Source organism: Oncorhynchus tshawytscha, linkage group LG07 (genome assembly GCF_018296145.1).
Source record: "Oncorhynchus tshawytscha isolate Ot180627B linkage group LG07, Otsh_v2.0, whole genome shotgun sequence".
In the NCBI taxonomy this organism is placed as follows: domain Eukaryota; kingdom Metazoa; phylum Chordata; class Actinopteri; order Salmoniformes; family Salmonidae; genus Oncorhynchus; species Oncorhynchus tshawytscha.
Genome location: NC_056435.1, coordinates 29,158,336 through 29,402,128, shown reverse-complemented (window position 1 = coordinate 29,402,128; position 243,793 = coordinate 29,158,336). Strand labels below are relative to the sequence as shown.

Genomic DNA, 243,793 nt, shown 5'->3' with positions numbered 1-243,793 from the left:
TATGTCAATCAATCAATCAAATGTATTTATAAAGCCATTTTTACATCAGCAGATGTCACAAAGTGCTTATACAGAAACCCAGCCTAAAACCGCAAACAGCAAGCAATGCATGTCTATCTTAGATTATGGGGATATTATCTATATGAAGCAGAATCTACACTTCAACCACTAGATGCAGTTTTCCATTGTGCCCTTAGGTTTATTACTGGTGATGGTTATAGAGCTCACCATTGTGTTTTGTATTTTTTTTAAAAGAGGTTGGGCCTCTTTGTATGTATAGAGAGAGCAACATTTTTCTTGTGTATCTACAAAGCACTCAGGCAGAAACATACGATTTACCTATCATTAATTCAATTTAGACTGACAAATTAACAATCCCGGACTCAGAATTGGAAAACACTGGAGGCCCCTTCGGTCTCCACAGAGTTGGGGATAGCTGATTTTAGTTTTTGTTGCACTCTTTGTGTGGAACAACTTACAGAGCTCTCTGAAATGAGATGTTCTGGTCCCCCTTTGTCAGTTCAGAGTAGTGATCGGAGACCTCTGTGTTGATAAATGTGTCTGTCAAGATCAGAATCTGTAGACACACCTCTACCACGCCTTCATTTCGTTGATCTCCACCTCAAACGAATAGCGGGCGAATAGCATGCTCTCCTCAAGCTTAAGTTCAAGGTCAGAATACTCTTCGATAGAAAAGTGTAAAGAAAGGGAAAAGTCCATAAAAAGGGAATTACGTAACATTTATGAAGGGCTTAATTAACTCGGTTCAGAATTCCCCCCTTAGAGCCTAGATTGTATATATAAAGAGTTAGAGATGTCCAATGACAGTCAAAATGTTCAAAATACAAAGCAACAATAGAACAACTGGCACGTGGCAGTAATAGTAGAACTATAACCATTAAGCGATATTTGAATCAATTTGAGGAGAATGATGATTATGCTTGACTGAGTATTGTCCTTCTGTAATCTTATTCCCAATTGCAATTCTCTTAAGGGCCACAAGATGGCAATGCAGGATTCCGAACAAACTAAATGTAAATGCCTAACGTCTCAAGCCCTTTACCGGTTTCCATAACATGGTCTTGCAGCATTTGTCTTCCTCATGAAAATCGCAGAGACAATGTGAATAGCATTGAGACATTTATTTATTTACGTATGTATGTTTTCCATTTAGACTGAACGCAAATACAGCAAACACACACCACCAAGCACTAGGGGGAATGTAGAACAAACAGGTTGAGGTGAATTGAAGGGTGGAAGAAGAAGAGTGGGATGGACAGTGCCTCATGTGAGCCTATGGAATCAGCCAGTTAGTTCTGTCATGTTGGGGCCTGTGATTGTTTGTCATCTTTCTGCTCTTCAATATATTTTTGTTCCAATTCATATTATTACTACCACTGAAACAGTGTATCATAGCTAATCTATAGTATTAACCAGTTCTTCTAAGAAGAGGTCATGACCTCAACACCACATGGAGAGTGGATGGCTGAAATGTCAGTAGATCACACAGCTAGGCTAAATAATTACTTCCATGGTTTCAGTATAACAAGTGCACTGTATTAGCACGTACACTTAGTCTGTAATCGTAACATTGCACATTTGTGAATTCTCCATTACAAAATGCGCACAACCTCATACCACTCTTCCAGTATATTTGTAACTAAATGCACACATAGAAGTATTTATGTTCATACATACAATATCCACCCTTCAAAACAGCACATCAAGATATACAGAGCAACTTCTTTCTCAATGGCTATACTGTACAGCAAGTAATCATTTTCAGAGGTGTGTGTCCAGTATAGAGAAAACACACATTCCTAACAATATCATTGCTGCCTATCACTTGCAAGCAAGTGCCTTAACATGAATCCAGTGTCATTTGACCAGATAAAATGAAATAAAATATACAAAATAACTGTTAGGGACTCTGTTCACAGCGACTGAACTCTACAGCAGATAAGACAAGGTCCGAAGGATCTTCTCCGTTACTTCAGGGTGAAGTGAGAGTGGAGTAACTATGCCAAGCACGGTAACAAAGCCATGGGAACACGGTGGCAGAACTCAACTTTAGATTCAACTCCATCTTGGAACGGTTTTGGTAGTGCTTTTTATATGCATAAGAGCTCACAGTTCTCTTTTAAATAGATTGATAATGGATTACAATAGCGAGGTGGCTACAAAAAGAGACGGTTATTGCAAGTCTCACAAGCAGTTAAGATTGACCGCTGTAATAAACAATATCATATACTGTAGGAGATGAGAGCAGAGCGGCACACCATAAAATGAATCGGGTTCTCCTCGGTAATATTTTCAAAGTTAGTCCGCACAGGAAACAATGCATAGTATTTATTCAACAGTTTGTTCCAGCATATTGTTTTTGTTGATTTTTCAGACTGACTGACTGATGAATGTATACGCAGCTGTTGAATATAGCTTTAGAGTTATTATCCAGAGAGTATACAGATTTGGCCAGGCAGGGCTACGGACGCCTTTGCTAGGTGTTCTGGAACAGGTTCACCGCCTGTCTATCTGTCGAAGGTGATGGGAGTTTGGCCTTAAAACGTGTCACACTATGAATCCAGGCTTTGTCTGTGAAGGTAACAGAAAAAAGAATCCCACACTTAATAATCATTTTTAGGGAAGGCAAGAAACCCGCCGGCTCACATTCACCACCACTCTTATAAATACAAATGTTGAACTCACACACCATAACTTAAAAACAAAAGTTTAAAAAAAATCCAAATCAAACATATCCTCACACTTCATAAAATTAGATACTGTAAAACATTATATTAAAACTGCTCATTTGACCAGACTATAGCTTTGTCTCAAATGACACCCTTTTCCCTGTAGAGTGTACTAGTTTTGACCAAAGTAGTGCACTACATGGGGAAATGGGTATGATTTGACTTTTGCCCTACGCGACCAGCATTTGCGACTAAAAGTATAACAGTATGATGAGTGAAGGAGAACAGGATGAGCAGAGGAGCACAGAAGGGGGTGTGGAAGGATTCTGTTTGTTACAATCCAGAGAACGAGCGTCAGAGCCTGGAGCAGTAACGCACCCGGAATGTCAAGCGGAGTCCCAACTCATAGTCTCTTGATGTTGTAGAAGTGTCTGTCCACGTATTTCTTCCGTTGACTCTCCTATCAGTATAGGCCCGTCAGCTTTGTTTGACATGCAGTGTCTACACGCCGCAGAAGTATATTCCACAGAATCCTCCTTGAGCACTTCCCGTGGACGTCAGTTCCACGACAGCTCTGTATCGTATCGTTCATTCCCTCGACTACTTAGAATCATGCATGTGAGTATGAGATGCTAAATCGACACATTTGATTTTTATTTTCAGAAGATAAGCAAACACTGGACTTTAAATTAGATCGTTCTATTGTTAAAAATGTTTAAAAAGCTAGTAAGACAGCTGTTGACTATATATGTGTCACGCTGGTGACAACAAGCATTAAAGGCTGACCCTCACTACTGGCCCCTGCAGAGCACCCCTTCCTCACACTCCACTCACCCAGTCCCCATGCTTCATGCATGATGTCAGCACAGAGCAGGCATCTCCATGGTGACCATATATAACAGCAATTTGTGGGGGTGGGCTATTGAGTTCCTTAAGAATAAATGACCAGTACTTACAGGTAAGTCAATGTGTTCTGGGGAAATGTCGATCCGTTTTTTTTGTGGATTACATCGTTTTGTGGATTACATTTAATTGAACTATGCTGATCAGGGGTGATGAACCATTAACATGCCATTATGTTTGTACTGTACATACAGAGTCTGTCTGGGGATGTAAAATACCAGAACCATTATACTGATCTCTCACAGATCCCAGAGCTAAACAGCCCTATTCGCGCACAGACACACGCAATTAAGATCCTACACCTGTAGCCCTATTCTTTACAAACCATGAGTCAGTCCTCATGGGGGTCTACTGTACAAACACCGGGCATTTTCTAGGGCATTTTCCAGAGGAAGAGTGGTTGGTGGGTGAGGATGGGTCAGAGGCGGCGTCACAGTCGGTTCTGGCTAAAGGGACAGGAGAGGAGACGGAAATTATTTCAAGGAGAGCTGTCTATTGTATTGTAGTATACACTGTGGGTAGGTTACTGTAGTCCTCTTGCAACGGTGGAGTGGGAGTCAGGGAGTTGATGGGCTCCTGTCCCCACTCCCAGGAACCACCATGGGTTATCAGGACTGAAACAGAGAGAGAACACAAACACAGCTCTGTGAAACTGACACTGGGATAAACAAGGTGGTTTAAACGCAAGTCGAGGTTTGTCGTCATTAATCTTTCCCTAGAGGCAGAACTGAACGATTTCCACTAGATGGGCCAGCTGCAAAGTTAAAATTGCCCATTTCGTAAAAATGTTGGTCTAAATTTAAGGTTAGGGTACGGCATTAGGGTTAGCAGTGTGGTTAAGGTTATGGTTAGGTTTAAATCTGATTTTATGACTTTGTGGCTTTGCCAGTTAGTGACCACTCTACAGAGTTGCTTGCAGTGCAAGAATCATGACAATAGATTGCAACCTGCATTTTAAACAACGTGATTGACTTCCATGTCCAACATACTGTATGCGTGAGCTATGGCATATTTAAAGCCACCTATAGCCTGTATAGCATACATTCACAAATAAATGCATACACGCACACACACACACACACACACACACAAACACACTGTCTATCACTATCTCCCTACTTATCGAGGCAATACTATGGTGTCTTGACAGTGATGTTTACATTGCAGCTCCACATACCTCCGATTTTCTATGTTGCTCCTCAGTGGGAGACTCTGTTTCCCTGACAACCACTGCTTTTGTCACCAGCATGTCGGGGTGTTGCTGCTTGGCCTCCTGTATCGCCATGGCAAGGGCCTGTGTGATAAAGGTCACTGTTCCCATTAAATGGACACTATTAATTTGCACTCAATCTACAATATTAGTGTCTTTGAGTGTCCATGAAAGATGCCATACAAATGACATGCATTTCTACAGTGCTTCTAACTTAGTAACGGCTGTGACTGTTGTTCCTCACCTGATGCTGGTCCACGTCATCATCTCCCGTGATGATGATCCTTTTCTCAATCCGGGTCTCGGAGTAGCCACCTTTCACTGTCTGAAACACAACACACACACACAGTCAACATCAATCAGATCAGATAATAATTGTGTCCTTTCATAGCTCTATAGTGTATATTAAGTGAAGAGGAAGTGTCAATAACTTTTTTTTAAAGGTCGCAGAGGAGACACGAGGGGTTACCTTGGTAACTTGAGTTGTGGTTGCTGAGGTGACATTGTCGGCGGTGACAGTCAGCGGGGACACTACGGCCTCTCTCCCCAGGGTGGCCGCCTTCACCTGCAGCACGGTCATTAGGAGAAAGAAGGGTCACTTACATTATCAGCACAGCTGCTACAAACACACACACACATCCAGTGGTTAAATTGAACCGGAGCAAGGGTCAAAGAGAGCCAGATGGAGCCTAGTTCCAGCACCTTATGGGTCCAACAAGGATTTTTGATTTAATTTATTAGAACCCCCATTAACTGACACATAATGAAAAATACATTACAGACAAAAGAATTGACAATTTAAATACATTTAATAAACATTAACATGAAGTGTGTGTGTGCGCGCATCTATCAGTTAGTACATACACACAACAAGTACTGTAGGTCACATGGACGTTTTGCCATGAGGTGTTGCTTTATTTGTACTTAGTCCAACAAAATAAATCCAACAGTTTGCATAGAGCAGGCAGCAAGCTGATAGGCTGCTTTACCACTCTTGGATAGCGGAATGACTTTAGCTTCCCTCCAGGCCTGAGGACAACAATTTTCCTCTATTCTCCGATTAAATATATGTCATGACGTTCAGTTCTCAAGTTCTATGTTTTGGAGAATGTGTAAACAGTCGATGGAGTAGCCAGCTACAACCCGGTCCATTTTGTTTCATGTTGTGACCTCATGAAAGACAATACAGCCACATTACCATACCTCTGTTTATACAGGAGCCTCCGTTATGAGGTTTGCATCTAATTATTGTATAAAATGAATGAGTAAAGATGAAACTATTTGTGAAATTATGTAAGGTGATGTTGAACCGTTAATGTGAGAGTTTAACTAAGTCATTGGCCCACCCCCGTGAGCACAGACATGATCTGGCGTCATGGGACAACCCTTTTCTACTGTTACGAATAAAACCCCCACCTGAAGAAACCCCTTCAGACCATGCATACCTCGGTCAGCTGAGGGAGCGAAGGTTGAGTAGAGACCACAAAAACCTCAGTATAAGCTAAGGTTGTAATGATTGTTGAAACTCTGAGACTATCGATTCCAACAGAATAAGAGCAAATTTTCGATACTAATTACTAGTCTAAAGCGAGAAATCGACCTGAAATGCGAAGACCAACAACTGCCGCAACATCTATTCTACAAGAACATTTCTGAATGTTACTCTGAAGTACCCAGTCTAACCACAAAAGACTTCATGGAAGAGAGAGACGATCAGATGAACTTTCCAACAGAAAGACGGACGATTCCAACAGAGATCACAACGACACACTGAGCGTAAATATATATTGATTGCAGTTATTCCCAAATGAGTGAGCGTTCATGTGCAAAGGATTAGCATTTCAGTTAATATAATTATCAACTGTGTAGTGACTCTCGTCTTTCCCGCCCTTCTTAGTCCACACCCACTTCCCTTTGTCTAGCAAGCCGTCATATCGGCTCAGCCCACTAGGGAACCTCCCCTATCATTTCCTTGTAACCATATCTACTGTTTTTTGTTTACATTTACACGATTAGTTTTATCACGTAATAATAATTACAGAGAATTGATTTGATAAAATAACCGTCTTCAATTTAATGATGCCAAAGACACGACAGATATGACATATAGGAGTGGCTTTGGAGTCAGCTACCATCCTCAGTAGCTCTCCATCTAAGTTGTTAATGCCAGGATGTTTGTCATTATTGATCAATGACAGTAATGTTTCCACCTCGCACACACTAACTTCACAAAAATATCCAATTCAAACTTGCAATGCTTTTCTTTCATTATTTAGTTTTTTTATGCACGAGTGCGATGGCTCACTGTTCGTTGTTGGCATTTCCTGCCTAAGTTTGCTCACTTTGTCAATTGAGTAATCATTAAAATAACTGGCAACATCAAATCGTTTTGTGATGAATAAGCCATCTGATTTGATGAAAGACGGAGTTGAAATTGTATTTGTATAAATTTAATAGAAAGTACTCCAAAGTTTTTAAAATATAATTTATCTTGGCTTCATAATACAGTGTCTTATTTTTTGTCGTTGTGTTCAGTCACATCATTTCTCAATTTGCAGTAAGTCAGCAAGTAAGATGTTTTTTAAATTCCTCATCAATCCATGGAGCCGTAACAGATCTAACAGTCAGTTTCTTAACAGGTGCATGTTTATCAATAATTGGAAGAAGCAATTTCATAAATGCATCAACTGCACCGTCTGGATGCAGATCATCATCCACATAAGAGTCGCAGCAAAATCTTTTGTGTGATCTCTTATGCACTATTTTAGGCCCAGGTTTTAGAAGTTTGGCTTTCCTGGATATAGCCACTATATTGTGATCACTGCATCCTAAGCGTGCAATTTTAGAACAAAGTTCTTCACGTGTGGATGACCTTGTTCTTGTAGTGTTTGTAAACACCCTGGCAGGTTGATTAATAACCTGAATCAGATTACAGGAACTGGTTACAGTAAGAAGCTTCTTCTTAAGTGAACAACTTGATGAAAACCTGTTAATATTCAGGCCCCCAAGTAAGTAGACCTCTCGGTTGACATCACATACACTATCAAGCATTTTACACATATTATGTAGATACTGACTGTTAGTACTTAGTGGCCTATAGCAACACCCCAAAAAGAAAAGGCTTTAGATATGCCAGATGAACCTGCAACCACAACACTTGACATAAGATCTTCTCTACGCACATACAGCAACACCTCCCTATTTGCATCCCTGTCTCTTCTATACATGTTATATCCATGTATAGCTACTGCTGTATCATCAAATGAATTATCTGATGTTGGCAAGTTATTGATTTCATTAACCTTTCTAAGGCTACATATAGGAGTAGGATAAAAAGTAGAATAGAGTACTAACCCTCCCCCTAGAATGGTAATACATTATACAGCAGTTAGCATTACCCTAGACACTTTCCTAACCCTAGCCCTAACCTTATCTTCATCTCCACACCCTGGTTCAACACTAACCCTAGCAATACCCTAACCTTGTCTCTGCCACCTACAAAGTCCCAATTTAAACCCTGCACACACACACACACACACACACACACACACACACACACACACACACACACTATGGTGCTGGTTCAAGGTATAGTCCAGCCAAAATACAACTGCATCTTTACCCACTTCTCTCTACATGACAACATACAGTGAATCACAGACACCGCTTCAATTCAACAACAAACAAGAGCATTGTTTCATGGGAACCTTTATCACTGCGTCAGCTACAATTAATCAAGCGCTACAGTATAGGACTAAATGTCTGGAGTCAGAGTACAGTAGCATAGTTTATTGAGTAAGATAAGGGGGTGGAGGATGGTAAGGTGAATTATGTACTTACATGGGAGCCATTTTCTATACTGGGGAGAGGAACTTCCTTCCTACTGCCAACTTCCTGGTTCTGGTTCTGGGATAACAGGAAGGATGAGGGAGGGAGGAAAGAAAATGTCACTTAGATGAAGGGATGAAGTCATCATGTTCATGATGATTCAACTAATCAGGGAGAAGAGCAATGTGTCCATATGGGAACAAGCAGTCCACAAAACCTGATCACCATATTGCATGCAGCTACCATGACCGTAGTGAATCAGAAGCAAGGTATTAGGATGAATTTATAAAGCAACTTATAAGCCAATAGGCAGCCAAGCAGGAGCGTACCAACTACTGAAGTTCAACCCAACAGATCCTCCTGTCATTATCATTGCAGCATGTTTGTTGGCACTGTGATACAAACTGGAGCTTATTTAAATATTAAGTGCCATAGATAACCAAAGCCAATTATGTGGTAGCAGTATGACATGTTGTAAACATGTGACTATGCACAATTTATAAGGGGGAGAAGTCTTTATAGCAAGCCTATTTTAAAAGGATGCACATGCAAAAATTGTGAGGCAATATCATATTAAGGCAGAAAACTAAACAATCTGGCAAAATATATTCTCTAAATGTGCAGCCCATTATTTGCACATGCAAAACCTGTCATGGAAGATTTGAGTGATTCTCTATACCCTTATCCCCCATGAGCACCATATTTACACCAGTCCAGTTCCTTTCAAATCCACCAGGGGGATTGAATTAGTGTGCAGTTCAGGGAGAAGGGTAGTGAATCAGACTGCAGACAGAGCTTGCATAGCATAGCCTTCAAGCCTTTCCGCTATTGTCAATAGTGTATGATACATACCAGGTCGCCCTCTGGTGGCTCAGCCATGTCAGTGCTGCTGGAGACCTTTGTCTCGTTACAGTTGATGTCAGCCTCCATTTGCTGCAGACACACACACACACAAAACGCTACTGTATTTTTGCTTACTCCAAATCAAGAGCACATCTGCCAAAGAGGCTCAACACACGAGACATGGCTATTTGTCATCTAGAAGACTATGTACCTACACGTAGTGTACAAAACATGAAGAACACCTTCCTGATATTGTGTTGCGCGCTGAAGCGTTGCAGTTCTGGACACAACCTGGTGCACCTGGAACCTACTACAATACCCCGTTCAAAGGCGCTTAAATATTTTGTCTTGCCCATCCACCCTCTGAATGACACAGACATACAATCCATGTCTCAATTGTCTCAAGCCTTAAGCATGTTCTTTAACCCGTCTCCTCCCCTTCATCTACACGACTGAAGTGGATTTAACAAGTGACATCAATAAGGGATCATAGCTTTCACCTGTTCAGTCTATGTCATGGAAAGAGCAGGTCTTCCTAATGTTTTGTACACTCAGTGTATTCAAGGTCAATCAATTTCTCTGCTCAACACACACTGACTTGAGTTTTCACTTCAAAGAAACCCGCTCCAACACAGCTCATCCTCATCATTATATGAATGACACACCAGAGGCAGCAATTACATTTTAATCAGGCACCTGTGGGACTGACACAGCTCCATGCTCTGCCTTTAGAGATGAATGGAACTCCCGCATGCTTTCATAATTCTCTTTAATGTCCTGTCAATACTTTAATCCCTGTATAACAACGTTATTAAAGTCCCAATGGATTAAAAAACATGATTTGATTTTGGCCTTCCATGGTGACATCACCATGCGGTAAATGTGTTAATTGACCAATAACAAAGAGAGTTCCAAACCTCTCTGTAAATAACAGCTCATTTTCAGTTTTCCCCTTCCTACTCAGACCACTCCCAGACAGTCCTAGCAAAATCCTTGCTTGAGAAATTGCCATTTGCTAAGAAGCTATTTTTGTTTACTTAAAACATTCACAGTAAGGTGCTTAGTTGTTACCCAGAAATGATTTGATATTGAGATTTTTTTTAAATGGCTCCATTGGACCTTTAACTCCCTGTGGTCGTGAGAATATGTCACTCAATCGAATCAAGAGCTGCAGTACAGCAGAGCTACGGAGAGAAAATGTCTCATCTATATTAGGATTATATGCTTCCTCTTTAAATGACTAATTACATTTCCCTCTGTTTACAAAAATATCAAACTATATTGGTGGGGTAAAAATGAACCTAGAAATGGTCTTATTCACCATAAGACAGTGTTTCCATTTCCTGCTGAAGATCATTTCAGATGCCTTCTGGTCAAACTGTAGGGCCACTCTGCTACATTTGTCATTTGATCATTAGTATGCACTAGCACTGGTAACACTAATCTGCACTGGTACCAAAGTGACTTTTATCAACTGGATGCAAGGATTTCCTTTGTGTTGTCGTAGGAATGCTGCATTATCTCACCAACCCCCTTGTCACACCTCTGGGTAGCAGAGGTTCTGTTGCGATAACATCCTTTAAGTCTGATATCACTTTGTAATGCTATTGTTCAACACCTCAAAATGTTGAATCCAAACTGAGACCTTGTTAAAAAAGGGGCCTCGGATTCATTGTCTCTTTCTCTTTTGTTCCTGACCTGCGCTGGTGAGATTCATGTGCTCTCTCGCTCTTTCTTTCTCTCTCCACCTCATGGACTCTTGGGGCATGCCCTTTCAGGCTATGACTTCTCCCACTCTCTCCCGCTCTGATCAATCCGATAATAATGCCGTGTAATGAGTGTCAAAGCTTTGTAACTTAAGTTTATGCCTTGTATGTGATTTCAGTCATTTTACAATGTTAATTCAATTAAGAATTCCATTCTCAGACCTTTCTCGATTGCCTATTACTGTATCGCATCTGTAGTCTCTTGCATATTGGAAACATATTTTTATGGAGTCAGAAAACTTTTTAAATAGGCTAATTGTATAGTCCCGGATCGCATGTGAGGCATATATGATCAATATTACAACACAAAACTGATAGCACTTATCTGGTATGTGCTTCAGACAACTCATCTGTCATGTTTATTGTCAAAGAACTTGGCTAGAGCACAAACAGATTTGACTGCTTTACAAGGCTAAATCATCAAACATCAAAACACAGAGGGACATGAGTGAGTCCATATGCATAGACTGATCTAGTGTACCTGCTCGGACATGTCCATGATGTTGGTGCTGGTGACCTCTGACCCATTGGTATGTGTCTCCATCTTAGTGTCGGCCTTCCTCAGCATCTGGGCAGCGCTAACAGCACTGGGGTCTTTCCTGGCTACTGGGGGCTGCAGCAGGAGGACACAGACAGGTACACTAAGATTTAATAGACCATAGACAGTCTATTCTTCTCCAACGTCGTCAATATTACCTGACGGTAAACAAATCTTTAACAAATGTCCTAAAATTGAGCCCCGAAGTACAGTACCAGTCAAAAGTGTGGACGCACCTACTCATTCAAGGGTTTTTCTTTATTTTTAATATTTTCTACATTGTGAAAAAAATAGTGAAGACATCAAAACGACAAAATAACACATATGGAATCACGTAGTAACCAAAAAAGTGTTAAACAAATCAAAATGCTGTATGTCATTTTCTATGTTTATATGTTGGAAATAATTGTGGGTGAATCGCTTGAAAGACACATGAAAATCCATCAAATTTGAATCTTACTTACGTGATGTCTGAATACTGTATATTCTGTCATGTACGTGCTGTGGCCTTGACGTGTTACTGACCGTGCTTATCCTTAGTTCAACTACAATACATTTCTTATTCAAAAACTACAATACTGTTCAAACAGACAATGAAGCAATACAAGCATAGTCATACACTGCAGTATCAATTGGTGATTGTACATCACTTCATTTCAGACCAAACATTTAGTAACGCAAGCAGGACTGACAATGGAAGGGAAAATACCAGAGAACATACACATTTCACAATAATCTGAAACAACGAAAACAGCAAATGGACAAACCATAGGAAAATAAATAAACAAAAACCAAAAGACTAAGCAAAAATATAACAAATAATTGTATAACATGTAAACATAAAATTAAAACATCAACAACAACAAAAAATGGCAACTGAAAATGCTCCAACAGAAAAGGTGACTGGTGATTTCATTAAAGGAATGACGTTATCTACTTCCCCAGAGTCCGATGAACTCATGGATACCATTTTTACGTCTCTGCATCTAGTATGAAGGAAGCTAGGGGTAGTTTCGCGAGCTAACGCTAACTAGCGTAAGCGTAATGACTGGAAGTCGATGGTATGTACTAGCGTGCTAGCAGTTACCATGGTCTTCCTGTCATTTCACTATCCCTAGTTAGCAATTGCACTAACGCTATTTAGCAACGTCCTTCAAACTGCATGCAGAGACATAACAATGGCATCCACGAGTCCATCTGACTCTGGGGAAGTAGATAAAGGGCTTCATTGAAAAAAATAATGAAGTTTCCCTTTAAGGGCAGGATTTGCTCTCAGAAGCAGGAGGGAGGAGACAGGGAGTGGCAAGGATCAGGGATGGGGTACATTGTGTCTACCTCATGGCGCACACGATCCTCACGGTGCACAGGGGGCATCTCCTCTACAGCGGACATGTCATGGGAGCCCATGAGACGGGCCGAATAGAACCTGGAGGTCTCCTCAAAGTCGTCCCGGCCCACCTCGGGAAGCCGCTCGGGCAACCACTCCCTCTCCCCCAGCTCAGACAGGCCCTTGGAGAAATCCTCCACGCCCGTGTGGAGGTCCATGATGACGGTGAAGTCCACCTCGGCCTCCAGGCTGGACGTGGAGCTGACCGTCATGCTGGAGCACTTCCTCTCAATGCCCAACTGGGTCTCTTTCATGAAGACCACCGTGTCACGCTCGTGGTCTTCCTCCGAGGTGGAGCCCGGCCGAGGCCTCCTCTCCCAGTGTTCCCTCTGGGTGAGAGAGGGGGTTACAGAAATATGGCCGCCACAACAAAAATCACAACACACGGCCAGTCTGGCCGCAGCTCAGGGCAGGGAGTGACCATGAGAGAGGGGATGATGATGATGATGATGACAGTGGATGAATGATCCTCTAGAAGGGAATATGTCCTGGCCTGGAGGTGTGCATAAGTATTCATGTAGGATCTTTCCGAGGCCCTGATACCTATTATACATGTATATATTATCATAAAAATCGATCATAAAAATCTTCTCCAGGCATGCAATTTGCCACATCGTATATAGAGAAGAAAGGAGATAAATGGGGAAGTCTTACACAGAGGAAATTACTTTTAACATAACGGAGGATAAACGCCTGTGGCATAGTCAGGGTTCTGCCTCTATGTATGCTGCTCATATGACAGAGTTACCCATGTGTGACGGTGAGGGAGACAATGGGGAGTGAGGGACTAATTTACCACAGGGGAGAAATGGGAAAATGGTGAGGCATGTGGTTGAATTCAAAATGTAAAAAGTGACCTTGGCATCATCTACTGTATCTTCATAAATGGCAAGAGTGGAGAGAGGCTCCTGCGGAGGGAAAGCAAGGGAGGAAGGAGAGTAGCCAGAGGTTATTCCAAGCTGGAGAGACAGACTACTAGACATCAGTAGAGAGACTGGGTCTCTGCTAAAAGGCCGTTAGAACAACAAAACTGCACGTTTCTAGCATAGAAGGGCAGTTCCCCCTTCCACCTATTTGTGAGTACAAAAAAACAAGTAAGCTTACTACCAGCTTGGACAAGAGAAATTAACCCAACATGTAAAGCCAGTTGTCATACTTGGAATTAGATTAAGCTAGAGTGTCGTACAGAATGTGCTATGGACAGGTTGTACGATTTGATCGTCTCGAACAGCCGTAGCAGCATGGCAACAGTCAATCATTGGCCAAGGGCAGAATCATAGAATGCCGCAAACCACGCAGACTGAATTTCAAGGGGCTCAAATGGCCAAAGAATAGTGTTTGGTTTTCAATGACATCAAAGGCAGTTTGGGAAGTCAAAATAAGGAGGCTCGTTATGAAATAAAGGTGAAATATATTTTTTTATAACATGCTTGTGAGCCCATTCAAATTTTTTCACACCCAGTATACAGAATGGCGGTTGCTCTCACACTGCTGTTTGTCAGTTTTTGGGTGAGGCAGCTTACAAAGTGATCTCACACCTCGTTCCATGCCTGATCGTGCCAATGTGTCTTGGGCCTACACTCAGACTAAACGCAGGGAATGATTTAAGCTGTTTGATCCCAGTCCTAATTTCTAATGATTATAATTCCACTGGCAGATACATGCAAGCACCTAATGACACTAACTGTGGAATGAAAGTGGCGACTCTCTTTCTGAAAGCTAGTCTGTCTGTGTAGCTACAGTACAGCAGCCTGGGGATTGCTGCTTGAGTGCTTGTGGCCTGCCTCTTTTTTTCCACAGTCTGGGTGGGTCCTTGGCTTTACAATAATGCATATAGCATCCAATGTATGATCCTTGTAAAGCATTTTGATCTGGTTTCTAAATAATCACTAACCAATAAGGTACCGTTATTCATTTTCATGCTAATGAAGTTGATATTTTGAAGGGGGAAAAAAAAAAACATGTCAAATCACAAACTACTTACATTTACATTACGCAAACTACTTTTTTCTTTAAAAAGTATCTTTGAGGTCAGGAGATTAATGGCCGACATTTGACTGATGAGCATACTGTACAGTATATGTAACAGAGTGCCTTTATGGGTGATAATGACATGTTTCTCTCATTTTCTCATACAGTTCCTGTCACAGTCAATTGAGCTGTAAAACATGTATGAAACCATGTCTGAAGTCCATGCCTTCCTCCACATGTCAGCTTGGAAACAGCATGGAGGAGAAGTGCAAAAGAAAACTCAGCGCCATGGCAATATGCAAGAGGCTTTTTTCCCTTGCAACCCTCTGCGAAAGAGACTTGCTCGGGGGGTTAGTTGGAAGGAGCGTCACGGTTCAAATGTGAATAGAGGGGGAATAGAAGCCAAGAGCAAAAGCATGAAAAGTTGTGTTCGTCTTTTTGACAATCTCTACCATAGCCCTGTTGTGAGTTTTACAGACTTGCAAGCAGTTGTGTTTCAGGTTTGCTGTGAAGCATAAGGGTGAAGGGAGGCAGGGAGGAGTAGGGGGGCTAAACGGGGAGGATCCAAACTCATGGCAGACAAAATGCATTGATGGCGGCATCAGCCAATGAGACGCAGCCAAAAACAAGTGTCTCATAAGTTACACTCCAACCCCTTCTTCATATACAGGCACATATATATATATATGTATATTCAAGTCACTGAAAACAGGAAAATAAGAAAATGGGAGTGTACGGGTCAGTCTGAAGCTCATGCGATGCTTTTTGCTTCCAAATGACTGAAAAGCCAAGTTACCGAGTGTCTCTTCTTGGCAGCATCCAGGCCAGGCTCCCTGCTAGCATTGCGGTTGATGTTCCGGAGTATGAGTCCAGACTCTCTGGCTTTCCGTGTTTTCACTGGAGGGGCAGGAGGAGCTGTTCTGGGAATCGCTGAAGCTGGAACTGAGGCCTTAAAGCTGAGAAGGTGATGACTCTCTATGGCTTCTCGAGCCACCTGAAAGGGATCGTCACAGGCAGTGCTGCTCTGTTCCTGGACCAGCTCTTCAGTTTTAGTCTCGACTCTCGTCAAGCCTTCCAGACCCCAGAAGCTGCCCTGTACCTGTGTAGCTTCTCTGTGTGACGTGGTCGGGGAGTGAGTCTGTCTTGCTGGACTAGTGTTGGTTGTTACGAATGATGTAGGCAGGGTGAATGTTGGATGAAAGGTGGGTGCGTCATTCCGGTTGATGTCTGAGGGTCCCTCTGAGGAACCCCCTGACCATCTGTACTCTCTTCTAAAAACTCCAATCAGCTCAGACTCAGTCTCCTGGCTCCCTTTGTCGTGCTCATCTTTACAGGCCAAGCTCTTTGACCTTTCGGGTTTGAGAGGAACGATCCTTGTTATTTCTGACTGACTGCGGCCTGATAGTCTTTGAAAAGACCTTCTCTGACCCCTGACCTCTGACATGAGACCTTCCATGTCCTCCCCCCCAGAGTTACTGGCTTTTCTCTCATGGGTCTTGACCACCCTCAGTTTGACCTCTGCTATGTGTTCTTTATTGTCAGTCATGCTCCTCTCTCTACGATCAAACTCTTGAACCATTTCTGCTAAACTATCCCATTCTTTCTTATCAGGACCGTTGACAGAGCCCAGCACTTCATCTGCTGGCTGGACTTCATCGTTGATGAAGCTTTTAGCCTGGTCGTTTTCCTCACACCCTGCCGGATCATCCACAGCACTTCCCGGAGTCTCCTTGTCTTCTCCTATTGATGTAATGTGGCCCTTCTGGTTATCTTTATGCACAGCGGCAGACACCACTTTCTCCGTCCACTTTCTCCGTCCACTCGTCCCCCAACACTGGTCGTCTGGCTCCTCTCTCGTTGTACTGTCTTCAGGGTGGTCTATTAGTCCCGCCTTTGTCTTCTCTGTAGGACTATCCTCCCAGTCTGATCCCTCATGGTCTTCTTCACCATTTGAGCCGTCGCCCTCTTTCTCATAGACAAATTCTGTTGACATTCCCAGGTTTAAACTATTAGGCCTCTTCTTTTTTCTGTGTCTGTTGAGTTGATGATCCTTCTTAGAGTCTCGGAATGGGACTGGGGCTGGGGTTGATACTGGGTCTGGGTCTGAGACTATGTCATTCTTTGCACCAGAGTCATCTGCTGGAGGTACTTTCCACTGTGTATCATCATCAGAAGATTCAGTGGTTTCAGCTAATTCCACCATGAACCGGCTGTTGCTAGTCAGCCGCGGTTCAGAACATTCATCATGGGCTTCCCTTGTGGCTTTGGGCAAAGGAAAGTTATCAATATCTGTCATCATTTCTGGCCCATCCTCTCCTGTAGCCTTGATATGAATCATCTTGGCTCCTTCTCTCTCTTTTTCCAGTTCTTTCTTTCTTTCCCAAGAGATATCAGGGACTAATGGGGGAGGCGAGGTGGAAGCTTTGTTCTGTTCCTCGGCCTTCCAGTCATGGTTATGTTGATAAGTGTCTTGTTTCTCAATCAATACCCACTCCTCAGAGCCCTACATGTTGATATAGATTAAACACAGTTAGAGGTGCCAACTGAACTGTAACATAGGTTAACAGCTACAGTACAGAAATGTGTTTTTATTGTACAAATAGATCCTCTACCATCCTCCATGTAGATGGTAGGTGCATGCTCATAGACTGTAATCTGCTAATAATTTATGCTTCAATTGCTGCAATCATACATTGAAATGTTACATTTTACATCAAAAATGTATATGTTGGTTATTGCTTTTCTTAAAAGATTTTCTCAGACACAATGACTGCAGCTGGTCAGATTAAAACAGGATGCAAGGGATATCAGCTATAGCTGAGTGAGCAATATGTATATGAAATGGTACCAGGCCACAGATTCATGACAGATAAATGGCCAACTACAGTACAGTCAGTATGTTATGAGGTAAAAGTTAGAAGAGAGAGGAAGAGGAAGTGAAGAGCAACCTCTGGGGAAGTCACCAAAGTCTTCTGGAAGAAGAAGCCCTCTACAGAGAAGCTGTTTACTGGGTCCTTGCCCCCCACCTTATGGGGGGGACGAGCGTTACCCGCCAGGAGAGGTGTGGAGGGGGAAGAGAGAGGGAGGAGAACAGCTATTAGATGAGCCCCAACTGTATGGTTCTTTGTCACAGCATACTATCCAAGGTTTGGTCATTTCATGCAAAAGGGGAAAAGGAAAGTGAAGGACAGAAAGGGGGAAGAAATATTGATTCAATGGGCTAGGGAGACCAGGGATTTTCAAAAAAATACTGTACGACTCTCCTGAATCAAAGTCCTAGCTGAAATCTAAGAGCCAATCCAGATTCATCTTGAATCAAATAACGAGACATGGGCCTAGTTGGCGTCCACCTGCACATTGCGGCTCCCACATCCACATAACCAACTGAGGAGGTATTTGCAATGCAAAAATAACATTTGCAACTACATCAAAGGCTATATGATTTCCTCTGAATCGCTCCGAGTTGGACTCCTCCAGGATAGAGAGATTTCTCAGGCCACACATTGTCGTTGTTCAATCGGGACAATAGCGTCACTCCCTCAGATCTATGTAGGTGCATGACAGATGGCGTTTTCATGCCCTCAAGGAGGTCTGATGAGAATCTCTATGGCTATAATCTGATTGTTCTCAAAGAGCAGATGTGAACGCGTCGGTAGACTACATAAATACCTGGAAACAGACTGCATTGACAGAGCTACACTAGAGAGGACTATCATATTATTGTCTCTTAACAGTATAATCACAATGTGAAAGTGATCAAGGCGGCAGGGGCTTTTGCGTTCTGACACAAAGGGAATATTTGTAACTGTCAGGCAATCAAGGTGGGTAGACGATCGAGATGGTTGTTCCTCTAGGGCCTCATAATCTGAATATGTCCAGATTTTGCACATCTTCTCTTCAAGTTAATCGAGAGTCACTTTTCTACCATCTCTAAATAAACCGGGATTTTGCTACAAGTGAAGATCCGTCATCAATAAAGCGGTGAATTGGGAGCTTCGACAATGTGCGGGCCTTCTTGTTCTTTACTAGGTGTTCTTTGTAAGCCCAGCACCTATGTTTTTAAGGATGTGCATATGACCACAAACACCCACCTTTAATGATAAATGCAGGACATGATTTCAGTTTTTTCAAATTCAATATGTTCTTATGATCTAGACTGAACAGAAATATAAACACAACATGTAAAGTGATGGTCCCATGTTTCATGAGCTTAAATAAAAGATCCCAGAAATGTTCCATATGCACAAAAAGCTAATGAACATGAACATCCCTGTTAGTGAGCATTTCTCCTTTGCCAAGATAATCATTCCACCTGACAGGTGTGGCATATCAAGAAAAGTGTGCTGGGGACAATAAAAGACCACTCTAAACACAACACCATGCCACATATTCCGAAGGTTTTGAGGGAGTGTGCAATTGGCATGCTGACTGCAGGAATGTCCACCAGAGCTGTTGCCAGAGAATTGAATGTTTGTTTCTCTACTATAATGTTGTTTTAGAGAATTTGGCAGTAACCGGCCTGACAACCGCGGACCAAGTGTAACCACGCCAGCCCAGGACCTCGACTTCCGGCTTCTTTTGTGGGGAAAAACAAATTCTGATTGACTGGGCCTGGCTCCCAAATCGGTGAGCCTAGCTCCCAACTGGGTGGACCTACTGTATGCTCTCCCAGGCCCACCCATGGCTGAGCCTCTGCCCAGTCATGTGAAATGCATAGATTTGGGCCAAATGAATTTATTTCAATTGACTGATTTCCTTATATGAACTGTAACTCAGTAAAATTGTTGAAATAGTTGCATGTTGCGTTTATATTTTTGTTCCGTATATTTTAGCAGTACCATCACACTATCCAATAGATTGGGTCTGAGTCTGCAGCAGTATCTACAGTTGAAGTCAGAAGTTAACATACACTTAGGTTGGAGTCATTAAAACTCGTTTTTGAACCATCTCCACAAATTTCTTGTTAACAAAAAATAGTTTTGAGAAGTCGGTAGGACATCTATTTTGTGCATGACATAAGTCATTTTTCCAACAATTGTTTACAGACAGATTATTTTACTTATAATTCACTGTATCACAATTCCAGTGGGTCAGAAGTTTATATACACTAAGTTGACTGTACCTTTAAACAGCTTGGAAAATTCCAGAAAATTATGTCATGGCTTTAGAAGCTTCTGATAGGCTAATTGACATCATTTGAGTCAATTGGAGGTGTACCTGTGGATGTATTTCAAGGCCTTCCTTCAAACTCAGTACCTCTTTGCTTGACATCATGGGAACATCTAAAGAAATCAGCCAAGACCACAGAAAAAAAAGCACCCCCTGTGGGTGCAGGAGGGACTTGTGCAATTCACAAAATAGATGGCATCATGAGGCAGGAAAACTATGTGGATATATTGAAGCAACATCTCAAGACATCAGTCAGGAAATTAAAGCTTGGTCGCAAATGGGTCTTCCAAATGGACAATGACACCAAGCAATACTTCTAAAGATGTGGCCAAATGGCTTAAGGACAACAAAGTCAAGGTATTGGAATGACCATCACAAAGCCCTGACCTCAATCCTATAGAAGATTAGTGGGCAGAACTGAAAAAGCGTGTGCGAGCAAGGAGGCCTACAAACCTGACTCAGTTACACCAGCTCTGTCAGGAGGAATGGGCCAACATTCACCCAACTTATTGTGGGACGCTTGTGGAAGACTACCCGAAACATTTGACCCAAGTTCAACAATTTAACGGCAATGCTACTAAATACTAATTGAGTGCATGTAAACTTCTGACCCACTGGGAATGTGATGAAATAAATAAAAGCTGAAATAAATCACTCTACTATTAGTCTGACATTTCACATTCTTAAAATAAAGTGGTGATCCCAACTGATTTTTTCTAGAATTAAATGTCAGGAATTGTGAGTTTAAATGTATATGGCTAAGGTGTATGTAAACTTCAGACTTCAACTGTATCTACAATAAATAACCACCTACAATACCTTGAAGAATTTTTATTATCCTTAAAAGTAATTGTAAAAAAGACAGTTATTGGTTTCACATCGGACTGTAGATTATTCCAAAAGCACACAAACACCAGTACTGTCTGTTTCCCTATGAATAATGGAGAAAAACATGTTCTCCTGTGTTGACCTCCAAGCATACTGGGTTCTAGGAGAGTGAACTGTAAGAGGTGCTACAAAACTAACCTCAAGACTGGAATATCAACACTGTCGGTCATACACAGCCTATTTGTCAAACGCTAGGGCAGTTTCAACAGAAGTATTAAAAAGGTGCACTACGCAGAAACCATTTCCTGGTTGCTAAAATTATAATAGTTTCAGTTTACGTGACAAAACAAGCAAGTATAGTGTAGAGAACCATTGTACAATCTAAACCGCTGTGAAATATATTTTCCATAACCAAAAATATAATATTGTAGCTGATAAAACCGTAGCCGAAAGTACTTGCTTGTACTAAGAATGAAAGATCTAGAACTAACGTTTCTATGTGAATTTGGTCGGGGTCGCCCAAAAAGTGACATATTGCAGCTTTAAGGCATTATCGGTGATATATTCATGGCATACAGTAGAGAATCTGTACATAGGTTAAAGATTGTGAAATCTCTCAACCTCCACCCGTGCGCCAGTGGACCACTGGTCCTCACCACCCTTATCCCACACTCACAGCCTTCCTCTCGGGCGTGCCTCCTGGGGGCGTTCCTGACAGACGCTTCTCACGGTTCGTCAGCTTGCTGTTGGGTCCCCTCAGAGCTTTCTTCAGCTCATTGATACTGGCCTGGTGCTTCAATAAGACATCCTCCGACTTATCCAAAAACTGTATTGAATAAAAGGGGATAGATAATGATAATTAGAGAGGATTGGGAGAGAAGGAGAGAGAAATATACATTAGTTTGACATCTATATCAATTACCACATGTAGTAATCACACTGACACTCAATTCAATTGCATTATGACTTGATATGCATGGACAAGCGGAACGTGATCTGAAATAACACATCAAAGTGACATTAATATCGCAGGCAGCACACAAGAAAAGACACAGTGACTTAAACCAATGTGTCTTAATACTTAGTGATTCAGCACATGCATCAAGTGCATTGTTTGTGGGCTGTTATCGCATTGCTATTCTGTTCAGTAGTCTGTCTAAAGCCTGTTAGGGAGGCTGCGAATTTTCGCAGCTTTTTGTTAAAACTCGCGCAAAATTTCAACGTCCTGCTACTCATGCCAGGAATATAGTATATGCATATGATTAGTATGTGTGGATAGAAAACACTCTGAAGTTTATAAAACTGGTTAAATCATGTCTGTGACTATAACAGCACGTGTTTAGCAGGCAAAATCCCAAGGAAAACTGTTCACAAAAAAATATCCATCCGCCAGTCTCTGGATTGTCTATGGCAAGGGAAAATAGATAGCGACCAGTTTGCAATGCCTACAGCTTCCACACGATGTCGCCAGTACTGGCATTTAGATTGAAGTTAATCCTTGGTCAGATGAGAAATAGGCACTTCCTGTTATCGACTACACAGGCGGAAGTTTGGAGAGAGAGAAAATGGAGCATCATTTCAAAACGTGCTGCTATTGAATACAGATCGCCCCGTGATCAATTTGATCGATTATTAACGTTTACTAATACCTAAAGTTGGATTACAAAAGTAGTTTGAAGTGTTTTGTCAAAGTTTATAGGCAACTTTTTAATTTAAAAAAATGAAGTTGCGTTTTGGAACGGTGCTTTTCCATGGATCAGACGGGCTTCATAAATGGACATCTTGGGTATACATGGACAGATTTAATCGAAAAAAAGACCCAATTGTGATGTTTATGGGACATATAGGAGTGCCAACAAAGAAGCTCGTCAAAGGTAATGAATGTTTTATATTTTATTTCTATTTGCTACGCAAATTATTCTATCAGATAATAGTTTCTCATGCTTTCGCCGAAAAGCATTTTAAAAATCTGACATGTTGGCTAGATTCACAACGAGTGTAGCTTTAATTGAGTACCCTGCATGTGTGTTTTAATGAAAGTTTGAGTTGTATCGAGTACTATTAGTTGTCACTCTGAAATTTCCGCTGATGTTGATCCCTGTACAGGGACAGCAGCCGTAATGAACATAGCATTTGGGATGCTATTAAGACCCACGGAAATAAAATTATTATCTGACTTTTTGGATTGTTTATTAAGATGAAACACAAAATTAAAACTGAGTGCCCTAATAAATCTTCTTAGTGACTAGCTAGCTAGTCTACTTTTGCCCAATATTCATTTTCATTGACTGTATCTGCCTATCAATTGAAGGCTGACTTAAGTGAATGCTGTTAATTCATATGAAGGCTGGTTGCATCTCCATGCAACAATAGGGCCATCACATTAATGCTACAGGCACCTGGAGAGAAAATGGAGCTTCAGTGCAATTTCTCCCCTAGTCCTAGTCATACATTGCAGTGTTCCATGATGTTCAATACTCTGCAAATAGTATCATGAGATATTGGTAGATACCACATGTTCAGTTGAGGGGGTCACAAAGCACTGGGACAGAACCTGGGTTGAAATCAATTCCATCTGAATTCCAGTCAATTACAGAGCTGATTTTAACTGCTGAAGAAATGAAGGAAAAAGGAAACCGCACACTGCTCTTGATAGTATCACTGATATTTAATAAGCTTACGTATCGGCCTTTCGGCCTTCGTCAGAGCTTTTGTCAGAACTGCTGAAGAAATGCAATGTCCAATTGAATAGACAGGAATAGACCTGGAACAGACTCCAACTCTGGATAGATCATCAGCACAATGAGCTGTACCTCCTTGTGTCGAGGGGTTGTCTCCTGGTCCAACTGAGAGGGCAGAGTTGGGGCAGGAGCAGGGACAGGGACGGGGGCATGTGGAGTGGGGGAGGGGGAGTGGGGGAGGATGCAGAGACAGAGAGGAAGAGCAGAGATGGTGAGTCAAGGAGGTCAGGCAGGCAGACAGACAGGGAGACTGAGCAACCCGGACAGGACACAAGACAGCAGCAGCCACAAACACACAGAAGCACAAACCAGGAACACGAACGTACACAACCATGCAGGCTGACTTAAGATTTTCACATTGAATTGCCTGTAAGATCCTTGTAGTTAGGCTCTTGCTCTGATAGTTGAATGATCATTGGGGAACTTTGTCATGTCTATTTGATATGAGCAGCACCTCATGCAAAAAAAATTGACAAAAATTCTACCCCCGAAGCACTATTTAACAACTACAAATACAGCTGTACCAAAACCGTAGTTCATTCTAGAAGGAAATAAAATATTGCATTACCAGCATAAAATGAAGGCTTTGCAGCTTAAATGTAATACTTTGGGTGCAAACAAATATAACATGGTGCAGAAGATTACTCACTGTCGGTCAACCACTGCTAGTTTAACAGGAATATGTGGGATTACTAAACAACAAGACAGGTAGGCAAAGAACAATCTCACTGACCGACAGACAGACTAACAGAGAGACAGACAGGGCACAAGACACCAAATACCTCCTGTATATTGTCAAGTGGGGACCCAGCATCCTCCTTTTGCCAGCGAGGGTTAAAGAGAGAGAGAGCATGTTAGTGAATGACAGGGAGAGAGAGCAAGGAAGAACAGCAGCAGGAGAGGTTAAGTCGGCTTGACATCATGAGAGAGAAGTGAAGGATCGACACGACAGTTAGTGGGGATAGTGAGCCATAACGGTTAGCCTATAAGCCACTGAGTGGCAGCAGAGTTAGTTCTGACAAATCTTTAACTTTTTAAACCCCAGCAGGGAACGTCACAGCGACCCCAAAAAAGTTCCAGCGGTACACTCCTGCACCCTTGCAGTCACGACCATCTGCCCTGAGACATACAGATCCACCCTGACAAAAACATGATCTCCACACAAGTAGTGTGACTCTCTAAGCTTCCATACAGATGCAGGATCCTAATTTGATCACCCTGTTACAGGAGAACTTTCCTGCATTGCAAGTGGGGACAAGTAGGCTGAGCCTGGGTCAACAGATCTGTTTGTGCTTTATCCAACTCCTATGTCATGTAGCCTAAGGAATGTTAGAGGAGTTGGCTAAAACATATAGATCTGTCAACCATGCGAGGTTGGGCCATTTACCCTCTGAACCAGATATGACAACCGCGGTATCATAAATCTACCCTATCAACCCTTCCTCCCATCCGCCTAACAGTACCTTGATCTCCTTCTTCTTGCTGGGGGTGGTGACACCCGCCTCCTCTTGGTCCTGGTCTTCCTCAGGATCCCGTTCCTCATCCTGATCCTCCTCATGGTCCTGCTCCAGACTGGGTGGTTCCAGTTCAGTCTCCTGTTCGTCCCCTGAGGGGCTGTGGAGGTTGGGGTGTTCACTGACACAGCGCCGGGACAGACCATCCTGGTTCTCACACATGGCCGACACTGGCCGGGAGAACTCTGCTGGTTAGACAAAGGCACAGTGGGACTGTTTTATTTTTTTACAGGGGAACAATCCAGCACTAGATATATATACATAGCCGCTTCTAAAAAATATCCCATAGCCACTGATATTTCATAATATAATTCACTTTGAATAATTGTCACTTGTGTGAGTAGCCTTTGAGGAACACAACCATGGTGCCTACCTCCATCCAGACTGCGGGACAGCAGGTACCTCTTGCTGGTGGATCGTTCAAAGTGTGGCGCGGGCCGGTCTATAAGAGCACTGGCCTGCCGGGTCTGGGCCTGTGTTCGCCCACTGTAGCGGAACTTCGAGCCCATCACCAGGAAGCCCTTAGGAGGAGGCTCTGGAGACACTAACCTGGAGATGTTATAGTCCACAGACAGAGAGGAATTTGTCAGCCCTAATTCTGGAGACTTTAACCTGGAGAATCCAGATTCAGGAACATCTTCATTGTCTGATTGCGGTTGTAATGGTAAAAAAAAAAAAAAAAAAGGGTTAAATTAAAAATACTGGTGAAAGAGAAATTCACCATCCTTGCTTTACAGCAATACAATTAAGAGAAATGCCAGATATAAGTATGAGAGTAATTACTGGATGTAGTAGACGGCTTTGTAAAATGCTGAGAACTTTGGACTTGTGTTAGAGCAACAGGACCTGTTTGAACACATTGCTCAATTCAGTGGTTCCTAAACTCGGTCCAGTTTTAAACGTACTCTTGAAAGATGTAATAGTAGAATGCACAAGGTCCAATTTCAAAATTGGGAAGTGCATCATCAGGTCCTCTTGTCACGTTAGTCAGAGCTATTTATAATTTGTCAGAAATGTCCAGATCAACTAACCCATGTCAGCTAGGTTTTTTTGCACATAGATTTTCAGACTTTCAGTCCCTCAAAATATTACACAAATACATATCGGACATGGCTAAATGTATAGGATTGCAAGAAAATTTGCTTTAAAAACTGCAAACTTTTCCATGCAACCCATGACCAAATGTGTTGTATTGCAGGAAATAAGAATTTAAACCTGCAAAATTCTCCCCACCAACAAAAGGGCTGTGAACAGTTTGCATCATGAACAGTGCTTGTGCCCGTAGAAAAAGGCATCGCGCATGAGCACGCCCAGGATGTTCCCCAACGCTGGAAGGAGGGCCCCTAATGAGAAAGTTCAGGAACCCTTGCTCTTACCTTTGTTTGCTATTTAACTAGGCAAGTCAGTTAAGAACAAATTCTTATTTACAATGACAGCCTACTGGGGAACAGTCATTCAACTGCCTTGTTCAGGGGCAGAAAAACAGATTATTACCTTGTCAGCTCGGGGATTTGATCCAGCACCCTTTCGGTTACTGGCCAAACACTCTAACCACTAGGCTACCTGGTGTCTTACTACCCTTGCAGTGAATTTCTCAAAACCCGAGGCAGCACAGGCAGAGAAACACCAGAGACACAAGTTGTAACATGAAGACGAAGACACAAAACAGAGAAGGAAACACCTCAAGCCTAACTGTAGTGCTAGCTGCTGTGGAACAAAAACGCTGCTGTGGATGATGCCTACAGGGAGAAAGAGCCCTGATCAAAGCTGTGCTCTAATCACTCCTGAGCTTCCCCGGCAGTGGGATAGCAGGTGCTGGAAGCGGCTGGGGAAAAAGCTATAGAGAGATGGGAACACGATTGAAGTGAGTGGTGTTTGGTTATATTTGGCTGCCTAAAGATCAAGAGGATCTAAGGAGAAATGGCTTGCATGGGGTAACGTAACAGAGGTACAAGAGGGCTACAAGTGAGGGGATTAGATACCTGAAGTTGCTCTTACCTGAAGAAGGTGTGGTGCTCGATGCAGACCTTCCATAGTCTCTTAGCTGCCCGGTGGTTGGGAAGCTTGAAGCCAATAGTGCTCTCAAACTGCTCATACTGGTTTGTGAGAGAGAGATAGAGGGAGAGGGGAAGACCGAAAGGAAGGGAAGGAGGGAAAAGAGAGAGGAGCAGGTGTTTCTTGGGGTTACATTTACTGCATGAATGCATCATGTTCCATTCCATATGAGGAAGAGACTGCAGTTTTGTATGACATGATACATTCTTAAAAAACAACTTTGTAATGCATAGTCACTTTATTTCATATTCCAAACTGTCACAATTTGAAGTTCTATGCTTTTCAGATAGATTTGCTGGATCACTCAGGACATGAAACAAGCTCTAAGCAAACAGACAGTGTGAAACTGTTCACTTCTGTAAACCCACAGACACCTGTTCCAAAGCCAAACGGCTGACAAGCAGGGTTAAAACTCCCAAGTATGGACACTAGTAATCTGTTCTCCCTGAAATTCCAGCCCTGTAACCACCAGACAGATTCCTGCGCTGAGCCGAGCAAACGGCTAAGAAACGACAATTTTCAAACAGTGGAGACAAACATGAGGGTAGCGTTTCAATTTTCATGACTATATTTATACTTTTCATCCCTCTATTCTGGGTGCTGCTGCAGCTGCACTGGCAGTGTTAAAGGCTCTCTTTATCCTGCTCTTCCACAGGCTCACTGTGGGCCTCTTGTCACTTTAGCAGCCCTGGCCAGACAGCCTGTCACACTGGGCAGAGCATCTGAGCTGCGTCTGAGCTCAGTAGGCTGCAGAGGTTGAGGCTGCAGTGCAGCAAAGAACTGAATAGAGACTGGGCGAGAAAGGCAGGCTATAGAATCTAAGCCTGTGGAGCAGCTAAATTAGGGGGAACTAAATATTTTCCAGTCCTCTGGTCAGTCGAACTGACCACACATCCGTTTCCTCACAATCTTTAGCTGGACGTATTCCCAGTTATAACAGAAATTATGGGGTGCATACTGCATAAATGCTCATGTTTCATGTTCATTTTGAAAGGGGCTAAGACTTGATCTACACTCAGATGAGAACCCTTTGAAGAACCCTTGTTGGTTCCAGGTAGAACCCTTTTAGTTTCAAGTAGAACCGTTTTATGTTCCATGTAGAACCCTTTCTAACTGGAACCTAAAATTATTCTCTATGGGCACAGCCAAAGCTTTTTTTCTAAGAATGTACAGAGAAGCCACTAACTTGGTTCAGCTTACCTCTCCAGGCCGGATCTTGATGTAGAAGTTGCTCCTCTTGTAGGAGATCTTAAGGATCTTTGGCCAGGCGAAGCGGTTGATCCTCAGGCGGTCGCGGTAGATCAGGAGCCCGTTGGCACACACGCCCAGCATGATGTCAATCCCTTCTGAATCCTGGAGCAGCCAAAGACAAGCATGGCAGAGGGAAGGAGAGGAAACATTCAAGTAATAAAGTAATATGTTGGTAAAATAAATAATCCTGCACATTCACATAGAAATTTAGACTAACAACATGTCATATGTAACAGCATACCTTGGCATGATGAAGGTCCACCCCATACATGGATAGCTTCTTAGCATTTTCCAGGAAGTTGATTTCTGCGTCAGCTGGAGTCATACCCCTGAAACCAAAAATGGGAGAACGGGAGAACCAATTGAATACTCAAAATGGTAAGAGTGATATTTTCAATCCCATGTCTCTCCCTCCACCTTTCTACCATAACTCCTTGGGCAAGAGCCAAGTGTAGGGGCCATGCCAGGAAAGGGATGGGGGAGACCCTGAGACTTGGGAAGTATTGACAGTGTTGGCAAGGCCCATTGTATACAGCCATGACAGACCAGGGCAATGTGGTGGCATCTGTCAACATATGTATGGTATGTTGTTGGACACTGTCTGAGCAAAGGTTCATCAGCAGGCTCCAATGGTTCCATATGAATGGGAGATGTAACTAAAATGGATTTACTATAAAAAATGATGAACTGAACTGAAATAAACCTAACTGGGCCTAGAGATTTCTCTGACCATGTGACCTGACCAGGAAAACCTACAAGACCCTAGTCATGGCCCTATCATTTTCTGGTGGTCAGATTATACTCTTGGACATAACCGTACGTCCTACCTGTAGTTACGATGGAGCTCCATGACCCTCTCCTCCAGCTCTCGTGTCTGATTGGGTGCGAAGCGGAAGTCGCTGACGTAGTCGGGGCCATGGTCGTCGGTGTCATAGTCTCCCAGCTCGGCCTGCACGGCGTAGGAACCCAGCAGGGCATGGGTCACGAAGGAACAGGGCAGACGGCCTGACAACATGTCATCTCTCAGCTGCAGACACAGGTAGTACCTGTGAAGGAGCGGGAGACGTTAAAAAAGGCCATAGCTCCAACAAGAATGCTGAGGAGTTAATCCATAACAGTCAGTGGAATTCCAAATGTAGCTAATCCTTCTAAGTAGAGTGGGATTTTGAACTATTTGACAGCTGTGAAATATGCACTGAAATGATTACAACTGTACAAAGTCTTTCAACACAAACTTTTGTTATTTGACAGCGATATTTTAATGTGCAAACCGACACTGTAAGTATGAGAGAATGCATGCTGCGAGCTTATACAGTGCATTCGGAAAGTATTCAGAACCCTTCACTTTTTCCACATTTGTTTACGTTACAGCCTTATTCTAAAATGGATTAAATAAATGTTTTCCTCAATCTAAACACAATACCCCATTATGACAAAGCAAAAACAGTCTTTAGAAAAAAACTGAAATACCTTACTTACATAAGTATTCAAACCCTGTGCTATGAGACTTGAGCTCAGGTGCATCCTGTTTCCATTGATCACAACTTGATTGGAGACCACCTGTGGTAAATTCAATTGATTGGACATGATTTGGAAAGGCACACCTGTCTATATAAATCTCACAGTTGACAGTGCATGTCAGAGGAAATACCAAGCCATGAGGCTGAAGGAATTGTCCGTTGAGCTCCGAAACAGGATTTTGTTGAGGCACAGATCTGAGGAAGGGTAGCAAAACATTTCTGCAGCATTGAAGTTCCTGAAGAACACAGTGGCCTCCCTCATTCTTAAATGGAAGAAATTTGGAACCACCAAGATTCTTCCTAGAGCTGGCCGCCCGGCCAAACTGAGCAATCGGGGGAGTAGGGCCTTGGTCAGGGAGGTGACCAAGAACCCGATAGTCACTCTGACAGAGCTCCAGAGTTCCTCTGTGGAGATAGGAGCATCTTCTAGAAGGACAACCATCTCTGCAGCATTCCACCAATCAGGCCTTTATGGTAAAGTGGTCAGACGGAAACCACTCCTCAGTAAAAGGCACATGACAGCACACTTGGAATTTGCCAAAAGGCCCCTAAAGGACTCTCAGATCATGAGAAACAAGATTCTTTGGTCTGATGAAACCAAGATTGAACTCTTTGGCCTGAATGCCAAGCATCACGTCTGGAGGAAACAAGGCACCACTCATCACCTGGCCAATACCATCCCTACGGTGAAGCATGGGGGTGGCATTATCATGCTGCAGGGATGTTTTTCAGTGGCAGAGACTGGGAGACTAGTCAGGATCGAGGTAAAGATGACCGGAGCAAAGTGCAGAGAGATCCTTGATGAAAACCTGCTCCAGAGCACTCAGGACCGCAGACTGGGGCGAAGGTTCACCTTCCAATAGGACAAAGACCCAAAGCACACAGTCAAGACAATGCAGGAGTGGCTTCGGGACAAGTCTCTGAATGTCCTTGAGTGGGCCAGCCGGAGTCCGGTCTTGACCTGAAAATAGCTGTGCAGCAACGCTCCCCATCCAACCTGACAGAGCTTGAGAGGATCTGCAGAGAAGAATGGGATAAACTCCCCAAATACAGGTGTGCAAGCTTGTAGCGTCATACCCAAGAAGACTCGAGGCTGTAATCGCTGGCAAAGGTGCTTCAACAAAGTACTGAGTAAAGGGTCTGAATTGAAGAACAATTAAATCCATTTTAGAATAAGGCTGTAACGTAACAAAAGGTGAAGGGGTGTGTGTGTGTGTGTGTGTGTGTGTGTGTGTGTGTGTGTGTGTGTGTGTGTGTGTGTGTGTGTGTGTGTGTGTGTGTATACTTTATATAGGGCCCTATTAAATCTGTATTATTAGTAGCCTTAATCCGTTTTACCAAATTTCATTTTCTGCATTTTGTTTTTCCAGGTTTCCGCCCCCACCATCATCGCTAACGACTACACAAAGTGGTCGGCACCCACACCACAGATACACAGACGGGGAATTCTCGATGCCTCTTCAGAAAGTCGCACGAAATACGAATACTGATGCATTCTGTTCATGTCTAATGATGAACTTAGGCTAATTAATTACTTTTCAATACATTTAGTTGATTCCTACTAAGTGCAATAATTGTTGAATTTTGTTTGGTCACACTTTATTTTTGTACATACTCTACAGATGGTCACAACATCAACAAACCATCTGTTGATAAGCAACTGCTTGCTGAGGTTACAGCTAGATTTAGGGCAATGTTTAGGCTCCTGAACAGCTTCTACCCCTAAGTCATAAGACTGCTGAACAGTTAATCAAATGGCTACCCATACCATTTGACCTTTTTTTTGCATGGACTCTCTTGCACTGACTCTCCATATTCACTGGACTCTACCCACACACTGACACCTTTTTACAATGTCACTCCAACACACACACACACATGCATATTGACGCTGATACTACTCTGTTTATTATCTATCTTGATTGCCTAGACACTTTTGCCCCTGCCTACATGTACATATTACCTCAACTACCTCGTACCCCTGCACATTGACTCGGTACCGGTACTCCTTGAATATAGCATTTATTATTGTTATTTATTGTGTTACTAATTTATTTGTATTATTTGAACATGTTCTTACTTGTTTAACTCTGTATTGTTGGGAAAGGGCTTGTATGTAAGCATTTCACAGTAAAGCCTACACCGGTTGTATTCAGTGCATGTGACAAATACAGTTTGATTGATGTTAAGAATAAGGGTTAAGTTTAGGGTTAGGATAAGGTTTAAGGTTGGAAGAAGTTAATTGAAATGTTACGGATAGTCTGTAGAGCAACTACAGATGGACTATCCAAATATAGTGTTATCTGGATTCCGTGATTCTGGCTATACTCGACCCTGCTCTTCTGGTGTCCACAGATGCATCAGATTATGACTTGGGTGGTGTGCAAATACATCCAGACGGAACAGAACGGACAGTTCTGCATCCCGTTCCTTCTCCTCAGTTGAGCGGAAATACACTATGGTAGAAAAGGAAACGCTTACTTGTGTGTGGTCAGTTGAGCCGTAGCGAACGTTCCTGTGGGGTACACCTTTTATCCTACGAACTGATCATCAAGCCTTTTCTACCCGTATTAGCAGTGGTGTAAAGTACTTAACTTCTTGGATATAGGGGGCGCTCTTTTAATTTATGGATAAAAAAACGTGCCCGTTTTAAGCGCAATATTTTGTCACGAAAAATGCTCGACTATGCATATAATTGGCAGCTTTGGAAAGAAAACACTCTAAGGTTTCCAAAACTGCAAAGATATTATCTGTGAGTGCCACAGAACTCATGCTACAGGAAAAACCAAGATGAAACTTCAACCAGGAAATGGGCAGAATTTTTGAAGCTCTGTTTCCCATTGTCTCCTTATATGGCTGTGAATGAGCCTGCCCTTTCTATCGTTTCTCCAAGGCGTCTGCAGCATTGTGACATTTGTAGGCATATCATTGGAAGATTGGCCATAAGAGACTACATTTACCAGGGGTCCGCCCGGTGTCCTTTGTCTAAATTGGTGCGTAATCTACAAGCTGCACGCAGTCATCCAGTGATTGAGAGGAGGGCGGAGGCTTTCAACGAACGATATATCATGAAGACATATGTGAAACACCTTGAGGATTGATTCTAAACAACGTTTACCATGTTTCAGTCGATATTATGGAGTTAATTTGGAAAAAAGTTCTGCGTTTTGAAGACTGAATTTTCGTTTTTTTTTAGTAGCCAAACATGACGCACCAAACGGAGCAATTTCTCCTAAACAAATAATCTTTCAGGAAAAACTGAGCATTTGCTATCTAACTGAGAGTCTCCTCATTGAAAACATCTGAAGTTCTTCAAAGGTAATGATTTTATTTTAATGATTTTCTGGTTTTTGTGAAAATGTTGCCTGCTGATGCTAACGCTAAATGCTACGCTAAATGCTACGCTAGCTGCGCTAGCTGTTACACAAATGCTTGTTTTGCTATGGTTGAGAAGCATATTTTGAAAATCTGAGATGACAGTGTTGTTAACAATAGGCTAAGCTTGAGAGCTAGCATATTAATTTCATTTCATTTGCGATTTTCATGAATAGTTAACGTTGCGTTATGGTAATGAGCTTGAGGCTGTATTCACGATCCCGGATCCGGGATGGCTCGACGCAAGAAGTTAGTTAAGTAAAAAATACTTTAAAGTACTAAACTAGTTTTGTAGATATCTGTACTTTACTATTTATCTTTTTGACAACTTTTACTTCACTACATTCCTAAAGTAAATAATTTTTTACAATTCACGCACTTATCAAGAGAACATCCCTGGTCATCCCTACTGCCTCTGATCTGGCGGACTCACTAAACACAAATGCTTAATTTGTCAATTATATCTGAGTGATGGAGTGTGCCCCTGGCTATCCTTAAATAAATAAATAAAACAAGAAAAGTGGCATCTGGTTTTCTTAGGAAATTGAAATGATTTATTGAAATTAAATTATTTATATTTTTAAGCATGTTTTAGCCATTACATTTACTTTTAATACTTAAGTATTTTAAACCAAATATTTTTAGAGTTTTACTCAAGTAGTGTTTTACTGGGTGACATTCAATTTTTCATGAGTCATTATCTATTAAGGTATCTTAACTTTTACTCAAGTATGACAATTGGTTCCTTTTCCCACCACTGCCTATTGGCATCGAAAGGTGCTGGAATGCGCATTGCAAGATGGTCTGCTCGCTTACTGTGCTTCACATATGACATTCTGTACAGGCCTGGATCAGTAAACTTAATTGCAGTTACTGTTGTTTTGGTTACTATGCTGTGCATTTTAACAGTGCCATTGTTCTGTGCTTTGAATAAGAATAACTGTTCAATTAAAAAATTGTGAAATGTTTTATTTGGGTTGTTCTTAGAAAGCTTTCGCAAGAGGGAAATATGTTGTGTTCTGCTGCACTACCCACATTTACCACTAGAGACACAGGTATTCTATCCTACCTATTCTGACACAGAACGGAAGTACAATGAGAACAGGATTTCAGATAGGGAGAAGAGTATGCATGTGCTGATGATGTATGCTGTGATCGAGCGCTAAGCTTGCTGAGTAAACTTGTCCTTAATTTTCCCCATTGTGTCCTCATGTTATCCTCTTGCTCTTTTGCACCCCAGTATCTCTACTTGATATCTCTACTACTTACATCATCTGCACATCTATCACTCCAGTGTTGATGCTAAATTGTAATTATTTCGCCGCCATGGCCTATTTATTGCCTTACATCCTTACTCTTCTCTATTTGCACACACTGTACATAGATTTTTCTATTGCATTATTGACTGTACGTTTGTTAATGTGTAACTCTGTGTTGTTTTTGTTGCACTGCTTTGCTTTGCTTTATCTTGGCCTCAACTGGCCTACCTAGTTAAATAAAGATGAAATAAAACTTATTTTTTTAAATGTTACTCAGGCTACACGACAAGCTGATAGGATTGGAACACGGTGTGGTCGGCTGTTGCAATAGCCCATCCGTGAAAGGACGGACAAGTTGTGCGTTCCCGAGATGCCATTCTGCACATCACTGTTGTACAGCGCCGTTACTTACTTGTTCGTGGCCCGCATGTTAGCTTGCACGATTCTTGCCATTCTCATTTGATCTCTCTACTCAACTAACTGTTTTCGCGCACTGAATGTTTTTTTGTTTGTCGTCCCATTCTCTGTAAAACATAGACACTGGTGTGCATGGAAAGCCCAGGAGGCCATACCACGCTCAAAGTCCTTTAGGTCACTCGTTTTGCCTATTCGAACATTCAATCAAACATTAAGTTACATACACTAAGTTGACTGTGCCTTTAAACAGCTTGGAAAATTCCAGAAAATTAGGTAATGGCTTGAGAAGATTCTGATAGGCTAATTGACATAGTTTGAGTCAATTGGAGATGTACCTGTGGATGTATTTCAAGGCCTACCTTCAAACTCAGTGCCTCTTTCCTTGACATCATGGGAAAATCAAAAGAAATCAGCCAAAAATTGTAGACCTCCACAAGTCTGGTTCATCCTTGGGAGCAATTTTCAAACGCCTGACGGTACCACGTATAAACACCATGGGACCACGCAGCCGTCATACCGCTCAGGAAGGAGACGCCTTCGGTCTCCTAGAGGTGTATGTACTTTGGTGCGAAAAGTGAAAATCAATCCCAGAACAACATCAAAGGACCTTGTGAAGATGCTGGAGGAAACGGGTACAAAGGTATCTATAGCCACGATAAAACAAGTCCTATATCGACATAACCTGAAAGGCCGCTCAGCAAGGAAGAAGCCACTGCTCCAAAATCGCCATAAAAAAGCCAGACTACGGTTTGCAACTGCACATGGGGACAAAGATTGTACTTAAGTCTGATGAAACAAAAATAGAACTGTTTGGTCATAATGACCATTGCTATGTTTAGAGGAAAAGGGGGAGGCTTGCAAGCCGAAGAAAACCATTACAACCGTGAAGCACTGGGGTGGCAGCATCATGTTGTGGGGGTACTTTGCTGCAGGAGGGACTTGTGCACTTCACAAAATAGATTGCATTATGAGGCAGGAAAATTGTGTGGATATATTAAAGCAACATCTCAAGACATCAGCCAGGAAGTTAAAGCTTGGTTGCAAATGGGTATTCCAAATGGACAACGACCCCAAGCATACTTCCAAAGTTGTGGCCAAATGGGCAACAAAGTCAAGGTAATGGAGTGACCATCACAAAGCCCTGACCTCAATGCTATAGAAAATGTGTGGGCAGAACTGAAAAAGCGTGTGCGAGCAAAGAGGCCTACAAACCTGACTCAGTTACACCAGCTCTGTCAGGAGGAATGGGCCAAAATTCACCCAACTTATTGTGGGAAGCTTGTGGAAGGCTACCCGAAACACTTGACCCAAGTTAAACAATTTAAAGGCAATGCTACCAAATACTAATTGAGTGCATGTATCTTCTGACCCAGTGGGAATGTGATGAAAGAAAGAGAAGCTGAAATAAATCATTCTCTCTACTGTTAATCTGACATTTCACATTCTTAAAATAAAGTGGTGATCCTAACTGACCTAAGACAGGGAATTTTTACTTGATAAAATGTTAGAAATTGTGAAAACTGAGTTTAAATGTATATGTCTAAGGTGTATGTAAACTTCCGACTTCAACTGTAGCAAGCCATGGCCACGTGAATCACTCTTTATTGGAGCAAACCATTTTGGTGAATGGAGTGGTGTACCTAATAAACTGAGTTTTTATACAGTGTGAAAATCATATGGGTGCCTCTTCATGCTGCCCTGCTGGACCACAGTACCTGGTGATGTCCTCTGTGAGCTGGGAGGGGTCTGGAGGGTAGAACTTGACAGAGAAGGCAAAGTGCCAGGGAGCAGCTGAGGACAGACAGAAGAGAGGGGATGAGTTTACTGCCCATGTTGACTGGACATCTATCACTGATGTGATGTATTTATAATGGATCCCCATTAGCAGCATCTACTATTCCTGGGGTCCAGCAAAATTAAGGCAGTTATACCGTTTTAAAAACATTACAATACATTCACAACAGATTGCACAACACATTAAGTGTGTGCCCTCAGGTCCCTACTTTACTACCACATATCTACAACACAAAATCCATGATGTGGAATAGAGTTCCATGTAGTCAAGGCTCTATGTAGTACTGTGTGCCTCCCATAGTATGTACTAGACTTGGGGACTGTGAAGAGACTCCTTTCTTGTGGCATGTCTTGTGGGGTATGCATGGGTGTCCGAGCTGTGTGCCAATAGTTCAGACAGGCATTCAACATGTTAATACCTTACAAAAACAAGTAGTGATGAAGTCAATCTCTCCTCCACTTTGAGCCAGGAGAGATTGACATCCATCTTATTAATGTTAGCTCTCTGTGTACGTCCTGTTCTGAGCCAATTGTAATTTTCCTAAGTCCCTCTTCGTGGCACCCGCACGACTGAACAGTAGTCCAGGTGTGACAAAACTAGGGCCTGTAGAACTCACCTTGTTGATAGTGTTGTTAAGAAGGCAGAGTAACACTTTATTATGGACAGATGTGGACAGATGTCCATAATATGTCCATAATATGTTTTGACCATGATATCAATATGTTTTGACCATGACAGTTTAGTTTAGTCACCTCAACTTGCTCAATTTCCACATTATTTATTACAAGATTTAGTTGAGGTTTAGGCTTTAGTGAATGATTTGTTTTTTAAGTATTTAGTACCAATTTATTCCTTGCCACACATTCTGTGTTGCAGTCATTTCAGTCGTTGTAGTAGCCGACATGTATAGTGTTGAGTCATCCACATACATAGACACACTGGCTTCACTCAAAGCCAATGGCATGTTGTTAGTAAAGATTGAAAACATAAGGGGACTAGACAGCTGCCTTGGGGAATTCCTGATTCTACCTGTGTGTGACACATGTATGACATAGCCAAATCACCAATAAAAGTGTCTGAGAACATTTAATTACGGCAACAGTACGGCTACATCAATAGCATAGAAACAAGCTTGTATTAAACAAACTCATTATATTGTCTTAAATGGACCTACAGCTTCTCATTGTACTGCATAAGTACTTAGCACATTCCATTTAGAAACAAACAGTATTTGAATAATAACTGGTCACTGTGTGTGGATGTGATGTGTCTGTGCTATGTGCTACGTATACTGCGTGTGGGCCAAGGATACTCACTGCGCATCTGCTTCTTGATTTCCTTGGAGGGGTCCAACCAATTCTGTAAGACAGACAGAAGAGAGAGCATTCACAGGCGTCTGTGAGAGACGTGGCTAATGCACACCCTGTTGCCATGCTCTGATTCACTCCGCAGCTCTAATTACAAATGGTGTTTCTAGTGAAAGCCTTCACTGTACATGTGGTTCAATGGAACGAGGAGGAGAGGGAGGAAGCAGGAGGAACCCTCCCCCACTGAGACTTTCAGCATGAGGAAATGGGAGTGTCAGTCCAAGCATCTGTTAGCCCACAGTGAATTACCACTGGCCAGTTATCCTAGCTCGTATCACACCAGATATGTACATTGACATCGTTCGCCACAAGAGGCGCAGTTTTGTACAGCTACTCTCCCTCCTGCCTTGTGTTGATAAAGCTTTCTCATTCAATGCACACCCTCTTGTCGGGTGTGAAATCTCTCAGGTTATGGCCTGCTCTTTGACAATCACACCATGCTCATGTGCTGTTAGTTGAACAGGAAGTGTGAATATGCCTATTGCATGGATAATAGTGCAGGCAGGCAGGCGTGTGCCTGACCACTGACAGTGAGCTTCCCAGCTTTCTGAGCCTGAGTGGCACATCCCAGCTGCTGAGTAATGGTGAAAGTCTTTTTGGCAGCTACTACAGTATCACTCTATCACTGTAAAATCAGGAGTGGAATAGGTTGAAACAGCACCGCAGTCTCCAATACTATCTTTGGAGTGTTCCTGCCAATTTCACAGCATCGCATTAGTGGAAACCAAGTCTGTTCTCAGGGCAGGCCTGGTTGTAATTAGATATGTTAGTTGCATCAGGGACAATTTTAGCATTTTAGATAACCCTTTTCAGAACCTGAACATTATTCTCCTAAACTGCCACATTAATTCTCCTAACCTGCTAGTAGTCAAAACGATCAGATCTGCCATGAGAACAGTCTTGGTTTCCACTAATGCGATACAGTGGCAATTTCAGTACACACAACCTGAAATATTCACCCACACCTGCACACTAACATGCTGACTACACCGGCAATCCGCACATGTTGATTTTGTCTATCCCCACCAGACACGATCATGACACGCAGGTTAACATATCAAACCAACTGTGAACCAACTTTAATAATTTAGGGACAGGTTGAAACATGCATGAAACATTCAAGAACATTTAGCTAGCTAGCTGTTGCTAGCTGCTGCTAGCTAGTTTGTCCCATAGACATTAAAACCGGTAGATAGTGATAGCGACGATGGCACATGAAGCCGGAAGTATTTGAATTTGAAGCACCCCATATTGCTGAATGGCACCAAATATCAGAAAGGATCATGGTTGATGTAGTCGTTTTTATCCTGCCAGAGAGAGTTAACCCAACGCTGCTGGGTGCACATGCAAAGAGCATGCATGAGGGCGCAAGTCTCCTTGTGGCATGCTGGCCCGTGATACAAATAAAATTATTAAATTACGAGCCTTGTTGGTTAAGCCACAGAAAAAGTCAACAACCTTCCTATTAGCCATGATTGGCTGAGATAATGAGTTGGCTGGACAAGCCAAGAGACGAGTTCAGATTGGTCTCCCATATAGAAGGCTTCTGTCTATTTGACCTGGTCAGTCTGTGTTTGTAATCTTGTTGAACGTAGCTTTTTTTAACTGTATTGTGTAGTGGAGCTGCAAAAGTGTTGCTCTCCACTTTCTGGAGATTGAGTTTTGAAAATCAGTGGAATTAGATTGTGATAGCTAAATAGATGGAGAAAATATCTTCAAACTAAGGATAACATCTTCAAACTAAGGGCAACAATGGCATGGCATCCGTGACAGGGAGATGCGTCCATCATGCATGATTATGTATACGGGTAAGATAGTCTGGCTAGCTACATTCAGATATTACACATTTCTAATTTTGATAGAGTGGTTTCATTTCAAACTAAAGTGTACTGTTAGCTAGCTAGCTTACGTTAGCTGGCTGGCTCCCTAGCTGATGTTATGTGTATGACGTTATTATTAGTATCCCAGAACTGTTTGCGTCGCTAGTTAGAGCCTAATGTTAGCTAGCTAACATTGAACCTGGTTAGTTAGCTCCCACCAGATTCATGCAGGATAGTAACGGCATGATTTGGCACTATGCTCATTGTTGTTTAACTAGCTAATGTTTGCTGGCTGGCTCGTTAGCTAACGTTACGTGACGTGTGTGATCTTACACGTTGTTTACCTACTATTATTTACCTAGCTAGCTACATGACTCAGCTAAAGTGTACAACACCCGTTGAATATGGCCGGTGTCAGTAAACGTCTGCAAAAAAGCATAATATAATTGTTGCCAGCAGAGCTGGTTAGCATGTTTTCATGTTATCCAGAGGTGAACAAATCATCGGCCAGAGCATCAAGTGTGTGCTGTGAACTCACCGAGAGCGAAAGGAGATGGGTGCGGCTAAAGCTTAAGAGGGTGTGAACGATGCTGAATGGGTGTAGACAAAGAAGAGCTCTTCACTAGATACCAAACCATTCAAAGGCCATTTTCTCAGCAGAAATACTTTCCCATTGTTCCCCAAATATGCAGTGTATGATATACTATTTTGTAGCTCTGAGCCTCTACTTTAATCCAATGTAAAAAACACATTTTCTAATTTTGCTACAGAAGACCAAATCCAGGTGGTGAGTCACAAATGTAGTAGTCAGAATGGATCACTATTTAATTAAATATCTCGATTTGTAGCGAACTTTCAAATAATTCACTGTGAGGATCAAACTTGATCACAATAAACACATTTTACAGGCCAAAACGGCTGTTTAAAAAAACATTGTTTTGCCATTCTGGTGATTGTAATTTACATAGGCTTTCTAGGGCAGACCAGTGCTTTTGGCACCTCTAGCTTGCTACGCAGTAGCCAACCAGCAGAGCTCTGGGCTTCACGCTCCAGACTGGACACTGTGGGCCTGGTTTGTCCTTAGAGATAAACATTGGGTTGTTATTTTACCTGTTATGCACATGTTCCTCTTTTTAGATGGTTCTTTGTAGAATTTTGACCCAGAGCCATTTAAAATCATGTTTCTCTACTCCAACGATTAATCCACACATAAAAAGAGAAGCCTAGTTCGTTTTTTAGTTAGTTCTTGAATTAATCTCTCCTTGTTTGTCTTATAGGCATCAACGTGGGTTTGTAGCTTACCGATATCCAATAAGGAGGGGACTTGCAGCGTTTGGCATGTCTCAAATAGGGCCAGATTCTATTTTAGCACTTGGTGCGGGTAAAATTATTTTGCAGCACTCACGCACACAACTTGGCCGCTGAGGTTTGCATTTAATGAACTGAAATCCACTCACACAGACACTAACAAGCTCTCACTCACACACAACCTGAGTGAGGTCCTCTGGTGCTTAATCAGCGTGCTAAGCACCATAATCAACAGCAGTCATTTATTATCCTCCTGAATCTCTCGGATGTCGGCCTGGGCCAAATACCACTCAATAACTAAAAAGGCACTGTCTCATTTGTCTCCTCTCTGTAGAGCAGTCCAGCAGGAATAACAACTGTTCTCACTGTTCTGCTGCCAGGATGCACTGCAGTCAAAGTTCACAAAGCAATCATAACACAATAGATGTTCTCCCCAAATGGTGTGGACATAATATCCTCAAAGAGAGGCAGAGAGGAGTTTGAGGAAGACATTTCAATCAAGTATTGTTTGGCTTAGAGTCACCGAGGACCCCAGACAGTAAAGGCTGCCCTGGTATTGAAGAGGGGGCCTACCTTCTCTCAGAGGTACCTACAGTTGAAGTCGGAAGTTTACAAACACTTAGGTTGGAGTCATTAAAACTTGTTTTTAAACCATTCCACAAATTTCTTGTTAACAAACTGTAGTTTTGGCAAGTCGGTTAGGACATCTAACCGACTTGCCAAGGAACATGATGTGGATATTAGGTTATGTGGATAATTGGAAGGAAAATTATGTGGATATATTGAAGCAACATCTTGAAGACATCAGTCATGAAGTTAAAGCTTGGTCACAAATGGGTATTCCAAATGGACAATGACTCCAAGCATACTTCCAAAATTGTGGCAAAATGGCTTAAGGGCAACAAAGTCAAGGTATTAGAGTGGCCATCACAAAGCCCTGACCTCAATTCTATAGAACATTTGTGGGCAGATCTGAATACGCGTGTGCGAGCAAGGAGGCTTATAAACCTGACTGAGTTACACCAGCTCTGTCAGGAGGAATGGGCCAAAATTCACCCAATTTATTGTGGGAAGCTTGTGGAAGGCTACCTGAAACATTTGACCCAAGTTAAACCATTTAAAGGCAATACTACCAAATACTAATTGAGTGTATGTAAACTTCTGACCCACTAGGAATGTGATGAAAGAAATAAAGCTGAAATAAATCACTCTACTATTATTCTGACATTTCACATTCTTAAAATAAAGTGGTGATCCTATCTGACCTAAGAAGATCATTTTTACTGGGATTAAATGTCAGGAATTGTGAAAAACTGAGTATAAATGTATTTGGCTAAGGTGTATATAAACTTCAGACTTCAACTGTATGCTGTGAGATAAATCCTCCAGCATTTATCGTGTTTGCCTCACACACATACACTACTTTCTCTTCCCCAGACAGAACGGGCTCAAAAATCTCAACCACTTGTGACAAATCAGGTCACAACATGTCATTCTGTATCTACTGAGACCTATACAAGCTGTTATTAGTGACAGGAGACAGGTGTGTTTGTCTCACCTTATTGGCCGTTCTCTCTCAACATGCCAAATCCTATCTTCACACAATCACTGCAATTTGCAATACCTGCCCCGAAGGTGAGGTGTACACAGGAAGGGTAGACCCAAAACACACACATCCTCGAAACAACCCTAATACCAGTTAATACAGGCTGACTGTCATGGCCATTCAATTTGGTCTCAGAGCTAAATCTTAGCCAGTTGCGTAATAACCATAATTACACCCGTTCTACTCCAATTACCCTTCCTAGTTCCATTTGGAGAGTCAAAAGCACAGACGTCAGTGGAGCACTAATCGGGCTATCTAATGTAGGCTGATGATGATTAAGTGTTCAAATGTGTTAAGGAGTTTAGGGTCGCCATTTTATCTTAAATTGTATAAATTGCTTGTTGATCGGAATTTGACCTAGCATGCACATTTTCATTTCCAATGGGAGTGGCTCACTATTGCCAGAGCCTGCTGTGTCTTCTGTTGTTATTGTGAGAGGAATGGCGATTGTGCCGAAGACAGTATTTAATGAGAAGAAGGGGGAAGGGGGGGGTACATGAATGGTCAGAGGCTACATGACAAGGCACTAACCTTTTGGCTGTCCGCCTCGCTGAATGTCAGACCAAAGTAGTCCTTCTCCAGGAGGTTGAGGTGCTCACACACCTTGTCCAGCAGGGCCTGTCCTTTGCAGTGTTTCTGCAGAAACACAGACACACGTGTCATTCAAATCAAGGGTCAAATCAAGGGTCAGGAGATTTCTGACCATGTGACCTGGCCTCACTGATTAAAGCATAACGACACCACATGGTTTTGTTGACGTGCATACATTTGTATTCTTGGAAGTGTATTGAGAGTGTCATGTAACTGCAAATGTATCAATCAACACAACAGAATGTGTCTCTCTCCCCAACCAGATAGGGAAGCCATCTTGACACCAGCTGCTATCTGTTGCTGTCTACAGGCTAGAACAGTTCTGCCCTTGAGTGCTGTGTTACAGTCAGAATTGATCAAATACTTGACAGGGAAAATGAACACTGAATTGTAGGAAGATTGCTTTCTGCATGATAAGCGGTCTGAGCAAACAGTGCAATATCCAATGCCACTCAACCCTATCCAAATGGTTCATCTTCTTGTCACATTCCTGTGAAGGACAGGCCGAAGAAGTGTGCAAATGTAGTTATCAAAGCTACTCAGATGTCAAAAGGAGAGAGACAACTGATGGGATGGCACTTTAGCAAATCATTCTAGCGATGATATACAGTACCTTGATGTAACTTTAACAAATAGAGGGGAAAAAACTATTGTGTAAATTCAAGAAGACATTCACACATTAAAAAAAAAACATTACTCTGACTCCATCAGAGTAACATGGTGCCCCGGTATTTCAATCCCAGAGTCCAGACTATGGGTGGAGGTTGCTGCTCCACACACGCACACAAGCACTCACGCACACACACACACACTTTTCCCTGGAGTACGTAGCTAGTGAGCTGTGTGTGTGAGCTGTGCATGCTGCTCTCCGGGTAGTAAGCGTCTGTGCGGCTCAGAGCTTTCCCTGGAGCCTGGTTTCCGCGGTGACAGGGAGACAGAGCAAGCCGTTGCCAGGGAAACAGATGCAGATGTGTGCACCATCCCTCTAGTTTTTGGTTCCTTATTATCTCAAGGCCAGAGCTAGGAGGAGTTTTAGTATTCAGTATTTATTAGGATCCCCAGTAGCTGCTGCCAAGGCAGCAGGTACTTTTCCTGGGAGTGTCTCTTTTGGCTCATTAGGATTGAAAAGATTGTGGGATAATACTCTGGAAGCACTTATGAACTCTCCCCGTCTCATTCAACACAGTCCCCATGGCAAGGTTGTAGAGAGAAGATGTAGATGTGGATGTAGGGTCTGTCGGAGTGGACAGTATGGCATAAAGATGAGCTATTAAAAAGATACATTCCGGGCATGTTAAGGATCTTAATACGCCGGTGACTAAGACACTGAGGTGTTTGTCCGTGGACACTCCCTTTCACGGTGTAATTACTTCAACTCCACCTTGCCAACTTCCTCACAAGTGTTTTCTCTCAAAAGAAGCACAGGAGAAAGTAACACATTTAAACTATTGGCAAAGAGTACAAACAAACTCATTGTCAGAGTCACAGAGTATTCTATAAAACATATGCCGCCAGAAATAGCACCATTCTGCACAATAACACAGTGCAGCTCATCCATGCATGGCCTGATAGAGTATGCACTAGTGAGCTGAAGGAAGGGGTGAGGGAAGTATGGGAGTGTGCGGCCCCCTCTCCCCCTGCAGCCCCTGGGGTGCCAGAGCCAAGCAGTCATGACGAGACGGGCTAATTAACCCTTGGATGGGGCACCTCCTCCAGTGAGAGTTGTCACAAAGTGGTGCCTGCCTTTCCTTAACACTATTATTATCAACTCCTGGAGCATGGAGGAGGTTTGATAGGACTGGCTTGACATTCCAACCCACCAATTAAACACCGGAAGGGGGTCGGAGGCAAGCCGGGAGTGAGGTAAGGGTTTTGGATAAACACTGTACTGCAGCAGCTTGTTATGTCAATATGATGAGTAAAATGGGGGGGGGTCGATATGTACATCATTCTGTAGTAATGAATGGAAGTACAAAGGGAAGCAAAGGACACTACATTGCATGAAGGCTTTGGTAATCATAATTTGGAGTTTTATGTCGAGTGTTGAGAGCAGCAAAAGGTTTGCGAGTGGCTTGAAAGTATTTGTTTACCTATTTTTGTTATTTTTTCTTTTGAGAATGGTTGGTGAAAGCGAGGCTAATGTTCTTGAGATTCTTACATCAGAGACACAGACACACGCACACACCTTTGCATGAAATTAAGTATCATAAGGGCAGCTCACGATAACACAATATTCTATTTTCTGCTTGACTGCACCTGGGTCGCAATGTAATGAGTATAGATTTCCCATTGTTCTGTCACTGGGTTTTGTTGAGGGATTTTATGTGGCAGAAAGGGAGATATCCTCTGACCCTCAAAGTGTACAGTATTTCTGCTCTGCCATGTTGTATATTTATGTCTAGGAGGGGCCCTGGGAGAGAGGGCAGTGGGGTGTGGCAAAGCCTGCCTTCCTGGCTGACACTAGCTGCTTTTTTTCCTACATGCACTAGCATTGCTTTCAATTGTATTTGGTTGCACAAAAACAGTCCGCGGGAAGCCAGAAGTTAAATACAATTGCATTTCAACTTACTTGGGCAGGACGGTTGGTCTTTATGAAGTGGGATCATTTGAGACAAAACATCTAAACAATCGTATTATGACAGACTTTTCAAACATGGGTCTGTTGTAGACCCATTTCATCTCTGCTTACCTCATGTCAGGCTATACAGGGGGAGGTTGAGACAACATATCTAAACGGTCGTATTATAACTTGGGGGGGGGGGACTTTTATTTGGAGATGGGATAAGGAGAGGGGAAGTGGGTCTACAACAGACCCACGTTTGAAAAGTATTTTTAAATAATACGATTTTGTCTCTAATCCCCCCTCGTCATAATGACCAACCGTCCTGCCCACCGGCACAGAAAGTTGAAATGGAATTGTTTTTAACATCTGGCTTCTCGGTGGACTGTTTTTGTGCAACCAAATGAAATTGAAAGTAACACTAGTGTACTGTATGTAAATACATCCGCATTGCTAAAAGGTAGGCTGGTACAGATTAGCCAGGGAGAGGATACTGACTACAGTGACCATTCTCTACCAGCATGAAGACGTGTCTTGTTTGGTGATGAAGCTGTAATAACAGCCACTGTAAGCGAGAGAGCCTGCTTTTCCTTCACTATATTCTCTGTGTCACTAATCCTAATGATTGGAATGTGTGTCTGTGGCAGAGAATGGTATAACCTTGCCCCACGGAGAGCTCCCAACATGACACCCTGTCTGTCATCTGCTTTACGCCGGCCTTATCTGCACTCTGCAGCTCCATAACATAATCACAACAAAGACATAATGTCCGAAAGTAAAGAAACTAGTCGCATCTGCTGGTAAAACCACACAAACATATTTTGACTGGTTCCTTCCAGGACTTGGAAATGTGGCCTGCAATAGTAAAACATAGCACTGCTCTGGAGGGAGGTTCCTTACCTCAATCCCCGCCTCATAGTCAGAGGTGTCCAGTAGGGTGACCTTGAAGGGAACAGTCTTTGGCCGTTTGGAAGTCTTCTGGGGGGACTTGGGGTTCTTGCATGGGGTGGTCTTCTCTGACACGTCGTCTGTTTCCCTGTGGTCGTCGATCAGTTTGGAGTCCTGGTCCTACATAGGGGCGTTACATAGTCACAGGTGAAATTCTAAGTAAATTAATGATGTCCATTATAATTACGACTTTAAAAAACATGAGCTGGCACACACCCAGAAAAATTTGTTTGTGTGGAGGTGCTGACTAACAATAAACTATAAACTATCAAAATAAAGAAAGTCGCACACTCCATATATAAACTCCCAGCAATTTAATGGGTATTTATCAACGTTTCGGCATCACCCTGAAGAAGGCACAGTGATGCCGAAACGTTGGTAAATACCCATTAAATTGCTAGGAGTTTATATAATGGAATGTGCGACTTTCTTTACTTTGATAGTTTACATTATAATTATGACATCACTGAATGTGTGTAAATGTCTGTCAATGGTTGATGTAGGACGAAGATTACACGTGATCTCACCAGAAAAAACACAAGGCCCTAATTATAGTGTAGATTGAACTGCCTGTGCTCTCCTATGTACCTGTTTAGCCATCTTGCCGTCTGAAGCAGAGTCTTGCATGCCTGCTGCTGCCCCCTTCTGCTGGGAGGACACTTCTGCTGCGTTCTTCACCTCTGACTCAGGGCCAGGCTCTGTTGGCATAGCAACCTCTCCTTAACCTAAAAAAAAACACACAAAAAATACATTGTTTCATTCTTAAAACAAAAGCTAAGTGACCTGCATGACACAAAAAGAGAGTTTTCCAAACAGTATGCAAGTAGGTGCCTGTACCAACTGGGTATATCTCAGGCAGCAGCGACAGCAAGGTATGACATCGCAAAATTACATTTCAAAATGCCATAGGTTAATGTGATTCAGCTCTTTGGTGGTAGCAGTTATTCTCTGGCCTCCAGAGCCATATACAACAAACAGAGGCTGTAACAGATAAACAGTGCTGCAGAACGCCACCATCGTTCTGCTTCCTGTGGTGACTGTCTGCTAAAAGCCACCTTGTCATCAAGGACATTCACTTCATTTAAGACATCTCTCATTCAGGTAATCATCTTCTACTTAGGCAAGCAGTGCTTCAGCAGTTGAGACGATGCAATCACCAGAGAAAGTCCTGCAATTCATTTAGCTGCATGCAAGATTGTGGACTGAATATTGTTCGCTCTGGGAGCCACTGGTACTTTCAATCGAGTTATGATTGTGAGCATGTAGAATTAAACAGTGAGATATCCTCGCTAAAGAGTAATGGTAGTGGTCATTACTAGGGCTGTGGCGTCATGACATTTTATCAGCTTGTCATACAAAATGGCTGCTAAACGTGTTAATAAACATAAACACGTTTAGCATCTCCAGGCCTCCGCACATACCAGCAGCTGATGCTGATCCTTTGGAACATCTACATTTCAAAAAGTCCAATCAATCAATTCAACATACACCATCACAATGAATCTTAATTTAAGCAGGTCTAAAGAAACACTATGATATGATGAAAATGTATTTCAGATGAACAGAACAGGCATACTATATGTTATCTGACTATGTGAAATGCCATGGGCTGTATGCTAGTTCATTTAGCAGACAAGATATACTTGTCTCCTGCGCAATTATTTAATAAAATAGAAAGTATATTTTGAGTGTAAAAGGGATCATTTGAAACAGGTCCTATAGGGTAGATGTATTTGGCAACTTGAGTTGTGAATGATACAAAACCTTAGAATGTCTAAGAAATCCAAACGTATATGGGCTGCATGATGCATGTGTCTATTGATGATTTGAAGAAAAGAAAAAAAACGCAAAAAGAAGCTTGCGCTCTGTTCCTGTTGTGAAGGAGAAGCGGACCAAAATGCGGCGTGATTATATTGATTCATGTTTAATAACAAAAAGGATAAACACGACCACTACAAAAACGTGGAAAACCAAAACAGCCCTAACTGGTACAAAACACAGAGACAGGAACAATCACCCACAAACACACAGTGAAACCCAGGCTACCTAAATATGGTTCCCATTCAGAGACAATGACTAACACCTGCCTCTGATTGAGAACCATATCAGGCCAGACAAAGAAATAGACAAACTAGACATGTAACATAGAATGCCCACTCAGCTCACACCCTGACCAACCAAAACATAGAAACATACAAAGCAAACTATGGTCAGGGTGTGACAGTTCCTTGTCTCAGGCTGCACACTCTGTTCTCTCATCAAGTGATCATATTTTCACCCATCAGACTATTCTCAATTTAATCTTGTCTTTACTAATATTTCAAATCAGTTTTGATTTAGAATGGCCCAAAATCAAAATGGGCAGGAACAGGGTTAGGGTAAAAAAAAAAAATGTAATCCGTATGCACTCGAATATTGAATGGAGGCCGCTTTCCCGTTTGATTTCAATCATGCTGAGCTGTGATTAACATTAGCAGCTGAGAAATAAATATCGTAGCAGCTGGGATCCCTCTCTTATTAGTGGCAACCATCAAAACTCTGCTTCACACGGGATTGCATATGGAAATGTCTGGGTTAATAATACACTTATTTTTCACTCCATCCATCAACCACTGTTTGAGGAGCATGCAGCCTCTCTCTGTGCAACAGGTGATATTCCACCCAAACTCTATATGCCATGGGGTTATCCAACCCTGTTCCTGCAGCCAAACCAAGTGAAATCTGTTCGGGAACATCGATAGCAACATGTTTTCACAACAAAACACATTTCATTAAACTGTTGAGAGCACCTCTCTCTGCGTAATGGAGAAAGGAATGAAGGAGAGAGTACAGGAGATGGAAACGCACAGTGATGAGATATTCTGTAGCTAAAAAGGTCATGTGTCAGCTTATTAATTATGAAAATACAAAAAAATTACCCTATTACTAGGCTATTCAAAATCAAATACAAATTCATATAATTGTAGGCTAATTCTGTAAGCTGCCCTGCAGCATCGTTTAATGGTTTTAATGGTTTTTCAGCCGCGCTTAATATGTGGTAGGCTTTTATACAACAGGTGGGTCTAATGCTGATTGGATAAAAGCACATTCCGCCTCCCGAGTGGCGCAATGGTCTAAGGCACTGCATCGCAGCGCTAGCTGTGTAGCTGTGCCACTAGAAATTCTTGTTCGAGTCCAGGCTCTGTCACAGCCGGCCGCGATCGGGAGGCCTATGGGGCGGCACACAATTGGCCCAGAGTCGTTAGGGGAGGGTTTGGCCGGCAGGGATGTCCATGTCCCATCGTGCTCTAGCAACTCCTGTGGCGGGCCGGGTGCATGCACGCTGACAAGGTCGCCAGGTGTATGGTGTTTCCTCTGACACATTGGGTTAAGGACAGGTTCAGGCCACATCCAGGTTAAGGCCAAACATTCCCTCATTGTGAAAAGTAACTAAGGTCTGGGTGAAATGGGCATTGTGTCAAGAAGCCGTGAGGATTGGTTGGGTTGTGTTTAAGAGGACGCAAGGCTCTCGACCTTTGCCTCTCCCGAGTCCGTACAGGTGTTACAGCGATGGGACAAGACTAACTACCAATTGGAAACTAACCCTTTTTCTCCCCAATTTCATAAAGAAACAATTATTTTAAAAAGTGCATTCCACAACTTACCACCGGCTAAATCTATGACATTAAAATGCCCATTTACTCTGTTCCATCTGATTGCGCAATACACTGTCTCATCAGCCCAGCCAGGCAATTTATAAACTTGATTTCCACTATTAAAAGCATCTAGACATTATCTCACATTTCTTTTAGACTAACATTTAGTTTTCAACAGCGGAGATCTGTATGAACATTGCTGTCTGTCTGTCCAACATTTGCAACATTCCTTCAATATTCAAATTCGATCTCCAGCTGCCCCATATTAATGAACGTGTCGGGATGAGACAGTCAGGCAACTTTTCTCAGCCAGTCAAAGTCATAAATCAGTATCATTTTTATGGATATATACAAAGAACTATTAATAGAAAACAGGTAAAATGAAATGCAGCTAGTTTGTTGTCTTTCCAGCTTCAGTTTCAAGGGATTGTTTTAGTTGTGTTGGCTAGCTCCTCTGAACAACAGTGTCCTGATGAGAGAGGACATTTTCTATGGCAGGCAAAATCAGGGCACCCTTAGTTCATTGTCATGGATGTATGCAAATAAATGTCACTTGAAAGCAGATTAAACAAACGCAAATGCAGTTACTTTGCTGTTATTCTGACGGCTTTTTGACGTGACAGTAAGTTAGCGGTAGTTGACTAGCTAGCAAGCAAGGGATGGCAATGGAACATTTAGAAAGAATGACTGGGTATTGTCCACTGATACAGAACAAAAAGATTGAACTACTGGTTTAGGTCTCTGGCAACCGAACCAATAGAATGAACAACCAGCCTTAGCAACCCTAGATTTGTATCTATATATTGTGGAGGGATGAAATAGCTTGAATAAATTAATCAAAATAACTGTTTCATGAAAACAAATGTCAATTGTTATTTGAATATGTTGGTAACCTGTATTAAAGTGACAATGACCTCAAAGCCGGTGTTCGGAGGATATATTGGCATGGTTTGCCTCAACTTAGTCGTCTCGGGCCTAACAACACGTGCCAATATATCCTCCAAACACCAGCTTCTATGGCATTATCACTTAAATGAGGCTTTTGTATAAAGAAACAAATCAACATTTTAATTCAGACCATGTTTTCCACAAATTGTCAACCTGTTGTTGATTTTCTTTCTTCAAAATTACCATCACAGTGAGGTGAGTTTTAAAATGATGATACTGTTTTAATGATCAGTGTTTGATGTGATATTCTATTGTATTTGCATTGATGTCAGAGTGGTGAGTACAAGGGTATTAGCAACCTAATGGTTGTTAACGAGCTGGGTACTAAATCAAATCAAATTTTATTGGTCACATACACATATTTAGCAGATGTTAAAGCGGGTGAAGCTAAATGCTTGTGTTCCTAGCTCCAACAGTACAGTAGTATCTAACAATTCACAACAGACACAAATCTAAAAGTAAAAGAATGGAATTAAGAAATATATAAATATTGGGATGAGCAATGTCAGAGTGGCATAGACTAAAATACAATAGAGTACAGTATATACAGTCGGACGTTTACATACACATAAGTTGGAGTCATTAAACCTTGTTTTTCAACCACTCCATACAATTCTTGTTAACAAACTATAGTTTTGGAAAGTCGGTTAGGACATCTACTTTGTGCATGACACAATAAATCTTTCCAACAATTGTTTACAGACAGAATATTTCACTGTATCACAATTCCAGTGGGTCAAAAGTTTACATACACTAAGTTGACTGTGCCTTTAAACAGCTTGTAAAATTCCAGAAAATTATGTCATGGCTTTAGAAGCTTCTGATAGGCTAATTGACATTTTAGGCAATTGGAGGTGTACCTGTGGATGTATTTCAAGGCCTACCTTCAAACTCAGTGCCTCTTTGCTTGACATCATGGGAAAATCAAAAGAAATCAGCCAAGACCTCAGAAAAAAGACTGTAGACTTCCACAAGTCTGGTTCATCCTTGGGAGCAATTTCCAAACGCCTGAAGGGTCCATGTTCATCTGTACAAACAATAGTACGCAAGTATAGACACAATGGGACCACGCAGCCGTCATACCGCTCAGGAAGGAGACACGTTGTCGCCTTGAGATGAACGTACTTTGGTGCGAAAAGTGAAAATCAATCAAAGATCAGCAAAGGTCCTTGTAAAGATGCTGGAGGAAAGAGGTACAGAAGTATCCATATCCACAGTAATATCGGCATAACCTGAAAGGCCGCTCAGCAAGGAAGAAGCCACTGCTCCAAAACCGCCATAAAAAAAGCCAGACTATGGTTTGCAACTGCACATTGGGAAAAGATCGTACTTTTTAGAGAAATGTCCTCTGGTCTGATGAAGCAAAAATAGGAACTGTTTGGCCATAATGACCATCATTATGTTTGGAGGAAAAAGGGGGAGGCTTGCAAGCCAAAGAACACCATCCCAACAGTGAAGCACGGGGGTGGCAGCATCATGTTGTGGGGGTGCTTTGCTGCAGGAGGGACTGGTGAACTTCACAAAATAGATGGCATCATGAAGCAGGACAATTATGTGGATATATTGAAGCATCATCTCAAGACATCAGTCAGGAAGTTAAAGCTTGGTCGCAAAAAAATTCTTCCAAATGGACAATGACACCAAGCATACTTCCAAAGTTGTGGCAAAATGGCATAAGGACAACCAAGTCAAGGTATTAGAGTGGCCATCACAAAGCCCTGACCTCAATCCCATAGAAGATTTGTGGGCAGAACTGAAAAAGCATGTGGGAGCAAGGAGGCCTACAAACCTGACTCAGTTACACCAGCTCTGTCAGGAGAAGTGGGCCAAAATTCACCCAATTTATTGTGGGAAGCTTGTGGAATATGACCTGAAACGTTTGACCCAAGTTAAACAATTTAAAGGCAATGCTACCAAATACTAATTGAATCTATGTAAATTTCTGACCCACTGGGAATGTGATGAAAGAAATAAAAGCTGAAATAAATCATTCTCTCTACCATTATTTTGACATTTCACATTCTTAAAATAAAGTGGTGACCCTAACTGACCTAAGACAGGGAATTTCCCTATGATTAAATGTCAGGAATTGTGAAAAAACTGAATTTAAATGTATTTGGCTAAGGAGTATGTAAACTTCCGACTTCAACTGTACATACGAAATGAGTAAAACAGTAAACATTATGAAAGTGACTAGTGTTCCATTTAAAAAGTGACCAGTGATTCCATGTTTATTTACATAGGGCAGCAGCCTTTAAGGTCGAGGGTTGAGTAACCGGAAGCTGGCTAGTGATGCCTATTTAAACAGTCTGATGGCTGTGTTTCAGTCTCTCGGTCCCAGCTTTGATGCACCTGTACTGACCTCGCCTTCTGGATGATAGCGGGTTGAACAGGCCATGGCTCGGGTGGTTGATGTCCTTGATGATCTATTTGGCCTTCCTGTGACATCAGGTGCTGTATATGTCCTGGAGGGCAGGTATTGTGCCCCCGGTGATGTGTTGGGTAGACCGCACCACCCTCTGGAGAGTCCTGCAGTGCAGTTGATATAGTGATATAGCAGCGATATAGCCCGATAGGATGCTCTCAATTGTACATCTGTAAAAATGTGTGAGGGTCTTAGGGACCAAGACACATTTCTTCAGCCTCCTGAGGTTAAAGAGTTCAATGTTGCGCCTTTTCAGACTGTCAGTGATGTGTACGCTGGGGAACTTGAAGCTTTTCACCTTCTCCACTGCTGTCCCGTCGATGTGAATAGGGTCGTAATCTCGGTTGTCTCCTGAAGTCCACGATCAGCTCCTTTGGGCCCTCACCTCCTCCCAGTAGGCTGTCTTTTCCTGGTTGGTAATCAGACCTACTACTGTTGTGTTGTCTGCAAACTTGATGATTGAGTTGGATGCGTGCATGGCCACGCAGTCATGGGTGAACAATGAGTACAGGGGGGGGCTGAGCACCCACCCTTGTGAGGCCCTTGTGTTTAGGATCAGCGAAGTGGAGGTGTTGTTTCCTACCTTCACCACCTGAGGGCTGCCCGTCAGGAAGTCGAGGACCCAGTTGCACAGGGCGGTATTCAAACACAAGGCCCCAAGCTTAATGAGGAGCTCGGAGGTTACTATGGTGTTGAAGGCTGAGCTATAGTCAATGAACAGCATTCTTACATAGGTTTTCCTCTTGTCCAGATGGGATAGGGAAGTGTGAAGTTCAATGCATCATCGTTTGATGTATTGGGACGGTATGCAAATTGAAGTGGGTCTGGGGTGTCAGGTAAGGTGGAGGTGATATGATCCTTAACCAGCCTCTCAAATCACTTCATGATGACAGGAGTGAGTGCTATGGGGTGATAGTCATTTAGTTCAGTTAGCTTTGTTTTTCTTGGGAACCTGTAACAATGGTGGACATCTTGAAGCAAGTGGGGACAGCAAACTGGGATAGGGAGAGATTGAATATGTCCGTAAATACTCCAGCCAGCTGTTCTGCGAATGATCTGAGGACGAGGCTAGGGATACCGTCTGAACCGACAGCCTTGTGTTAGTTAACACGCTTAAATGTCTTACTCCCATTGCACACGGAAAATGAGAGCCCACAGACCTTGGGAGTGGATCACATCGGTGGCACTGTGCCATCCTCAAAGCGATTTAGCTTGTCCGGGAGCAAGACGTCAGTGTTCGACGTGGCTGGTTTTCCCTTACTAATCCATCTGTAGACCCTGCCACAAATGTCTCGTGTCTGACCCCACTTTGTCTCTGTACTGATGTTTTGCCTGTTTGATAGCATTACTGAGGGAATAATTACACTGTTTGTATTCAACCATATTCCCAGTCACCTTGGTTAAATGCGGTGGTTCGTGCTTTGTTTTGTGGTAATGCTGCCATCTATCCACGGTTTTTGGTTTGGGTAGGTTTTAATAGTCACAGTGGGAACAACATCGCCTATACATTTCCTGATGAACTCAGTCACCGTGTCCATGTATATCTCAATGTTATTCTCAGAGGCAACCCAGAACATTTCCCAGTCTGTGTGATAAAGTCAATCTTGCATGGATTCTGATTGGACAGACCAGCATTGAATAGATCTTAGCACAGGCACTTCCTGTTTGAGATTCTTCCTATTGGAAGGGAGGTGCAGAATTGAGTTGTGATCTGATTTGCCGAAGAGAAGGCTAGAGGGCTTTGTAGCCATCCCGGAAGGAAGAGTAACAATGGTTGAGTGTTCTTGTAGCGCAAGTACTACAGGCAATGTGTTGATAGAACTTCGGTAGCGTTTTCCTCAAATTTGCTTTGTTAAAATCCCCAGCTACAATAAATGCGCCCTCGGGATACATGGTTTCCAGTTTGCACAAAGTCCAGTGTAGTTCCTTGAGGGCCGTCGAGGTATTGGCTTGAGGTGGAAAATACATGGCTGTGACTATAACCAAAGATAATTATCTTGGGAGGTAATATGGTCGATTGTGAGACATTCTAGGTCGAGTGAAAAAAAAAAGGACTTGAGTTCCTGTACGTTATCACAACCATACCATGAGTAGTTAATCATGAAACATACACCACTGCCTTTCTTCTTCCCGGAGAGTTCTTTATTCCTGTCTGCGCGATGTACTTAGAACCCAGCTGGCTGTATGGACGTGGACAGTATATCCAGAGAGAGTCAAGATTCAGGGAAACAGAGTATGTTACAGTCCCTGATGTCTCTCTGGAAGGGTGAACATAAGCATGTAAAATACTTGGAAGCGGTGGAGTGTGTGCACGCCTCCTGAGTCGGACTAGAAGTCCACTCTGAATAGCTCTTCTCCGCCGGCGGCATCTTGGAGCAGCCTCTGGGATAAGTTCAATTGCCCTGTGGGGTACGAACAAAAGGTTCCAATTTGGGAAGGTCGTATTTCTGGACTTAATGCTGGATAGTCACTGTTGCTCTGATATCCAAAAGGTTATTTCCGGCAGTATGTAATAACACAAAAAAAACATTCTGGGCTAATAATGTAAGAAATAACACCCAAAAAAACTGCAAAGTTGCTTAAGAGCTAGACGCAGAGCTGTCATGTCTGTCGGTGCCATATACATTCTACCAACACATGTGCAGAGTGCATAAGAGGAGATTACCGTGAAACAACGGTCACATGGAATTTGACTTCGTCATGACTCGACTGCCAGTGTGGCGGTAATACGGTCACCACAACAACCCTAGTCATTATCTAATCATATTGAGTAAGCTATGTTAACTATAACGTGAATAACTGATATAACAACTGACTGTATGCGATGTCCAATCAGTGAGCAGAATAAAGTTTACATGACTCATCACATCGTTCCGTTTGGAACTCCGACCCAGTTGCCATGTCAACATAGCTGCCAGTGCTGCTGCAAACCATGACAAAAGAGACCCCAAATGGGAAATGCATAAAACATTCTAGACACCATGGCTAGTCATGGTTTATGTACATGGTCTGGCAATCAATCAAATTCATTTTAAAAGTGAACCCAGACCTTTCTCTGTCCAGTTTCAACCAAAACTTTCCAACATGAACTGCACTTGCTAGCTAGCTTAGCTCATCGCTAGCTAGTTAGCTAGCTTGGTAAAATATGGTTGGCAAATATGTAACATTTTGGCTAGCTAGCTAAATTGTACAGCCAGCATTTTGTCTATATTGCTGCTGTTGCAATTACCAAATGTTTGGATAAACAAATCATTAATGATGAAACCATAATGTGATGTATGACAGGGTTGGATGTTGCATGCAATTTCAATTGCATTTTAATTGCTTTCTATATCACAGTTGCTATATCAATTGCACCTGCAACGGAAATTGCATCCTAATTGCTTTGTGTGATACAGACAAGTCACATAAAACTACATTTCAGAAAGGAAACACCAACTAGAAATATGTTTAACCATTTATTTAAGAAATGTCTTAGCGATATAGGCTCTGCTCCTTCAGGGTAGCTCACTGCCCAAGCAAAGCATATATAACATTTCCTAAAAGCAGTGAGTGCGGTAAACTACACCAATCTCCAAGCAGGAAAACAGAACCTAACAGGTGGAGGCTGGGGTGGTGATGGGAGAAAATTTAGCAAATGCATACTAGCAGTAGCAGCAAGATACAGTGCCTTGCGAAAGTATTCGGCCCCCTTGAACTTTGCGACCTTTTGCCACATTTCAGGCTTCAAACATAAAGATATAAAACTGTATTTTTTTGTGAAGAATCAACAACAAGTGGGACACAATCATGAAGTGGAACGACATTTATTGGATATTTCAAACTTTTTAACAAATCAAAAACTGAAAAATTGGGCGTGCAAAATTATTCAGCCCCTTTACTTTCAGTGCAGCAAACTCTCTCCAGAAGTTCAGTGAGGATCTCTGAATGATCCAATGTTGACCTAAATGACTAATGATGATAAATACAATCCACCTGTGTGTAATCAAGTCTCCGTATAAATGCACCTGCACTGTGATAGTCTCAGAGGTCCATTAAAAGCGCAGAGAGCATCATGAAGAACAAGGAACACACCAGGCAGGTCCGAGATACTGTTGTGAAGAAGTTTAAAGCCGGATTTGGATACAAAAAGATTTCCAAAGCTTTATACATCCCAAGGAGCACTGTGCAAGCGATAATATTGAAATGGAAGGAGTATCAGACCACTGCAAATCTACCAAGACCTGGCCGTCCCTCTAAACTTTCAGCTCATACAAGGAGAAGACTGATCAGAGATGCAGCCAAGAGGCCCATGATCACTCTGGATGAACTGCAGAGATCTACAGCTGAGGTGGGAGACTCTGTCCATAGAACAACAATCAGTCGTATATTGCACAAATCTGGCCTTTATGGAAGAGTGGCAAGAAGAAAGCCATTTCTTAAAGATATCCATAAAAAGTGTTGTTTAAAGTTTGCCACAAGCCACCTGGGAGACACACCAAACATGTGGAAGAAGGTGCTCTGGTCAGATGAAACCAAAATTGAACTTTTTGGCAACAATGCAAAACGTTATGTTTGGCGTAAAAGCAACACAGCTCATCACCCTGAACACACCATCCCCACTGTCAAACATGGTGGTGGCAGCATCATGGTTTGGGCCTGCTTTTCTTCAGCAGGGACAGGGAAGATGGTTAAAATTGATGGGAAGATGGATGGAGCCAAATACAGGACCATTCTGGAAGAAAACCTGATGGAGTCTGCAAAAGACCTGAGACTGGGACGGAGATTTGTCTTCCAACAAGACAATGATCCAAAACATAAAGCAAAATCTACAATGGAATGGTTAAAAAATAAACATATCCAGGTGTTAGAATGGCCAAGTCAAAGTCCAGACCTGAATCCAATCGAGAATCTGTGGAAAGAACTGAAAACTGCTGTTCACAAATGCTCTCCATCCAACCTCACTGAGCTCGAGCTGTTTTGCAAGGAGGAATGGGAAAAAATTTCAGTCTCTCGATGTGCAAAACTGATAGAGACATACCCCAAGCGACTTACAGCTGTAATCGCAGCAAAAGGTGGCGCTACAAAGTATTAACTTAAGGTGGCTGAATAATTTTGCACGCCCAATTTTTCAGTTTTTGATTTGTTAAAAAGGTTTGAAATATCCAATAAATGTCGTTCCACTTCATGATTGTGTCCTACTTGTTGTTGATTCTTCACAAAAAAATACAGTTTTATATCTTTATGTTTGAAGCCTGAAATGTGGCAAAAGGTCGCAAAGTTCAAGGGGGCCGAATACTTTCGCAAGGCACTGTATGTGAGCAGAACCGGTTAGCTTAATAAATGGATCTCAAAATAAGGTAGGGGGATTGCACCAATTAGATTGCTAGTAACAATCTTAGCTGATGTGTCAGCTAAGGCGAGCACTCGGATTACATCTAAATTGGCTTCGCTTTATGTAGAATTGATATCAATAGTCATACAGTAATACATTTCTTATTCAGGATACCAGAGGGATGGGTTATTTAAATCAAATCAAATTTGATTTGTCACATACACATGGTTAGCAGATGTTAGTGCGAGTGTAGCGAAATGCTTGTGCTTCTAGTTCCGACAATGCAGTAATAACCAACAAGTAATCTAGCTAACAATTCCAAAACTACTACCTTATAGACACAAGTGTAAGGGGGTAAAGAATATGTACATAAAGATATATGAATGAGTGATGGTACAGAGCGGCATAGGCAAGATACAGTAGATGGTATTGAGTGCAGTATATACATATGAGATGAGTATGTAAACAAAGTGGCATAGTTAAAGTGGCTAGTGATACATGTATTACATAAGGATGCAGTAGATGATATAGAGTACAGTATATACGTAGACATATGAGATGAATAATGTAGGGTATGTACACATTATATTAGGTAGCATTGTTTAAAGTGGCTAGTGATATATTTTACATAATTTCCCATCAATTCCCATTATTAAAGTGGCTGGAGTTGAGTCAGTGTGTTGGCAGCAGCCACTCAATGTTAGTGGTGGCTGTTTAACAGTCTGATGGCCTTGAGATAGAAGCTGTTTTTCAGTCTCTCGGTCCCAGCTGTGATGCACCTGTACTGACCTCGCCTTCTGGATGATAGCGGGGTGAACAGGCAGTGGCTTGGATGGTTGCTGTCCTTGATGATCTTTATGGCCTTCCTGTGACATCGGGTGGTGTAGGTGTCCTGGAGGGCAGGTAGTTTCCCCCCGGTGATGCGTTGTGCAGACCTCACTACCCTCTGGAGAGCCTTACGGTTGTGGGCGGAGCTGTTGCCGTACCAGGCGGTGATACAGCCCGACAGGATGCTCTCGATTGTGCATCTGTAGAAGTTTGTGAGTGCTTTTGGTGACAAGCCGAATTTCTTCAGCCTCCTGAGGTTGAAGAGGCGCTGCTGCGCCTTCTTCACGATGCTGTCTGTGTGGGTGGACCAATTCAGTTTGTCTGTGATGTGTACGCCGAGGAACTTAAAACTTACTACCCTCTCCACTACTGTTCCATCGATGTGGATAGGGGGGTGTTCCCTCTGCTGTTTCCTGAAGTCCACAATCATCTCCTTAGTTTTTTTGACATTGAGTGTGAGGTTCTTTTCCTGACACCACACTCCGAGGGCCCTCACCTCCTCCCTGTAGGCCGTCTCGTCGTTGTTGGTAATCAAGCCTACCACTGTTGTGTCGTCCGCAAACTTGATGATTGAGTTGGAGGCGTGCGTGGCCACGCAGTCGTGGGTGAACAGGGAGTACAGGAGAGGGCTCAGAACGCACCCTTGTGGGGCCCCAGTGTTGAGGATCAGCGGGGTGGAGATGTTGTTGCCTACCCTCACCACCTGGGGGCGGCCCGTCAGGAAGTCCAGTACCCAGTTGCACAGGGCGGGGTCGAGACCCAGGGTCTCGAGCTTGATGACGAGCTTGATGACGAGCTTGGAGGGCACTATGGTGTTAAATGCCGAGCTGTAGTCGATGAACAGCATTCTCACATAGGTATTCCTCTTGTCCAGATGGGTTAGGGCAGTGTGCAGTGTGGTTGAGATTGCATCGTCTGTGGACCTATTTGGGCGGTAAGCAAATTGGAGTGGGTCTAGGGTGTCAGGTAGGGTGGAGGTTATATGGTCCTTGACTAGTCTCTCAAAGCACTTCATGATGACGGAAGTGAGTGCTACGGGGCGGTAGTCGTTTAGCTCAGTTACCTTAGCTTTCTTGGGAACAGGAACAATGGTGGCCCTCTTGAAGCATGTGGGAACAACAGACTGGGATAGGGATTGATTGAATATGTCCGTAAACACACCAGCCAGCTGGTCTGCGCATGCTCTGAGGGCGCGGCTGGGGATGCCGTCTGGGCCTGCAGCCTTGCGAGGGTTGACACGTTTAAATGTTTTCCTCACGTCGGCTGCAGTGAAGGAGAGTCCGCATGTTTTAGTTGCGGGCAGTGTCAGTGGCACTGTATTGTCCTCAAAGCGGGCAAAAAAGTGATTTAGTCTGCCTGGGAGCAAGACTTCCTGGTCCGTGACGGTGCTGGTTTTCTTTTTGTAATCCGTGATTGACTGTAGACCCTGCCACATACCTCTTGTGTCTGAGCCGTTGAATTGAGATTCTACTTTGTCTCTATACTGACGCTTAGCTTGTTTGATTGCCTTGCGGAGGGAATAGTTACACTGTTTGTATTCGGTCATGTTTCCAGTCACCTTGCCCTGATTAAAAGCAGTGGTTTGCGCTTTCAGTTTCACGCGAATGCTGCCATCAATCCACGGTTTCTGGTTTGGGAATGTTTTAATCGTTGCTATGGGAACGACATCTTCAACGCACGTTCTAATGAACTCGCACACCGAATCAGCGTATTCGTCAATGTTGTCGTCTGATGCAATACAGAACATATCCCAGTCCACGTGATGGAAGCAGTCTTGGAGTGTGGAATCAGATTGGTCGGACCAGCGTTGAACAGACCTCAGCGCGGGAGCTTCTTGTTTTAGTTTCTGTCTGTAGGCAGGGATCAACAAAATGGAGTCGTGGTCAGCTTTTCCGAAAGGAGGGCGGGGCAGGGCCTTACATGCGTCGCGGAAGTTGGAATAGCAATGATCCAAGGTTTTTCCAGCCCTGGTTGCGCAATCGATATGCTGATAAAATTTAGGGAGTCTTGTTTTCAGATTAGCCTTGTTAAAATCCCCAGCTACAATGAATGCAGCCTCCGGATATATGGATTCCAGTTTGCAAAGAGTCAAATAAAGTTCATTCAGAGCCATCGATGTGTCTGCTTGGGGGGGAATATATACGGCTGTGATTATAATTGAAGAGAATTCCCTTGGTAGATAATGCGGTCTACATTTGATTGTGAGGAATTCTAAATCAGGTGAACAGAAGGACTTGAGTTCCTGTATGTTGTTTTGGCCACACCACGTCACGTTAACCATAAAGCATACGCCCCCGCCCCTCTTCTTATCAGAAAGATGTTTGTTTCTGTCGGCGCGATGCGTGGAGAAACCAGCTGGCTGCACCGTCTCCGATAGCGTCTCTCCAGTGAACCATGTTTCCGTGAAGCAAAGAACGTTACAGTCTCTGATGTCCCTCTGGAATGCTACCCTTGCTCGGATTTCATCAACCTTGTTGGCAAGAGACTGGACATTGGCGAGGAGAATGCTAGGGAGTGGTGCACGATGTGCCCGTCTCCGGAGTCTGACCAGAAGACCGCTTCGTTTTCCCCTTTTTCGAAGTCGTTTTTTGGGGTCGCCGGCTGGGATCCATTCCGGTGTCCTGGGTGAAAGGCAGAACACAGGATCCGCTTCGTGAAAGTCATATTCTTGGTCGTACTGATGGTGAGTTGACGCTGCTCTTATGTTCAGTAGTTCTTCTCGACTGTATGTAATGAAAATGAATGCAGGAAAGTGAGGTGGTGGATGCCAAAGCACGTTATACCTAATAGTATACCTCCTTAATTCCACTCTGTCAAGGTATACATTTTTAGACAGGTATCGGACACAGGGACGCATTCTCCTCTGACACTCTATCAAGAAAAACATGGCTCATCCGAGATGGCAGTATCCCCAATGGAGCCAACCCTGCTGGGGCTACCATGAGCCAGTCTGATGCCAGCTGTATTCAGTGTCACACTACCTCAGTGGAGATTGTATCTAATCCAATCTCCATCTGACCCCTGCTGCCCTGCTGCCCTCATGGCACAAATCACATCCCCATAATGCACCGTGCGTAAGGTAGATTGGGCCGGTGGGCGGCCGTCATTATCAACAGGGGAGAGACAGAAACATGTCCACTTCTCTCAGGATCAAAGGGACAGACAGAGGCTGAAGTTTTAAGGTAGTGACATACTGTCCATGCAGCAGCGTGCTTAAAGCAGCATGAAGAGACCCCTGTGACCGTCCGTCCTCCTCTATGCCATCTCAACCTCCGCTGTCTCATTACTTACAATCACATGGAATCGACAGGCATTAAATCCCCTCCTGTGGGACAAAAGTGCAGTGTGTGTGACTTCTCTGCTTTGCTCTGCTCCAGGGACTAATTCTCCCTGGCTGTCTGATCCAGCTGGGTCTCTGTGCCACACTGCTAAATACATTTTCCCTCCATGGCTGAATCACAGAAATTACTGCAAAGAAGCTCTCTCACTCACACACACAGCTCCCTCCTAAATAAAGTGCCTCATAGGGTTATTAATACAAACAGCTACAGAAAGAGAATTATATTTCACTGCAGCACACACACACCATTGTTGCAGCAGTAGCAACCTATGGGGATACCATTCCAATGTAAACAGCCATACATACAGCATGTGTGTCTTTAATATCATCTATCTATTTACGCCTCACTGTCAAGTCTCACCATCTCAGAGCTACTTTGAAATCTCACAAATCAAACATGGGTCTCCGTCTTCCCTTCATGTCGCAAACACATTTCAATAATTTCTCTAACTCAGACACATGCTGACATCTCCTTTGAACATCCTTATGTGGTAAATGACATGAGGGATTCATTTGCAGCTGGGGTTAGGTAGAGAGAACCATGAAGAGGTCTGGCTACCTCTCGGAGCCTGGTTCCCCTCTAGATTTTTTCCTAGGATCCTGCATTTCTATAGAGTTTTTCTTAGCCACTGTGCTTCTACATTTGCTTTGCTTGCTCTTTGGGGTTTTCGGCTGTGTATCTGCATAAGCACTTTGTGACTACTGCTGTTGAAAAAGGGCTTCATAAATTACATTTGATTGATTGATGTTAGCGTGTGTACATTAGCTTTGGAGTTGTTCACATGCACCTCACAACTAAGCCATCCCAGCTCCCATCTCCAGGAATATCTTCCTGGATGCTCAAACAGCCACTGTTATTTCCATTCTACACACAATAACGAGCACCCAAACACTCCATCAGATCAATCGGCCAGATCAATACCTAGCTGGTATTGGCCCTGCATGATTTAAAGAGGTACGTAATTCAATATGGCATCGCTTTACTCTGATTGGGTAAGAGGTACAGTATAGTATATCAAAAACAGATACCAATCTCTCCCTACCGACTACAAAATGGGAAAAAGACCTTGCAATCACTACGAATATCTATTTCTGGAAACAAATCTCCAATAACATCTTCACCATGACTAACAAGCCCAAAACACAACTTATAGAGTGTGCGATCATGCACAGAGCACATACCGTATCACTCAACACAAAATGGGATTGATTAACACCGACATCTGTTCACACAACACTCCCAACAACTACTTTCACAAAACCTGGTCCCGTCCACCCAATGTCCACTACAATTCTGGAAAGAAATAACACAAACTATCCACCCTTTTCGGTCATAGCGTTCCACTCTTCCCATCCCTCTGCCTTCTTGGAAATGTCTCATCAGATCTACCACCCAAACATTATCAGTCCATTTTGAAAATGCCTTAACTACCGCAAAAAAAAAACAATATTACTCAACCAACTGTATCTTTGTCAATGGCTTAACCTTCTCACAGACCACATCATAATGGGTAAAAAAGACGAAATTAAAATAATTCTACAAAAACTGAAAACCCCACTCCTCAACTCCTTGCAGCTACCAAAGAGCTGATCCCACCCTAGTGTTGTTTTCTCTAACACACTAACTACTACTATTTATTTTCAGCTAATATATTATTATTATTCATTTGTACTTACAGTTGAAGTTGGAAGTTTACATACACTTAGGTTGGCGTCAATAAAACTTGTTTTTCAACCACTCCACAGATTTCTTGTTAACAAACCATAGTTTTGGCAAGTCGGTTAGGACATCTACTTTGTGAAAGACACAAGTGATTTCTCCAACAATTGTTTACAGACAGAATATTTCACTCATAATTCACTGTATCACAATTCCAGTGGGCCAGAAGTTTACATACACTAAGTTGACTGCCTTTAAACAGCTTGGAAAATTCCAGAAAATTATGTCATGGCTTTAGAAGCGGCTGATAATTGACATCATTTGAGTCAATTGGAGGTGTGCCTGTGGATGTATTTCAAGGCCTACCTTTGCTTGGCATCACGGGAAAATCAAAAGAAATCAGCCAAGACCTCAGAAAAAAATGTGTAGACCTCCACAAGTCTCATTCATCCTTGGGAGCAATTTCCAAATGCCTGAAGGTACCAAGTTCATCTGTACAAACAATAATACGCAAGTATAAACACCATGGGACCACGCTGCCGTCATACCGCTCAGGAAGGAGACGCCACTGTTATTTTTTTGTCTCCTAGAGATAGAGATGAATGTACTTTGGTGCGAAAAGTGCAAATCAATCCCAGAACAACAGCAAAGGACCTTGTGAAGACGCTGGAGGAAACAGGTACAAAAGTATCTATATCCACGATAAAACGAGTCCTATATTGACATAACCTAATCATACTTTTTGGAGAAATGTCCTCTGGTCTGATAAAACAAAAATAGAACTGTTTGGCCATAATGACCATCGTTATGGTTGGAGGCAAAAGGGGTGGCTTGCAAGCTGAAGAACACCATCCCAGGTACAAACGTATCTATATCCACAGGAAAAACGAGTCCTATATCAACATAACCTGAAAGGCCGCTCAGCAAGGAAGAAGCCACTGCTCCAAAACTGCCATAAAAAAGCCAGACTACGTTTTGCAACTGCACATGGGGACAAAGATCGTACTTTTTAGAGAAATGTCCTCTGGTCTGATAATGACCATCGTTATGGTTGGAGGAAAAAGGGGAAGGCTTGCAAGCCGAAGAACACCATCCCAACCGTGAAGCACAGGGGAGGTAGCATCATGTTGTGGTGGTGCTTTGCTGCAGGAGGGACTGGTGCACTTCACAAAATTGATGGCATCATGAGGAAGGAAAATTATGTGGATATATTGAAGGAACATCTCAAGACATCAGTCAGGAAGTTAAAGCTTGGTCGCAAATGGGTCTTCCAAATGGACAATGACCCCAAGCATACTTCCAAAGTTGTGGCAAAATGGATTAAGGACAACAAAGTCAAGGTATTGGAGAGGCCATCACAAAGCCCTGACCTCAATCATATAGAACATTTGTGGGCAGAACTGAAAAAGCATGTGCGAGCAAGGAGGCCTACAAACCTGCCTCAGTTACACCAGCTCTGTCAGGAGGAATGGGCCAAAATTCACCCAACTTATTGTGGGTAGCTTGTGGAAGGCTACCCAAAACATTTGACCCAAATAAAAATATTTTAGGGCAATGCTACCAAATACTAATTGAGTGTACTTCTGACCCACTGGGACTGTGATGAAACAAATAAAAGCTGTGTTATATCATTCTCTCTACTATTATTCTGACATTTCACATTCTTAAAATAAAGTGGTGATCCTAACTGACCTAAGACAGGGAATTTTTACTAGGCGTAAATAGCAGGAATTGTGAAAACTGAAAGTAAACTTCTGACTTCAACTGTATTTTTTAAATCTGTATCTAATCAGGTTGACATGACCAAACAAGATTCAACCCCTACAACAATCTTTTACCAAATATACTGCAACACGGTTACTCTTCCCAAAGACAAATGTCGAATTTGTTATTAAATGGTGTCCAGTCTACCTGTTCAGTTCTGTCCTGTCTAGTCACTTTAAGAATGTTTACATATTTTGCATTACTCATCTCATTTGTATGTACTATATTCTATACTATTCTACTGTATCTTAGTCTATGCCGCTTTGACATTGCTCATCCATATATTTATATATTCTTAATTCCATTCATTTACTTAGATGTGTGTATTGTTGTGAAATTGTTTGATATTACTGCACTGTTGTATCTAGAAACACAAGCATTTCGCTACACCCGCAATTACATCTGCAAAACATGTGTATGTGACAATACAATTTGATGCCTGTCCGGTCCTGTCCTGTCTACCTGCCCCTACCAGTACCTGTTGAACGTTTGTCTTGTTTTTGTTTTGTTATTTGTTCTGTTTTTGACTCACATTAGGTGAATATGTTAGGACAGGCCAAGCCATTGTATGTGTGTGTGTATATATATATATATATATATATAGGGTGTCTCTAGCATAGTCTATGGCTGCCTGAGGTTCTCAATCAGAGTCAGGTGATTCTCGTTGTCTCTGATTGGGAACCATATTTAGGTAGCCTGGGTTTCACTGTGTGTTTGTGGGTGATTGTTCCTGTCTTAGTGTTTTGTATTTCACCAGATAGGCTGTTTCGGTTTTCATTATTTCATTTCGTTAGTTTTGTAGTTTCCGTATGTATAGGTTTTCCTTCATTAAAATATATCATGAATCATCATCACGCTGCATTTTGGTGTGTATATATATATATATATATATATATATATATATACAGTATGTATTATTTAAAAATAAAAATAAATTATTAGAACCTGAGGAATGAGTTGGTTCTGGATGACAATGTGTTGGGTATGTGGGTGTGTAAAAAATATATATATATATATATATATATATGTTACGGCTCTCTTCTATCTCCTCCTCTGACGAAGAGATAGAACAAGGATCGGACCAAAATGCAGCGTGATGATGATTCATGATATATTTTAATGAAGGAAAACCTATACATACGGAAACTACAAAACTAACGAAATGAAATAATGAAAACCGAAACAGCCTATCTGGTGAAATACAAAACACTAAGACAGGAACAATCACCCACAAACACACAGTGAAACCCAGGCTACCTAAATATGGTTCCCAATCAGAGACAACGAGAATCACCTGACTCTGATTGAGAACCTCAGGCAGCCATAGACTATGCTAGAGACACCCTACTCAGCCACAATCCCAATACCTACTAAAACCCCAATACCACAACACAACACAAAATAACCCCATGTCACACCCTGGCCTGACCAAATAATTATATAAACACAAAATACTAAGACCAGGGCGTGACAATATATATATATTTTTTTTTACACACGCACATACCGAACACATTGTCATCCAGAACCAACTTATTCCTCATGTTCTAATTGGGTCTCCTATCTGGAGATCCTTTTATGGATTCAGATTAATTACCAAATTAACGCAGACTGATGTCACAGAGGGAAGTGGAGGATCCCCCAGAATACATTGGTGCACATTCATTTCCTGTTCAACCTCATTAGTCATAAAAGCCCTGGCCTGGACAAATGCAGCACCAGGACCTCTGCAGAGGAAAACGCCTGTTCATCGTCCCCCAGAAGCAGCAGACTGACGTGTGTTCCTATACCATACTGTTTGTAGGCCAGCGTTTCCCAAACTTGGTCCTCTGGAACCCAAAGGGGGTTTGTGTTGGTTTTTGCCTTAACACTACACAGATGATTCAAATCAACAAAGCCTGATGGTTAGTTGAATATATGAATCAGCTGTGTAGTGCTAGGGTAACAACCAAAACGTGCACCTCTTGAATTGCTTGTGGTACAGTATCTTCTAATTATTCATTACATAGTCTCTCTCTCACTCTCTCTCTCTCTCTCTCTCTCTCTGCTTTAATCTAAGTGAGAGAACGGAGAGAGAGAGAGCATGTGTGTGCAGAAGAGGACTGGCTTAGTTCAGAGACTCAGTTGCCATAGTAACAGTTCAGATGTTTTTTTCCTCCTACCAATCAGCAAATGTGACAACGCTATCTGTTGAAGAGATGGAGGAAGAAAGAATGGGGGGGAGCGGAAGAGGCAGGATGCAGGAAAATAAGAAATCAGGAAAAAGGGAGAAGATGTACTTAAACGATAGGCAGGGGAAAGAGGGATTAGGACAGAAAGGAATGCCAAGCATTAGTGTTATTCTGCTTTGTGCTGCAGTCAGGACCACACAGCTCCCTAACCAGGGGGACCAACAATCTGCTGTGTCTAGACACCAGGCTGACAACAGTATCTGGGCCCAGCAACACACAGTATACCCCTTCCTCTGAGGACCGACCGGTGGGAGTCATACACTGGCACTGATAACCTGCTTCACACTTTCATCTCTGTTTTGACCAAGTGAGAACCTGCCAAAACACATTAATCTGCAGTGGGAGGGCTCGCTACAATACCAGTGGCAGTCTAATCCTCCCCGCAAATCTCATTGCAAATCTATTCTGCTCAGTGGTAGTTAGTGAATAATCCCTGTTGTCCACTTCCATGGTGTAACTGTATGCTGTAACTACATGCTGTAACTGCATGGTGTAGAGGAGGACTGCATGCAGAGTGATGTCCTCCTCTGTTCTGTGTGGTTTTGGAATGAATGTTAATCTCTCCCACGTGAACTTCTGCCACCTTAATTATCTCATTGGCACACGCAAGAACTTTAGCTGGTAGTTAGCTTGCCTGCTCTGCCATTTGAACGTTGGGTCATTGCAATCAAGTGAGGTACTTCAATCTTTAAAAACCTATATCGGCATGTTGAAAAGAGGCGAGAGAAGAGAGACATGGAGAGCCATAACACAGAGTAATTGTATCACAGAGGCAGAGCAGAAGACAAAGCCTCACTGCTTAGGAGAGACTGGAGGTATATCTCAACAAATGACACGCTATCCTCCAGCTACTGTACTACATAGTGCCTGCAGTGTGCATGTGATGTGATGGTACAGGACAGAGAGAGACCTCCCATGCCAGGTGTCAGGTCCTCTCAGAGTCAGAGTACGTACTCTCACACACACACACACACACACACAGCCCTTTTGGAGCATGTGCCCTACCTGATGCCAGCTCATATTCAACCACACACACACACACACACACACACACACAGTACCATGACTTAATTTAGAGGCATAACCACATTCATAGTGATTTAAAAAATTTAAAAAACTGTATAGCCTCAGCTAGTGACATCTTTCATCTCCTTTCTCTCCCTCATGACGTCTTTACCCAGTGTACTATATAGTGTTTCGGGGGAAGAGTTAACTCCGTGTCACTCACAAAGTGTACAGTGTGTCTGAGGACTTGTAAAGTTACTAGCATCACTCTGATCCACACAATACTACTGTATTCTGACATACCCATTTCAACACTAATGGAATGCACTCAAAGATAGATAAAAACAAGGTGCTATTGTGTGTTCCGAGTTCCTTGTTCCCCTACCCCTGAGCACATTCCAACTCTTACAGCTCTGTGACAGTCTAGATAGGATACAGATTTTGTCAAATTGACGGCAAAATTATATATATTTTTTGCATTTTATCAAACCATAACTTAATTCTACTAACCTTTTCATTTAATTTTCCTAACCTGCTGTGCAAGTTCTCCTAACCTGCCACGAAAAGTACATTTTGACAAAAGCTGTATCCCTTCCAGACAAAACCCTCTGTGACCTCTCACCAGTACACACTTTCTGCTACTGCTCCTGCTGATGGCTGCTGACAGGGGCCTGGCCGTGGACGATATGGCCTCAGCTCCTCCTCACTACGGAGGAAGAACTACAGTGATTACTACAACTTCTACTGAGCTGTTCATAACAACACATTCCTACCTGCCAGAAACACCAGGGACAGAAGACAGACAGCAGGGCAGAGCCAATCCAACACCTGCTTGTCGAAACATCGCATTCCAAAATCATGAGCATTAGTATGGAGTTTGTCCCCCCCTTTGGTGCTATAACAGCCTCCAATTGTCTGAGAAGGCTTTCCACTAGATGTTGGAACACTGCTGCATCCATTCAGCCACAAGATAATTAGTGAGGTCGGGCAATGACGTTGGGCGATTAGGCCTGGCTCGCAGTCTGCATTCCATTTATCCCAAAAGTGTTTGCATGGGTTGAGGTCAGGGCTCTGTGCTGGCCAGTCAAGTTCTTCCACACCAATCTCTACAAAACATTTCTGTATGGACGTCGCTATGTGCATGGAGCCATTGTCATGCAGAAACAGGAAAGGGCATTCCCCAAGCACAGAACTGTCTAGAATCTCACTGTATGCTATAGCGTAAAGTTTTCCCTTCACTGGAACTAAGGGGCCTAGCCCGAACCATGAAAAACAGCCCCAGACCATTATTCCTCCTCCACCAAACTTTACAGTTAGCACTATGCATTCGGGCAGGTAGCGTTCTCCTGGCATCCACAAAACCCAGATTCGTCCGTCGGTCTGCCAGATGATGAAGCGTGATTCATCACTCCAGCAAACGTGTTTCCACTGCTCCAGAGTCCAATGGCAGAGAGCTTTACAACACTCCAGCTGATGCTTGGCATTGCGCATGGTGATCTTAGATTTGTGTGTGGCTGCTCGACCATGGAAACCCATTTCATTAGGCTTCTGACAAACAGTTATTGCGCTGACGTTGCTTCCAGAGGAAGTTTGGAACTCGGTAGTGAGTGTTGCAACCGAGGACAGACGTTTTTTTTAAGCTCTACACTCTTCAGCACTTGGTGGCCCCGTTCTTTGAGCTTATGTGGCCTACCACTTTGCGGCTTAGCCGTTGTTGCTCGTAGACGTTTCCACTTCACAATAACAGCACTTACTGGGGCAACTCTAGCAGGGCAGAAATTTGACAAACTGACTTGTTGGAAAGCTGGCATCATATGACAGTGCCACGTTGAAAGTCACTGACCTCTTCAGTAAGGCCATTCTAAGGCCAATGTTTATCTATGGTGAATGCATGGCGTTGTGCTCGAGATTATGCACCTGTAAGCAACTGTAAACTGAAAAAGCCAAATCCACTCATTTGAAGGGGTGTCCACATACACTATATATACACAAAAGCATCTGTCACCAACAGATGTCTGTATTCCCAGTCCATAGATTAGGGCCTAATTAATTAATTTATTCGACCAATTTCCTTATATGAACAGTAACTCAGTCAAATCTTTGAAATGGTTGCATGTTGCGTTTATATTTTTGTTCAGTATACATGGACTATGTTGTAGAATATCTGTCTCCATTAAGCAGCAGGGGTGATGGAAAACAACGGTTTGGAGCTTTATTCCTCTGCCTTTGCCATAGGTTCCCCTCCTTGTTTCTCATTGTGTACTGTATGTCAGAGCATTATAAGCATTTATTACAGTTCGTTTTACTGGCATACAGTATTGAACTGTTGGCAGGTGGGTTAGGTGTCTAGGTTCATGCTACGTACATGCGTTTCTCTTTACTGGCATATTGTAGCAGGTGTGTTAGGCCCCTGAGGTGAAAAGAAAGGCAGTGGGTGTCGGAGCACATGAACCAATGAACAGGCACCATGAGGCCTGAGGGCTAGGAGGAAAACAGAGCATAAACACATGATGACAAGAGAGGGCTTGCTAGCATCTCTACACACAGCACTGTATGGAACAGTAAGATACTAAAATACTGTATAGGTGTAATCCTAGTAAAGACATGCAATAACAAGCACAATATGTTGGCATCTTTAATGTTGTGGCCCATGTGCTTTCTGTCTTCCTTGCCCTGCTTGTCTAATTGAACCTTTAATAATTTAGTACACAGTACGTTATCTTTATTCCCCAAAAATGTATTATCTTTATTCAAATCCAGGCTATTAAGAGATGATTATAATGAACTCATATCTAGTCCACGTATGGATATTTGTAGAGACTGTTCTTTTAAGTTCCGCTTTAAAAAAAAGTGCTACTTTAAATTAGCCCTGAGAAAAATGAATAGAAGTGCTGACATTTGCTCTTTTGTTTTCTTTTTCTTTAAAAGAAATGTCATACATTAATTAAACGAGTCCCCTCTCTGTTCTCTTCCACTTCACTGTCTTAACAATTTCTTGGCAAGGAATCCGTTTTCCTCACCTCATTAAAGATATTTTGTCTAGCTCACAATATCCTTTTAACAGCCCAGGGACAAACCTGGTTGAAATGACATCAATTCAACCAGAAACTGGTTAAAAGGACATCAACTCAACCAGAAACTGGTTGTCGTTGATGAGCAGAACTCAACTGAGTTGCACTCATAACCAAAATGATTGGCACATTCTGCCTGGCCCATTGCCTCTATAATGCCCCAGCTAATAATAATATAATAACATATGCCATTTAGCAGATACTTTTATGTATGGGTGGTCCGAGGAATGTAGCCCACTATCTTGGCTTTGCAAGCACCTAGGTCTACCAACTGAGCTACAGAGAACCATTATTGAGACTGTCAGCACAGGTGCACTTCCCAAAAAACTCTACAGTCCATTCTCTGCACTACAGCTATAATCTACAGCTTAAGTCATACGTTTACATACAGTACACTTAAATTGGAGTCAATAAAACTGGTTTTTCAACCACAAATTTCTTGTTAACAAACTATAGTTTTGGCAAGTCGATTAGGGCATCTACTTTGTGCATGACACAAGTAATTTTTCCCAAAAATTGTTTGTTTACAGACAGATTATTTCACTTATAATTCATTGTATCACAATTCCAGTGGGTCTGACATTCACATATACTAACTTGACTGTGCCTTTAAACAGCTTGGAAAATTCCCAAAAATTATGTCATGGCTTTCTGATAGGCTAATTGACATCATTTTAGTCAATTGGAGATGTACCTGTGGATGTATTTCAAGGCATACCTTCAAACTCAGTGCCTCTTTGCTTGACATCATTGGAAAATCAAAAGAGCCAAGACCTCAGAAAAAACATTGTAGACCTCCACAAGTCTGGTTCATCCTTGGGAGCAATTTCCAAACGCCTAAAAGTTCCACGTTTATCTGTACAAACAATTGTACGCAAGTATAAACAACATGGGACCACACAGCCATCATACCGCTCAGGAAGGAGACACGTTCTGTCTCCTAGAGATGAACGTACTTTGGTGCGAAAAAGTGAAAATCAATCACAGAACAGCAAAGGACCTTGTGAAGATGCTGGAGGAAACAGGTATAAAAGTATCTATATCCACAGTAAAACGAGTCCTATATCGACATAACCTGAAAGGCCGCTCAGCAAGGAAGAAGCCACTGCTCCAAAACCGCCATAAAAAAGCCAGACTACGGTTTGCAACTGCACATGGGGACAAAGATCGTACTTTTTAGAGAAATGTCCTCTGGTCTGATGAAACAAAAATAGAACTGTTTGGCCATAATGACCATCATTATGTTTGGAGGAAAAAGGGGGAGGCTTGCAAGCCGAAGAACACCATCCCAACCGTGAAGCACGGGGGTGACAGCATCATGTTGTGGGGGTGCTTTGCTGCAGGAGGGACTGGTGCACTTCACAAAATAGATGGCATCATGAAGCAGGAACATTATGTGGACATATTGAAGCAACATCTCAAGACATCAGTCAGGAAGTTAAAGCTTGGTTGCAAATAATTCTTCCAAATGGACAATGACACCAAGCATACTTCCAAAGTTGTGGTAAAATGGCATAAGGACAACCAAGTCATGGTATTGGAGTGGCCATCACAAAGCCCTGACCTCAATCCCATAGAAGATTTGTGGGCAGAACTGAAAACGAGCAAGGAAACCTACAAACCTGACTCAGTTACACCAGCAATATCAGGAGGAATGGGACAAAATTCACCCAACATATTGTAGGAAGCTTGTGGAAGGCTACCTGAAACGTTTGACCCAAGTTAAACAATTTAAAGGCAATGCTACCAAATACTAATTGAGTGTATGTAAACCTCTGACCCAGTGGGAATGTGATGAAAGAAATAAAAGCTGAAATAAATCATTCTCTCTACTATTATTCTGACATTTCATATTCTTAAAATAAAGTGGTGATCCTAACTTACCTAAGACAGGGCATTTTTACTAGGATTAAATGTCAGGAATTGTGAAAAACTGAGTTTAAATGTATTTGGCTGAGGTGTATGTAAACTTCTGACTTCAACTGTCCATGAAGCAATTTCCTGTGTCCGATAAGTGTTGATAAAGAACATGCAGGTTGGGGCAGTTTAGACAACATGGTTAGTTAAAGTGTCTCCCAGTCTTCTTGTGTAGTACTCACATGTCTAGATAACATTGTAATTAAACGAGCTGAAGCCACTTTACCAACCACTCTACAATACAAACAGGAATGACATTTGGCAGTTAGGCTGCCTGTCTATCAAGCTGACATACCATCTTAGTCAACAATATCAGATTACCTATTGCAACACTCAAACAAAAGGAACCATTTGTTCCCTTTCCATGTGGGCTCCCGAGTGGCAAAGCAGTCTAAGGCACTGCATCTCAGTGCCAGAGGTGTCACTACAGACCCTGGTTTGATTCCAGGCTGTATCACAACCGGCCGTGGTTGGGAGTCCTGTAGGACGGAGCACAACTGGCCCAGAAGGGGGTCATAGAAATAATCTTTTAACTGTGATTTATTTCCCTTAATTGACCCCAACCCTGCTGTCAATGATGATCCTACTGCCTACAATATATTCGTTTCTATGCTAATATATTGCATAATCCATGTCCTTGAGAAAGCTAATGATGTGTGCCTAGGAGGAGCTGTTCATGTTGGGTATAACACTGTATGATAGTCAAAATAGAGTGAGTGCTAACACATTCCAGTAGTGGGAAGGGCGTAGCACCCTTTAGACTAGATATGCTCTCTCTCAGACCAGAGATGCTGCCGCTGCTGGTAACACATGGTCACCTCCAAGATGGCTTTTCCAATTTCCTTTCACCCCTAGAAGATGTAGTGGGAGCTTAAATCAAGCTGAAAATGGTGGGTGTCAGAGGCCTCACTGGCCGAGATAAGTATTTATCTCAGGGGATCAAGACGGATCAGGGGCTGATACACAGGAGTCGTTCTGGGATTGCTGGAGAACCCTAGAGCATATCGGCTCAAACATCAGAGAAGGCTGGGGAATTTAGTTAAAGCTAGAATCCTTAATTAGGGAAATTGTCATTTGGGATATTACAACAAAAAAAGTTACTGCTAACAACGAACTCTTGTTTTTTTTTGGTCGGACATCATTGCACATGCAATAGGACAGCAGAATATGCACTGCACATTATGCTTTTCTCCTCCGTTTTCATCAACAAAACAGTAACAATGGTGCTGGGGCAGACAGTGGCACTGTTTACCCTCATGCGAATTTGATCAATGTAGTGTTGGCATCATTCATCATAGCAACAACGAAAGGAAATGAGAGAGAACAGTGTTTTTCACCTGACTTCGTTTTAGTAATATGACTTTTATGTAGACAACAATTCTACTGATCATGGTTGTTTGTCAGGGGACGCATTAACAAAATGAATCGTTTCTGATAAAGATATTAAAGTATCTGATGATTTTCTATGACAGTAATATAACTTTCTGTGGAGAGCCTTCAACACCGCAAATCAATCACTTTGTGCCACAGTTAATGGTTCCACATTTGCATTGGTGCCCCTCAGAATGGCAGTGCAGACACATGGGTCCATTGGGACGGTTGGTATAGGAGTGCCTTCTAGGCACAAACTGAGTGGCATCGTGCTGCTGCCCAGAGGCAGCTGGCTCCTGCCAGTACACCAAGGCCTGCTGTCACACCACACTGTCTAGCAGAAACCTGGAGTGGGCGAGCTGCATTTCCTATGCTGTGTGGGGAGTAATAGAGAGCTCACAGAAGGACAGGATAAATGGGTTGCTGGTTCAGTGGATGCTGCTGGCCTAGAGCTCTTTCTAGCTGGCCACAGCAACACAAAAAGTCAATCTAGAATACAGACAAAGCAACAGCAGGACAGTGGTGCTGAGTGTGTGTGTGTGTATGTGTGTGTTTCAATACAGCCCCTGCATTGCATTGAACACCCACGGAGAGCACCCTCATGAAAAAATACTTTTAGATTACTACTCATCACTACTACACAAGATTTACACAAAACCTACTGGTTTTACTATGTGATTGATTTTGAGATGTGAGGTAAACCAGTGGTAATTTATGTAGTAATGAATTGGGATGTGTCACTACTAGTGAATACCACATATTTCCTACTCTAATCATTACATAATTCTCCCTTAAATGATTACTATGTAACTACTTAAAACCTACACAATTCCTACACGTTCAGTATTGAATTATGACACAATGCCTACACATTTGTCACGCCCTGATCTTAGAGAGCCTTTTTATGTCTCTATTTGGTTTGGTCAGGGTGTGATTTGGGTGGGCATTCTGTTCTGTTTTCTATGTTTTTGTATTTCTATGTTTTGGCCAGGTATGGTGCTCAATCAGGGACAGCTGTCTATCGTTGTCTCTTAATTGGAATCATACTTAGGCAGCCTTTTTCCCTTTTGTCATTGTGGGAAGTTGTCTTTGTTAGGGGCACTATAGGCCTTGTAAGCTTCACGGTCGTTTTTGTTATTTCTTGTTTTGTTGGCAACATTTGACTAAATAAAAGAAAATGTACACTCACCACATGTACATTGGTCTTCCTTGAATGACGGCCATGACAACATTACTGCTGTATTCCTACTCAATCCCTATGGAATTACTATTGCCATCTCTGTGTGTAGTGTTGTCCTTTTATTTTTTCCTACAAAAACCCTTTTGAATTACTATTGAAAACATTTACTAATGCTGGTGTTTTCAGAATCACTATTGACATCTTGTTTCACTACTAGACTAGTGCACATGTTATTTCCTCAAGTTTCAAACTTTAGATATATCATCTAACAAGTAATAAGCTTAAACAAACTTAATTGCCATTTTTATTTTTTATTAAATTGATGACGTATTAAATGACATATACACTTTTGTAAATCCATTTAAGGCCTCGTCTTCATTCAACTTTGACTTAACCTTCAGATCCTCTTTTTTTGTTGCAGCCTCATTTCTCCACCACGTGACCTTTAAGAAAATAAAGCCACGGACAAGAGACAATCAACTGCTACTCTTACCAACAATGGCCTCCAGTCTTCTTATGTCAAGGGCCTCCTTGGCAACAGGTCAAAATAAGTAAGTAGAATGGGTAAGTATACCAATATGAACATACATTTGCATAAAAACACCCATACTTATTAACTAGCATGAGGAAAAGAGGGTACATAGCTACATTTCAATGGGGCTAGCAAACAGCTAGGCTAAACTCGATACATCTCTATGAAAACGGCTAACGGCTAACACCGCTTTAGCTAGCAATCTCTTTGATGTGCTAAAAACGTATATAAATGGTTAAACAACGACACGAAAATATTCATAAACCTTAAAGTAAAGTTAAACTTACAGATTGTGCCAGAATAAGGGCTAAGAAAGACAGGATGACAAAGGATGGAAGATAATAACAATCGGGATTGTCAAATATATATATATATATATATATATTCAACTAGGCAAGTCAGTTAATTAAGAACAAATACTTATTTAAAATGACAGCCAACCCTGGCAAAAACCTGGATGGCACTAGGCCAATTGTGCGCCGCCATATGGGATTCCCAATCACAGATGGATGGAATACGGCCTGAATATCTCAAAAACAGTAGCTAGCTAACAACCTCTACCTCCTGTTTTGACTTCTTCTGCTGTTGTGAAAAGCCCAGTGTAGTCTGGCTGTAGTGATACTTATTTACTACCAACATCAAGAAGTAAAAACTCTACCTGATGACTATTGACAAGCCCGTGTAGTAAAGCTGTAGTGTTGACGACTTATTTACTACCAACATCAAGTAGAAACAATCTCTACCTGATTACTACTTGAAACACTACTGTTTTCCTACTAAACATTATAAAACTCAACTTGTGAATGTTGAGTCGAGCCTAAACTACACATTCACTACACAATCCCTACATAGTCACTAGTGCACAAATAGCTTTTGTGTAGTAAGGGCAGGCAACACACTCCAAATACAGTGCCCTCCGTAATTATTGGGAAATGAAGCATTTATACTCCAAAAGTTTGGATTTGAAATCAAACAACGACCATGAGCTTAAATTGTTTAAATTGTTTTTTGTACATAGTCCACCAATTTTTCTCTGTAACTTTCTCACTTAGCATTGTTCACGATGCCTTCAGGATTATCCGTAATCATGGTAGCATCCACATTAATGTAGAAGTGTTCATTGACAATAAAAGTGACTCCAAAATGACACAATACATTATTTACCTTTCATTACTATTGGGCACAAAAGAATCTGAAACACAACCAAAACAAAACAGCAAATGCATGCAACAAATTACTGTTCCAAGCTTGATGTAGTCATTGCGTACTATAAATATCTTACAAAATACATAACTTTTTACTATTTTAATACACAAGTGAATTTGTCCCAATACTATTGCTAACCTAAAATGGGGTGCTTTATCTCCAAAGTGTGCTGTAATTTCTAAACGGTTCGCGAATATGTATGGAAATACCCTCATATTAAAGTTGACAGTTTGCACTTTAACCTTATAGTCATTGTTTGACATCAAATCCAAACCCTTGGAGTATATAGCCAAAAGAAGAAAAAAATGCTTCACTGTCCCAATAATTACAGAATGCACTGTATATTTTGGAAAGGTTCGTCACGACATTCCCTGATACCAGTTACCACAATTATAGAATGTATCTGATATGCCCATCTACAGCCATTCTTCCACCAGTATGCAAAATACTGCAGGTTACTGTGGGTGAGGAACTTCACGCTGGCTGACATAACCAGAGCAGGATGAGGGGGGGAGGAAAGGAGAAGAGACGAGAGGAGGCAGGAGACTATGGCATGGGAGATAGTGCTCAACTATTCTTGCATCAAATCACAAGATTAAGCTATGACCAGGAAATTATCCCTCAAATGCTATGACAACAGAGCCTGAAGCAGTAATCAGCCACACACACACACACACACACACACACACACACACACACACACACACACACACACACACACACACACACACACACACACACACACACACACACACACACACACACACACACAGCCCTTTTGGAGCATGTGCACTACTGCTCACTGCTCAGGCAGGCCGAGGGTGGCACAGGGCCATGCCATATGGACATCTTTGTGGGGGGGGGGGGCTGCATACGGACAGCACAAAGTCTGCAGTACAGCGGGAAGGAGCTGGTCTCTGGGCTGAGGAAGGAACCAACCTGTCCACTGGACCAAATAAAAAAACTCTGTGATACTGGATGGATGGATGTGTCCTCAGATCTCAGACCCACATTCACTGAGTACACAACTGATTTATTAGAAAAGTCCACTCCAACGCTGTGAGAGTCATTCTAATACTCTGCATGTTTTGCAGATGCTGCTTCTCTGTGGTGGGTGTGATGAGGATAGAGACACTGGGCATGGGTGGAGGTAGGTATGGTGCTGCTGCTTAAGCTTGATGCCCTTTCTGATCTGATAGCTAACTGCTTATTATTCCAGTCCTATCTGTTGACGGCTCCGTTACAGCAAGCAGCCAATAAAGCAGAGGCACATCTCTGCAGCTGCACCACATCGCCCCACCGCAAATAATAACAGTGAAGCTCTTTGGGGTGACATTGTAATGATCATGTGCTGCTCAAATCTCTTTAAAAAGTAAAGTAGGGTTAAACATTAATTGTCGCTGAGCTCTAGGACCTATATCACTGTAAGGAATCATTCACAAACATGACCGAACAAGATTAGTCATATGTCATAGAATACAGTACCAGTCAACAGTTGACACACCTACTCATTCAAGGCTTTTTCTTTCTTTTTGCTATTTTCTAAATTGTAGAATAAGTGAAGAAATAACACATATGGTATCATGTAGTAACCAAAAAAGTGTTGAACAAATCAAAATATATTTTATTTAGTAGACACCCTTTGTAGCCACCATTTGCACACTTTTGGCATTCTCTCAACCAGCTTCATGAGGTAGATTTGGTAAAATACCAAGTCCCTATTATGGCAAGAACAGCTCAAATAAGCAAAGAGAAATGACAGTCCATCATTACTATAAGACATGAAGGTCAGTCAATACGGAAAACTTCAAGAACTTGGAAAGTTTCTTCAAGTGCAGTCCCAAAAGCCATCAAGCGCTATGATGAAACTTGCTCTCATGATGACCGTGACAGGAAAGGATGACCCAGAGTTACCTCTGCTTCAGAGGATAAGGTCATTAGAGTTACCAGCCTCAGATATTGCAGCCCAAGTAAAGGCTTCACGTAGTTCAAGTAACAGACACATCAACATCAACTGTTCAGAGGGGACTGCGGGAATCAGGCCTTCATGGTCAAATTGCTGCAAAGAAACCACTACTAAAGGACACCAATAAGAAGAAGAGACTTTCTTTGGCCAAGAAACACAAGCAATGGACATTAGACCGGTGGAAATCTGTCCTTTGGTCTGATGAGTCCAAATTTGAGATTTTTGATTACAACCACTGTGTCTTTGTGAGACGCAGAGTAGGTGAATGGATTATCTCTGCATGTGTGGTTCCCACTGTGAAGCATGGAGGAGGAGGTGTGAAGGTGTGGGGGTGCTTTGCTCGTGACACTGTCTGTGATTTATTTAGAATTCAAGACACGCTTACCCAGCATGGTTACCACATTCTGCAGCGATACACCATCCCATCTGGTTTGCGCTTAGTGGCACTATCATTTGTTTTTCAACAGAACAATGACCCAACACACCTCCAGGCTGTGTAAGGGCTGTTTGATCAAGAAGGAGAGTGATGGAGTGCTGCATCAGATGACCTGGTCTCCACAATCACCCGACCTCAATAAAATTGAGATGGTTTGGGATGAGTTGGAGCGCAGTGTGAAGAAAAAGCAGCCAACAAGTGCTCAGTATATGTGGGAACTCCTTCAAGACTGATGGAAAGCATCGTCAAGAGTGTGCAAAGCTGTCATCAAGGCAAAGGGTGGCTACTTTGAAGAATCTAAAATATATTTGGATTTGTTTAACTGTTTTTTTGGTTATTACATGATTCTGTGTGTTATTTCATAGTTTTTGATGTCTTCACTATTATTCTTCAATGTAGAAAAGAGTAAAAATAAAGAAAAACCCTTAATTGAGTAGGTGTCCAAACTTTTGACTGGTACACCACAGGGTGTAGAAGTGATACCCCAGGGAGAAGCAGCTGAATCCAATGAGACATAATAAGCAAACACAAAGTTTATTAACCCAGACCTGGGGATCATTGATTGAAACACATCCAGATAAATGCTTACTGACTGTACTAGAAAGAGCAGGGAGTGTTTGGTTATTTATGTTTTTTTCCTCAATGAGATTTGCCACACCACACTGTTTGTTCCATCAATCTCTCAGTTCCACAAACTGTCTTCCACCCCTCTCACCCTTCTCTAACTCCTGAAGGAACCTGGTTAACCAATCTCTGAAGCCCCCGGCACTATGCGACATCTGCTGTGCAATCTGTTAGTGGAATCAAGCGTTTATGACACAAGGTCACAAGGCCACAGAAACAAGTCTGAGGGAAGGAGCCACACACATACATATACATCCTGTCCTTGACTCACAGATCATAGGTGGAATTGTTCATTGAAAATTTTATTTCAAATAAATGGACTAATTCAGCTTTAAAGGATGTGTTAAATGGAAGTCATATTGTACTGTATGCAGCGTTGGTAAGTAACAGATTACATGTGAAAAATATTGTAATCAGATTGGATACTTTTGAAAAACTAGATGATTACTTCGTGGATTACTTTTAAATTCAGAAAGGATGTTTTGTGGTAAAAAAAAAAATCTTTGACACTTCTGTTTTCTCAATGACATTTAAATCAGCATTGAAAAAAGGCGCAAGATTAAGTTTGTTCCACCTGAGCGAGTCTGACTAGAAGTCAGAGACCACTATAATGACACACCAAATGTGTTTGATGGATCGTGGGAAAAGAGCAGGAATAGGCTTTTGTAGGCTACAGTCCAAGCTAAGTCTTCCAATGGTGCGACTGCTGTCGGCATCCAAAGATTACCCAACTTGAATAAACGCTTGGGAGGTAAGGATAACAGCAGTGGTGTGGTCTACAGTGATATGGATATCACGTATTATTTACACACTGTAGTGCATTGATGCGGATGTGAATCACACTGCTGCTCTCTCCTTTAGCTATTTGCGCCTTATGGATTGTGGTTGTTGTGGATGGCTGTTCACAAATCTAAATGTGTATTTGAACCCAATGATGGTTGAATTCAAGAAGTTTAAACTGCCTATCAAACATTGTTTTGGAAACCAGTGGACAGCCAGTGAAAAATGCACTCTTGCAACAGCTGCACAGTGCAGATTCCAGCCTATGGAATAAAAGTGGGGCTTTTATTGCTCAGTCTGATTCACGCTGATACATAAAAATAAAAAAAACACAGGCCTAATGGACAGATGCTCAAACTCTAACACTTTTGATAGACTTAAAGGGGCAATCTGTAGCTGGTACATCCATTTCTGTATTTATAGATTATAACATGCATATTTTTGGGGTTCTCACAGTTGAACTAAACTCATGAGGCATTTATAAGTTATATTCTTTAAGAGTCAATGGATCTTGAAGAATATAACTTATAAATGCTTCATGAGCTTAGTTCAAGTGTTACACTCCATGAGAACTCAAAATATAAGCTTGTTATTCTCTAATGTTTGTAAACATTGAATGCAAACAAACGCTGTATAGCCTCATAACATGGTTAAAACAATAATTTTGATATCATGTATTGTCAGTCCTTGCATTCATAGCTCTGTCTATTAATCTGAGTGTGGTTACATTTCTCCAGGCCCATCCCTCAGCTTTTAACCAAAACAGAGGCGGGGCAACCGTTTTGTTATTGTTTCATCTGTGGATTCGCCTTTCAAAACAGCTGCATATTATCAAAATATCAAAGTGTCACCAACAAAAAGGTAAACAATAGGCATATAGCAAATAATTGTTCACATGTAAATAGCACTTTTCAGTAGTGCTCAAAGCATGCCGTTCAATGAGCGCAGCATTTATCTTTCAACTAGAATCAATGAGCCCAATCAGTCCTCCATGACAGCAAAATCATAAACAGAGTAGGGCTGGCTAATAAGTCCTTAGTTTTGGGGTTATGCTCAGGTAAAACAATATGGCTAATCTATACTCCCATATTTCCGAGTCCTATTCTTGAAGATCAAGGCATATAACATTTACTGTAATGACTGGAATTCTGATATATCTTGACAATAAAAACCAAAGTCTAATTTAATCGTATTATTATATGTAGTAGAAAACAATGGGTGAGAAGAAGCCTACATAACCAACCCATAAAGTAAAATGTTGCATCCATACATGGCCAGCTATGTAAACTTTAACATTGATTTATCCTGCAATAGATGTTGTTCAATTGGTAACATACATATTTGTCTTCTTCTAATGCCTTAAGGGGGTAGTAATCTAAAAGTAACTAAATGTAATCAGATTACATTACTGAGTTTGGGCAATATGGAAGTAAATGAAGGATTACAATTTGGGACAGGTAACTAGTAATGGATTGCATTTAGAAAGTAACTTACCCAACCTTGACTGTATGCATCCCTCATGTCATACTGTATTTACTAGGGGGTGTGCTGAGTAATTGGACAAAACCAGCATAGTAACGGATACGGGCAATTGTCCTGATACGATTTTGATCAGAGTATTTTTTTATTATAATCTGTGATCGGAATTGTTTTTATTTTGGGTGCCAGCGCGCATCTTTCAATCAAATGCAAATTGCTACATGTTCTAAATAGCTCAACTGGCTAGTTTTGTAAAGAGAAGGGTGGACTGTACGTTGATCCTGCTGCTCTGATTGGTCCACTCGCTTTGCTTCATAATTTCACCCAACCACTTCTCCTTGCATGTTTCAGTCTGATAATTTCTTGATGATGCCTTTTGTTAGTCTGCTACTATTGTCAATCAAATGGGTTGGAGGTTTGCGCAAGCTCTCAAAGTGCATAGTATCTAACAAGCAGGGAGAGGGTAGGGAGAAAAGATGAAACGTTGATGCGCATTCTGACTGAGTGACACCAAACTGCGTGCTGCAAATTGAGGACACAGACACACACACACACACACACACACCCTCCATGCTGCTCCTACTCTGAATCTTATTTGGTCTATAGGCAAAATCTATTTAAGCATATTAAAACACTTCTGTGTTTTTTCCGATCACGAGTATCATCCGATCCGACTATCAACTGTCAATTATGGATACATTTCCGATGGCATTGAGGAGTACACCACATCAGTCACTGGCTTCATCAATGACGTTGTCCCCACAGTAACTTTTAAGAAATCCCGCTATGCCCTCCGACGAACCATCAAACAGGCAAAGCAGGATTAAGATCGAATCATGCTACACCGGCTCCGATGCTCGTCGGTTGTGGCAGGACTTGCAAACTATTACAGACTACAAAGGGAAGCACAGCTGAGAGCTGCCCAGTAACACGAGCCTACCAGACGAGCTAAATTACTTCTATGCTCGCTTCGAGGCAAGTAACACTGAAACATTCATGAGAGCACCAGCTGTTCTGGATGACTGTGTGCTCACACTCGCCGCAGCTGATGTGAGTAAGACCTTTAAACAGGTCAACATTCACAAGGCAGCAGGGCCAGACAGATTACAAGGATGTGTACTCCGAGCATGCACTACCCAACTGGCAAGTGTAATCACTGACATTTTCAACCTCTCCCTGTCAGAGTCTGTAATACCAGCATGTTTCAAGCAGACCACTAAGTGCCCAAGATGACCAGTTTATTTAGGCAGGTTATCTCTGTATACCCGTCGCAAGACCCACTGGTTGTTGCTTATTTATTCAACTTTCTTAGGCCTGACTCCCCCTGTCTGAGACATACAACACCTGTTCTTCCAGTCACATTCTGTTAAATGTCCCCAAAGCACACACAGCCCTGGGTCACTCGTCTTTTCAGTTCGCTGCAGCTAGCGACTGGAACGAGCTGCAACAAACACTCAAACTGGACAGTTTTATCTCCATCTCTTCATTCAAAGACTCAATCATGGACACTCTTACTGACAGTTGTGGCTGCTTTGCGTGATGTATTGTTTGTACCCTGTTTTGAGCTGTTACCATGTTGTGTTGCTACCATGGTGTTGTCATGTTGCCACCATGCTATGTTGTCGTCTTAGGTCTCTTTATGTAGTGTTGTCGTGATGTGTGTTTGTCCTATATATCTAATCCCCCCGCAGGATGCCTTTTGATAGGCTGTCATTGTAAATAAGAATTTGTTCTTGACTGACTTGCCTAGTTAAATAAAGGTTCAATAAAATATAAATAAATAAATTACTACCGACCTATATCACTCATGTCTGTAGCCATGAAGTGCATTGAAAGTCTGGTCATGGTTCACAACACCATGATCCCAGAAATCCTAGACCCACTCCAATTTGCATACCGCCCCAACAGATCCACAGATGATGTAATCTCTATTGCACTCCACACTGCTCTTTCCCACCTGGACAAAAGGAACACCTATGTGAGAATGCTATTCATTGACTACAGCTCAGCATTCAACACCATAGTGCCTTCAAAGCTCATCACTAAGCTAAGGACCCTGGGACTAAACACCTCCCTCTGCAACTGGATCCTGGACTTCCTGATGGGCTGCCCCCAGGTGGTAAGGGTAGGTAACAACACATCCACCACACTGATCCTTAACCTTTTGTGACTAGGGGGCAGTATTTTCATTTTTGGAGAAAAAAAACGTTCCCGTAAGTAATGTCAGGACAAGATGCTAGAATATGCATATAATTGACAGCTTAGGATAGAAAACACTAAAGTTTCCAAAACTGTAAACATATTGTCTGTGAGTATAACAGAACTGATGTTGCAGGCGAAAGCCTGAGACAAATCCAATCCTGAAGTGCCTCATGTTTTGAAAGCGCTGCGTTCCAACGTGTCCCTATTGAGCAGTGAATGGGCTATCAACCAGATTACTCTTTCTCCGTATTCCCGAAGGTGTCTACAGCATTGTGACATAGTTTTACGCATTTATGTTGAAGAATACCCGTAGGCGGCTACATTGCACAAGTGGTCACCTGATGCTCCCAGATAGATTCTCGCGTAAAATACAGAGGTAGCCATTTTCCAATCGGTCCTACTGAAAAACCAATTGTCCCAGTGGATATCGAATAGATATTTGAAAAACACCTTGAGGATTGATTATAAACAACGTTTGCCATGTTTCTGTCGATATTATGGAGCTAATTCTGAATATTTTTCGGCGTTGTGACCACAATTTCCGGTCGATTTCTCAGCCAAACGTGAAGAACAAACTGAGCTTTTTCGCCTACGAAATAATATTTTCGGAAAAAATGAACATTGGCTATCTAACTGGGAGTCTCGTGAGTGAAAACATCCGAAGCTCATCAAAGGTAAACAATTTAACTTGATTGCTTTTCTGATTTCCGTGACCAAGATACCTGCTGCTAGCTGGACAAAATGCTATGCTAGGCTATCGATAAACTTACACAAATGCATGTCTAGCTTTGGCTGTAAAGCATATTTTGAAAATCTGAGATGACAGGGTGATTAACCAGTTGCGACGAGCAAACCCGTATCCGGGAGCATAATCATAGCCTCAAACGCATTAGCATAACGCAACGGACATAAATACCCCTATAAACTTTTCCTATTCATGAAAATCGCAAATGAAATGAAATAAATAAATATATTCAAACACAAGCTTAGCCTTTTTTTAACAACACTGTCATCTCAGATTTTCAAAATATGCGTTACAGCCAACGCTAGACAAGCATTTGTGTAAGTTTATCATGGCATAATGCTATGCTAGGCTCTGCTGGCAGCAGGCAACATTTTCACGAAAATAAGAAAAGCAACCAAATTAAATCATTTACCTTTGAAGAACTTCAGATGCTTTCACTCAGGAGACTCCCAGTTAGATAGCAAATGTTCCTTTTTTCCAAAAAGATTATTTTTGTAGGCGAAAAAGCTCAAACTTTTTTCAAAATTAGCTACATAATATCGACAGAAACAAGGCAAACGTTGTTTAGGATCCATCCTCAAGGTGTTTTTAACAAATATATTCGATAATATATCCGTCGAGGCAGTTGGTTTCTCATAAGAAGCGATTGGAAAAATGGCTACCTCAGTATTTTACAAGGTTTTCTGCGGGAGACACCATGTGACCACTTGCCATATATGGTCCCTTACAGCCATTCTTCAAGGGAAACACCTAAAAAGATGTCACAATTCTGTAGACACCTTGGGGAAAACGTGGAACACGTAAGCTCATTCGTAGCTCATTCACAGCCATATAAGGAGTCATTGGCATGAGGCGGTTTTAAAAAATGCGGCACTTCCTGGTTGGATTTTTATCTGGGTTTCGCCTGTAACATAAGTTCTGTGGCACTCACAGACAATATCTTTGCAGTTTTGGAAACGTCAGAGTGTCTTCTTTCCAAAGCTGTCAATTATATACATAGTCGAGCCTTTTTTCGTGACAAAATATCTTGTTTAAAACGGGAACGTTTTTCATCCAAAAATTAAAATAGCGCCCCCTAAATCCAACTGGTTAACAAAAGGCTAAGCTGTGTCTCAATATATTTCACTTGTGATTTTCATGAATAGGAATATTTTCTAGTAATATTTATGTCTGTTGCGTTATGCTAATTAGTGTCAGATGATGACAACGGTCCCGTTCACGGGATGGGGTGTCACTAGAGGTTAACACGGGGGCCCCTCAGGGGTGTGTGCTCGGTCCCCTTCTGTACTCCCTGTTCACTCACAGCACGGCCAGGCACTACTCCAACACCATCATTAAGTTTGACGATGACTCAACAGTGGTAGGCCTGATCAACAACGACAAGACAGCATATAGGGAGGTCAGAAACCTGGCCATATGGTGCTAGGACAACAACCTCTCCCTCAACGTGATCAAGACGAAGAAGATGATTGGGAACTACTGGAAAAGGAGGACCAAGCACGCCCCCATTCTCATCGACGGGGCTGTAGTAGGGCAGATTGAGAGCTTACAGTTCCTTGGTGTCCACATCACCAACAAACAAACATGGCCCAAGCACACCAAGACAGTTGTGAAGAGGGCATGACAAAACCTATTCCCTCTCGGGAGATTTGGCATGGGTCCTCAGATCCTCAGAAGGTTCAACAGCTTTACCATCGAGAACATCCTGACTGGTTGCATCACTGCCTGGTATGGCAACTGCCCGGCCTCCGACCGCAAGGCACAGCAGAGGGTAGTGCGTACGGCCCAGCACATCACTGGGGCCAAGCTTCCTGCCATCCATGACCTCTATACCAGGCGGTGTCAGAGGAAGGCCCTAAAAATGGTCAAAGACTCCAATCACCCTAGTCATAGACTGTTCTCTCTGCTACCACACGGCAAGCGGTACCGGAGCACCAAGTCTAGGTCCAAGAGGCTTCTAAACAGCTTCTACCCCCAAACCATAAGACTACTGAACATCTAATCAAATGGCTACTCAGACTATTTCCATACACTGTTATTATCTATGCATAAATCACATTAATAACTCTACCCACATGAATATCTTACCTCAATTACCTTGACTAATCGGTGCCACCACACATTGACTGTACAGGTACCCCTATATATATAGCCTCACAATTGTTATTTTACTGTTGCTCTTTAATGATTTGTTACTTAATTTTTTTGTGTGTATTTTGGGGCTTGTAAGTAATCATTTCACTGTAAGGTCTGATATTACAACAGAATAGTCAGACCATAGATCTGTTGTATTCGGCCCATGTTGCATATACATTTTGCTTTGATTTGAAGTACGAGTATAGTCGGGTCAGCACACCTCTAATATAGTGATGTAGCATGGAAAGCCATGGACGTTTCTGAGGACTCATGCTGGATCAAGTCTTTGTATTTCACAGCGAACAGGCATGCTTACATCCAGGGAGCTACTCCACTAGGCTCAGAGACAAAGAGCCAGAAGAGACAGAAGAATTTCACAAATCTCTTTACAACGCTTAGTATTTCTCTCTGTCTCTGTCTGTTCATCATTGGCAATCATTCTGGTATTAGATTGCGGTTAGCCTACCCCTCTGCTCTATCATGTGAATTATAGTGCCTACAAGCATGTCATAACACCACATGTCAAAGCAGTAGGCTCAAGCACATACAGATCTGTTACCAGCCAGGCATTGCCTGCTATTGTATTCACACTGAAGGCTACACTTCTGTGGTAAAGCATTTCCAAAGTGTTTGTATGTTGTCCACCGCCAGATCTTGCCTCAGGCCCAGCATAACCTCTGCTCTGTGTTTGATGAGTCCTTGTGAGCTTTGTGGTGGAAGAATAAGAAGGTGATACTCGCGACTTGCGACTAGCTGGCGTGGGAGAACAGCGGGATGTCTCAATCACGGTTCATGACATTATTTGGATGGTTGGCGATTTGTGGGCTATCACAGAGGTCAAACACACCTTATCTGGGGCTTTCTCCGGGAGGGAGGTTTCCACAGTACCCTGGGAGCACAGACACTGTTGGAGTTGTGAAGACAGATTAAAACAGGCCTGGGCAAAGGTCGGCCCAGGGGCCGTTTGCGGTCCGCGGCCTGATTCAATACGGCTCGCGGAATCACGCTCAGATCACAAAGAATTTGCGATAGTAAAGCTTTGAAAAATGTATTTGTTATTCAAATTAAAATCCCAAAGAATACTTGCCTTTGTGTAATGATTTAAACGCCCACCGCTTGTGGGACATTTATTATTTATCTATGTTGAAGGCACTTATAAATAACAACAGCACAAGGAGAGACAGTGACTGACACATCACAGTTACAAATAATAGCTAGCTAGAAATTGTGCAAAAATGAGTTTTTCAAAGATTTCAAAGAAAAGGAAAGCGGACAATGAATGTAGGGTGTTCCAGCAAGAGTGGACATCGAAACATTTCTTTATTGAGGTGTCAGGGAAAGCTGTGTGCTTAGTGTGCAAACAGAGCATCGCTGTCTTGAAAGACTACAACTTGTCCCGACACTTCCAGATGAAACATGCAGAGAAATATAGGAATATGTCTTCTGAGCAGAGGACAAGTGCATCAAAAGAGTTGCTTTCCCTGTTGCAAAAGCAGCAAGGACTTTTCACAAAACTGCATTCAGCAAAAGACGGAATTGGGAGAGCTAGCTATAGCAAGCTATCCGCTGAGGGCGAATTCATTAAAGAATGTATAATTGACTCGGCAGCAATACTTTTCCCTGACAAGAAAGAGCTGTTTGAAAATATTTCCCTATCAAGATGAACAGTGACACGGCGTGTTGAGGACATCGCAGAGAATATGGAACAATAGTTGAAAGACAAGGTAAAGGATTTCACCTATTTCTCCTGGGCCCTGGATGAGAGCATGAAATGAAACAGCACACATTAAACGGCACAGTTGTTGATATTCTGACGAGGCATAACCCCAGACTTTGAAATGACAGAGGAGCTTCAGTGCAGTCAATGACGTGCACAACCACAGGGAAATATTTTTTTGGAGGAGGTTAATAAGTGTGTGGCAAAGCTGGGACTGAGTTTTGAAAAGTTATCCAGTGTGACCAATGATGGGTGCCCAAACTTGACAGGAAAAAGCATTGGCCTTTTGAAAAGGATACAAGATCAAGTAGTTGAGCGGAACCCAGATCAAAAATATATATTTTCCTGCATTGCATTATTCATCAGGAGGTGCTCTGTAAATGTGTTCTGAAAATGAGCCATATTGTGGATACAGTCACTAAAGTGGTAAACTTCATATGAGCAAAATCATTGAAACACAGGCACTTTGTCTCACTGTTGGAAGAGACCGAGTTGGGTGATGCAGATCTCCCCTACCACACAAACGTGAGATGACTGAGTTTAAAACGGTGTGGGACCTGAAGTCGGAGATTGCTGAGTTTTTGCAAATGGAAGGAAAATATGTGGATTTCCCTCAACTACAAGATAAAAAATGGTTGGCTGATTTTGCCTTCAGCGTGGACATCATGGCCCTCATGAATTAACTGAATTCAAAACTACAAGGGAAGGGCCTTTTTGCACATCAGATGAACAGCCTTGTCAAAGCCTTAAAGGTAAAATGACTCCTCCTGAGCCGCCAAGTAGAAGCCAACAATCTCACTCACCTTCCAACACTACTAGTCTGTTCCCTATCAGATGACAACAATCTCACTCACCTTCCGACACTACTAGTCTGTTCCCTATCAGATGACAACAATCTCACTCACCTTCCGACACTACTAGTCTGTTCCCTATCAGAAGACAACAATCTCACTCACCTTTCAACACTACTTGTCTGTTCCCTATCAGATGACAACAATCTCACCCACCTTCCGACACTACCAGTCTGTTCCCTATCAGATGACAACAATCTCACTCACCTTCCAACACTACTAGTCTGTTCCCTATCAGATGACAACAATCTCACTCACCTTCCAACACTACTAGTCTGTTCCCTATCAGATGACAACAATCTCACCCACCTTCCGACACTACCAGTCTGTTCCCTATCAGATGACAACAATCTCACTCACCTTCCAACACTACTAGTCTGTTCCCTATCAGATGACAACAATCTCACCCACCTTCCAACACTACTAGTCTGTTCCCTATCAGATGACAACAATCTCACCCACCTTCCAACACTACTAGTCTGTTCCCTATCAGATGACAACAATCTCATCCACCTTCCAACACTACTTGTCTGTTCCCTATCAGATGACAACAATCTCACCCACCTTCCAACACTACTTGTCTGTTCCCTATCAGATAACATCAATCTCACCCACCTTCCGGCACTACTAGTCTGTTCCCTATCAGATGACAACAATCTCACTCACCTTCCAACACTACTTGTCTGTTCCCTATCAGATGACAACAATCTCACTCACCTTCCAACACTACTAGTCTGTTCCCTATCAGATGACAACAATCTCACCCACCTTCCGACACTACCAGTCTGTTCCCTATCAGATGACAACAATCTCACTCACCTTCCAACACTACTAGTCTGTTCCCTATCAGATGACAACAATCTCACCCACCTTCCAACACTACTAGTCTGTTCCCTATCAGATGACAACAATCTCACCCACCTTCCAACACTACTAGTCTGTTCCCTATCAGATGACAACAATCTCACCCACCTTCCAACACTACTTGTCTGTTCCCTATCAGATGACAACAATCTCACCCACCTTCCAACACTACTTGTCTGTTCCCTATCAGATGACAACAATCTCACTCACCTTCCAACACTACTAGTCTGTTCCCTGTCAGATGACAACAATCTCACTCACCTTCCAACACTACTAGTCTGTTCCCTATCAGATGACAACAATCTCACTCACCTTCCAACACTACTAGTCTGTTCCCTATCAGATGACAACAATCTCACCCACCTTCCAACACTACTAGTCTGTTCCCTATCAGATGACAACAATCTCACTCACCTTCCAACACTACTAGTCTGTTCCCTATCAGATGACAACAATCTCACTCACCTTCCAACACTACTAGTCTGTTCCCTATCAGATGACATCAATCTCACCCACCTTCCGGCACTACTAGTCTGTTCCCTATCAGATGACAACAATCTCACCCACCTTCCAACACTACTTGTCTGTTCCCTATCAGATGACAACAATCTCACTCACCTTCCAACACTACTTGTCTGTTCCCTATCAGATAACATCAATCTCACCCACCTTCCGGCACTACTAGTCTGTTCCCTATCAGATGACAACAATCTCACTCACCTTCCAACACTACTTGTCTGTTCCCTATCAGATGACAACAATCTCACTCACCTTCCAACACTACTTGTCTGTTCCCTATCAGATAACATCAATCTCACCCACCTTCCGGCACTACTAGTCTGTTCCCTATCAGATGACAACAATCTCACTCACCTTCCAACACTACTTGTCTGTTCCCTATCAGATAACATCAATCTCACCCACCTTCCAACACTACTAGTCTGTTCCCTATCAGATAACATCAATCTCACCCACCTTCCAACACTACTAGTCTGTTCCCTATCAGATGACAACAATCTCACTCACCTTCCAACACTACTAGTCTGTTCCCTATCAGATGACAACAATCTCACTCACCTTCCAACACTACTTGTCTGTTCCCTATCAGATGACAACAATCTCACTCACCTTCCAACACTACTAGTCTGTTCCCTATCAGATGACAACAATCTCACTCACCTTCCAACACTACTAGTCTGTTCCCTATCAGATGACCAGTGGGAGAAGTATACATCGCTGCTGCGTGCTTTGAACGGTGAGTTTTCCCGTCGTTTTGAAGATTTCAAAGTGTGGAAAATGACATGCTCTTAGTATCCTCTCCTTTCACCTTCAATGTGGATAACGCTCCCACTGACCTGCAACTTGAGCTTATCGATCTTCGGTCTGATTCAGTGATTGGAGAACTATTCAAAACAATGTCACTGACGAGGTTCTATGCATCTCTCGATGAACAAAACTTTCCAAAGATTAGGAGTCATGCTCAGAAGATGTTTGTACTGTTTGGGCCAACCTATGTATGTGAACAGACATTTTCAGTGATGAAATATAACAAGTCAAGGCTGTTGACTGTCGCTGTGTTAGTTGACACAAGTATAGGCTGTTTTGGTTTTGGTTACGTTTATTTGTTTTTTAATGTTTGTATTGATTCGTGTTTACTTTTTGTTGATTAAACATGGATCGCAATCTACACGCTGCATTTTGGTCCGACTCTCCTTCACACCTAGAAAACCGTTACAGCATGTTTAATAATGAAAATACCTACCAAAAGGAGAACATGGATGTGGTTTATTTCTGTGCATGTTAAAAAAGTAAAATGAGTAGCATATCTGGATGTGATTTACAGTAGATATATCTGCCAATACAGTCATACACATGACGTATAATCCTGTAATATGATTCTGGCCCGTGATGGCAAAAATATACTCTAATGTGGCACTCCATGGAAAATAATGGCCCAGGCCTGTATTAAAATGTGAAATAGACTAAATGAATGTTACAATGTGAATTAAATTATCATGTTTGCATTGTTTCAATAGTTCATAAAGAGTTATGAATTTTGATATGTTTCATTGTACTGTAAGTGCTATTGATAATTGTTACATGGAAACTTATTTTGTTCATTGAATGGAGGACAGTTCAAAGAGCTACACAGGGGTGCGCTCCTATCATTTTTATTGAGGTGATTATAATCTGGGTGTGTTTTCATGTTTGTTTGTTTTACTAGCAAAGTGCAAAGAAATGTTAATTCAGCTTGGGGACAAGTTCCTGCTTGAATTTTTGTTTTATTTAACTAGGCAAGTCAATAAGAAAAAAATATTATTTACAATGACAGCCTACCCTGGACAGCACTGAGCCAATTGGGCACCACCCTATCACCAAATTGTGCGGACTCCCAATCACAGCTGGTTGAAGCATACATCCTGGAATTGAACCAGGGTCTGTAGTGACACCTCTGGCCCTGAGATGCAGTTCCCTAGACCGCTGCGACACTCGGGAGCCCTGGTTCACAGGAGAGGGAATTTGTTCATACTTTGAGAACTTGTTACCAAGCTCCTGCGTATATCATATAGTTTTTTCTCTTGGAGCTTATTCTGAATTGAAGACACGTGTTAGCACGTTACATCTTATTTAGTCGATCATCATTTACTCTGAGTAGTCTGTAATGTATCATGTACACTAAGTGTTTGAGTGTTAATTATTTTGTGACTAATAAATTATATTAGCTGAATTGAGTAAATGCATTCCTCATTTTACAGAGTATTTAGTAGGTATATTGATAGTTCTTATTTACACTATATACTACACATGCTCGGGTAGCACCATGACATCTATGATCTGCCTCAATAAATTACTGCTAGAACATTGGTCGCCAGGATTAGCTATTTGTATCTAGTCTCTTAATAATTGCATAATGGTGCAAGTTAGACATGTTCATTATAGTCATACTAAGTGGTGATGTGAGGCTCGCTAGCTTGACTAGACTCCTACAGAGACAAAGTGTCTGTTGCATTGATTCACATAATATTGGAGTCAGATTGATGTAGATGAATGTAGTTTATTATTATATTGAACATAATTGTTGGATCATTTCCATCCAAACTATAAATGGCGACTCATCTTCAGTTTATGGGGATTTCTACCAAAGTACAGCTTCACCCTGAACAGCCTTCAGCTGAGCTGACACAGAGGGGTGGTATTCACTATGGCTGAGTAAAATCTATATGGGAGAAGGTAAGTGGGTCTCCGGAACACAGTTAATTGCATTAAGGCTGGTGGATACTCTCATGACATTGTTATTATGGCACTGTGGATGCCTGTCTCTGTATCTGATGTCTTGCCACAGGGTCCTGTATGGCGCAGTTGGTTGAGCATGGCACCTGCAATGCCAGGGTTGTGGGTTTGATTCCCACAGGGGACTGTTACAAATGAAAATGCATGGACGCACTACTGTAAGTCGCTCTGGATAGGAGCATCTGCAAAAATGTTAAGTTCCTGACTGGTAGAGAAATGCTCTGGTATTTACTTCAGTCATTTACCAGACACTCTTATCCAGAGCGACTTACAGTTAGTGCATTCATCTTAAGATACCTAGGTGGGACAACCACATATCACAGGCATAGGGGGGGTGATCAAGTGCTGGTTGTGTTCTTTTTATCTATTTTTATTTATGGGGGGGTCAAAGTGAGGAGGATTTTTTAAGATACTGTCTGAAGAGGTAGGGTTTCAGATGTTTTCGGAAGATGGGCAGGGAGACTCTGGTGTCCTAGCTTCAGGGTGAAGCTGGTTCCACCATTGGGGTGCCAGGACAGGGAAGAGCTTGGACTGGGCTGAGTGGGAGCTGACCTCCCGTTGGGGTTGGAGGGCAAGAGACCTGAGGTGGCAGAATGGAGTGTTCGGGTTGGGGTGTGGGGTTTGAGCATAGTCTGAAGGTAGGGAGGGGCAGTTCCTCTTGCTGTTCCAAAGGTAAGTACCATGGTATTGTAGTGGATGCAAGCTTCAACATGAAGCAGGTGTAGTGTGCGGAGGAGCAGGGTGACATGAGAGAACTTGGGAAGGTTGAAAACCAGGTGGGATGCTGCATTTTGGATAAGTTGCAGGGGTTTGATGGCACGAGCAGGGAGCCCAGCCAACAGCGAGTTGTTGTAGTACATACGGGAGAGGACAAGTGCTTGGATTAGGACCTGCGCCACTTCCTGTGTGAGGAGAGGTTGTACTCCAAGGATGTTGTAGAGCATGAAACTGCAGGAGCGAGTCACTGCTTTGATGTTTGCAGAGAAAGACAGGGTGTTGTCCAGGTTCACGCCAAAGTTCTTTGCACTCTGGGAGGGGGACACTATGGAGTTGTCAACCGTGATAGAGAGGTCTTTGAGTGGGCAGGCCTTCCCCAGGAGGCAGAGCAGTTCCATATTGTCGAGGTTGAGGTGAGGTAGTGGTCCGACATCCAAGTTGAGATATCTGCCAGGCACTCAGAGATGTGCTTTGCCACCTGGGTGTCAGAAGGGGGGGGGAGGAGAAAAGTTGTTGTGTGTCATCCGCATAGCAATGATAGGAGAGACCATGTGAGGATATGGTAGATCCAAGTGACCTGTTGTATAGAGAGAAGAGGAGAGGGCCTTGAACCGAGCCCTGAACCGAGCCCTGGGAGACACCAGTAGTGAGAGTATGTGGTAAAGACACAGATCCTCTCCACGTCACCTTGTAGGAGCAGCCTGCCAGGTAGGATGCTATCCAAGAATGTGTAGAGCCTGAAACGCCCAGCCCTGAGAGGGTGGAGAGGAGTAACTGATGGGTCACGGAGTCAAAGACAGCAGATAGATCTAGGAGGATGAGAACAGAGGAGAGAGAGTCAGTTTTTATATTGCGGAGAGCCTCCGTGACACAGAGAAGAGCAGTCTCAGCCTCAGCTGAGTGACCCGTCTTGAAGCCTGACTGGTTAGGGTCAAGAAGATCGTTCTGAGTGAGATAATGAGAAAGTTCATCAGAGACAACACGCTCAAGTGTTTTGGAAAGAAAAGAAAGAAGGGATACAGGTGCATAGTTCTTGACGTCAGAAGAGTGTTGGTTTCTTGAGGAGGGAAGCAAGTCAGAGGGGACGCAGCCAGTGGTCAGAGATGAGTTGATGAGGGAAGTGAGGAATGGGATAAGGTGTCTAGAGATAGTCTGGAGAAGGGAAGAGGTGATGGGGTCGAGTGGGCAGGTTTTCGGGTGGCCAGACCTCACTAGTCACAGGATGTCATCTGGAGAGAAAGGGTAAAAAGAGGTCAAGACGTAGGGTAGTTCTGTGTGAGTGAGACCAGTGGACTCAATAGGCTGAATGAGTAGCGGATGTCGTCAACCTTTTTTTCAAAGTGGTTGACAAAGTCGTCTACGGAGAGGGAGGAGGGAGGGGTTGGGGTGGAGGATTAAGTGGAAAAGAGTTTCCTAGGGTTAGAGGAAGAAGCTTGAAACTTAGTGGTAGAAAGTGGCTTTAGCAGCAGATACAGAGGAAGAGAAGGTAGATAGGAGGAACTGAAAGGATGATAGGTCCTCCGGAAGTTTTGTTTTTCTCAATTTTCGCTCAGCTGCCTGCAGCCCCATTCTGTAAGCTTGCAATGAGTCACTCAGCTACGGAGCAGGAGGGGAGGGACGAGCCGCCCAGAAGGAAAGGGGACAGTGCGAGTCATAGGATGCAGAAAGGGAGTAGAGTAGGGTCGAAGAAGCAAAATCAGGAGACAGAAGAGAGAAGGATTTAGCAGAATGGAGAGATAAGAGAGTATGGGAAAGAGAGAGAGAGAGAGAGCGAAGATTGTGACGGCGCATGACCATCTGGGTAGGGCCTGAGTGGTTGGGGTTGGAGGAAAGGGAGACAGAAAAGGAAATAAATTAATCAGAGACCTGGATGGGGTTGCAGTGAGATTAGTAGGCGAGCAGACTAGTAAAGATGAGGTAATGCGTATTGCCTGCCTTGTGAGTTGGAGGGACTGGGAAAGTGTGAGGTCAAAAGAAACAAGGAGGGGAAAGAAAGAGTTGGAAAGAAATTAAATCGAAAGCAGACGTCGGGAGGTTGAAGTCACCAAGTATGAAGAGCAGTGAGCCATCGTCAGGAAATTGATCTCATCAAGGTGCCAAGGTCATTGAGGAACTCTCCAAGGGCACCTGGTGGGCGATAGATGACAACAATGTTAAGCTTGAGCGGACAAGTGACAGTGACAGCATGGAATTCAAATGAGGAGATGGACGACTCTCGGGAAAAACATTTGCACGTTCATGTGGCACGCCTGTGACCTTAGCTCAGGTTGAAGCTCACATGAATAATCGCAGCCATTGGGCTTCTCATTACTGTGGCATGCTGGGAGCTCACAGAAAACAACAGGTGAAAACATGGTCAGAAGCCCTTGACTACTCTCTGTCTCAGAGCTATGGTAATGTTGCAGAAAGGTGTGTAAAGTGCAAGCTAACTGTACCCTATATAGTACACTACAAAAGTCAGTACTGTGTTGCATTACAAAGGTCACTACAAAAGTCAGCCTATTCGCTATTTAGTGCACTACTTATTGCATGCATTCTCATTAAATTAATATGAGTAGCAGAAACAGAGGTAACAGTATTGTTTTGTCTGGTTAGTCATTCACTGCCTATTAACACGTCAAGGGTTTTTTGCAAATATACATATCTACAGAACGTTATTGACTGTTTTCCGTCTGCCCTAAGGCGTTAAGCTGTAACTGAACCACAAGATTGTGTCTTTGTTGAAGCTACAATATGTAACTTTTGGGCAACCGACCAAATTCACATAGAAATTGAGTTATAGATCTGTAATTCTCATTGAAAGCAAGTCTAAGATTGGAACTTCCGGCGCCGACAGAGATGGCCGCCTCGCTTCGCGTTCCTAGGAAACTATGCAGTTTTTTGTTTTTTTACGTGTTATTTCTTACATTAGTACCCCAGGTCATCTTAGGTTTCATTACATACAGTCGAGAAGAACTACTGAATATATGATCAGCGTCAACTCACCATCAGTACGATCAAGAATATGTTTTTCGCGACGCGGATCCTGTGTTCTGCCTTACAAACAGGACAACGGAGTGGATTCCATGCAGCGACCCAAAACAACGACTCCGAAAAAGAGGGAAACGAGGCGGTCTTCTGGTCAGACTCCGGAGACGGGCACACCGTGCACCACTCCCTAGCATTCTTCTTGCCAATGTCCAGTCTCTTGACAACAAGGTTGATGAAATCCGAGCAAGGGTAGCATTCCAGAGGGACATCAGAGACTGTAACGTTCTATGCTTCACGGAAACATGGCTCACTGGAGTGACGCTATCCGAGGCGGTGCAGCCAACGGGTTTCTCCACGCATCGCGCCGACAGAAACAAACATCTTTCTGGTAAGAAGAGGGGCGGGGGCGTATGCCTTATGACTAACGTGACATGGTGTGATGAAAGAAACATACAGGAACTCAAATCCTTCTGTTCACCTGATTTAGAATTCCTCACAATCAAATGTAGACCGCATTATCTACCAAGAGAATTCTCTTCGATTATAATCACAGCCGTATATATCCCCCCCCAAGCAGACACATCGATGGCTCTGAACGAACTTTATTTAACTCTCTGCAAACTGGAAACTATTTATCCGGAGGCTGCATTCATTGTAGCTGGGGATTTTTAACAAGGCTAATCTGAAAACAAGACTCCCTAAATTTTATCAGCATATCGATTGCGCAACCAGGGGTGGAAAGACCTTGGATCATTGTTACTCTAACTTCCGCGACGCATATAAGGCCCTGCCCCGCCCCCTTTCGGAAAAGCTGACCACGACTCCATTTTGTTGATCCCTGCCTACAGACAGAAACTAAAACAAGAAGCTCCCACGCTGAGGTCTGTTCAACGCTGGTCTGACCAAGCTGACTCCACACTCCAAGACTGCTTCCATCACGTGGACTGGGAGATGTTTCGTATTGCGTCAGACAACAACATTGACGAATACGCTGATTCGGTGTGCGAGTTCATTAGAACGTGCGTTGAAGATGTCGTTCCCATAGCAACGATTAAAACATTCCCTAACCAGAAACCTTGAATTGATGGCAGCATTCGTGTGAAACTGAAAGCGCGAACCACTGCTTTTAATCAGGGCAAGGTGTCTGGTGACATGACTGAATACAAACAGTGCAGCTATTCCCTCCGCAAGGCTATTAAACAAGCTAAGCGTCAGTACAGCAACAAAGTAGAATCTCAATTCAACGGCTCAGACACAAGAGGCATGTGGCAGGGTCTACAGTCAATCACGGACTACAGGAAGAAATCCAGCTCAGTCACGGACCAGGATGTCTTGCTCCCAGGCAGACTAAATAACTTTTTTGCCCGCTTTGAGGACAATACAGTGCCACTGACAAGGCCTGCAATGAAAACATGCGGTCTCTCCTTCACTGCAGCCGAGGTGAGTAAGACATTTAAACGTGTTAACCCTCGCAAGGCTGCAGGCCCAGACGGCATCCCCAGCCGTGCCCTCAGAGCATGCGCAGACCAGCTGGCTGGTGTGTTTACGGACATATTCAATCAATCCCTATACCAGTCTGCTGTTCCCACATGCTTCAAGAGGGCCACCATTGTTCCTGTTCCCAAGAAAGCTAAGGTAACTGAGCTAAACGACTACCGCCCCGTAGCACTCACATCCGTCATCATGAAGTGCTTTGAGAGACTAGTCAAGGACCATATCACCTCCATCCTACCTGACACCCTAGACCCACTCCAATCTGCTTACCGCCCAAATAGGTCCACAGACGATGCAATCTCAACCACACTGCACACTGCCCTAACCCATCTGGACAAGAGGAATACCTATGTGAGAATGCTGTTCATCGACTACAGCTCGGCATTCAACACCATAGTACCCTCCAAGCTCGTCATCAAGCTCGAGACCCTGGGTCTCGACCCCGCCCTGTGCAACTGGGTACTGGACTTCCTGACGGGCCGCCCCCAGGTGGTGAGGGTAGGCAACAACATCTCCTCCCCGCTGATCCTCAACACTGGGGCCCCACAAGGGTGCGTTCTGAGCCCTCTCCTGTACTCCCTGTTCACCCACGACTGCGTGGCCACGCACGCCTCCAACTCAATCATCAAGTTTGCGGACGACACAACAGTGGTAGGCTTGATTGCCAACAACGACGAGACGGCCTACAGGGAGGAGGTGAGGGCCCTCGGAGTGTGGTGTCAGGAAAACAACCTCACACTCAACGTCAACAAAACTAAGGAGATGATTGTGGACTTCAGGAAACAGCAGAGGGAACACCCCCCTATCCACATCGATGGAACAGTAGTGGAGAGGGTAGCAAGTTTTAAGTTCCTCGGCATACACATCACAGACAAACTGAATTGGTCCACTCACACAGACAGCATCGTGAAGAAGGCGCAGCAGCGCCTCTTCAACCTCAGGAGGCTGAAGAAATTTGGCTTGTCACCAAAAGCACTCACAAACTTCTACAGATGCACAATCGAGAGCATCCTGGCGGGCTGTATCACCGCCTGGTACGGCAACTGCTCCGCCCTCAACCGTAAGGCTCTCCAGAGGGTAGTGAGGTCTGCACAACGCATCACCGGGGGCAAACTACCTGCCCTCCAGGACACCTACACCACCCGATGTTACAGGAAGGCCATAAAGATCATCAAGGACATCAACCACCCGAGCCACTGCCTGTTCACCCCGCTATCATCCAGAAGGCGAGGTTAGTACAGGTGCATCAAAGCTGGGACCGAGAGACTGAAAAACAGCTTCTATCTCAAGGCCATCAGACTGTTAAACAGCCACCACTAACATTGAGTGGCTGCTGCCAACACACTGACACTGACTCAACTCCAGCCACTTTAATAATGGGAATTGATGGGAAATGATGTAAATATATCACTAGCCACTTTAAACAATGCTACCTTATATAATGTTTACATACCCTACATTATTCATCTCATATGCATATGTATATACTGTACTCTATATCATCGACTGCATCCTTATGTAATACATATATCACTAGCCACTTTAACTATGCCACTTTGTTTACATACTCATCTCATATGTATATACTGTACTCGATATCAGCTACTGTATCTTGCCTATGCTGCTCTGTACCATCACTCATTCATATATCCTTATGTACATATTCTTTATCCCCTTACACTGTGTATAAGACAGTAGTTTTGGAATTGTTAGTTAGATTACTTGTTGGTTATTACTGCATTGTCGGAACTAGAAGCACAAGCATTTCGCTACACTCGCATTAACATCTGCTAACCATGTGTATGTGACAAATAAAATTTGATTTGATTTGATTTTAAGAAGCAGTAGATCTGTTCTATGTGCACCATTTCTATTCTTCCTGTTCTTAAGTGTCATTTTTGTGACTTTTATTTTCAGTTTTGTACATCAGCTTCAAACAGTTGAAAATACAATATTTTTAGTTATGGAAAATATACTTCACATTGGTTTAGATGGTACAATAATCCTCTACACAATGACTGCTTGTTTTGTCACAAACTGAAATTAGGTGAACTATTAGAATTTTAGCAACCAGGAAATGGCGGAGAATTATTATTTTTTACCTTTATTTAACTAGACAAGTCAGTAATGTCGTGACGTTGGCCTGGGGGATAGGTTTATGACAGTCATAAATACCTCTTCCCCCCTTTTTCCTCTCTCTACCCTACTGAGGTTACATTTTTTTTACACTTGGTTAACATAGAGATTCTGGGAACATCAGAATGTGGGGGGAAATGAACTATATTCTGGTAATCCGAACAATTGAACATATGCGGTGGTACTTAATGAATATGATGTCAGTTCAGTTGTCATCTGAGACATTCTCATCAATGATAAGATGACATAAACTCAACAAACTCTACAGTGGAAAGGCTACACATCCGAGTTATTGGATTCACATGGAATTGTTGTTCAATTAAAATGTTTGAATATGAAATTATTTGTGATGGGATGAAATGTGATTTTAGCTTCTAAAATGTGAGATGTGGGTTTTCATAAGATATTGCTGCTCACTCAGTGGCCCGCCCACATGAAGAGACAGAGGTTGTAAACTATGACACACACCCCTTTTCTCCCTTCCTATATAAAGTCTTGACGACAACATAGCTTCCTGTTCCGAGGATATGAGGGCGACGGTCCTATGTCAGAATGGTTCAGATAATAACTACAGAATGAAGCCAACATCAGCATGAGCTTTGGTTGCGAATGTTATGAACTTTGAACTCTTATTCACTACAGAAGGGATACCTCCTAGCTGTTGAGTTAGCGAACGCAGCTGCAAAAGCAGGTTAGGAATGAACAGACAGAGTATCCCGTCTATTACACAACAACGTTACTACAACGTATCCAACTGACAACCAGAGACATTCTTCAAAGGACAGAGGACTCGGTTTGGTAACACGGCCTTCCATCTACCACCAACCTACTGAAGCGCAGCTCAGAGTAAATATTTATTGCATTTTCCTTTTCCAAATCGGCAGTAATTTATAATGCATAAGATACTGTATTTACGATAGCACAGCTTCTCCCTGTGTCCCTCAGTCTTCTCGCTCTTTCACTCCAACCCAGCCCCTTTTCCTTTGTGTAACAAGCTGTCATATCTGTTCCGCCCGCTAGGAACGTTTTCCTTTATGACGTCATTTGTAATCAAGTTATGACTAATTGTGTGTATGTGAATTCTGTGTCATTAGTTAGGTATTTAGTTAATAAATAATTAAACCCAATTTTGTATTGCTGATTCAAATTGTTAGCCAGGGTTCTTGCAGATAACCAAGAATGTACAACTTTCAGATGAGACTGAAGTAAGATGAAGATTAATGTTGACTGCTATCGATGTAAAATATTACTAGGTCTTTAAAAGTTTATTCGGAAGATAACAGCTCTATAAATATTATTTTGTGGTGCCCGACTCTATAGTTAATTACATTTACATGATTAGCTCAATCAGGTGATATTAATTACGGATAAATTATTTTATAGAATAGCATGTCATATCACTTAATCCGGCATAGCCCAAGACACGACAGTAAAGAAAATAATAATTATTTACAATGACGGCCTACCCCAAACCCGGATGACGCTGGGCCAATTGTGTGCTGCCCTATGGGAATCCCAATCACAGCCAGTTGTGATACAGCCTGGAATCAAACCAGGGTCTGTAGTGAAGCCTCTAGCACTGAGATGCAATGCCTTAGACCGCTGCGCCACTCAGGAGCCCAAACCTTTAAGAGGTTTTAAATTAAAATTCGGACCGCAAGATCGTTTTCTGCAAAGCCAAACTGTACAGGCCTTCTAACCAATGATTTACATCTGTATAATCTTCTGAAATGTCTCAAACTGCAAACCATGTTCGAGCAGAATAACAAAACATTTACTTAAAACGTTTTGTTTTTATTGATGTGCCAAATAACTGCAGTACTGCGCCATCTTTAAAAAAAATCCACTACTGCTGCCGGTCAAGAGTATCTCACAGAAGACAACCAAAAATCCATCAGTAGAAAGCGGCAGCATGGTGAAATGAGGCAGGTGTCCTTGAGCTAGCAGTGGAACACATATTAACACAAGTGATTGTGCTTTTATTGACATTCATCCTCTGCAGTGTAAAAGATGTGTACATCTGCTAGCGTATGTCTACTGGCTCTGTGCGCTGGTGTGAAACAAACAGGCTCTATTCCCCAGATTCAGACCCCACCACAGGGGATTGTTGGTCCGCCTTAAGTCACCATACCTATTCTCACAACAGACTGATTGAACTCACAGTATATAGGCAACTGCCAAAATAAAGGAAACTCGGGGGCCCCCGAGTGGCGCAGCGCTCTAAGACACTGCATCTCAGTGCTAGAGGCATCACTACTGTCCCTGGTTTGATTCCAGGCTGTATCACAATTGTTCGTGATTGTCCCATAGGGCGGTGTCCGGGATAGGCCGTCATTGTAAATAAAGGTCAAATAAATCAAATACAAAGTATATTGAAAGCAGGCGCTTTGAACACAGGTGTGGTTCCCAAGTTAATTAGGCAATTAACATCCCATCAAGCTTAGGTTCATTTGTAAAAATGCCAAGTTGCCCATTATTTTGGCTACCAGAGCTAGAAGAAGAGATCTCAGTTACTGTGAAAGAGGGGATCTCAAAGGAGCACAGGGTGTGTGTGTGTGTGTGTGTGTGTGTGTGTGTGTGTGTGTGTGTGCGCAGTCACCAGATCTCAACCCAGTTGAACACTTATGGGAGATTCTGGAGTGGTGCCTGAGAGTGTTTTCCACCACCATCAACAAAATGATGGAGTTTCTTGTGGAAAATGGTGTCGAGTAAAGTTCCAGACACCAGTAAAGTTCCAGACACTTATAGAATCTTTGCCAAAGCGCATTGAAGCTGTTCTGGCGGCTCGTGGTGTCCCAACACACTATTAAGACACTATATTGGGGTTTCCTTTATTTTGACAGTTACCTGTACTTTGCACAAGTGCCAGCTAATCATGTGTTTATTAAGCAGCAGACCATAAATCCCTCTGTTGCACCCAAACACACACCAAAGCTGTCCAGATATACTCTAAAAAAGGTGCCATCTAGAACCTTAAAGGGTTAGTTGGCTGTCCCCATAGGAGAACACTTTGAAGAACCCTTTTCGGTTCCATGTAGAACCCTTTCCACAGAGGGTTCTATATAGAACCCAAAAGGGTTCTACCTGGAACTGAAAATGGCTATCCTTTTGGAACCCTTTTTTTGTAACAGTGTAGGCTACAAGAATCCATCTGCAAAGACAGATAAATACAGCCCATACTGAAGGATTACACTGTTGCACAACATGGTTTCACGCGGAGATTGACTCGTTAGAGTAGTTCGCAATTGGCCAGCCAACAGATTCACAGCCTCTCAAACGACTCACAGCTACAGTACTGCAGCTTCTCACATGGGAGCTCTCAAATACACACAAACAGTACAACTGTCTAAAAGAGGCACCATGTAATTTACACATACACACACAAAGAGAGAGAGAGACACATGCAGTACACACACACTGTCGCAACGTCGTAGCGTGTTTATAAGTGAGAGAGGAGGCTGTTCTCGTGGTCTGTACCTCCCACTGAGGTTATGCGTCACTGCGGCGCAGGGCCTGTAACTACATGTGTGTGTGTGTGTGTGTGTGTGTGTGTGTGTGTGTGTGTGTGTGTGTGTGTGTGTGTGTGTGTGTGTGTGTGTGTATGTGCGTGTGTGTCTATGTGTATGTATGTGTGTGAGCTTTCTGGCAGAAAAGGGAGTTGACTTCTTGACAGCCAACAAGCTGTTCCACAGAGTGCTACTCACCGGACAGTACCTACCCCCCAGGAGGCCTTACTGATAGTCTGGCTGACCCTGTCTCCAGACCGTCATCCAGACCAACCCCTCCCTACCCAACTGTGCAGTGAGTGACAGACTACACACACACACACACACACCAAACCAGCTCCAAAATAAACCCAGTTCAGTTTAGAGCTACACACACCCACACCATCACTACTGCACCACACACAGCTTTACAACTCAGACTGATCCTGATCCTGCACATCAGTCACCATCGGGACACTCCCTCCCTTCATGGGCTGCTTGTCAGATCGAAGCAGAGGGAATCGATAGCAGTCGGTCCACTCATATATACCTCCCTGTTTAGTATGCTGGCCCTTAATCCCAGTTCATTGGAATCCTTAGTAGAAATGCTGCCAGTTATAAAAACCATCAATCTGATCTGAATGTGCCACAGACCGGAGGACAGAGGGGTGGAGGAAGGGAAGGGCAGGCATGAAGTCATGGCCAACATGCTTACCCATAATGTCCCTCACCGAGGCTCTACTAAATTATCCAAAGACCTGACTCAGGGGCACAAACTGCTAGTCAATACACACTAAGGTTGTCCGTGTTCTGATATCTCAAAGTGTATGTTTGTAGAGCAGTGATGGTCCACATTCAGAGCGATGGCGGTTACTGTTTCATCCCACGGAGATATGTCAGAGGATATTGAAATGAGTTGTGGGTTTGTGTGGTGATGGGTTTGTGTGGTGGTGGGTTTGTGTGGTGGTGGGTTTGTGTGGTGGTGGGTGTGACTTGCTTCTTCTCTCTACGCCGCTCTGCATCGTCATTAATTATCTATATCTTTGCTTATAGGGCTGCGTTTCTGTCTTCTGTAATCATCTCAGACATTTTTTTTTTACCACGGCCTGCTTAACACGACAAGCTTTTTTTCCATTAAAGGACATGTAGAATTATAACTGAAGGCTGTGTGCGATGCATGGCTCAAGTAAGGCCAGGATAAAGGTGTGCTTTGGGCAAGATGAGAAGGAAGTAACTATCAATGGTTTGCTCACAACATGACCTATATTGCAGCTCAACACACACACACACACACACTGCAGCAAACAGACCCTGGCTCTGAACATGACCTCTATTGCAGCAGCTCAGCACTCCTCACTCAGTGGCAGGCAGCTCAGGGAACACCTGGAAACAAAAGACTATTGTACCTCCCTGTGACACGCTGAAACACAGAACCAGAGACGGCAACAATGAACCAAAACAAACACACCTTTCATTTAGTTTTCTAATGGCTCACTGCCTGCCCCTTGAAATAAAAGGAGCTTAATGTGCTGACGCTGCACTATTTGTCCGGTTGGCCTTGTCCATGGAGGGGAAGAGTGCCATTAGACAAACACACACACACACACAGACACACACTGCTGAAAACGACCTAGAAAATCCCCCAGGTCCTTCTGCAGAGGCCCAGAGGCTTGGCCAAATCAAATTTTATTGGTCACATGCTTAGCAGATGTTATTGAGGGTGTAGGGAAATGCTTGGCTTTCTAGCTCCGACAGGGCAGTAATGTCTAACAAGTAATATCTAACAATTTCACAACATATACCCAATACACACAAATCTAAGTAAAGGAATTAAGAATATCTAAATATATGGACCAGCAATGTCAGAGCAGCATAGACTAAGATACAGTAGATTAGAATACAGTATACACATATGAGATGAGCAATGTAAGACATGTAAACATTATTAAAGTGATTGGTGTTCAGGGAGAAGCTTGATCAGCATCCATTCGGGAGAAAGAGAGAGACACAGCAGTGATCATAGCTCATAGCGTCCAATGGTGAAGAGATTGACATGAGCAGTTCTGTGTTGCTCACACAGTCATCCCACGCTCAGCCTGAGGCTAAACGGAGGGTGGTGTGTGTGTGTACGTGTGTGTGTGTTCCACCATCAGCTGAATGAAAAATCCATAAAGGCTGCTTGTAATAAAGAATCCTATGGGTTAGGTCAGCGTTTCAGCAGAAAATATTTGCATCAGTGGCAGTTTGGAGACAGACAGAGGTCGTGCCATTAGATGAGGAGCATGAAGCCAGTCAGCCTCATTCCTCAGTAGGTTATATTAACTCCTTCATACATTCCTCAGCCGAGTAGACCTCTATCCTGGGGTTACTAGCTCGCACATTGTGTAATGTGTCAGCGTGGTCCTGCTGTGAGGTCAGCATCTCCAGCATGCCACCAAAAGGTCGCTAATGTTACAGCAGTGTTACCGTGGCAACCCCGGCCACAGAACACGTCACTAGCGGCCTCCCTTGTGTAGGCTTGCGGATCAATTTACACAAAAAGCTGGAAAAATGATACACAAGGTACAATTTTGAAATTTGGTTGTGCATCTGCATACCACATGTAACCATGGTAGCCCAGGAGCTCCACATCCGGCTTCTTCAACTGAGGGATCGTCTGAGACCAGCCACCCGGACAGCTGATACAACTGAGGAGTATTTATATCTGTAATAAAGCCCTTCTGTGGGGGAAAACTCATTCTGATTGGCTGGGCCTGTCTCCCCAGTGGGTGGGCCAATTCTCTCCCAGGCCCACCCATGACTATGTCCCTGCCAAGTCATGTGAAATCCGTAGATTAGGGCCTAATTAATTTATTTCATTTTACTGATTTCCTTATATGAACTGTAACTCAGTAAAATTGTTGAAATTGTTGCATTTATTTTTTGTGGCCCCCACCCCCATCAAAGCTGGCCATCCCTGCACTGGAAGAGGGTCGTTAGTAAAGGGGAATTGTGAGAGGGTGGGTGCTTCTCTCACCTCCTACGGTCTTGTCATCCTTCCTGACAATTGGCTTCCAAGTGTGAGCTATGGTTTAGTGGTGGACATTTAAGATTGTGCAGATGATAGTTCCCGCCGTGTTCCTTAAATTGATCTTGTGTCTACGTCTTGTTCTTGAGTCAAGCAGCGTTGTGCAGGGCTAACAACAACAAAAATGAATAGCCTGTCACTAGAATAGTCAACGGTCTCCTTCTCTAGGTCTGGGCACGGGGTCCACCTCATGTCAATACCATATTCATAGAGGGTCACTCAAGATGACTGCCTTGGTGACAACTAAGGAAAGAATCATGGGGAGAAGGAGTCTAACACATCAACGGGTCCTGTGGTCATTTCAGGCTGTCCATTGTCCATTTCAGGCTGTCCACACTAGATCACGTTACTGTGTAATAGTTTTTCCTGCATTGATCTAGCGAGTGATATTACAAAATGTGACTCGTTTCAGGAAACTAGTTGTTTGGTCACTACTTCACAGAAGAGCCGTTTGAACGCAATTTTTAAAAAATGTGTTTTTTGGGGCAGAAATGCCTTCTCGAACATGTGAACTTTTATGTGCATGAATAACAAATGTGTATGCCATCTTTACATACAAATACAATTGTTAAATTACGAGCCTAGTTGGTTTAGCCACAGAAAAAGACAGCAATCTTCCCGCTAGCCATGTCTGGCTTCGATAATGAGTGTGCTAGACATGCCATATAATACGCGTCTCTCTATTTGAGCTGGTCAGTATGTTTAGGTAATCCAGTCTAATGCTGCTTTTATGTATCACAAAATAAAACTGCAGAAGTGTTGCTCTCCACTTTCTGGAGGACCGAGATCTAAAAATCAGTGGAATTCGAGTATGATAGCTAAGGAGAAAAAAACACTTGTCTCCGGATTACATCTTCAAACTAAGGGCAACCGTGGCATCCGGCAGGAGACACATCCATCCATGATGTATAAACTCGATAGTCTAGCTAGCTATATTTTCAGATATTACACATTTCTAATTTTGACATAAAGTATTTTAATTTCATGTTAAAGTGTACTGTTAACAAGTTAGCTAACGTTAGCTGGCTGGCTCGCTCGCTAGCTAACGTTACGTGTATGATCTTCTAATTCGTATCTCAGAGCCATTTGCTTGTCTAGTTATAGCCTGATGTTAGCTAGCTACCATAGAACCTAGTTGGTTAGCTACCTGCAGATTCATGCAGGGTCGTAACGTCATGAGTTGGGATTATGGTTCATTGTTTACCTAGCTAGCTAAATACATGCCTTAACAAAAAAGACTCCACTATGCAAGTAACCATTTTGGGTGCATTCGTAAATTCAGTCTGGCCATCTACTCCAATTTTAGAGCACTCTCATCTGAGTGTGCCAGAGTGCAGAATAACCGTAAATTCATCACACGCTCAACACCCATTGAATATGGCTGGTGTCAGTAAACTTTTGCAAAAAAGCTTAATAACAAATTGTTACCAGCAGCACAGTTAGTCATCAATGCTCTGGATAACATGAAAACATTCTAACCAGCTCTGCTAGGGCGAGTAAAATGGTCAGCGTGGGGGGGTTCTCTCATTTGTGTCTGGAAGTAGCTAACAAGCTAGCCAATGTTAGCCAGTTAGCTTGGGTGCTTGACTGCCGTTGAGTAACGTACTGTGAGATATTCTCTCATTTGTGTCTGGAAGTAGCTAGCAAGTTAGGTTGGGTGCTTGACTGCTGTTGTTAGTACAGAACACTGTGATCAACCCTTAAAGAGATGGGTGAGGCTAAAGCTTAAGAGTTTGTTAACGATGCTAAATGGGTCTAGACAAAGGGCTCTACAGGAGTAATACCAAAACATTCAAAAGGCCATTTTCTCAAAAGTGAGTTTACAAGTTTAGCAACTTTCAAAGCAGAATTACTTTCCAATTGTTTCTCGACTGTAGTGTACGATATACCATTTTGTAGCTCTGAGTCTACTTTTATCCAATGTAAAAAAACACAATTTCAAATTTTGCTACAGTACATAAGACTTGTTTGAGCCGGACGTTCACAAATATACTCAAGCCATCTAAATAGTTTTTTTTCTTATTTTTCTCGTTTGTTTGATTTTACTGAATCGTAATGATAGTCTTTGGCTGAGCCATGATTATGAGAATGCAGATACTGTATAAATAAATGCAGCCAAAGGCTATACAGACGAAACTCTGAACGGCCATTGGTAGGTCTGTCATCAGCAAACGGTAGTGCTACAAATAGCAATCCACTGACCATAAGCTGCCTGCAAATCATTGTGGTTGCTGTGGAAACAGATACGATTCGTGACCCTATAAAAAAAAATATTTCATCACTCTCAAAGCAGAGATGCGAGTTTATTCAATTTAATTGATGGTGAGAACACAGAATTTCCTTCCAGTCAGTGACTCTCAAAATCAAATTGTAGCCCCCCCAAAAAAGACTGCAATAAATGCCAGCCAAACCTATAATCATTACAAAATATGCCAATCGTGCGTTATATACATTTTAACTGTGAAACTTGCTGGCAAAGCCTAGCATCTGTGTGACTAGACAGCGAGCAGTGACCACAGGTGTTGACTCAAGCATCTGCTTACATACACACTGGCTGTTGGACCCTTAGGCTACCTAGTGAGAATGAAGTCCAACACTAAAAACAGAACAGAACACAGGAGGACTGCCTGCCTGATGTCTCGGGTGGTAATGGAATTAATGGATAGTCTGTCGACTGAAATTAAAGGCTGTCCATTTACATCAGCTCCATCACCTCAACAGTAGAAGATCTACAGCGAGGATCATCAACTAGGTTCAGCGGCACGCCGATTTTCTCTTGAGTGGATGATCAGGGGGGCTTCCACAAATCATTTGTAGACTGCAAATTGACCACAGGAAGCCCAAACAGATATAATATTTGACTCAAACATAATCATGGCACACCTTGTACTCGATCACATACATCTATCTATCTGTTATGCGTGGGAATACTTTGGAACACATTTCCAAAATTAAAATCACTTGGAGCTGATTTGCTGGTGTTTTTACAGTCATGCCCAACAACAACAACAAAATACACATAAGGGGGCCAAATAAAAATCAACCACGGGCCGCCAGTTGGGTAACCCTGATGTGCACATTCAGTCCCTGAGCTGACAGCATGCCACTGTATTGAAGGAGTTGCAAAGAACCAATGAGAAGGACATGTGGGGGTGGGTCCTATGGCATGTTAGAGTAATGTGTAAAGACGAGAAGCCAGAACATATCAAGACATACCATAGTATGTGAGGGAATGAAAGATTTTCATTTTTGTTTTCGACAATAGTCGATAGACGTGGGTATGAAGGCTTACAGTTTTGTCCTTTAAAAAGCCTGAAGACCAGAGATTCAGTGGCAACAAATACCGTATTTCAACCTAATCTGAAAAGCTCAAAAGTATATGAACTGCTTCTGCGTGCAGTACTGTACATTCTCTGGGGTGTTACCATTTATGCTCATATTCAACACCTCTGCTATGAATGTGTGCGGCAGGCACACCATTTCAGTCGACACCACTCCTTTCTGAAACATTTATAAAGAAATTAAGATGTCAACTAAGACCTACAAAAGACCGCTAGTGTATAAAACATTCAACAAAGAGAAGAGCACCCTTCTGTATGAGGGAGACAGAGTTACCATGGAAGCAGAGCTATATTAAATGGAAGACTAGTTGAAAAGGCCTCCCTTGGGAAATCCTATCCCTGATTGGCACATGCTCATTTGCCAAGTGGAAATACTGCCCCAGTGAACTCCCATTTTCTTAAAAACACGAAAACAATGACTTCTTACATGGTGATTGTCATTCGCTGACAGCCACTAAATATGTGTTTTAGCACAAAAGAATCTCGGCTTTTTCTGTCAGCTGGTGCCCATTTAGCATGCTTTGGTCTGCCTGCCTCGGAGGGAGAGAGTCCTGAAGGGTGGAAGTGTTTGTGGCAATACTAGTTCCTACTGCCCTCTCTCCTTTCTTGTCTGACCACATTCATGTCCCTCGTTGTTACATCCTGATTCCAGCTACATGGGACCTGGTCATTCTACCCAAAGAGCTGAGAGCTGAGAGAAGCAGGGGGAGGCTGGTAGAGAGGCTGGGTGAGTCTGCGAGGAGAGGCTCTGGGGGAGAGAGACAGACATTTTAGGAGAGGCTGGCAGTGGGCATGGGTCCAGTCCCAGCTCAGCTCACTCTCCTGTTTGTATAGAGCCATTCATCTCCTTATTAGGATCAGAGCATGACTGAAAGGAAGCTAAAGGGACTCTGTGTGTTATTGGTGTCAGTGACAGGGAGCTAGTAAAGGGGTCGAACGGGGAGCGCAATGTTACTGCCATCTAGACACAGAGAGGCCTAACTAAGAGTCACCCAGTCAATGCCTTTACTACTGAGCCGAAGAGCTAACTGTTTAAGACTTACTGTCAGTCCAGTAAACCAGTCTCTTGTTTAAGACCATTGTGTGCATCAGAATAGAGGGTCTACTGAGTGCTAGCTGAAAGCATCAGTGCACTGTGGAGGAGTTGGCAGCACTGTGTGCTAGTGTCGGTACCATAGCGGCTACACTTCAACATCATGATACGAATTATCAAGGACCTTTTTGGCTGTTTTCACGATGAGAATCAATGTACCACGGAAAGATCTGTGTGGAGAGCAGAACAAATGCTAGGATCTCAAACTGTGGAACTATGCAACGAATACTAATAATGGATTCAATTAATAGACCGCTTTTTTTTGTTTGTCTCGATCAAAGGGCTTTACATTGCATGGGGGAAATTCACTTTATCTAATGACTACTAGTGCTAACGTATCTACACTAACTAACGGACTCAACTACCAATGAATAGTTATTACAGTTATACAGCCTGTAGTTGAGAAACACGGCGATCTGCTCATAGAGCGCCACAACAATGCGTGGGCTCTCTTCACGACTGAGGCGTTTGTGGTAGCTCTGCATGCAGGTGCTGAGGAGAACCGAGAGCTCTGTTTCCTCCTTCTGCTGATAACAGTGCATCAGTGAGCACAACAACACAAACAAGCCCCCTAATTGTTGACTGCTGAACACATCAGGATTTGTCAATACAGTTGAACACAATTGAACGGCGGTGGTGTTATCAAGTCGTGTCACCCGTTTCAGTTCTGAGTTGATGTAAAAAGCAGAGAAGTGATTTAAACATCATTGTTAGTCTACTGATCAATAGATCGGGATTGCCACACACGCGCGCACACACACACACACATGCACACACACGCACACACACCGTTATCAAATCATATCACTCGGTTTCAGTTTTTAGTCCTTTAGGATGGAGCTGTGGTGTAGTCTAGATGTTCGACAGCAGGCCTGTACGTAGGTCATATAATGGTTACGGTCTAACGTCCTCCTGACTAAGACATTTAATGTCAGCCCTTTAATATCCCCAGTAAAATCGCCCTGTTTATGAGGAACAGAATGTGTGAAATGTGACTATGAAACTCACCCTGGACGTGAGTCTCTGGTCTGAATCTTAAATCATAGGAAGTATGTACGGTTTTAATAAGTTCTAAACGGCCGAGACACTCACACCCATTGACATATTGGAGTCAATTATATGGCTAACCGATTTGAGTATTCCAGGACCAAAGTTGGCAGGGTGGTTCTGTCTGCAGGGAGAAAGAGCAGAGTTGGTAGCTGATTGCAGAGAGATACTGTGTGTTGCTGTGCTCATGGTCATGATAGAGGAGCTGGGAGTGTCCTTGTGTCAGGCATCACATAATAACAGGCGGCAGACGCCTCACCCCTGTCACAGTCACTACACACTACATACAAACCAACAATTACCTGAGACCAGACGTCATTCACACATACATTGATATCGGTTAGCTTGTAATTAATCCTGTACATTGTCTATAGATCTCTAAGCACACAGCAGGCATACACCAAGTGCAGTATGGTGAGGCACATCCGGGATCTCCTATCCAACCTGTCTGACCAGTTTGGGAGCCACAAGACAGGCCCAGCGGGACTAGGAGTAGTCTCCTCTCCTCTGCTCCTCAGACCCTAACTATTCCACACACCTTCTGCTGCTACGCGACTAGCCTACAAACATCAACAAACATCCTGACCAGGGAAGCTAGCACTGGGAATTGAGTGAAAACAAAGACATGTTTTTTTTCCTAATGTGATGTCACCCCTGTCCAGCTGGTCTGCCCTGCAATATCCAGTTTGATGGTAGTACTTTATGCAGCACTAACTGTGCATAGATCATGGGAACTCGCCATCATCAAAACAAACGTGGCACGAATCGAATGTCACAGTTCACATGAGCACTGATTAAACTTTCTCATTTAATCTCCTGACAGGCTAATTACAATCTCTGATGTTTATTACAGTGGAGAGTTTAAGCGTCGCTGAGGTCATGGACAGACAATAGGAAAAACACATTCTGCAATGACATTTTTTAAAAATTTGATTTAACTAGGCAAGTCAGTTAAGAACAAATGTTTATTTACAATGATGGCCTAGGAACAGTGGGTTAACGGCCTTGTTCAGGGGCAGAATGGCAGATTTTTACCTTGTCAGCTCAGGGATTCGATCTAGCAACCTTTCGGTTATTGGCCCAACACTCTAACCACTAGGCTACCTGCCAACATCACTGGCTACATAGAGCTACAGACAGCTACACAACTCCTCCACCACCAATCAACATCACTGAATCCCTGAGATACTGGATGGCTGTAAGATACAGTAGCACAAAGAGAAGAGCACACCCCCACTGTCTGAGCTGGGGTGAAAGACAATGAGGCATGAAGCATGCACATGTAATCACCATCCCACTTGTTCAGAGAGACATGACTCATCCCTGAAAAAGGAGGGGAGATTTCTTTAGAGAGAGTGGGGGGGGGCAGGTATGTAAGAAAAAAAGAGAGAGAAATCCATCCCAGCCTCAGAACCTGCTGACTCACTGCAATCAGCAGGAGCACAGAGGGCTTCTGCAGCTCTGGAGAACAGACTGGATGCTCCACTCCCTCTCTGGGCTGGCTCTGCCTCCCCTTCAGAAGGACAAAGTGACACTTCCCATCACACGCCACGAGCTATGATGGCAAGCTGGAAATAAAAGACAGGACTAAAACCGTCTTAAGGAAATGAAATAGCAGCTCCCTAGGATTTACAGTAGCAGAACACCCATCTCATCAGAACAGAGACTGATGCGAGAGAGGTGCCAGTGAATCAGTACGTTAAAAAAATGATGATACAAATAAATCTCCTGAGCAGACAGTAGTAGGAGGTGAAGGGAAAACACTGAGGGAATGAGAGAAAGAGGCATGATGCCAGAGAGAACACATAGAGAGGAGAGACAGCTCATTGCCCAGCAGTCATTAGAAACGTCAACAACCCACTGGCTGTCTAGCCCATTGAAAAGAGACACCCATTGACTTCCTATGGCAAGACAATACCCATTGTCCCCAGCGGTCAGAGACAGCAAATAGTCCTATGGTTCTCCTTAAAACCTGTGATGGCAGCGCTTCAGTAATCAACAAGGTTGAGGATTCAATAAGATAAATCATCTCAATTACCGCAGTCTAGGAGTGGTACAGAAATAACACATTGGACTAATATTGCATTCAAAAATTCAGCCATCGACTGTGTTTGCCAACAGTCTGACCACGAGGGAAAGCAACCCTCCATGCGTTAAATCAAGGGAGTTACTCTGTTGCGGTGTAATTCGACGTTTGAAAAGACTGCAATGATTCCACTACACCTCTTGTAAGGCCTAATTCAATCCCAGAGCATGAATAGACATTCAACTCCCCCTGGCCAGTTCCACGCCATGGTATTATGGAAACGTTTTCCTTGTCCTTTTTTTAAAGGCATCATTGTTTCCTCACTAATGAGATTACAATTCTTTCATCTGCTTTTCAGGTCTCTATTTGCTCCGACTTATACTTTGCTTACCCTTTTGTTGCAGGTGTGTCTTATCCTGTACACTGTCTCGCTCATTTCAAACGGGTGTTTTACAGGTAGCTCTCAAAACATCAGCTATCAATCAGTGTAATATCCTTCCACATCCCTCACAATTGAAAAACATTATGTCACCCACTCCCACAAGACAAAAGCACGTGATCACTCCTCGGAAACGCCACACTTTACAACAACGACATGAATGGCACTATCCAGAACAGACCGTACCATCCTAACCTCAGAGAGCAGCGTAAAGCAAAGTCTCCTCTTCTGTCTATTGTGTGTTCTCAGTAGTACAGTGTCTCTGATCAAGCCTGTGGCTCGTCTTTGTGACTCCCTCCGACTCGTCCCTGCACCGCTGCGTGAGACGTGACCAAATTCACCCAGCTACAACACGGAGCCAGGGAACATTCCACAGGGCCAGCAGCAATGACAGCTCAGTGGAGACACGGACTAAAGCATACACTCTGTCCTCAACACACGCCGCACTGTAAAGCCCACGTACTAATGTCTGTGTACATATGTCCTCTGGTTTGGCACTGTAATAAATGATTAATGATACAAGCAAGATAATGCACTTCTATTTTCTAACGATGACGGCAGCATGTTGGAACGTGGTAATGAGTAGTAGGATCAGTCTATGAGGTTAACATGGGGTACAGGAGCTGGTTGTCTCCAGGTAAAGACTGAGCAGAGCGAGGAGCACTGCCTCTGTGCCTCAGACCCAGTGGAGGCTTCATACTTCCTCATTTGAATTGCAAATCAGGGAAAATCAAAACAATGTGTTGTTGGTCACATGTGCCGAATGCATCAGGTGTAGACTTTACCGTGGAATACTTGCTCACGAGCCTTTTCCAATGATGCCAAGTTTTTTAAAATTTAAAAAAACTATGAATAAAGCAATATACAGAGTACCATATCACTGTGCAGGGGTATGAGGAATTTGAGGTAGATATGTACATAAAAAGCAGGGTAAAGTGACCAGGCATCAGGATAGATAATAAAAATAGTCAAATAAAGGACAGATTAGCAGCATATGATGTGTGTGTGCGTATGTAGTGTATGTGAATGTGTTTGGGATTTCTGTGAGTGTCAGTGTAGTGAGTGTCAGTGTAGTGAGTGTGAGTGTATATATAGTCTTGAGAATGTGCATAGAGTCAGTGCAACTAACTATTTAGCAGTCTTGTGGTTATTTAGCAGTCTTATGGCTTGGGGGTAGAATCTGTCTGAGCAGATGCTCAGGCACTATTTGCTGGACAGTAGTAGAGTGAACAGTCTATGGCTTGGGTGGCTTAAATCAGCATGCTGTGATCTGAAATTCCAGCCTCAAGCATATAACAAACACAGACACATACACTACGACCAACTCATGTATCTACATGACCCCAGAGTGAGACAGATGTGCCACACGCTTACCATAGAGACATACAAAAGCTTAGAGACAGACACAGATAAAGAAAGAGCTGTCAGGGGAGTGATATGATGTGATATCATGCCAGCAGTTCTCTTTCATCCAAGTCTCTCAGTACACTGACAAAAAGTGTTCATAAATGCCTATTCCCCAACTCGTAAGGTTCCTTGGAGAACTCTTGCCTTTACATTGTAAATAGGTAAATTAACACTCAGTGGTGTGTAAGAACTCCAGTGTTGGTGTTAATAACCATAGTTGAACCAAAACCACACCCACCAATATCATATTTCCCAGCATGCTCTATTGCAGGTTGATTTTTAGAATTGTTTGTTTCAATATCTATTTTCTTGCATGTACATTGATTGATTGAGTCATTTTATGCTAGTCAAATATAAATAATACATTTTCCTAAACGAATCCAATCTGTTACTTTGACTTATTGCACCTGTTACTGAAATGGTTGTTCCAATTTAGATGTTTAAGGCAGTCTCATATCTTGGTCTTCCCAACCCAGGTTGCAGGTGAGTAAAAATTTGAAAAAAATTGGATAATCCCCACTCCGGCTGGATTCCAACAGGAATTACACATCACTTTGCAAACCAGCATAATATGACTAGCAGGCTGTAAAATATGAGTTTCAGACTAACTGTATTAGGATAAAACTAGGCTTGTGTTAAGAAATAGGCCTTATGAAATATGTATTGTCTTAAAGAATGTAATTTAATGACAACATATTCTCTTAGGATCTCATTTGGTGAAGGCCACAAGACTGAAAATGAATGAATGCAACAACCATGTCCTCTGTCACTAGCAAACACAGTCGTGGGTGGTACTGGTAAATCTAAAATTCACTTAAAATCCACCCTGGGAAATATGCACTCTACAGCAGGGCTATTTAATTCCGGTCCTGGCGGGCCGAAACATTTATGGTTTGGGATTTTTGTATGGTTCTTCAAAGAATCATCCCCATTTATCATTTTTCAGAGACCCTAAAATGGTTCCGCTATGGCTTTGCTCTAAAGAAGCTTATTTGGTTCCAACTTGCACTTTTATTTTTAAGAGTGTAGGTAGGCAAGTGATGCTCTGGGCAGGGGAGATCTAAACTGTTCACAGGAGTGTTCCAGGCCTAATGTTAACAAAGCTACTGTCTGACAGCTCTACCCAGTAAGGCTGCTGACTCGGACTGTGTAGGCTGCAAGAAAGACAGCGCTGGCTAAGAGAGAGGGATTTAACGAATACAAACCAACTATAAAAACAAGCTGGGGTGGAAGAAACTGCTGAAAGAACAAGATGATACAGATGAAGAAATAGAGGTCTACTTAGTAATGATTTGAGCATAAATGTCTGAAGAGGTTGGATCTAAGCGTCTACACATACTACAAGGTAAACTGGTGTACTTGTCACGTCTCCACAGCTACCTCCAGACGATGCGCCTGACACTCGCCCTACAGTTGCCCCCCTCTAAGCAGCAGAGCAGTGTAAACAGAATTGTCTTGTTGAGCCAACACTATTACAGTAAAAATGGTAATAGCATAGCAATGTTTTTTTAAACAGATGTCTTTTTTTAAATAAGGAAAATGTCTGTACATGGAGACTTTTGAGGTGTTAGCTGTCTATTGTCAGTCAATTCAATGTGTACGGACGAGAAAATAAACCCTTTAATTGTCTGCACATGCTTTTTGGTTGTTGCATTATTCAAGAGTGTAATATGGGTTGGTTGCATTATTCAATATTGTAATGTGTTTTAGAAGAAAAAGTAGCTTGAATTGTTAAATAGTTTGTGCTTGCTGGCTAGCGGCGACTGATATATGGTCAATTTGAGTTTGCTGACCAAGAATGACGTGTTGCCAGTCACAGCGAAAGGAAACACATGGATATAATGTGAAATGAAAAGTAGAAATCGCTTTTGCCACTCTGCTCCTCTGACTCTCCTTCGTCTCTCGTAGTGGGAATAGGGCCTAATAGAGCATTTCTATCATAGCCTCGTTCCAGTTTTCAGACCCAAACAAAAAGAGGATTATGTCCTGTGGCTAAACATCCGTGACTTCACCAGCACATGCTGGATAGCTGATTGAATCAACAGGTTAAATATTTACCACATGTATTTTACGCAAGGAAGATGGTCATTTGATAAGGCTTTTGGTAAGCATTCCTCACATAGCTAGATCACAGGAAGGCAATTGACACAAGTTATTTCATTATATACATGGCTTAATTTAGCCGGGTTCGGTGAATTAAATGGCTACTTTGTTGTTAATGTTGCAGCATCATTAATCCAATCTAATAACAACGAAATATCCATCCTGTGCCAAGTTCAAATTCAAGTGGAGAGTAGACAACAGCTATTCAAATCAACATTGCATTCAGTCGAAAACGAAACAACTTGAAAGCTTTCCAAAGAAAACGCCTCCATAAAAATAAGAATTCCAGAAGCAAGCTGTTCACCTTAATGTGCCACAGTCAGATACTGTATGAGGCATGACAAATGTTAACAGTAATGGAGAATACAGCCCTATGAAGAGTACCGTAGAGCTCCATGAAGAGGTCAATTGTCCACTGAAGGCAAAACAACCCCCCTAAGCCTCACAAATGACCATGTCCATTGTTTCAGTGCGACACACATAACATACACTGAAGGTACAAAACATTAAGAACACCTTCCTAATATTGAGTTGCACTACTCCCCATTTTGCCCTCAGAACAGCCTAAATTCGTCAGGGCATGGATTCTACAAGGTGTCGAAATCGTTCCACAGGAATGCTGGCCTATGTTGACTCCAATGCTTCCCACAGTTGTGTGAAGTTGGCTAGATGTCCTTTGGGTGGTGGACCATTCTTGATACACACAGGAAACTGAGCATGAAAAACCCAGCAATGTTTCAGTTCTTGACACAAACCAGTGCGCCTGGCACCTACTACCATACCCCATTCAAAGGGAACGTTGAATAGCACACATACACAATCCATGTCTCAATTGTCTCAAAGCTTAAAAATCCTTCTTTAACCTGTCTCCTCCCCTTCATCTACACTGACTGAAGTGGATTTAACAAGTGACATCAATAAGGGACCGTAGCTTTCACCTGGATTTACCTGGTCAGTCTGTCACGGAAAGAGCAGGTGTTCTTAATGTTTTGTACACGCATTGTAGTTCGTGTTGGTTAAATACCCTGAAGAGATGTTTGCCTTTTATGAGAACCTAAAGTTGTTACATTTTTATTGAAGCATCTGATCTGAAACAAGCCTGGGATTTCCGAAAACATCGTAGCACTAAGATCTTCTTAATTCCATTGAAACTAAATTAACGAAAGATGATCTTAGAGCTGCAATGCTTTTGGGAAACCCTGTCCAGATCTTATGTATTTGCTGTCAAGGAAACCAGAAAGGCCTCAGAAGCATGATGGTCAGAGGTGAGACCACCACCATACATGGACCAGTCTGACCATGCAGCAGAGCCTGCTCTAGTCTTCTGAATGATATATTTCATTTAACTTCTGCCAGATGCTTCCACTGTACTCACTCACAGTGAGGTACAGTGGGGCAAAAAGTATTTAGTCAGCCACCAATTGTGCAAGTTCTCCCACTTATAAAGATGCACAATTGGTGGCTGACTAAATACTTTTTCCCCCCACTGTATCTGTAGGTGTCACGGATCCCCCCCGGTACTGCTGCTCATTCTGTTCACCAGTTCCGGAGGTCTACGTCACCGGCTTTCTCGGCTTCACTGAAAGGGACTCATTATCATCAACCCTGGACTGTCTTGTCTGATTACACACCCCTGGTTCACATTTCCCCTGATTAGTATGTTATATATGTTCCCACTGTCTTTGCCGGTTATTGTTCCCATGTCCGTAGGTGGTGTGAGTACCTATGCGTTGGTGCAGCTGTTATACTGCCTGCTATATATAGTGTGTATTACGGGTGTCGTTCATCGATGGTTTACCCTCGCCCTTTTGTTTGGGTACAGCCCAGTGTTTTTGTATACGTGTTTGTTTTGGGTGTATTAAAAAACCCTATTGTGTATTCCTGCGCCTGTCTCCAAAATCCTTTATACCAGTGTGACAGTAGGAATACCTTCTTTGGTGTGATTATCTGGGCAAAGGCCACAACAATCAGTGATTAGGTATTGGTGATGGGCTGTCAGTCACTCAATATTCTGTCCACAGTTCATACAAATGCCTTTGAGAAACGTCAAACACTGAGTGTTGACTGAACATGCAAACACTGAGTGCCTGACTGAACATGCACCCCTGGCGGTGTTTGGGTGTTTCAGAGAGGGTGTGAAATGGGACTGTGTTTGCCGTTTGGATCGGTGTCTCAACATGTTATGCATACATGTGTATATGTGTGTGTGCGTGTGTGCGTGTGTGCGTGCGTGCGTGCGTGCGCATAAGCATCAGTCAGGTGGAGTGTGTGTGCACTGTGTGAGATGGGTGTGTCTGGGGAAAAGCAGGCAAGTGGATTGTGCTAACTTTGAGTTGGGATAGAAGATCCAATTTGCCTTGACAGCAGGACTGAGACAAATTAAAGCCCATGGACGAAAACAAATCGATATATTGCAGTCACGAGAGATGGTGTGAATTAACATTGGTTACAAGCAGCAATACTCAAGCCAAGTAAGACTGACAATTGTCAACCAGAGACATACTATGAGATAGCGGCGCAGGGCTGAAATGAACAGAAACAACAACAAAAACTATACAGCATCTCCCGTGGAGGTGAACATGAAGGTGAGTGGGAGTGAGAGTCTGCTCGTTTTAAGAGTGAGTGGAATTCAAGCCATCACACTGTTACGCAGGCTTAACAAAGGGATGCAGAGGTGAGGCATTTGACTGGATATGGATTGTAATGCCTGGTGAAACTGGTATGATAAAAGGTGAAAGCACTTTGTGAGCAATTGCATGCCAGCATACCTGGCAATGTATTCAACATAAGTGCTCAAGGATTGACTGTGTAATCAGCTATCTAAATTCACTCCGCTACATGGGCCTTAAACAAGATGCCACCCACCTGAGTGGTCATATAACAGAACATACCATAATAGAATAGAAGGTGCTCTCTTCTGTCCTCTGCACGGCAACCATCCCCAGGAGGCTAACACAGCCTTGGGCTTAACAGGCAGTCACCCCAAGGCTACCCTCACTTCACGACACCACAAGGTTCCTGTGATACTAATAACATATAGGGATGTGTATGATGACAACTTTTTATTCTCATTACTGGGAACTCCCTTCTCCCTTTAAGAACCATTACATCTAATGGAGTAATTCTTCATTCTTTGTGTAGGTCTACTGGCTCTTTATGACATCGTGGCTAGATGACTATCATGAAGAGTAGGCTAGGTTTGTTATTAATTCTGTCAGGAGTTAGGGCGGGGGCTGTCCGGCGAATAGCGGCGTCATTGACGCTACAAGTAGTGCCTCTGGAGCCATAGGACGCGCCATGGAAATGAAACGTTTATTTCCTATCACCTCATGCCACACATCGCCTTCACACAATTTCCTGTGTGCGCATATGGGATGTTATGATGATGAGGCTATGGGCATGTTCCACCAAACATATTCCGAATCATATTCGCTTTATACTCGAGGAGCATAAATTAAATCGTATGGAATGGAATTATTGCAGAATAACCAAGCATTGACATAGTCTCCCTTACAAAATGTAAAATAGTGAAAAACATTTCGGTCTAGTGTGTCTTTCACATGGAATACCATTGCACAACATGATTGTAGCCAATCCCACTAAATAGTGCGGTATGGCTACATCAAGAAGAAGAAGACAAATCACAAAGTAACGGAATCCAGCATAGCCCACAAATGGCCTTATAGCCTACCAACATTTTATATTTAAAAAACGAGGCACAAGTACATTTTTGGACGTGTGTGTTGTGCACAGCGTTAGCCGGAGCAACAATAGTGGATTATTTTTTTGCATGCATCTGCAACAATTTATTTAGAAGTAAGATATTGTAGCGTAATAAACTATTCCCTATGATGACATGGAAGTACCGCATGTAGCCTTTGAAATGTAAATAATACAATGCAAAATGTTGCTACCTACCTTTCCGTCAAACTCACATCCAGGTGTGGACCATTGACGTTGCGCACCGCGGGCAAATCAATCCAATACTGCCTCCGCCCCGTCGTTATTCCCTGCTTTAAGGGGAACAGCAGTATGAGGGAGTGAGCGAGCTTCGAGTGAGTATGAGGAAGAGAAGGAGAGTGAAAGAGGGAGGGACAGAGGCTGTGTGGTAGAGAAAGACGCGCAAGTCTCGGGATCCCAGTAACCAGCGGGAGCTTGCTTTTCCCCCACGCAGAGAACGGCCTTCACTTCTTTGGCACTGCAATGACTTTGATTTATATCATCATTGTCGTAACACAAACCCCTATTCAGGTAGTGTAGAATATGCGACGAAACCGTCTTATTTTGCATATAGAAGACTATAACAGGCATAGTGAAATTGGTCCATCAAGTCAGGCCCTTTTCTTTATGAATGGTTTATACATGCGACATAGATTACCACCTGTGTAAACTATGGTAGGACTACTTAGTGAGAACATGCATTTATAGTTTTCCTTCTTGGTTAAACAATAACCCTATCATGTGCTAATTGTTTTTTTTAAAGGCAAATAAAATGGTTTGTTCTGTAGGCCTATTAGTTGAAAGTATGTCAATCTATTCAACCTGAACTCAGGGGTACACGTTAGTGGTGCGCGACTCGGCTGTTTGCTCAACCGCGCCCGCCCGCAATTGCTAATAACTCATCCGGTCCGCCCCGACTATGTGATAAAGTGAACATCTGAAGACTGCACCCAACCCTAACCCGTTAGTATAGAAAATTAGCTGTAGGCTACAATCAAAGACAGCAGAACGATTTTTGACATTGGGTGCAGGTTTTTTGTTGTTGCCTGATTTCTGCTTATAATTTCCGAGGCTATTTGTTAGTCAACTTGTCTATAATTGATTACATGCAGCTTCTCTTCTGTCATTATAAGGTGCCCTACAAGACAAAATAAACCAGAATAATGTCATAAATCTAGTTGACATCTGTAACGTTCTCTCTCTGTCATCTGCATTGCCAGGAATTTAGGGACTGGGGAGAAAATGCAATAACAAAAAAAACAGAAAAGATTTTCTGTTCAAAATTTCCAAGTCACATCAGTTTGATGGTTGTAAGAAAATAGAAAGCTGTGAAAACAACAAAACAGGTTTCTGATAAGATTTCAACACAAGGTGTCTAACAGCATTTGCATTTTCTCAAGATGCTGAAAGAAATCGTTTCTCCACTCCTGTTCCCAAGTGAACATTTGGTGTATCCTTTTACTGCAAGAAATGCTTAATTTTGCAGGAGTTAATATTAAGGCTGTGAGAGAGGTTATAGACCTGCAGTCAGTGTTTAGATTTCAGTTTCAATTTTAACCCATCTGAACAGTAGGCATTTAAAACATTTCAAGGATGATCAATGGAAACAGGATGCACCTGAGCTCAATTTCGAGTCTCATAGCAAATGGTTTGAATACAGTTCCCTTAATGTGCCATAGACCTATTTAATGTCCCCCTTTTTGTGACTGTCGAATTTGTATAGAGCCTCAATCACCACACATCCAGTGCATTTGGAAAGTATTCACACCCCTTAACTTGTTGCACATTTGGTTACATTACAGACTTATTCTAAACTGGATTAAATTGTTAATTTTCCTCATCAATCTACACACAATACCCCACAATGACAAAGCAAAAACAGGTTTTTAGACATTTTTGCAAATGTATAAAAAATACATTGAAATATTACACTTACATAAGTATTCAGACCCTTTACTCAGTACTTTGTTGAAGCACCTTTGGCAGCGATTACAGTCTCAAGGTTTCTTGGGTATGACTACAAGCTTGACAAACCTGTATTTGGGGAGTTTCTCAAATTATTCTCTGCATATCCTCTCAAGCTCTGTCAGGTTGGGCAGCTATTTTCAGGTCTCTCCGGAGATGTTAGATAGGGTTCAGTCCGGGATCTGGCTGGGACACACAAGGTCATTCAGAGACTTGTCCCGAAGCCACTCCTGCATTGTCTTGCCTGTGTGATTAGGGTCATTGTCCTGTTGGAAGATGAACATTCGCTCCAGTCTGAGGTCCTGAGTGCTCTGGAGCAGGTTCTCGTCAAAAGGATCTCTCTGTACTTTGCTCTGTTCATCTTTGCCTCGATCCTGACTAGTCTCCCAGCCCCTGATGTTGAAAAACATCTCCACAGCATTATGCTGCCACCACCATGCTTCACCTTAGGGATGGGGCCAGGTTTCCTCCAAACTTGACGCTTGGCATTCAGGCCAAAGAGTTCAATCTTGGTTTCATCAGACCAGAGAATCTTGTTTCTCATGGTCTGAGAGTCCTTTAGGTGCCTTTTGGCAAACTCCAAGCAGGCTGTCGTGCCTTTTACCTAGGAGTGGCTTCCGTCTGGCCTGATTGGTGGAGTGCTGCACTGTGTTCATGGGGACCTTCAATGCTGCAGAAATGGTTTGGTACACTTCCCCAGATCTGTGCCCCGACACCATCCTGTCTCGGAGCTCTACGGACAATTCCCTCAATCTTGTCTCTTGGTTTTTGCTCTGACATGCATTGTCAACTGTGGGACCTTACATAGTCAGGTGTGTGCCTTTATAAATCATATCCAATCAATTGAATTTACCACAGGTGGACTCTGTAAAACATTTCAAGGATGATCAATGGAAACAGGATGCACCTGAGCTCAATTTCGAGTCTCATAGCAAAGGGTTTGAATACTTTTACATTTTTTATTTAACTTTTATTTAACTAGGCAGGTCAGTTAAGAACACATTTTTCATTACAATGACGCCATTTGCACTGAGATGGTGTGCCTTAGACCACTACGCCAAACAGGTATTTCAGTTGTTTTTTTAAATAAATCTGCTAACATTTGTAAAAACCTGTTTTTGCTTTGTCATTGTGGGGTATTGTGTTGATTGATGAGGGGGGAATTATTGAATCCATTTTAGAATAAGGCTATAACATAACAACGTTTGTAAAAAGTCAAATACTTTTCGAATGTGCTGCTATCATCCTCTTTTACAACTTCACCAAATCTTTCCCAAGCGTTACTTTTCTGTCCCTCCCTTCTCTTCATTTTCAACTCTCCATTTCACAGCTTTTGTCTTATTGAATTAAACTCTGGCATTGTCCCTTTTGCCTCTGTGGATTGAGGTTAACTTTTTCTGCCCGTTCTCAAAAGCATTTGTCGATTGGCGTGTAGGCTATATGGCGCGTGTACAGTTAGGCCTTCGAATGTAGGCTTATGCACTATTCCCAGATAGCCTAAAATAATTAAAGAAAAACTTCAATGTACCCTACAGATATAAATTGCACAAGAATTATACATGTATGGATTTCTTTAAGGTAGGCTATTAGTTACTCTTTATTCAACCCGCCTGCCACACACCCGCCCTTCATCCACACAATATTTAATGGCCCTAAACCTGTGCGCCCCTATTTCCACATGGATGGGGGTTATGAGGTGGCCCATGCATCACTAGTAGACGTAACATAGTAAATGTAAATCTGTTTCCCTCCATTTAGTAGGATATGTTATGTTTCGTATGGGATGTATTCAATTGTGGATGTCCATCATCTATTTTGTATGATATGTTCGAATTCCAATTTGTTGTGGCCAACGTTAGCTAGGGTGCTAGATGGCTAACGTTAACATTAGCTAGGTGGCTAACATTAGCTAGGCTAGGTGTTAAGGTTAGGTTAAAGGGTTGAGGTTAGGGGAAGGATTAGCTAACATGCTAAGAAGTTGCAATAGAAGTTGCAAAGTTGCTAATAAGCTAAAATGCTAAAGTTACCTGTGATGGAGAGTCAAACACACAATCTTTGGGTTGCTAGACATTTGTGTTAGTAACAAAGTAGCTAAAAAGTAGTAAGTTGTTGCAAAGTTGCTAATCAGATAAAATGCTAAAGTTGTCTGATGAGATTCGAACATGCAAACTTTGGATTATTAGACGTTTGCATTATATGCCGACCCAACCACCCTGATGAACCACCCTCCTTTCATTTTTGCCTTAAGTAACCTTCTGTCTTACGTAACCATACCAAACGTTACATATCATACTCATTTCAGTCTGCCGGATTTACGTTTACCATGTCTGTAAGACCAGGCTGGTCTATTGTTAGGCCTATCAAATCCACTGTATTGTAGGAAAATCCACTATTTCATGCCGTGCATGATGTTCTCATGTGGCGAAGCAGTAAAAACCAAAAAAGAGCAGACACTTACAGTAGACCTGTCGTAGCCTACTCACTGGTTTAGATCATTTCCTACTTTCCCCTTTCTCTGGGCTGTAGATAATGTAAATAATGATGTACTGCCTTCTTAGAAGCGCTGATCTATGCTTAGAACTCCCTTTGCCCCACAAACATTAATAAGCATGCGTCACTGAGTGTGTTTACCTTCAAACAGACCAGTACCACTGTGGAAAAGTACAGCGTCTCTCCACTCAGTGTAGCTGCGAGGGAGTACAGACACACTTGCCAGCCAGCAAGATGATGAAATCACTAGCTGTATACCACTGCACATCAATATGTATCAATATGTTAGGCATGTAGTCAGTGAGAGTCCTGTCACTCTCAACCTGTGATTTGGACCATCCATGTTTCAGATTAGCACTGTTTCTGTTGAACTATACAAGAGTATAAAGTCAGCACACAACTCCCATCCCCACTGCCTACACTTACAAAAACAGATTGCAGTCAGAGTGCAGTATAACTGCAGTACACTCAACACTGGGGCCCCACAAGGGTGTGTGCTCAGCCACCTCCTGTACTCCCTCTTCACCCACGACTGCGTGTCCACGCACGCCTCCAACTCAATCCTCAAGTTTGCAGACGACACAACAGTAGTGGGCTTGATTAACAACACCGATGAGACAGCATAGGAGGTGAGAGCACTCAGAGTGTGGTGTCAGGAAAACAACCTCTCACTCAATGTCAACAAAACAAAGGAGATGATCGTGGACTTCAGGAAACAGCAGAGGGAGCACCCCCCATCCACATCGAAGGGACAGCAGTGGAAAAGGTGGAAAGTTTTAAGTTCCTTGGCGTACACGTCACAGACAAACTGAAATGGTCCACCCACACAGACAGTGTGGTGAAGAAGGTACAACAGCGCATCGGCAACTGCACCGCCCTCAACCGCAAGGCTCTCCAGAGGGTGGTGCAGTCTGCACAATGCATCACCGGGGGCAAACTACCTGCCCTCCATGACACCTACAGCACCCGATGTCATAGGAAGGCCAAAAAGATAATCAAGGACAACCACCCGAGCCACTGCCTGTTCACACCGCTACCATCCAGAAGGCGAGGTCAGTACAGGTGCATCAAAGCTGGGACCGAGAGACTGAAAAACAGCTTCTATCTCAAGGCCATCAGACTGCTAAACCACAATCTCCAACTCAGAGAAGCTGCCTACATTGAGACCCAATCACTGTCCACTTTAATAAATGGAACACTAGTCACTTTAATAATGTTTACATATTATACATTCCTCATATCACATGTATATACTGTATTTTATACCATCAGTTGCACCTTGCCTATGCTGCTCGGGCCATCACTCATCCATATACTTATATGTACATATTCTCATTCACCCCTTTAGATTTGTGTGTATTAGGTAGTTGTTGGGGAATTGTTATATTACTTGTTAGGTATTACTGCACTGTCGGAACTAGAAGCACAAGCAATTCGCTACACTCCTATTAACATCTGCTAACCATGTGTATGTAAACACAATTTGATTTCAACTACAGTTAGAGCGCAGTATAACTGCAGTATGACGCAAATACTGTCTCCAAAATAACACAGTTTGTTTTACTGCAGTAATTTTTCAGTGTAATTGTAGTTAGAGTGCAGTATAACTGCAGTACACTGCAGTTATTCTGCAATTACTGTGTCCAAAATACCACAGTCGACTGCAGTTACTGCACTTTCAGAACGGCAATCTTCTTTGTAAGGGTAACATCTATAATGTGACCCTGCCTCCAGTGAAGGCGCTTGGGATTGAGTGGTGGCTGGCTACCACATAAATCACCAGGTTCTAAAATGCCAAAACAAAGACACGTTCAAGGAGACAACAGACCTCCCTCCGTTGAAGGAATTTGGTTTTGCCAGAGATTTACGTTATTGTCATTTTTCATCATGGCAAATCCCAATCAGCCTGCTATGAAGCACGACAGCAGGGTTAGGTTAAGGCTATGGTTTGGTACTCTGTACCAGAATTGTTTGGTCAAATGATGTAATAGCAGAAATGGAGACGCAGCCACTCTGCTGCTGCTAGCCTTAGTGGAGTGTTTTTAGAGTGCTCTTCAAAACCTTTGAAATCTTCTCATCCAGAGCTGCCACGCATTGTCTGTGAGACACACGCATTTGACTCTCTTCTCAAGCTTTCACGACACACCTCTTTATATATTACGCATTGAAAAGTACAGCGCATTAACTTTTCAACTGTGCTCCAAATCATTCTGAAATAGTAGCATATGCGCCTGCAATTTAACATCACGAGCATAACCTCTATCATTGTCCTGTCTTGCCACTACACTGTGAACGGTGACACATCAAAGTATATGATTGGTCTAGTTATGTAAGGGATCGAGGGAATTGGATGCAGGTTTTAAAGAAACGCCCCTCGCGATTAAAGTGGAGTTGAATGGAGAGGGGGGGAACATTCTCTGCTGAGTTTATACAACTGTAAAGAGTAGCACGGTAGCGATGTTTTATGTACAGTGTTGTCAAAATAATTAGGTTGCTGATACTCCCGTCCATAAATATATTGCAGAATGCAGCCTTTTGACAGCCTGTACTAAAGTCGAATTAATCCACAAAGGATCAAGGGGATTGGATGCATGTTTTAAAGAAACGCCCCTTAAAACACTTGCATTTGTCCCCTTGTTTGGTGGTTGGCGTTTAGGCTGTGACTACGAAAAGGCAGCAGACAGACCTACCGTATGTTTTAACAGGGTTTGGTAGGGTGACCTGATTTGTAACTATAGATATTTTTGTCAAACAGATTGTGAACCCAAAAGTGTAAGTTTGATTCTAGAGAGGGGGACAATGAATATAACAATACTTTGGTTAGGGTGTTGGGTTGGATTTATGTCATCTTGTCTTCAGGGGATGTAGTTATCTGTTTACTTTATTCTGTAAAGGTTACCTACTGTATTTATTTATTTTGCTCCTTTTGCACCACAGTATCTCTACTTGCACATCCATCCTTTGCACATCTACCATTCCAGTGTTTAATTGCCATATTGTAATTACTTCGCCACCATGGCCTATTTATTGCCTTAACTCCCTTATTTGACCTTATTTGCACTCAATGTATATAGACTTTGATTTTTTTTCCCACTGTATTATTGACTGTATGTTTTGTTCATTCCATGTGTAACTCTGTGTTGTTGTATGTGTCGAACTACTATGCTTTATCTTGGCCAGGTCGCAGTTGCAAATGAGAACTTGTTCTCAACTAGCCTACCTGGTTAAATAAAGGTGAAATAAAAAAATGAAATAAAAAAGTTTGGTGATTTTTGAGAAATTAGAATACTGCACAATTAAATGCAGACCGTATTACCTCCCAAGAGAATTCTCTTCGGTTATATTCACAGCCGTGTATATTTCCCCTCAAGCCGATACCACGACGGCCCTCAAAGAACTACACTGGACTTTATGCCACATATCCTGAGGCAACATTTATTGTAGCTAGGGATTTTAACAAAGCAAATTTGAGGAAAATGCTACCAAAGTTTTACCAACACATTGACTGTAGTACTCGCGCTGGTAAAACATTGGACCACTGCTTCTCAACTTTTCGAAATGCCTACAAGGCCCTCCCCAGCCCTCCCTTCGGCAAATCTGATTACGACTTAATTTTGCTCCTCCCTTCCTATAGGCAGAAACTCAAACAGGAAGTACCCGTGCTAAGGTCTATTCAACACTGGTCTGACGAATTGGAAATCCATGCTTCAAGATTGTTTTGATCACACAGACTGGGATATGTTCCAGGTAGCCTCTGAGAATAGCATCAACTAATACACGGATACGGTGACTGAGTTCATCAGGAAGTGTATACGAGATGTTGTAACCACTGTGACTATTAAAACCTAACCAGTGGTTTGGGTTTCTCCAAAAACTGAAAACACGAACCAACGCATTTAACCATGGCAAGGTGACTGGGAATATGGCCAAATACAAACAATGTAGGTATTCCCTCCGTAAGGCAATCAAACAGGCAAAATGTTAATACAGGGACAAAGTGGAGTCACAATTCAACGGCTCAGACACAAGACGTATGTGGCAGGGTCTACAGACAATCACGGACTACAAAGGGAAAACCAGCAACGCCACGGACAACAACGTCTTGCTTCCGGACAAGCTAAAGATCTTCTTTGCCCGCTTTGAGGATAACACGGTGCCACCGACACAACCTGCTACCAAGGATTGTGGGCTCTCCTTCTCTGTGGTTGACGTGAGTAAGACATTTTAGTGTGTTAACCCCCGCAAGGCTGCCGGCCCAGACGTCCTCAGAGCATGCGCAGAACAGGTGGCTGGAGTGTTTACCGACATATTCAATCTCTCCCTATCTCAGTCTGCTGTTCCCACTTGTTTTAAGATGTCCACCATTGTTCCTGTACCCAAGAAAGTAAAGGTAACTGAACTAAATGACTATTGCCCCGTAGCACTCACTTCTGTCATCATGAAGTGCTTTGAGAAGCTAGTTAAAGATCATATCACTTCCACTTTACCCGACACCATAGACCCACTTCAATTTGCTTCCCACCCCAAAAGATCCAGATGATGCAATCTGCCCTATTCCATCTGGACAAGAGGAATACCTATGTAAGAATGATGTTCATTGACTATAGCTTAGCATTCAACATCATAGTACCCTCCAAGCTCATCATTAAGCTCAGGGCCCTGGGTCTGAGCCCCACCCTGTGCAACTGGGTCCTGGACTCCCTGACGGGCTGCCCCCCAAGTGGTGAAGGTAGGTAACAACACCTCCACTTCACAGATCCTCAAAAAAGTGGCCCAAAAGGGTGTGTGCTCAGCCCCCTCCTGTACTCCCCGTTCATGCATAACTGCGTGGCCACACGTGCCTCCAACTAAATCATCAAGTTTGCAGACGACACAACAGTAATAGGCCTGATTACCAACAATGACGAGACAGCCTACTGTGAGGAGGTGAGGGCCATGGGAGAGTTGCGCCAGGAAAATAACCTCTCATTCAACTTAAATAAAACAAAGGAGATGATTGTGGACTTCAGGAAACAACAGAGGGAGCACACCCCTATCCACATCGACGGGACCGCAGTGGAGAAGGTGGAAAGCTTCAAGATCCTCGGCACACACATCACTGACGATCTGAAATAGTCCACCCACACAGACAGTGGTGAAGAAGGCGCAACAGCGCCTCTTCAACCTCAGGAGGCTGTCTTGGCCCCTAAAACCCTCACAAACTTTTACAGGTGCACAATTGAAAGCATCCTGTCTGGCTGTATCACCTCCTGGTATGGCAACTGCACTGCCCTCAACTGCAGGGCTCTCCAGAGGGTGGTGCGGTCTACACAACGCATCACCAGGGGGCAAACTACCTGACCTCAACCACCGGCGCCACGGCCTGTTCACCCCGCTATCATCAAAAAGGCAAGATTAGTACAGGTGCATCAAAGCTGGGACTGAGAGACTGAAAAATGGCTTCTATCTTAAGGCCATCAGACTGTAAAATAGCCATCACGAGCCGGCTCCCACCCTTTTATGCAACCTTGCACCTTAGAGGTTGCTGCCCTATATAAACTCAGCAAAAAAAGAAACGTCCCTTTTTCAGGACCGTCTTTCAAAGATAATTCGTAAAAATCCAAATAACTTCACAGATCTTCATTGTAAAGGGTTTAAACACTGTTTCCCATGCTTGTTCAATGAACCATAAACAATTAATGAACATGCACCTGTGGAACGGTCGTTAAGACACTAACAGCTTACAGACAGTAGGCAATTAAGGTCACAGTTATGAAAATTTAGGACACTGAAGAGGCCTTTCTACTGACTCTGAAAAACACCAATAGAAAGATGCCCAGGGTCCCTGCTCATCTGCATGAATGTGCCTTAGGCATGCTGCAAGGAGGCATGAGAACTGCAAAAGTGGCCAGGGCAATAAATTGCTATGTCTGTACTGTGAGATGCCTAAGACAGTGTTACAGGGACACAGGACGGACAGCTGATCATCCTCACAGTGGAAGACCACGTGTAACAACACCTGCACAGGATCGGTACATCCGAACATCACACCTGCGGGACAGGTACAGGATGGAAACATCAATTGCCTGAGTTACACCAGGAACTCACAATCTCTCCATCAGTGCTCAGACTGTCCGCGATAGGCTGAGAGAGGCTAGACTGAGGGCTTGTAGGCCTGTTGTAAGGCAAGTCCTCACCAGAAATCACTGGCAACAACGTTGCCTATGGGCACAAACCCATCATCGCTGAACCAAACAGGACTGTCAAAAAGTGCTCTTCACTGATGAGTCGCGGTTTTGTCTCACCAGGGGAGATGGTCGGATTCGTTTTTATTGTCGAAATAATGAGTGTTACACCGAGGCCTGTACTCTGGAGCGGGATCGATTTGGAGGTGGAGGGTCCGTCATGGTCTGGGGCGGTGTGTCACAGCATCATCGGACTGAGCTTGTTGTCATTGCAGGCAATCTCAACTTTGTGCGTTACAGGGAAGACATCCTCCTCCCTCATGTGGTGCCCTTCCTGCAGGCTCATCCTGACATGACCCTCCAGCATGACAATGCCACCAGTCATACTTCTCGTTCTGTGAGTGATTTCCTGCAAGACAGGAATGTCAGTGTTCTGCCATGTCCAGCGAAGAGCCCGGATCTCAATCTCATTGAGCACGTCTGGGACCTGTTGGATAGGAGGGTGAGGGCTAGGGCCATTCCCCCCTAGAAATGTCTGGGAACTTGCAGGTGCCTTGGTGGAAGAGTGGGGTAACATCTCACAGTTAGAACTGGCAAATCTGGTGCAGTCCATGAGGAGGAGATGCACTGAAGTACTTAATGCAGCTGGTGGCCACAACAGATACTGACTGTTACTTTTGATTTTGGCCTGCCCTTTGTTCAGGGACACATTATTCAATTTCTGTTAGTCATATGTCTGTGGAACTTGTTCAGTTTTTGTCTCAGTTGATGAATCTGGTTATGTTCAAACAAGTATTTCCACATGTTAAATTTTGCTGAAAATAAACACAGCTGACAGTGAGAGGACGTTTATTTTTTTGGTGAGTTTACATAGACATGGAATTGCTGGCCACTTTAATAATGAAACACTAGTCACTTTAATCATGTTTAAATTATGTTTACATAATGCTTGACTCATCTCATATGTATATAGTGTATTCTATTCTACTGTATATTAGTCAATGCCACTCCGACATTGCTCATCTAATATTTAGATATTTCTTAATTGCATTCTTTTACTTTTAGATGTGTGTGTATTGTTGTGAATAATTGTTTGATACTACTGCACTGTTAGATAATACTACAATGTTGGAGTGAGGAACACAAGGATTTCGCTACACCCTCAATAACAACTGCTAAATATGTGTATGTAACCAATCAAATTTTATTTACAACCAACAATTGGGAAAAATAGTGATTTTAATGCAGGTAAACTGAAATCTGTTTAAACTATTTTCTACCAGCATGCAGTGATGTAAAGTCCTTTATTAAAGTACTACTTAAGTAGTTTTTTGGTGTATCTGTACTTTACTATTTATATTTTTCAAGCACTGTGATGCAGTGCCTTAGATCGCTGCACCGCTTGGGAGGCCACTTCACCACGTTCCTAAAGACAATAATGTACTTTTTACTCAACACATTTTCCCTGACACCCAAAAGTACTTGTTACATTTTGAATGCTTAGCGGGACAGGAAAATGGTTCAATTCAAGCACTTATCAAGTGGTCATCCCCACTGCCTTTGATCTGGCGGACTCACTAAACACAAATGCTTTGTTTGTAAATAATGTCTAAGTGTTGGAGCATCCCTGGCTATCCAGAAATAAACATTTAAAAAATAAAATTGTTCCATCTGGTTTGCTTAATATAAGCAATTTGAATTGATTTATACTTTTACTTTTACTTTTGATACTTAACTATATTTTATACTAGATTATTTTAGAATTTTACTCACGTAGTATATTACTGGTTGAAATTCACTTTTACTTGAGTCATTTTCTATTAAGGTATCTTTTACTTTTATGACAGTTGGGTACTTTTTCCACCAATGCCAGCATGTCACCTCTGCAACTAGAGGGAAAACTCTAGATCACCTTTACCCCACACACAGAGACGCATACAAAGCTCTCCCTCACCCTCAATTTGTCAAACCTGACCATGACTAAATCCTCCTGATTCCCGCTTACAAGCAAAAACTCAAGCAGGAAGTACCATGGACGCGGTCAATACGGAAATGGTCCGATGAATCAGATGCTACGCTACAGGACTGTTTCACTAGCACAAACTGGAATATGTTCCAGGATACATCCGATGGCATTGAGGAGTTTTCCACATCAGTCACCAGCTTCATTAATAAGTGCATCGACGACATCATCCACAAAGTGACAGTACGTACATATCCCAACCAGAAGCCATGGATTACAGGCAACATCCGCACTGAGCTAAAGGCTAGAGCTGCCACTTTTAAAGAGCATGAAACTAATCCGGGCGCTGATAAGAAATCCTGCTATGCCCTCAGATGAACCATCAAAAAGGCAAAGTGTCAATACAGGACTAAGATCGAATCCTACTACACCGGCTCTGACGCTCATCGGATGTGGCAGAGCTTGCAAACTATCAGAGATTACAAAGGGAAACCCAGCTGATAGCTGCCCAGTGATGCAAGCCTACCAAATGAGCTAAATGCCTCGGATGCTCACTTCGAGGCAAGCAACACTGAACCATACATGTACATGAGAAGAAAAAAAACGTGAAAATGGTTCCAATGGTTTTTCCGCCATTTTTCACTTTTTTTTATGAATTGTGCAGTTGGTGGGTGTAGGCTTACCTTTGGGTGACATTTTGATAGCCATGTAATTCTCTCTCGGACAAGGTAAGTTTTATCAATATATTCACCTCAATTCACTTTCTGAAGTCCCAGATGGAAAACTGAATGATGAAAAAACAATTGGAACCATTTCTGGGTTTTATGGCTCATACTGTGGTACTTAATATAGTCCGAAAGGATTTGAGAAAAATGATTGGTTGGCGACAGGTCTATGACATTGGCCTAAGCCTAGTCTTGCGCTGCTCATAATATCAGATCTCAACAATGATTGGAGAAGTGTTTATCATCACCAGTTGGCTTAGGCTACCACATCCTTATCATATACTGTATATTTTCCATCTTTTCCAGGGGCGACCCATCATTATAGGCAGGTGGGGCGGAGCCCCACATTTTTAGCATGTTAGCATGTTATTTTGACATTAATACGTGACATTAATATGTGTATCAGCCCCACATTTGTAGCATGTTATTTTTGCATTAATTCGTGTCACATATCAGTTTGCAAACAATGTCAAAAAATAAATATATCATTGAGTTAATAAAGCCGCATACAAACATGGTCTCTTTTTTGTTTTCTTGAGTAAGGCAGCTCCAAAATGCAGGTGTTTCAGCCTAGCTCAGTGCTTTCTGTGGTGGTGGGGTAAGCCAGCAGAAAATACGGAGCGATGCCTCGTGATTGGCTCAGTGTCACTCATGGGGACACTACGTCACCGCCAAGTCTTTGGGTGGACCTCGAAAATTCGAGCCCCTTGCTTTCAAAATCTTAGCTAGCAGTCATCATCATGGTGAATCAAGTCGACGAATCCTTCTTAAGCAAGTCAGCCATATCAGCTAAGTTTTTAAAAGGCAGTAAATGAGGCTGAATTGAACTGTTTCGCTGCAAGACAAAGCTCCGCTGATAGCTAGGTGTAGCAGTGGTAAGATGTTGGGACTGCTGTTGGGACAGCTTTATGTAGGCCCACGTCAGTTTGTGGGCAACGTTTGTCACCGTTATAGTGCAATTAATGTATGGTTTAATGTTCTGCTGTATTGTGGCTTTGCTGGCGTGCGTCCCACTTTTCTTATCTTTTTTTGTTGCCCCACCAAGATTTACATGCTAAAATCGCAACTGATCTTTTCATAAACTCAACGTGGCTGCAAGAGACAGGTGTGAATGTCCGACTGAAATAAATTACAAATCTACCTTTTTTAAAATTAAGGGTGGTGTTTGAATTTGTTGCTAAAAATGCAGAACATGATTGTTTGGTTTGCGGGACAAAGCTTCCCAAAAAATGCGTGACTGCCCTGTACAATCTGAATAGGACGTAAATAAAGGATACATCTTTCTCAAGATTTAGTTATCCTATCTCTGCAAAGACATAGACCGCAACCTGGAAGTCAGACTAAACATATGAACAGCGTTGTATTCATCTGAGTCACATCCCTGTGGTGCAGTGGAATAAATCCAGGGGATAAACTCCTTAGGTACCAGGGATGATCCCTGCTTGCATCGACATGAACTGTCTTACAACAACATTCCTCAACAGTTAAAACAGCACTAACAGATGATAAAAAAACCTCCATGGACTGTTCAAATTATCTTATTCTATAAACATAGGGACTAACATTCGAAGAACATTTGAGGGAATGCTGGGTAAAACCTAAATATAGTATTTTGAGAACCTATTTTGAGAATCAAGATTACATGAACATGTGTGTGTTCATTCTTGCAACTTAATTAAGGGAAATGTTTTATACACCCTGACCCTGATAGAAACATTGCATGAATTCAGCACCACAGGGGGTTGGTTGGCAACTTAATTGGGGAGGACAGGCTCGTGGTCATAGCTGGAGCGGAATTAGTGGAATGGTATCAAATACATCAAACACATTGTTTCCATGTGTTTGATGCCATTCCATTAGCTCCGTTCCAGACATTATTATGAGCCGTCCTCCCCTCAGCAGCCTCCACTGTAATCAGCACAACTGGACAGATTTGGTGTTTTGGGAACCTATCTCTTGTAATGTCCCCACACAGCATTTGATTTGATTTTAGCTGCTGGTGATGGGCAGGACTCACAGGAGATATGTTTGTAAATTAATTTGAAGTTATGGAGCCGATTGATTCCTTCTTTATGAAAAAATTAAACACATTTTTTGTTGTTGTTTCTCTGTAATACTAGCCACCTAGCAATTGTATGAAGTTGGCTTTAGCTAGCCAGCTAGAGAGGTTCCCAATCTCCCAACCTCATAACTAGTTACCAAGCCATTTCAGGCATCAATCAAGGTAGAGTAGCTTGTCTAACTAGCTTAGCTGGCATTCTGGCAAGGTTGCTAGACTTTAGAAAATAATTAAATTGCTTTAATTCGTAGGTGATGATACTATATACCAGTGCTGCAGTTGTACTAAACTCCTAATGCATAACACTTCTTAAATAATCAATTGAACAGGTGAAGAGGTATGCTTAGATAACCTAGACATATATATATATTTTTTTACATAGAATTAGACGTAATGATTATGCCTCTAGATTGCAATAAAAAGCTGTTTCAGGTGTTTGAAAAATGAGAAATTCTCAGAATTCCAGAGGGGGCCCCTCTGGACCACCCCCTCCATCATCAAATACTTTGTGCCCCTTCTAAAATAATGGGTGCATGACACCCCTGACCAATGCCACTCAGTCATTGGCTACATATCAATACAAGGCATTGCAAGAACAGTAAACCACTGGCAATCACCCGTCTTAATGGAGCAGGCATCTCCAGTAACACTAATAATCCTAACCTCACCTGTGAACACCATTACACCAATCCTCTGAGCAGCACTATAAGTCAAGAATCACAACTCTCCCTCTTCCTGGTGCTGCAAGGTCTCAGCAGGACCAAAGCACAGCCCATGCCTCAGCCTCCAGCACCCAGCCCTCCATCCCCTAGACCCCAGGATGGAGCAGAGAGGATGGAGCTACAGTCAAACCCACAGTGAGATATGACACCCTGAAGGCTGCCTGCATGTTGCTCTGAGCAAAGAACTGATTGGCAGGCAGGTGGGTGCACTGCAGGCCACGGAGCTGCTGAAACCAAATTGTGGTTAGAACATTTCATCTGCTGATGTAAGGCCAATCATACCCAGAACCATATTCCTTCCACTGTGTCAAAGCCTTGGTGTTAAACGATAAGGGAAGTTTTGCCAAATGATTTATAGTGTTTTGAAGATACTTAAAGGAGACCTCCAGTATCCTGTCTCTTTACTGTCTGATCCCTGTGCTCTCCTCTCCCACTCATATCTGTAGGCCTGGGCAGGAGTATTTCCATTTCTTAATTTGTTCCATGGCATCTTGATATCCTCAATGACTACAGCCGGGAGTGTTTCCTGTATATGTGACCTAGGAAGGAAACACTGTCCTGTCTTTACTATCATTAAATTGAAGACTTAGTTTTTAATTAAAGATTCCTGTAATTAGTATTATGCGATTAAACTGAATAGTCATGTAACTGTAATTAACTAGGAAGTCGGGGCACCAAGGAAAGTATTTAGATTACAAAGTTATAATTTTCCAATATAACCTTTCAGATATTTTCATATCTGATCAATAGTAGTTTTCTGATTAATGATTTATTTTACCTCACGTTAGTCTCATTCCAAACGTCGTAAATTGTTGGTTATCTGCACGAACCGAGTCTTCACTATGAGTCATCCATACATCAATTGTCTTAAATCATTTATTTATTACAAACTAAGTAATTCACAGAAATGCATAAACAAACAACAAACATAGTAATTGTGGTTACATGAAATGATAGGAAAATGTGCCCTAGTTGGCTGAACCGGCATGGAGGCTTGTTAGACAAAGGGGAAATGGGGGGTCGACCAAGAAGTCACTACAGAGTGATAATTATAACAATTAAAATGCTAATCCTTTACACATGAACGGTCACTCATTCGGGAACAATTGCAATCAATATATATACTTACGCTCAGTGTGTCATCGTGATCGCTGGTGAAAAGGTTGTGTCTTTCGTAGAATTGTCCATCTTTCTCCCTCTCTCTCTCTGTCTTGGTTAGAGGGGATAGTTCAAAGTGACATTCATTATAGAATGGATGTTTCGGCGGTTGTCGTTCTTCACGTTCAATGATACCGAGTTCCTACCTGCAGAATAGTAATTAATATCAAAGACTTGTTCTCATTCTGTCGGTATCGATAGTCTAAGAGTTTAACCACGTGGTATGGTTAAAAGATTCTGCAATGGTCTGCAACCTTTGTCCCCCTCCTAATGGAGAAAAACAAACATGGTCTAGTGATCATTTCTCAAAGTTGGGTTTTATTCAGAATGGCAGAAAAGGGCGGTCCCAGGATGTCTGACCCTAACTGGGCCCAGGGGCGGTCCTCTGATTTAGTTCAAATCCAATTCCCTTTTTGAGTTTTCCTTCTTTAAACAGTCCAAAATCACATTGTAAAATTGAGTAAACAGTATCATACTCACTCATTCATCTTATACAACAATTAGATGTAAACCTTATATCTGGGGCTATTATACTGTATAAACAGCGTTATGGTAATGTGGCCACACCGTCTCCCATGAGCTTCGCAAGATGTGACAAATGGACCAGTTTGTAGCTCGATTCTTCACCGATCTTTTACACTTTCTCCGGAACATGAAATTTGTTCGTACCTCAAGTTCTGTGAGGTGGAAGGATTTCCTTTGCCTCCATGAAAAACGACTCTCTATAACTGTGTGTCCATGAGGTCTTCTCAGGAATTTACGACCTCTGACCACAGCAGCCTAGTTGAAGGAGGAAAGGGTTGAGGCAGAGAGAGGGGGATGGGGTTGCTATACTCAAAGAGGCCAACGTCATGACAACACTAAGGCCCCACCCATGACAACTGACAAAGAGGAAAGGGAAATGTACAGTAGTTTACAAGCTTCGCTCGGTCAACATTACAATTCCAAGATCCACCCCTAGGCGTATGACTAAGCCAACAGAACAGACAGCTCTCCATCAGTCAGAGCATGTCAGCCCCAAGGTGCCCAGCAGTGGAGTAGTAACCTTGTACCTAGGCTAATTGCTACCCGTTCAACAGAGAGAGAGAGACGAATGTAGGAAGAGACTAGGGGAGCAGCATCAGAGGGGACACGCCCTGTCAAGCTCCACCAGGCATGTGTGTCCGTCCGGCCCTGGATGCTGTTCTGTTGTCACGTGGCAGAACCAGTGGTGGCCTCACGGCCTCCTCACAGCTGCACAGGAAGTGAGCCCCAGTAGGAGGGAGACAGTGACTCACATCTGACCCACAACAACGACAACAACAACGCCTAGACTGCTTGGGTTCTTAATATGCCCTCTTTCTCCTCCTTCGCCTTCTAAGTCTGCTGTCACATGTGGTCTGTAAATGGAATACCTACTGCAGCGTTGTTGGTGTTCGTTCTTAGCATCTAAAAGAACATCAAAAGGATTTGGTCATAGCGATTTGATTAGAATCCTTGTAGGCGACCACCATCGTATCTCACTTTTGTTAACGTTCAATAAACCTGCATTGTATAGTGTAAGGGTGAGCTATGTTTGAAGTTATTTGTACTAGCGAGTCATACCTTCCTTGCAGAGGTACATGTGGCAGATACCTTAGTTGTAACCAATTACAAATAGTGCAGGGGAACACCCTCTCACTCTGTCATGCACCTTGTTTACACATAAGTCTTGTATGGTTTACCTCTTCATTCAGGTAATAAGACACCATTTTCATAACAACCTTTTTCCACTGTGTGGGAAGGGTCCCCTCTTCATTGTGAAACCTAGAGAGAATTACTTAATGGATGCCATTCCCAGAAGAAGACAATGATATTCCTACAATCAATCAATCAATCAATCAAATCAAATCAAATCAAATCAAATATATTTATATAGCCCTTCGTACATCAGCTGCTATCTCAAAGTGCTGTACAGAAACCCAGCCTAAAACCCCAAACAGCAAGCAATGCAGGTGTAGAAGCATTTATTCATAAAGCCCTTTTTACATCAGCAGTTATCACAAAGTGCTTAAACAAAAAACCGAACCCAAAACGCCAGAGAGCAAGCAATGCAGATGTAGAAGCACAGTGGCTTGGAAAAACTCCCTAGAAAGGCTGGAACCTAGGAAGGAACCTAGAGGTTCCAGGCTCTGAGGGGTGGCCAGTCCTCTTCTGTCTGTGCTGGATGGAGATTATAAGAGTATGTGGTCATTAAGAACAGGGGAGGGAGGGAGGGACAGCAGGTTCGGGACAATGTCTCAAATAGCCCCTAATAGCTGTGCTATTGAACATGAAACTCATGACGTTAAGGGCATTGGGGCTACAGAACTCGCAGTCCCCTTTTATTGAAACAGAATTTAAAGAGCTTTGATGTTTTCAGATACAGAGATAAGGAAAAAAAAAAAAATATATATATATATATATATATATATATATGGATTAACATTTTTTTAAATATCCAAAACACTGAGGCCTATGCATTCCTCTCCAGCCATGGAGGATCAATAATTTGCACTACTCACTGCAGTAATTGGGAACGATATCAGTTTAACCATGAATTATTACTGACGATTTGTAGAATCCCATCATTTTAATCATAGCAGCTATTTTCTGAACGGTATCCACAAGGGTGGAGATGATGCTTGGGATAGGTGGCTTCTTTTCCACACTGGTATCAAAGGGGTGGTCTGCCAGGGTTGGGCGAGAGTTCTACAGATTCCAGCATATTGTGTACATTCATATGTGTTGTTCCCTGAGAACTGTCTCAGACATCCAACATTGCTTCATAGGAATGTGTGCAATTAAGTCACTGGCTTTGTTTCAGGACTATGTGACAGTTGCACTTCATGCTCTCACCACAGTGGTCCAACTGATGATGCCCCTCCTCCCAGATAGTCCAGAGAGGGAGAACTACAGACCAGGTCCTCCTCTTCAACTCCACACCCTGGGGCCTGGATATCCTGGGAGACAGGGGGATTATTTCTTGACTTCGTGACCAGGGCAGGAAGAACCAGTGACGGCAGTTCCTCCTAGTCAAGTCGCACAGTCAGTAAACCTCTTGGGCCTGTTCATATCTGCAAGTGCAGGGAAACAGAATGTCTGAGTGAGTGTCACCCTTGACTGTAGTGGATGTAGCATGGGCCGTGGATCTGTTCCCGGCGGTGGGTCCCTCGGCCATCTGCATGGAGAAGGGTGCGCAGACAGACATGCCTTCTCTCAGGCACATCTCTCCTTTTTAATGCCACACACTGAAGAATTGATCTAAGGTGCCTGTCTCAGCAACTCAGGTCTGTATGGACTTACTGCTGCACTTGTTAGATTAGCAAAATCTCTCTTGCAAAGATCTTGATACAAATGAATAACGTTAACATCATTTAGAGAACATTATATTCTTATGTATCCTTCAGCTGACAATCGCCAGACACAAAGTATGAAAATATCAGGCGGGGGGGGAATTACACAATGTCCCTATTTCTCCAATGTGTCTTTGAAACCACCGTTTTACCCCCAGACACTTGGCAACTCCATTCAGGAAGTTCCCTGTGGACCCAGTGGAGTTTGGATGGAGCACTAGTTTAGGCCTACTCTTTCCATCAGTGGACTATGTCTCCAGCAGTGAGGCTGTAATGACACTGGTGGGATTGTATTGTGTGAACTGGGAGCAAACATAGTGGCACATTGTGACAGAGTCTAAGAGTGAGAATAAGCGGGGAGCCTCTTCTAGCTCTCTGTCACTCTGGGGCTCTGGTCAGTAATCACTATCAGCCCAGTTCTTTCTACTTGATATTCACTGCACTCCTCCTGTCCTGTCGCTGATGCACTGCCCAGTGCCCAGTTTGCACTCTGAGAGAGATGAGGGAACGTCTATGTGAGGACGTAGCCTGGTTGTGCCAGATCGGTTTGTGATCTGGCACGGCCAGTCTGACCACGGGTATTTGAGGCCATCTGCACCATTACAGGACTGCCAAACCGTTTGAAAGCATCCTGTTTCCTATGAGAGCAGTGCCCTTGGTTTCCCCTGGCTCAATTTGCATTTGTTACTATTTACTTAAATATAAATCTGTCATTGTGAGACACTGCAATGAAAGCATTTTTTGGGATGCTGGCCTTCCTCGGCAGAGTTGCAAAGAAAAAGCCATATCTCAGACTGGCCAATAAAAATAAAAGATTAAGATGGGTAAAAGAACACAGACACTGGACAGAGGAACTCTGCCTAGAAGGCCAGCATCCCGGAGTCGCCTCTTCACTGTTGACCTTGAGACTGGTGTTTTGCGGGTACTATTTAATGAATCTGCCAGTTGAGTACTTGCGAGGCATCTGTTTCTCAAACTAGACACTCTAATGTACTTGTCCTCTTGCTCAGTTGTGCACCGGGCCCTCCCACTCCTCTTTCTGTTCTGGTTAAAGCCAGTTTGCACTGTTCTGTGACGGGAGTAGTACACAGCGTTGTAACTTGGATTAGCTAACACAACATGCCATTGGAACAGAGGAGTAATCGTTGCTGATAATGGGCCTCTGTACGCCAATGTATTCCATTACAAATCAGCCGTTTCCAGCTACAATAGTCATTTACAACATGAACAACGTCTACACTGTATTTCTGATCCATTTGATGTTATTTTAATGGACAAAAAATGTGCTTTTCTGTCAAAAACAAGGACATTTCTAAGTGACCCCAAACTTTTGAACGGTAGTGTATATAATTATGCCCTCCCCACTTCTAAAACCAAAGTTGCACCCCTGACAGACGTATTATTACCATTGTCACCAAGACCATCAGCCCTTAAATGTGCTGATGTACCTGGTGGACACATTAGTGAGGTAGCAAGAGAGTCAATATCAATATTTACAAATAATGTATTCTATTATCTATTAGGCTAAAGCAATCGTGTGTGATTAAGAGTACCTACACTTAATGGTTTAATTGTTTTACAAATTGTTCTCCAGACACTAGAGATGGACTTGATTTGGAGGTTGGCTCAGAAATTACGGACAGATGTTGTAAGACTGCAGTTCACTGGTGATTTTTAGCATTGCAATTAAAAAATGATAATTAGACATTTCATAACCTTTAATCGATGGCAAGAAATATTTCCTTCCTGGAAATATCCACAATCCACAAGCCAGTTTTGGTTGCTTTGATGATTACTCATTATCCCAGAAAGCTTATGACCAAAATATCCATCTCACTTCATAAAGCCTTTTTTCAGAACTATGGAAACAGCCCAGCAGAGCATCAGCATAGAGAGGAGTCCAGCCAATAGCGCCCTCTAGAGGCCCTGGTAGAGACCTACAGACAGGAGCCCCACTCAGACAAACACAACGGGCCATGTTGGTCATAAATGTCAAGGACAGCAATGAGAACAGGAAGATATCTTCAGCACAACTGAAATGAATAGTCTCAGTCACAGCAAGACTTTGAAAACCTCCTGCAAAAACAAAAGATGGAGAAGATACGTTTCCAAGAAAATAATTTGATCTATGAAAACGACATTTTTGTAGCGCTATAATTAAAGTCGTAATCTTGGGAAACGTGTTGATTATGTTGATCATGTGTTTATTCATAATCAACAATACGTTTTAACGATCCTCCTTGAGGACTTTTAACCTAAAATAGGTATTATATAATGAATCTAACCGACAACATTTTTGAGACGGTTTTTTTTACCATTACATTTGTGCAGTGATATCAAATCAAATCACATTTTATTGGTCACATACACGTGTTTAGCAGATGTTATTGTGGGTGTAGTGAAATGCTTGTGCTTCTAGCTCCGACAGGGCAGTAATATGTTTTTGTCGTGATGTTTAATCACTTCATTCGTCTTGAAATGTTTACCTTAAATTAAGATCATTCATTGAATCCTGATGTACATTTGAGTAAATCATCAAATTAAGCTTATTGCTCTCGATTTTCTTTTCTTCCTTTCTTGTATCTTATTTACAGGAAACTCCGACTTCCAAATGTGCATGTATAGGCCTGGTACATATTGTTTCAACATCGTGCCTTGTGCTAATAATTTTGGTTACTTTTAACTCACAAAATGATTGTTTTCTGCCCACGTCCAACAACAAGTAGCAGCCATGTTTGGTTTTATCTCATTGCTCAAGATCATTTACGAAACAATTTGTTCTTTAAATGGCACTAGTTCTTGAGAATAAAATGGTTTTTTTTGTGCCCACACCAGTGTAAATGGAGATGTACTAACACGGCTTCCTTTGAATGTTTAAAAACAATGTCTCAAGTGGCATTCACTTTCACTAACATCACATATTATGTTACCACAACATACGTGGTAATTGTGATGGTACAGTGTAGTTATATTTCAGGTAGGCCTACACATTATGAGATAGTACTTTAAATAACATCACAAATCTCCTGCACATTCTGATGAAGAATATATCTTCACACCGTCTTAATTACTGCTTTAATACATTCATCTTAGACCAAAATGTAACATTTTAAGTATTTGACATGTTGAGCCGAAATGTTAGCAAAGCAATGATAGGGAAAGGCAAAATAATTCATTTGATATATTTTCAATTTATTCAAATTGACTCGATTAATCACTTTGTAGAGAACAGCTGCAACTTTGATACATTTCCAAGAGATACTGGTACTCCACTAGTTTGGCTTAGCTTTCATGGTAGAGCATGGTGCTTGAAACTCAAGGATAATGGGTTCAATCCCCATGGGGGCACCGTATGAAAATATATGTAGTCACTACTGTAAATTGCTCTGGATACGAGTGTATGTAAAGTCTAACAGGCTCGAAGAATAAACAAGGGTTTTAGAATGAGAAATATGTGTTCTCCAGTTGTTCAGGTAATGTAAGCAACATTTTCACATGTAAAGACTGATCTTAAAACAGATCAAATACTGCTCGTCACATAGTGATTTTGTTAAGTAATCCTCATGGAGGGACGTTGGCGCCGTAGCTCATGTTCATCAATGTCAAATATAGAACTGATACATGCTTCACAGAAGATGCTCAATACAATGTCAATATGACTCTATCACTACACAAATGTAGAGGCAATACGTTTGTATCTTATAGAGTTTGAACTTCAAAACAGATCAATCAAAGAAATCAAAAATATATTGACGATGTAACACCCATTTGGGTTGGAAGTCCTCTAAGAGAACCATTGCAGCTGATGTTGACCATGAATGAACACATGATCAACATAATCAACATATTTTTCATGAAACATAAATTATTATGATTTAATTTTAACACTACAAAAATGTAGCTTTTGTAGATCAGATCATTTTCTCAGGAAAATGCTTCGACTTCAGCACAACTGAAGTAAAATTCTCAATCACAGCAAGACTTTTTAAACATCCTGCAACAGCAAAATGGGAATTCTTATTATCCCCACATTAAAAATAGATGACAATTGTCCATTGTGGTTGTCTGAAGGAGTGGAGTGGAGCTCCAGTCTGTAGGTCTCAAACAAGGCCTCCAGAGGGCGATGTTGACGGGACTCTAATATTTGCAGATGCTGGGCTGGGAGGATGAGGCAGGTCACTCTCCCTCCTGTTCTTATCAGAGGATGGCTGCAGGCTCTGGAAGTGGCTCAGCAGGCTTCTCTGGGACTGTGTCTTCACCTCATCTTTAGACAGGAAGTGAACAATCTCTTGGACACACTTGGAGTAACCCTGATTGACAGGTGCTGAGCAGGAGGAGGAAATCCTCCTGATTGGCTGGTCCTGTTGCTGTCATCTCAGGAAGCAAACTCTAATCTCCAGGATGTTGAAATTCTCCAGCTTGGAGTCGGACTGCTGATTGAGGATCTCTGGAACCAGAAAAGACCTGAATTGCTAAATGCTGTTGTTGATACGAGCTCTGTATAACTTCTCCAACGGCTTTCTTAGCTGCAAGAAGAGAAAAGGAGTGATTAATGACCTAAAGTCTGGTGTGTGACATTATTGAAACAAAAAAGAAATCAATCAATACAATTGAATAAATGTCATTGAATTTGAATCTTCAATTTACCTTGTTTGTCAGAGTCAGGTGCTCCTTAGAGTAGATCATAGCTGAAGTGATTGTAGGTGCCATGGCTGGATCTCTGTGCTGTAGAGGTCTGTGTAGAGAGAATCTGATCTCTACTGGCTTCATCTCTCCTATATATTGTCCCAGATCTGAATATGAATGTGTGGGTCTTGGGCTTGTTGGAGTTTCTCACAGTCTGTAGCCAATGGGAGAGCTTGGGAGAACAGTGAGGAGTGTGGAGCTGCCACATGCTCAGTGTTCTTATTTCTGGGGGACAATGGTCACGTCTCAGGGGACTAGGTGGAGGGGTGGGGGTGATGGAGAGTGACTGACAGAGCGCTGTGTGAATCTGGGAAAGTGTTGACCCCTAGATCTGCTGCCTGATGTTGGCATCAATGACACTAACAGAGCACACGCTCAACATTACAATTTACACCTTACAGGTGTGAGACTGACACAGGTGATCTAATTAAACAAACAGTGTTATTAATCTCCACCTATAAGGACATTGCTGAATGTAGTATTCTGTATCCACGCGTAACAGTTGTTAAAGTACTGTGTGAATTTCACCAGGTTCATATATTAATATGGCATGTTGATTTGTTATTTTGCATGCCTGCATCCTGGGAGTAGGGGAGTGTGTACTTACGTTTTGCCCTGCGTGCTCGTGCTCAAATCATTTTGATGCACTATGAGAGAAAGAGGCGCCGATACGCGGAACATATGTGCTCTGCAAATGTTTTATTTCCTTTTGGATGCAGATGCAGGAGGCAGAGAGAGAATTCTGCTTGATTAAAACTACCTGATCTCCAACATCCAGGTCTATAGTCTCAATCAACCACGCACAACACGCAGAGCTGCAGCGGTGCAGGACAGCACCGGTTACACACGCTTCATCACTGATTTAGATCATTTTATTCTTTCACCGTGGATATGACCTCTGATATTAATGAATGACTCTACAATATGGTTTTACTTCGCACATACCGGTAGTTACATTTAACAATATGATGATGTGTGACAAAGTATCACATTTTTTATTCCTGTTTAAATTCATACATATTTATATTTTCAGTCAGTCAGAATGTTTAGGAATATATAAGATTTTAGTCAACATTAACAGGTGAGTGGATAGATACCAGGATAATGTGTTCCTTGGTTTTCAGTATTTTCAGGGTCATCAGTATCAATAGCAAGGATGCTCTTATTAAATCGGTATTAGTAGTTATAAAGTCAAGCATTCTGGAGTTCAAACGTAGCAGATGTGTCCTCTGTCTTGAGGCCACTGGTCAGTGTGAGTAGAGAGCTGATCTGAGTTTCCCACACTGAGTCCTGTGTGCTGTGATCAATGCATTACAAATGCTGCTCAGTGGACCGTTAGTGACGGCTATTGACTCTGTGTTGTACTAAAGACAGAGGCTGACATCACAGACCTTCTGGATTCTGGAGGGAAAGATCAGCACTGGCGAGATTATACTAACAGGACATACCTTTATGAATAAATATTCATCCTTTAATGGTATAAAACACGTGATTTTGAGTACTCTGTTGAAAATGATTGTCTGTGATTTGTTTCATTATAAATCGATGAAGGGTTAACTTTTGCACGCCTAATTAGAATTGAATGTTGTTAATTGTTTTTCACACAAATAACTCAACAACATAAATGTAAAGAATAAAACTCTGTCCATCATCATGACAAAGAAAGCCTATCATAACTTAAGTAAATAAATCAGAGTGTTTTAAATGTAATAATTATCGTATTTCCCTCCTAAGAAAGATTAAGAAATAACCCAAAATACACCTTCCCACCCATTCTATCCCCTGAACAATTGAAGTGTGCCTATTCACCATAGAGAATCACAGGTGCTGGTGGGACTGATGAGGACACTAAACTGTGACTCTGCTCTCCAGAGCTTTCCCACACTTTTCCCATTGAGAGAGCTTCCACCAAACAATACAACTGTGCCTTGTTAAATGCTAATTCATCTCTACACAAGCAGTTCCTATCAATCCCTTCGGCTGTGAAGCTCAGTACACAAATATGCATCCTAAGCAACAGATAAAGATTCACTGTTACAGATAATCAATTCTCTGTTTATACAAAGAAATATAATGTTTTCAACCATGCCCCACATACAAACAGAATAAAAAACATAATTAATAACTGCATTAATTTTGAAGAAGGGGTAAGTACTGCCTAAAAGTGCACTCAAAATGCAAAAAATGTTGTGGGATTATCAGAAATATATCCATTGATTTCCCATAGAGACCCAGTCCCCCACTCTAACCTCTGACAGTCCAGGGTCGAGGTCCCAGTCTATTGTACTGAAGAGTTCTCCTCGGTTTCCCACATTCTCTCCATTCACTGCTTTCAATGGAGGAACAATAGAAGTGTGTCTTATTACACATCACATTAGCTATTGAGTTTGAGGGGCACAGCTGCTCTAAACATTTAAAGCATTAAGATGACAGTACTAGTTTTTGCCCAACACCTGGAATCACTGATATATTATGACTAAACTAAAATAATTGATCACATTCTGAAACACTGAAAATACATTTATTTAAAACAGGTGCATCAATAAAAAACATATGAGTCATGTCTCCTAAGGAAGTCAGAATGATGATCACTTACATCTCTATAGTTCATTACACCTTTACTACAACAAGATATCATATGACTGTGATGTTTTATATAAAAACAATTACTGTAAAATAATCATGTTTGACTAGAAATGTCTCTTAACTTTGATATTACTCTGTAGATTTTGAATGAAGCACCTAGAGATCAAGATTAATATATTGATTCAATTGAGTGTTTGCATTCCAATGCAGTCAATATCATTCTGCATAGTCTTGGGTCATCATTGTTATTGCATTTGAATCAGCCACTTAATCTATGTGGAGTTTCATAAATCAGTAATTTAATAATGTAATGTTGTTGGAGGATTGTCTTGGTCAAGAAAAGAATGAAGCAACAGACAAAAATATTTCATTTGATGATTTGTGTGTTTATTAAGACTGACTCAATGAGTCACATCATTGAATACCTTAATTTAAGGTAAATATTTCAAGAGAAATAAAGTGATTAAACATCACAACAAGAACTTGAACAAATCTCCAAGATATGATACTCTATCAGAGTATAGGATACAGAGTTACTTTCTTTATGAAAGACAAAATAATTGTTTCAAATAAACAAGGGTTTTTCAATTAGACATTTCTTTCTCCCATTTGCAATAAACACATTATTCAAATAACATGATCGATAATTTCACAAATGAAGTTCGATCTTTAAACAAATCAAATATTGTTAATCACAGAGTGATGATAACAGGTATAATACCCAGTTTGGGTAAATAATCCTCACGGAGGAACATTGATGCTGTAGCTCAAGTTGATCAATATCAAATATATAACTGATACATGCTTCACAGAAGATGCTCAATACAATGTCAATATGACTATATCACTACACAAATGTAGAGGCAATGGGTTTTTGTCTTATATATTTTGAACTTCAAACAGATCAGTCATAGATAATCACAAACAGACTGATAATATAATATCTATTGTGGGTTAAAAGTACTCATAGAGGAGCATTAAAGTTATTGTTGATCATGAATATAAAAACACGATTAATATAATCAACACGTTTCACAAAACATTAACGTTATTTAAATTATCGATTTGATTATTTTCTCAGAGAACGTTAACTTGTTCAGTAAAACTTTAATTAAACGTCTCACAGCAAGACTTAAAAACTCCTGCATAAGCAGAAGATGAAGAATATATTGTATTATACTCATTACTGTCCATGAAATTAATCTTAGACCAACATGGTCAATCCATTGTGTTTGTCTGAGTGGAGCTCCAATCTGTAGGTCTCTACCAGGGCCTCCAGGGGGCGATGTTGACTGGACTCTTCTCTTTGCTGATGCTGTGCTGGGCTGGGGAGCTCAGCTGAGGACCGTCAATCTCCCTCCTGTTCTCATCAGAGGATGGCTGCAGGCTCTGGAAGTGTCGCAGCAGTCTTCTCTGGGACTGTGACTTCTGATCATCTTTAGAAAGGAAGTGAACAATCTCTTGGACACACCTGGAGTAACCCTGATTGACAGGTGCTGAGCAGGAGGAGGAGCTCACTGGCTGGTTCTGTTGCTGTCGTCTCAGGAAGCAAACTGTCATCTCCAGGATGTCGGCTTTGTCCAGCTTGGAGTCCGACTGCTGGTTGAGGATCTCTGGAACCAGGAGAGACTTGAGCTGCTCAATGATGTTGTTGATACGATCTCTGTGTAACTTCTCCACCACTGCCTTCTTAGCTGCAAGAAGAGAAGAGGAATCATTAATAAGATTATTCTGGTGTATGACATTATTGAAACAGATTAACAATCAATCAATACAATAGAATAAATGTAATTGAATTTGAATCTTCAATTTACCTTGTTTGTCAGAGTCAGGTGCTCCTTAGGGTAGATCATAGTTGAAGTGATTGTAGGTACCATGGCTGGATATCTGTGCTGTAGAGGTCTGTGTAGAGAGAATCTGATCTCTACTGTCTTCATCTCTCCTATATATTGTCCCAAATCTGCATATGAATGTGTGGGTCTTGGGCTTGTTGGAGTTTCTCACAGTCTGTAGCCAATGGGAGAGCTTGGGAGGACAGTGAGGAGTGTGGAGTTGCCACATGCTCAGTGTTCTTAATGCTGGGGGACAATGGTCACGTCTCAGGGGAACAGGTGGAGGGGTGGGGGTGATGGAGAGTGACTGACAGAGCGCTGTATGAATCTGGGAAAGTGGTGACCCCTAGATCTGCAGCCTGTTGTTGGGATCAATGACACTGACAGAGCACACTCCTCATTATTACAACTTACACGTGTGAGACTGACAAGTCTCTAAAATGTTTTCGGAATACAGCACATTATATAAAATGCTTGTTGGCTACTGAAATTGTATTTCATTTTTCTTAAAGTTTTTGCTGACAGTTTTTGAGAAATAGTATCAATCAGATTGGAGTCATTTCACACCGATCTGTCTCTAGCAGATTACCTCCGAGCTAATGTGACTCCATCTAAGTGCAGCAACTCTGAGGCGATGATGATTTTCTGTCTGTCTACAGGCTCAGGTTTCATAGAAGCCCCAGGCAGCAAACTTCCCTCCTCTGAGCTCCACAGCACAGCTGGCTCCCTGCACAACGCTGAGTTTGCCCCAGTCACACGCCCTCCTTTTCCTGGAGCTGGGAGCCAAAGGGACACACGGCTTCCCACACTTCTGCATGCCGTCTGCTGAGCCCTGACACACAATAGAAGTGTGTCTGCTCTCACAAAGCCCCACTGGCTGTTCCCTTGCACAGCAAGCAAGGGAGGGGATTGGTTTATAAGGCAATCTAGTACCTACAGTGCTGTAAATACTTAAGTAAAAATACTTTCAAGTACTACTTAAGTAGTTTTGGGGTGTTATCTGTACTTATATACTATTTATATTTTTGACAACTTTTACTTTTACTTCTCTACATTCCTAAAGAAAATAATGTACTTTTTACTCTGTACATTTTCCCTGACACCAAAACTACTCGTTACATTTTAAATGCTTAACAGGACAGGAAAATTGTCAATTTCACGCACTTATCAATCAGGAGAACATCCCTGGTCATCCCTACTGCCTCTGATCTGGCGGACTCACTAAACACAAATGCTTCCTTTGTAAATTATGTCTGAGTTTTGGAGTGTGCCCCTGACTATCTGTACATTTTTTAAATGATTTATACTTTTACTTTTGATACATAAGTATATATTTTTAATTACATTTACTTTTGATACTTAAATATATTTCAAATCAAATACTTTTAGACTTTTACGCAAGTAGTATTTTACTGGATGACTTTCACTTTTACTTGAGTCATTTTCTATTAAGGTATCTTTACTTTTGCTCAAGTATGACAATTGGGTACTTTTTCCACCATTGCCTACAGCCAAAGTATCTGGATCCCATATAACTCCATTTGGAAACACTTTAAGGAATTGCACAATATTTTGACAAGATCTTTGCTAAAGAAACTCTTAAAATTATATGTGTGTGTACTATGTACTCTGAAGATTAAGTTTACAAATTGACCCCATATTATGGATACCAGGAAAGTTGATTATGTATCTCAACCGTCAGCGACTAAAGATTTCCCAATTAATATCAACAAATAAGATTGCCTAGGTTATCTATTAGATTCTTGACATGACCAACTTACTGTAAAAAGGCCATATCGGAGATATAGTACACACATATATTATTGTAATCTACTGCAATGATAGTTGGCTAGGAGCAGAAAGACTTGTGATCCGAGCATACGTGTCATATTTGCATTTTGTTGATTTGTATCACAACTTGACATGGGAACATGATTTGTCTGTGTACTCATGGGCATAGACACGTTCCCAGGGACTAATGTGGCCGACCTCTTTGGCATATGGCATAATTTAAAAAAACATCCCACCTGTCCTGTGAGGAATCAGCTATTATTCCCACTGACCATTGTCCCACCATCGGAGCACTCTGATTGGCTGCAGAGCGTGAGACAGCGCAGAAGGAGGCACATAAATACGACATGGAGATGCAGAGCTCCCTAATGAAGACTCTCTAAGCTTCAGCTGACCCAAGACCAGCCGCAACAGAGCAGAACAGAGGAGCTACCAGAACACAAACTCTAGACCACCATCAAGACCTACCAAGAACAACATCTCCACTTTATTGACGAGCTGCAAACTCAAGGCCAAACATCTGAAAATGCCCGCCTACTTGGACATTGCGCTTCAGAACAGCACGAACGTGAAAGATCAGCACATTAGGTAAACTCATGACGAATTACATTGAAATGCTTCAGGTCGTAAAGAGTAATAAACAAATACAAACTCTGTGAGCGAGAAGAGGTGTTCATGATTGTCTTGTGTTGTTTTTCAGGTGTAAACTCTCTCTGCTGGAGAGGAAGTGCAGCAGTGGTGTGGAGAAACTGAAGATAGTCATTGGAGAACACCTCCAGAACGGGATCCCTACATCTCCCATTTCTCCTATTCTGGAGAAAACAGTGTCCTTTTTCACTCCGAAGAAGGCCTTGCTGTCACCCACGGGCTATTCCAAATATTCCAGGGACATACTGCGTCTCTTCCCCACTCCAGAGGAGGACATTGTACCACTCTGCTTTGAACAATGAGTGGAGAGATGCATGGACGTGGAGGTTCCAGTTCAGAGGTCAAGGACCCTGCTGACATTTACTGTGGCGTTGGCTTAATGTATTCGCTTGAGGCGCTGCTATAGACTGCAACTGATTGGCCGACACTGGATCGCAACTGACAGAGAGACATAGTTAAATGAATAATAAGTCCAAAATAGGTTTTGTCTAAAAATACAGTGATTTTGTGAAGGTTAGTTTGTGTATATTTCAATTCTGTCGAAATGATTTAGAAATGCATTTGCATGCATTGTTATTAGCAGTCGTACTGCTCTATCCTTTCTATTCGAAAGTCAACCTTGGATGTGTTTGGTGATCTCTGATACCTGGAAGAAAGCAGAGCGGGTTACTCTGATTGTAAACACTTGTCCTCAGAGATTGAGTTAGCGAGTGCTGGGCACTCTTGTTACAATGTAGAAGTATGGACAATGTGACCATTGGTTCATCCCACTTTCTTAGGGCATGTGAGTCAATGTCGAATTTGAACCGTGCTAGCCTTTACACTAAGAGGAAATGTTATGATTGTTATTTTAAAATGTACTGTTTATTTTGTTTTCAACTACTAATGAATGGCTTCACACACATATAAATGTGCCTAATACACAAATGTGCCTAAAGTGTTTTTAAATGTACCTAAAGTGTTTAATTCAAAGACTAAATAAATATTTTCAGCATATATTTCACGTGTCTTTTCATGTTGTCTTCAAAACACATCTCTCCATTGGCAAACCCCAGAGGGATGACGGCATTAGGTACATACTGTATGTTATATCTCATGTAGGAATGATTTCTTCTCTCCGTTTTATGCTCCTGACATGAAGTGACAGAAAAACGGGAAAGTATATTATACTAAAGGGCCATTCATACCTCTACAGTAGCTTGTGAACTTGGACAGTCAACAAGCCAACATTTGGTACATTTTAAAGCACAAGAAAGCATCAAATGGAAAGTAAGAAACCAGGAAGTGAATACGTGTACAGTCCAGGCCCGGTGTGTTAAAAATAAACTGACATAACATAAGTGAATAACTTACTAAGATAGTGCAGGAATGAACACACAATGCTGTACTTAGAACGTTGTGCACCTTGAACAGCTCAGAAAACCACAGAAAACCTTTTGCTGTATTGTTAGCGGAATGTGTTCAAGCACCAATGACGTTACAGGGCTAGAACTATTATATCCATTATATCCTGACTTACTGCAATACAACTATTCTTTTAAGATGTGTATCAGATTAAACAGATGTTGTCGGGGCAAAGGTCAAGTCAGTAACATGCTCAACTTCTGATAAATCACAACATTGCACTAATTGGTTTCCTGATTAAAAAAGGCATCAGTAATTTGGTGATAATTGATCATGGCTGTCGCATGGCTGTTGTTTCACTCGTGTGCCTAGCACACTTGCAGTTGAGTCATACTGAAATGGAGTCATATTTAACTACCAAGTTTCTCACCAGGCACCTTTGAGGAATTGGTTGTATGAAGAGAAGAATTAGCATTTAACAAGGCACACTTCTATTGTTTAAAGATATTTCCATCAATGGACAAAGTGTGGGAAAGCTCTGGAGAGCGGAGTGACAGTTTAAGGTCTTTGGCAGCTTCATTCTTTACATCAATATAACAACTAATAACAATAAAATTGTCCACAAGAAAATATAAACAAATATATTCAGTAATGTAGTCAAACATTTTAATATCTGAATAAAATGAAATAAATATATGCAACAGTACAGAAGGAGCCAGTGGTAGTTTCCCTCCAGAATCCAGATGGCCCGTGATGTCAGCCTCTGTCTTTAGTACAACACAGAGCCAATAGCTGTCACTAATGGTCCACTGAGCAGCTTTTGTAATGCATTGATCACAGCACACAGGACTCAGTGTGGGAAACTCAGATCAGCTCTCTACTCACACTGACCAGTGGCCTCAAGACAGAGGACACATCTGCTACGTTTGAACTCTACTCTGGCAGTAGTCTGCCAAATCTTCAAATACACAGACACAAAAGCAGAATCGCAATGCAACATACAGGTAACTGCCAAGATAATGGAAACACTTGAGTAAATGAGGGATGCAAAGTATATTGAAAGCAGGTGCTTCCACACAGGTGTGTTAACTGAATGAATTAGGCAATTAACATCCCATCATGCTTAGGGTCATGTATAGAAATGCTGAGCAGGCCATTGTTTTGGCTACCATGACTATGGCCAAATAGGACGGCAATGCCCCAACCCACAGGGCACGAGTGGTCACTGAATGGTTGGATGAGCATAAAAACGATGTAAACCAAATGCCATGGGCGTTTCAATCACCAGATCTCAACCCAATTGAACACTTACGGGAGATTCTGGAGCGGCGATTGAGACAGCGTTTCCACCACCATCAACAAAACACCAAATGATGGAATTTCTGGTGGAAGAATTGTGTCGCGTCTCTCCAATAGAGTTGGAGACACTTGTAGAATCTATGTCAAGGTGCATTGAAGCTGTTCTGGCTCGTGGTGGCCCAACATTCTGTTAAAACACTTTGTGTTGGTGTTTCCTTTATTTTGGCAGTTACCTTATTAACTTATAATTATACAATATTAGGTTTCAAAGTGACAATGTTCTTAAAGTCTCTGTTGATTATAGCTAGAAATCTATATTAAAAATCTATATTAAAATATTTTACTGTCAAATTTGACACTTTATTTTGCAATACAACCATCAGAAGGGATTAGGTGTTACAACATTCTCATGTAGAGAATCTGTGTCCCACAAGTGTAAATTGTGATGATGAGCGTGTGCTCTGTCAGTGTCATTGATCCCAATATCAGGCAGCAGATCTAGGGGTCACCACTTTCCCAGATTCACACAGCGCTTTGTCAGTCACTCTCCATCACCCCCACCCCTCCACCTGTTCCCCTAAGATGTGACCATTGTCCCCCAGCAATAAGAACACTGAGCATGTGGCAGCTCCACACTCCTCACTGTCCTCCCAAGCTCTCCCATTGGCTACAGACTGTGAGAAACTCCAACAAGCCCAAGACCCACACATTCATATGCAGATTTGGGACAATATATAGGAGAGATGAAGCCAGTAGAGATCAGATTCTCTCTACAAAGACCTCTACAGCACAGAGATCCAGCCATGGTACCTACAATCACTTCAACTATGATCTACTCTAAGGAGCACCTGACTCTGACAAAAAAGGTAAATTGAAGATTCAAATTCAGTGACATTTATTAAATTGTATTGATTGATTGTTTATTTGCTTCAGTAATGCCATATTACAGAACAAGGTTTTGATGACTCATCTCTTCTTGCAGATAAGAAAGCCAGTGGTGGAGAAGTTACACAGAGATCGTATCAACAACAGCATTGAGCAGCTCAAGTCTCTCCTGGTTCCAGAGATCCTCAACCAGCAGCCCGACTCCAAGCTGGACAAAGCCGACATCCTAGAGATGACAGTTTGCTTCCTGAGACAACAGCAACAGAACCAGCCAGTGATCTCCTCCTCCTGCTCAGCACCTGTCAATCAGGGTTACTCCAGGTGTGTCCATGAGATTGTTCACTTCCTGTCTAAATGTGAGCAGAAGTCACAGTCCCAGAGAAGACTGCTGAGCCACTTCCAGAGCCTGCAGCCATCCTCTGATGAGAACAAGAGGAAGATTGACCGTCCTCAGCTGAGCTCCCCAGCCCAGCACAGCATCAGCAAAGAGAAGAGTCCAGTCAACATCGCCCCCTGGAGGCCCTGGTAGAGACCTACAGATTGGAGCTCCACTCAGACAAACACAATGGATGGACCATGTTGGTCTAAGATTAATTTCATGGACATTAATGAGTTTAATAAAATATATTTGTTGTTTTCTGCTTATGCAGGAGTTTTTAAAAGTCTTGTTGTGATTGAGACATTTCATTTAAGTTGAACTGAAGTTAAAACGTTTTTCCAAAAAAACAATCTGATTGATGAAAACTACATTTTTGTAGTGTTCATTGAAATCATCATAACCTTTATCTTTTGTGAAACATGTTGCTTATATTGATCATGTGTTTATATTCATGATCAACAATAACTTGAATGGTTCTCTATGAGAACTTTTAACCCAAAATGGATGCAATATCATCAATCTGTGTGTGATTGTATTTGAATAATCTGTTTTTATGGTCTAAAAATTAAGAGTAATTTTTAACCACTACATTTGTGTAGTGATATAGTCATATTGACATTGTATTGAGCATCTTCTGTGAAGCATGTATCAGTTATATATTTGATATTGATCAAATTGAGCTACAGCATCAATGTTCCTCCGTGAGGATTATTTACCCAAACTGGGTATTATACCTGTTATCATCACTCTGTGATTAACAATATTTGATTTGTTTAAAGATCGAACTTCATTTGTGAAATTATCGATCATAATATTTGAAAAATAATTTTATTGCAAATGTGATTTAAAAAATGTCTAATTGAAAAACATGATTATTTTGAACAATTATTTTGTCTTTCATAAAGAAAGTAACTTTGTATCCTATACTCTGATAGAGTATCATATCTTGGAGATTTGTTCAAGTTCTTGTTGTGATGTTTAATCACTTTATTTCTCTTGAAATATTTACCTTAAATTAAGGTATTCAATGGTGTGACTCATTGAGTCAGTCTGAATAAATACACAAATCATCAAATGAAATATTTTTTGTCTGTTGCTTCATTCTTTTCTTGACCAAGACAATCCTCCAACAACATTACATTATTAAATTACTGATTTATGAAACTACACATAGATTAAGTGGCTAATTCAAAAAAGAAAAAATGATGACCCAAGACTATGCAGAAATGATATTGACTGCATTGGAATGCAAACACTCAATTGAATCAATATATTAACTTGTATCTCTAGGTGCTTCATTCCAAATCTACAGAGTAATATCAAAGTTAAGAGACATTTCTAGTCAAACATGATTATTTTACAGTAATTGTTTTTATATAAAACATCACAGTCATATGATATCTTGTTGTAGTAAAGGTGTAATGAACTATAGAGATGTAAGTGATCATCATTCTGACTTCCTTAGGAGACATGACTCATATGTTTTTTATTGATGCACCTGTTTTAAATAAATGTATTTTCAGTGTTTCAGAATGTGATCAATTATTTTAGTTTAGTCATAATATATCAGTGATTCCAGGGGTTGGGCAAAAACTAGTACTGTCATCTTAATGCTTTAAATGTTTAGAGCAGCTGTGCCCTCAAACTCAATAGCTAATGTGATGTGTAATAAGACACACTTCTATTGTTCCTCCATTGAAAGCAGTGAATGGAGAGAATGTGGGAATCCGAGGAGAATTCACTCACAGGGCCTCTTCAGTACAATAGACTGGGACCTCGACCCTGGACTGTCAGAGGTTAGAGTGGGGGACTGTGTCTCTATGGGAAATCAATGGATATATTTCTGATAATCCCACATTTAATGTTTACTATTTGGGTCTTGATTTTAGAAATCTGCTAAAACATACTGTATGTTTCAAAAAAAAGATCAAGATATCATTTTTTGCATTTTGAAAGCACGTTTAGGCAGTACTTGCCCCTTCTTCAAGATGAATGCAATGAATGATGTTTTTAAGCTGTTTGTATGTGGGGCATGGTTGAAAACATGATATTTTGTTGTGTAAACATACAATTACAGCTTGAATTGTTATCTGTTGCTTAAGATAAATATTTGTGTAATGAGCTTCACCCCCCAAGGGATTGATAGGAACTGCTTGTGTAGAGATGAATTAGCATTTAACAAGGCACAGTTGTATTGTTTGGTGGAAGCTCTCTCAATGGGAAAAGTGTGGGAAAGCTCTGGAGAGCAGAGTCACAGTTTAGTGTCCTCATCAGTCCCACCAGCACCTGTGATTCTCTATGGTGAAGAGGCACACTTCTATTGTTCAGGGGATAGAATGGGTGGGAAGGGGTATTTTGGGTTATTTTTTTTACTCTTTCTTAGGAGGGAAATACAATAATTATTAAATAAAGCAAATTCTGAATTATTTACCCAAGTTATGATAGGCTTTTTCTATCATGATGATGGACTTGGTTTTATTCAGTAAATGTATTTAGTTCAGTGATTTGTATGATAAACAATGAACAGCTTTCAATTCAAATTAGGCATACAAAAGTGAACCCTTTGTCGATTTATAATGAAACAAATCACAGACAATCATTTTCAACAGAGTACTCAATATCATGTGTTTTATACCATTAAAGGATGAATATTTATTCATAAAGGTGTGTCCTGTTAGTATAATCTTGCCAGTGCTGATCTTTCCCTCCAGAATCCAGAAGGTCTATGATGTCAGCCTCTGTCTTTAGTACAACACAGAGTCGATAGCCGTCACTAATGGTCCACTGAGCAGCTTTTGTAATGCATTGATCACAACACACAGGACTCAGTGTGGGAAACTCAGATCAGCTCTCTACTCACACTGACCAGTGGCCTCAAGACAGAGGACACATCTGCTACGTTTGAACTCCAGAATGCTTGACCTTATAACTACTAATACTGAGTTAAGAGAACCCTTGCTATTGATACTGATGACCCCTAAAATACTGAAAACCAAGGTATACATTATCCTGGTATCTATCCACTCACCTGTTAATGTTGACTAAAATCTTATATATTCCTAAACATTCTGACTGACTGAAAATATAAATATGTATGACTTTAAACAGGAATTAAAATTGTGAAACATTGTCACACATCATCATATTTTTAAAATGTAACTACCGGTATGTGCGAAGTAAAACCATATTGTAGAGTCGTTAATTCATTTCAGAAGTCATATCCATGGAGATAATAAAATGTTTCTAAGTCAGTGATGAAGCGTGGATACACATTATTACATTCAACAATGTCCTTATAGGTGGAGATTAACAACACTGTACGTTAAATTATAGAATCAGTGTCAGTCTCACGTGTAAATTGTAATGATGAGCGTGTGCTCTGTCAGTGTCATTGATCCCAACATCAGGCAGAAGATCTAGGGGTCACCACTTTCCCAGATTCACACAGCGCTCTGTTAGTCACTCTACATCACTCCCACCCCACCACCTGTTCCCCTGAGACATGACCATTGTCCCCCAGCAATAAGATCACTGAGCATGTGGCAGCTCCACACTCCTTACTGTCCTCCCAAGCTCTCCCATTGGCTACAGACTGTGAGAAACTCCAACAAGCCCAAGACCCACACATTCATATGCAGATTTGGGACAATATATAGGAGAGACGAAGCCAGTAGAGATCAGATTCTCTCTACACAGACCTCTACAGCACAGAGATCCAGCCATGGCACCTAAAATCACTTCTGCTATGATCTACTCTAAGGAGCACCTGACTCTGACAAACAAGGTAATTTGAAGATTCAAATTAAACAACATTTATTCTATCGTATTGATTGATTGTTAATCTGTTTCAATAATGTCATACACCAGAATAAGGTTATGAATGCCTCTCCTTGTCTCTTCTTGCAGCTAAGAAAGCCAGGGGTGGAGAAGTTACACAGAGATCGTATCAACAACAGCATTGAGCAGCTCAAGTCTCTCCTGGTTCCAGAGATCCTCAACCAGCAGCCCGACTCCAAGCTGGACAAAGCCAACATCCTGGAGATGACAGTTTGCTTCTTTTATCCCACAATAGATTTGATATAATCAGTCTGTTTGTGATTATCTATTACCGATCTGTTTAAAGGTCAAAATGTATAAGACAAAAACCTATTGCCTCTACATTTGTGTAGTGATATAGTCATATTGACATTGTATTGTGCATCTTCTGTGAAGCATGTATCAGTTATATATTTGATATTGATCAACTTGAGCTACAGCATCAATGTTCCTCCGTGAGGATTATTTACCCAAACTGGGTATTTTACCTGTTATCATCACTCTGTGATTAACAATATTAGATTTGTTGTAACATCAACCTTTATTTGTGAAATGATCTATCATGTTATTTGAATATTAATTTTATTGCAAATGGGAGAAAGAAATGTCTAATTGAAAAACCTTGTTTATTTTAAACAATTCTGTTGTCTTTTATAAAGACAGTAACTTTGTATCCTATACTCTGATAGAGTATCATGTATTGGATATTTGTTCAAGTTCTTGCTGTGATGTTTAATCACTTTATTTCTCTTGAAATATTTACCTTAAATGAAGGTATTCAATGTTTTGGTGGTGTGACTCATTCAGTCAGTCTGAATAAATACACAAATCTTCAAGTGAAACATTCGTCTTTTACTTCACTCTTTTCTCCACTGAAATAAGCTTCCAATAGAGTTACGTTACTGACATGATATTCCACATATACAGTTGAAGTGGGAGGCTTACATACACTTCAACCACTCCACAAATTTCTTGCTAACAAACTATAGTTTTGGCAAGTCGATTAGGGCATCTACTTTGTGCATGACACAAGTCATTTTTCCAGCAATTGTTTACATACAGATTATTTCATTTATAATTCACTGTATCACAATTCCAGTGGGTCAGAAGTTTACATACACTAAGTTGACTGTGCCTTTAAACAGCTTGGAAAATTCCAGAAAATGATGTCATGGCTTTAGAAGCTTATTATAGGCTAATTGGCATCATTTGAATCATTTGGAGGCGTACCTGTGGATGTATTTTAAGGCCTACCTTCAAACTCAGCGCCTCTTTGCTTGATATCATGGGAACATCTAAAGAAATCAGCCAAGACCTCAGAAAAACAATTGTAGACCTCCACAAGTCTGGTTCATCCTTGGGAGCAATTTCCAAATGCCTGAAGGTATCACGTTTATCTGTACAAACAATTGTATGCAAGTATAAACGACATTGGACCATGCAGCCGTCATACCACTCAGGAAGGAGACGTGTTCTGTCTCCTGGAGATGAAAGTACGTTGGTGCAAAAAGTGCAAATCAATCCCAGAACAACATCAAAGGACCTTGTGAAGATGCTGGAGGAAACGGGTACAAAAGTATCTAAATCCACAGTAAAACGAGTCCTATATCGACTTAACCTGAAAGGCCGCTCAGCAAGGAAGAAGCCACTGCTCCAAAACCACCATAAAAAAGACAGAATACGGTTTACAAATGCACATGGGGACAAAGATTGTACTTTTTGGAGAAATGTCCTCGGGTCTGATTTAACAAAAATAGAACTGTTTGGTCATAATTGACCATCATTATGTTTGGAGGAAAAAAGGGGAGTCTTGCAAGCCAAAGAACAGTATCCCAACCGTGAAGCACGGGGGTGGCAGCATCATGTTGTGGGGGTGTTTTGCTGTGGGAGGGACTGGTGCTTTTCACAAAATAAATGGCATCATGAAGCAGGAAAATTATGTGGACATATTGAAGCAACATCTCAAGACATCAGTTAAAGTTAAAGCTTGGTCGCAAAAGGGTCTTCAAAATGAACAATGACCCCAAGCATACTTCCAAAGTCGTGGCAAAATGGCTTAAGGGCAACAAAGTCAAGGTATTGGAATGGCCATCACAAGGCCCTGACCTCAATCCCATAGAATAATTTTTACTAGGATTAAATGTCAGGAACTGTGAAAATCTGAGTTTGAATGTATTTGGCTAAAATATATGTAAACTTCCGACTTGAACTGTAGCTACTAGATAGACTACAGTATATGGGGCTAAATAAGAAAGAGCCTACTTTGAGCCAAGAAAAAATACATACAGGTATATCATATTCCTCTTCATGCTTCTCTGAAAACCTACAGAGTAAAATAAAATTCATTTCTAGCCATACTTTATTAATTCACATGATTTGGTTTGATGTAGTTAGAAATAGCTGACTGATTATTTAGGCTGTTTATTTGACCTATGATATCACTTAAATGTAATGAGGCGTGAAAGAGATAATTGGTCATGTGAGTTCCCAGAGACATGGCTGTGTTGTTTTTACTGAAACACCTGTTTTACATAAATGTATTTGAAATATATCAGAATGTATTGCGATAGCATTTGCATTCCATGATTTTGAATATGTACATGACATATCAGGAATTCAAGGTGTTAGGCCAAAACTGTTGCTGACATTTTTGCACTCTAAACGTTTAGAGCTGCTGGCTGCATAATGTGATGTGTTATAAGACACACTTCTATTGTTCCTCTATTCAAAGCAGTGAATGGAGAGAATGTGGGAGACAGAGGAGAATTCACTCACAGGGCCCCTTCAGCACAATAGACTGGGACCTCGACCCTGGACTGTCAGAGGTTAGAGTGGGGGACTGGGTCTCTATGGGGAAATCAATGAATCTGTCTCGAATGATCCCATAAATGCCCTGCATTGTGTGTCTTGCAGGAAGAAATCTGATCAAATATATACATTTTCCCAAAAGGTTCAAGACATTATATTTTGATTAGCTTTTTTGGAGCCCAATCGAGCAGTACTTAAATTTTCTCCAGGGTTATTGCAATTAATCCCATTTTTATTCTGTTTGTATGTGGGGCATGGTTTAAACATGCCATTTGTTTGTATACAGAAACACACTTACAGATTGGGGGGGACAATGTAACTTGTCCGGTGGCGATTTACATGAAATGTTCAGCTGTCTAACGGCTTGGGGGTAGAAGCTGTTGAGGAGCCTTTTGGTCCTGACTTAGCGCTCCGGTACCGCTTCCCGTCCTGGATGGTAGGAAGCTTGGCACCAGTGATGTACTGGGCCGTTTGCACTACCCTCTGTAGAGCCTTATGGTCAGATGCCGAGCAGTTGCCATACCAGGCAGCTCTCGACGGTGCAGCTGTAGAAACTTTTGAGGATCTGGGGACCCATGCCAATTCTTTTCAGTCTCCTGAGGGAGAAGAGGTTTTGTCGTGCCCTCTTCACGACTGTCTTGGCATGTTTGGACCATGATAGTTTGTTGATGATGTGGACACCAAGGAACTTGAAACTCTCGACCCGTTCCACTACAGCCGTGTCAATATTAATGGGGGCCTGTTCGGCCCACCTTTTCCTGTAGTCCTCAATCAGCTCCTTAGTCTTGCTCACATTGAGGGAGAGGTTGATGTTCTGGCACCACACTACCAGTTCTCTGACCTCCTCCCTATAGGCCGTCTCATCGTTGTCGGTGATCAGGCCTACCACTGTTGTGTCGTCAGCAAACTTAATGACGGTGTTGGAGTTGTGTTTTGGTAAACAGGGAATACAGGAGGGGACTAAGTACACACCCCTGAGGGGCCACAGTGTTAAGGATCAGTGTGGCAGACGTGTTGTTGCCTACTCTAACCACCTGTGGGCGGCCCGTCAGAAAGTCCAGGATCCAGTTGCAGAGGGAGGTGTTTAGTCCCAGAGTCCTTAGCTTAGTGATGAGCTTCGTGGACACTATGGTGTTGAACGCTGAGCTGTAGTCAATGAACTGCATTCTCACATAGGTGTTCCTTTTGTCCAGGTGGGATAGGGTAGTGTGGAGTGTGATTGAGATTGCGTCATCTGTGGATCTGTTGGGGCGGTATGCGAATTGGAGTGGGTCTAGGGTGTCTGGGAGGATGCTGTTGATGTGAGCCATGACCAGCCTTTCAAAGCACTTCATGGCTACCGATGTGAGTGCCACAGGGCGGTAATCATTTAGGTAGGTTACCTTTGCTTTCTTGGGCACAGGGACTATGGTGGTCTGCTTGAAACATGTAGGTATGTAGGTATTACATGTAGGTATTGTAGGTCTCGGTTAGGGAGAGGTTGAAAATGTCAGTGAAGACACTTGACAATTGGTCTGCACATGCTTTGAGTACACATCCTGGTAATCCGTCTGGCCCAGCGGCTTTGTGAATGTTGACCTGTTTAAAGGTTTTGTTCACATCGGCTACCGAGAGCGTTATCGCACAGTCATCCAGAACAGCTGGTGCTCTCGTGCATGCTTCAGAGTTGCTTGCCACGAAGCGAGCATAAAAGGCATTTAGCTCATCTGGTAGGCTCGCGTCACTGGGCAGCTCGCGTCTGGGTTTCGCTTTATAGTCCGTAATAGTTTTCAAGCCCTGCCACATCCGACCAGCATCAGAGCCAGTGTAGTAGGATTCAATCTTAATCCTGTATTGACGTTCTGCTTGTTCGATGGTTCGTCTGAGGGCATAGCGGGATTTCTTGTAAGCGTCCGAATAGGTCTCCTGCTCCTTGAAAGCGGCAGCTCTAACCTTTAGCTCGATGTGGATGTTGCCTGTAATCCATGGCTTCTGTTTGGGATATGTACGTACAGTCACTGTGGGGACGACATCATCGATGCACTTATTGTTGAAGCCGGTGACTGAGGTGGTGTACTCCTCAATGCCATTGGATGAATCCCAGAACATTTTCCAGTCTGTGCTAGCAAAACAGTCCTGTAGTGTAGCATCCGCGTCATCTGACCACTTCCGTATTGAGCGAGTCACTGGTACTTCCTGCTTTAGTTTTTGCTTGTAAGCAGGAATCAGGAGGATAGAATTATGGTCAGATTTGCCAAATGGAGGGCAGGGGAGAACTTTGTATGCATCTCTGTGTGTGGAGTAAAGGAGGTCTAGGATTTTCCCCCCCCCTGGTTGCACATGTGACCTGCTGGTAAAAATGAGGTAAAACTGATTTAAGTTTGCCTGCATTAAAGTCCCCGGCCACTAGGAGCGCCGCTTCTGGATGAGCATTTTCTTATTTTCTTATGGCCTTATAGAGTTGGTTGAGCGCGGTTGTTTGAGTGCGGTCCAGATTCGCTTTGTGGTGGTAAATAGACGGCTACGAATAATACAGATGAGAACTCTCTTGGTAGATGTCGACAGCTTATCATAAGGTACTCTACCTCAGGAGAGCAATACCTTGAGACTTCTTAAACCAGTTGTCTTACCAAAGGTAGCGTCTCTGTTCTGCCGGTGCATGGAAAATCCCGCCAGCTTTATATTGTCAGTTTCTTCGTTCAGCCACATCTTGGTGAAACATTGGATGTTGCAGTTTTTAATGTCACGTTGTTAGGATAATCTTAATATTAGGTCATCGATTTCATTTTCTAACGATTGCACGTTAGCAAGAAGATCGGAAGGCATTGGAAGTTTACTTGCTCGCCTCCAGATTCTCAGAAGGATCCCCGATCTGCGTCCCCTTTTCCGGTGTACATAAATACAGTATATGTTTTGCAGCACAATTTTAAGATTAAAGCCAGTGTTAGGGTTTTTCCCTCCAGAATCCAGATGGCCCGTGACGTCAGCCTCTGTCTTTAGTACAACACAGAGTCAATAGCCGTCACTAATGGTCCACTGAGCAGCTTTTGTAATGCATTGATCACAGCACACAGGACTCAGTGTGGGAAACTCAGATCAGCTCTCTACTCACACTGACCAGTCGCCTCAAGACAGAGGACACATCTGCTACCTCTGGACTCCCAAAGTGAGGGTTAATTGCCTCCACTCTCAAAATAAAGAAATAGTGAACGTGTGCTGCTACAAGACTTGGTCTCACTAATGAGAAAACCACGAGGCTGCTGAGGGGAGAACGGAATGGCATCACAAACACCTGGAAACCACGTGTTGATGGATTTGTTACCATTCCATATATTCAGCTCCAGTCATTACCATGAGCAATGTCTCCCGAATGAAGGGGCCACCAACCCACTGTGGAGAAAATCAATAATCGATCAGTTCAATCATTATCAATTAGAAGCCACTTAAATGGTCTTATCGTTTATCTTAAATAGTTTGAGTGCAATGATTGGGGGGGTCTGGTATTTAACACACATTTGTAAGAGGAACTTGACAAAGGATAGCCTGTGAACTGTGATCCAAATGTTTGATGAGCACCCATACCTTGAAATGAAACTGGAACAGACCATAGCACATTCATAACTGTGCAATCAGAGGTCAAACCCATCTTCAAGTGTTTAAATGTGACTGAACCTGCACTGTAACAAAAACAATGGTATTCAACAACAACAATCAAATGGACATGGGCAGCAGCATCTGTTTTAATGTGAAGGATGACTGTCAGTCTCACACGTGAAAGTTGTAATGATAAGTGTGTGCTCTGTTAATGTCATTGATGCCAACATCAGGCAGCAGATCTAGGGGTCACCACTTTCCCAGATTCACACAGCGCTCTGTCAGTCACTCTCCATCACCCCCACCCCTCCACCTGTTCCCCTGAGATGTGACTATTGTCCCCCAGCAATAAGAACACTGAGCATGTGGCAGCTCCACACTCCTCACTGTCCTCCCAAGCTCTCCCATTGGCTACAGACTGTGAGAAACTCCAACAAGCCCAAGACCCACACATTCATATGCAGATTTGGGACAATATATAGGAGAGATGAAGCCAGTAGAGATCAGATTCTCTCTACACAGACCTCTACAGCACAGAGATCCAGCCATGGTACCTACAATCACTTCAACTATGATCTACTCTAAGGAGCACCTGACTCTGACAAACAAGGTAAACTTAAGATTTAAATTCAAGGAAATGAATTACATTTGAATGATTGTTAATCTGCTTCAATAATGTCATACACAAGAATACGGTTATTAATGCCTCTACTTGTCTCTTCTTGCAGCTAAGAAAGCCAGGGGTGGAGAAGTTTCGCAGAGATCGTATCAACAACAGCATTGAGCAGCTCAAGTCTCTCCTGGTTCCAGAGATCCTCAACCAGCAGTCCGACTCCAAGCTGGACAAAGCCGACATCCTGGAGATGACAGTTTGCTTCCTGAGACGACAGCAACAGAACGAGCTGGTGAGTTCCTGCTCAGCACCTGTCAATCGGGGTTACTCCAGGTGTGTCCAAGTGAATGTTCACTTCCTGTCTAATGATGAGCTGAAGACACAGTCCCAGAGAAGACTGCTGAGCCACTCCCAGAGCCTGCAGCCATCATCTGATAAGAACAGGAGTGAGATTGACGGTCCTCAGCTGAGCTCCCCAGCCCAGCACAGCATCAGCAAAGAGAAGAGTCCAGTCAGCATCGCCCCCTGGAGGCCCTGGTAGAGACCCACAGATTGGAGCTCCACTCAGACAAACACAATGGATGGACCATGTTGGTCTAAGATTAATTTCATGGACAGTAATGAGTATAAGAAAATATCTTCTTTGTTTTCTGCTTATGCAGGAGTTTTTTAAAGTCTTGCTGTGATTGAGACTTTTCGTTTCAGTTGTACTGAAGTTAAAAACTTTTTCCTAGAAAACAATCTGATCTTTGAAAACTACATTTTTGTAGTGTTAATTGAAAGCATCATAACCTTTATGTTTTGTGAAACATGTAGATTATATTGATCATGTGTTTATATTCATGATTAACAATAACTAATGGTTCTCTATGAGAACTTTTAACCCAAAATGGATGCTATATCATCAATCTGTTTGTGATTGTATTTGAATAATCTGTTTTTATGGTCTAAAAATTAGAGTAATTTTTTACCACTACATTTGTGTAGTGATATAGTCATATTGACATTGTATTGAGCATCTTCTGTGAGGCATGTATCAGTTATATATTTGATATTGATCAACTTGAGCTACAGCATCAATGTTCCTCCGTGAGGATTATTTACCCAAACTGGGTATTATACCTGTTATCATCACTCTGTGATTAACAATATTTTATTTGTTTAAAGATCGAACTTCATTTATGAAATTATCAATCATAATATTTGAAAAATAATTTTATTGCAAATGTGATTAAAATAATGTCTAATTGAAAAACATGATTATTTTGAACAATTATTTTGTCTTTCATAAAGAAAGTAACTTTGTATCCTATACTCTGATAGAGTATCATATCTTGGAGATTTGTTCAAGCTCTTGTTGTGATGTTTAATCACTGTATTTCTCTTGAAATATTTACCTTAAATTAAGGTATTCAATGGTGTGACTCATTGAGTCAGTCTGAATAAATACACAAATCATCAAATGAAATATTTTTTTGTCTGTTGCTTCATTATTTTCTTGACAAAGACAATCCTTCAACAACATTACATTATTAAATGACTGATTTATGAAACTACACATAGATTAAGTGGCTGATTCAAATGCAATAACAATGATGACCCAAGACTATGCAGAAATGATATTGACTGCATTGGAATGCAACACTCAATTGAATCAATATATTAATTTTGATCTCTAGGTGCTTCATTCAAAATCTACAGAGTAATATCAAAGTTAAGAGACATTTCTAGTCAAACAATATTATTTTACTGTCATAGTTTTTCTGTAAAGTTATTATAGGCTTTCTCTTTCTTGATGATGGACAGAGTTGTATTCAGTACGTTTACATAGTTCAGTTGTTTGTGTGATGAACAGGGAACAGCTCTCAATTCCAATTAGTCATACAAAAGTTAACCCTTCATCGATTTATAATGAAACAAATCACAGACAATAATTTTCAACAGAGTACTCAATATCATGTGTTCTAAGCCGTGATAGGATGAAAATGTATTTATAAAGGTATGTCCTGTTAGTATAATCTTGCCAGTGCTGATCTTTCCCTCCAAAATCCAGAAGGTCTGTGATGTCAGCCTCTGTCTTTAGTACAACACAGAGTCGATAGCCGTCACTAACGGTCCACTGAGCAGCTTTTGTAATGCATTGATCACAGCACACAGGACTCAGTGTGGGAAACTCAGATCAGCTCTCTACTCACACTGACCAGTGGTCTCAAGACAGAGGACACATCTGCTACGTTTGAACTCCAGAATGCTTGACCTTATAACTACTAATACTGAGTTAAGAGAACCCTTGCTATTGATACTGATGACCCCTAAAATACTGAAAACCAAGGTATACATTATCCTGGTATCTATCCACTCACCTGTTAATGTTGACTAAAATCTTATATATTCCCAAACATTCTGACTGACTGAAAATATAAATATGTATGGATATAAACAGAAATTAAAATTGTGAAACATTGTCACACATCATCATATTGTTAACTGTAACTACCGGTATGTGCGAAGTAAAACCATATTGTAGAGACGTTAATTCATTTCAGAAGTCATATCCATGGAGATAATAAAATGTTTCTAAGTCAGTGATGAAGCTTGGATACAGAATATTACATTCAACAATGTTCTCATAGGTGGAGATTAATAACACTGTTCTTTTCTTTAGAGAATCAGTGTCAGTCTCACACCTGTAAGTTGTAAAGATGAGCGTGTGCTCTGTTAGTGTCATTGATGCCAACATCAGGCAGCAGATCTAGGGGTCACCACTTTCCCAGATTCACACAGCGCTCTGTCAGTCACTCTACATCATCCCCACCCCTCCACCTGTTCCCCTGAGACGTGACCATTGTCCCCCAGCAATAAGATCACTGAGCATGTGGCAGCTCCACACTCCTCACTGTCCTCCCAAGCTCTCCCATTGGCTACAGACTGTGAGAAACTCCAACAAGCCCAAGACCCACACATTCATATGCAGATTTGGGACAATATATAGGAGAGATGAAGCCAGTAGAGATCAGATTCTCTCTACACAGACCTCTACAGCACAGAGATCCTGCCATGGTACCTACAATCACTTCAACTATGAATTACTCTAAGGAGCACCTGACTCTGACAAACAAGGTAAACTTAAGATTCAAATTCAATAAAATGAATTACATTTGATTGATTGTTAATCTGCTTCAATAATGTCATACACCAGAATAAGGTTATTAATGCCTCTACTTGTCTCTTCTTGCAGCTAAGAAAGCCAGGGGTGGAGAAGTTACGCAGAGATCGTATCAACAACAGCATTGAGCAGCTCAAGTCTCTCCTGGTTCCAGAGATCCTCAACCAGCAGCCCGACTCCAAGCTGGACAAAGCCGACATCCTGGAGATGACAGTTTGCTTCCTGAGATGACAGTAACAGAACTAGCCAGTGTGCTCCTCCTTCTGCTCAGCACCTGTCAATCAGGGTTACTCCAGGTGTGTCCAAGTGATTGTTCACTTCCTGTCTAATGGATGGACTATGTTGGTCTAAGATTAATTTCATGGACAGTAATGAGTATAATAAAATATATTCTTCATCTTCTGCTTATGCAGGAGTTTTTAAGTCTTGCTGTGAGACGTTTAATTAAAGTTGTACTGAACAAGTTAACGTTCTCTGAGAAAATGATCAAATTGATCATTTAAATAACGTTAATGTTTTGCGAAACATGTTGATTATATTGATCGTGTTTTTATATTCATGATCAACAATAACTTTAATGCTCCTCCATGAGAACTTTTAACCCACAATAGATATTATATTATCAGTCTGTTTGTGATTATCTATGACTGATCTTTTTGAAGGTCAAAATATATAAGACAAAAACCCATTGCCTCTACATTTGTGTAGTGATATAGTCATATTGACTTTGTATTGAGCATCTTCTGTGAAGCATGTATCAGTTATATATTTGATATTGATCAACTTGAGCTACAGCATCAATGTTCCTCCGTGAGGATTATTTACCCAAACTGGGTATTATACCTGCTATCATCACTCTGTGATAAACAATATTTGATCTGTTTTTCAGAAAATGTTGCTCACATTAAATTAATAGTTTGTATATTGCATTGAAAAACCTTGTTTAAAAAAAAAAATTATATTGCATTTTATAAAGACAGTAACTTTGTATCCTATACTCTGATAGAGTATCATATCTTGGAGATTTGTTCAAGTTGTTGTGATGTTTAATCACTTTATTTCTGTTGAAATATTTACCTTAAATTAAGGTATTCAATGATGTGACTCGGTGAGTCAGTCTGAATAAATACACAAATCGTCATATGAAATATTCTTGTCTGTTACTTCATTCTCCTCTTCTGAGAAGTTTCCAACATGGTTACATTTCTGATTTCTGATATTCCATATGTAAAAGCAAAGAAAGCCTACACTGACCCAAAACAATGATGTAGAAAGCATTAGAATACAACCCTGAATCTACTGTACATACCTCTGGGTGCTTCATTCAAAATCGACCAAGTAAGCAGTGGTGGGAAAAGTATTCAATTGTCGTACTTGTCATAAGTAAATTCTATACATCAAATTCCTTATATTAAGCAAACCAGAAGTAACGATGTTGCTGTTTTTTAAAATTATGGACAGACAAGGCACACTCCAACACTCAGACATCATTTGCAAACACAGTATTTGTGTTTAATGAGTCCGCCAGATCAGAGGCTGTCGGGATGACAATGTGTTATATTGAGAAGTGCGTGAATTGGTGTCAGGCGGTGGGTGTAGCTGGTGCATGAAGTCAGGAGCAGGAGAGCAGAGATGAGTGAACAACGCACTTTACTCAAGAAAATAGCACAAGTAACAGTACCAATGTGCGAACAATAACGGTCGCCACAAAACACGGGTGAAACCAGCACCCGGACAAAACCAGCCGTAAACATATCGACCTGAACAATAAATAATCACACATAAAAGACATGGGGGAAACAGAGGGTTTAATACAGGACCAGTAATTGGGAAATGAAAACCAGGTGTGTTGGAAACAAAGACAAAACCAATGGAAAATGAAAAGTGGATCGGCGATGGCTAGAAGACCGGCGACGTCGACCGCCGCCCGAACAAGGAGAGGAAGCGACTTCGGCGGAAGTCATGACAATTGGACGATATTGATGTCCTGCCTGAGCATTCGAAATGTTACGAGTACTTTTGGTTGCCAGAGAAAATGTACGGGAGTAAAATCTACATATTGTCTTTAGGAATGTAGTGTAGTAAATGTAAAATTTGTCAAAAATATGAATAGAAAAGTAAAGTACAGATACCCTAAAAAACTACTTAAGTAGAATTTTAAAGTATTTTTGATATAAGTTCTTTACCTCCCTGCAAGTAAGATACAAGTTCAGACACATTTCTATCCATACATAATGAGTTTACATTCATTTGTTTTATTTGACATGTGAAATGAATTATAGAGCGATAATTATTCATAATTATGGAGCCATGACTGTTTTTTAGTTTGTTGCTGATTTCCCTATTTTACATGTATTTTCAGTCATCATTCCAATCATATTTTTTTATTTATTTCACCTTTATTTAACCAGGTAGGCAAGTTGAGAACAAGTTCTCATTTACAATTGCGACCTGGCCAAGATAAAGCAAAGCAGTTCGACACATACAACGACACAGAGTTACACATGGAGTAAAACAAACATACAGTCAATAATACAGTATAAACAAGTCTATATACGATGTGAGCAAATGAGGTGAGATAAGAGAGGTAAAGGCAAAAAAAAGAGGCCATGGTGGCAAAGTAAATACAATATAGCAAGTAAAACACTGGAATGGTAGATTTGCAGTGGAAGAATGTGAAAAGTAAAAATAAAAATAATGGGGTGCAAAGGAGCAAAATAAATAAATAAATAAAATAAATACAGTAGGGAAAGAGGTAGATGTTTGAGATAAATTATAGGTGGGCTATGTACAGGTGCAGTAATCTGTGAGCTGTTCTTACAGTTGGTGCTTAAAGCAAGTGAGGGAGATGAGTGTTTCCAGTTTCAGAGATTTTTGTAGTTCGTTCCAGTCATTGGCAGCAGAGAACTGGAAGGAGAGGCGGCCAAAGAAAGAATTGGTTTTGGGGGTGACCAGAGAGATATACCTGCTGGAGCGCGTGCTACAGGTGGGTGATGCTATGGTGACCAGCGAGCTGGGATAAGGGGGGACTTTACCTAGCAGGGTCTTGTAGATGACATGGAGCCAGTGGGTTTGGTGACGAGTATGAAGCGAGGGCCAGCCAACGAGAGCGTACAGGTCGCAATGGTGGGTAGTATATGGGGCTTTGGTGACAAAACGGATTGCACTGTGATAGACTGCATCCAATTTGTTGAGTAGGGTATTGGAGGCTATTTTGTAAATGACATCGCCGAAGTCGAGGATTGGTAGGATGGTCAGTTTTACAAGGGTATGTTTGGCAGCATGAGTGAAGGATGCTTTGTTGCGAAATAGGAAGCCAATTCTAGATTTAACTTTGGATTGGAGATGTTTGATGTGGGTCTGGAAGGAGAGTTTACAGTCTAACCAGACACCTAGGTATTTGTAGTTGTCCACGTATTCTAAGTCAGAGCCGTCCAGAGTAGTGATGTTGGACAGCCGGGCAGGTGCAGGCAGCGATCGGTTGAAGAGCATGCATTTAGTTTTACTTGTTTTGATGTTGATGTTTGCTTAGTATGATATTTACATTGAATTAAAGCCTGATAATATGAAATAATCTTATACCGTACATATTGTTACCATTATCACCAAGATCATCCTGATCACACCCTCATCTGTTTCACCTGTCCTTATGATTGTCTCCACCCCCTCCAGGTGTCGCCCATCTTCCCCATTATCCCCTGTGTTCTCTGTTTGACTGTTGCCAGTTTGTCAAGTCAACCAGCATTCTGTCTCAGCTCCTGCTTTTCCCTAGTCTCTCTTTTTCTTGATCTCCTGGTTTTGACCCTTGCCTGTCCTGACTCTGAGCCCGCCTGCCTGATCACTCTGCCTGCCCCTGAGCCTGCCTGCCAACCGGTACCTTTTCCCCACCTCTGGATTGTTGTCCTCTGCCTACCCTGACCCTGAGCCAGCCTGCCTGATCACTCTGCCTGCCCCTGAGCCTGCCTGCCAACCGGTACCTTTTCCCCACCTCTGGATTGTTGACCTCTGCCTACCCTGACCCTGAGCCTGCCTGCCAACCGGTACCTTTTCCCCACCTCTGGATTGTTGACCTCTGCCTGACCCTGAGCCTGAGCCTGCCGTCCAGTACCTTTTCCCCACCTCTGGATTGTTGACCTCTGCCTGACCCTGAGCCTGCCTGCCGTCCAGTACCGTTGCCCCGCCTCTGGTTTACTGACTCCTGCCTGCCTTGACCTGTCTATTTCCTGCCCCAGTCAATTCAATGTGTCTGCATCTGGGTGGGCAGATTAGTGAAGTAACAAGAAAGTCAATATCAATATTTACAAATAATGTATTCAATTATCTATTAGGCTAAAGCAATCATGTGTTATTCAGAGCACCTACACCTAATGGTTTAATTGCTTTACAAATTGTACTCGGGACACCAGAGATGGACTTGATGCGGAGGTTGGCTCAGAAATGATGAGCAGATGGTGTTAGACTACCATCTACTGTAACCAAAATAAGCAATTTTTACATCCTAAAATATCTCATTTCCACAAGCCAGTTTTGGTTGCTTGGATGGTTATTCAGTATCACAATCAAAATCTTAGGGTATTGCAAAAATACCAGTCTTCCTTTAAAAAGCCAGACCGCAGTAATTCTTATGTTCTTGATAAGAGTCAATGACGGAATGGTACACTACAAGACATTACTACTGCAATTATTAGTTGGCTTTGCATCAAACCATGTTACCAAGTTTCATTGGTACTCATAAACATTCCATTGTTTACTCTTTCTTTACTGTATATCCTGAACAAATCCCTCTCTGAATGGTATGAATTAGTCTGTTAACATAACTAAGGGAACAGCTAACATTCACTAGATTGTCCTTCTTTGCACAAAATTCACTCCATCCTCTCCATTATCCACAGAATGGGTAGTCCCAGTAAATGCATTTCTCAAATAACTCTTCCTGGTTCAGAGAAGTGAATTAAAGGCCATGTGCCTCTCTTCCCCTTTCACTTTGCCCTGCCGCCAGCCAGGGTGCAACAACAACAGAAGTTCTACACCACTTTCTTACTCGTGCATAAGGTAACTACAGAGTTGTGCATGACTAATTATGCTTTATCTAATACAATGTAATTCATATATGTTATGAGCGGTACTGTATACCATGTAGACTGTTTCTCTCGGTTTAAAAGTGATCTCGTGTTTAAAGAAGTGTCAGGGTATGAGAGAACCCATGTTGGTGTGTTTTGCAGGTATTTATGGGAAATTTATTGTAGAGTGCCGTGGTGTTATTTTATGAAAGCGGTCACTCCTCAATCACCACTGAGTAAACAGGCTAGAGGGTGGGTGACAGACAGTGGGGTAAATTATACAGTCTGTCAAAAGCAGTGTTGGGGAGTAGTGAACTACAAGTAATAAAACTACATTTTGCAGTAGCTTCAAATCTAGGTAGTGTTTTCATCAGTAATTAATTACTTTTTTTTTGCCATGTAGCGCTGTACTGTAGCTAACTACTGAAACTACACAATATGTTTTTGCAAAAATAAAATATATGTGAAGTAGGCAATAATGTCTATTCTTTTTTGGCATCAGACCTGCTTAATTGTCACTTGAAACATTGTTATTGTGTTTAATAGGCTAAATTACACATTCACATATGTTTTTGCATTTTGATTTCTATAATAGTTCCGACTTAGATGTGAAAATACTCCATAAAGTAGTTTGGATGTAGTGAACTACTTTTTCAAAGTAACTTCAGTTAAGCAAACTATCTTTTTCTAGTGGGTAGCTTGAGCGTAGCTTAAAGGGAAATTCCACCCCTAAAACAATCTGTTCATATTTGTTTCATTAGTCCATTGTTGACATAGTCCCAAACTGTTTTGCTTGGCAGCAATCAAGTTTTCAAGATAGATAACTTTAACAAAAAAATGAAATCCTCCCCATATGATACATTCTGCAAAACGCAGCATCACATGATGCAAAATGCATCATACGGGGATGATTTCTGATTTCTGCCATCTAAAAACTAATACCAGTGGGGAGGGCTTTCAACAAACAGCCAACTCTCTACACCGAGTTCCTTCAAGCGCACTAGTCACATGTCTGTGATTTAGCAAGCCAAATCGGTCTACTTTCTTTTCCTTGCCTCTGTTCATTTCAGGCAAAGCATAATTCAATATAGGCCCGGCTCACGCTAACTCCTCACGGGTCGTGTGTCTTTATCTGCAGCTCTGACAGAAACACTCAGCTCTTTCAGAGCCCTAAAGTGAATCAAGTCTGGATTGTACCATTTGGGTTTCTTCCCCATCCCCCTGGGCTCCAATCAGGACCTGTAAGGCCACTGTCATGGCTGGTTACATTATCTGATTGTCTGTCATTCAGAATCAGTTACCAGTCAACAGAAAGAGTGTATAACTTCCAAAGTGATGATTACTGGGGTACTAAGCATGAGCATCTGTTGGTCTGTTAAAATTATGATGATCAGATAATGATACCAGTTCAGTTTCCTTTTTTTGCCATTCTGACTGCCAAGCCCAAGATTGTGCAACTCCTCTTTAAAAGGATATGAAATATGGGACTTTCTTTCCCCAAGTGTTGATGGTGTCAGGGAAGTTGCGTGCAACAAAACAAGAAGTATTTGTCCATACAGAGGCAGAGCTGAGCGTTTTCCCCAGTGTGTGGCTGCTCGGCCATGGAAACCCATTTCATGAAGCTCCCGACAACAGCTCCCACTGGAATCATGTAGTAACCAAAAAAGTGTAAAACAAATCTAAATATATTTTAGATTTTAGATTCTTCAAAGTAGCCACCCTTTGCCTTGATGACAGCTTTGCACACTCTTGGCACTCTCAACCAGCTTCACCTGGAATGCTTTTCCAACAGTCTTGAAGGAGTTCCCAAATATGCTGAGCACTTTTGGCTGCTTTTCCTTCACTCTGCGGTCCAACTCATCCCAAACTATCTCAATTGGGTTGAGGTCAGGTGATTGTGATTACTCTCCTTCTTGGTAAAATAACAATTAAACAGCCTGGAGATGTGTTGGGTCATTGTCCTGTTCAAAAAGAAATGATAGTACCACTAAGCGCAAACCAGATGGGATGGCGTATCGCTGCGGTAGCCATGCTAGTTAAGCGTGCCTTGAATTCTAAATAAATCACTGACATTGTCACCAGCAAAGCACCCCCGCACCATCAAACCTCCTCCTCTTCCATGCTTCACAGTAGGAACTACACATGCAGAGATCCTCCGTTCACCAACTCTGCATCTCACAAAGACGGCGGTTAGAACCAAAAATCTTCAATTTGGACTCATCAGACCAAAGGATTGATTTCAACCAGTCTAATGTCTATTGCTCGTGTTTGTTGGCCCAAGCAAGTCTCTTCTTATTATTGGTGTCCTTTAGTAGTGGTTTCTTTGCAGTAATTCGACCATGAAGGCCTGATTCACGCAGTCTCCTCTGATTCACACAGTCTCCAAATGTCTGAAGAATGTTGCAATTTCTATTATGACAAACAATTCACCTGCATTGTAGAATAGATATATTATTGTTGGTTTGTCCTCCATACAGGTGACTGTAGTCAAGATGTCTCCATGCTGTTGCCTGGCTCTGTTGGCTCTCCTCCCCTTCGCTCTGGCCACGAACCCTGGAGTCAAGGTCAAACTCACAGAGAAGGGCATTGAATATGGTAAGTGTAAAGCAAGGGCAATAGAGCTAAATGAGTGTGTTTGTGTGTTGTGATCATTCTGTCCCAATCCCCTGCTATCCTGTCTTGTTCACAGGCAAACAAATTGGGATGGCATCTCTGCAGCAGAAACTCAAGACCATGAAGGTCCCAGACCTCTCTGGGACAGAGCGAGTTGCTCCCATTGGCAAGGTCAAGTACAGTTTGACAGGGTAAGGGAGTAAATCCAATATATTGCATTGATCTGCATATCTCATGGACATTTTTGTTGATATCGTCAACTGTGCTGACAAATGTTACAGTGTTCACAATACTCCATTTAATCCTCCAGAATAACGATAGTGAATCTGGGACTGCCATACTCTGCTCTGGCACTGGTGCCAGATACTGGAATCAGGCTAAGCATTACTAATGCCTTCATCAGCCTGCATGGGAACTGGAAGATTCGATACCTCAGTTTCATGTAAGTGCATCCTCGGGACCAGCTGGAGTGTTCCAAGCAAGCTGGAACTAAAGGCTGCACACCAGTAGAGGCTGCTGAGGGGAGGATGGCTCATAATAATGACTGGAATGGTGTCCATGGAGTCCATGGAATGGTGTCAAACACAAAGACGTGGTTTCTGTATGGTCGATACCCCTCCGTTGACTCCATTCCAGCCATTAGTATGAGCCGTCCTCCCCTCAGCAGCCTCCACTGCTAAACACCCAGTACACACCCAGGACAAGGTTTGAACAACACTGTACAATTTTCTCTTGGGCCTGTCTACAAAACAAAGGACTCGATCCACAATCCTTATTTTCTCGGTAACAATCTAGAAAAGACAGTGGCTCCTTCGACCTGGAGGTGAATGGACTCACCGTCACTGACAGTATTACTATCAAGAGTGATGAGACTGGCAGGCCAACGGTCAGCAGTGTCAACTGTGTGGCCAACGTGGGCAGTGCCAGCATCAAGTTCCATGGTGGAGCAAGGTAACTAGACTATAAAGCTGCACAGGAAACTCCAGTCCACTAAAAACTTTGTGAGAATGCATGTTGCCGACTAAGGAAGCCTAATCAAACCGCAGTGTCATAAAATGATTGCAATGTGGATTTCTTGTGCTTTGGTTCTTGTTTCCCAGCTGGCTGTACAACCTTTTCAGTGCCTACATTGACAAGGCCCTGCGCAGTGCTCTGCAGAAACAGGTGAGAGACAGTGTAATGCCAGACCGCAAACTCAACCAATAACTCTCTTCCTCTCTGACTGATCTCACTTCCTCTTTGACTCAATTGACTTCAACAATCACAACTGGTTATTCTTCTGTTCTCTTGGCAATAAAATGTGCTTTTTCATTGTTACAGATCTGTCCCCTAGTGGCTGATACTATTACTGACATGAACCCACACCTCAAAACTCTCAATGGTATTTTTTTTTTTTTTATTTCACCTTTATTTAACCAGGTAGGCTAGTTGAGAACAAGTTCTCATTTGCAACTGCGACCTGGCCAAGATAAAGCAAAGCAGTTCGAAACACAACTTGTACATAAGAACGTATGATAAGGAATCGATTAGTTCATTATTGTGTAATTCATAGGCTACTAAATTGATTTAAGAAATATATATATATTCTGCCATCTTGAAGTTCTAGCCAAAGTGGACAAGTATGCTGAAGTTGAATATTCCATGGTGACATCACCCACCATTTCAAATACCTCCATTGATTTCAGTTTGAAGGTGAGAACTCCCAATTATCTCACAACAATTGTATCCGTTGAAAGGTGTAAACAAGCAAGAGGCATAAAGGTCAAATCTCTCTCTCTCTCTCTCTCTCTCTGCAGGGTGAGTTCTACAACATTGGGAAGCACCAGGAGCCTCCGTTCTCCCCCACGCCCTTCTCCCTGCCTCCTCAGGTCAACAACATGCTCTACATCGGAATGTCAGCCTTCACCACCAACTCTGCAGGCTTCGTGTACAACAACGCTGGAGCACTTAGCCTCTATATCACCGATGATATGGTGAGGATTCCTTCACAACTGCAAACGTGTTTGTTCCAGACAGAGTCCTCCTCTCTATTTTCCCCTGACAGATCCCTCCAAGCTCTCCCATTCGGCTGAACACCAGAACGTTTGGGGCCTTCATTCCAGAGGTGATAAACACAACCCACCATTGTCTTCATTTTACCTTACGATATTCAGAATAGTACAGAATGACATTACTGTCCCTCTAAGGGAGGATACCATGAGTGTTCTTCTCAGGTCAGAAGAGTGAAGATGTTCTTCTGTGCTCAGATAGCCAAGCGTTTCCCTAGCATGATGATGAAGCTGCTGGTGAAGACGGTGAAAGAGCCCACCATCTTCTTTGAGCCCAACAACGTGACTGTCCAGGCCAGTGGCAGCGTGACGGCCTACGCCATCCAGCCCAATACCACCCTCTCTCCCCTCTTCGTCCTCAATATGGTCAGTCAGCCACTCAATCAGGAGGTAGAATGCCGTAGGTCAGACTGTCAAGAGTGGTACATGACTCGACAAGCTCTTTGTTCTCACTACAGGAGGGTAGTGTCAGTGCTCGACTGTACGTGACCGGGGTGAAGTTGGCCGGGGCTGTCACTCTGAACAAGTGAGTGTGACTGTCTACACGGGTGCAAAAGGGGAAGAAATTATTTTTCAGAAACTGACCAAAAGAATTGAATGCGGTCTGCTTTTCACAGAATTGAGATGACCCTGGAAACGAGTTATGTGGGACAGTTTCAGGTAAGAATGACATATTCAGAGCTTGTAACTTGAATATAACTTGCTTTTTAAACACTTAAACACACTGAATCTAAACACAAACAGGTTCGATCTCTTGACAACATCTTCCTGATGGTCCTGAAAGTGGCTGTGATACCAAAGGTCAATGGTGAGTGCTTTCCTTCCTTGATTATTTATATTTGAGTAGTTCTATATTTAGGTGGAAATTGTGCACCAATATAGAATTTTAAAAACCTCTTATATTAAATAAAGTGCTCATTAATATCAACCACGTGGGGAATTCAATAAATCTATCACTTCTAGGAAGATTTTAACCCATTTAATACCCTAATTTCTCCAATTTTAATCATCATTGTAAAACCCTAGTTATTTTGTTGCTTCGACTTAGTCATTTCTGAATATTATTTATTTAATGTGATTAGTGATTCATTTACGTCTGTCCCTCATATTAAGGTCAACCCTGAACTCTCGTTTTAATATGGTGAAAATATTCCTTTTTAAAAATGTTAAAAGAAACATTGAATATCTAACAGTCAAATCATAGTGTAAAAGCAGGTGAGCAGGTTATACACTTTTCAGCCATTTTCTGGTGTTTTGTGGTGGAGAACTGAGTGGGTCGAGCATAACACGTCAACCCTGTTACCCATAGACAGGCTAGAAATGTTAATAATTTATTTTTATTGTTATGAAACTTGCATTCAATTACCCTCCCTGTGGCACACAACAAGCTTCTAATCCCCCTGTCACCAGGGGATTTATGAATGATTTAAGATGAAGTCATTAATCCTGTTACTTCATTTAAAAAAATGTAACCCCGAGGTTGGAAAACACGTTTTTTAAAATATTTTTTTATCTAAAGTATTTTTTGACTAAGATTCAGGGCCTTTTGAGGAGTGTACTGGTGGAAGGACACAAACTGTTTCTGCAATGATTAACCACTGTGTTTTTATCCTATAGCTCCGTTTTTTAAAATATTTTTTTATCTAAAGTATTTTTTGACTAAGATTCAGGGCCTTTTGTGGAGTGTACTGGTGGAAGGACACAAACTGTTTCTGCAATGATTAACCACTGTGTTTTTATCCTATAGCTCGCCTAGAGAAGGGTTTTCCCCTTCCCTCTATTGGAAAGATGAACCTTGTCAACACTCAGCTGCAGGTCCTGAAGGTACATTATATCTAAGAGCTCAGTGCTACCAACATCTATCATTTACACTATCTCCTATACTATAAACAGTGTTTGTGTCCCATATTTGACAAACTACTGTGTCCTATATAAGCAACTACTGTTGCTTTTCTCTCTTCAGGACTACATGCTGATTGGGACAGACGTTCAGTTCACAGGATAAGTGCCATGTAAATCTCATCGCAAATCAAACCAATGAGACATGCAATTAACATTTAAAAATCTAAATGTATTACACATAGCAATACACCACATTCTTAAATATCTTTCAATCATTGCAGTATTCCACTTTTGTCCAATTTATAATTAATATATTTGTATAATTAAACAAATCACAATAAAGCTTTTTTAAATGTTTATTTTAACTTGACAAAAGTCTTCAGTCAGTTGTCTCTGGATTGGATCTTTGTCGATGTTACATCTGCGTCGTGGTGCCACAGAAGTCGTCCACTTCACACTCACTTTCAGGGTACAGAGGACTAGACACCGTATCTAGCGACTGAAGCCAGTTGTCCGTCATGGCGGTGGTCAGGTAAACGTGTGGCTGAGTCACTCAGAGAGGTGTGGCTGAGGGCATGTCCTCTCAGGCTCTGGGAATTGGCTGATTCTATCTGTATGGGAGACAGGCCAGTCAGTCACAGGGCAGGAACAGCGCAGTTCTAAGCATGGTGCCCGATTACCTTTAAAATGGCTTATTTCTTGAAAATAACAACTTAAGCCCTTATAAAGGACCTAAGCATTTAAATAAACATCCATCAAAGCAAAGCTTTTCATACATACAGTATGTGTTCATACATATAGTATAATTGAAAGAGAGAAGTCTTGCTGTGACTCAGTGTGATAGAAAATGTCGTATGAAACAGCTACGGCAGAATGAAAGTGTACCTTGACCAGGACATAGTCTCCAGGGTTGATGGGGGAAGTGTGTGTGTCAGTGGGCTGACCAGCCACTTCCTGCCGAGGGAAAATCACCTTCACGTTCCCATCGTTCCTCCCACACAGGTCCTGAGCTGACCTCTTACTCTCCTGGGGGGACGTGAAAACAAGGTCAATTGATATTGGAACGATGTGGGACAATTAAGTACCATTGCCTATATGTGAATTAAAGTGGGTTTTACATGAATCGCCCAGTGAATTTTGAATCCTCGTTGGCTCGACCTGCTATAATACTACGTTTGCATGCCACGGGTAAATATGAATAGGTCCGGTCTAAATTGCTAGTTTCCCCATGCAGGGTAAGTCTGAGGTGTGGGGAGCAGAGGCTCACGGCTCAATTCATTTGATTTTAAACATGTACATTATGCTAATAGTAACCATTTGAGTAGGGATAGGAGTTTCTCTCCATCAGGTCAGGTGGAAAGGCCAAGCATTGGGCCCAAGGTATAAGGAGAGTGTTTTATTTCAAGAGCAGAAGAAAATGGTACTCACTCCCTCCACTAGGACGAGCTGTGTTCTGCCGATGAGGGCGGAGTTGACCTTGGTGGCCTCCTCCCTGAACATGCAGATGAGCTCCTCGAGCCGCCGCTGCTTCACCTCCGCTGGCACGTCGTCCTGAAGACGATGGAACGCATGGGTTTTCTGGGAGAGGACACAGCAGTGTACACAGGATATACGGCATTAACACAATAAATGACATTTAATTTACTCTTGAAAATATTGTCTAATTTAGAGGGGCCTGGATTTCGTAACACAAACTCTATGGGCCCCTGAAAAAAGAAATACGGTTGTGAACCCATGCTCTACACCAATGGTATTGACAGAACATGTGGAATCATTTCCAGTACGTTAATTGAGTTGAACGGACCTTCCGCATACTGTAGGCAAAGAGGAAGCCCACGTTGTAGCGCACCTCCCTGATCAGAGACAGGGTCTGCAGGTGGTCCTCTTCTGTCTCCCCACAGAACCCAGAGATGAAGTCACTGCTCAGGCTCACCCCTGAGACAGACACACAGGACTGAACCGTCACTGACCCAATGGCAATAAGACAGTCGGTGCTTTGAAAAGCACATTACACAAGATGCCATTGGCATGCAGCCAATGTGCATAGCCAAACCGGTCTGCAGCGGTTAGCTGAATTCACAGCAACTATTCATCACAAAGAAACGTATAAACAAGTTGAGGTGGTCTACCTGGGATTATTCTCTTGATGTTATCCACAAGCTCCAGGTAAGCCTCCCTACTATAACTGAAATTTCCAAAATGGACACAATTAAGACGACAAACATATTTGACTCTGTTTCCATGGATCTAGTTCCATTTCTATTTGAGAGCAGAGTAAAAGCTGAAACATAGGAGCTGTATTACCCCCTCCGCATGGCCTGTAGGACTGTGCTGCTGCCGCTCTGAGCCGGGAGGTGGATCTGCTTACAGATGTTCGCCCTCTCTTTTATCAGCTGCAACACCTACAGACAAACACCAGTGTCAAAATGTCCACGTCAACATGTCAATACTGAGAACAATCTACTTCATAAACTGGGTGGTTCGAGCCATGAATGCTCATTGGCTGACAGACCATATACCACGGGTATGACAAAAAATGTATTTTTAACTGCTCTAATTACATTGTTAAGCAGTTTATGATAGCAATAAGGCACCTCTGGGGTTTGTGGTATACGGCCAATATACCACGGCTAAGGCACTCCGCATTGCGTAAGATCAGCCCTTAGCCGTGGTATATTGGCCATATACCACACCCCCCCGTGCCTTATTGCTTAAGTATATCCTTCAATGGTCAAATGTTTACCTTACATTTTTTGCTTGTGATTAGTGTGTGTGTGTGTAGCAGTGAACAGAATAACAACAAAGTGCATTCTTTACAATCTTACAGACTATTAGAATAACAATATAATCCCAATACTATTAACATCAGTTTGCCTTTTGGACTCCATTTGTACCTCATCAGGGAAGTCCTTGGGATGAGGGGAGGTGAACCTGATTCTCATGTCCGGGTCTATGAGGGACACTCTGTCCAGCAGGTCAGCAAAGCGCAGGCCCCCGGGCCGGCCTCGGTACACCGTCCTAAAGCCCCGGCTCAGCTGGCCTGGCTCTGAACTACAGAACTGTTCCTCTGATGTGTCCCTGTAGCTGTTCACATTCTGACCCAACAGGGTCACCTCCTTCACGCCCTGGTACAGAACAAAACCACAGTAATGCTAAGAATAGCTTAAGCCTGCATACAGTCTATTAAGACACAAACAAGAGAGGTATCTGCACACCTGAGAGACATTTAAAACACCTACCTGCTCTGACAAGATATGGACTTCCTCAAGGATAGAGGACACTGGTCGACTCCTTTCTCGACCTCGAGTGAACGGGACAATGCAGTAGCTGCACATGTTATCACATCCTCGCATGATGGACCTACAAAGCAGAGAGGGACATGAGGATGCAGGATCAAGGCCAATTTCCTGTATTCGATTCTATATGTAACTCTAGGGTCCTGTGTAACTCATCTGATTGTAAATGGTAAAATGTACCAGAGTACATTCAACCTGACAAATAAACACTTGCCTAGCTGTACAAGATGTGACAGAAAGTGAGAGAGACACTCACACAAAAGCGCTGTAACCCTGGGGGGAGTGGTGAACTGGCATGACATCAGCATATGTCTCCTCTAGAGACAGCAGCACGTTGCTAGCCTGCTGACCACCATGGGCCACAGACAGGAGGCGAGGAAGGTCCCGGTATGCATCTGGACCAGCCAGAACATCCAACAGCTTCTCCCTCTCCAGCAGCTCAGACTTCAGCCTCTCGGCCATGCAACCTGGGACCACAAACATACAGGGGATCAGAGCCAGTACGTATGCTGTGTTGATCCTAGAGTGTCGGTTCAGACAGAGACATCAAATGTATCATAGTCACAAGTCAGACTGTAACTCATTCACCTAAGACTCCAATTTTCATGGGTACGCGGGTCTTTAAGCGTCTTTTCTTCATGGCTGTGAGTTGCCGTAGTCTGTTCCAGATTGTTTGTTCGGCTTTTTCTCTGTGCGAAGCAGAGCAGGGAAAAGCTTGCTTGAGTATGTCGAAAGTTCAGTGAACAAAACTTAAGGAAAAATGCCTCCCTCTGTCCCAAAAAGACTTGGAACTTTACCTTATGGAGCATGTAACAAGGAGGACAACATCAGCCTGAAAGAGATAAAAATGTATATTTAAACCACAGGTTTCTGTCAATAGAAATATTTGGTCATGCACATTTTAATCCTCCTAAAAAGTGAACGTCATGTGTACCTCAGCGACATCACTTGTGCGTTGATATCCCTTCGTCTGCAATATTGACCAGGCAATTTCTGTGTCGTTGACGTTCATCTGACAGCCATAGGTTTCAAAACACACTGTAAAAATGCATTATTTCAACGGTCATTAATTAATGGAAGAAGATTTTTTTTAAATCCGCGATGTTAATGTGCAGTGCACAAACCTGTCCTAGAATTCCCACTTTCTGAGTCCTCAGGAAGATAGGCATGCTTGTCAGTGTCTATCAAATCATCAGTGATAACAGGTTGCTGTTTGTTGATAGAAGCTCCCTTGACAAAGTCATGAAATCTTGGACCTGTGGCTATTTGAGTCTTGAATTTTTCTGCCCTGCTCTCCTCGTTTGAATGAACGCTGACTGGCTTTGAACAACACAATCTGTGTTGCAAGCTCCATCTAGGTAACCATTGTTCAAAAGTAAGAAAAATAGATCTTAAACGGTTGGTGTTTCTCATATTTGTCAATTACTGCGCCATTTTTTGCAATGGGTGAAATTGTGAAAACAATGTTCAAAATAGCTAACGTTATCCAGCTAGTGGCTTGACATCTGAAAAAGAGCCCTCCGAAATTGTACTCAGCAGGTGCTGCAGCTTTCGTATGTCATAATTCTTCTTTCTGCATATGAACTTGTCGGTTGAATACTAAATTTGCCCTATTGAAGTCGTTTTAATCCTCAAGTTGTCATTCGGTACACAAAGCAATTCGCTAGCGTGATCTTGTGTAAACAACTGCCGTCTATCAATCGCGTCCTCAAGGACGTACAATATTGCGGTCCGTCTAGAACCAAATATTTTACAAAAGGTTCCACTGTGACAGTGCCATCGTTGTGCACCTTGAAGGAATCTGTACTTAACTACAGAAAAACTGTTCCATGAATATACATTATATTTCAGATGTATTTAAACAAATAAAACATATAGATATTATACGGACATGCTTCCTGTCCCAGACCTATCATTTGACCATGCTGGTCATTTATGAACATTTAATCATCTTGGCCATGTTCTGTTATAATCTCCACCCAGCACAGCCAGAAGAGGACTGGCCACCCCACATAGCCTGGTTCCTCTCTAGGTTTCTTCCTAGGTTTTGGCCTTTCTAGGGAGTTTTTCCCTAGCCAACGTGCTTCAACACCTGCATTACTTGCTGTTTGGGGTTTTAGGCTGGGTTTCTGTACAGCACTTTGAGATATCAGCTGATGTACGAAGGGCTATATAAATACATTTGATTTGATTTGATTAGATATGACCAATGAAAGAGAAGGGAGAGAAATCTAAAGCATACCTCAACCAGTACGGTGAAAGGAAGAGAGAGAGAGATAAAGAGAGCGATAGAGGGGGGGAGTGGGACACACAGACAGGCAGAGAGGTTAGAGCGAATTTAACATCAGAGGTGATGTCATTGGTGTCTTTGATGGTTTGGTTTAAAAGGTTTATTCAGAGAGTGATGTCCACAAAAAGCTGTTCCAGCATTTCTTCTGAGATGATGACCTGAACTGACATCAAGGACTGCGGGAGAAGGACCCAATAGAATAAACTCACACTTAATCCAGGTCACTTTAAGGTAACTATCTTTATGTTTCAGATTTGATAGTGTGTGTCAAGAAGACCATTTGATGATATGATTACATACATTGATATTGTAACCTTTTTAACTATATGTCAATCACTTCTTAAAAATAAATATAACATTTCTATTGTTAACATCAATCATACATGGATGTTTAGGTATCAAATGCAATCACTACACGTTTGTGCTTTAATTATTTATTGGTTGGAACATCAAACAAAAATATATATTACCTGAGTAAAGTTACCCATGTAGTGGATACAGACATTTCACATTATAGCAAATATTTACTTAAATTTAGTTATACTGAAAAACCCATACTTTATCTTTGTAAAAGTAATCATCAGAACAATATAGCAAGGCTTCCTCTCCAAGAGAACTCAATGTCTACTGCAGTGATATCAGATCAGGGGCCAACTAGCTTCAGCGTATTTTCTAATGTAATTTTAACTCTTCCATTTCTTCTTGTTTTCCAGAACTAGTCATGATGATGGATCGAGCTGTACTGCTCGTTTTCTGCTGTCTGGTGATGTCTGTATCAGTTGCCCCACTCTACCCATCTATTAGGTAAGAATCCAATCAATCTGCATGATAGCAATTTTGTTTAAACATTTAAAGTCATGTTAATAGCATTAAAATGTCAAAAATATAAACCAACATGCTAATTTGACAAATATTGTATCTAACATGGGTTGTATGACCAATTGTCCAATAAAATTATTATTTCGAAAATGTTTCTGATAATACATTTTAAGTTTGCTATCTAAGAAAAGCATGCCGATACTACTTGAGTTTAAATAATTAAATATTATGATTGCAACTGTTAAAGCGCACTAACCATAATGAACTTGAATACGAAAGAGTGATTTATGATTCTAGTAGATTACTGCTAGAGCATCCAAAATAGTTCTGTCACTTGTCATATGATTAAATTACATTTTTAATCAATTAGCTTTTCACGAACCCCTAGTAGCTATGTCAGTAGTGGTGTGCATTGCCTTTTGAGTGACATTTACAACACTCCAATGTGTAACTGTTCTAATACCAATCTCTGTGGAACAGCAGCTAAACCCCCTCAGTAAAATATGTTACTAACCCTCTTGTTAAACAGGCTAATGACGCAGAGCTTGTTGAGTGGAATGATCCACACCTGAACTGCAGTTATCCCCCCTACTCTGCCCCCAGTCTCCTTGACCAGGGGCCAGGTATACACAAATAGTCTCTGCTAGCTCCCTTTCCAAGAATTCAATTTTCACCCTGTGCTGCTGAAAAAAATGATGTAATGCTTCATCCCACTGATGGACGATCTAACAATGGAATGAACATGAGGTGTGGTCAGTAACAGACAAAGACTGGACTGCCAAGAGAGAGCAGAAAGAAATAGAGAATAACTGCAGCCAGCAGTCTGTCTCTGAACATGATGCTTTAAATCTATCAGGGGTCAGTGTGCCTGTCATAGTGTGCCCTGTCTTTTTGTTATGCTAACAAGGGTCAAGATGTCTGGATTAGTCACTAAAATGTGTAACATTTGCACAGCACATTAATCACAGCATTCGGGGGCAAAGTATGAGACTATTGTTCTGCATATCCGGAAAAACACATCTACTGAAAATGATCACTTGACCTAACTACAATTAAGATAATAGCATTTGAAGTATGGTTGTTGTTTACGATAACATTTTTTTTAGACAGTTTATTTTGAATGTTATCTTTATAATTCCCTATAAAGATTAGAGCTGCCCAGACATTTTTGTTGTTGCGATTTCACTTGGTTTTGCGAAAGTTACCGCACCGGTAATACACTTCCTCATGCTTGTCCTGCAGTTGCAGAGATAAAACATGAAAAAAGCCTCCATAAACACCCAAATATGTATTTTTAGAAACGGCAACGCTCTCTGTATAATGATGCAGGTCTATCGATGTTATACTCATGAAATTGTTATTCCGAATTTAATCTAAGTGACTAAAGCCCACTGGGGACAGACTTCAGTTCAACGTTTAGTTTTTGATTTACATTTGGATGAGCTGTCAACTAATGTGAATTCAACAAAACATTTCACCGTGTAATTGGATTTAGGTTAAAAGTTGGGTAAAAAAAACAAACACCTAATGCCCTTACCTTGATGACTTTTTGCAAATTCAATCAGTTGATTCAACTTCAACACATAGATTGAGGGTTGAAATGTGGAAACAACTTTGATTCAAACAGTTTTGCACAGTGGGTGGACACGTCATACCATATTTATGTGACGTGTTTTCCCCCCAGGTTTGGTCAGAGGGACACGTCCATCCTGATGACCTCTATAGAGCATCCCATGCAACTGCTGGAAGAAAACAGCACTCCCTTGACGCAAAAAGCCGAACTGCGGTCAGTGCCACCCCAAAATATGAAATAGCTTTTGTTGTTATACAACAAAAAGGTATCAAGGCAATGACTGAACTTTCAAATTCTACACATCTATCCATGAAATGATCATGTGCTCCCTCCCATCTTTCAGATCAGGAAGACATGCTGATGCTATCTTTACCAACAGCTACAGGAAGGTTCTAGGTCAAATCTCAGCCAGGAAATTCCTACAGAGCATCATGGGAAAACGTCTACAGTGAGTAGTGGCTGTTTATGCAATCTGTCAGTAATGATATACTATAGTTAAGCAATAAGGCCAGAGGTGTGGTATAAAGCCAATATACCGAGGCTATAGGCTGTTCTTTGCACGACACAACTCGGAGTGCCTAGACACAGTCCTTAGCTGCAGTATTTTGGCCATACATCACAAACCCCAAGGTGCCTTATTGCGATTATAAACTGCTTACCAACGTAATTAGAGCAGTAAAAATAAATGCTTTGTCATACCTGTGGTATACAGTCCGATATACAACAGCTGTCAACCAATCAGGGCTCAAACCACCCAGTTAATAATTAAGTATAGAAGCACTAAAAATGTTCATACTGTACTTATTCTATTCTTTTTTTTTCAAACCCAGAGAAGAAGGCCGGAGCTATAATGTGAAATGCCAGTCAGACATTTACGAGGGCACCTACAAACAGGACCTGACATCTGTTCAGAGAAAACAGAGTTACAGAGGACAGCAAAACAATTTCAAGATGCCAAGGTACAGTTCCCACCCAGTACATGGTTTTGAAATCATGATCTCACTGCAGACAAGTTATCTGTAAGCCTTCAGAGCATACACGTTGCCAAATTGTAATCTGTGAAGTGTGTCTCGTGGAAATGCATAGTTGTGATTGAACTGACATTCCTACTTAATGTTCTCTTCCAGACTTCTATGTAGTGAATGTAAGCGAGGACAAAGTGAAGACAAGAAGTGTTTATCTCCAACCCTAATGACCTGAAAATGTCAAAATAAAAAATTAAAAGCTATTTTACTATCAAAGCTTTGAGTCAAGAAAATCAATGTCCCTCAGTTCATACACTCTGGCAAACAATTGTACTAAAGGATATGTAACCAGTTTTCACAATAAAGCAAAGAGATTTGATATGAGTCTAGTGCATTAATTTTACTTCCTTCTACCAACTGAAACAAATGCATTGTATAAGGCACTATTATTTCAAGTACTTGAGTATGATATAATTAGTGTGTATTGCACCAATAAGAAACAGCAGTACACTAAAAATTAATCACCATTTCTTTAATTACAAAAACACCAGATTTTCTAGGACTGCCCATTTTATTCTGGGGGGGTCTTTATTGTAATGAGTGAATAGCTCACACCCTCCACATGTAATTCAGTGAGGAGACAAGCAAATAATTAGACTTACGATGACCATGTCAGTGAAGCCACCTCAATCAAAAGGCCTTGTAAAATTGATGGCTACCTTCTTGATGCAAATTTTTACAAAGCAGTGGTAAGATGGGCACTGAGAAACATGAATGTACAAAAAAAAAAAAAAATCCATCCACATTTCATTATGAAACCACAAAAGTATATCCCCAAGCCCATTATAAAAACAAATATAAGAAGGGCATTTGCAAAACGGTCAAACAAAAATGAAGTGCAAGTATGGTTAGCGTTGCAGACGTCAGCTGGAGCATCTGTGTCAGTAAACATCTGTCCCATCAAATCAAAAGGTCTCGGTAGAGTTAACATTTACTTTCAAATGAAGTCAAACTGCATTTCGAATTTTCTATTGGATTCATGGAATAACATGTCTTTGATGACAGTCTGATGGTTGATGTGTCCTTAAAATGACTCCTTGAAAACCAAAAACTAAGCTAAGCATCTTAGGTCTCCAATCTTCGGTCATCATTTACTTGCAATTCTGCCAGAGAAGAAAATAGATACATAAGTCAGTTTGTTGTACATGTTAATTATCAGACAAAGACCTTTACATTTTTTTTTTTTAAATCTACAGTGAGCTCAAAGTATTGGGACAGAGACATGTTGTTTTGGCTCTGTACACCAGCACTTTGGATCTGAAATTATACAATGACTATGGAGGTTAAAGTACAGACTGTCAGCTTTAAATTTGATGGTATTGTCATCCATAACAAATCAGGTCAAACATTTAGAAATTACAGCACTTTGTACATAGTGCCGCCCCCCCCCCAATTTCACTTGAATAAAGTAGTAAAGTTCAGTAATTAGTCCCATATCCTAGAACACAATGATTGCATCAAGCTTGTAACTCTACAAACTTGTTGGATGCATTTTCCATGCGTTTTGGTTGCGTTTCAGATTATTTTGTGCCCAATAGAAATGAATAGTAAATAAATGTAGTGCCATTTTGGTTTCACTTATTGGAAATAAAGATGAGAATGTTCTACATTCTACATCTACATTGTGGATGGTACCATGATCACGGATAATCCTGAATGAAAATCGTGAATAATGAGGAGAGAAAGTTGGAGGCTGAAATGCTAATCTCCCATGTTAATGTAATGTCTTTGGGGGTATGATATTTGTGCACGCATCATTATCCGTTATCATGGGAGCATCCACATTAATGTAGAAGTGTTTAGAAACATTTTTTACAATAAAAGTGACAATATTATTTTACAATTCATTTCTATTGGGCACAAATGTAAAACTGAAATGAGATCTTAAAATGTAAAGCCTGCATGAGAAGTCCTGGATACATTAAAATCACATCCGATGTAAGAAACTTCACGCATTTCTTTCCGGCATAAGGATGAAGTGTACAGGATTTCGCCGCAACAGAATATGAACTGAAGAACAATGAGGATGATAGGATAATGCGGGAATGAGGAAGCGCCACACACGTTGCATCTTTAGAATAACCATGTACAATGGCAGGCAATATTAAGATTAATAACTGGTGACATGGACAGGATGGAAAAGGTGAGCAAAGATGATTTTTATGGTGGGATGAGCAAGATGTTGGTTAGTGAGCACTGCACCACACAGCCATGCATTACACAGGGCAATGGGGATGCACTGGGATGCAGTCCATAGAGATGCCCTTACTTCAGCCTGGAAGACTGGCCCTTTGTTATTAGAAAACAGGCCTTTACCGCAGGCTCCTATACTTTGCCAACCTACTACTTTGCTCTGCGGCAATCCTGAAAGAGAGAGATGTAGCAAGGAGTAGACAGGAGTTAGGGAGACAGGAGGGCACTATAGGAGACGGTGGCTAAAGAAAGTCGGGCTAGTCAAGTTTCATCAATTGTGAAATTAAATCCACTGACTCCACATCAACCAAAAGGAGCATGAGACTAGAATATGGTTAAAAGGACTGGGTCAGAAAGGACAGGAGTAAGGTGCAGTAATTCCACAGTAATACTAGGCAATTAGAGCTTGAAGCCTTCAGCCAGTGACACTTATTACCGCTGTGTCTCGATGGCCTTTGGAGAGCTCTACATGTGGAAGGCTTGAGGGGGGAAGAAAACACCCACACAGTTCAATCTGGCCAGGCCCTCTCATGCTCCCAGTAGACACACGCTCTACAGCGGTTGCTCCACTCTTCTGCTAGCCTGGCTGGGCAAAGGGCCCCTGGGGGACACACACTGAGGGGGCAGCGCGTCACAGTAGGCCCTTACACACGATCTCAAGGGCCTTCAGTGAACATCCAGCAGCCACAATCTCAGAGAAGCACCAAGAAGACCCAAAGCCCCAGAGTCCTTCTCATATGAAGAGGTCAAACTTTCTCCCTGTGGTCAAGAGCTCTCTAGGCAGGAAATCTGACAGTCAGTCTGTGTTTTTGCGAAAGCTAACAGAAGCCATACCTCTTGACTGCTTTCTGGGCCAACATGCGGTTTCCAGCCAGGAAGGTGAGACTGCCGATGATGGCCAGGTACTTGAGGGTCTGGAACATGTTGAGGTGAGTCCAGTAGACATACATCAGTCCCAGCATGCCTGAAACATCACAATAAACAGAGTAAAAGGTGATAAACTAGGAAAAAGAGATATCGGTGGAGTGACAATGCCAGTAGTTTCCATTGTAATCCACGACTCAGAACTCCGTACTCACATGCGTGGCCCACATGGAAGAGGATAGCGCTGGGGGAGAGGCTGAAGTTTGAGATGTTGGCCCCGAGTTTGAACCACTGAACAGAGAGGGGGTCGAGAACAAGAGAATATTGTTCATGGACCACGGCAATAAAACAAAAGGTCTGGAAATTGATTAATTTACAATGCACGGATGCAAGCCTTTCGCAGTATGGACAATGTCGCCGCATAACGGTGTCAGAAATTACATACAGCATCACTATTGTCATTTCAAATCAAAACAAGTGTTAACCAAAAACCAAGGCTCATTCAGGAAGTATCAAGGTTTTATTCTAAAGGGCCTTGCTAAACAGAAAAGGCAGTGAAGAGGCAGATGTGAAAATGTTCTAAAAATAAACCTTTGGACCTTCATACAATTCTAAACTTGAAGAAGTAAAGAGTGTCACCAGAATAAGCAGCAGCAGGAAGGGTGAGAGGACGAGGGCTGTGAAGGCGTTGGACACCACTGTGGGTGGCTTCTTCTCTGGCTCCCGGAACAGGTGCTACACACGACAAGAACATCAGGTCAAGTCCACCTATTTGTTTCAATGACCACGCACAACATGGACATTGGCATAATCGTTAACCCAAAACCGTAGCAAACGAAAAATAAGTTTATCGGACAAATTCAGGCAGTTCCCGCCCAGTTTTGTTCCTAGTGAATACACCCCAGCTATTCATCTATTTATTTGTCAGGGACCCACGCACAACATGGATATTGCACCAGAGTTAGCTTAGCTATATAGCTCATTTCAAGCTATGACTAGCAACCAGAAGACTAGAGAAACAATATATGCAAGACTTGTTGTTTACCTGGATATCTGGCTTAGGCATGTAAAGGGTCTTAGATTGGATGGCTGCTGGGGCCTCCTCATCAAGGAACTTCAAGACAACGTCAGCCACGTTCCACAGAATGGGGTTCTCCAAGGTGGCATCTCCCACAATGAGGTGGAGGGTATATGTTCCAGACATTGAGTCAAACTCAGACTTCCTCTCGGCTATGTCAAGCTCAAACTTGTAAAGGTTCTTACTGTCAGGCTCGGCCACAAACACAACCTCCTGGCCAGTTTTATGATTGTGCAACCTCACAAAGGTCTGGAGAGAAAGAGAATAACAATACTCAAGAGATATAATAGCACAATGTTGACAGAATGAGAGTATGAACATAAAAATGTAGACCCACAGGAACAACCAAATCTCTACCTGATGGGGAGTGAGCTCTACTCCATTGTTGACATCCACTAACTGGAATGTCATGGCAAAGTTCTGGTGGCTGTCTGCAGTAAAAGAACCCTTGGCCTTGAAGGGATAGTCCACCCTGGAAATGAAAACAATTATATTTTATATATATATATATATTTTGTGTGGCTAATGGGTAGGGCCATGAGCTTTTCCTGACCATACAACCTGCAGGCAATAACTCGGTCTTAGTTATGGGTCTGACAAAGGCAGTATTAAAAAGGGCTTCATATACGAGATTGGGCTCCCTAACCTGGATGTCTTGGTGCCGATGCTCTGGTCCTTATCCACTACGGACAGGTCCATATTAGTGATGGCCACCTCAGTGGACACCTTCACTTTTAGCTGAAGGCATGTGGGGAGAAGGAGAGAGAGAGAGAGAGAGATGGAGGAAAATGAGAAATTCAAGGGAATTCATATGGTGAAATTCACATGCAAATTTCAGGGTGATTAGTGTCACATTTATGGTGAATGAGTGTCAGAGAGTAAAGGTAAATGCTAGAGGTTAATTGCTTTGACACATGGTTAAGTAACATAAAGGTTTGTAAGCTAATGAAAGCGGCTACTAAGTAATAATCCTCCATTTCGAGCACATTGAACTGCTAACCTTTTGGCAAAAGCGAAAGGCAACTGACTTAACTTACAAGAACTGTAACTTCTCACAATTACAAATCCAAAACTATATACAGCGCATTCGGAAAGTATTCAGACCACTTGACTTTTTCCAAGTCAAGGCTGTAAGCCTTATTCTAAAATGGACTCAATTGTTTTCCCCCCCTTCACCAATCTACACACAATACCTCATAATGACAAAGCAAACAGGTTTAGAAATGTTAGCACATTTTTTACAAATAAAAACACTGAAAAATTACATTTACGTAAGTACTCAGACCCTTTACTCAGTATTTTGTTGAAGCGCAGGCTCTGGCTGGGCCATTCAGAGACTTGCCCCTAAGCCACTCCTGCATCGTCTTGGCTGTGTGCTTAGGGTTGTTGTCCTGTTGGAAGGTGAATCTTCGCCCCAGTCTGAGGTCCTGATCGCTCTGGAGCAGGTTTTCATCATGGATCTCTGTACTTTGCTCTGTTCAGCTTTCCCTCAATCCTGACTAGTCTCTCAGTCCCTGATGCTGAAAAACATCCCAAAAGCATTATGCTGCCACCATGCTTCACTGTAGGGATGGTGCCAGGTTCCCTCCAGATGTGAGGCTTGGCTTTCAGGCCACAGAGTTTAATATTGGTTTCAATAGACCGGAGAATCTTGTTTCTCATGGACTGAGAGTCCTTTAGGAAAACTTCAAGTGGGTTGTCATGTGCCTTTTACTGAGGAGTGGCTTCAGTCTAGCCACTCATCCGTAAAGGCCTAATTGGTGGAATGCTGCAGAGATGGTTGTCTTTCTGGAAGGTTCTCCCATCTCCACAGAGGAACTCTGAAGCTCTGTCCGACTGACCATCAGATTCTTGGTCACCTCCCTGACCAAGGCCCTTCTCCACCGATTGCTCAGTTTGGCCGGGCGGCCAGCTCTAGGAACAGTCTTGGTGGTTCCAAACTTCTTCCATTTAAGAATGGAGGCCACTGTGTTCTTGGAAACCTTCAAAGCTACAGAAATGTTTTCGTACCCTTCCCCAGATCTGTGCCTCGACACAGTCCTGTCTCGGAGCTCTACTGACAATTCCTTCGACCTCCTGTCTTGGTTTTTGCTCTGACATGCACTGTCAACTGTGGGACCTTATATAGACAGGTGTGTGCCGTTCTAAATCAAGTCCAATCTATTGCATTTACCACAGGTTGACTCCAATCAAGTGGTAGAAACATCTCAAAGATGATCAATGGAAACAGGATGCACCTGAGCGACATTGAGTCTCACAGCAAAGTGTCTGAATACTTAGGAAAAAAACGGATAGCTTATTTACATTTGTAATAAATTTACCAACATTTCTAAAAAGCTGTTTTCGCTTTGTCATTATGGGGTAGTGTGTGTAGCTTGATGGGGCATTTTTTTTTAAACAAGGGTGTAGCGTCACAAAATGTCGAGAAAGTCAAGGGGTCTGAATAGTTTCCGAATGCACTGTACCTTTTATACTTGGTGATGAGTGAACCATGCCCCCATTTTTGACAAATGTAAACAACTGGCATAAACTTTTAAATAATATAGAAGATTGTTAATCTTGCATGTAAGCGGGTACAAAATTATCCCCAATACATTTTCTCTTGAAAAGATGGCCAGCTCACCTCAACCTGACTGGCAACCAATCGGGTGTCCCCGGTGATAGCCACAGAGAACTGGTAATATCCACTGGCTGGCTGGCTAGTCATGAAGTTCAGTTCAAAAATGCCACTGTCAAAACAGGTAGAAAGAATTATTATACACTACAAACACTGCAACGCAGACATACACAAATAATCCATATTAAAAAGCAACACAACTAGCAACATTAGTGCCCAGACAAATTCTAATCTTTCTGTCTAACAAACTTACTCCCTGAGGGAGAAAGGTGCCTGGGTGAGTATGACGTTCTTAGAGACCACAGCTTGAGCAGATTCCACCACCACACTGGCTGAGGCAAGAGGATTGGAGAGGACATCAGTCACCAGAAGCTGTGGTAAAGACAAGGAGGCAGAAAGATGTCAGTGAAAAGAAAAGCATCATGTGAGAACGAAGACCATGCTCAGTGGTTGACTAGAGCAAGGTTCCCCAAATTTGGTTCTGCTCCCATCCCCTGGGAGCACATTTTGTTTTTTTGCCCAAGCACTGCACATTCAAAGCTTGATGACAAGTTGGTTATTTGAAATCAGCTGTCTAGTGCAAAAACTAGAAAACATGCACCCGGGCGGGGCCCATGCGAAAACCTTCAAATGTGTCTCAAATTGATGACAACCAAATAATGGACATTAAAAAAAATGAAGTGTAGTCAGTCACTGATTTAGAAACACCGGTCATAGTGGAGTGTACCTGCAGGATTGGCTGATTGTGGGAGACTGTGGCAGGCCCCTGGGCGCTGACGATGACTGGCACCTGGAAGCGGTTGTTGGATAGGGCGGCAGCAGCACAGGCTACGCTGAATGCCTCAGACAGGGATTGCCAGGACTTCTTACTGAACACAGAGTTCACCAGCTGGATCACCTGGTCCTGTGAGGAAAACAGCTCACATTAGTTCCACATGCAGTTATTTTAAAATAGGTAGGTTGGTGTTGTTATTCTAGATTTCTATTGTCAAGTATTATACATAGGTCTAATACATGACACATGTTCAGGAAAAATCCCTGGCCCTACTCATGCAGCCTGCTTTCCTTCAACTCCCCTGCATCAATCTACCACCCACATAAATTGTGAGAGAAGTTTACCTCTTTGAGAGGAGGCTCTGTATCCACATGGTCTGAGAGTGTGTAGGCTGCTGTCACAAACAGGGCAGTTGCCTCAAGTCCCTCTTCGAACTGGAGGTACACTCCACCCAAGTCATCCAATCGTGCTGCAAGATCCTTAAGAGGGAGAGAAAGGTTCAAATACAACACCTCTGCTTAAGAAACCAGTTTGCATGGGAGTAATTAGTAACTTTGTAAAGTAATTTACCTGACTAAACCTGCAGCACAGCACCACCTGGTGGACTTGTGAAACTCACCTCAATCTCCTCCAGGATTCCTCCAAAGTCAGCCTGCTGGGAGAGACGGGTGGCAGTCTGGAGTGCTGTGGTGATCCTGCACAGAAAGACAAGAAAAGAACAGTCACAATACAATGACAAAACACGTCATGGCTTTAGATCCATGTCCATAGGAATATTGTCTGTTCAAAAGCAGAGTTTGTTTGAAACGATTCAAAGTCACAATTAAGTTCAGAAGCTTATTTCTAGCAGTTAAACAAGGCAGATCTCACAGAAGATCAAATAAATTATCCAGCAGCAAGTCTGATCCACCTGCCAGGCTAGCAGGTATTACTCACGCCAAGACGTTGTCCTCTTTAGCAATACGGGCGACCAGGGCACCGACGACTTCCTGTGAAGCCAGAGGAAGCCCTAGGGAACTGAGGGCGCTAACAGCTCTGAAGATCTGCGTGACTGTGGAGTCCTCGCTGACTGCTGCCAGAAGGATGTCACGGGTCTCATTGGACACCGGGATCTAAAAGAGGATGAATAAAGAAGTCAACAGAACCAAGCTATTAGTGAAGAATTCACTGGCAGAGCATCCAAAAAGCACAAACACAAATGCTGTTCGCCGGTTCATCTTGCTGGAGGAGCAAATGACATGTTTTGGTCAAATAGAATCAAGCACCATATACAAGTACCTACCTCACAGTCTGAGATGGCCTGACTGGCCTCAGCAGCAAAGAAGAGGGAGTCGACACTCATGGGGTCCAGTTGGGCCTTCAAGAAATGACAGGCATCCTGCAAAAGGAAAAACAAGGATTTGATAAGGCAACAAACTGTAATAGTGTCTCCCTTGGATTTTTTTCTGGAGTGGAAAACATTATGGACGTGAATAGCAAAGGTGCAAACTTAACACTAGTGCAAACATGTCATAGGCTACATGTTTTGGGTCCTCCAGTCAAGCCCCTTTACTTTGATACTTAGTAGCCCGTTTTCTTACATTTTCATCAGCAACTGAGGCTCCAAGCTTGCTTAGACCAACAATCGAGTAGTATGCTGATGCCAGGTCTGTGAAGGGTTGGCTGAGGAGAGCTTGAAGTCTCGCAACGTCTGACAGTGAAAGGTGATGGGATGGGGTCAGAGACTGGGCTCCGAGAGCCACGGTGAGGAGGACCAAGCTGAACAAACCTGTGGGCACAGACATGATGGTTACAGGAAATATTCAACCGTTTTAAACGTGTGAAGTAGTTCGTAGACTCAATCATGCAGCCATTACACAGAAACCCATGCATAACATCCCATTCCTTAACTAGAGGAACCAGCTTAGTTATCTAGCTAACTTACCTAACTAATTTAACAAGCTAACCAGCTAACGTAAGCGAGAGATTTCAAACTCACTAGACATACTACAGACAACGCTAGTTCGTATTCAATCCAATGATCTTCATGATGATGTACCTGTAAAATACATATCTAGCAAGATCTCGCTTGCTAGCTACGACAACCGTGTTAGCTAGCTTATTAACGTTCGCTTCCACTGTCACTCCAAATTCATTACATACCTGCACGCGTTATTTATAGACTACGAAAACTCTGCTTATATAAAATAACCGTTAGATTATATTACTAAATTATAATAACCATTAATACGAAGTGTACTTATATGGTATTTAGGGCAAACAAAACCCTAAAATACTTACGAGGTTGGGCCATTTCTTTTCTTCTAATGCAGCGTCACCAAAGAGCCGGAATTGCTTCCGGGATCCAAGTCTTGGACACTACCATTCAAAGACAAGGGGTGGTAATTGCATTTTCAGTCTTGGTACGTATTATTAGACACACACCTTTCACATAACGTATTGTGTTCAACTATACTACAATAAAATAACATGTTTAGATCGCATATCCTCAGTTGCTTTGTTTTATTCCACGCTCAATCTAACAGTTGTTACCCCTATTCGTGTAATTGGTTACAACCAACTCCTGCAAATGAATGAACTTGTTCGGACATCAGAACCAGAGGTTTGTTGGACCATCTGAAATGTGGGCGAGAATAATTTGCGTTTTGAAATATAAAATAAACTATCCGCAAATATTGTACATTTACATACAAATTCACATTTTATTTCAGTGCCTTTCAAAAGTTACCGGGCTCCCGTGTCCGCCCCTGAAAACAAAAAGGGGCATTGTGTCCGTTTTTCATTGGTCCTCAACAAGAAACAAACCAGTCTCTCAAAATACTAATGTCTCAATCTATTACTTATCAGAATATCAATAGTTCACCAACCTACTAGGTCAATAAAAGGCAACTTCTAAGATGGCATCATAGATTTATTACTTGTTCAATCACACATTGTTTAAATGCACAGACAATTTTACAAATTGTTCATAAAATGTATTATATATATATATATATTTTACAGAGGTCAGCAGATGATTTACTCATACATCTTATCTGCAAGCAGAAAATGATCAGTTTTCAGCAGAAACATTCTGTAATTCAAAACACCATAATCTTATCAAATCTATACAACTTTGGACATGTGAATAGGGCAACCTGAATGTATGATGATTCATATTCACATCACATTCTATTCTTAATAAAAATAGTAGCCTATAATAAACCTTAGATTGGCTAGTAGACTACATAACGTAAAAATAGATCATAGGAAACAAACATTTCAGCAATCCCTCAACAACTCTCTGTTCACTTGTGTCAATTTGTTTCCATTCATTATTGATTGATCAGGTAATCAAATGCATGAGACAGTTACAACCGAAACGCAATACTGATAGATGTCAGTGCAAAATGACATGTATACTTGAGATATCAAAATGAAAACATGAAGACTTTACATTACTTTTGAGTATGACAAACGTGATGCAAGTGTGGATTATTCAATTGTTGATGGGCTGTGGTAAAACTTGCTAGGAAATGGTGTGTGTAGATTCAAACATTACATTTGGAAAAACATGACAAAGTTGCCCTACAATAAACATTTTCCCCCATATTTACAAGTATCCACTACTTCAGTTCAGTTGAGCTTGCTCAACATAGCACGGCATCAACATTTTTTCAAAACCTATAACAAACACATAACCTTGCTATGAAAGAATACCAACACAATAATCTTTGGAATAGTTACATTAAACATGTTTAACACAATGAAAATGTCTGCACAGCAGAGAGTTGGGCCACATTCTCGTGCTTGTCAAAACAACCTATTTCTTAGTTGTGATTCTACCAGGTAAATTCACTGAGAACACATTCTCATTTACAGCAACAACCTGGGGAATAGTTACAGTGGAGAGGAGGGGGGGGGGTGAATGAGTCAATTGTAAACTGGGGATGATGGTATGAAGGCCAGATTGGGAATTTAGCCAGGACACCGGGGTTAACACCCCTACTCTTACGATAAGTGCCATGGGATCTTTTGTGACCACAGAGAATCAGGACACCCGTTTAACTTCCCAGCCGAAAGACGGCACCCTACACAGGGCAACGTCCCCAGGCACTGCCCTGGGGTATTGGCCGTCCAAACACCACTTCCAGCAGCATCTGGTCTCCCATCCAGGGACCAACCAGGACTAACCCTGCTTAGCTTCAGATACAAGCCAGCTGTGGGATGCAGGGTGGTATGCTGCTGGCATTGGGTTGTTTAAGTGAAACTTCCCAGACACAAATAGGAATTTCCCCAACTCTGATAGCATGTGAACACGGCATAAATGAGAACTTGGTAGTGAGGGAAGGCTCAGGACAGGATGAGGGCCCGGTTGGGAGCGTGGGATTTTAGTGAGCGGAGGTAACATCTTGCTTTCTCTGTCATTATAAGTTGGTCCTTAGTCTGTCCACATACCACTGCTTCCCATGCCTGGGACATCTAAGGACACAACAATGCATATCAATAACTTCAGATACAAACAAGGGAAATACATATTCTAAAATATGACAAGACATAATATTATGATACTTACTGGGGTTGGTGGCACTGGGTTGGAATATGCACAACTCTCTCTGGGTCCTAAACAGAAGCCCTGATCCAGAACATTCTCCTTTTTATATTCTCTCTTCATGCAAAAGGACGAGGAGTTGAGAGACGTCTCAGCCTGTAACAAAGACAAGACAAAATCCAAAATCAATGAAAATACTATAAACAACTACAGCATAACCATTTCGTCCATGTACCTTAGGACAGGGTTGGGTCAAAAACATAATGGACTGATGCCTGGAGGTGACCGTCTCTTTGCGGTCCATGACATCCAAGGCCAGAGATTTACGCACTTTCTTCATTGTAGGTCGATGCTGGAACCAAAAGGAATGGACCACATATTCAGACCATTCCATAAAACTGAAAAGCAGCATTGGTTGTTCTTAGGTGTAAACTTCCTCCTGCCATCTCATCACTCACCACCTGCTTGCGTCTTTGCTCAAGTGGACTCTCATCCGTCACGATCAGCTCAATCCCAGTCTCTTTCAAGAGGACTTCTTTCAAGTCCTCCTCGTTCGGAGTCTGAGGCTAAGAGAAAGAAAGAACACGCTTTCTCTGTGGAATATCGAATAAATTATACACACAGACAATTCAATTGCTTTCGTTGACATCTGTAGTGAATGAGGGACTCACCAGAGGCTGCAGAGGACCATACTTCTCCATGGCATTCTTGAATGGAGTTGGAGTCCGCGGGGTGTTGTCAAGATTTGACTTGTGGTTGGGTGTGATGAACCTTTACAAAAATAAAAAATGAAAACATTATATTTTGCCACAAATGAGTAATCATATTGCATCCTAATAATCACTTATTACATACAAGAAATGTGTGTGTCAATAACGACTTATTACTACATACACCGAGTTTGAGTACAGCTTGGACGCAAACACAGAGTTTTCCTTCTGTGTGAGTGGAGTCTTATCGCGGTGTAGTTGTGTGGTACCCGTGGACTTCTGACTACAGACTGGGGTAGAGGTGAGGGATGGATTCTCCAGTTCAAAGTTGTCCTGTTTGGTCCACATGTTGAGGAACTGGAAACATATTCAAAGTAAATGTGACCTCCCCGACATCCATTTGCAATCATACCATATAAATACAAATTATGGCATTTAATGTGAGGGATATAACAATTGGTAGAATGTGTTTTTGGCAACATCATTGGTGACAGTTGAAAAATATATGGCAAATTGGAAATCCAAACTGGATGCTCTTCAGAGATAGATGGGAGGGGTTGGGGGTAGCAGAAGGACGGGACTAAAAGCAACATAAGACAACTAATGTAAAACAGTGTGTACGTAAAATGTCTATAGCATGTATAAACTGGAAGTAGAAGCCTAAGTGTTGTTGCCAAATTAGTTTACGCCAATTAGGGGGAGTGGTAGGGTTAGGGGAAAATACACTGTACACTACCAGTCAAAAGTTGACACCTACTCATTCAGGGGGTTCTCTTTATTTTTACTATGTTCTACATTGTAGAATAATAGTGAAGACATCAGAAATATGAAATAGCACATGAAATCAAGTAGTAACAACAAAAAAAGTGTCAAGAGTGTGCAAAGCTGTCATCAAGACAAAGGGTACTTTGATTTGGTTACTACATGATTCCATGTGTTATTTCATAGTGTTGATGTCTTCACTATTATTCTACAATGTAGAAAAAAGTAAAGAGAAACACTGGAATGAGTAGGTGTCTTAACTTTTGACTGGTACTGTATACAGCCGGTCAAAAGGGTTTTTCTTTATTTTTACATTGTAGAATAATAGTGAAGACATCAAAACTATGAAGTAACACATATGGAATCATGTAGTAACCAAAAAAAGTCTTAAATCAAAATATATTTTGTATTTGATATTCTTCAAATAGCCACACTTTGCCTTGATGACAGCTTTGCATTCTCTCAACCAGCTTCATGAGGTAGTCACCTGGAATGCATTTCAATCAACAGATGTGCCTTCTTAACTTGTGAAATGCTTTCCTTAATACGGTTGAGCCAATCAGTTGAATTGTGACAAGGTAGGGGGGTATACAGAAGATAGCCCTATTTGGTAAAAGACCAAGTCCATATTATGGCAAGAACAGCTCAAATAAGCAAAGAGAAACGACAGTGCATCATTACTTTAAGACATGAAGGTCAGGCAATGTGGAAAATTTCAAGAACTTTCAAAGTTTCCTCAAGTGCAGTTGCAAAAACAATCATGACTCTTGAGAGGACCACCACAGGAATGACCCAGAGTTACCTCTGCTGCAGAGGAGTTACCAGCCCAAATAAATGCTTCAGAGTTCAAGTAAGAGACACATCTCAACTAGAGGTCGACCGAATATGATTTTTCAACACCAATACCGATTATTGTCAAAGAATATATATTTATTTGTAATAATGACAATTACAACAATACTGAATGACTTATTTTAACTTAATATAATACATCAATAAAATCAATTTAGCCTCAAATAAATAATGAAACATGTTCAATTTGGTTTAAATAATGCAAAAACAAAGTGTTGGAGAAGAAAGTAAAAGTGCAATATGTGCCATGTAAGAAAGCGAAGTTCCTTGCTCAGAACATGAGAACATATGAAAGCTGGTGGTTCCTTTTAACTTGAGTCTTCGATATTCCCAGATAAGAAGTTTTAGGTTGTGGTTATTATAGGAATTGAAGGACTATTTCTTTCTATACGATTTGTATTTCATATACTTTTGACTATTGGATGTTCTTATAGGCACTATAGTATTGCCAGTGTAACAGTATACCTTCCATCCCTCTCCTCGCTCCTACCTGGGCTCGAACCAGGAACACATCGACAACAGCCACCCTCGAAGCAGCGTTACCCATGCAGAGCGGGGTAAAGGGGAACAATTACTCCAACTCTCAGAGCGAGTGACGTTTGAAACAATATTAGCGCGCACTCCGCTAACTAGCTAGCCATTTCACGTCGGTTACACCAGCCTAATCTCGAGAGTTGATCAGCTTGAAGTCATAAACAGTACAATGCTTGAAGCACAGCGACGAGCTGCTGCCAAAACGCATGAAAGTGCTGTTTGAATGAATGCTTACGAGCCTGCTGGTGCCTACCATCGCTCAGTCAGACTGCTCTATTAAATCATAGAGTTAATTATAACACACAGAAATACGAGCCTTAGGTCATTAATATGGTCGAATCCGGAAACTATCCTCTCGAAAACAAAACGTTTATTCTTCCAGTGAAATACAGAACCGTTCCGTATTTTATCTAACAGGTGGCATCCATAAGTCTAAATATTCCTGTTACATTGCACAACCTTCAATGTTATGTCAATTAAGTAAAATTCTGGCAAATTAGTACGCAACGAGCCAGGCAGCCCAAACTGTTGCATATACCCTGACTGTGTGCAATGAACGCAAGAGAAGTGACACAATTTCACCTGGTTAATATTGCCTGTTAACCTGGATTTCTTTTAGCTAAATATGCAGGTTTAAAAATATATACTTCTGTGTATTGATTTCAAGAAAGGCATTGATGTTTATGGTTATGGTTAGGTACAGTTGTGAAACGATTGTGCTTGTTTCGCAAATGCGCTTTTGTTAAACCATCCTCCGTTTGGCGAAGTTGGCTGTCTTTGTTAGGAAGAAATGGTCTTCACACAGTTAGCAACGAGCCATGCGGCCCAAACTGCTGCATATACCCCAACTATGCTTGCACAGAACACAAGAGAAGTGACAATTTTCCTAGTTAAAAGAAATTCATGTTAACAGGCAATATTAACTAAATATGCCAGTTTAAAAAAATATATACTTCTGTGTATTGATTTTAAGAAAGGCATTGATGTTTATGGTTAGGTACACGTTGGAGCAACGACAGTCCTGTTTCGTGAATGCGCACCGCATCGATTATATGCAACGCAGTACACGCTAGATAAACTAGTAATATCATCAACCATGTGTAGTTAACTAGTGATTATGATTGATTGATTGTTTTTTATAAGATAAGTTGCTAGCTAGCATTAAACTTATCTTGGCTTCTTACTGCATTTGCGTGACAGGCAGGCTCCTCATGGAGTGCAATGTAAAGCAGGTGGTTAGAGCGTTGAACTAGTTAACTGTAAGGTTGCAAGATTGAATCCCCAAGCTGACAAGGTAAAAATCTGTTGTTCTGCCCCTGAACAAGGGAGTTAACCCACCGTTCCTAGGCCGTCATTGAAAATAAGAATGTGTTCTTAACTGACTTGCCTAGTTAAATATGTGTATAAAAAAAACATGTTTTAATATTTTTTTTTTAAATTATTATATATATATATTTTTTTATACCGATTTCCAACTGTTATGAAAACTTGAAATCGGCCATTTCGAACCCACAAATGCTGATGCTCAACTAGTCTAAAGGCCAGTTTTATTGCTTCTTCAAATCAGAGAAACAGTTTTCAGCTGTGCTAACAATTGCAAAAGGTTTTTTAAAAGATCAATTAGCCTTTTAAAATGATAAACTTGGATTAGCTAACAACGCACCACACACAGGAGTGATGGTTGATGATAATGGGCCTCTGTACGTCTATGTAGATATTCCATTTACTTTTAAAATCAGCCGTTTCCAGCTACAATAGTCATTAATATTGGCACTGTATTTATGATCAATCTGATGTTATTTTAAATGGACTAAAATGTGCATTTCTAAGTGACCCCAAAGTTTTGAATGGTAGTGTGTGTGAGATAAATATATCTACATACACACATAATTCTGTACAAAGTAAAAGGCACTGATGAGTCATCTCACTGTGTGTTAGGTCATGGTGGTCGAGCGATTACCTGTGAGGGAGAGAAGGGCAGGACCTTGACCGGGGTGCTCTTGGGGGTCCTGGAATAGTTGGAGTCAGGAGACAGAGCGATGCGACGGCGGCTGCGGCGGGTCAGTATGGAGGGTGGAGTGATTCCTCCAGGGGAGATGGGGATCAGCTCTCCCCGGTTGCCCTTGCTCAGCTCCTGCAGGGTGCTGCCCTCCAGACGGAACTGGGTCCGCTCTGGGCTCTGGCTCTCCTCAGGCAGATCAAAGACAGACATGTTGCACCATCCATCTAGGTCCTGGTGGAGGGCAAGAAACAGTTCATGAAATATAATTTCCCAAGCTAGGTCTGCCCCAAATCTAGTCATACTCTGCATCTTGTTTTACATACAGTGGGGCAAAAATGTATTTAGTCAGCCACCAATTGTGCAAGTTCTCCCACTTAAAAAGATGAGAGGCCTGTAATTTTCATCATAGGTACACTTCAACTATGACAGACAAAATTAGAAAGAAAAAAAAAATCCAGAAAATCACATTGTAGGATTTTTAATGAATTTATTTGCAAATTATGGTGGAAAGTAAGTATTAACGTCGTGAAACTAAGAAGACTGAGGTATTACAACCCATCCAGAACTCTTACCCCATCCACCATATCCATCACCTCCTTTAAGCTTGAGCCGTTGGGAGAGAGGAAGCCTGAGCTGTCCACCACCCAGCTATTGGTATTCAGCTCACGTCCTGGGGTGTCTGGCTCACTTTTGGGTGTCTTTGACTGTTGAGGAGAGACAGCCTTGTGGGAGCCTGCTTCCCTTGGTCCGCCTCTCACAGTGGATGTAATGGTATTCTCCTGTACGGGCAACATAAGCTTGAAAATCAGCATGAGAGAGAGAAGTAAAGATGAACTGAATATGAATGAACACAAACAGCTACGGGAACAATGTGTTCTACCTTGAAAAACAGCATAGGTTGGTGATATTTTAACACGCTCTGCATCTACTACACTATATATTTGTCACACAAAACACTACAGTTTATCTGCCCTTTACCCCCACATAGAAGATAGCCGGCATCCAGTGTTTGAATTCTTACCAGCAGTGTAGTGTCTTGGTCTGAATCCCTCTCCATAGAACCATCATAGTCCATCTGTAGAAACATAACAAATCCTGTTTCACATCTCAACATTCAAATAACGATTACAGTACACAGATGTCAAGCGGAACCTACAGTTTAAGTCAGAAGATTAAATGTATTTAAACTCAGTTTCACAATTCCTGACATTTAATCCTAGTAAAAAACATCCCTGTTTTAGGTCAGTTAGGATCACCACTATTTTAAGAATGTGAAATGTTAGAATAACAGCCGTGAGAATGAATTATTTCAGCTATTATTTATTTCAGCACATTCCCAGTGAGTCAGAAGTTTACATACACTCAATTAGTATTTGGTAGCATTGCCTATAAATTGTTTAACTTGTGTCAAACATTTTGGGTAGCCTTCCACAAGCTTCCCACATGTTGGGTAAATTTTGGACCATTCCTCTTGACAGAGCTGGTGTAACTGAGTCAGATTTGTAGGCCTCTTTGCTCGCACACGCTTTTTCAGTTCTGCCTACACATGTTCTATATGATTGAGGTCAGGGCTTTGTGATGGCAACTCCAATACCGTGGCTTTGTTGTCCTTAAGCCATTTGCCACATCTTTGGAAGTATGCTTGGGGTCATTGTTCATTTGGAAGACCCATTTGCGACCAAGCTTTAACTTCTTGACTGATGCCTTGAAAAATGTTGCTTCAATATATCCACATAGTTTTTCTGCCTCATGATGCCATCTATTTTGTGAAGTGCACCAGACCCTCCAGTAGCAAAGCACCCCCACAACATGCTGCCGCCACCCCCGTGCTTCACGGTTGGGATGGTGTTCTTCAGCTTGCAAGCCTCCCCCTTTTTCCTCCAAACATAACGATGGTCATTATGGCCAAATAGTTCTATTTTTGTTTCATCATACCAGAGGACATTTCTCCAAAAAGTACAATCTTTGTCCCCATGTGCAGATGCAAACATGTATCTCACTGATCATCCCTAAAGCCAACACCTCATTTGGCCGCCTTTCCTTCTAGTTCTCTGCTGCCTGTGACTGGAACGAATTGCAAAAATCGCTGAAGTTGGAGACTTTTATCTCCCTCACCAACTTCAAACATCTGCTATCTGAGCAGTTAACCGATCGCTGCACATAGTCCATCGGTAAATAGCCCACCCATTTTTACCTACCTCATCCCCATACTGTTTTTATTTATTTACTTTTCTGCTCTTTTGCACACCAATATCTCTACCTGTACATGACAATCTGATCATTTATCACTCCAGTGTTATTAATCTGCAAAATTGTAATTATTTGCCTACCTCCTCATGCCTTTTGCACACAATGTATATAGACTTTTTTTCTACTGTGTTATTGACTTGTTAATTGTTTACTCCATGTGTAACTCTGTGTTGTCTGTTCACACTGCTATGCTTTATCTTGGCCAGGTCGCAGTTGCAAATGAGAACTTGTTCTCAACTAGCCTACCTGGTGAAATAAAAATAAATTTAAAAAACGTAGTCTGACTTTTTATGACAATTTTGGAGCAGTGGCTTCTTCCTTGCTGAGAGTCCTTTCAGGTTATGTCGATATAGGACTTGTTTTACTGTGGATATAGATACAGTACTTTTGTACCCGTTTCAACCGGCATCTTCACAAGGTCCTTTGCTGTTGTTCTGGGATTGATTTGCACTTTTTGCACCAAAGTACGTTCATCTCTAGGAGACAGAAAGAGTCTCCTTCCTGAGTGGTATGACGGCTGCGTGGTCAGATGGTGTTTATACTTGCGTACTATTGTTTGTACAGATGAACGTGGTACCGTCAGGCGTTTGGAAATTGCTCCCAAGGATCAACCAGACTTGTAGAGGTCTTTTTTTCTGAGGTCTAGGCTGATTTCTTTTGATTTTCCCATGATGTCAAGCAAAGAGGCACCAAGTTTGAAGGTAGACCTTGAAATACATTCACAGGTACACCTCCAATTGACTCAAATGATGTCAATTAACCTATCAGAAGCTTTTTAAAGCCATGACATCTTTTCTGGAATTTTCCAACTGTTTAAAGGCACAGTCAACTTAGTGTACGTAAACTTCTGACCCACTGGAATTGTAACACAGTGAAAGTGAAATAAGTGAAATAATCTGTCTGTAAACAATTGTTGTAAAAATGACTTGTGTCATGCACAAAGTAGATGTCCTAACTTACTTGCCAAAACTATAGTTTGTTAACAAGAAATGTGTGGAGTGGTTGAAAAACAAGTTTTAATGACTAACCTAAGTGTATGTAAACTTCCGACTTCAACTGTACCTGCTGATCTTTACTGTGGTGGCCCATGCCCTCCTCGGCTTCCACCTGATGATGCTTCAGAGTAGGATCCACCCCACTAAAGAAGCCCATCTCAACCCTACGCTTGATGGTTGAGTTCCAGCGGTTCTTCACAGCATTATCTGTCCTGGAAGGGTACATTTGAACATAATGTTGTAGTAATGAAGATGTGGAGTACGAAGGTTAACTAATGATGTGGAACAAAATGCTGTTCCTAAATGTCACCAATCCATTCAAATTGATCACCCCCCCATCTAGCTTCAGAGTTTGTTCTGTTAGGTGACCTAAACTGAGATATGCTTAACTCCCCAGCAGTCCTACAATCTAAGCTAGATGCCCTCAATCTTACACAAATCATCAAGGAACCCACCAGGTACAACCCTAAATCTGTAAACAAGGGCACCCTCATAGACCTTATCCTGACCAACTGGCCCTCCAAATACACCTCCGCTGTCTTCAATCAGGATCTCAGTGTTCACTGCCTCATTGACTGTATCCGCTACGGATCCGCAGTCAAACGACCACCCCTAATCACTGTCAAACGCTCCCTAACACACTTCTGCGAGCAGGCCTTTCTAATCAACCTGGCCCAGGTATCCTGGAAGGATATTGACCTCATCCCGTCAGTTGAGGATGCCTGGTCATTCTTTAAAAGTAACTTCCTCACCATCTTAGATAAGCATGCTCCGTTCAAAAAAATGCAGAACTATGAACAGATAGAGCCCCTGGTTCACTCCAGACCTGACTGCCCTCGACCAGCACAAAAACATTCTGTGGCGGACTGCAATAGCATCGAATAGCATCTAATAGTCCCCACAATATGCAACTGTTCAGGGAAGTCAGGAACCAATACACGCAGTCAGGAAAGCAAAGGCCAGCTTTTTCAAGCAGAAATTTGCATCCTGTAGCTCTAACTCCAAAAAGTTCTGGGACACTATAAAAGCCCATGAAGAACAAGAGCACCTCCTCCCAGCTGCCCACTGCACTGAAGCTAGGTAACACGGTCACCACCGATAAATCCATGATAATCGAAAACTTCAACAAGCATTTCTCAACGGCTGGCCTGGAAAGCTGCCGTAGTCATCCCCCTCTTCAAAGGGGGAGACACCCTGGACCCAAACTGTTACAGACCTGTATCCATCCTGCCCTGCCTATCTAAGGTCCTATCTAAGGTCTAAAGCCAAGTCAACAAACAGATCACTGACCATCTCGAATCCCACCGTACCTTCTCCGCTGTGCAATCTGGTTTCCGAGCCGGTCACGGGTGCACCTCAGCCACGCTCAAGGTACTAAAGAAAATCATAGCCGGCATCGATAAAAGTACTGTGCAGCCGTCTTCATCGACCTGGCCAAGGCTTTCGACTCTGTCAATCACCATATTCTTATCGGCAGACTCAGTAGCCTCAGTTTTTCTAATGACTGCCTTGCCTGGTTCACCAACTACTTTGCAGACAGAGTTCAGTGTGTCAAATCGAAGGGCATGTTGTCCGGTCCTCTGGCAGTCTCTATGGGGGTGCCACAGGGTTCAATTCTCGGGCCGACTCTTTTCTCTGTATATGTCAATGATGTCGCTCTTGCTGCGGGCGATTCCCTGATACACCTCTATGCAGACGACATCATTCTGTATACTTCTGGCCTTTCCTGGGACACTGTGCTATGTAACCTCCAAACGAGCTTCAACGCCATACAACACTCCTTCCGGGGCCTCCAACTGCTCTTAAAAACGCTAGTAAAACCAAATGCATGCTTTTCAACCGTTCGCTGCCTGTACCCGCACACCCGACTAGCATCACCACCCTGGATGGTTCCGACCTAGAATATGTGGACATCTATAAGTACCTAGGTGTCTGGCTAGACTGTAAACTCTCCTTCCAGACTCATATCAAACATCTCCAATCCAAAATCAAATCTAGAATCTGCTTTCTATTTCGCAACAAAGCCTCCTTCACTCACAACGCCAAACTTACCCTAGTAAAACTGACTATCCTACCGATCCTCGACTTCGGCGATGTCATCTACAAAATGGCTTCCAATACTCTACTCAGCAAACTGGATGCAGTTTATCACAGTGCCATCCGCTTTGTTACTAAAGCACCTTATACCACCCACCACTGCGACCTGTAATCTCTAGTCGGCTGGCCCTCGCTACATATTCGTCGCCAGACCCACTGGCTCCAGGTCATCTACAAGTCCATGCTAGGTAAAGCTCCACCTTATCTCAGTTCACTGGTCACGATGGCAACACCCACCCGTAGCACGCGCTCCAGCAGGTGTATCTCACTGATCATCCCTAAAGCCAACACCTCATTTGGCCGCCTTTCCTTCTAGTTCTCTGCTGCCTGTGACTGGAACGAATTGCAAAAATCGTTGAAGTTGGAGACTTTTATCTCCCTCACCAACTTCAAACATCTGCTATCTGAGCAGCTAACCGATCGCTGCAGCTGTACATAGTCCATCGGTAAATAGCCCACCCAATTTACCTACCTCATTCCCATACGGTTTTTATTTATTTACCCTTCTGCTCTTTTCCACACCAGTATCTCTACCTGCACATGACCATCTGATCATTTATCACTCCAGTGTTAATCTGCTAAAATTGTAATTATTCACCTACCTCCTTATGCCTTTTGCACACAATGTATATAGACTCCTTTTTTTCTGTGTTATTGACTTTTTTTTATTGTTTACTCCATGTGTAACTGTGTTTCTGTCTGTTCACACTGCTATGCTTTATCTTGGCCAGGTCGCAGTTGTAAATGAGAACTTGTTCTCAACTAGCCTACCTGGTTAAATAAATAAACAAAATTACAAAAAAAATTGCATTCATCACAAAATATGTTCAGAGTGATCCTGACATTTCAGCACAGACATGGTAGAGGGATTCTCTTAGCTGGAGTACCAGTCAATATAGTTACCTTCCGGGGAGGAGCTTGGCAATCTCGGCCCAGCGGTTTCCCAGCATGCAGTGGGCCTTGTAGATAATGAGGTCTTCCTCTTTAGTCCAGGACGACTTCTTCACATCCGGGTTGAGGTGGTTGTGCCAGCGTTCCCTGCACTGCTTCCCCACACGGCCCTTCAGGTGCTTAGCCACTATGGCCCATTGCTTGTTGCCATACCTTTTCACCAGTTGTATCACCTGTGGAGAGGAATGCAGGGTTGAAGTTTGTCTGGAAATGTGGCTCCATGTCTGCAGTACAAGACAGGAGTCAAAGCAGCCAGTGGAAGGTATATTTCCCTCTTGTTGTACAACAAACATGATTCTGAGATCTGACTGGACGACTGTTGATAGAACTCAACTTTGCTGTCACAAAGAAGTCTAGTAGAACTCAAAATTTTATTAGTCACACACGCCGAATACAACAGGTAGATCTTACAGTGAAATGCTTACGAGCACATAACCAACAATGCAGTTTAAAAATAATATGAATAAGAGATAAAAGTAACAAGTAATTAAAAGAGCAGCAGTAAAGCACATACTTTCTTCCAACACTGTGTTTTTGCATTATTTAAATCAAATGTAACATTTTTCATTATTTATTTGACACTAAATTGATTTATTATATTACGTTAAAATAAGTGTTCATTATGTATTGTTGTAATTGTCCTTATTACAAATATATAAATCAGCTGATTAAATCGGAATCAGCTTTTTTTGGTCCTCCAATAAATCTGTATCGCTATCGGCGTTGAAAAAAATCATAAAATCGGTCAACCTCTACTCTGTAGTGCCTTGAAGTTAGAGGCCGAGCAGTTGCCAAACCAGGCAGTGATGCAACTGGTCAGAATGCTCTCGATGGTGCAGCTGTAGAACCTTCTGAGGATCTAAGGACCCATGCCAAATCTTTTCAGTCTCCTGAGGGGGAATAGGTTTTGTCGTGCCCTCTTCACAACTGTCTTGGTATGCTTGGACCATGTTAATTAGTTGGTGATGTGGACACCAAGGAACTTGAAGCTCTCAACCTGCTCCACTGCAGCCCTGTCGATGAGAATGAGGGCGTGCTCGGTCCTCTTCTCCTGTAGTCCACAATCACCTCCTTTGTCCTGATCACATTGAAGGAGAGGTTGTTGTCCTGGCACCACACGGCCAGGTCTCTTACCTCCTCCCTATAGGCTGTCTCGTTGTTGTTGGTGATCAGGCCTACCACTATTGTGTCATCGGCAAACTTGATGGTGTTGGAGTCATGCAGTCATGCGTGAACAGGGAGTACAGGAGGGGACTGAGCACGCACCCCTGAGGGGCCCCCGTGTTGAGGATCAGCATGGAGGATGTTTTGTTAACTACCCTTACCACCTGGGGGCAGCCCGTCAGGAAGTCCAGGATCCAGTTGCAGAGGGAAATGTTTAGTCCCAGGGTCCTTAGCTTATTGATGAGCTTTGGAGGGCACTATGGTGTTGAACGCTGAGCTGTAGTCAGTGAATAGCCTTCTCACATAGGTGTTCCTTTTGTCCAGATTGGAAAGGACAGTGTGGAGTGCAATAGAGATTGCATCATCTGTGGATCTGATAAGGCAGTATGCAAATTGGAGTAGGTCTAGGGTTTCTGGGATAATGGTGTTGATGTGAGCCATGACCAGCCTTTCAAAGCACTTCATGGCTACAGACGTGAGTACTACGGGTCGGTAGTCATTTAGGCAGGTTACCTTAGTGTTCTTGGGCACAGGCACTATGGTGGTCTGTTTTAAACATGTTAGTATTACAGACTCAGAAAGGGAGAGATTGAAAATGTCAGTGAAGACACTTGCCAGTTGGTCAGGGCATGCTCGTAGTACACATCCGGGTAATCCGTCTGGCCCAGCGGCCTTGTGAGTGTTGACCAGTTTAAAAAGGTCTTTCTCACATCGGCTGTGGAGAGCGTGATCGCACAGTCTTCCGGAACAGCTGGTGCTCTCAAGCATGTTTCAGTGTCATTTGCCTCGAAACGAGCATAGAAGTAGCTGAGCTCGTCTGGTAAGCTCGTGTCACTGGGCAGTTCTCGGCTCTGCTCCCTTTGTAGTCTGTAATGGTTTGCAAGCCCTGCCACATCCGACGAGCGTCAGAGCTGGTGTGTTACGATTCGATCTTAGTCCTGTATTGGTTCGTCGGAGGGCATAGCGGGATTTCTTCCAGGTTAGAGTCCCGCTCCTTGAAAGCGGCAGCTCTACCCTTTAGCTCAGTGTGGATGTTGCCTGTAATCCATGGCTTCTGGTTGGGGTATGTACATAGGGTCACTGTGGGGACGACGTCATCGATGCACTTACTGATGAATCCAAAGACTGATGTGGTGTACTCCTCAATGCTATCAGAGGAATCCAGGAACATATTCCAGTCTGTGCTAGCAAAACAGTCCTGAAGCTTAGCATCTGCTTCACCTGACCACTTTTTTTATTGATTGAGTCACTGGTGCTTCCTGCTTTAATTTTTGCTTGTAAGCAGGAGGATAGAAATATGGTCAGATTCGCTAAATGGAGGGCAAGCGAGAGCTTTGTATGCGTCTGTGTGTGGAGTAAAGGTGGGCCAGAGGTTTTTTTTCCCCCTTTGGTTGCACATTTAACATGCTGATAGAAATGTTGTACAACGGATTTAAGTTTACCTGCATTAAAGTCCCCAGCAACTAGGAGTGCCGCCTCTGGGTGAGCGTTTTCCTGTTTGCTTATGGCGGAATAGAGTCCATTCAGTGCAGTCTTAGCGCCAGCATCAGTCTGTGGTATGTAAACAGCTACGAAAACTACAGATGAAAACTCTAGGTAGATAGTGTAGTCTACAGCTTAACATGATACTCTACCTCAGGCAAGCAAAAGCTGGAGACTTCCTTAGAGACTTCCTTAGCTGTTATTTACAAAAATACATAGTCTGTCACCCCTCGTCTTACCAGACGCCGCTGTTCTTTCCTGCCGATACAGCGTATAACCAGACGGCTGCATGTTGATAATGCCGTTCAGCCACAACTCCGTGAAGCATAAGCTATTACAGTTTTGAATGTCCCGTTGGTAATTTAATCTTCCGCATAGGTCATCGATTTGATTTTCCAAAGATTGCACGTTTGCTAGCAGAATGGAAGGAAGTGGAGGTTTATTCGATCGCCTACGAATTCTCAGAAGGTAGCCCGCCCTCCGGCCCCTTTTTCTCCACCTTCTTTTCTCACAAATGACGGGGATCTGGGCCTGTTCCCGGGAAAGCAGTATATCATTCACGTTGGGCTCTTTAAAGGAAATAAAGTATTCTGCCAATTACATGGTGAGCAATCGCAGTTCTGATGTCGAGCAGTTCTTTTTGGTCATAAGACAGTAGCAGCAACATTATGTACAAAATAAGTTACAAACACAAAGAAACAAACAAAATAACACAATTGGTTAGGAATACGTAAAACATCTGCCTTGTTCTCCGGCACCATCTTATTATCTGAACTGATTGCAAGGTTCGTACAGACAGTGCCAAGTCAAATTAAAGAACTTTCATGTACTTTTCAAGCACTAATATTTACTTTCAAGGACCATCAAGTTGCAATAGTTCCTATAATGCAATTGTTTCTTGTCGCCACTTGATGGCAGTATTTCATCACAGCCACATAAAAAAAATCTAATTACATCACTACTTTACAAGATCTACTCAATAATTTCACTACATACATGAACAGTAAGTCAGTAACTGATGATGTTGTAATTTGAGTATTGATCAGCACAGTTTTGGGGCCTACTGGTGAACACACATTTCCTATTCGCATTACTACACAATTCCAGCTTAATGACTATTGTATTTTCATTGGGTATTTGGGTTTCTACTACTTAATAGCTATGAAAAAGCAACTAGCTTCCTTCCGACTGGCATCTTTAGTGTCGCCGGTCGGGAGAAGGGCCGGGTGGGCTGTGTGAGGAAAACGGACACCGGAATAGCAGGAGCATGGCTGCCGCTTGATAAAGCAGCAGCCAGGCGCTCCTGTGAATGAGGCGATTGGTAAACAAAGCTCTGGAGTTTGTTGCAGAGAAAAAGCCACAATGTAGAACTGCCACCAGCGCAGGATGCAGCCTTGTCCCTTCAGGTGGCTCTTCAGGGCCGATGCACCCACGCTCGCAATGTCAAAGTCTGATGCATTTTTTGCACCTTACACAATGTGGGGTGGTTGGGTCCAGTGATGTAGTGGTAAAAAAAAGGTGGGTAAACTATAATGAACAAAAATATAAATTCTCAAATGACTGCCCCACCTTTCCTTCATGTTCTCTGCTGCCAATGACTGGAGCGAATTTCAAAAAATGACTGAAGCTGGAGACTCTTATATCCCTCACTAACTTTAAGCATTAGCTGTCAGAGCAGAACAGATCATTGCACCTGTACATAGCCCATCCAACTACCTCATCCCCATATTGTTTTTTTCTCTCCTTTGCACCCCAGTATCTCTACTTGCACATTCATCTTCTGCACATCTATCACTCCAGTGTTAATTGCTAAATTGTAATTACTTCACCACTATGGCCTATTTATTGCCTCACCTCCCTAATCTTACCTCATTTGCACACACTGTATATATATTTTTTCTATTGTGTTATTGACTGTGTTTGTTTTTTCCATGTGTAACTATGTGTTGTTGTTTGTGTCGCACTGCTTTGCTTTATCTTGGCCAGGTCACAGTTGTAAATGAGAACATGTTCTCAACTGGCCTACCTGGTTAAAATATATATATATATATATATTTTTAAATAAATAAAACACAACATGTAAAGTTTTGGTCCCATGTTTCATGAGCTGAAATAAAAGATCCCAGAAATTCTCCATACGCACAAAAGGCTGGATTGAATCTACATTTGCCTGACATTTTAGCTATCGATGTGACCTTTGGTGGCGCCTAATCAGTCAGTTCTGTACCTGCCTGGCTGAGTGGCAGTGTGGGTGGAATGATCAAGCTAGCCTGGCAACCAGAGCACGAAACACATGAGGAAATAAAACTGGGTAGTCTGCTTGAAAAATAAAGACAAATCCATTTTTCTAATTTTTCTCATAAACATCTGTTCTCTTATTTTAATTTGAGAAAATGTTTGATTTTCAAAGTATTCCTGTACTTGAATTTCAGAGTGCCAAATTCAAGTACTTTAAGCACCTTGTGTGAACCCTGTGATTGTAGAATGGTCACCATCACACCACTTACCTTCTCGTCCTCTTCTTTGGTCCAGGGCCCTTTAACCAGATCTGGATCCAGAACCTTCAACCAGCGGTGCTGGCACTGGTGTTCTGAGCGATTCTGTGCAGAAGGGTTACCAAACAGTTAATGATTTCATGCAATAGAAACCACACAACCCTTCAGACAGTAAATTGGAGTCTTTTCTATTTATATTATAGATATCTATCTATAAAACGCTTCAGTTGTATTATTTGCATTGTCAACTGGATATTACAGAACATATACTGTAATCTCTCGATATAACTCACCAGTAAAAAACTGGCTATGTGTTTCCAGTCATTTGGTCCCAGGCTTTGGACCAATGCTTTCAGATTGTCATCCTGAGAATAAAGGACAGCCATTTTATGAAGAGCAAAGTAGCCAACTCATCCTCACTTGCTGCAAATAACCAACCATGTCCCCCTGATCTATAAATTAACTCACCTCCTCTTGTGTCCATTTCACTTTGACCTTTCCACAGTCTCTCTGTTCAGCCACATCAGAGTCGGTGTCCTGATACATAGCTTCCTCCCCATCCTCTCTGAAAAGACAAGCAACCAGTCAACTGGGTGTGGTAGAGATCAATGCAGAGATTATCGAGAGCATTCTTTCTTTAACAGAAACTGACCAGCCCCCAAATCTAGTATGCATGCATTCTATTCCCTGAAAAGTAGATGACATGGGTGGGTCGCATACTTAAATTGTCACACAATACATTTTTGATTCACTAGCTACATACTACAGCCAGATTCAGTTAACTAAACGTTTGTGGCCGACATTTCGAGCTTTCCGATTAAACCGGTATGTATTAGAAAATTCCTTGGATACATTTGTTTCATGACATTTGGCTAGCTAACGTTCAAAACATCTGACATCACCCCTGGTAGGGTTACAAAAGCGCATTCAAATCACGTAAACGCGCAAAAATAATCAAGGACATCCAGTAATCTCAGAAATGATAAATGGTGCATTGATCCCTGTCCTATTGAAAACATAGGAAGTGGAGTCGACAGTGATATTTGTCCAACAGCTGCTGTAACCTTAACAAAGTTAGAATCTGATTACTTACCCGCGCAACCACCAGGACATTTATCTTCGTTTTACCACCAAAGCCCTTGACAAAAATATACAATTGTATTTTAGCTAACCACGTCGTGCATAGATTCCAAAACTATATACCACGAGCAAATCTGTGTTTTTTGTAGTATATAGTCCATGAAACTGTTTGTCGGAGGGCTGGGTACGCTGACGTTAGTCCGCGCTCCAGTTTCTATCTCGCGCGCTTCTTTTTACTTCTTCTTCTTCTTCTTCTTCTTCTTCTTCTTCTTCTTCTTCTTCTTCTTCTTCTTTGATATCATGGCGGTCCGCAAACAAACGTTTAAAGTGCATGCCGCCACCTACTGTATTGGAATGTACGATCAATAATAATATGCCCAATTCTGTACTACCGTGAAAATAATCATCTCAGCCAAATAAATCCCTACTTCTACGTTGTTGCCTTTCCATCAGCACTGGGGAGCCTAAATAAATCTGCACCGTTGGAAAGCTAGAATTCATCTCTCCTGAGTGGCGCAGTGGTCAAAGGCACTGCATATCAGTGCTTGGAGCGTCACCACAGACACCCTGGTTCAAATCCAGGCTGTATCAAATCAAATCGTCTTACAGCCTCAAAATATGATACATCATGACTGTTCCATTTTCTCTAAGCCTCTCTATGCACCTGGCATCCACCAAATACTGCACTTTGTTCTCCCCCACAATTACAGCAAATTAACCTTCACATTGCTTCCACATTCACTGTAATCATGTTTCCCTCCACACTTGGCACAACTTTTCTTTCCTTTACATTCAGCAGTTACAAGTCCCATTCTTCGGGCATTTAAAACACCACAGTGCATATAGAACAAATTCTCTAACAGGATTCCATAGATTCAATATCTGTACTTTTCCCAGCAAAACATTCTCAAACCTCAGTATCACTGATAAGCTTTCACTTCTTTGCGCCTCTATCCTACTGATCAAACTTTTGGCCTCAATCACTCTGCCTCCGTTCACATTTTCTTCAATGTCATCTGTGGTATTAGATATCGGACCCCAGTGTTGACTCCCTTCAATCTAGCATAAGCACCAGGGACGTGGCTTTTAATCTTCTTCCCATGAACCTTTTCCATTTGCAGAATTTTCCCTTGCTGAGCCTGGCTACCACTTAGTATTATCAATCTACCATTTCCAATTAACCCGGCTAGTTTAACTTCACCTCTCTTTCTCTATGACATCAGTCGGATAAGGCGTAAATGAGGCCCTATGGTCTCATCAAGCACCATCACAACTTTCAACTCCGACACATTATTATTCTTGCTTCCTACCTTGACCCTCTTTTTGCTTTCCACACTAGACGCACCACTGATTTCAGTATCATGATCTCTCTTCTTCCTGTCTTTCCACTACAGACCATTCAGATCCTTGACAATCATCCTCCCGCTCCATATCATCAGAACGGTCACCCATATTGGTCGCATTCCAGCACAGCTGTTGCTTCTCCAACGTTCTCTCCATTTCGTCCACACTACTCGCTGCCATTTCAAGCCGATGCTGCGTGTCTCCTCAGCATCATTCATTTCTCTCTCGAGCGATTCTTTTCTCGCAGACTCTCACAGCTTTCCCTGAGTGACGTAACCAGAGGTGTGCGCGCAGAATTGTGATCCTATCCTATGAATAGGTCAAGGGGCAGAAATATTTTTATTCCAAAGTGACTTCTTACAATGTTGTGTCTGTGTAATTATAGTCTACAGAATACACTGTTGATCATATCTATGCATACATACAATAAGAGAGAAATGCGCGCTTTTCTAACAAATTATTCACCCCTGTGGTGGTGCGTGGGTAAAATCACTCCGGAAGCCAGAAAAAAGCCATATTACAACCTGTGTTGTGATAATTGCGTTGTTTGCTCTATAACCTGTTTATTCATTTGCCTTGCTACCGCGATATATAGGCCTAAAGGTCGAGACAATAAGAAGACACAGCGGAAAAAATAATTCAACAACACCATTGTTTTATCACAAAACAGGATGGAAAACTGTCAGGTTTAGTCAAAAGTTTCCAGATTTTTCGGATCACCACACAACTATTGATTTAGAACCACAGAGTTGCCGCAAGTCGCAAAGAAAACAGGATCTGCCGCCACTATTCCAGCACAATTTCGATTTCAACATAATCAAATCAAAGTTTATTTGTCACGTGTGCCGAATACAACAGGTGAAATGCTTACTTACAGACTCTAACTCTAACCAATAGTGCAAAACAAAGGTATGTGTTGGTAATTAAAGAGAATTTAAAAAACAGTAAAAATACATTCGAAAATAAGAGCAGCAAGGCTATATACAGACACCTGTTAGTCAGGCTTATTGAGGTAGTATGTACATGTAGGTATGGTTAAAGTGACAATGCATATACGATGAACAGAGAGTAGCAGTAGCGTAAAAAGAGGGGTTGGCGGTTGGTGGGACACAATGCAGATAGCCCGGTTAGCCAATGTGCGGGAGCACTGGTTGGTCGGGCCAATTGAGGTAGTATGTACATGAATGTAGTTAAAGTCACTCTGCATATATAATAAACAGAGATTAGCAGCAGCTAAAAGAAGGGTTGGGAGGGGGAGGCACACAGTGCAAATAGTCCGGGTAACCATTTGGTTACCTGTTCAGGAGTCTTATGGCTTGGGGGTAAAAACTGTTGAGAAGCCTTTTTGTCCTAGACTTGGCACTCCGGTACCGCTTGCCATGCGGTAGTAGAGAGAACAGTCTGTGGCTGGGGTCTTTGACAATTTTTAGGGCCTTCCTCTGACACCGCCTGGTGTAGAGGTCCTGGATGGCAGGCAGCTTTGCCCCAGTGATGTACTGGGCCGTACGGACTACCCTCTGAAGTGCCTTGCGGTCGGAGGCCGAGCAATTGCCGTACCAGGCAGTGATGCAACCGGTCAGGATGCTCTCGATGTTGCAGCTGTAGAACCTTTTGAGGATCTCAAGACCCATGCCAAATCTTTTTAGTTTCCTGAGGGGGAATAGGCTTTGTCGTGCCCTCTTCACGACTGTCTTTGTGTGTTTGGACCATTCTAGTTTGTTGTTGATGTGGATACCAAGGAATTTGAAGCTCTCAACCTGCTCTAATACAGCCCCGTCGATGAGAATGGGGGCGTGCTCGGTGCTCCTTTTCCTGTAGTCCACAATCATCTTAGTCTTGGTTACGTTGAGGGATAGGTTGTTATTCTGGCACCACCCGGCCAGGTCTCTGACCTCCTCCCTCTACAGTGAATATACTAAAATATACCAAAAACAATTTAGTCCAACATAAGCTAAATATGTCCATGGTTCTGATGTATGTGTGCGTTCGTGCAAGTAAAAAAATATGTCGACTCGAAACTCCAACGTCATCCTCCTCTCTTTCATGTTAAACGGTCGAGCACTCTGTCATACAGTACAAGCTTTTATTTTTTGTTGTCCTAGACTACCTGGCTAAAATGCTTGCTCGCTAGTCTAACTTCCATTCATGAGCAACATTATTTAGTTAACATTAGCCCAACAGCTATCTACATATTGAACTTCCATCCTCGCAGGCCAGGGGCACAATAATGGATGGATTAGAATCGCTGTTATAATAATTGGCCCGTAAGGATAATTAAGTAAAACCACAAGTTCAAATCCCCATCTCCAACCATTGCTAATTTAGGAAGGGGCCAACTTTAGCTAGGTAGCTGCCAAAGGACAACGACATGCAACAATTCAAGTTGTTTCTGTCAATGACATATGCCCTCAATGCAATTTGATAGGAGTGACGCCAAAATCCAAACTGGCTTCCGTTGACACTTTTTTTTGGTGGGCCAGGACCATTCAGTTTGAGCTTGATCAGTTTAGCTCAATGCTGATTGGCTAATTTTTATGCTTTTTTAAATACTTTTTTTTGTCAAGGTAGGCCAAATGCTCCATTCAATGCTACGGGCGGTAACAATGTCATACTCGTTTGGACCAAAAAGCATCAGATAGATGGCCTACACGTAGAGAGTCAGGGGGGCGCTGTTTCGCTTTCTCCTGTGAGATACATTCAGCCTCTTGCGAATTGAAAGGAAATTATGAAACACAGAGAGATGAAAGATGCATCATTTTTTAATTGGTGAATTCTTTGGGGGGAAGCATGACTTCCCTTGGCACCATGAATACACGCCACTGCCCCCTCCCATCATTGCTGTTGGCAGTTGCCTTGTTGGTGAAGTTGCTCATCAACTAGCAGATTAAATACAAACTGCATAATTAGGCAACCGTTCAATAATTGACCCAAAAACATGGACGAGTAGCTAGCCAGTGCTGGTAAGACTGAACAAGCCAAAGTGGTCATGTGACAGTGCTATACTGAACAATTGAGGTAAGGTTCTCAGGCTCAGTAACTGCTGCTGTGTCTTGGCCAGCAAAAAGTCATTTTGGTGAAAGTGGACCACACTTTGGCATGCTATTTCCTAATTAAAAGTGTATATATTTGTTTTATGGCTGGGCAACTAAGACTCCAGTGGTTGTTTAATGGCTTGTATATTGACATGTTCTCTAATTTCACTTTTACAGACAAAGGGACACAAGAAGATGCCAGTCTGAAGAAAATGTATATTTTACAATATTATAGTAAATACATTTTTTTTATTGATTAAATCAACCATGTATTGAGGAAATGATGGAACACTTTACACAGTAAATGCCAAAATGTGTCATCCTTTACCACAAGTAATCAATCAGATATGGAAAGCCGTATACAATATTAATTTCACTTGTCAGATTTAGTACATTAATCTAATCAACTATATACATTCTGTTTAAAAGCTAGGGAGTTACATTCTTGTAGTTACTGGAAAAATGATATGGATACATCTAGATTGAATGTAGGTATATACAAGCCCATGAAAAATGCATCAAATTGCAACCTCATTGGTTGCAATTCATCAGAACGGGGAAAACCTGGTCTCTGTGTCAAGATCATGTTCCTGTATGGGAAAGATCATTTTAATGACATAAATTACAAATTAATGTCAATCATTGCCTAGATCAACTAACCTTGTGTGCATATATCAAAGGGTCTGATGTTCATATGGCTCACCTGATTGAGCTTCTTGAACTCCACAACCTGGAAGAAGATGTGCTCCAGGATGTGTTTGGCATCCCTCTGATCTTTATCCAACTTCCCCGTCACCCCCAAGATGTCCCCACACTTCCTCACGTAGAACTCTAGATCATCGTCTGTGCCTGCAGGAAGAACAACAACGTCATTAAGTCAAATAAGACCTGGGGTTAACACTGACATTGTCGGAGATCAGCTAACAAAATAGTAGGATGTAGTATGACGGTTCAACACTTACATTTGTTGGAGAGCTGTGCCAAACGCACCTTCTCAGAAGAGAAGGTTTCATCCAGGTCAAAGAGGTCAAGCATGGGGGGAGGCAGATCCCTGAAGGCAGGCGGGAAGACCTGCTCAAAGCAACCCATAGGAGAAAACAGACAGATCTTGGAGGGATGGCAAATTGGTCATTTTCTACAATGATCAAGTGTGTATAGTCTCATCACTAAATCCCAGTCAATAAGCTCAATTTGAATACAATCACTAATGCACATGCCATTCTCAGTTGAGTGTATAGAACCCACACAATGGTTGAGCTAGAGGAGATTGTGTAGAGCTAGTGAGGGTTGCTGAGGGGAAACTTACAGCAGGCTCCAGCTGTGGAAGGGGAGTCTCAAACTGAGGTGTGATCAGCTGGAGAGGCTCGTGTTTAACATTCATCTGCTTGTAGGAACTGCAGGAGGACAAGTCAAACACATTGTCAACAAACATACCGTAAGATCAAGGACCTCAGCCACCCGAGTCACGACCTGTTCACCCCGCTACCATCTAGAAAGCAGAGACAGTACAGGTGAATCAAAGTTGGGGCAGAGACACTGAAAAACAGCTTCTATCTCCAGGACATCAGACTGTTAAATAGTCACCACTAGCCGTCCTCCGCCCATTACCCTAAACTTATAGTTACTGTTACTTGCCAGCTACCACCCGGTACTCAACCCTGCACCTTAAAGACTGCTGCCCTATGTACATAGTAATTGAACACTGGTTACTATAATAATGTTTACATACTGTTTCACCCACTTCTTACGTATCTACTGTATTCCAGTCAAGGCTCATCGTATTTAACTACTGCTGTACATACAGTGCCTTGCGAAAGTATTCGGCCCCCTTGAACTTTGCGACCTTTTGCCACATTTCAGGCTTCAAACATAAAGATATAAAACTGTATTTTTTTGTGAAGAATCAACAACAAGTGGGACACAATCATGAAGTGGAACGACATTTATTGGATATTTCAAACTTTTTTAACAAATCAAAAACCGAAAAATTGGGCGTGCAAAATTATTCAGCCCCCTTAAGTTAATACTTTGTAGCGCCACCTTTTGCTGCGATTACAGCTGTAAGTCGCTTGGGGTATGTCTCTATCAGTTTTGCACATCGAGAGACTGAAATTTTTTCCCATTCCTCCTTGCAAAACAGCTCGAGCTCAGTGAGGTTGGATGGAGAGCATTTGTGAACAGCAGTTTTCAGTTCTTTCCACAGATTCTCGATTGGATTCAGGTCTGGACTTTGACTTGGCCATTCTAACACCTGGATATGTTAATTTTTGAACCATTCCATTGTAGATTTTGCTTTATGTTTTGGATCATTGTCTTGTTGGAAGACATCTCCGTCCCAGTCTCAGGTCTTTTGCAGACTCCATCAGGTTTTCTTCCAGAATGGTCCTGTATTTGGCTCCATCCATCTTCCCATCAATTTTAACCATCTTCCCTGTCCCTGCTGAAGAAAAGCAGGCCCAAACCATGATGCTGCCACCACCATGTTTGACAGTGGGGATGGTGTTGTTCAGGGTGATGAGCTGTGTTGCTTTTACGCCAAACATAACGTTTTGCATTGTTGCCAAAAAGTTCAATTTTGGTTTCATCTGACCAGAGCACCTTCTTCCACATGTTTGGTGTGACTCCCAGGTGGCTTGTGGCAAACTTTAAACTACACTTTTCATGGATATCTTTAAGAAATGGCTTTCTTCTTGCCACTCTTCCATAAAGGACAGATTTGTGCAATATACGACTGATTGTTGTCCTGTGGACAGAGTCTCCCACCTCAGCTGTAGATCTCTGCAGTTCATCCAGAGTGATCATGGGCCTCTTGGCTGCATCTCTGATCAGTCTTCTCCTTGTATGAGCTGAAAGTTTAGAGGGACGGCCAGGTCTTGGTAGATTTGCAGTGGTCTGATACTCCTTCCATTTCAATATTATCGCTTGCACAGTGCTCCTTGGGATGTTTAAAGCTTTGGGAAATCTTTTTGTATCCAAATCCGGCTTTAAACTTCTTCACAACAGTATCTCGGACCTGCCTGGTGTGTTTCTTGTTCTTCATGATACTCTCTGCGCTTTTAACGGACCTCTGAGACTATCACAGTGCAGGTGCATTTATACGGAGACTTGATTACACACAGGTGGATTGTATTTATCATCATTAGTCATTTAGGTCAACATTGGATCATTCAGAGATCCTCACTGAACTTCTGGAGAGAGTTTGCTGCACTGAAAGTAAAGGGGCTGAATAATTTTGCACGCCCAATTTTTCAGTTTTTGATTTGTTAAAAAAGTTTGAAATATCCAATAAATGTCATTCCACCTCATGATTGTGTCCCACTTGTTGTTGATTCTTCACAAAAAAATACAGTTTTATATCTTTATGTTTGAAGCCTGAAATGTGGCAAAAGGTCGCAAAGTTCAAGGGGGCCGAATACTTTCGCAAGGCACTGTACCTTTTCTATTCATCTACTGTCTATACACACCATCATATACATTTTTATTCCGGACTCTGACATTGCTCGTTCTGATATTTCTTAATTCCTTTATTTTATTTTGGGATGTGTGTGTATTATTAGGTATTACTGCACTGTTGGAGCTACAAACATTAGCATTTTGCTGCACCTGTGATAACATCTGGAAATGATGTGTACACGACCAATAAAATTTGATTTTATTTATGATTTAAACATGCAGGCATGGAAGACAAAACAGCCTTTACCCACTTCCACTATGGCCTACTGTAGTGAAAACTGATGTCTCCAGTTTATAAAGCAGTATGTGTTCTCACCTGATGACTTGGGGCAACGTGTTTGTTGATAGTTTGAGTAGAGACATGTCAAACAGGGAGGTAAAGTCTCTTGGATTTTCCTCTCCCTCTTGCAAGCATACTCGCAGTCGCTCAGACAGGCAGCCTGTGTCTGGCAGCATGGTGTAATCTGTGATCTGAGCCAAACAGAACGTGAAGTGTCACTTCTAGGACTCAAAGGTAAAACTGCAGATCCTAAAACATGCCTTGGCTTCTCACCTCGGGGTCCTCTGCATCTATCTGGTTCAGAATAATGTTATCACCCATGAGCCACTGGAAAACGACATCCTGTATAACAAAAAGAGAAAGGGCACATTACAACCGAATGGAGTCAGTAGGGGATCAAATAGTGGATCACCAACCATTACCATTGCAGTGCTATATGGATCACACTCTCACAACTATTCTTGTGTTACTGTGAAGACGTTAACAAGCCTCCCATCAGGAAGTCGTCAAATACCCTTTTCACACAACTGAGCTGAGCAAAGATATGCACAGCCATGCTGTACTGCCCTGGCCTGTTTATGCACCCATCATAGTTGCTGGAACCATTCTGGAAAGGACAAAAATCTCTAAACCAACACATTGCAGTTGGGTTGGCATGATCGTGTGAAAAGGGTAAAAGAGCCTACATTATTGGCTCTCAAACGTGACAAGTCTGAGTGTTTATAGACAGACACTCCACTCACCATTATTTTACTGTTCTCCTCTTTGTCCAGGTACTGGTCACTGAACATGTGACAGGACCCCATCACTGCCAGTTTGCCTGCCTCCTAAATTACAAAAAAAAATAACAATTGACACAACTAGTAAATAACTGACATACTGTATCTTTGAAAAACAACGCATGATCATGTTGTATTGTGTTGGCAGGAGGTCAACGGGAGCTCCTCACCTTGACCTGATAGAAGGCGAGGACAGGCCTGTTGAGGGGGAAGCAGACGGACCCAGTGGAGAGAACAGCCACAGCAGGCTTCATCACGCTCAGTGTCGCTCCATACGGGTACACAAATGTGAGGGCCCTGTTCAAGTACACATTAAGAATACAGGTTGAATTTTTTTTACCAGGGGGGCACTGGACAAGCCAAACTGCAATCACTGTTTCACTCATTGGTTTGCTTGTTTAACAAGGGCCAACCGCTTTTGGCAAATCTGCCTGTTTGTTTATGTTTGGCATATGATATGATTAAACATGAAATTGGGATAATATTTCTGTTGTCTGGTGAGTGTTGGCAGTTATAAACATGAAAACAAACATACACTTGGCAATGATGACATGAAAACTGAGAAGACCTACTGTGCATTGTTCCCGACACTTTCATCTTCGATGATCCCCGTCACCACTTTGCCTGCAGCCCGACTGATCTCTCTAAAGGATTAAAAGCGAGATGCTTGTACAGTAGCACAACAATGCATGTGTCTCATAGCTTGTGAAAGTATCAACCCCATTATCCTTTTCTGCTACATTTACTTAATTGGCATTGACAAGAAAGCAATGATAAAAGCACTATTACTTTGGGACACACCAAATATCCAAATGTCTAAATGGTTAATCAACTAACCTGTTCAGAACACCATTGGACACAAGTGCTTCTTTTGGATGGAAATACTTGTAGTAAACATTCCTCACGACAGCATCTACAGTAAAACAGAGAACGAAGACAAGACACTCATCATCAATAAAACTCTGACAGTGAAATATCTGGATGACCACAATCGGAGTCACAAGGTCTATTCTCATACGATCCTCACCATTGTTGACCATTATCCCAAACTCCTCAAGGAGGAAGTTGATATTGGTGTCATACTTCATCTCCCCTCCTTCACCCAGCATCACAAGGACATCTCCTCCCCCATCCAGGTACTGCTTCAGGACCTCCAACTGAACAAGAGAGGGCAAATCAATGTCTGACTCAAAACATAAAGCAACCAACATACAGTGTTTAGGTTGGCAGAAAAATGTTCTATATTAGTGGAATGTGTTGCTGCAGAATTGCAATGCAGGGACACATCAAACGTTGATATGAAACTTTTAAATCTGTTCTTTGAATATCCTGATTACCCTGCCCAAAACTCCATCCAAAGGCATGTCATTTGACCTCCTACAACTGACCAGCAACACACCTCAGCTGCAGTGAACTTTTCCCTGGGGCCAGCAGTAATCCACAACTTCACACCATTCAACTTCTCCAAGGAGAGCTCCTCTTTCATGCTGTGCAGGAACAAACATAAAACCACATATGAGTAAGTAACCTTATTATGATGACAAATACGTGACTACAATGCATTGTTCTTATGTAGTTACAGCAAACAATATAGTCAGCTAACTAGCTTCCTAACGTTAACTTACCTCTGAATCTTCCATTGTGCCCTGAGTCTCTTCTGCAGGGACTTGTAACCATTGTTGGCAGTGAACAGTTCTCTCTTGGATGCGTTAAAAACAACACTGCTGCGCTGCTCCTTCTCCATTGTATGTTAACTTCTATTTAAAGACCTGTGACAAACACGTTGTTACATTATTGCATTGCGTAGCTATATGATGATCTACTCAACGTTAGCTAGCTAGCAGCTAAGTTAGCTAGCTAACTTACACAAATCGTCACGAGCGAGTAAAGTGTTGAAGGAACAATAATTTGCTGTTTCTTTCTATATTTGAACAAAGTAGCTAAATCCCTAATGCATCTTAAAATATTAACGGATTTCTATTTTTAAAAAAGGATAATAATCGTTGTAAGTGAAGTTAGCTGGCTAGTTAAATACCTCAAGAAACCATCTTCCAGTGGCTCAAAATGGTGCATTGTGGGTACAAAACTGATCCACAAGAGTAACCATGGGCGCTACATGCATAGCAACAGGAGAAGGGATCACAGACACAGGTTCTCTCTTCCCCGCGGATACTGCCCACACTGTAGCAATACATGCTCCACGGTCTCTTTTTCCTGGCAATAATCACGCTTTCCTATCACATTTAAAGTCTTATTTAACCGGCTGTGTCGCATCTTTCCACCGAGTTGGGCCTCTCTTCTTCTTTTTATTGGCAAATCTACATCACTATATTCTCTTAACTAACCCTGAATTTCTAATAAAATAAAATAATTCCCTACAAACCTGGCTAATCCCATCACCACCACCCAAAATATCACCCACTCCCCTATCCCGTCCAACCTCTGTGAACCTGTCAAACGACCTCTCCCGTTCAACATCATACATTCCACAAAATAATATATGTTCAACTGTTTCCTCTACCATACAGCCATTATACCTTCCAGTACAATGTTTCCCTATCAATTTCAAAGAGTTATTCAATCCTGTATGCCCTAGCATAACTTCCTTCCATTATATGACACTATCTCCCGTACAGATTTCCTTGTACTATAAAAATGTCTGCCTTTACTACTTTCATCCCAGGGTCTCTGCCAGCAATCTAACCCATTTTTCCAGAATCAATGTTTTAATTTCCCCTCTACCAAACTGCACCTGTATATCCACAATATTATTTTTCACAGCTTTTTTTGCTATTATATCTACTATATCATTTCCATAAACTCCTGTATGAGCTGGAATCAAACAGAACTGAATTTCAATACCATTTCTTTGTAAGCCCAACAACAGCATCATATATATATATATATATATATATATATATATATATATATATATATATATATATATATATATATGTCAATCAGTGTTGCTTCCTAAGTGGACAGTTTGATTTCACAGAAGTGTGATTGACTTGGAGTTACATTGTGTTGTTTAAGTGTTCCTTTATTTTTTTGAGCAGTATATATATATATACACTGCTCAAAAACACTGCTCAAAAAAATAAAGGGAACAAAAAAAAATAAAGGGAACACTTAAACAACACAATGTAACTCCAAGTCAATCACACTTCTGTGAAATCAAACTGTCCACTTAGGAAGCAACACTGATTGACAATACATTTCACATGCTGTTGTGCAAATGCGATAGACAGGTGTAAATTATAGGCAATTAGCAAGACACCCCCAATAAAGGAGTGGTTCTGCAGATGGTGATCACAGACCACTTCTCAGTTCCTATGCTTCCTGGCTGATGTTTTGGTCACTTTTGAATGCTGGCGGTGCTTTCATTCTAGTGGTAGCATGAGACAGAGTCTACAACCCACACAAGTGGCTCAGGTAGTGCAGCTCATCCAGGATGGCACATCAATGCGAACTGTGGCAAGAAGGTTTGCTGTGTCTGTCATTGTAGTGTCCAGAGCATGGAGGCACTACCAGGAGACAGGCCAGTACATCAGGAGACGTGGAGGAGGCCGTAGGAGTGCAACAACCCAGCAGCAGGACCGATACCTCCGCCTTTGTGCAAGGAGGAGCAGGAGGAGCACTGCCAGAGCCCTGCAAAATGACCTCCAGCAGGCCACAAATGTGCATGTGTCTGCTCAAACGGTCAGAAACAGACTCCATGAGGGTGGTATGAGGGCCCGACGTCCACAGGTGGGGGTTGTGCTTACAGTCCAACACCGTGCAGGACGTTTGGCATTTGCCAGGAACACCAAGATTGGCAAATTCGCCACTGGCGCCCTGTGCTCTTCACAGATGAAAGCAGGTTCACACTGAGCACATGTGACAGACGTGACAGAGTCTGGAGACGCCGTGGAGAACGTTCTGCTGCCTGCAACATCCTCCAGCATGACCGGTTTGGCGGTGGGTCAGTCATGGTGTGGGGTGGCATTTCTTTGGGGGGCCGCACAGCCCTCCATGTGCTCGCCAGAGGTAGCCTGACTGCCATTAGGTACTGAGATGAGATCCTTGTGAGACCATATGCTGGTGCGGTTGGCCCTGGGTTCCCTCCTAATGCAAGACAATGCTAGACCTCATGTGGCTGGAGTGTGTCAGCAGTTCCTGCAAGAGGAAGGCATTGATGCTATGGACTGGCCCGCCCGTTCCCCAGACCAGAATCCAATTGAGCACATCTGGGACATCATGTCTCGCTCCATCCACCAACGCCACGTTGCACCACAGACTGTCCAGGAGTTGGCGGATGCTTTAGTCCAGGTCTGGGAGGAGATCCCTCAGGAGGCCATCCGCCACCTCATCAGGAGCATGCCCAGGCGTTGTAGTGAGGCCATACAGGCACGTGGAGGCCACACACACTACTGAGCCTCATTTTGACTTGTTTTAAGGACATTACATCAAAGTTGGATCAGCCTGTAGTGTGGTTTTCCACTTTAATTTTGAGTGTGACTCCAAATCCAGACCTCCATGGGTTGATAAATTTGATTTCCATTGATAATTTGTGTGTGATTTTGTTGTCAGCACATTCAACTATGTAAAGAAAAAAGTATTTAATAAGAATATTTAATTCATTCAGATCTAGGATGTGTTATTTTAATGTTCCCTTTATTTTTTTGAGCAGTGTATATTACCACCTTTTTCTCCCCAATTTCACGATTATCCAATTGCGATCCATTTACGATCTTGTCCCATCACTGCAACTCCCCAACCTTGCTCGGAAGCGGCGAAGGTCAAGTCATGCGTCCTCCGAAAACATGACCTACCAAACTACGGTTCTTAACACCCGCCCACTCAACCCGGAAGCCAGCTGCACCAATGTGGAGGAGGAAACACTGTTCAACTGACGACTGAAGTCAGCCTGCAGGCGCCCTGGACCACCACAAGAAGTCGCTAGAGTGCAATGAGCCCATTAAAGCCCCCGCCCCCTGGCCAAACCCTCCCCTACCCTGGACAACGCTGGGCCAATTGTACGCTTCCCTATGGGACTCCCGGTCACGGCCGGTTGTGACACAGCCTGGGATCGAACCCGGGTCTGTAATGACGCCTCATGCAGTGCCTTAGACTGCTGCATCACTCGGGAGTCTAGCATCGTTATTTCAAACCATAAATCCTCACGTTCTGACTTTCCAGATCGTAAACTACACAAAACTGATGCAGAGTCCCAACATATTACTACTCTTCTCTTTTTTGCATAGATTAACATCGAACTCAGGAATAAACACACCTGTTCCTGTCTTCCCATACATGGCATCCTTTGAACCATCTACAAGACAAGAATAAAACTGATTAATAATATATTGATCCACTATTGTTTCTACGTTACCTTCTTCACACCACTGTTTATTTTTCTTCGATCAGGCTAAGAACAACATGTGGTCTTGTATAAAACCACACCTCTTCCTCTCTGTCAGCAGTCAGTCTGTAACATCAGCCAGGAAAGGAAGCCAGCTCATGTCGTGTTCAAATCAACTTGAAACTCAGAAGTCTCTGACTTCACTGCGTTCATGACAACTGGGAATTTGTGAAAAATCGCTTTGAACGGTCATCCATCTCGAAATTCCAACCCAGGAATTCGGGAACTTACTGACCTGAAGATCACTGACGTCATAATTTGAATTCCCAGTTGTCTTGAAAGCACCAGTATCCTAATCCACCAGGTACATTTATGTCAGGGGAGAACAACTCATTGTCAGGGGAGAAAACAGAAAACAGGATCCCCCATTATAGTGGAGGGGGAAATGGCAATCTTCATGATCAAGCTTTGAGTAAATAAATACACATTTCGAAGACAATCATAGTACCAATAATTGCTAATATTACACCCGATGTATATCCTGCTATTGCTGCCCCAGTCAAGTGGTAGGCCACACAAGCTCACAGAACGGGATCGCCAAGTGCTGAAGCACGTAAATATTGTCTGTCCTCGGTTGCAACACTCACTATCGAGTTCCAAACTGCCCCTGGAAGCAACGTCAACACAATAACTGTTTGCCGGGAGCTTCATGAAATGGTTTTCCATGGCCGAGTAGCGACACACAAGCCTAAGAACACCATTTGCAATGCCAAGCGTTGGCTGGAGTGGTGTAAAGCTCTCCGCCATTGGAATCTGGAGCTGTGGAAACACGTTCCCTGGAGCAATGAATCCCGCTTCACTATCTGGCAAGTCGACTGACGAATCTGGGTTTGGCAGATGCCAGGAGAACACTACCTGCCCGAATGCATAGTGCCAACTTTGGTGGAGGAGGAATAATAGTCTGGGGCTGTTTTTCATGGTTCCGGCTAGGCCCATTAGATCCAGTGAAGGGAAATCTTAACGCTACAGCATACCATGACATTCTAGATGATTCTGTGCTTCCAACTTTGTGGCAGCAGTTTGGGGAAGGCCCTTTCCTGTTTCAGAATGACAATGACCTTGTGCACAAAGCGAAGTCCATACAGAAATGGTTTGTAGAGATCGGCGTGTAAAAACTTGTCTGGCCTGCACAGAGCCCTGACCTCAACCCCATCGAACACCTTTGGGATGAATTAGAACTCCAACTGCAAGTCAGGCCTAATCGCACAACATTAAAATCATCCAACCTCATTAAATCTGAATGGAAGCAAGTCCACGCAGCAATGTTCCAACATCTAGTGGAAAACCTTCCAAGAAGGGTGGAAACTGTTATAGCAGGAAAGGGGGGACCAACTCCATATTAATGCCTATGATTTTAGAATGAGATGTTCGACGAGCAGGTGTCCACGTACTTTTGGTCATGTAGTGTATTTGCAACTGCTCAGATAAAAAAAATCTTGGTCGACCAACAGCCTATTGACCAAACAATAGACCAGTCGACTAAATGGGGTCAGCCCTAAATGTAACAATCATTTATTGTTGCCATCGGTGCATTTCTTACAAATAACCTGTCGATCCATCTTTAAAGCCAATGGGACTGTCATCAAACGCTTTTAGCTCTTGCTTTTTTACTCATTGTATTGATGAATTTCATCATCGACAATACTTCGCAAACTCAATGTGCAATCAAATGTTATATGAATGCTTCCTTCCAGGGAAACAGAGGTCTGTCCTCAGCTAGGTGCTCACTTGGATTTATGCCAAGCTTTGACTCAGTGCCAGTGCCTAGTCATTACTCGATTACTTTATTGTATCACTATGATAACGCTATGATGTCCAATGTGTAAGACGAGTATGAGACATCTCATCTCCTGTTTTTACTCTAGTGCCCCTTACATCTATGGTAAACACTGGGTAACAACTCAGGGGAGTGTTTTGAGCAGCTCCAGTACCAAGGGGTCCTGAGGATGGATACATGTGATGAGGTGGAGGTCAAGGTGCCAGTCGATATGATATACACAGATGTCCCGGACAGAGTGATTGAAGTGCTGCAGGACATCTACCCAGCCGCTAGCCAACTAGAGCAAGAGCTTCTCCAGAGTGTCTCTGCCAGAGCCATTGTAAAAGCGGTCGTGCAGCAGATCAATGCAGCTCTGTCTAGGGCCCTCCAAATAACCTGCTTATATCGTAATTACTTACTATGGTGGGATCTGCCAAGCACTATAGCGAAGATGGGTTGGCAGCTGTTGAGGGCCATGGAGTTCCTTTGATCACCCCTTCAGCAGACATCTTTGGTAATGAGGAAGGAAGTAGACCATTCAAATGTCGTTCTAACATTTTCCTTTGTGTCATGTCAGTGAAACTGAGAAGTATCTCCAAAGGGATTAAACAGAGTAACAAGGGAGCACAACAAGAGCACAGGCTACTTGTTGAACTGCCATCTTCTAGCAAGAGTCAGCAGAGGAAGCTGGGTCTAGTACAGTTTCTGAACCCTCTAGGGAGATCACTGAGGTCAGGGAAGTCCTTCAGTCAGAATCAGACGATCCTCTACCATTGGGGCAATGCTCTACAACGTTGGGTTCATGCCGCAGGAAGGACATGTTGATAAAGGCTTGTCCAAGGCTTGTTCCAGGACAACTTCTTTAGCACCACTTTCTCAATTGATGAGTCCCAGAAGACTGTCGCTACTATGAGCACTTCTGGAAGTGGCAGGGGTACTAGCATTATCACTACCCAGAAACCCCACTGCAGAGTCTGCACCACCAGGAAGGAGGTCTCTTCAGAGAAAAGAGTGGCCGAAAGTGACAGAAACAGCCTTGCAACCTGGTCAGATGCAGAGGGATTTAGTACTGCAGAAATGGCTGTATTGGAGCTAATGGAGAGGATGGTGCTCAGCCGGGAGGATGTAGCATCCGGAGCCTGGAGAGCCTCCTCTCCTCTAGTTGTCTCCGTCCTCACACTGACAATTTAGTCGACCAGCTGCACGATCTTTTGACTGTAAACAGCACTTTTACTGTTCTGCCGAAGTCCAAAATAACAGGGGAACTCAAGGAAGGGTTTTCTATAGATGGCATATGCTCTCACCGAGAGATCTACACTCAACAAAAATATAAATGCAACATGTAAAGTGTTGGTCCCATGTTTCATGCACACACAAAAAAATCCCAGAAATGTTTCATATGCACAAAAAGCTCATTTATTTCAAATGTTGTGCACAAATTTGTTTCCATCCCTGTTAGTGAGAAGCTCTCCTTTGTCAAGATAATCCATCCACCTGACAGGTGTGGCATATCAAGAAACTGATTAAACACCATGATCATTACACAGGTGCACCTTGTGCTGTGGACAATAAAATGCCACTTTACAATGTGCAGTTTTGTCACACAAAATAATGTCTCAAGTTTTGAGGGAGCGTACAATTGGCATGCTGACTGCAAGAATGTCCACCAGAGCCGTTGCCAGAGAATTGAATGTTAATTTCTCTACCATAAGCCGCCTCCAATGTTGTTTTAGAGAATTTGGCAGTACATCCAACCGGTCTCACAACCACAGACCCTGTGTAACCACACCAGCCCAGGACCTCCATATCAAACTTCTTCACCTGCACCTTCACCTAAGGAATTTCTTTCAATTGACTGATTTGCTTATATGAACTGAAACTTTGTCAAATCTTAGA

The 243,793-nt window shown here is 42.2% G+C and overlaps 11 protein-coding genes and 1 pseudogene across 22 annotated transcripts; 5 read left to right on the top strand and 7 right to left on the bottom strand.

Moving 5' to 3' along the window:
- Positions 1 to 1,127: 1,127 nt before the first annotated feature.
- Positions 1,128 to 126,191, bottom strand: LOC112254339 (band 4.1-like protein 1). Of its 9 annotated transcripts, none has more exons than XM_042324262.1 (26): positions 126,022 to 126,191; positions 47,849 to 47,985; positions 47,213 to 47,380; positions 43,693 to 43,797; positions 38,377 to 38,419; positions 36,981 to 37,056; positions 29,522 to 29,740; positions 28,936 to 29,023; positions 28,644 to 28,796; positions 27,387 to 27,484; positions 25,762 to 25,937; positions 25,338 to 25,573; positions 24,657 to 24,692; positions 23,947 to 23,979; positions 21,810 to 21,959; positions 18,085 to 18,162; positions 15,933 to 17,639; positions 14,023 to 14,073; positions 13,114 to 13,494; positions 11,722 to 11,853; positions 9,484 to 9,564; positions 8,644 to 8,709; positions 5,273 to 5,368; positions 5,048 to 5,128; positions 4,771 to 4,887; positions 1,128 to 4,207 (listed from the first exon to the last, which is right to left on the bottom strand). In XM_042324262.1, exons 2-26 carry the CDS (start codon positions 47,966 to 47,968, stop codon positions 4,202 to 4,204), a joined length of 4,497 nt encoding a protein of 1,498 aa, XP_042180196.1. In that variant the 5' UTR covers positions 47,969 to 47,985; positions 126,022 to 126,191; the 3' UTR covers positions 1,128 to 4,201. The 9 variants fall into 9 exon arrangements, with proteins under 9 accessions (XP_042180196.1, XP_042180195.1, XP_042180199.1 ...); XM_042324261.1 differs by having other exon boundaries at positions 25,338 to 25,576; positions 126,022 to 126,190; XM_042324265.1 differs by lacking the exon at positions 14,023 to 14,073 and having other exon boundaries at positions 25,338 to 25,576; positions 126,022 to 126,190.
- Positions 126,192 to 150,493: 24,302 nt separating this feature from the next.
- On the bottom strand, positions 150,494 to 151,132 carry LOC112255459 (annotated as a pseudogene).
- A 3,093-nt stretch (positions 151,133 to 154,225) lies between these two features.
- On the bottom strand, positions 154,226 to 155,593 carry LOC121846842 (transcription factor HES-5-like). The gene is made up of 2 exons (XM_042325028.1): positions 155,509 to 155,593; positions 154,226 to 155,383 (listed from the first exon to the last, which is right to left on the bottom strand). Exons 1-2 carry the CDS (start codon positions 155,569 to 155,571, stop codon positions 154,958 to 154,960), a joined length of 489 nt encoding a protein of 162 aa, XP_042180962.1. The 5' UTR covers positions 155,572 to 155,593; the 3' UTR covers positions 154,226 to 154,957.
- A 5,801-nt stretch (positions 155,594 to 161,394) lies between these two features.
- Positions 161,395 to 162,949, top strand: LOC112255458 (transcription factor HES-5-like). The gene is made up of 2 exons (XM_042325027.1): positions 161,395 to 161,474; positions 161,591 to 162,949. The coding sequence occupies exons 1-2, from the start codon at positions 161,412 to 161,414 to the stop codon at positions 162,020 to 162,022; spliced, it is 495 nt and encodes a 164-aa protein (XP_042180961.1). The 5' UTR covers positions 161,395 to 161,411; the 3' UTR covers positions 162,023 to 162,949.
- A 2,622-nt stretch (positions 162,950 to 165,571) lies between these two features.
- Positions 165,572 to 166,500, top strand: LOC121846841 (transcription factor HES-5-like). Its single transcript, XM_042325026.1, has 2 exons — positions 165,572 to 165,656; positions 165,779 to 166,500. The coding sequence occupies exons 1-2, from the start codon at positions 165,594 to 165,596 to the stop codon at positions 165,953 to 165,955; spliced, it is 240 nt and encodes a 79-aa protein (XP_042180960.1). The 5' UTR covers positions 165,572 to 165,593; the 3' UTR covers positions 165,956 to 166,500.
- A 6,094-nt stretch (positions 166,501 to 172,594) lies between these two features.
- On the top strand, positions 172,595 to 173,376 carry LOC112255457 (transcription factor HES-5-like). Its single transcript, XM_024428437.2, has 2 exons — positions 172,595 to 172,679; positions 172,798 to 173,376. The coding sequence occupies exons 1-2, from the start codon at positions 172,617 to 172,619 to the stop codon at positions 173,221 to 173,223; spliced, it is 489 nt and encodes a 162-aa protein (XP_024284205.1). The 5' UTR covers positions 172,595 to 172,616; the 3' UTR covers positions 173,224 to 173,376.
- A 7,454-nt stretch (positions 173,377 to 180,830) lies between these two features.
- Positions 180,831 to 187,781, top strand: LOC112254338 (bactericidal permeability-increasing protein). The gene is made up of 16 exons (XM_024426787.2): positions 180,831 to 180,900; positions 183,386 to 183,503; positions 183,598 to 183,712; positions 183,832 to 183,963; positions 184,317 to 184,472; positions 184,622 to 184,685; positions 184,842 to 184,902; positions 185,122 to 185,213; positions 185,318 to 185,494; positions 185,566 to 185,625; positions 185,768 to 185,935; positions 186,028 to 186,095; positions 186,187 to 186,229; positions 186,314 to 186,377; positions 187,317 to 187,393; positions 187,533 to 187,781. The coding sequence occupies exons 2-16, from the start codon at positions 183,401 to 183,403 to the stop codon at positions 187,572 to 187,574; spliced, it is 1,422 nt and encodes a 473-aa protein (XP_024282555.1). The 5' UTR covers positions 180,831 to 180,900; positions 183,386 to 183,400; the 3' UTR covers positions 187,575 to 187,781.
- cdk5rap1 (CDK5 regulatory subunit associated protein 1) lies at positions 187,754 to 192,461 on the bottom strand. Of its 2 annotated transcripts, none has more exons than XM_024426786.2 (13): positions 191,832 to 192,461; positions 191,642 to 191,745; positions 191,505 to 191,539; positions 191,296 to 191,396; positions 190,964 to 191,174; positions 190,651 to 190,771; positions 190,306 to 190,536; positions 189,716 to 189,813; positions 189,541 to 189,596; positions 189,216 to 189,346; positions 188,840 to 188,962; positions 188,297 to 188,437; positions 187,754 to 188,022 (listed from the first exon to the last, which is right to left on the bottom strand). In XM_024426786.2, the coding sequence occupies exons 1-13, from the start codon at positions 192,118 to 192,120 to the stop codon at positions 187,891 to 187,893; spliced, it is 1,773 nt and encodes a 590-aa protein (XP_024282554.1). In that variant the 5' UTR covers positions 192,121 to 192,461; the 3' UTR covers positions 187,754 to 187,890. The 2 variants fall into 2 exon arrangements, with proteins under 2 accessions (XP_024282554.1, XP_024282553.1); XM_024426785.2 differs by having other exon boundaries at positions 188,840 to 188,989; positions 191,832 to 192,459.
- Positions 192,462 to 193,022: 561 nt separating this feature from the next.
- On the top strand, positions 193,023 to 196,733 carry ghrh (growth hormone releasing hormone). The gene is made up of 6 exons (XM_024426784.2): positions 193,023 to 193,228; positions 193,711 to 193,801; positions 195,501 to 195,602; positions 195,733 to 195,837; positions 196,220 to 196,348; positions 196,517 to 196,733. The coding sequence occupies exons 2-6, from the start codon at positions 193,719 to 193,721 to the stop codon at positions 196,587 to 196,589; spliced, it is 492 nt and encodes a 163-aa protein (XP_024282552.1). The 5' UTR covers positions 193,023 to 193,228; positions 193,711 to 193,718; the 3' UTR covers positions 196,590 to 196,733.
- Positions 196,734 to 196,871: 138 nt separating this feature from the next.
- rpn2 (ribophorin II) lies at positions 196,872 to 206,326 on the bottom strand. Of its 2 annotated transcripts, XM_024426782.2 has the most exons (17): positions 206,222 to 206,326; positions 205,522 to 205,709; positions 205,224 to 205,319; positions 204,878 to 205,053; positions 204,561 to 204,636; positions 204,286 to 204,420; positions 203,894 to 204,070; positions 203,420 to 203,538; positions 203,173 to 203,278; positions 201,196 to 201,287; positions 200,907 to 201,021; positions 200,517 to 200,798; positions 200,111 to 200,206; positions 199,687 to 199,762; positions 199,442 to 199,571; positions 198,684 to 198,778; positions 196,872 to 197,517 (listed from the first exon to the last, which is right to left on the bottom strand). In XM_024426782.2, exons 1-16 carry the CDS (start codon positions 206,232 to 206,234, stop codon positions 198,727 to 198,729), a joined length of 1,929 nt encoding a protein of 642 aa, XP_024282550.1. In that variant the 5' UTR covers positions 206,235 to 206,326; the 3' UTR covers positions 196,872 to 197,517; positions 198,684 to 198,726. The 2 variants fall into 2 exon arrangements, with proteins under 2 accessions (XP_024282550.1, XP_024282551.1); XM_024426783.2 differs by lacking the exon at positions 198,684 to 198,778.
- A 1,721-nt stretch (positions 206,327 to 208,047) lies between these two features.
- LOC112254334 (myb-related protein B) lies at positions 208,048 to 227,401 on the bottom strand. Of its 2 annotated transcripts, none has more exons than XM_042324258.1 (15): positions 227,157 to 227,401; positions 225,235 to 225,331; positions 225,060 to 225,131; positions 224,779 to 224,871; positions 219,578 to 219,798; positions 216,645 to 216,789; positions 214,354 to 214,407; positions 213,905 to 214,111; positions 213,291 to 213,563; positions 209,367 to 209,539; positions 209,144 to 209,243; positions 208,931 to 209,038; positions 208,708 to 208,824; positions 208,497 to 208,628; positions 208,048 to 208,402 (listed from the first exon to the last, which is right to left on the bottom strand). In XM_042324258.1, exons 1-15 carry the CDS (start codon positions 227,243 to 227,245, stop codon positions 208,274 to 208,276), a joined length of 2,010 nt encoding a protein of 669 aa, XP_042180192.1. In that variant the 5' UTR covers positions 227,246 to 227,401; the 3' UTR covers positions 208,048 to 208,273. The 2 variants fall into 2 exon arrangements, with proteins under 2 accessions (XP_042180192.1, XP_024282548.1); XM_024426780.2 differs by lacking the exon at positions 227,157 to 227,401 and adding an exon at positions 225,860 to 226,104.
- Positions 227,402 to 230,418: 3,017 nt separating this feature from the next.
- On the bottom strand, positions 230,419 to 236,918 carry ift52 (intraflagellar transport 52 homolog (Chlamydomonas)). The gene is made up of 14 exons (XM_024426779.2): positions 236,770 to 236,918; positions 236,360 to 236,503; positions 236,134 to 236,221; positions 235,762 to 235,891; positions 235,572 to 235,647; positions 235,307 to 235,378; positions 234,905 to 235,031; positions 234,699 to 234,782; positions 234,229 to 234,297; positions 233,992 to 234,146; positions 231,529 to 231,616; positions 231,185 to 231,293; positions 230,926 to 231,071; positions 230,419 to 230,812 (listed from the first exon to the last, which is right to left on the bottom strand). The coding sequence occupies exons 2-14, from the start codon at positions 236,476 to 236,478 to the stop codon at positions 230,771 to 230,773; spliced, it is 1,305 nt and encodes a 434-aa protein (XP_024282547.1). The 5' UTR covers positions 236,479 to 236,503; positions 236,770 to 236,918; the 3' UTR covers positions 230,419 to 230,770.
- Positions 236,919 to 243,793: the final 6,875 nt, after the last annotated feature.

What these genes read in the sequence shown, in the direction of transcription:
- LOC112254339 (XM_042324261.1), bottom strand. Translation starts at nt 47,968, where the DNA reads ATGCCAACAGAGCCTGGCCCTGAGTCAGAGGTGAAGAACGCAGCAGAA. An exon ending in GTCCCGCAGTCTGGATGGAG is followed by an intron (nt 25,577 to 25,761) that starts GTAGGCACCATG and finishes TTGTCTAACCAG; the next exon opens with CAGAGTTCTCCCGGCCAGTG. An exon ending in CTTTGGTGACTTCCCCAGAG is followed by an intron (nt 17,640 to 18,084) that starts GTTGCTCTTCAC and finishes ATCAACATGTAG; the next exon opens with GGCTCTGAGGAGTGGGTATT.
- LOC121846842 (XM_042325028.1), bottom strand. Translation starts at nt 155,571, where the DNA reads ATGGTACCTACAATCACTTCAACTATGATCTACCCTAAGGAGCACCTG. An exon ending in ACCTGACTCTGACAAACAAG is followed by an intron (nt 155,384 to 155,508) that starts GTAAATTGAAGA and finishes CTTGCAGCTAAG; the next exon opens with AAGGCAGTGGTGGAGAAGTT.
- LOC112255458 (XM_042325027.1), top strand. Translation starts at nt 161,412, where the DNA reads ATGGTACCTACAATCACTTCAACTATGATCTACTCTAAGGAGCACCTG. An exon ending in ACCTGACTCTGACAAAAAAG is followed by an intron (nt 161,475 to 161,590) that starts GTAAATTGAAGA and finishes CTCTTCTTGCAG; the next exon opens with ATAAGAAAGCCAGTGGTGGA.
- LOC121846841 (XM_042325026.1), top strand. Translation starts at nt 165,594, where the DNA reads ATGGCACCTAAAATCACTTCTGCTATGATCTACTCTAAGGAGCACCTG. An exon ending in ACCTGACTCTGACAAACAAG is followed by an intron (nt 165,657 to 165,778) that starts GTAATTTGAAGA and finishes CTCTTCTTGCAG; the next exon opens with CTAAGAAAGCCAGGGGTGGA.
- LOC112255457 (XM_024428437.2), top strand. Translation starts at nt 172,617, where the DNA reads ATGGTACCTACAATCACTTCAACTATGATCTACTCTAAGGAGCACCTG. An exon ending in ACCTGACTCTGACAAACAAG is followed by an intron (nt 172,680 to 172,797) that starts GTAAACTTAAGA and finishes CTCTTCTTGCAG; the next exon opens with CTAAGAAAGCCAGGGGTGGA.
- LOC112254338 (XM_024426787.2), top strand. Translation starts at nt 183,401, where the DNA reads ATGTCTCCATGCTGTTGCCTGGCTCTGTTGGCTCTCCTCCCCTTCGCT. An exon ending in ACACCTCAAAACTCTCAATG is followed by an intron (nt 184,903 to 185,121) that starts GTATTTTTTTTT and finishes GCCATCTTGAAG; the next exon opens with TTCTAGCCAAAGTGGACAAG. An exon ending in CCATTGATTTCAGTTTGAAG is followed by an intron (nt 185,214 to 185,317) that starts GTGAGAACTCCC and finishes CTCTCTCTGCAG; the next exon opens with GGTGAGTTCTACAACATTGG.
- cdk5rap1 (XM_024426785.2), bottom strand. Translation starts at nt 192,120, where the DNA reads ATGAGAAACACCAACCGTTTAAGATCTATTTTTCTTACTTTTGAACAA. An exon ending in CTTGTTACATGCTCCATAAG is followed by an intron (nt 191,397 to 191,504) that starts GTAAAGTTCCAA and finishes TGCTTCGCACAG; the next exon opens with AGAAAAAGCCGAACAAACAA. An exon ending in CTACAGGCCATGCGGAGGGG is followed by an intron (nt 189,597 to 189,715) that starts GTAATACAGCTC and finishes TGGAAATTTCAG; the next exon opens with TTATAGTAGGGAGGCTTACC.
- ghrh (XM_024426784.2), top strand. Translation starts at nt 193,719, where the DNA reads ATGATGATGGATCGAGCTGTACTGCTCGTTTTCTGCTGTCTGGTGATG. An exon ending in ACGCAAAAAGCCGAACTGCG is followed by an intron (nt 195,603 to 195,732) that starts GTCAGTGCCACC and finishes CCCATCTTTCAG; the next exon opens with ATCAGGAAGACATGCTGATG. An exon ending in AACAATTTCAAGATGCCAAG is followed by an intron (nt 196,349 to 196,516) that starts GTACAGTTCCCA and finishes GTTCTCTTCCAG; the next exon opens with ACTTCTATGTAGTGAATGTA.
- rpn2 (XM_024426782.2), bottom strand. An exon ending in CCTCAGTTGCTGATGAAAAT is followed by an intron (nt 205,320 to 205,521) that starts GTAAGAAAACGG and finishes TTCCTTTTGCAG; the next exon opens with GATGCCTGTCATTTCTTGAA. An exon ending in CAGAGCCTCCTCTCAAAGAG is followed by an intron (nt 204,071 to 204,285) that starts GTAAACTTCTCT and finishes TTTTCCTCACAG; the next exon opens with GACCAGGTGATCCAGCTGGT.
- LOC112254334 (XM_042324258.1), bottom strand. Translation starts at nt 227,245, where the DNA reads ATGGTCTGTAGTGGAAAGACAGGAAGAAGAGAGATCATGATACTGAAA. An exon ending in TGAAATGGACACAAGAGGAG is followed by an intron (nt 225,132 to 225,234) that starts GTGAGTTAATTT and finishes CTTTATTCTCAG; the next exon opens with GATGACAATCTGAAAGCATT. An exon ending in CCAAAGAAGAGGACGAGAAG is followed by an intron (nt 219,799 to 224,778) that starts GTAAGTGGTGTG and finishes TCCTCTCCACAG; the next exon opens with GTGATACAACTGGTGAAAAG.
- ift52 (XM_024426779.2), bottom strand. Translation starts at nt 236,478, where the DNA reads ATGGAGAAGGAGCAGCGCAGCAGTGTTGTTTTTAACGCATCCAAGAGA. An exon ending in TCCAATGGTGTTCTGAACAG is followed by an intron (nt 235,379 to 235,571) that starts GTTAGTTGATTA and finishes TTAATCCTTTAG; the next exon opens with AGAGATCAGTCGGGCTGCAG. An exon ending in TCGCCTTCTATCAGGTCAAG is followed by an intron (nt 234,783 to 234,904) that starts GTGAGGAGCTCC and finishes TTTGTAATTTAG; the next exon opens with GAGGCAGGCAAACTGGCAGT.